The 284,604-nt window shown below is 54.5% G+C and overlaps 1 protein-coding gene and 2 long non-coding RNA genes across 3 annotated transcripts; 2 read left to right on the top strand and 1 right to left on the bottom strand.

Moving 5' to 3' along the window:
• The first annotated feature begins 55,246 nt into the window (after positions 1 to 55,246).
• On the top strand, positions 55,247 to 60,087 carry LOC112580916. The gene is made up of 3 exons (XR_003105263.3): positions 55,247 to 56,438; positions 58,460 to 58,628; positions 59,488 to 60,087. It is a non-coding gene; the product is annotated as an uncharacterized LOC112580916 (long non-coding RNA).
• Positions 60,088 to 121,256: 61,169 nt separating this feature from the next.
• Positions 121,257 to 139,268, top strand: LOC123330238. Its single transcript, XR_006545986.2, has 2 exons — positions 121,257 to 123,450; positions 138,442 to 139,268. It is a non-coding gene; the product is annotated as an uncharacterized LOC123330238 (long non-coding RNA).
• Positions 139,269 to 153,013: 13,745 nt separating this feature from the next.
• On the bottom strand, positions 153,014 to 260,205 carry GRM4 (glutamate metabotropic receptor 4). Its single transcript, XM_044931201.2, has 11 exons — positions 260,070 to 260,205; positions 256,422 to 257,315; positions 216,501 to 216,717; positions 190,990 to 191,125; positions 187,916 to 188,070; positions 185,691 to 185,831; positions 171,361 to 171,561; positions 171,042 to 171,178; positions 166,828 to 167,763; positions 159,879 to 160,125; positions 153,014 to 153,972 (listed from the first exon to the last, which is right to left on the bottom strand). Exons 2-11 carry the CDS (start codon positions 256,938 to 256,940, stop codon positions 153,923 to 153,925), a joined length of 2,739 nt encoding a protein of 912 aa, XP_044787136.1. The 5' UTR covers positions 256,941 to 257,315; positions 260,070 to 260,205; the 3' UTR covers positions 153,014 to 153,922.
• Positions 260,206 to 284,604: the final 24,399 nt, after the last annotated feature.

Raw genomic sequence — 284,604 nt, 5'->3', positions numbered from 1 at the left:
GCCTGGAGGTCACGCAAGTGCAGGCAGTTTCCCAAGGCTGGAAGGGAGACCTCCCCGTCTCCCTTTCCTGCAGCCTTCCTGCTGTCCTCACTCGCCACTTCCTGGCCCCAGGCTCCCGCCCTTCTCTTCCCTAACCTCCTTTCCTCCTTCTGGGCCTGCTGGGTCACCACCCAGGACCTGCTGGGCTGGTGCCGTCTGCACCCTTGCACACCAGCTCACGGCTCTGGCTGAGCCCCTTCCTTGCTCGAGGCCCTGGGTGTGCCCTTCGCCCCCGCTCATCATTTCTGGGAGCCCCTGGGGTGACTGATGGCCAGGGGCTGGGCCAGGGGCCGGTGGGTGAAGAGCCTCAGAGGCCTGTCCATGGGTGGCTGGGTGCATAATAAGAGGATGGCGGGGTAGACTGAGATTCCCCCGATGCTGGTATTTGTTTTAATGCTTTCTAGATGCGCAGCCCATCCCAAGCATATAATTTTCATTACACGATATCAACATTTAGCTTCAGCAATGGAAATGTCAACTTTAATTATTTTCAAGGAGTCTTGATGGCTCTGGGAATAAATCAATATAAATAATGTTTTCATAAACTCTGAATCATGCTCCTAATAGCTTTATATCTATAATTCTAATATTCAAAACAATTTTTCTTTGCATCTCAGCGATTAATTGTTGCCAAGTGCTCGCTTTTCTGTTTTCCCCGTTGCTGTGGGCTCAGAACCGGGGGCTGGGGTTGAGGGAGGGGAGTGACATTGGCACAGGGGCCGTGTCCTCAATCCCGAGTCAGTTCCTAGCTCTACTGTCCGAATAGTCAGGCTTCGTTTAATGTCTTTTCTGCAGAAAACCATCCCCTTTCCTCTCGGCCCATTTACTCACCTTTCTGACCTACCGTCTCCACAGTCTGCTCTTGCCGCCAAGCCAGGCTGGGAGGGATGGGTCTCTGGCACACATGTGGCCTTTGTGGCTCCCTACAGCTCCTGGGCTGATGGCAGGGCAAGCAAGGTGGCACCGGGAGCTCGGGACTTGTCCCAGTGTGCCGTGCCCAGCGGCGTGACTCTGGACAGCTGACAGGTGGCAGTGCCAAGGAATCATCTATCAGGCAGGCTTCTTATCTGCAGGTCGCAGAGAAGGACACCGGTGGATGTGAGCAGAAATGGAACTTTAGACTAAACAGACACCGGACAGTTCAGACTCTGCCAGGCAGTTGAGTAGGAACAGCACCCGAAATGCAGCCCTGGAGCTGGTCCAGAGGCCACCACTGACACCCCCAAGGCCCTGGCCCCTGCAGTTTGCACAGCAGATAGACAGGCCTGGAGGCTGTGGGGGTGCGGAGGCTCTTGGAAGAACAGCTGGTCTTAGAAACCAGCCCGGTCACCACTGTCCCCGGAATGGAGACTTCTCCACCCCCAGCATCTACTTGAGGCCTGGGGTGCTGTGCACCACTGATGGGCTTGGGGCTCACCCCACAGCCAAGCTGCAAAGGAGCATGAAAAGTGAGTGTCTGGTAGTTTGCCTTTCTGTAAAAGGGGGCAAACTTTCTGCTTCGTGGGGGGAGAGGGGCCCCCAGGCATCAGAAGAGGCTGAGAAGCTAAGAAGTAGGGCAGAACTCCTTTCTGGGGCCATGGGTCTCCCTCTGTCCGATGGCTAAAGCCCCTCCATAGCTATTTTGTTTGATGCTGACATTTTCTCAGTAGAGAACTATACAAATGCACGCCTAAGGGCCTCGCCTCCAGTCTGACTTCTGCCCCAGACGTTCAGTTATCATTTACCTTCTCACAGCGACTGTTCTCTGAGGGAGTGTGCTGATGGGTCCAACAGGAGGCTCTGGTCCCCATGACAGTTATATCCTCAATGTAAATAAATAACTGGCATTTGTTCTTTGGGAACCTGCTGAGATTACAGCCCATGAACCAGTGCCCCAGGCTCACTCAGTCCCTTCTGAGCCATTGAGGGTCCCCTTTTTCTGAGGCTGGAAACCTGGCCCCAGTTCCTGGCGACAGGATGGGTCTGTCTGGACTACCGCAGGCCCCACCCATGACCTGGGCCCAGCAGTGTCTCCCCAATTCACACGAGTGCTGGGCGGTGCCCTTCCTTGGTCACGATGCCTTTGGAAGCAGCCATTATACCTGTAGCCTTTGTGAAGTCACTCACACAAAACAAAGGTTTAAGAAAGATCAAGTCCATAATGGGTTTGTTGAAATATATCACCTTCCCTTAAAAAATGAAATTATATTCAACTAGGACTCTCTTGGAAATTCCAAGTTCCATGCTGTGGGAAAGATAAAAGAATGGATCGAAGGATGGATGGATGGATGGATGGATGGATGGAGAGCATGCCTTCCTTCCTATGCTAAGACATCAGGGGAGGGAGGACTTGGAATACATGAGTCTCAGCTGTGAAAAGCTTTGAGCATGAGATTATTCCTCCTTTGTTTTGGGTGGTTGAGGGGGTGAGTTGGGGTCAAACCAGAGGTAGGGGGATGGGTAGGATGATTTCCTGGGTCCCCTTCTGGGAATTTTCTCAGAAGATGATCAAAGAGTCAAGACCTGATAAAAAGCAATAGACAAGCAGAAGGTGACAGAACTGTCATCTACATGCACGTTGTTTTTGGGGATCCACCAAAAAAACAATGTCAAAACATCTTCCCTTCATGCATGGAGAGCAAGGAGGGAAGTTTGAAATCTCTGCTTTCAAACTGTGTTCCTTATAATAAACAAAGAATACAAGTGTTCATACAGTAGAGCTGCGTGTTTGAGTGCTATACCCAGGATGACCAATTCATATGATTCCTGGGCAAGATCTCCGGAGATCCACTCTACCTCCCACAGGGTATTTATCTCCAGGGGTCTGCTCGGTATATTCCCCTGAGAAGTCTCTTCTCAATGGCTGCACTGTTTAAAGCTTCACCTGCTTTGCTCCATAACATCCTTTCCCCTGGGCTGCCCAGGTGGTAAAGAACCTACCCGCTAATGCAGGAGACATAAGAGACTCAGGGTGGGGAAGATCCCCTGGAGGAGGGCATGGCAACCCACTGCAGTATTCTTGCCTGGACAATCCCATGGACAGAGGAGGCTGGCGGGCTGCAGTCCATGGGGTTGCACAGAGCTGGACACGACTGAGTGACAGAGCATGCATGCACCTCCTTTCCCCTTGCTTCCCACCTGCCCAGATTTTCCATGACAAGCAGCTGCAAATAAGAAGGGCCTGCAAGAGAGAGGCCCTGAGCAGGAATTCCATGCCCCATGAAAAAGGGCAGTGAGGTGGCACTGTAGCTTCAGCAGAGGCAGGGGGGGGTGCGGAGTCAGAGATGCGAGACAGGGCCTCAGCCAGCGAGGATCTGCAGGCTTTGGAGGCTCAGAGGGAGCAGGACTGAAGAAGACAGTGTGCTTCTGTCTTCCGGGGCTCTGACAAAGCAGCCATCTGGGAGAGGAGGAGGAGGAACTGGGGAGGACTGGCCAGGCAGGGGGTACTCGGCCGAGGTCTTGGGGACCAGACCCTGGGATCCCACTGGGCCTTCCCCAATGGCTGAGCATAGGAGGCCCATGGGACAGCCAGGGGACCCTGCCAGGGTCAGAACTCCTCACCCACCAGGCCTGGCTTGGAGGACCTCTAGGGCAAGTGCAGGAAGAGGAGTCTAGGGGGTGCTGGCCCTAAGGAGAGGGGCCTGGCCCCCTGGGGCTCCTGGGGGAGGGCGGTCTCTCTGTAGGCTGGCCCCCACAGGACCGTGAAGGCTCCAAAGAGGATTCTGGCCGGCTCTCGGAGCCTTCCAGTGATCCTAGGACTGGCTAGAGAGATGTCCCTGGGGGACTGCGGGGCTGGGGGGCTGGGGAGGATAGGGTGCTGGGTGGGCCAGCAGAGTCTATGTTACTCTTTGCCACCCCAGGCACCCCGTCCTTTGTGGAGGGCCTCTGAAACTGTCTGCAGGGGTGAGGCAGTGGGGGAGAGAGGGTCCTATGCCTGGAGCAAGGGCCCTCACCTGTCGACCCCTCACTTCCTTGCTTGGCTGGGGGGTGGGGGGGGTGGGCACATTCCCAGAAAGCTGCCCCACCCTTCCTGACCAACCCCCGTGGCCATCCTCACCTCTCCAACCACCCCCGCCCTCAATTTAAAGCCAGCAGAAGGGCTCCTTTCCCCCTGCTGGGCATCCTCACCTCTCCAGCCCAGAGGTGCCAAGCTTCCAGAGACCAGAAGGGCCCATGGTGCCTTAGACCCTCCTGTGAATGCCCTGTCTGCTTCAGCCAAGCTCTGTGCTGACTCAGTGCTCCCCATGGCTGGGCAGACCCTACCCAACCCAGAGGGTGCCCAGATGGCTCTCACCTGTCCTGGGCCACAGACAGCCATCTGGATCTGGGCCTGGACATGAGCTTCCCTCCTGGCTCGTCTCTCTGGCCTTCACTTCCTATCCCACCCCAAGCTCCAGTTCCACCTTTATTCTCCCAAGATATCCCAGCTGGTCAGAAAAAGTTATGGGAGCTCTGGCCCTTAGAGATAAAAACGGGGTTTCATTCTCAGAAACACAGCAGCCGTTGCCCGTCCCTGGGATACCCTGGTTCTGTCCTGAAGAACCACCTTCCCAGGGATGGCTGCAAAGCGGCTTTTCCTCTTTGCCTCGCTTGCCGCCTCCTCACTGAAGCCGCCTCCTCACTGAAGCCACCTTCTCCATCTGCTTGGTGAGTGCTGGCCAGGCCGTTCACCGTAGCACTGGGGTCTCGGGGCAGGGAGTTCTCCTGTTACCTCGGTGACCAGAGGGCCTGATTCTCCTTATCTGTAAAGCAAGGGGGTGCAGACTTCACCGCCTCTGAGATTCTCTGCTGCCAAGAGTCTATTTCTATGATGGGGTTTCCTTTGTTAATAAGATGCAGAGAGTAATAAATCCATAGAGGCAGGGAGTGTGAAGGGTTTTTGTCTTCAAGGGACCTGTGTCTTTCCTGGGATCAACACTGTCATCCACTTTCAAAGAAGGGGAGGGCCAGACCAGTGGGTGTGTCAGCCCAGCCTGAAACCCTGGGTGCCCCGTGCCCCCCGCTTCCCTGTTTCTGCTCATGGCCGCCTCCTCAGGGAAGAAAAGCATGAGAAGGTCTGTGCCCAGGTGCCCCAGAAACAAAGGCCCGGACAGCTCTGCAGAGCTTAGTGCCTGTTCCATCCGGTCATGACAGCCTGGCACAGCCCTACCCTCTAGGGAGCCAACTGGGGTCTGCACAGGGTCCTTCACTGCGACGGTAGCAGGGGTCTCCCAGGGCTCCCTGTGTGGGAGAATGAACTACTGGTAAAGGGCCAGAGCAGTGGCAGGAAGAGGACCGTGAGCACACCATGGAGCACAAGGGCAGTGGGCCCTGCTGGAATGACAGCTGGAGACGGCAGGTGAGGTGAGCCCAGGAGCAAGGCAGCCTCGTCTCCACAGCCCAACAGGGGCTTTCCTGGAATACGTGTGGGGAGGGAAAGTCTCCCACAAGTATAGAGTGGATGGATGCCCACCGACAGAGGTGGAGGGTCCCCCCCCAACACACAACTTTGAAGTAGAGAAGCAAAAGGCTGGGCTTCTGGCCTGAATCTGGGCAGAGAGCAATTCCCAACTAGGAGTCCATGGGGGAAGGCTGGGGACTTCCACACACAGGTCACCGTGCTTTGGCTGTGCGACCACACCGCGACAGGACCCTGGGGCACGAGGCCAAGGCAGTCCCAGCTCCGCGGTGGGGGGGGGGGCATATTCTGAGTACAGAGGGGCTGGGGAGAGAGTCCGAGTTGGCATCGTGGGCTGGGGCTGGGGGCCTGGCAGGGTGGTGTCCACACCCCGGCCCTGCTCTCTTCCCACCAAGCCTGTCTCTTGGAGACCAGCTACCAGTTAATCCAAAAGAACCTGTCTTCCACGTTGCCCCACTTCTTCCAGCAGCCTGGACGTGCAGAGTCTTAGAGCCAAAGCAGCAGAACTGGGAAAGCCCTTAGAATGAAGCGGGCTGGGGGGGTTGGATCCACGGCCCTGGACCTGCCGTGCTCAACTCCGTGACCAACTCCGCTGGTCAGGGGTTAACTGAAAGCAGAGGTGTGAACTTGCAGGACTCCAGGCTGACTGTTTTTTAATGATACTTCCATTCATAGGTAAACCTCACCCTGTTTGCATTACCTTATCAGGTCTTACATCAACCTAGGGCAGCGGTTGGGTAGCTAATTTATCTCCATTTTACAGCTGAGGAACCAGGCTTGAGGAGGTGAAGGACTTCTGAGAGCAGAAACTCTAATGGTGAAATGGCAGGCGGAGGGCTGACGGTCGAGAAATAAGGGAGCTCTCGACGCCCCCACCCATCCATCCACCTTTCTCAGGGCTCTCCACAGGCCTGTGATCCCCCGGCATAGGAACGTTTCAGAGAGGAGCTGATCAGAGCCCTCAGCCGGGCCTCCTCTCCTGGGCGTGTCATGCACCTTTAAGGACTGGCTCTCAGACAGGTAAACAAGGGGACTCAAGGGGTCCCCAGAGCACTGCTGCCCTGGAGCGAGCAGCGCTGAGATGTGTGGTCTGCGTGGAGGAGGTGGCGTCACAGCCTAACAGAGGAGCAAACCACCGCCACTCCTGCCCCGCACCCCACCCCCTTCCTGCCCTTCTTTCATCGTCCCTCCCAACCGCCAACTCCTCTTCTGCAGAGAATGAAGATAAATCGCTTCGCTCCGGAAAACCACATCTAGCGTCTCCTGCTCTTTGCGGGGCAGGGACGTCCTGACGGCGCGTCCGCACTGCAGATGGCTTGCCATATGCTGCTTGCCCGCACGCTCTCACCTTATAAGCAGATTCTGTCAGGTTCTCGGAGTAAAAGCTTAATTAACAAGTGGTGTGTACAATGATGTACTTAATTATCTCCTGCTTTTATTTCTTTGTTGCTTCTTGGTTTTTCAAAAGTTTGGTAACAGTTATAGACAACTATTCCCAACTGCGGTTTTTGTACCTCTTTTTCCTACCCACCCCCCGCCCCATTTAGAGACTGTCAGTGGTATAAAGAGGAGAGCTTTCTCTTGTCTAAGTGAGGCCCCTGCTTCTTGCCCCCAAGCCCAACAAAGCCCACTCCAGACTTGCGTGGCTGAAAGCTCTGGGAGGTGATTCGGGTGCCTGTGCTTCTAGAAAGCATTTCCTGTGGCGCTGACCAGCAGTCCAGGCCAGGAGCCCAGGCCTGGACCTCCCTCCCCCTGTGGGGGCCGCCAAGGTGCTGCCTCATCTCGTTCTTTTCCATCTCACCCTGTTGGTCAGTCCTGAGCACAGTGGGTGTGGCTGGGCTGGGGCGGTAAGAAGAACAGGGTGCCGGGGGCAGATAGGGGACCCTTCTGCCTCAGGTTAAGGACAGGGGCAGCTTCGGGACCGGAGCACAAAAAGAGCAAAGTGACTTCGAACAGAAGCACAAAAATGTAGCAAGTTGCAGGGCATTCAGTATAGGCTGAAGCCAGACCCCTGAAAGGAAAGACTGCCTTCCTGGGGACCATTTCCGCTTACAGTCCCCATGACCTGAGGGCAGGAAGCCCCATTTCTCCTGCAGGTGTCTTTTGGAAGCATCTGTGTGCGAGGTGTCCTGTTTTAGTGACCCTCCTTTACAGCTCAAAACTGTTATTACCATGTGGAGGCAGAGAAGGCCATGAGCTGACAGCAGCAGTCTGAATCACGATGGAGGCAGCCCATCTGACTTCCCCGGGGCCCAAGGGCTGGCTCTAGGCTCCTCAGCCAGCAAGGACCGGGGGGACCCGGGGCCCCCCGGCCCTTGCAAGCCCTCCCCACCACACCCACCCGTGTTAGCTGAGACGGGGTACAGTCTGGCGAGGCCTGGTGGGAGGGTGGGTGGGAGGAAAGGACAAGATGCAAGGGCAGAAGAATTGCAGAATCAGGGGATTGGGGCTTCCCTTTTATCCCTCCAAGCTGGGGGAGAACGCTGATGGACACTGCCCTGAAAAGAGGACAGAGGCCACAGCTGGCACCAGGCCGGGCCCCCGGGGCAGTGCCCTGTCCCGGGACATCCATGTCCTTGACTGTATCAGGTGGCGGGGGGAGGGTTCTCTGTGTACTGCAGACACTCCCGTCTCCTGTCTGTCAGAGAAGCGTCTGCCAGACTCCAGAGAGGACTGGGCCCCCAGACCTCACAGCGTACCTAAGCCTGGGACAGTTCCTGGCCCGTGGTTGAGTGCTCAGCAGACATTGGTCATGTCAATCAGAGTTGAATAGACCTTCCAGTGGCTGCTGTGCTGTGCTCATGGTTCTTGTAAAAACAACCGCCTGGCCCCAGAGAGAGAGTCTTAGCTGTGTGTACCACGCCCCGGCCCAGCTGACCTAAGGGCAGTCAGTGGGGGCACGTCAGCTTGAGATGTGGCTGGGGGTGGGGTGAAGAGAGAGTATAGGGCAAAGGGATTCTGCATCTCAGAAGGCTGATCTGGGAGGCACTAAGACAGGAGGGGATTAGGAAGAATCGCTGGGAAGGAACCAGGGGTGCGTGGTCATCCGGAGGTGAGGAAGGGGCTTCTGCCCCAGGCCCCCAATCCCCATCCCACTCGGTGTCACTCACGGCCTCCTGTGCATCTGTTCAACCTTCCCCTGTGACTCCCCCTTGCTTCAGGAAAGGTCAAGGCAGGACGTGGATATGATGCATTAAAACCAGGACCAAGATACCAGAGCCTGAGCAGCCCCAAAGGCAGACCCAACCATCAGGGGACAGGTGTGGGACCATTTTACCCGAGCCAGGATGCAGGGAGAAGCTCTGAGAATTGCGTTTTGGGCTTCAGCGGGAGACTGAACAGATAATTAGCAGGTCGCGTCTTCCCCACTGCTGGGATGGCGGACAGTCAGGCGGGGAGTCGAGGTGTGACTCCATGCCCACGTGCGGGACAGCACAGCTTCTTTAGATTTTTGCTGAACAAGGAAACACTGAAGGAAACACTGGGCTTCTCTCACCTCCATGGGATAGGAGCCCCCGCCTGGCTTGTTACCCATTAGAGAAAAAAGCTCTTCAAACACATGGCCAGGGAGGCTGGGGAGAATGGAAAGCAGAGAAAACAGGAGGGCGGGCTCTTCTGCTGACCTCACCTCAGCGCCAGGGGCCCAGGTAGCAGGGCCCTCTCGCGGGTGGCTTTCAGCCATGGATACAGCCTCTGTCACCGGAAGCCATGCCCCCACTCTAGTCCTCCCTGGGGAGGGGCAGCGTGGAGAGGAAGCTGCCATGTGGCTAACGGCCGTTTGTGGAATGGACTAGCCCCCTCCCCAAACTGCATGGCGGCCACACTCAGGGTCAGAAAAACCTCAAGAGAACCAGACTCTGGTGCACTGGGATGCTAGGACACCTCCCCTGGGGCAGGGGACGGCTGGGAGGGGCAGGAGGATGCCCCGGGGCAGAGGCTGTCAGTGCCCATGTGGGGACCACTGGAAAGGGCGGGCGCTCTGGCCTCCCTGCAGAGGCAGAGACCACAGGGAGAAGTCCATACGGTAGGTGCCAGTGGGGCCAGGCTGGTGTCCCTGGACTGAGTTCCCCGCTGCTCCTAAGCACGGTCATTGTGGTATTCTGTATACCAGGTCCCAGAACGCAGAGCAGGGAGGAAGCCCGCTTTCTGCTTACTCCTGTGAGTGCTTATCATTTCTATCCCTCCTACCCAGACTGGAAGCACACGCCTTCAACCTCCCTGCCCCCACCCCACCCCCACAGGGCCAGTTTGCCCTCTCATATCCAGTCTCTCCCCCCTCACTGTCATCTCCTCTGGGGTGGCAGCCCACCCTGAGCTCATGGAAGCCTGCCCTGCCCACCTCTGCCAGCCCATACTGCTGATCCCCGGCCCACCGCAGGGGAGTCTTGTGACTTCAGGACACCAAGAAAGGAAAAAGGGCTGCAGGGAGAACCTCACAGTCATCTAAATAGCGAACTCGGTGGTCCACGCCCTGCCCCTCTCCCATGCTGGCCGACCCCTCCAGCCAGGCCACACTTGGGCTTCAGCCCAGCTCCGTGAAACATCTTGTGAACCCACTGGCTTCTTGTCTACAGTGTCTCCCTAAGAAACCGTATCACGTGCTTTAATTTTAAATTGTTTTCAGATCTGTCCTTTACAGATATCTTCGTCCTGTTCACCTCTGTGGTGACAACATTTATGTCTAATAAGGGCTTCTTTCTTGATGATGAATTTAACATGGGGTGGGATGGGGTGGGGTGTGAGAGGCCCAGATGGATTACTGGGCCAGGCCCAGAAAGCAGCGGCTCGGGTGCCAGGGTAGATGGTAGGGAGGGGGATAAGTAAGGAGGCGGATGGTGTCCCTGCCCCCATGCTGATCAGATGCACCGCCCTTGGGTTTTCTCCTACAGCTTTACATTAGACCCACCTGGAGGTAAGTGTTCAGAGAAATTAACACCCAGATATGGGGCTTGCAGTGGTGCCAACTAGGGCGGCCTCCTTCCTGGGTTACTGGACTGGGTTATCCTAATGACATTCCTCATGGAGAAGGGGTTGGGGGTACAGTGTGCCCAGTGGATACCAGTGCATGCCATATAAAAAGCCATAGCTCTTTCTATGAAGCTGAGTGTAGACCAGGAGGAGGTCACAGTGAACGTATCTGTTGGTGAACCAAACTCCGTCATGGGTGTGTACAGTCATCAGAGAGGGGCTCTGGTGGAGGATGAGGCAGTGTAGGTGAACTCAAATTTCTTTCTGACCCTGCCAACTTTGGGGGCTAAGGTGGGGCCTCTGTAGATAATTCCAACTAGATGATTCTTTATGGAACTGACTTGAAAGTTAATGGCTGAATCCCACTGTATTTACAGCCTAGACTGTTAGAACCAAAGAAGAGACTCTGGGAAAGCTCTGGAATCCAACCATGAAGGAAACCAAGGCGTGGATGCAATCAGTAACTGCACACCCACTCAGTGATGGCAGCGTTGGAAGTAGGATCTAGGCCCTGCCTCCTTCTCACTCCACTAAAATGAGAACATCCACTTCCTGACCCACAGTCTCCTAATACCTTGTTGGGCTGTGCTCACGAATGTGCCCGGCCACCCGAATTCACGTAATGTGAAGGAATTTCTCATACCTTCCCACCTGAGGCCAGGTGAGGTCCCCTTGAGTGGAAAGCCTGGGGCCATGTGAGCAGGGGTCTAGAGCTGGAAAAAGCCAAAGAATGGGAAGGTTTCAAGGGAGCAAAGACGAAAACCAAGAAGCAGCTCCCTTTTCTTTGCTCTGCCCTCAGCCTGAATGTTGCCTTTGATTTGATGCCTATTTGGGATTTCTGCACAAATGAGAGATTTGCCAGAATGACTCCAAATTCCACCAGATGGAGGGTAGGAGGCAATCCTGGCAGGTAGAAGGAGAGGGTTCTGGAAATGCTTGGTCAGTTGGGGAACTTAGCGCATCCTGTCTAACCACCCAGGAGAACCCGCTCTGCGAATCTGTGGCTGCCAGCCTGACTGGGTCCCACCAAGAGACCTGTGTGCTCAAGACCATGCTCTGCTAAACACCTCACAGGTCCCCAGGGGGTGGGAACAAGGAATCCCAGTCACTCCTCTGGCAGTCTACAGGTTTTAAAGCACAATTCCCATGTTAAGCTTCCTCTTCACCATGGATGATGAGCAAGGAAAAAACAAGCCTTCCTAAGCAGATAGCAAGATGGATGCATGCGCACGCAGTTTTGGGGTAGGGCAGAAAGACGTCAGGTGGCCCTGCGTCTCCGTGCCACCCTGCGCCCCCTTTTCCCCTTAGAGCAGCCATAGCCTGACGTACAAAGGAAGCTGCTTTGCCCACTTTCGTCCCTCCAAGTAATCACTCTGCTTCCCACCAAAATCTCCAACCCAATTCCAATCCCAGCCCCACCCCAGCCCCAGACAGGAGGTCGTGGTCCGCTCCCCCCACCTTCCACCAGAGCCTGCCCCTGGGGGACCCCAGGCCGAGCCGTAAGCATGTTCAGCAGGAATGCTCCTCAGGCCCAGCAGGGATTAATGCATCAATAGAATTGTCAGGCCAAACATAGGCAGAGGGAGGTTGTGGAGGGCAGAGGGCTGAGTGGGCTCTGGGAGACAAACAGCCAGACAACTCTGGGGAACAGCCAACTCCATCTAGTAAGCACATCACCTGCCTTGTCAATGAAGAGATAAAGACACATGATCTCAGGCCCCACTAATGAGGAACCTGCAGTGCTTGAGATCCAGCCCAGAGGCAAGTTGGCCTCTAATTCTAGGTCTGGGGAGAAGGGTCTGCACAGCCTGCTGGGCTGGGTCCCCGCAGGCCCTCTGCGTGTGATTTTGAGCCATTCCCTTCTTGGGGCCATCCTTGTCTTGTGTCCCTTACCAGATTGTAAGGTCCACGAGGACAGAGACTGGGACCAGCCCCACACCCACTCTGTGGCACACTGTGCCTTTGTGCTGCCAGAGCCCAGCAAACAGCCAGGCTCCTCCTGTGCTGACTCAGGGCAGCCCAGCCAGGCGGCAATCGGGCAGAAAAGGAACCAGTTGGAGCTCCTTGGCTTTGAGCAGGAGGCCAGAGGTTTACATGGAGATGAGTGATGGGAACCACCTGTGGCTTGAAGCGCCCATGATCCATCTCCAAAAGGTATCCATCTGGAGGGGCGTCCCCCTGCTGCCCACACCGCCAGGAGCAGCACCTGGAGGACCCCGGATAGCCCTGTTTGCAGAGCTTCAGGGGATGGGAAGGAGCAGGCAGCTTGTCAGGACGCTAAATAACCAGACAGCAGGGAAAGCCAGGGAGCTCATTTCTGGACTCGGCCACAGAAACCCTGTCCTTTCCCTTGGAGAGTTTGGAAAAATATGCCCAGGCCAAGGAGAAATGGTTTGGGGGTTTCTTACAGCATGGCTCCTCCGTGGAGGTGGATAATGGGGCTTGGGGGATTCCCCCTCATGTGTCCTCTGATCATGTTTTTGAATGGAAACAGACGCGGCAGGCCTGCTGTTTATTAAACACAGCAGGGCTTTTCCAAAGAGGTCACCACACTGCTAATTTTCATTCCTCTGGGGAATTCCCCTGGGCCCCAAATTCCTTGAGTTCAATTACTTTAAAACTTGATTCCTTTATAGCCGTCACCTTGTTGATCAGCCTACTCAAGGAACTGAAGCTCTGTGAGGGAGCAAGGTGGCAGGGGGGTGGTGGTTGAAGAGTAAGAGAGAGGAAAGGGAAGCAGTTCTTGGAGACCAGCAGGGCAAAGTTGGACACTCACGAGTTCAGCACGAGGGGCGCTTGTGTGTCTGCAGAGCAAGGGGAGGCTACGGGCCAAGGCCCTGGTGGTAGCAATCGCACCCGTGAAAAACCACTTCGGAAATTTCTGTGCTCTGGGTTAATACAGAATTGTACCCTTAAATGTCAACTGATTCAAGGGTTCACTTGGTTAAATAAGGGGGATCAGCCAGGCAGAAGGGTCTGGAATTCTTGGGATGGATTAGTGTAACAATTGTTGCCCAAATCTGGTACCCAGATAGTCTTCAGGAATTCTGGGATGGGCCTCTGGGCAGCTGCTGGGCTGAACAGCCTCATTGAGAGCCAACAGGCCCCTCACTGAGGAGACAGGGGGTCCTGGAGACTCCCGTTCTAACCAACGAGTGGGGATCAGGACAATCTGATCTTAAGGTAGGGAGGCCGGGTGGACAGCAGGGCTCGAAGCCGACGTCCTCCTCCCTCCTCTGAGGGACCATGGGAAAAAGGAAGAGTGAAAAGAAAGGATTATGTGGGGGAAGGCGGTCTCGGGGGGATACTCGGTATCAGTGACCCTCAGATTCTCTACGCTGGCCTGATGTACAGTTGTACTTACTTTCCCTAAGTTTCAGGCTTGCCTTGGTGGGCCATAAACAAGAAGGTGCAGGTCCCTGGTGTGGCCGGGATATGGCAACAGCAAGTCTGGGGACTGACCATAAATGGCCTCCAGACCCCTGGTGCCTGGGTCGGGCCTGTTGGTGACCTCTGCTCAGCCAGTGATGGTTACCACACCCTACAACCCAAGGGCTTGGAAATTTACAAAGTCCCATCATATCCGTTATCTCCTGGGAGCTTTCCAAGGGTACTTTGAGATGGGCAAGGAAAGGCAAGTGGGTCTCTGAGAGGTGACTTCTCTGAAGAGATGTCACGTGATGGATTAGTGGTCCAGCTGGGGCTCAATTCTAGCCCCAGAGTTCTTGTCTCTGGCCCTTTTGCCCTCCTGCCCACCCCACCTCTAATCTGACCCAGCTAAAAGGACTGGTCCTGAGGGGAGTCTCCAAAATCACCCCCAGAAAGAGTCACACCAGAATGAGGTGGGGGGCAGCACCCTCTCTGCTGCCAGTCACCTCCCTCCACCTTCCAAACCCACCAGGAAGGGGCTCTGAGGCTGGCTGCTGCATGGGACAAGAGATGTCCCCATTCATTGGAATACTTGGAAAAATTCACAACCAGTGCTAAGTGGGGAAAGGACTGCCTGAGCCCCTTGGGGCCCCTGGCTAACCCTTGTGGAGAGCCCACAAAGCCTCTAGGAACAGGGGCAGCCCAGGCGCCCCACAGGCTCAATGACTTGCAGGTGACCCAAATCCACAGAGAGGTAGGGGAGGCGGGCAAGTCAGAGAGGCAGCCTGTTCCCCTTGTCGCCCATAGGATCTGTGGTCAGCAAGGATCTGCCGTCAGCGAGGTTAGTGGCCTCCCCCTGGGGCTGCCCCAGTCCACCACGAGGCTCGAAGGCCAGTTAAGAGTGGGTGCCCCCCCAGGTCTGGGCTCTGGCCTCCCGGGGCTTTCTGGGGGTGGGGTGGGGGTGGAGAACATCAGATATGGAGAAGAGCTTTCACTTAGATCTTGAAATTCAAGTCTTCTGTTCCTGGCAAGGAAAATGGGGTGGATTTGAGAAAGACTTTGATCTTGAAATAGGTAGTCCCGGGTCCAGGCCTTGGATTTGCCACCGACTAGCTGCGTGACCTTGAGCCAGTCCTGGGAGGTCTGCGTAGAAAGCCCTCACAGAGTTTCACTGTCAGGATTTGGGAGCCCTGCGGGTGGGATTGGATGCTGTGGGTGAGGGACAGGGGCTCTCCAAAATGCAGGGGCAGCAGGCTGGGCAGGAAATGCTCAGCACAGTTAAAGAGCCGGGCGTGGAGGGAACGAAGCGTCACCGGCTCCTCAGCTTCCCCTGCTCTTTTTATTGTGCATCATAAATTATCAGCCTGTTTTATTCTCATTTTATAGCCTCTTCCAGGTCGTTGCTGGCTATTTACTCTCTGCTCTGGGCCAATGGTGTTAGAAACGGTTTCCTGGTCTTTATCTTTCTCTGTCGACACCTCAAATTCCTGGCAACTGACCCAGCAACTTGGGGGGGGTGCTTCTGTGACCACCTGTTAGTTGGCCAGGGAAGCGTCAGCATTGGCTGCTACAGGTGACATCAAAGTTGGACCACCTACTGCCTGCCCTAGAGTAGTCTGGATGAGCCAGAGGAAAGTACCTCAGCCTCCACGCATGCACTAGAGCTGGTCAAGCCCACTTCCAGGAAAGAGAGGCTGTCCTCCTGGGACCTGGGTCTCTCTTAACTCACGTAGCTGTCAAGCGGTGAAAAACTCTTCAGCTTCCTCTCAATGCAGAAGAAAAGGGTACAAGACCTCTACATCTCTTTTCTAGCGTCACCATCCTGCATTTCTACCATTGTCAGATGCTGGGCTGGCAGTGGGGTGAGGTGGGCGCGGATCCTGACTTTGCATTTGACTTTGTGGAACTAGCCCCAGTTCTACTCTGGGTTAGTGGCCCTAGGCAAGTCCCTCCCTCTTGCTGGGGGCCAGTTCCCTCATCTGTAAGTCAAGGGGACAAAACACAAACTTTCCTGAGTTCTTTCCAGTTATGGCCAAGCTATATAACTCAACAAAGTTCACTGCTCACATACAGGATAACAAGCGTTTGCGAAGTGACAGGTTCACATGACAAATTAATATACTGTCAGTGTCGCGGACCGGAGAAGGCGATGGCACCCCACTCCAGTACTCTTGCCTGGAAACTCCCATGGATGGAGGAGCCTGGTGGGCTGCAGTCCATGGGGTCGCGAAGAGTCGGACACGACTGAGCGACTTCACTCTCACTTTTCACTTTCATGCATTGGAGAAGGAAATGGCAACCCACTCCAGTGTTCTTGCCTGGAGAATCCCAGGGATGGGGGGAGCCTGGTGGGCTGCCGTCTATGGGGTCGCACAGAGTTGGACACAACTGAAGAGACTTAGCAGCAGTGTCGCGGACAACACTACTGTTTTTAATGAAATGCGGGCTCTTCAAATGAAGGCAGTGGATTAGGGAAGATTTGAATGATATGAGCCTTTGATATAACATGTTTACTGAGTTTTTTGTATCCTGATTAAAGGGAAGGCGCCTTAGAATAGCGGCAACGTGTCTCTCCTGTCACCATCCCAACAGAAGAGAATTTTTGTTTGAGGTGATTCTTACAGTAAATTATCAAGTACCATTTTCTTAATCCAATTTGCTGGCATGACCTTCTCATGCCATGATTTTGTGGATACGAGTTGGTAAAAGAGCCGCATGCGCTGAGTTTGTGATAAATGGAAGGACACAGGTGGGGACCAGTACCACGGTACTCACAGTGGTGGAGTGATGGGGAGGGGCTTGAGAAGAGGGAAAGAGACCTGCTTTTTTTACCATGCCAAATAAAAGAGAGCGGCATGGCACCAGAGAGAGGTAAGGTTGGTGTCATTCATACTGGAAAGTACAGAGAGTGAAGGCAGAAGAGAAAAGTGTCAAGGACGCAGGACTGGGCAAGGGCAGTCCTTCTCTGGGCCTCAGTTTCCTCATCTGTAAAATAGAAGGGTTGTACCAGACAAGCTCCGGGCTTTACCCCATTGTCCAGCTCAGAGAGGAGAGGAGGGAGGAGGGAAGTCAGGCTGTGGGAAAAGGATACCAGGGTGCTCTGGAAAGGGCTCTTCCTGGCTCAGCTGCATCTCAGAGAGTGTCCCCAGGGATGGCAAGTTTGGTACAATTTGTATTCAACATTGTTGATACACTGATAAATGTTGAAACTGCTCTCTGGATTTTTGTTTATAAAAAGTAACTCTCCATCCCCCACAAAACAGCAGGTACAGTTTCTGGAGTGGGTCACGGGGCTACAGAGAGCCCTCTATTCCACGCTCCAACCAGTCAAATGCCAGAGCAGTTCTTCTCAGGGTCACGTTCAAAGTCTGTTCAAATAAACCCATATTCCCATTTGAAGGTTGGCAACAAAATCACGCCAACATATGACCCCTTAGGAGCATTTGTTGATCCTTAAGGATACCATTTCCCTGAAAAAATACACTTAAGTCTATTTGTGCATAATACACAATAAGTGTCTAATTGCACATGTGTATGTGTGTGTGTTTAAATGTTAGGGGACATTAGAAAGAATAAGCTTTTCATTTTCTTCTTTTCTTCCTTTTTAATTCTATTTTTTCTTTGAAAGACTATGTGCCAGACTTGCAATGGTAACAAGGAAGCAGGAGGACTGAGACAGGGAGACATGGGGGAGATATTTTACAATTTATCAAGATATGAGTACAGGTCCCTCTGGGTTTAAACCCCCACCAAGCTGTATTTTGAGCTTAAATTAGGAAGTAACGTTCTTAATGGCTACCCTGAGGCAAGGCTGCGGCTAGGAAAGAGCAATCTGAATGATTAACGGAGAGCAGGCCCAGGTGGCTCCAGTGCTGGCCGAGTCTGAGGGTTGAGCCACCCCAGGGACGCAGCTTCTAGAGAGACCGCGTGCCTGCAGTGTGGTGGGGGCCAGGAGGAAGACTGGGGCAATGTGTCTTCAAGAAGTCTTGGCAAATCTTTGCCCCAGTCACCCCCAAGTCAGGAGGTGAGTTTCCTATTGCCCTGCTATGAGCCCAGTTGTAAACTTCTGGTAAAACTCTGATTTGGACGTCCCCTTCCAGCTACCTGCCTTGATTTAACCCTTCTGGGTTTGGCAGAGAATAATTATTATAATCACAGCCATCTTGTGGAATTTTATATACCATCTTTCACATGCAGAGCATTTCACCCACTATCAGAGAACAAACATGCATATTTTGAGACAACGCTAATTCTGAAGAGAATTAAGCAGCTCACAAGGCATTGAGCTCCACTTCCTGAGAATTCTGGAAGGAAGTTTCAAGGACTGTGAGATCAATTCTCATAACCAACAGAGAGTCTGAGAGAATCCCTTTAAAATGACTGGAAAAAAAAAGAATAAACTGAGATCTGGAAGAATGAGCTTGCAAATATACCACTGAAAGCAAATTTAATGTTTTAAGTAAAATTTAACTTAGTGTGGCAGGCACCTGGCTGAGGGTTACCAGGAATGGAAATTAAGACCAAGCTGCAACTCCTGAGGAGCCAACAGTCTTGCAAATTCACAGAACGAATCAAAGGGATTCGTTCCATCACAACCTTGCTTCTCAGTTGCTCCCACTCCCTTGTTCCTTCCCTTGTCACTCCTGGTGCCCAGACCTCTTTGCAAAATCCTCTGTTCCTGGGTTTCTCCACTGTGATCAGTGGCCGGCCACCAGTGATATCAAGGGCAGACCACCCATTGCTGCCCAGTTCCACCTACCCAGCTTTCTTTCTTTATACAGTGGGCCCCCTCAAGATTCAGTCCCTCCCATTTTGAGAGGAATCTAACTCTACTCAAAGACTAGTGGCCAGAAGGACGGGACGGTCTTTCTGCTCCCCACTTCCTTGCTGTACATTTTGGGCTTCCTTTGTGGCTCAGCTGGTAAAGAATCTGCCTGCAATGCGGGAGACCTGGGTTCAATCCCTGGGTTGGGAAGATCCCCTGGAGAAGGGAAAGGCTACCCACTCCAGTATTCTGGCCTGGAGAATTCCATGGACTATAGACAGTCTATGGGGTCGCAGAGTCGGACATGACTGAACAACTTTCACTTTCACTTTCAAAGCCTATCTACAGAGTTTTGAAAGAAAAGTGTTGACCAAAATAGAAACATTCAGAAGTGTTAAGATTCAGGCTCTTCAAAGATCCCATCAGTTCTGTTCTCTAGTTTATAGCTTCTGATTCCCTTCCTGAAGCACCACCGAAGCTCCTTGTCCTTTGTTTTTAATGCCAAGTGTATACTAGCCAGGAAACAAAGCTGCCCCTCTACATGAGCTTTCCTGACCCCGCCCCTCCAGGAAGCCGGCAGAGGGCTTTGGAGGGAATCCTGGTGTACTGCAAATGCTCCCTGCATTCTGAAGTCCTCCTGCTGGGGCCTTGCCATCTGGACCCCCCAAGCCTGGTTATCCAGTACTAATACTTGGCTAAGCCCTCCCACCAGGCATCTCCCCCTTTCTATCATTACCAAGATCCCTGAGGACACTCCCTTAAGTGACATAAGGGAGATGAGAGCCTGTCTTCAGGTGATCTGAAATGTACTCTTTCAAGGAAAGAATCTGGAAGGCTGTGAATTTTCCCCTCTCAAACTCCAGCCTAATTCCCCCTTGCAGCTCCATTCAAACCCATTCACTTAACCCACCCACACACAAGAGCAATGCACTTCCATCCTAGTCTGAGACCTCCTCTTTCCTGGGGTCCTGCCCTTCTGGTTTCTGTGTGGAGGGACCACCTTCACTTAATCACCACAAACCCTGGAGAAAACTCCCCACCTTTTCTCTATATCTCTTTGTCTCTTCCCCGCTTCAGACCATCACAACACACATCTGCATTTTAAAGGTAAGTCCCTCTAACTCTGGCTACTTTAAAGTCCAAGCTCTAACTAAAAACGGATTTTTCCTTCCTTCCCTTTTTTGGGGTACACTTCCTCGCAATTTACCACGACTTTCTATGAGTAATAACCCTCCTAGATGGATTCCGTGGGAGGGGAGGAAGGAGATTACTGCAAGTGGATGGATCGGGGTCGTCAATGAGAACATCGGATAGTTATAAACTTTGTTTTAATGGGTCTACAACTGACAATGGTATAATTTCAGAGCCATCTTTAGCTTGCCTCAATTGCCGCAGTCAATTTGCTTTACATTTTGTAAAAAGTCTTCGGTAATTAAAAAGTAATGATGGAGGGGGGTGGGGTGTGGGAAAGTATGGCAGAGGTTGGTTGCGACCACTCTCAGTTTATTAAATTCCGTTTCCTCCAGGTTCCTATTAGAAGCGGTTAGACGGAAAGGAAATTACTTTGTCTTTTCACTCAGCTGCTCTATCTCCTCAGCTGAGGAAGAACAGAGAAGTGAGGAAGAAGGCCGGAGAGGGAGGAGGTGCTGGGAGGGTGGGCAGCGCACTATCCGAGGCTCTGTCTGTAACAGAACATGGAGGGAAATGCAGTCTGCCCGCCCCCGAGGGAGGAGGGGGCTGGTGGAGAAACGCGAAGGTCCGCGTCTTTTTTCCTCGAGGGAGCTAAGGAGATCTCTGACTTCAAGGTGGATGGAGAGAAACAAGAGGGTTCAGAGAGGAGCGGGGCTGGACGGTGCCCCAAATTTCTGGGCAGGGTTCTCAGTCTAACTGAGCGAGATGCAAAGAGCAGGGCTGGGGCAGACCCCCTCTTCTCTCCGGCTCACTCCACGGCCTCGGCCTTGGCACTGTCCATTCCTTCTTAAGGCCAAAGACTTGGGCCGGCCTCTACAGCCCCCTTCCCCCCTGCCTCAGACGTTTCTGACCCAGGGACAAATCTGGTGGATCAAGATATCTGGATTAGCTGGGACCTTCCGCAGCGACGCTCAACTATAGAGCTTAATCTGAAGCCCTTTAGAAAGTGCATGAAAGGCGCCGTTGTCCAAAGCGCAGGGAGAACAGCTGACTCTGACGACGGAACAGGATATTTGAAATCAGGGATGTCTTGGGAAACCCTCTCAGTTGGTCCTCAGCCCCGGGCCCAGGAGTTCTGATAGGCAGAGGTCCGTACAGACCCAGCAGTGGGAAATAGGCGAATCGCAGCCAGCGTCGGGTGGTGGGGCAGGAGAGAGGGGGGCGCTGGGCGTGGCGTGGCGCGGGGGCGTGGAGGGGGAGGGGTGGGGCGCGGGGCAGGCCGGGGAGTGTAACACTGGGCGGGACGAGGGGCGGGGCGAGGCGCTGCGCGAGGCGCGGGGGCTGGGCGCGGTGAGGGGCAGGCCGGGGAGTGTGGCGCTGGGTGGGGCGAGGGGCGGGGCGCTGCCGCCTCCACCCCCAGGCGGGGGAGCTCTGGGCGGTGCTGGCCGTTGGAGGCGGGCAGGGGCGGGGCGTAGGGGCGTGTCGCGGGGGCGTGTCGCGGGGGGCAGGCCGGGGAGTGTGGACTATGCGGGGCTAGGGGCGGGGCGCTGCCGACTCCACTCCCGGGCGGGGGAGCTCTGGGCGGTGCTGGCCGTTGGAGGCGGGCAGGGGCGGGGCGTCGAGGTCCGCCCCCTCCTCACCCAGCCCGGGAGTAACTGACACCCTCATCTTCTCCCTCAGTCCAGCCGTGAGGCAGAGCCACGCAGAGCTCCCAGGGGGCGAAAGCGGGTCTTGACTAGCAGACGGGTCCGAGGACGGGACGCGGGAGGAAGTGGGAGTGGGGGCGCGGGGTCTTCCTTGAAGGCTGGGCGGCGGGAGGAGAGGCGCCCACGCTTCTCGGCTTGCGGTCCCCACAAAGGGAGAGGGCCACACCACCCATCGGCTGTGTCCTCGGCGACTCGTGGGCTGTCACACCTGCTGCTGCCGGGAGCCTCTGTTCTTGGTCACTGCTGCTGCTAAGTCACTTCAGTCGTGTCCGACTCTGTGCGACCCCACAGACGGCAGCCCACCAGGCTCCCCAGTGCCTGGGATTCTCCAGGCAAGAACACTGGAGCGGGTTGCCATTTCCTTTTCCAATGCATGAAAGTGAAACGTGAAAGTGAAGTCGCTCAGTCGTGTCCGACCCTCAGCGACCCCATGGACTGCAGCCTTCCGGGCTCCTCCGTCCATGGGACTTTCCAGGCAAGAGTACTGCCTGGTCCCAAAGCAAGAGCGAAGGGCATGCTGGGACTAAAGCCGGGGCTTGTGGGCTTCTGAGAGGAGGGTAGGCATCAAGTTAGATGGAGTATGTTTGTTGTTGGGGTGGAGCCTGCTGGCCACAGGGGTGCAGGATCTGGGGCTCAAAGGCAAGCACTGGTCATAACATTGTACCAGAGCTCGGGGGCCGGGACCTGCCAACTCTATATCACATAAAATTGCTCTTAAGCGTCTATATGACCCAGCCCACCACTTGATTCCTGTGAAGTGAGCTTGCTCTGCAAGGGCAACTGTGGGCGTCTTGAAGAAATACTGGCATGGAGGGCTTGAGGAAGAGGCAGGGAGGAGCCCATTTGCAGGGAATGGGCTTGAGGGAGCGCTTACAGAGCAGAAGTCAGTGGCAGCTCCAACAGAGGGGCCCTGGGGGTGGGAAAGGTGGAAATTCGATGAACTTCAATCAGCTAACAACACAGGCAAACTCCAAGGTTATATTACATGAGGACCAGGGAGGATGTGTGGTGTAGAAGGCTATGGGGGCAGGGGGCGGGGGGAGCGCTTGAAGGGAAGAGGGTGGGGCAATGCTCCAGGTCACCCAGCACCAGCCATCTCCTTAGCTTTTTGCTAAGAGTCCTCAGCTATCCTTTGAGAGAACATTTTCTGACCATGGAATCTTGTTTGTCAGCGAAATGGAGAAAGAGGGGAAGTTTGGGCCTTAGCGGGTTCCCTATTAAGTGCCTCAGAGAAATAATCTTTCTTTCACAGATTAAACCAGAGTGCAGGAAAATCTTTGAGTCTGACTCAGACATGAGTATTTGCATCTTAGTTTTTTCATCACAAGCCTCTGGAAAGGAGCTCTTTTCACCCCAATATTCTCTCTTTTGTCTAGAACCCAGAGGTGATAAGAAACTGCCTCATGACAGCCTCCCTGGGGAGAAAGTGAGGGGCGTGGCGGTGGCCTTTTGAAGTAGGCTTCCATCCTCTGGTTCTGGGAGGATCACAAGGCATCAGGCCAGGACTCAGATTAGCTGTGGTTCAAGACTTTGCCTGTGTGGCTTCTGTGGAAACATACAAGGTCACCGAGGTGACGCTGTCCCCTTATAGTCAATACCTGATTTTCCAACTTGAGAGAGATTCCCTGATGGCCTCATTCACCTCTGGGCCCCTGCAGCCCCAGCACTGAACTGGCACCTGGTTGGTATTGGCAGTGCATCCTTACAGTATCTTAAAGGCCCAAACCGTAGGCCCATGTATAAGATCCACATCAGCAGCCGGATGGGGAGGCACTGGGGAGCTGATTGAAATCACGTGATGTATCCGAGGAGTTGGCTCAGCATGAGATTTAACTACTGGAGGAGGAGCCTGAGTGGGCCTCATTCGCTCACACTTGTAGATAACTTGGATGTGCCCTTCAGGAATGTAAGAGCCAGTAGGAAGTTCCCTTCCTGCTGGACTGTGAAGGATTTCTGGGTGGACACTGGGTTATCTACAAGCCTTGGCAGTAAATCCCCCTTGCCCCAAGGTACCTTCCTAGTCCCTAAAAATTGCATAGAGATTACATATTCTTGTCTGCCCAATCAGCCTGGGCTAGCTTCCTGTAGACAGGAGCCAAGGAAGCCCTGAGCCTGCCTGACCAGCCCAAAGAAATCAGGATTGAAAGGGAAGTGTCTTTTGGGAGGGGTGACAAATGGTCCTGACATTGGGTGGAACCTCAGAGCTGGAAAGGAAGGGAAGGCCCTGTGCCCTTGCTGGTGACTTGAACCTCCAGCTTCAGTATCCACCCCATTGTGCTCTCTGGAGTTGTCCCCTCTCCAGGGGCAGCAAGCCATTCTCCCCTGGATGCTGTGCTCTTCTCTGCTTTGTCTTGTTTTCATTGGCATGGCAGAACCTTTGGTCTCCCAAAGTCCAGGGAACGCAACCCCCACAAGACCATCCCTAAAATGTCCTGAGACAGCTTGCTGCTCCAGGAACATAGGGACTCATGTGTACTGTGAGGGCTTTAAAGGCTATGAACTGGGAGCTTCTCGGACGTGGCTCACAGCTGCAGGCCCCAATGTCATGACAAGCCTTATATAGAGATCATGTTAAGCTGTGTGCTTTCTAGACCTTCTTCTGAGGCAAACTACCTCACCTGCTCTACAGAGTTCACTGTGCAGATGTGGGGACTGAAGAGGGTTCTCTTAGCTCAGTGTAGCCCCATTGCACAGGGACAGTGGTTTTCCAAAGGCAGATAAGAAGCAAGATTAGACCACCCCCCCAAAACTGAGAATTATCGGAGAATTCTGGACAGTGGTCCCTGTCGGGATCTATGTTGGGGGCTGGGAGGAGAAGCTCATCTCGCAGGGACCCCCCCCAAGTGGAGAGAGTGACAAGTAATCAAACATTAGACCAGGCCAAGGGGGACTGTCACATCTGGGTCACAGTCATGACTTCAGCCAGAGGCAGAGCCCCCAGCCCCCAAGCCCCTCACAGCTCTGCCTGGGAAGAAGTGGGGATGATCATTTCTCTCCTCAGCTCCAGGATCACAAATCCCCTTTTGGGGAAGCCAAAAAGGCTCCTTCCCTGTGCATAAGGTCAAATGGAACCTGGGTGTCAGCTATTTGAAATGATGACTTTTGTTTTTGTGGTCTTTGTATGTCCTCTGTGCCCAAGACATCCATCCATCCCTCCCTTGGCCCCCACATCTCCTGTTACTGCAGAGTCTTCCTCCTTCCCTGGATGCGTGTCTCTAATATTTATAGTGGGACCCACAGATAAACATTAGCCACAAATACATGACAGTGAGAAACTTACCTCAAAACATAGTCTTGAGACAGTGATTACCCCTGGGGGTCTGGATAGAAGTAAAGCTACTCTTCTCCGGGGGGGGCTCCTCGCTCAGGCCTCTCAAGTAAAGGTGGACTCACAGGAGGAGATGCTCTCACACTGAGACTACAAACCTTAGACTATGGACCCGTCAGAGAATTCTGGACCATGGGTCTAAGTGGGATTGGTGCTGGGGAGGTAGGAAGATTAGTCATGGGGTAGAGGGGCTCATCCGGCCAGGATTTACCTGCTCCTGCCCCTGCGTCTGCCTTTTAGACAGTTTCTCTGCTGCTGCAGAGCCACTGAGGCCAGAGGGCAGCTGCTGGTGGATGCAATGGGGCTGTAGTGGACCTGGGAATCTCTGTGAACTTCCAAAACACCTCAGTCTCTCACCTGCCAGGAGTGATTCCAGATGCAGGGTCAGTCCCCGAACTGGGGGCAGGCAGTCAGGGAAGAGCAGGTTGCTGGAGAGAACTCGCCTTCCCTCCCTTCACCCTGATTGGGCAGGAAAACCTGAGATGCAGACTTGACCATCTCCTGGGCTGTACGTTCTTGGGGGAGAATGGGGTCTTTGCCTGTTTGGATCATTTATCACCCATACCCTGACCCCCAAATGCTTTAAGCTTCCCCAGCACTTAGCCAGTCCACCCCCTAAGTTTGCTGTGGATTTAGGGCTGGAGGGACAAGCACACCCCAGCTTCCCTCGACTGGCTGCATGAGAAGAGCCCTTCGGGGACGTACACATGGGGTTCTGTAACTCTGCAGCCCTGTTCATTTAGGTTTTCAGGCTACTACTTGATGCACGTTTTAACGGCCTAGCCTGAGTTTCATCTTTTCTGGTTGGAGAAAGACAATTCTTTCTTCAGATCAAATTAGAATCCCAGTAAGAGTAGACTCCTCGGCGGGGATGGGGAAAGTGAATGATCAGGCAGCAGGCTAGAGGGGGCGGGGGTGGTGAGCTGGAAATACAGCACAGGTTGGTGGGAGCATGGGCTTCCAGGGCCATAGAAATCTCCAGTTCGGTTTGTAGTAAGTTCGTAAACCTGTTCAAATAAATTGATTAGCAATTGATCTTATTGATCAATTGACTCGTTGGTCTTCACTCAACACTCTAAACAGCTAACATCTGTTCCCAATAATTCACATAGTAGATATTAATTAGAAGGCTTGTGAAGAGGGGGTGGCAGCTTAAAAAGCACACTTAAGGTAACTTTTTGCCCAGAAATGCGTGCTAAAACCCGCACCCCGACATGGAGGACAAAGTGCTGTGAAGGCATTGCCTCCCTTCTCTTCCCTCAGTCACAGGGCGCGGGCACCCCCGGCCCAGCAGGCAGCAGCTTGACTCTGCCTCCTTGACACTGCCTGCGTACCTGTAGCACAGAAAAGCCCCTGGGGATAGCTGCCCCAGCACAGCTGGCGGCTGCCCACAGCCACGATAAGGGTGTCTGTGAAGTCCTAGAACTGTAAGTTGTGGAAGGCAGCCCCTGGCCCCACCCACCCCCTCCCACAAGCGCCTGACCCTGCCAGTGAGCACACGGCCAAAAGTTTGCTTAGGCATTCACTGGGGCCTGGAAAATACCATGTCCCGAACGCAGCCTGGAGGCCCAAGTCCTCCTTACCTGGGCCCTCAGTCACACACACACCTTCGATAACAGGCAGAAGTCAGGGGTCAGCGATTGGAAGATCTGAGACCAACCCCGGAAAAGACCCTCCCTTTCCACTTGGTTTTCCTGGTGTTCTAAGTCCCTTGGCTCCTTTTCTTAGCAGTGTCCTTTGGAGAAACTTTCTCAGTTTCCTTTGGAGAAACTTTCTCAGCAGTTTCTCAACAATGTCTTTTGCAGATCATCATTGCTTTCAACTTTGGAAGGAGCAGGGCTTCTGGGGAGCCCATCAGAGGCCTTGTATTTGAATTCCTGGGCAGAAGTGTGTGGCTGACTTCTCTGGGCTGGGCAGCCCAGTTCCTGTTTCCATGGAGTAGGAGGGGGCATTGCTCCCACCAGTCCTGGTCAGTGTGTGGGAGGAAGCAGGTCCATCCTACCTTCTCTGAGTAGTGCACAGCTCACTGGGAACAGTTGGGGATGGACAAGACGTCCAGGAGAAGCACTTCCACACTTTGATGTCTACTCTCCATCAAATATTGGAAGTGTTTCTTGAAGTCTGGACTACAGGAGCTGCTGGAGGTGGCCTGGGCCCTGCACCTATCAGCAGGTGCTACCCTTGTGGGAAAAGAGTATTTGCAAGGTTCTGTGGGTGAAGCGAGGTCAGTGAGGGCTTGTCGCTGCAAGCACTTCAGCCCATTTTGACCCAGGAAGCAGCAACCCCTGGCTGGGGGCCCAAAGTGCAGAATTCAGGTGAGAGCCACATGGCTGCCCAAGCGAAAGGGCTCCAGAAATCACCCACACATCTTTTTGCTCTGTGAACTAACTGAACGTTTAATTCCTGAAAGCTTCAGTCTCCTCAAGGGCTCTCAGCTCCATTTTTGTTTGTCAAATTTCTTAATACTGTTATTGCAGGAAGCATTTGCCTTATTGGAGGTCTTTGAAATGGAATGGAACCGGCTCTTATTTCTACACTTTCAGAACCAAAATCCAGAAAGGAGGGTTGTCTCCCAGACAGGTGCATCCGTCTCGGGGATTCCCCTCTTTACTCCCAAGTCAAAGTTAGAGACCCAGCTCTCAGCGGCTGCCTTCGACTCTGAAGGCACGGGTTAGTGGTTGGTAATCAGTGTGGACAGCTTGAGGGTGAACTCAAGTGATGTGTCACAGGAGGCTGACTAATGCATGCAGGGCTGCTGTGGATTAGGGGGCCTGCTTCTTAAAGAACCTTTCAGCCCTCACACCATGGGCCTGAGAGGGCCACAGACAAGGGGATGAGATGGCCAGGGAAGTGGGCTTGGCTGGGCTTGGCATTTCTTGTGCTAGTTGAGGGGGGCTGAGGCATCAAATACAGGATTGCCCAGGTGCTGTGAAAGGGAGAACAGCCCTGATGTATTTCAAAATTCAGTGGCAGTGTGGGGGAGGAGGACTGACCTCTCAAGGGCAGAGGCCTATGGAGACAAGGAAGGTGTCTCTTGGCCTCTCGGGGTAGATAATGGGTGGTTCTTGGACAAAAAGGCCAAGAGGTCAAGAGGTGGCTGGGGTGGGGGGCTCCAGACCCATGCCCCCATTCTGTTGTTTAGGATGATGCCCCTGGAAAACCCTGAGTGGCCTGTGGTCAGACCACCATTTGGAGAGATTTAAATTAGATGGATAATGGGACCCATGGCCAAGTTAAGTGACTTTCTTTACTCTGTAGGGATCAGCGTTTCTTAGCCTCTACTCAGAGGTGCTCAGATTCCAAGAGCAGAATATATACCAGTGAATGAAAAATATATACCAGGGAGAGAGCATTGCCTGGCACAGATCCCCAGAGATGAGAAGAGCACGTTCTGGTGGCCAGAGGTGGCCTTGGCAGAACAGAAGAGTAGATTGATTGGTCAAAAGCCAGCCCAGCCTGCCCACCCTTGCTGCGGCCCAGATGCTAACTCTTTGTCCCTGGTGACTTGTGGGAGGATTTAGAGCATCCAGTCAAGGGATGGGTGGGTGGCTTCTGCAAAGGCAGAGTATAGGGCTGGAACCAGGATCACTGCTGAAGGGTAGGACGAAGGCCCTGCTTCCTGCTGCTCCCCTATCAGTGCATCCTGAATCCAAGGTCCCGTGGTCTGAGAGGGCAAAGCAGGGCGAACAAGTGTTTTTCTGTTATTTCCTGTGGCTAGAAGTGCAGGCAAGGTCAAGAGTAGGAATCTCACAAAACTCCCATCTGATTTAGCCCACTGCCTGCCTCTCTACCCACAAGGCTTCCTGTGCCCTCAGGTAAATATCAGACTGTCCTCTTTTCTTGAGTTCCCTGGAATGGGTCTTACTCCCCTCTGGCCAGGCCTTCTGTTCCAGTATGGAGAGCTCGTCCACTGCTTGCCTCATCTGCTCAAAGCCTGCCCATCATTCAGATCTCAGTTCCAGTGTCCTCCCTGAGGGACACCTTCCCAAGCCCCTTGGACCCGGCAGGCATCAGGGACATCACCACAAGCCACTCCCTTGTGGCATTTAGCACACTTTGAAATTACACACTTGTTTGTGTGATTATTTGATTAATGTCTCTCTTCGCTCCAAGACTGGCCTTGCCCAGTTGGGCTTACCATTGCCCCCTGCCTCTTTTGCCACTCCCTGGCACTGAATTAGGTACTCAATAAATATTTGTAGAATGCATGAATGAAAGGGCCCGTCTGGGCTCTCCTCTTCCTCACACTCACCCATGCAACCCTCGTTCATTGGGCAGCTCACTTGAATGGCTTGGCTGTGCAGTTCCTGGGGGCACCTGGAAAGAAGTAGGTCTGGAGGCTGCAGGGAGGGGTTTTGAAAAAGACCCATCTGAAGCCCATTAGCATAAAGATGATATAAGAAGCCACTCAGAAAACTCAGGGAAAAGTCAGGAAACAACTTTCAAGAGGTTGGCAGAGGAGGATGGCCCAGTGTGAAGTGGTAGAGGAGGCTTGAGAAGGAGGAGGTAAGAAGTAATTCAACCACAGACTTTGAAGGTGGAAGTGGGAGGCAGGGCCTTTGCTGCAAAAGCCAGCCCCCCAACTCCACCCCCTGTGCTGCAGGTGGTTGGGCAGGGAAGCTGGGACAACCTCACTGGGGCGTTTGAAGCATAAAAAGCGGTTACACTGTGGGGACTCTCTCCAACAGAAATGCTTGAATAACTTTGTGAGGATCTACATGCAGGGACAGTTGCCGCAATGTTAAAAGCGACATTAAATCCACAGTACCTCCATAGGATACGATACAAGGCAGCTTCACCGAGAGTGATGGAGGTGCATCATTGACTAGGAAATCCATGGTCCGTTCATTGAATCTGTGTGCTCTCTTCTGTTCATTCAGTGTGTGCACCTGGATCCCATTTGTTTTTACAACAAACTTCCATTTGTGTACATGAAACTACATGTGTTTGTGCTTAGAAAAAAGTCTGGAAGGCCCCACGCGTCCTCTAGCACTTTCCTCTGGAGAATGGGATTCAGGGTGGGCTCAGAGGGGAGTGACACTATTTGGCTCTCTGGGGTATGATTTGAATGCATGTGTATTCTGTGATACAAAGGAAGCAGAAAGGTGGTAGTATACGGAAGGCTGAGGGAATGTTGCACTGTGGGAGCTCAGAGTCACTCGCCTCTAGGGAGCCAGGGCCAATGGCCTGAGTGGAGGCGACGGGGTTGGGGTGGGTAGGCAAGACCTCTGTGGACTGTGAAGATCTCTCCAGAAGTTTCCTGGAGAGTGGCCTTTTTGAAAGAGGATGCTAGCTAAGAGGTACGGTAGAGGGAAGCTCTTAGAGCTAATTGGAGGGTGGTGGCAAGTTGGTGGGAAGAAGGGAGGGAGGCAAGATCAGAAATAGTTTCTTGGGACACTGGGGAGAGGGAGACTCGGCTGGAGGTGAACCCACGAGCCCAAGCAGAGGAATTATCCTAAAAGGGTGAGAAGTGTTTTGGGGGTGAGGGAGGGATTTGGGGTGGATAAGCTGAGGTGGGAGGGCCAGGGAAGAGAGTTCAGAGTTGGTGACCCCGGTTCTCATCAGGGAGCTGAGTGGCTATGCCATGGAAAGGGACATGGCTGGGGCTGTGGACAAGGCTCTAAGGGCAAAGGTCTGGGAAAAAGTGCTCCCGAATGGACTGCTCACTGGCGGTGGAGGGGGGCCCAGCTGCCTGGTGGATTACACCTCTGTGTTGGGGCAACCTGGCAGTTCTGTGTTTTTCTCTCGTTGGAACCCAAGTGCAAGACTAGAGAAAATGAAATTTCACGTGTTTCCCAGGCTAGGGACTGGCCCACAGGGAAGGGAGGGGAGGGCTTTCGATGGACTGACCACAAGATAGAGAAACAACGAGAAAAGAACTGGAGACCTGGGAGCTGGGAAGAGCAGCTGCAGAGATGAGCCCTGGAGAGAAGGGCTTCTACAGCCGGGCTGAGAAGGGCTTCTCTATGACCCGGGATGGCCCCTTAAGGGATGTCTGGGCTCAAGGTGTGGCTGTGGGGATGGGTTGCCCAAGTGGATAAGAGTGAGGACCAAGTCCCTCAGGAGTTGTTAAAATCGTCGAGACAGAGGCAGTATGAAAGCGAAAGTTGCTCAGTCATGTCCTACTGTTTGCAACCCCATGGGCTATATATATATAGTCTATATAATATAGGTGAGAACCCTGGAGTGGATAGCTGTTCCCTGCTCCAGGGGATTTTCCCAACCCAGAGGTTGAACCCAGGTCTCTCGCTTTACAGGCAGATTCTTTACAAGCTGAGCCACCAGGGAAGCCCAAGAATACTGGAGTAGGTAGGCTTTCCCTTCTCCAGCAGATATTTCCAACTCAGGAATCAAACTGAGGTCTCCTGCATTACAGGCGGATTCTTTACCAACTGAGCTGTCAGGGAATCCTGGGGGGCGGTATAGGGGCAAAGATTAAAACTTGAGTCCAGAGCTTCAATTCATTCATTCAACAAATATTTATTGAGCACCTACTATGTTCCAGGCACCCTTTCAAGCCTCAGGGTTGGCGGGTGGGTGGGACTCGGGAGGCCCTGGGACTGCTGATAGATGAAGATGGGAGGAAGAGGGTCAGGCCAGGTGGTGATGGGGTGGGATGTGGTGGTGGGGGCTGGGGTTTCCAAGAGGAAGAGGAAGCATCACCAAGGACGGATTTAGAATGGCCAGGAAGATGGGGCAAGGAGCTGATGGGGGTGGACAGGGTACGCTGGTGGACTTGGGATGGACGAGAAGAAGAGCAGCCTTGGTCTTCTAGAAGAGTTGGGAGACGAGCACTGTCAGGGACTGGCAGGCTCCAGATGAGGGGGTGGTGGGAGCCTGTGTGTTTCACGGCTTCCTCGTTGCACACCGCCCCCAGACAACCCCATTGCAGCCACCTTTCCCCAAGCCTCGGGCCTCACAGAGAGCACCTGGGGGCTGACACGTGGGGAGAGGCAAGATCTTCCTCCACACCCGGGACAGTGACACTCTTCCCTGTGACTTCAGCTCTGGATTCTGGCCCTTAGCCATTGTGTGGAAGTGAAGAGCCATGGAAGGACAACCGAGATGCTCCTGAGAGAAGCAGGCGGGGGGGGACACTCACACGAGCGGGGTGACACCAGGCATGTCTGGTTCAATCATGTCTTGAGGGTTTCCAAAGCTCCCTCTGATGGCTTCCTCCTGTCCTTTGGGCCACCTTGAAGCCACAGTGGACAGGGGGGTGGGAGGAGGAGGTCTGGGGCAGTGCCGGGGCCAGGGGTGCAGAAAGGCCTGGAGGGAGGTGGGTGGTGATGACCTGGGTTCCCTGCAGGGATCTTGAGGAGGGCGCCTTTCCTTCCAACTGAACACCCTGGCGCGCTCCCTCTATGTCACCTTCCAGGTCGAGCGCCACTTTCTAGATCACCTGCTGTCACTCTGTCCCACTCCCTACACTACTGACCTTGTCATTTGACTTGAACATCCTGGTCTTCATCCCCCCTCCTGGGGAGTGGGTGTGGGGCTCCCCCCAGGCACTGGTGACCTGCCCGTCTGCACAACACGATCAAGCTGGGCTTTTTAAGGCTCCAGATGAAGATTCCTGGCAGGATGACAGGGACTTTGGCTTCCCCTGCAGGCCAGGAAGGCTCTGCTCTTGGAGGAGGGCCACTCCAGAAGAGCTGGAGTTGCCAACTGACCACAAGGAGGGAAGCTGAACTCCAGGTGGACAGAAGTCTTTTTCTCCTCCTTTTGCCCTCCAAGTCTTTGGGATGCCAGCAAGGCCTGGGGCCTCATCCGTCCACCAGCAGGTGGTCAGGCCACTCTTCCTTCCTCTGGTTCTTGTCTCAGCAACTGCAGCTTCTGGGGAAGGAAAACAGCAACAGCTGAGATGGGCAGGAAGGGAGAAGAGAAGGTGGCAGAAGTGAGGATCGAAAGCCAGAGCCCCAGGGCAGGGACACTTGTCGGCCCAGGGTAAAGAGGGATAGGCAAAGGACTTGGCCTGCCTTTCCATCTGCAGATGACCACGTGCATGCAGCAGCTAGGGGAGAAGAACAGGAAAGGCCAAAACAGCTTGAAGCTGCTTAGAAGAGGGTCCCAGGTAGAAGCGTGGAAAGAGGTGCTGGAAACAGATCTGCTTCTGGGGTTGGTGGCATAGGACAAGACACATACTCAGCTCCACCTGCAGTTAAACCTGCCGGAGGGCCCTTTGCCGGGGCACGGTGCTGGGAAGCGGCCCCTTCAGGCACCTCTCTCCTCCTCTCTGCACTGCAGCTCCACGTGTGCACGGGCGGGTGCTGCTCCATCACAGTGCTCAGAATGGCCTCCAACTGGCATTGGGTCTCCACTCGGGGCCTCAGGCCTGGACCAGAACTAGGCACAAGGAATAGTGGGGTTGTCCCTCACTTTCCTGCTGGACCACCCAGCCCTGCCCTGTCATATCTGCTTGAACATCAGGCCAATGGCTACTGGGAAACCACTCTGGTTTCTTATAGACCAAAGCTCTTCCCCTGCCTTTTCCTCCGCACACCCAGGAACAGCTCCTAGGCGACAATGCCAGGCACACTCCACAGTGGCCCGGAATGCCTGCCACACCCAGCCGCCCCCTGCCAAGACTGGTGGCCCCACAGCAGGGTCTCCCTGAGCCCTCCCCATAACTTACGGAGCTCTTTCCTGCTCTCAATGTATCTAAATCCTACTTTAAGTTTCTTTTCAGCTTAATAAACTCTTCCTGAAAGTACCTGCTTTGCTAAACGGGTTCTTCCAGCCCCAAGGGGGATTCTGGTCTTCTTAATCAGTTTTCTAGGATTTGGAAACTGATTCACAATCCTGCTGAGACATATCCTTAGAGACTGGAAGACACCACGGACAGCCTAGTTAAGCCCTCTTTCTTGAGCCCCTTGAGCTTCCTGGCACCCTTGTCTTAGAAAAGGCGTTGTAATCTGCTGCTTGAGGTCAAATGAACCAAGCCTTACGTGTGGGAGCCACTTGCTTTGTATCGGGTTCAGATGAGGTTCTATTCTGCTTTCCACCTTTTCATCAGCGTCTTGTGGTCGGGTGCCCAGACCCTTGTCCTTATCTCAAGGCCACCCTGGAGGCCATAATTCTGTCTGCCTTGAAGTTCAGGTCTGCCGCTCACCCTCCTGCCCCTGAGCTGTGGCTCTGCAGCCCCTCCCTCTCCTGCAGCTGGGAATTGGATTATTCTCTTTTTCTTCTCCGTCTCCAGCCCCTCCCCCCACCTCTTACGGAAGAGGGGGCCCACCAAAGTTCCTCTTACCTGTGCAAGTATTGATACATCTTCTTTCTGTCTCAGATTTCTTCCTCTTCAAACTCAATCCCCAAGGGCCTGCCTATTTCATCTTTTCCCATCTGCCTTTCTGGGCCTTCTGGCCTTCTTGCTTGGGCCCACACATTTTATCCCAGAGAGAGGGGAATGGCGATCTGGCTACCCCAGCCTTGCCCTGGCTCTCCCCACATTGGCGCACAGGTCCTCTTGAGGGAGTGATTGGTGACTGATACAGACTAGACAGGATGGATGAGGAGGAGGTGAAACGGCTCCAGGCATGTCACTGGGTCCTCCTAGTTTTACCTCCTGGTCTTGATGGCAGTGTCAGTGACGGTCTGCAGTCCTCATTTTGTGACTCAGTGAAGGTGATGCGTCATGACCCCGCTCCTCCTCCTCATGGTCTTCTCCAGAGCCACGCTCCAGCCCCTCTGAGGCTCCTGGGCCTCATCACAGGAGGCGGGGTGAATGGACTACGGTCTCCCGGTGCTGTGGTCCAGAGGAAGGTGCCACCATCAGGAGGGAATGAAGTTTGCAGACAGTGGGCACTGGCCGGTCCCACAGGGGGAGGCCGTCCCTCTGGCCCAGCTGCCCTCCCCAGCAGAGCTGTGTGCGCCCCTGCTTTTAGGTCTTCTATTTCTCCCTGAAGCATGTCCCAAATCCCCCCAACTGTCATGGTAGAGAGCAGGATGGCTGAGCTCTGCTCACTCCCTGACCAGGCGGCCCTTCTCTCCACTGTGTCTTCTCAGCTTCTTAAACCCATGTTCGCTTTCAGTGAACACACAAGCTCGGCACCCAGCCAGGCTTTCTGATGCCCCTCCTGGGTAGGGAAGGGCCTCCCAGTCCACTCGACCCGGCGCTATGGGTGCTGTCACTCGGCGGCCCACCCGCCAGGTTTTGCTGGGCTCTGCATGGTTAGGACTGTGAAAATAATTGGTCTCATTAGCTTGTGAAAACAGTGGATGGCTTCATCTCCAAATGTAAAAGCTGAACTCGAACATGCTTTTTATTGAAAAGGCATCTCCCTGAGATGCTGAGGCTCTTCTGGGAACTCCAGACGGAATAGCTGGACTAGAAGCCTGAACTCGGGGCTGGGGGGGTAAGGGAAGAGGGGGCACCAGAGATGGGAGGTGGTCCCATAGTTGGGGTTGCTGAGAGGAGAGGTCCAGCAAAGGAAATGAACCCAGAACTTAGGGGAAAGTTGACACTTCAGGGGCAGGCCCAGGGAGAGAACAGTGGGGAGGGTTAGGAAAGGGCAGAGGTGGGGATGGAGAGAGAACCAGGAAGTCAAGGGAAGCGTGTCAGCAGACGGAGCACAGGAGACTATACCAAAGGCCATTGGAGGTTGCCTTTTGAAGGGCTATGCCATATCCTGTGGCCCTCACTGAAGCTGCTTGTGTAGTGGGTGTGGGGAAGGAAGGGGCTGCCAGTTAGCAGCTGGGAGGAAGACACCCTCAGAGAGGGAGAAGCCGAGTTTCCGTATTGAGGGAGAAGACTGAAGGCGTGAGTCCTGAGTGGGCCAGGGAGGGGGTCTTGGGCTCTAGAAGGCTCCACCTCCTATCCCCCACCTCTACTCCCACTGCTGGAGACCTTGGGAGGGAAGTGGGTGTGCTGGGGACTGTTTCCAGGTTGGGGGACTGAAAGGAGGCTGAGACAGGTGGGCAAGAACCCAGAGGTGTGAATGTTGGTGAGAGAGGGTTTACTCATCGAAGGAAGGGAGTGAAACCCAGATGCAGGGACCCCCAGGGGACGCCAGGACCTGGGGCCTCTCTATGAGATTGAAAATGGAGATATTTTTATACTATTTGTTTATCTTTGCAATAAGGAAAAAAAGTGATTAAAAAGAAAAGTGGCCCAAATGCCCATCAACAGTATAATGGATAAATAAATTGTGGTATATTTCTACAACGGGATGCTATACAATTCCATGTAACAGCGTGGATACATCCCCAAAACATATACCTGTTGAGCAAAATAGGTCAGACATAGAAGACTAGGGGTTATTTGCAATCACTTCCGTAAAGTTCAAGAAACAGGTGAAAGTAACCAGTGGAGATAGACGTCAGAAAAGTGGTTTCCCTTGGGGAGAGTGGTTTCTCATGGGGAACGAGTGACCGTTGCTCTTTTATGAGCTGACTTCAACAGGGCCGTTCGTTGGAGAGCATCAGCCTAGACATTTATGACGTGGACATTTTTCTGTGTATATGTTCTACTTCAATAAACAGTTCACTTTAAAAAAGAGAGCAAGAGAGACCACGTGAAGCCGTCTTTGGGCTACAAGGCCAGTCAGTTCTGAGGTCACCTCCAGCAGATGCTGGGCCTCCTGCGGGCTGGAAACTGCACAATCAGCATGGCAGCCATTCTTCCCATGCCTGTGCCGTGCCAGCTGAAGACCTGGCCACCTCTGTCTGCTCCCCCTGCCCAGCGGTGGTGAAAGATGTTTCAGATGACTAACCGCATCATGGATACTAGAGGCCGTTTCCCCTCTGGAATCTTCCAGGCCTTGGGGTCATGCCCCCTGTGTCAGTGCCCCCAGATATGGCCCGACAGATGGGACCAACCCTCCCAGCAGGCCACGCGGGGCCCAGCTACCCTGGACCCACCCAGAGGGGGTGCCTTTTTCTAATTTGCCCAAAGGTGCCCAAGAGATTCTCAAGACCGCAGCTGGAATTGCAGGGCAAAGATTCTTCAGGTCTGATGATGTCTGGTCCAGAGAAAAGGGAATGTGAGAGTCATGCCATAGCATCACACTAACAATAGTGCAGTTCTTGTGCACGGCAGTGCTTCTTTAAGATCTTTTGCTTTTTCACGGCACTTGTGTGGACAATCCGTGTTCAGGGCTTTGCCCGGGTTCTGGAAGGAAGGACAGAAGCGTCTCTCCTGGCTGTGATCCCTGGAGCCGACTGGGAGGCCATGAGAGGGCTTCTTGGCCACAAGAGCCCTTCTCCTTCCTCTCTGCATGTCCCTGGCAGATTGGGTAGACGTCTGTCACTAGTTTGCAAGATGTGTGTGTCCGTGGTGCTATGCATCCCGCCATCATCCTTTTGCTGATGGACTCCATCTGCAACCCCACTTACTCTTTAGTTCCTGCTTTTGAGGTTTGTGAGGGCCCTTGTCAGGGGCTGCTGGCTCCCAGACCTTCTCCCTGCTCATGGCGGCCTTGCGTTCAGTTGCCGGTGGCATCTGGTCATGGATGGGCCTGGACTTTTTGTTCTGCAAGACTTGTGGCGGGGTGGTGATGGGGGAATTGGTTTGTTTGAGTTTTTTTCCTGTTTTCTAGTATTCTCCAAGGCTTCCAGTGGGGTTTTGCTCTTTTTTACCTTACTATTAGCCACATTTGATCAAAGTTCTTCCTTAAACAGAGGATGCACGGGGGCGTATCTGGGCTTCCTTTCCGTCTGCCCTGCACCGCCTTAAATGATATCAGGTGTTGTGAAGAGAGAGCAATGACCCGGGGACCCCTCCTGCACCAGGGTCTGTCCCCTTGGAAAGTGAACCCAGACTGCTTCCTCTTTTTATGGGGTGAGAAAACTCTGGTCAGGGGAGGCATTTGTCTTAACCGAGTGAGCCTCACCTCAGTGTTTCGTCCTGAAGAGAAATCAGCAGTTGGAGCCAATAGAGAGGAGTTTTATCTTGAGTAGTGAAGCGGCAACTGACTGATGGGAACACACAGAACCAAGTCATCATCCAAAAAATGGTGCAACTGGAAGAGAGAAAGTTCTAGAAAGCTTTGGGGACACCTCAGGGCAATTAGTGAAATGAGATTTAGTTATTGAAAACCCATTCATTGCAGCTCCCTCACAACTGTTGGCTTACCCAGGTACTGTAGGGTGGGCCGATGGACCAGCCCCAGGGAGCAGCTCCTATCTTCCTGCATTCTGTAGAACCTCCGTTTCCGGTCATTCAGAGCCGTGGCCGTGGGTCAACTCCCTCCTGGTCTGTTCCACCCGATTTGGTCAAGGCTGCACTGTCCGTCCTGTCCCCACTCATGAGGTGCGCGTAGAAACAGTTACATACTTTGTAGTTTTCTGCCACTTCCTGGACCTGTTGGTTGTCAGATTACATGGGCACATTTCTTCATTGCCCTGATTTTCTTCAAATCTCTTTACATTCCTCCTAATCCCTGCCTGTCACAATGTTGGTACCAGTCAGAATCTCAGAATCGGTTGATGCCGATTGACATTTGCTCCATTTTAGTTGAAAAACTACCCTGATTGCATTTGAATCTCACCGCCAGTGTCTTAGAACCATTCATTCAACTCATCCATTCAGGCTCAGAAGGCCTGCCTTCTCTTGTGTCCTCTGTTAGAGGACTTGAACAGGAAAATGGTAGGCTGGGGAAGCTGGTGTTGAAAGTGAATCCAGATGGCCTGGGGGAGTGGGTGAGGGATGAGATGGTGAATCCTGCCTGGAATAAATAACCTGGTCAGAGGGGCGGCGGTGAGCACTTGCCGTGCGCAGATTGATCTAGAGCTGGAAGGTTCTAGAATTCAGAGGCAAGTTAATTAAGGGGCTGAGGAGACAGGATGAAGCAGGGAGAGGCAGCAGGAGAAGACCCCAACCTATGGAGAGAGAAGAAGAGGTATGAAGGTTCACGCCGGGGTGAGACGCTCAGTGGACAAGAAGTGGCTTGGGAGGATGGGCGTTCCGGGCCCTGGGAGCAGAGAAGCGAGTCTGGGACGTGGTGGCCCACACACCAGCCAGTGGTCAGCGAGCTGATGGAATCGGCTCTGGGGCAGCCGCATGCACGGGCGCGCTCAGGGCAGGGTGGCCTCGCAGCTCCTTTGGAGGGCTTGTCTCTGGTAGTGGCCCCTGCTCCTCCTGCCTTCCCTACCCCTCCACCTGAGCCTGTGGCAGAGTCCGCGGTCAGCCTCTTCCTCAGGTGTGGAGGTGGCCCAGCGGCACTTGGCCTGCCTCTCCCTACCCTGCACAACTTCAAAGCCAAATGAGGGAAGCCCCTCCCTGCCAGGGGCCTTCCCCGCCTGCTTCCTCATCTCTCGCAAGCTGACTCTCTCCAGAATTTGGCCCGGCCCTCAGCAGCTGTGTCCTCTTGGGCACAAAGAGTGGAGGGCAGCTTGGGCCTCTCCAGCCCATCCTCCACGTGTCTTCAGAAAAGCAACAAGGAGCCAGGCCTCCAAAGTGGTGCATCCGTCCCAGCCCCAGGACTCATTCTGTAGTGTGTCTAAAGAGTGAGGTTTTTTTGGTTTGGGTTTGACTTTCTTGATTTTTTTCGGTATCTAGATACCAACAGCTTCCCACCCCGCCCCTCACTTCATCACTCTGCCCCCAGTCTACCTGGAGCCCTTCTCCTCCAGGAAGATTTCCTGGTCCATTCCAGCTTATCACCACCCTCCAGTCTGCTGACTGCAGAGGGCTTTTATTGTCTGCATCTCTTATTTTATTTAGTGCTTCATTATACTCCATTGATGTCTCAGCTTTGTTTTAATCTCTAAGAGTTTCTTGGGCATTCTTTTATCTAGCAAGATAATAAACTCCTTGAGGGGAGGCCTGACCCTGCATTTCTTTTAAAGCCCTTCACCCCTCACCATGGGGGATAAACAATTTTGAGGGAAGTTGGCCTGTGTGCTTGCTTGCCCTGTGTGTGGGTGCTGGGTCCGCCTGGGCGCTAGCTGGAGGTAGCTGGAGTTGTTGGCTCCAACAACTGATGGCATCTCATTGGGGGTAGAAAAGAGGGGTTCCAAGGGCAATGAAGAAGCTAGAGCTGCTGCTCGGGACCCTCTCGGGATCCAGGGAATGTAGGAGAGGCTCAGATGACCTGCAGAGGGGGGTGAGGCAGAGGGCAAGGGGGCCAAAAAGGGAACACCTGCCTAGGGAGGAAGTAGACTCAAGAACTGGGCTGAGGGGACAGACACCAGGGTTTCTAAGCCAGACATTGTCTAAGTTGGCGGACTGGGCTTGGGGACTGCTGCTTTGTTATGGGATGTGGGGGGCACTTAGTCCTCTCCCAGCCAGGTCAGCTCCGAGCTCGGGCTGTGAAGGGTAGTGATTTGATAGGGTCTGGGGTACAGGGAGGGAAAGGAATAAGGTCCCTCCCAGGTCCACAGCCAAACCTCCAGGATGACACGAAACAGGGCACAGCCCTGGGGCGCACAGGGTGGCCAGTGAATATAGGCTGAATTGAACTGAACAAAAGGGGTGCTCATCCCTCCGAATCCCCTTAGCTAACCCCTCAGGAAAGTCCTCTCTGATGCCCCACAGCTCCTCCGGGCTTCCTCCCTCCAAGGCCATCCTCGTCACCCTGCTGGTCCTGTTTTCCTCATAGCACTTATCATTATCTGGATTTATCTTGTCCATCTCTGTCTCCTTGTTGGTTGTCTGTCTCTCCTCCCTGGAGAGAGCTACGCTCCAGGGCAGGCAGGATCTGGTCATTCTTGGCTGCAGCCACACCTTCAGCTTCTAGAATGGGGCCTGATACCGCCGGGAACTCAATGAGTATTTGTTGAATGGATGAATGGGTGGATGACAAACAGGGGGACAGACTCAGGTCTTGAGTGGGACGGGGGTCAGAGCAAAGCTCCCTGACTCTTAATCTAGCACACAGTCCAGGGCAGCTGGCCCAGCCAGGGAGGGGCCTGTTGGGTGCTGGTAGAGAGCGTGTTCTGGGCCAGGGCCAGCCAGCGTTGACTGACAGATGGCATGCTGAGAGATGTGTGGAATGGAATGCAATTCCAGTTTCATTTGAGCCTGGACTCTAGGAAAGGAAGTGCCAAAAATATGTAGTCCCACTCTCCCTGCTCAGGTATGGGATCCAACAGTCTCGAGGGGTCTCTGAGGGTGGGGAAGAAGTGAGCCCCGACCCCAGGCCATCTGACAAGAGGGGGGTGGCACTGGGCACAGCAGTCCTTAGGGGACACTGGCCAGTCCCACAGCAGGCAGAGGGGAGGGCCTGGTGCTGGGCACAGGAAGGGCAGGACTGTCTCACTGCCAAACCCCGCTCCGACCCAGCCTTCTGGGAGAACCAGATGGAGGCTTTGCCCAGGGCCTCTTCGAGCCTTAGCATGCGGGGCCAGTCCCGCTCTCTTCTCCAGCTGGCCACACTGTCTGTGCTGTATCTGAGCCCCCAGCCTGGCCAACACAATGAGAAGCCGAAGGAAGAGAAGGTACCTTGAGATTTCCTCCTTTAAGGCCCCAGGGGCCCCTTAAAGTTCAGGAAGTATCAGCGGAGGCAGGGATGGGGCAGGGAGGCTCAGAGAGGGACTCAAGAACTTCACTGAAGGTAGGTTCTAGAATAGGTTGATGATGCCTTTTTCCTCTCTTCTAAGGGGTTCCTTCCCTCTTTCTATACTAGCTAGGGAGTTCCAATCTTTTAAGACAGACAACATCTGAGTTTGGAAAGCAGAACCACAAGCTGAATACCGGTCTGGATGGGGATATTTGGGGCTGGAGCATGGTTCATACAAACGTGTCTGCTGGACAAAACTGTATGAAGAGCCAGAGGTAGGGGTGGCAGACTGCCCTTCTCTTCATCTGTGTCTTCTTGATCTATCTGGTCTTGCCTGAGCCCCTCATCCTTAATGGAAGGTCTGTAAGCTTCCTTGTGTGTCACCAAAGAACACTCAGGACTCTGAACTTTGGAGGAACCTCTGGGGTTTGGCATCTGAGCATAGGTGGTGGAGGATGAGGCTTCATGCTCCAGCCTCTTCCCTTGGGCATCTTATCTGATGAGCTTCTGGGGCCTCCACACCACTGTTCCTATAGAGCAAGGTGCCCAATGGGCATCTCCTCCCTGTGGACCCACCGCCCTCCAAACCTACTTCCTTCCTCATGTCACCTTCAACTTCCCCACCCTGCTCGCTTCCCACTCATCGTCCCTGACCCCTATGTTTGTAATGGGGCTTTTGCCAATTAAGCCCCAACTTGCTTTCTGATCTTGTGTCTAGTCCCTGGTGGTCCCTGTCTTGCCTGGGCCTCAGGGTCTTGGTGTGGCCCCCTCTTCCCTTCACAGCTGCAACCACCTACCCTACCTTCTGAGGCTCCTCTCCCTGCCTTGCCAGTGGCCACCCATAGGTGCTCCAGCTCCCTGCTTCCTCGTCACCTCCAGTCAAACATGGAAGGCAACAAATCTATTTTCTATTTTTACACAAAATATTTATTAATAAATATTTGACTGCACTGGGTCCTAGTTGTGGTGCGCGGGGGCTTTAGTTGCAGCATGTGAACTCTTGGTTGTGCTATGTGGGATCCAACATCCTGATCAGGGATCAAACCCGGGCCCCCTGCCTCAGGAATGCAGAGTCCCAGCCACTGGACCACCAGGGAAGTCTCAACAAGTCCATTTCAAATGCCTCTCTGCCAACGACAGTGGGGCAACAAACAACAGAAGGTGCCTGAGAAATCTCAAATGATGATCATCGAGTGTGTCCCTGACCAGCAGAAATGTCAGTGGCTGGGAAAGCCCCACCCTCTCTTGTGTTCCCTGGAGTTCCAGGCTCTGTCTTCATTTTCCTACGTCTTAGGATTTTCTGGTCTCCTTAAGGTCAGCTGAGATCTAGTTCGTTCCAGACATTGTTTGTGAATTCACAGGTGGCAGGAAGTCAGTGGGCCAAAGTCGGTCGGTGGGGGAGCAGCACAGGAAGGAGGACCACTGTCCCAGACGGTGGGAACCGGGACACACCACCTGAGACCAATGGAGCCACGCAGGTCTGTGTATCCGTTTCTGAGCCTCCCTGGCAGCCCCTGGACCCCCATCGAACAGAGAAGACCTAGTAAAGGGTCTCAAGCAACCCTCCATGGATGGTCTAGGGGGAGGGGATTTTCCAGGCAGGAATGTCCACACGGAAGGCCTTCAAATGAGGCGACCCCCTTGGGGACTGATCCTGCCTGGTAGTCTGGCTCATAAGTGAGGGGTAATGAAATCCATGTTGGGGTATCTGGTTGCCAAGGTTTGGAGAAATGCCATTTTGTAAGGATCAGTTATTAGAGATTCCAAGGTTTACATCACTGCAGTTCTAGTTTCTGAGGATATGTATGCTGAGGAAGTTCGAGTAAGTAAAGCCAAGGGGATGGAGGGCCAGCAGTTAGCCCCAAAGAGCTGCCGCAGCAGAAACTTGTCTGCAGCACCCGGGATCCTGACAGGGGAAAGTGCAGGAGTGACAGGGGCCCCTCTGGGCCCCTCTGCTGGCAGAAAGCACAGTAGAGTCAGGAAGGGGACGAAAGCCCTGTCCCTGGATGAACAGCTTGGAGGGGTGGAGAGGAGCTGATGGCAGGGCCCTGCGTCAGGTCAAGTCCGTGGAGCCAGGCTCCTCCAGATCGTGGCCTGGCCCTGAACTTGATCTGGATGGCCAAGACGCTTTGGCCTCTAACAGAGAACTTGCATCCCACTAGCCTCAACTTTGGAGAAGGCAATGGCACCCCACTCCAGTACTCTTGCCTGGAAAATCCCATGGGCGGAGGAGCCTGGTGGGCTGCAATCCATGGGGTTGCAAAGAGTCGGACAAGACTGAGTGACTTCACTTTCACTTTTCACTTTCATGCATTGGAGAAGGAAATGGCAACCCACTCCAGCGTTCTTGCCTGGAGAATCCCAGGGACAGGGGAGCCTGGTGGGCTGCTGTCTATGGGGTCGCACAGAGTCGGACACGACTGAAGTGACTTAGCAGCAGCAGCAGCCTCAACTTCTTGGGGGAAAAAATATACACAAGAACTGGGATGCGGGTGGTTTCGGAGTAGAATGGGGCTTTGGGGTCTTATGGGACTAGGGGGCTATCAGCTACTGTGGTGGACTAGCCAGTTTTCATGCCACACACAAAAAACAAAACACCTAAGAGCCAAGGAGCAAATCCAGGAGTAAAACTTAGATGGAGGGATGGACCAACACTGCAGCAAGGATGAAATGTGGGAGTGTTCCACTTTTTCCTGTTCTAATTTGTCCCAGAAACAGTGAAAGAGGCCAAGGAAGTAATCACCAGCTCCTGGTTCTGAGCAGTGCATAAGCTGTCCTTCCAGGAGTTAACAAACTAGGTTTGGATTCTGAAAGAAGAGTGTCTAACCTTAATCACCCCCAGTGGTATGCTGAGGGCCAGGCCCAGTGAGCTGGACTATGGTATTTTTACTTAAGTGAGGTCCAGGCGGAAAAGGAAAGGCGCAAAGCCGGCACTGCCTGCCCAGGGCCCTCTGGGAAAGAGAAGGAGAGAGAAGGCCCTCTCCAGGGCTCAGCCCCAGAGCAGGGCACACATTACCAGCTGAAGAAGCCAAAAGCAAAGGCGGGCAGCCCCGTGGTCACCTGGGCACAGCCCTGCCCCTGGGCCATCTTGCCTGCAGGCCGAGGGGGCCGCTGAGTCTGTTTTCTTGATCTGCCCTGGTCCTCATGTGTGATAGGCTGGACCCAGAAGCTGTTTGACTGCAGAGGTACCCAGGGCGGGGGTTCCTCCAGTGTGGATGGTGGGGTGGGTTGGGCCACGTGGAGGCTACAGTTAGCTCTGATGGCCAGAAGGAGCCACAAGCCTGTATCCAGAAAAGCAAAGAGCCCCTCCCTGGGGACGGAGAGGCCACATCTGGGCCTGGAGACTCTCCGATGTTGAATGGGACTGAACTTTGTCAGATTAGGGATTTACGCAGTTTTTTTTTAAAGCTATAGACCAAATAAAGAAATTTTGTTTTCCCTGTGTTGGTGACAAGTGGTGGTTCTGCATCTTCAGCCAAGGTCATCAGGGAACTGGTGCTTCTACCTCCAAGAGACCGCCGTGGCCGCCAGAGTCCCCGGTGCTTTTCAAGACATTTACATGGTTGTTAGTGTTGAGAAACGAGTGAAGTGCTTGTACTGACCGGGCCCACAGATGGCTATGGGCTGAGAGTCCCGAGTCTTGCAAGACTGTCTTGGGCCCCAGGTCCACAGTGGGTATGCCAAACATGCCCATCTGGGCCTTGGTTCAGAGAGGTGGGCCTGAAGGCCCCTCCCCAGACCCAGCCTCAATGTCCAGATAATCCCCAGGGGCTGGGTCAGTGAAATGCCTCCTCAGGGCCTCCTAGTGAACCGCCAGGGGTAGCAGGACAGTAGTGGGGGTCTTTAGCAGCCGCAACCCCGATGGGCAGGGGAGCCAGATGGGCCAGAGTTGGAGATCAGGTCGCATATCACCCACCTCCTCCAGGGGCTAGCAGGACCTCAGCTCTGATGGAGGATTAAAGCATAAAATTTTAAAAGGCTGTAAGAGCCTGGGAATACCCCAACTGGGCACTTAGCCCAGGAGCATGCCTGGAGTGGGGTCTCCTGTGCAAGGGGATGGCACAAGGATAGGGAGAAGAGGTGCCTACAGGTCCGACCCCAGTGGGCAGCCAGGACATTGAGAGGGGCAAAGGAGTCTCCCCAAGGGTCTTGGCCAGTGGCCCAGGCACAGCCCCCCTGTCCACTGGGAGAAGAATTGTGGGCACTGGCAGGCTTGGGGCCCAGGCCATTGGGATGTTGCCCATCTTTCTGCCAACCTCTGTGGGTCACCTCCATCCTTGTGGTTACAAGATGCTGATGCTCCACTAGGTACCATGCCCAGAGAGGAGGGACAAAAGGCCTGATGGGCAGACCAGGCCTTTTTTAGGTCTAGCGCATTCAGCTTACAGCTCATCAGCTGGAATCAGCTCATGAGACATCGCTCTGTTCTGTCACTGAGGTAGGTAGGGCCTTGGGGTGCAGGCTAGCACCCCAGCCAGCTGTGCCCTGGCATAGCTGCCTCCCTGTCTCATCCTCCATCTCACATGGGTCCTCATATTGAGGGCAGGATCGTGGCTTCACCAGCTTTCCTGCTGGCCCCTAAAGTGTTGACTGGCAGAAAGCAAGATGGATGTGGCCTCTGCCAGCATGGAGTGGGCAGCATGGTGCAGTGAGCTGCAGGCCGGGGCAGCCCAGGGGGTTGCGAAGCGAATAGGAGCCCAAATGGAAAGCCCACTGTGGAGAGGCGAAGGGCAGGGAGAGCTTCCAGGAGGCAAAGGTGTCCGAGCCAAGATCTCAAGATGGACAGGAGCAAGTGAGGGTGGCAAAGGACAGCCAAGAAACCTGAGGGCATTCAGCTGGAGAGGAGGCCGGGCCGGGCCAGACCATGGGCCCCGGGGCAGAGGTGGGCTGGAGAAGAGCCCTGGACCTGCAGGGGCACCAGCTGGGCTGGGGGCAAAGAGCAGACGATTGCTGTTAGAAAGGCAGGGGTGACAGAGGCATGAGCCAGGGGAACGGTGGGGAGGGAATGAGATTCCAGAGACAGAGCCCTTAGGCTTGGAGTGAGGAGGGGGCACGTAGGACTTGCAGGTGGTTGCTAGCCCAGGAACGTAGCTGCTTGGGGAGCTGGCCTTCAGCGTGGGAAGGGACACAGGGTGGAGCCCGTCTGAGGCGGGAAAGGCTATGTCTGGTGGAGAAGGCTGGGTGCAAGTATGCCGAGAGAGATGAGAGAGATGGGCATCTGGTCCCGGAGCTTGGCAGAGTTCCGGTCTGTGCCGTGCAGCCCTCCAGGCACCAGCCTAGCGCGAGGCTGTCTCCAGGGACAAAAGAACTGTGTCTCTGGCCACCAGGAAACAGGAGAAGGAAGAGGGAGGTGTGAAAAGCAGTCTTTGCTTTCTTCTGGGCCGCCTTTCAGGCCCGGCGCTGGGCCTGGGCATCTAGGAGGTCTCCTTGGCTAGCCCTCCCTGCTCCTACCCCGAACTTGGTCCACACAGCCTTCTGGCTCCTGGCTCCACATGAGGAAACTGGTTGAGAGGCTTTGAGGCTAGTGAGGTGGGGTGGGGGGTGGGGTGGTGTGGGAAACAGCAGCCTCTTGGTTGATCAAGGGATTTGTAGAGGGCGAGCAGCTCCCACCCATCTCTGGAGGCCTGTGCCCCCCACGAAGTGGGCTTTTCGCAGGAGGTCACACCCGCCAAAGCTCTGACTCATCACAGACACACTCACTCTGGTTGGGGAGGCAAGGATAGCTTTCCATGCTGTGACTTAACCATCAGGGGGACTCCAGAAAATTCCCACCCCTAGTCTATGGGGCAGCACAGAGTCGGACATGACTGAAGTGACTTAGCAGCAGTAGCAGCAGCAGCTTCCTTAGAGCCAGGTGGAGGCGGTGATCTGGGGTCCATCCCGGGGCACTGCTGTGAGTCTGCCCAGCAAGTTCCGTCTTCCAGAAAATGAGGGACCTTTGACTCTTTGCAAGGCTTGGTGGGTAGGCCCGTGAAGTCCAGTCTTAATGACTCAGATGCCGAGAGGGGAGAGGGGGTGGGATTAGACAACCAATGGCAAGGTGAAACTGAGTGCTGCCGCTGAGAGCGCCTGTCCTGAGAAGTCCCTGCTGCCCAGGCTTGAGAGCATGTATGCCAGTGGGCAGTCTTCTTTCCTCTGGAACCAGCCTGAGGGGCTTGTTAAGAACCCTGCACATGAACGCAAGTGTGGGAAGGAGGAGACACAGCTGCCCCACGACAGACGATGGGCTTCATGGGATGAAGTGAACCAAGAGAGACAAGGACCTCTAGGGCCAAACACAGATGGAGACAGAAAAGGAGCCCAGGATGGAAAACGGGGTGCCCAGGGCCGAAGCTGGAAGACTTGAGGAGTTGGGGAGGGGACGAACTGCTTTAGGTTCCTCACTGGTATAAACAGTGATAGGAAACATTCTCTCATATTCATTCGCTGAACAAATATTTATGGGCTGCATTTAAGGACCCATCTGTGAATAAGACAGGCAAGCCCCTACCTGCCTAGACCTGAGGGTCCAGCTGGGAGGGTCAGGGACAAAATGAATATTATTGAGAGAAGCAGCTTAGGCAGGGAGCCCAGGTCCCTTGAAGGAGGAGGTGAACATTCTTGCTCATGCTTCCCTCATACAACAGTGTATCTTGCCCGAAAACTGGCCTTGCTTTAGGTCCGGAGCTGATAATTACACAGGGAGACAATGTCTTACTATGTTGATGGTTATAATTGTAACATATCTTGCCTGGGAACTTGTTTCTCTAAGACTTGTACCCCTAATTGCACAGCAACAGTATATCCAGCCCAGAGTCATTGCCCAGAACCTGTGCTCCCTGGCTCACCTTGTGCTGAAGTTATCTTGGGATTTATGCCTTGGGAAAGAGTCTGGTGGAGCTCTCCCAACCTTGATGTATTTTTTTCTGGGATCAGACAAGATCGGGCGCCTTCAGGCTGATATGGGCGGAGACTTGAGGTATTCTTTTCGTCTATTCTCAGCAGCCAGTTGAGAAGTCTAGAGGCCCGCTTAAACTCGTGAGGGTGGGTACTCTCCTACCCACTTCCAGTGCCTTTTGCTGACGGCTTTCTCTATCGTTTTCTTTAAACTTTGTTACACAAAGCTCTGAGCAACTGAGACCCATGTCTTTTGAATACTGGAGTGAAATTTTCTCCTTTGGAGGCCATGAATACTGGCACCATCCACCGTAAGCTATTGTTATGTCTGATGGCTATGTGTGGATCAAAAGAACTACAGCCAAAGCACAGCAGGGCAGGGCAGAGGCGGCGGACAGTTCCTCCTGGGGTCAGAGCCTCCCCGGCCCTTGAGGAGGAGGGGGCTGCATGGGGTGCGGGGGTTGGGAGCAGTCTGGGCAAAGGAAACAGGGAGTATCCCTCGGCTGCTCAGGGTCCCTGGGAGGTCAACAGTCAGGTCTCCCCTGTGTCTAAGGTCTTCACAGAAGCGAGGGTGGTATTCTCATTGGGAAGGCGAGGCCTCCGGAAGGAGAGGGTGAAGGGGGCGATGTGGACAGGAGGTCAGGGTCCTCTCCTCTGCTGCTCATTCGTCTGTGAAGTGGGAAGGCTCTGAGGATCAGAAGGGACTATCTAGACTCTGCCTAGGTGCTAGCTAGAGGCTAACTAGGAGCCTGCCTCACCTGTTGGTGCATGTGGTTGGTCTCAGCGGTGCCCAGCTGCTCTAGGGGCGGGGCCTGGCAGAAGAAATCTGATGAGATGACTTGGCGGAGGTGAGGGTTTGGCCAAGACAATTGGCCATGAGGCAGGCCCAGCAGCCAGACGCAGAGAGGACCAGAGTGAGATCAGGAGCCCTGATCAAGGAAGGAGGAAGGACCCAGTGGTGGGGTGGACGTGCCACTTTCTGGTGGAGCAGAATCAGCAAGTGGGAGAGGCCAGGTGTGGCAGGGGTGTGACCACCACGCCCAGCCTGGAAAGAGGTGACCCATGCCATCTCCTCCCTTCCAGAACACAGGCACGTGGATCTGCTCCAGCATGGCAGTCAGAACCTCTGTTTGGGCCTCAAAACCGCATATCTAAACATATTCAGCTTCATAGCGCATGAAATTTGGGGGGAAATTAATCTTTCATTTGCTTAAACTCTCATAAAAGAAGATATTCACAGAGTTTTATGAATAACCAGAAATTCTCTCAAAGCTCTTTGTGTTTTGATGGGGAAGAGCATTGACCAGCATTAATTTAGTGTATACTGTATGCTCTCTCCCCACTGGTGGGTAGCAGCATCCTGTTCCTCACCCACACCCCTCCCAGTTCTAGACCATGCCAAGGAGCACAGGACAGGACCCAGGGATGGAGGCACAGCACCAGCAGCCTCCCCTTCTGACAGCCTTCTGAACCCTGAGTTGAGCCAGGAGGTGGGAGGAGGAGGTACCCGGAGGCACAGGTTTTAACTGCTGGAGGTCGGGGGAGGCCAAAGGGCAGTGGATGCCCCAGGGAGCCTCCCCACAGTTACACAGGAGGTGGGTGGTGGGGGGGGGGGTTGGGGGCAGCGGCTGAAGGGTGGAACCTGAGGGCGTGGGGATGGGCTGGACCTTTCCGGGCTCTGCAGGGATGGGAATCCCAGGGCTAAGGACAGCCCTCTGGGCCCTCTATGGCCCTCCCGGTACTTCCCAGCCCCTGAGCCCAGCACAAAGGTGACTTCTTGGCAGTGAGTAAGTGGCAGCCCCCGCACCCCTACCCCCAAACCCGGCTTGGCAGCTCTTCCTAACAGGGCCCTTCCCTCAGGGCCTCACTAGCCTCCACTGTGAAATGGGGAGAAAACTCCTCTCAGAGGAGCTCAGTTCAGTTCAGTTCAGTGGCTCAGTCGTGTCCGACTCTTTGCGACCCCATGAATCTCAGCACGCCAGGCCTCCCTGTCCATCACCAACTCCCGGAGTCCACCCAAACCCATGTCCATCAAGTCGGTGATGCCATCCAGCCATCTCATCCTCTGTCGTCCCTTTCTCCTCCTGCCCCCAATCCCTCCCAGCATCAGGGTCTTTTCCAATGAGTCAACTCTTCATATGAGGTGGCCAAAGTATTGGAGTTACAGCGTCAGCATCAGTCCTTCCAAAGAACGCCCAGGACTGATCTGCTTTAGGATGGACTGGTTGGATCTCCTTGCAGTCCAAGGGACTCTCGAGAGTCTTCTCCAACACCACAGTTCAAAAGCATCAATTCTTCGGTGCTCAGCTTTCTTCACAGTCCAACTCTCACATCCATACATGACCACTGGAAAAACCATAGCCTTGACTAGATGGACCTTTGTTGGCAAAGTAATGTCTCTGCTTTTGAATATACTATCTAGGTTGGTCATAACTTTCCTTCCAAGGAGTAAATGTCTTTTAATTTCATAGCTGCTGTCACCATCTGCAGTGATTTTGGAGCCCCAAAAAATAAAGTCTGACACTGTTTCCACTGTTTCCCCATTTATTTCCCATGAAGTGATGGGACCAGATGCCATGATCTTCATTTTCTGAATGTTGAGCTTTAAGCCAACTTTTTCACTCTGCTCTTTCACTTTCATGAATAGGCTTTTTAGTTCCTCTTCACTTTCTGCCATAAGGGTGGTGTCATCTGCATATCTGAGGTTATTGATTTTTCTCCCAGCAATCTTGATTCCAGCTTGTGCTTTGTCCAGCCCAGCGTTTCTCATGATGTACTCCACATGTAAGTTAATAAGCAGGGTGACAATATATAGCCTTGACGTACTCCTTTTCCTATTTGGAACCAGTCTAGGTGAGGGAAAAAACATGACTGGGCATTTCCAACTCCAAGCAAAATGCTTGACACAAAACAGGTGCTCTTGGAACCCTGAACCTTCATGTGGGCTCCCTAACCTCCCTGGTCCACCTGGCTCCCCGCCCAGCCCACGCTTCTGGTCACACCTAACTGCCAGCCTCACTCCAGACACCCCCTGCCCCTCTTTGACGTCTGCTGCTAGTCAGTCTGAAATGCCCTTGATACCGTCCCTGACCTTGCCGCATGCCACCCTCCTACACTTGGTTTCTCTGTCTAAGGCCCATGGCTCCTTCCCGATCTCCTTCCCGCCCCACCACGGGAGCGTCCTGGGGGCCGTGTGGCCAGCTCCTGCCACGTCTCAGCCGTGCACCCCTGTGCTGTTGGAGAAGGCTGCCCAGCTCCAAGGTGAGAATGCTGAGTCCCGGGCCTGGAAGCAGGGAGAGGCTTGGTGGCCGGTCCGGGCTTCCCAGGCTCCTGGATTCTGAACCACTTCTGCACATCCCCCAGCAGCAGCAGCTATGGCCAGGAGCCCTTGCCCTCCTCACCAACGTCCATCGTCCTGATGCATGGTGTCCCTCAGCCACCCTGGGACAGTTGCCAGGCCAGAGTTCCAGGAAGTGCCTCAAAGGGATGAGCATGCCCCTGCCCTGCCTGAAGGCACACAAGCCACGGCTGCTGCCTCTGCCCACTTGGCAGAAGGCACGCTGTGCGACTGGCTCCAGACGCCATGGCACCACCCAGAACCAGGCCGAGACCACCAGGCCGCATGAAGGCGAGAGGGAACATGCCTCTTTCATGTAAGCCAGCGCTGTTTCTGTGCAGGCCAACCTGATTCTGACATGGCCCCTGCCTGCCTCCCTTCCCTCCACCGACACTATCACTGAAGGAGCAGGGGCAGGACGGGAAGCTGTGAGAGACGATTTAGAAAGGGCAGGGGTGCCCAGGAGAGAGGCAGCAGGGGTGGACCGGGCAAGGAGGACAGAGCCTGGGGAGGGTTTGTCAGTGCAGCGGGGCCTTGTCGAACTCAGCTGAGGAAACACACAGGGCGATGCTACATGTACATGGGGCCGAGTGCTGAGGACGTGACTCGAAGAAGGCCTTGCAGTGCAGTGCCCAGGGCACAGCCCCCCAGCAGGCTTATCTGGCTTAGCAGGTGAATATCTAACAGCCAGTTCTCCAAGCTGTAGCGTCTGCAGATTTCTCTGGTCTAAATCCTCCACCATGTCAATGCTAAACCTTGAATAAGTCCCTGAAAGCTGAATGGGGTGAGCTCCCCTACCCCCGTTGGCTCTCAGGGGCGACTCCAGAGTACCACTGCCAGGGCTTCCTGTCGCAGGTCCCCAGTCCAGCCACAAGTCTTGGCCCTGAGTACACAGGTGGCTTGGCCTGGGTTTGGCCCCTGGGAAAGTAGAGACCGGGCCCCTGAGCCTTCCCACTGCACCTTAACCCTGGCAGGTCAGCCATGGCCACTGTGTAGAGAGGAATTGGGGGACAGTCAGCTACAGAGCACCCCCTTGAGGTGCCCACTCCCCCTGGCTTCTGCCACGGCCACCCAACCCTGCTAATCCTTTTCCTGTTCGGCAACAGCGTTCCCTCACCTCCTCATAGTCAGAAGGGACTCTTCCCCAACATATGGGGCACAGAGCTCACTCACCCTCCCAGGCTCCCTGGCCCGCCCCCACACACTGCTGGGCAGCTGTCTTCTTCCTGGCCTCGCCTCCGCTCACCCCTGCGGCCCTGCTGCCGACTTCCTGCCTGTCCCCAACGATGCTTTCACAGACACTTGCTGAAAGCTGCTCCAGGAGGACTGCAGTTCTGTCGGCTCTCTGGGGGCTGCCACAAACTGCTGTCTTCAAGAGAGGGCGGATCATCCCCTCCAGCCTCCCTGCCTGACTCTGCCATCCCAGCCCCAAGCCATCCACACATCAGCTACTCCACCTCCAGACAGCTCAGAGCCAGCCCCCGTCTGCCAGCGACCTGGGGGGACCGAGGCTTCCAGGGCCCTGGTGGGACACGGATCTAGGCCCCCAGGCCCCAGGCCCCAAGGCTCCAGCTCTGCAGGGGAGTCGCTTAATGACCTTGTGAGCAGTAATTACACCCCAGGGCCCACTCTTAATAACCACGTATTCTCCCTGTCAATGTGCCTTAATTGAAAATGAGTAGGCGATACAAGTTGCTGTGAAGTTGGCTGGCAAGCCCTTAACGTGATATTAATTGTAGTAATTAGTAGTCACTTTGTGTTGGAGTCATCTATAAATAGGGGGTCCATTAGTTTAGCAAAAGAGCATGATTTAAAATGCAAATAAAAGCCCAATTAGACAGATAAATCACTCGTCTTTCCCAGCAAATTATCATCTTGTGGGAAGGTGGGGACAGCAGTCACTCTGAGAATGCATTGGTCAGTTCAGGGACTCTGGAATTTGATAGCACGCAAACAACCCATCTGGGACACTGTCCCTTTAAGCAGGTTTGCCCAGGCTCCCTCAGGAGGCTGTCACTCTTGGGGCTCCCCCCCGCCCCAGGCTCTTAATCGCTGTGATTGGTGGTCAGGCCCCCAAGTAGCTCCTCCCCCACCTGCTGGTTGGTTCCCTCTGGCAACGTGGGTGTACTTTTTAAAGGAACAGTAGCACAGTGCACATTTGGTGCTGGGAGAATGAACCTGGGGTATGGGAGGAATCCCCTCGTTGGATGCAGTTCCTCACAGTCCAGAGTGAACCCATGGGTACCGTGTATTATCCTGCGATACAAGAGTTAAAAAAAAAAAGTAGCACAACACTGTTCTGGGGGTGGACTATTTACTCTCCACTTCCTACAGCCTTCCACAAAAAACACTTATGGCAATTGTTGAAATCACACACACACACACACACACACACACAGGCTTTGGGCAAACACTGGAGGTGGAAATGACGGGAAATAGTAGGTGGCAACTGAGGAGGCATGAAGAGGCTCAGCTTCATGGTCAAGGAGACTGTCTAGTTCTGTTTTCATTTGATTAACACCAGTTCCCAATGCCTTCTCCCAGGATGGTATTTCCAGCCTCACATTTAGAGAGGCCTTTGAGATGTGCCCAGGAACATGGGTGCTGGTCCTTCCCTCTCAGGAAACTGGAGCTGCCAGAGACCTGGTGTTCAAAGCCCCATCTGAGTACTTCACAGCCCCATTTTCACCTGCCAACCTCCCATCCCCATCCTAGAACCCACCACTGCTTTATGGACTATTGAGGCTGGCTCTCCCACACTATTTGCATTTTAATGAAAGCTAAAGCCATTATAAGATAAATTAGCCATTCCCAAACCCAGATAAGGATCAGAATTGTTCATTCCAGCAGTTTTCTCTGTCATCCAAGAATGAGGAGAATGTGGGCAATTTGAGAGTATTAGCCTATATTTTAATTTATCTTTTATTATTCTTTCTTTTATGACACAGGGCTTGCAACAGGTGGTAGTACTTGTGATTTTTAATGTCCTATTTGACAGAATAAAATATTGGCAACCATATGTGGATCCTCAAAATAGGTGTTTTTGGAAAATTTTGCCAGGGTATCAAATCCAAATGTCTGGGAGATGCTGAGCTAAAAGACTGGATTAGGGGCTTGGGGCCAGATGAGTCAGAATGTGTGTGTGTGTGTGTATGTGTGCGTGCACGCATGCATATGTGCTCATGTGGGGGCACTGGTGAAATAGGTTTATCAGCAGAGATTTCCCTCTCTCTGAAATAGCCCAGGACTACAACTAGACCATGGATAAGAAACTAGGAGGTGGCCCAGGCACTGTCTCGTCTGATCTCCTTATATCACAGAAGAGGAAACCGAGGCCCAGGGAGGCAGAATAACTGGCCAAGCAACATGTTAAGTCAATGGCCCAGGCTCTGGCCATCATACACTGAGGGTACCTCCTGCTATCCGCACATGCACCTTATTCCTGGGTTGGCCCCTAAAGCAAACATCAGAGTGGGTGTCATAGGATAGGCAGGGTCAGTCTTGGCCTGCTATCTAGTTCTTCCTTAGCAGGGACCATTTGTTAACTTCCGGAGAGTCAAAAACAGCCCTACTGACCATCAGACAAGAAGTTCCCAAAGGCACCAAGACCATGATCAGGGAGCACCCAGACAAGGCCATGGGGCCAGCCTCTTAAAGGGACAGCTGTACTCCCTATTTTAACTCTCCCACCTCCCAGATAAAAACTAAGACCCCAGCCATGAATAGCCTCCCTTCTAGGCAGTGCCAGCCCCAGATTAGCCTCTGCTTCCCCAGCTTCTCCTCCAAATCACTCAGCACCAACCTCTAAGATGCCCCTCTCAGAACTCTTCTCTCCAGACACTCTGGGGAATCTTTGGTAGGTATGTTCTCCTTTGCTGCAGCAAACTAAGCCTAAATGTTTTGTTACAGGTGTGTTCCTGGTGGTATTTGATTGCTGGGCTTTGAACATCCCACAGCTATTTGATCCACCATATTGCAGGCAATGTAGTGAAGAAAAGCAGCAAACTCTGAAACAGTGTGACTTAAGGATACACATATGATCAATGGAAAAGAATTGAGAGTCCGGAAGTAAAATCGTGTCTGTGGTCAAGTGGTTTCAACAAGGGTAAAAGGACCATTCAATGGGGGGAAAGAATAGTATTTTCAACAAACGGTGACGGGACAACTGGAGAGCCATATGCAAAAAACCAAGCTGGGCCCTCACCCAACATCATCAAGTAACGTCAGTAACGCGAAATGGAACAAAGAACTAAACATAAAAGCTAAAACTATAAAGTTCTCGGAAGGGAACCAGGAATAGATCTTCATAATGTCAGATTTGACAATGGATTCTTAGCTGTGACAGCAAAAGCACAGGTAACAAAAGGAAAAATGAGTTGGACTTCATGACAAGGGCAAAACGTGTGTGCCTCAGAAGTCACTATCAAGAAGGTGAGAAGACAAGCCCTAGAGCAGGGCCAAGTATTTGCAAATCAGGCCTCCAGAGAGGACTGGTATCTACAAGAACTCTTACAGGATTTCCCCGGTGGGCCAGTGGTTAGGAGTCCGCCTGCCAATGCGGGGGATGTGGGTTCAATTGCTGGTCCGGAAGGACCCCAATACCTTGGAACAACTGAGCCGGTGCTCCACGCCAAGAGAAGCCCCTGCAACGAGAAGCCCACACACTGCAACTAGAGGGTAACCCCTGCTTGCCATAGTTAGACAAAACCCGTGCACAGCAACGAAGACTTGGCACAGCAAAAATGTTTTTTAAACTCTTATAACTCATTAATTGAAAGAGACAAGCCAGTTTAAAAATGGATAAAAGATCTGAATAGAAATTTTTCCAAGGAAGATATATAATAGCTAATAAACACATAAAAAAGACACTTGACATCCTTAGTCATCAGGAAATGCAAATCAAAACTACAGTAAGATATCATGTCGCACCCACTAGGAGAGTTATCATCTAAAACTCAGATAACAAGTGTTGGTGAGGATGTGAAGAGACTAAACCCTCAGACATTTGTTCTGGGAACGTGAAATGGTACAGCCACTTTGGAAAGTAGTCGAGCATAAAGAGCTAAACATAGTCACCATGTGACCCAGCAGTTCCACTCCCAGGTATATGAGAGAAATGAAAGCATACATCCACGTAAAAACTTGTATATGAATATTTATAGCAGCATTATTCACACTAGCCAAAAGGTGGGGGAAAAATGTCTGATGAATGGATAAACAAAATGTAGTATCCATACAATGGAATCACGTTCAGCCATAAGAAGGACTGAAGTACTGTTGCATGCTACGACATGGATGAACCTTAAAAACACCATGTTAAAAAGTGAGGGAAGTCAAGCACAAAATACCACATATTGTGACTCATCTATATGACATGTCCAGAGTAGGGAAATCTATAATAAAGACAAAGATTAGTGACTTGCAGGGGAGGGCGCTGAGTAGAGGGTTCAGTTCAGTCTCTCATTCGTGTCCGACTCTTTGCGACCCCATGAATCTCAGCACGCCAGGCCTCCCTGTCCATCACCAACTCCCAGAGTTCATTGAGACTCACGTCCATCGAGTCAGTGATGCCATCCAGACATCTCATCCTCTGTCGTCCCCTTCTCCTCCTGCCCCCAATCTCTCCCAGCATCAGAGTCTTTTCCAGTGAGTCAACTCTTCGCATGAGGTGGCCAAAGAACTGGAGTTTCAGCTTTAGAATCATTCCTTCCAAAGAAATCCCAGGGCTGATCTCCTTCAGAATGGACTGGTTGGATCTCCTTGCAGTCCAAGGGACTCTCAAGAGTCTTCTCCAACACCACAGTTCAAAAGCATCAGTTCTTCGGCACTCAGCCTTCTTCACAGTCCAACTCTCACATCCATACATGACCACAGGAAAAACCATAGCCTTGACTAGACAAACCTTTGTTGGCAAAGTAATGTCTCTGCTTTTGAATATGCTGTCTAGGTTGGTCATAACTTTCCTTCCAAGGAGTAAGGGTCTTTTAATTTCATGGCTGCAGTCACCATCTGCAGTGATTTTGGAGCCCAAAACAATAAAGTCTGACACTGTTTCCACTGTTTCCCCATCTATTTCCCATGAAGTGATGGTTAGGAGGTGGTAACTGAAGGGTATGGGGCTTTATGAGGTGTTATAAAATTGACTTGTTGTGGGGGACTTCCCTGGTGATCCAGCTGTTAAGACTGCACTTCCAATACAAGGGGCATAGGTTCAGTTCCCGGTCAGAGAACTAAGACCCCACATGCCGCATGGCCAAATTTAAAAAACTGGTGATGGTTGAACTTATCTGTGAATATACTAATTCAATAAACTATGAGTAGGTTTATGGTGTATAAATTATATGTCAAATATTTTAAAACAAAATGGATTCAGCCCTTCCCTATGCAGGCTCCTTTCTATAGAAGAAAGTCTGCAGGAAGCACAGCGCCCCACAGAAGGAAAGTTCCCATGTGACACAGGCCCATGAGGGAGACGCAGCATGAGCCATGAGACACGGCAACGACGACTGGGGAACAGGTGTTAGCGAAGGCTGCTCTGGGGAAGTGACTTTTTAAAATATTTTACAGCTTTACTGAGTTATATATTAAATTCAAATGTGCAAGTCAATGATATTTAGTAAATTTACAATGTCATTCAACCATCACTATAATCCAGTTATGAAACACTTTCATCCACCTGATAAGATTCTTTAATCCTATATACAGTTGGTCCTATTCCACTAGCTGGACTAACCACTGATCAACTTTCTGTTCCTTTAGATTTGCCTTTTCTGGAAATTTTATATAAATGGAATCACAATATATGATCTCATATGTCTGGCTTCTTTCACTTGGCGTGTTTTGAAGGTCCACGTTGTAGCATGTAGCAGTTTTGTGCATAGTACTCAATGGGATGGACAGACCTATTGTGTCCATTCATTCCACAGGTGATGGATACTTGGGTTGCTTCCAGTTGGGGGCTATTATGAATGAAGCAGCTATAAACACTTCACAGCTAGTCTTCATGTGGATGTGTATTTCCATTTCTTGGGTAGCTTCCTAGGAGTGGAACTGCTGGGCTTCGTGGCACATGTAACCTTTTAAAAAACTGCTGCACTGTTTTTCAAAATCTCACCATTTGACAGTCTGTAGGGAAGTGACATTGAAGCTGAGACCTCACAGATGAGACGGAGCTGGCCTTGCAAGGAGGAGGGAGCATACAGCTGCGGTACAGACAGGGCCCGGCAGCACATGTGAAGGCAGGGGCCGTAAAAACTTACCTGGACAGAGCAGCTGGTTCCCTCAGGGAAGCGGGTAAGATTCTTTGTTAAGCTCCCTTTGAGAATATGAAAGTGCATCTGTCTTAGAACGAGGCCCCAAGGGTAGGATGGTGTGTATGCTGAGTGTGTGGTGAACACAAGAGAATCGGACTGTGTGTGACACGCCGGAGGTCGGCCACTTAGGGCACAGCTGGAGGAGATGGCGCCAACTTTGGAGCAAGGCCAACTTTGGTTCAAATCCAGCTCAGCCTCTGGGGTGTTGGGCATGTGTCCTAGCCTCCCTGAGCCTCAGGCTCCTCTGCTGAAGCTTCACCCTGTCACAGGAGGTTCTGAGCACTAGCTATAACATGTGTCGAGAACCTGCTGGAAGGGGCCAGATGTGCAGCAGGTGTGTAGTGGGGGGGGAATCTTCCCAACAGTTCAGTGCAGCTGAAGTGAGGAATGCGACTGCAACTCTTATCTACCTAGGAGGCTGTGAGAAACAGCTGGAGGACTCCAAAGCTGGCCAGGGTGGGAGGCTCTGGTGGCAATGCAGAGAAGGGGAAGACAGGATGGGCCGAGTCATTCAGAGGTGACTGCCAGATGAGATTACAAGAGGCTGATGGAGGCAGAGGTAGAGAGTGCTAAGTGGGTGGCAGAATGCCTTGGTGATGGGATTAGGGTGGCTGGGGGTGTCTCCAGCTGTCTAGTTTGAGCTGAACACGTGGGAGAGGACTGACAGCTGGGATGTGCAGCAGGGTATGTGCCCATCCACAATAATACTTCCCAACCTTATTTGCTGTTGGATACGGTCATGTGACTAAGTCTTGCTAATGGGGTATAACTGGGTAGTATCATTTCCAAGTGTCTATAGTGAAAAAAGTGTGACTGCCATCATTCTTCCCTCCTGACAGTTGGAATGCAGGTGCAATGTCTGGCACTCCAGCAGCAACTTTGGATCATGATATTGTGGAGAACTTGGGACTGGAAATCACGCACAGTTAACAACAAGAAAGAAGAAAGTTTGGGGCTATCTACATTGCCCAACTTCAAGGAGCACCCTTTATGTTGTATACTATGGTAAATAGAATACAGAATACAATAAGAAAGATATCCCCCAAATTTGCAAAGCAACACCCTGGGGCCTGGGCCACTGATTCTAGAGTGCCAAATCAGCCTCAACCGTCTACCTCTGATCATCATGCAAATAAGAGAGAAACAAACTACAGTGTGAGCAACTCCTATTTGAGGATTTCCTGTTATCTGCAGCTGAATCTACCCGTAACATCCCAGGTCTAAAACTTAGCCCATGTCCTCCTTTCCTCTGCCCAAATCCATTTGTGCCCAGGATGAGCAACTATTGATTCCTTTCAGGAGAAGCCCCACTTTACCCTTGACGGTGACCCAACACGACAACACACAGAAGTGGCATAGCCAGGATTCCCCCAAACTCCACCAAAGTCTGACTAAGTCTCTCTTGGGCTTATCCTGTGTTTGATGATCTATGGCCAACTATCCAAATATAGCTTCAAACTTTAATTGACCTCCCACAGTTTTTCTGGGCTCACCAGGCATTGCTAACTTAGGATCCCCCAGGGGGCTGCAGTCAGATGGTGGCTGGGGCAAGGAGTCATCTGAAATTGCGACAGGGCTGGGTGTCCAAAGTGCCTCCCTCATACAGCGGGCAGGTGGTGAGGGCTGGGAGCTGAATCGAGGCTGCCGCCGGGGCCTCTCGCAGCATGGAGGCGGGATTCCAAGGAGTGTCCCAGGAGTGAGCACCCCAGGATACTAGGCAGGAGACGTGAGTCTGCTCATGCTCCAGCCTTGAAAGCCATATGGCGTCACTTCTGCCTTGTGGCTGGGGCCAGCCCAAGTTCAAGGGCAAGGGATTACCCAGGGTGCAAATACCAGGAGGTGTGGTGTCACAGAGGTAGGAGTCTGGAGCTTGGAGGGAGACTGGACCAGAGACACGGCTTGGGCACCGGCAGCAGCATGTACATGCTAACCAAAAGCCAGGGAATGGAGGAGTTTTGTGCGCTCTGGAGCGTGCATGTGGTGTGTGGGTGTATGTGGTGTGTGCTGTGTGATAGGTGCAGTGTGTGAAGTGGGTCTATGTGCCTGTACATGGTTGGGAGCTGGAGGCTGGCAGAGAATAACTGGGATTCGAAGGAATCATGTGTCTTTACATTAGCTTTGAGGGGTTGGGTTCCCTTTTCCTCTGCCTCCCACTTTCTCCCTGGAGCGCCTCCACCACCTTCAGAGTCACCAGGCCACTGTCAGGCAGCCCACGTGCCCCCTCACTCCACAGCAGGCCCAGGCGGAGGCCGCCCAGTGAGGCAGGCAAGACTCGTGAGGCCCTGGCCTGCCAGCAGCCCCCAGAGGACACCATTCTTGTCACCAAAGGCCTCTGAGGACGGTGAAGGGGTGCTGTCCACCCACCCAGGCCCTTGGGTCTGATATATGCAAAGGTCACTCAGCCAAAAGTCCGGAGTTCTGGGTTCCGCTCCGGCCATGTGACTGTGGGGACATCGTGTGCATTCTCTGAGCCAAATAAAACGACTGAACGAGAGCCCTGAGGTTCCATCCGGGGTCCCGGGACTGCAGGCAGCTCCACACGGCCTCTCCCGTACCCTCTCTCCCCCAAGTCTCAGCTGAAACCTGGAAGGGGCCACAGAGGCAAGATAGCACCTAAGTTCCAGAGGTCATCTCAGGCAGCCCCCTGCCTGCGTTCCAGCAACATCTCCAGCAACATCTCCGTCTGAGCCCCAGGCCCTCATCAGTCAGAGGAGCCCAGCATCTGCAGGGGAGGAAGCAGAGGGGGAGTTAATCTTCCCTGGAATATTAATGGCCCCATCAGGAGTACTGGGGACAAGCAGAGCAGCAATCTGCCTTTATTAAGGAGGCGGGCGCCAGCTGGAGTTCAGGGTTCCCGGGAGACAGAAGGGGGGAGAACAGAGGCAGGTGGGGAGCCCTGAGGGTGGAGCAGCCAGTGGAGGGGCGCCCCACTGCCCCTGGGCCTCAGAGCCCCTCCCACCCCATATCCCTCCCCTCTCCTGCCCCCTCCTCCAGGAAGCCTTCCAGCAGTCATGCTTGGCTGGTTCTCCGAGACCACCTCCATTCATTTGGACTGTGCTTGTCACCCAGATGGACTGCCCTCCCTGTAATTGTCCAGCCTGGTGGGTCCCAGGCTTGCCGCACGCTACATAAGTCTCCAGGTGACTGGGGACTTTTGGGCTTCCCAGGCGTTGCTAGTGGTAATCTGCCTGCCAATGCAGGAGACACGGGAGACGTGGGTTCGATTCCTGGGTCCAGAAGATCCCCTGGAGGAGGAAATGGCAACCCACTCCAGTATTTTTGCCCGGAGAGTCCCAGGGATGGGGGAGCCTGGCAGGCTGCAGTCCATGGGGTCACACAGAGTCGGGCATGACTGAAGGGACTTAGCACGCACGGGGACTTTTAGCGATCCTGATGGCCTCTTCACACCAGAGATCCTCATTTCAGTAGTCAGGAGCAGGCCTTGGTGTGGCTGTTAATGTGGTATCAGTTTCTGGGTGCTTGCAGTATGCCTCCCAGATGAGACACCCAGCCTGACCTAGGGGAGCCCCTCAGCTCTACCAGCACCCCGCTGCTGCTCCAGAGAGTGCTAACACTTACCTGTGCTCACTGTAGATCAGGTGCAGTTCTATGTGCTTGACACACTCACTGGCTCCTCATAACTACCCAGGGACCCCTGTTATGTTCCAGTGTATATGGGGAAACTGAGGAACAGAGAAGTAACTTGCCCAAGGTCACACAAACAGGTGCTGCTAAATCACTTTAGTCGTGTCCGACTCTGTGCGACCCCATAGACGGCAGCCCATCAGGCTCCCCCGTCCCTGGGATTCTCCAGGCAAGAACACTGGAGTGGGTTGCCATTTCCTTCTCCAATGCATGAAAGTGAAAAGTGAAAGTGAAGTCGCTCAGTCGTGTCCGACCCTCAGCGACCCCATGGACTGCAGCCTTCCAGGCTCCTCCATCCATGGGATTTTCCAGGCAAGAGTACTGGAGTGGGGTGAGCTGGGCTCTGAACCACTCTGTCTGGAGCCTACAAAAGGGACCTAATGAAGAGAAAGGCTCAAGATGCAGGTCCTCTGGGAGGAGACAAGAGGACATTACAGCCAGGTCACCAGGAACCCGGCCTTTTTCTGGGAAGAGATGCAACAGACCCGAGTTGGGTGCCAGGGAGAGGTGGGGTCAGAGGGCGTAGGGCATTGAAAGCAAGCCCACGCAAGCCTGATCAAGGCCTATGCAGTTCAAAGAGCTTCCTTTCCACCAGTCACCTTGAGGCCCTCCAAGGCCTGTTGCAAAGCCTATATTACTGGTGGGGAAACCAAGGCTGGGGGTAGGGTGAAAGGGGCCAGACCAACTTCTCAAGCTGGCTCAGGTAGGGGTTGCGGTGGACCCACATGTGAGAAAGCTCACTGCTCAAGGGCTTCCTCCTTGACCGGGTGCATGTGGGCCCAGGGTGTCAGGTCTGCAGGTGTTGGGGGGTGCATGCATGCCCTGAGCCCACCTGGATGCCTGGCCCACACGCCACTCCAGGCCCCAAGGGAAGGAAAGCAGTGCTTTGACTCCACAGGTTCCCTTCCATTGGTTCCCCTATGAATAAGGCAACACGGGGAGGAAGCGTCAGCTAGCCAGCACTCACTCCACCTAATTACTTAAGCCACCACCAGGACAGGCTTATGAAGCCAAGATTAACCACTGGTCTCATGACTGGAAGCAATATGTGTTTTACCTTCCCCTGCCCACCCTTTTACCCACTCCAGTGTTCTTGCCTGGAGAATCCCAGGGATGGTGGAGCCTGATGGGCTGCCGTCTATGGGGTTGCACAGAGTCGGACTGAAGCGACTTAGCAGCAGCAGCAGCAGCAGCCCACTCTTTTGCCTTTTTTGTTCACCAGGTTGAATCAATTTAGAGTTGCTCGCAATCAATTTGATTTGATTCCCCAACACTGAAGAAGAGAAATGAGGCATGGGGGCCCCGGAGCCAAATTTCACTCATTCAAATGAACCTGTGCCAGCCAGAAGGGGCCCAGCCAGCCTGTCACATGCCACCTGCCTTGCCCTCCACTGAGCTGTTCTAACCCCCAATCTGAAGGCTGTCTGAAGGTCACAGGAGATGGGGACACTCTCAGCCCAGCTGCATCCTGACCCCTGGGGCCCCTCTCCCTGACCCCAAACATTTCTAATTGAAACCAGATCCTCACCCCACTCGCCACTCCAGAAGATGTCACATCACGCACAGTCCAGTGAGCTGTGCTTTCCAAGGCAGAACCCCACAGGATGGGGCACCTAACTGTCCCTTCCACCCCTGTGCCTCAGACTCCGCCATCGGAACCCTAGGAGAGCACAGCAATGACAACACTGGCCAGCATCCGCTGGGAGCTCCCCACGCACCAGGTGCTGGTTCCCTGAGCTCATCTAATGACGGAGATGCTACGACTTGCTCCCTTTTCTCAGTGGAGACACTGAGGCTGGAGAGGTGAAGTGGCTTCCCCAAGGCCACACTGGCCGCACGTGGTTGCGGCTCACACAGTGTTGCACCATCCAAAAGCTACCATCAAGCCCCCTTTCTCTTCCTTCTTTATGGCTGGAAAGCTGAAATGCTCACCTTCCCAGTCTCCCTGGCTGTGAGGAGTAGCCCCATGACATAATTTCAGTCAATGAACAAGAGGCAAAAGTCTTTGGAGGACCTATTTTCAAAGAAAAAGCCCAGCTAAAGGAGACTCCTTCACGCCCTTTTCCCCAGTCCTCTCTGGGGGCCCCTTTTCCTTCTGGTTATTTAAGGGGGACACAGACATTATGGCCAGAGGTGCAGCGGTCATGTTGTGAGCAGGAGAAGCTCGCTTGCTAAGTGTGATGGAAAATCAAAGGATGCCACGTCCCACTGCCATCCTTGAGCTACTGCACCAGCTCAGGACTACCTTCTCCCAGCTCTCGGATGAGCCAAAGAAACCCCTCCTTTGTTTAAGCCCCTCTACCATCATTTTCTGTTACTCATTGCTGAAAGTACTCCTAATTAGTAAGATTCAAACACAACAGTTTGGCTCCAGAGCCCCGGAGCTTAGCAATCTTGTCCTACCTATAGAGGACATTTTGGAGGCTCTTCACAATATATACTCTTTGGGGGTCCCCTACCCTCCCAAACTGAAGGGCCATTTATGCCATGTCACTTGGCAGCTGCCTGAGCACAGCTCATTGGCTGTAAAGTGGACACCTGACCAAGAGCTGAGGCAATCAGATTCCCACTCAAGTACCTGAACCCAGTCTCACGTAGAGAACACTGATGCTCTACCTGCATCCCTCTTTAGGAGTGGAGGGTGCATTTCTCAGCTGCTGGAAGTGCCGCTGATGGGAGACATCTCCCAGCTGCCACCCCTTCAAGGACAGCCTCAGCAGAAGAGAGCCCTGTCAGAGGTCACGCCCTCTTTCCTAGGCAGCCCAGTCCAGTGACTAGTTGGAGGTGGGTGGGTGAGGTGTGTTAAAAGTCCAGTCCTTTCACCATCTGAGTCCAGAGCTTTCTGTGAGGTCTGCTGAGGACATTTGGAGGATGGTGTCCCAACCTGACCTTTCCCCCTTTCCACCCCTGAATCCTTCCTTTCCTTCCACAGGTGTTGATCTTGAAAACCTTCTGAACTAAACATCTTCCAGGATAAACTCCATCTCAGAGCTGCCTCCCAGGGAAGCCAACCCCATGACGCAAGAACTACAAGGGCCTGAGACACAAGGGCTGAAGAGACTACGTCATCCACAAACAGAGATGGAAGCAAGAGCCTGGCGCCCAGAGAGAGGCAGGTACCTGGCCCCAGCGAGGCAGCAGATGAAACTGCTGATTCCTGACATTTTCCAGCCCCTGGTGAAGCCCTCAGGTTCTGCGAGACATCTTTGATCCCTCATAATACCCCTCTTTGTTGAGCTTGCTTAAGTGAATTTCGATCTCTTGCCCTCAAACCATCCTTGAACAAGACCTGCTGCTACTCTGCATTTTAAGAATAAGAAACGAAAGCCCAGAGGGAAGGGGCTTCCCTGAGGTCATAGCAAGTTAGTGAGAGAGGAAGGTCTTCATCCTTTACTCATGTAGCAAATAGCTATTGAGGACCGTGTGCCATGAATTGTGTACATTTGGGGGTTAATAAAAACAGTGTCAGACTTTATTTCTTTGGGCTCCAAAATCACTGCAGATGGTGATTGCAGCCATGAAATTAAAAGACGCTTACTCCTTGGGAGGAAAGTTATGACCAACCTAGACAGCACATTCAAAAGCAGAGACATTACTTTGCCAACAAAGGTCCGTCTAGTCAAGGCTATGGTTTTTTCCTGTGGTCATGTATGCATGTGAGAGTTGGACTGTGAAGAAAGCTGAGAGCCAAAGAATTGATGCTTTTGAACTGTGGTGTTGGAGAAGGGACTTGTTGAAGTCCCTTGGACTGCAAGGAGATCCAACCAGTCCATCCTAAAGGAGATCAGTCCTGGGTGTTCATTGGAAGGACTGATGCTGAGACTGAAACTTCAATACTTCGGCCACCTCATGCGAAGAGTTGACTCATTGGAAAAGACCCTGATGCTGGGAGGGATTGGGGGCAGGAGAAGGGGATAACAGAGGATGAGATGGCTGGATGGCATCACCGACTCGATGGATGTAAGTTTGAGTGAACTCCGGGAGTTGGTGTTGGACAGGGAGGCCTGGCGTGCTGCGATTCATGGGGTCGCAGAGTCGGACATGACTGAGCGACTGAACTGACTGAACTGAACTGAACTGTAAGCAAGGCAAACACCCCTATCACTGAGCTCACAATCCCATAAGAAATAAAAACAAATAAACAGACAATTACAATACAGGGAGATAAGGGCTGTGGAATCACTTGGGAGGGGCACTTATCCCAGGCAGGGAAGCTCCCAGCAACTCCCTAGGGGAAATGACATCTCTGCAAAGGCCTATTAGAAAGTATAGCCCTCCAGGGAGAAGGGAAAGTGAAAAGGCTCAGAACTGTGGTGTGTGAGATCCACACACTGGTTTCCTCTGCCTGGCATCTTTCCCTTGGGGAGGGGGGCCTCAGTTTCCCTGGGCCCCTGTTGCTTCTGGGAGATGGTCAATCACCACCCTCATGTCCCTCACCACACGGTTAGGTCCACGGCCCAGTCTGGCCCAATCAGAGCCTCCGTCAAGAGTCTGCATCTCTATTGGAGACACAAGGGGCTGGAAGGTGGTAAGGGCTGAGGCACCCTGTAGCAGTGCCCGGGAGGAGTGTCCACATTGCCCGGATGCCCAGAGCTGCAGGGGTCCTGTCCCTCCTGAGCTTGAGGGTCTAGCTTTTCCTTCTATTCCGTGCCCTGCTTCACTGTGTCTTCGATAAATCCCATTCTTGTTTCACTCTTTCATCAGAGTCAATTTTTGGTACTTGCAACCAAAGAATCCTGATTTCAGAAATTAGTACCACGAGTGGAATTTATGACATTAAACCTTAGGGATATGTGAGCTACCTGAAATTGGTTTTCTTAGCTCCATGGGGCCAAAATCAGAAGGACTCTGGTTCACATTATTCGACAGAAAAGAGGTTACCAATGGTATGCGGGGGTGAGCTGGTAATCATGCCACACATTCCGGTCACCAGGGACCAAGTGCCAACTGAATGTGAGAGACTCCAGCAGCTGCTGTGGGCCAATTTATAAAGGATGAAGAAAGCTGGGGCCTTCAGCTGGATGGCTGTTCCTAACATTGGATAATTTAAAGCAAGAAAATGACAGGCTCAAATCAAAATGTTCGCCTCAAGGCACAGAATAAAATTCAGGGCCATTATATGAAAGAATCTTTTATTGCATATTGCTACAGAGTTTGAAACTGCTGAAGACTGAACTTCGAGATTGATTTTGAAGTTACTGAATTACAGTGTCAGTAGAATTCACAGCCACACTTGGTACCTTCTGTGAGCGGGAGGTCAGTGGTCAGGAAACATGAGTGTCCCACTGGAGTGGTGGTACCTGGGGGGATTACCAGGACCCTAAGCCTAAGCAGCTCACCGCCTCACCCTTGAATTCCCTCCTGGCACACCTCTCACGTTTTCTCCCTGAATAGTCAAGAGTCCAGACTCCTCGTGGTCCAGATGAGATGATGAAGAATCAGGGGAAGAGAAGAATTCTACTCAGAAAGGACTGCAGGAATGCACTAATTTCTATTTCTAAGGTATGAGGAAGATGTGTGGGGAGGATCTTGAGAGTGTCTTGATCAAGTGGGAGGGATACGGGTGGGGGCCGGACTGTGTTTACTGATATGGGCACTGTCACCAGAAATCCTGCGTTCAAAGTGCTCTTGCAGACAGTTGGCAGACGTTCTGACATTTGCCAAAATCACTAATGCGAATCTGAACCAAAAGATGATCTGCACTAATTGGCTAAAAAAGACCAAAAAATCCCTGGCATAAGTAGGAGAAGGAAGGCAAAACAACCAGCCGAGAACACCAAATGGATCTATCGATGGCTGCAAACTCCAGGTCACTCCCTCTTCCTACTTCCCTTGCTGATTCTATCAGTGAGATAAAGTCATGATCTTGTCTTTTATAATCAAAAAATTAGTAACATATTTCAGATATACAAAACAAACACAGCAAACATCCAGAAACCTCTTATGCAACCTAAGATATGGAAAGTGGGAATTCGAGTCCTCCAGGAAGCAGACACCAAGATGGGATTTAAAAATGCCTGCAAAGGATAATATCGGGGAGGCAGAGTAGGAGGAAGGGTCATCAGATCACTATGCAGTCTGACCCCACAGGACAGAGGGAAGAGTCCCAGACAGCCGCGCTGTTCTGAGAAAGTTTCAGGAAGGCTACCAGCAAGTCCTGGAGCCAAAGTCCCCCTCGATAGGACCGAGGTGGGGAGTGGGGGTGGTTGCCTGGTATCCCCACCATGCCCAGTTGGGACGGGTGCAGCCTGGGAAGCGTGTTGAGGTTGTTGTTCAGTCACCAAGTTGTGTGCGACTCTTTGTGACCCCATGCCAGGCCTCCCTGTCCCTCACCATCTCCCAAAGTTTGCCCAAGTTCATGTCCGTTGCATCAGTGATGCCGTCCAGCCATCTCATCCTCTGACGCCCTCTTCTCCTTCTGCCCTCAATCTTTGCCAGAATCAGGGACTTTTCCAGTGAGTCAGCTGTTCGCATCAGATGACCAAAATACTGAAGTTTCAACTTCAGCATCAGTCCTTCCAACGAGTATTCAGGGTTGATTTCCCTTGAGATTGACTGGTTTGATCTCCTTGCAGTCCAAGGGACTCTCAGGAGTCTTCTCCAATACCACAGTTCAAAGGCATCAATTCTTTAGCACTCTGCCTTTTTTACAGTCCAGCTCTCACAACCATCCCACTGATATCTCAGTTGGTAAAGAATCCGCCTGCAATGCAGGAGACCCTGGTTTAATTTCTGGGTTGGGAAGATCCACTGGAGAAGGGATAGGCTACCCACCCCAGTTTTCTTGGGCTTCCCTTGTGGCTCAGCTGGTAAAGAATCTGCCTGCAATGTGGGAGACCTGGGTTTGATCCCTGGGTTGGGAAGATCTCCTGGAGAAGGGAACGGCTACCCACTCCAGTATTCTGGCCAGGAGAATTCCATAGAGTGTATAGTCCATGAGGTCACAAAGAGTCGGACACAACTGAGTGACTTTCACTCAAAACTGTTTGTGACCACTGGGAAGACCATAGCTTCAACTATATGGACCTTTGTCAGCAGAGTAATGTCTCTGCTTTTCAGCACACTGTCTAGGTTGGTCATGGCTTTCCTGTCAAGAAGCAAACATCTTCTGATTTCATGGCTGCAGTCATCATCCACAGTGATTTAGAGCCCAAGAAGAGGAAATCTGCCCTACTTCCCCCTACTCCCCCCTCGATGTTTGCCATGAAGTTTTGGGGTCAGATGCCATGATCTTAGTTTTTTTAATATTTAGTTTTAAGCCGGCTCTTTGACTCTCCTCCTTCACCCTCATCTAGAGGCACTTTAGTTCCTCTCCGCTTTCTGCCATTAGAGTGGTATCACCCACATGTCTGAGGTTGTGGATGTTTCTCCTGCCTATCTTGATTCCAGCTTGTAACTCATCCAGCCTGGCATTTCTTGTGATGAGCTCAGCATATAGACTAAACAAACATGCTGACAGGAGACAGCCCTGCCGTACTTCTTTCTCAGTCTTGAACAAATCAGTTGTTCCATACAGGGTTCTAGATCCCTGGACTCGGGGAAATTGATAAAGGGTCTCTTGGGGTGAAATGAGAGACCAGCCCACGGAGGACTCCCCTGAGTCTACAGCCCCAATCCTCTGCATTGTGGGCTCCCTCCATCACCTGTAACTGGCACAGAGATCTCAGTCCAGGGCTGGTTTGGACCCAGAGAGCCTCAAATAAAGGGGATCGACAGTACTTTTGAACAAGGAACTGTTGCCACAGCACAGAAGACACAATGCATCTTCCACTGAACTTCCCCCAAAGAAAGCCGCTGCTCTTTACCTGGGTCGCTGAGCACAGGAGAAGTGGAGGGGACAAGCAGGTGTCTGGCTCACTCTGACTCCTGGGGACAGGCAAGCCACATGGCCTGGAGGTCAGAGTGGTCCTGCAACAGCTCAGTAAGAAGGCAGTTCTCACCTGAATTCACCACACACCAGGTCAGTGAGACATCAGCCCCCTCCAGGAGTTACTTCCCAAGTTCCTGAAAGGAAATCAAGGCCCTTGTGTGTGACAGAAAGCCCACCTCAGCTTCCTGACCGGAAGACAAGGACCAGTTACAAAAGGAAAGGCCAGGAGGAAGCCATTTATGCTCTCCCTGCCTACAAATAGAGGGAACCAAAGCAACACTGCAAGCCCGAGGCACCCACAAAGCTGGGTGTCCCCGTCTGACACCAGAAAGGTGGCACTGTGATGGCCCGGTCACACCCCCGATGCCATCACACAGACCAGCTAGTGTGGAAAACAGCCAGCTCTTTGCCAGCGACAGTGGGGCATTGTAAACTCAAGCGGGCGGTGGCTTGATTTGCAGCTGTTGTTCCAGATGTAGTCTCTCTGGTATAGCAAATTAATCCAGCCCCGGCCCCTGGTATCCAGTTACTGATTTGGAAAGTGGAATGTACTCCACGTGATAAACAGAAAACACCAGAAGCCGTTTGCTTGCACCTGACCAGGAGAATAGTAAAAGGTTACTGCCCTGCCTCAAGAATGCTGGCTTCAGAGTTCCTCCTGCAGCCTTGGACCACCTCCCCATCCCCTGGACATCACCCTGCCAATGGGTTTATCCTCTGCGTCGGCAGCAAAACGCAGGCAGGATCGGACCAGAAAGAAGTCACGGTGTCCCAGATATCTCGGTAAGACGCACAAGTGACAGAAACTGGGCCATAATTCAGGGCCTCAGCAAGGATCCTGCAGGTCCAAGGTCTGAGACCTGTGGACTACTCTCTTCAAAGTGAAAGAGAATCTTCTGCCACCTGAACCCACTGTCTCTAAACAGGAGGCAGAATGCTTGGTGGGCTTTGGATTTTGGGAGCAGCCAGGAGATCAACTCCTTTTCTAAGGAATCCGAAGGTGCCCAGCTTTAAGGGGCCCCATGCAGCAGAGGCTCCACAGGGTCCCAGCTGCGCTGCAAGGCCCTCTGCCCTCAGCCCTGGGCCAGCAGTGCCCAGAGCACCAGGGCAGGGCATGATGCTGCACGGGGCTCACCCGCAGCGAGCCCCAGTGGGAAAGCCCCAGGAAAGTCTCCAGAGCTTTTAGACAAGTAACTCTTCTCCTTTGAGGAAATGGCTCCTTGCCACAGGCTGTAGAGAGACTGAATATCTGACTTTGAGTCACCAAGCAGTTAGCAGCCTGAGATGCCCCCCATGAACCAGATGCCATCAGTCCCCCGACCCCACATGGAGCGTGCCCAGCAGCCTCCATCTTCAGTAACCCTGTCCCACATGGGAGTGACCTTTGATACTCTAGAGAGCAGAGACCAGTAGTATCAGAAAGGAATATTTTAGTTGCCACAGAAAACCCTGAGACACTAGCAAGGCTCACATAATTTTTAAAAATCCAAAGTCAACTGCTTCACGTGACGCTGAATCCAGCAGCTCAGTGATATCACCAGAGACCGTGTTCCTGCCTCTTCTTTCTGCTTTCCATGGTGTTAACCTTATCCTTAAAGTGGGTTTTAGGAGCGCCCACAAACCTGGGCATCCCCGTCTGACACCAGAAAGGTGGCGCTGTGATGGCCCGTCACACCCCCGATGCCATCACACAGACCAGCTAGTGTGGAAAACAGCCAGCTCTTTGCCAGCGACAATGGTGCATTGTAAACTCATGCGGGTGGTGGCTTGGTTTGCAGCTGTTGTTCTAGATGTAGTCTCTCTGGTATAGCAAACACTACGAACAAAGCTAGTGGAGGTGATGGAATTCCAGTTGAACTATGTCAAAGCCTTTGACTGTGTGGATCACAATAAACTGTGGAAAATTCTTAAAGAGATGGGAATACCAGACCACCTGACCTGCCTCTTGAGAAACCTGTATACAGGTCAGGAAGCAACAGTTAGAAATGGACATGGAACAGACTGTTTCCAAATAGGAAAAAGAGTACATCAAGGCTGTATATTGTCACCCTGCTTATTTAACTTACATGCAGAGTACGTCATGAGAAACGCTGGGCTGGAGGAAGCACAAGCTGGAATCAAGATTGCTGGGACAATATGCAGATATGCAGATGACATCACCCTTATGGCAGGCAGAAAGTGAAGAAGAACTAAAGAGTCTCTTGATGAAAGTGAAAGAGACTGAAAAAGTTGTCTTAAAGCTCAACATTAAGAAAACTAAGATCATGGCATCTGGTCCCATCACTTCATGGCAAATAGATGTGGAAACAGTGGAAACAGTGGCTGACTTTATTTTTCTGGGCTCCAAAATCACTGTGGATGGTGATTGCAGCCATGAAATTAAAAGACGCTTGCTCCTTGGAAGGAAAGTTATGACCAACCTAGACAGCATATTCAAAAGCAGAGACATTACTTTGCCAACAAAGGTCCGTTTAGTCAAGGCTATGGTTTTTCCAGTAGTTATGTATGGATGTGAGAGTTGGACGATAAAGAAAGCTGAACGCAGAAGAATTGATGCTTCTGAACTGTGGTGTTGGAGAAGACTCTTGAGAGTCCCTTGGACTACAAGGAGATCCAACCAGTCCATCCTAAAGGAGATTGGTCCTGGGTGTTCATTGGAAGCACTGATGTTGAAGCTGAAACTCCAATACTTTGGCAACCTGATGCAGAGAGCTGACTCATTTGAAAAGACCGTGGTGCTGGGAAAGATTGAGGGCAGGAGGATAAGGGGACAACAGAGGATGAGATAGTTGGATGGCATCACCGACTCAATGGACATGGGTTTGGGTAGACTCCAGGAGTTGGTGATGGACAGGGAGGCCTGGCGTGCTGCAGTTCATGAGGTCGCCAAGAGTCGGACCCAACTCAACAACTGAACTGAACTGAATCTTATCCTGATGGACTTCCCTGGTATGTCTGCCTACAATGTGGGAGACCGGGGTTCAATCCCTGGGTCGGGAAGATCTCCTGGAGAAGGAAATGGCAACCCACTCCAGTATTCTTGCCTGGAAAATCCCATGGACGGAGGAGCCTGGGGCCCTCGGGAATGCTGTCGGCGTTCCTGGTGCTTCTCCGCTTCCTCCTTCTAGTTCGGCGGCAGTGAGCACACCTCTGTCGGCCCCTTGTGGGAAAGCAGAGGAGCTCCTTTCCCAGAATCCTCCAGCAGCCTGTGTCTGATTGGCTTGAACTAGGTCACGTGCCTGCCTGCGGACCAATGCCCATGTCTGGGGAGCTTCACTGGGCAGCCGCAGACATCCAGGGGCTGAAGGAAGCCGATCCTATACAAGCAACATAACCAAGAGCTGGGGGCAGGGGGTGGTGCTCCAAAGGAAATGGGGTCTTTACTGCCATAAAAGTAGGGGGAATGGATGCTGAACCCTGTAAGCAGCAGGCTTCACACAGGGCACAGGGGAGGGGAGGGGAATCAGTTTTGATTGCAGAATCGTATTTTGGCTTGAATCTTATAAACTCCCAGAGTTCATGTCCCTGGAGTTTTTCCTTCTCTGGGGCCTCTGCTATCTGCGAGGAGGGGAAGGGAACCATAGCCCCTGGTGGAGGGCAGCGGGGGAAACCTCAGAGCTTCAACTTCAGCTATTTCTCATGAATATCTACCAACATGCCTGGGAACCTGGGCCCCGGGTTTAGGTTCCACGCTTGAAGACTTTTTGCCCTGCCTTGGAAGTCAGACCACCTTTCACGACAACACTCCTGCCTTTTCGTTATAAAAAACATTTCACCCCAAAGCCAACTAACGAAACACGCTTTTCAAAGTTATATTTCTGCATTACAGCTTTCAACAAAGTCATATTCAGCTTGTTTACTGGACTCGGCCATCTCATCTCATCTCAAGCAGAGATGGTCCTGGGGGACTCGTCTGAGTCCCCGGCCAATGTTTTGCTTGTTGTCACGCACCAGGCAGTGTGGGGTAAGGGGGCCATTTCCTGATGCCTGTGAAGCAGTCTCCATCTGTTGGAAAGTGTTCTCTGGGAAGCCTTCACTTTGCCCAGAAGTGTTTTTTCTCTGCTGTAACGCTATGAGCCCCTCCCCACCCCGTCCCAAAACACTGCTTGTTTCCCAAAGGGGACAGAGAAATTATCACATTATATTTTAGTCAGGAGCCACAGTATTTAATTCCAAGTCATTGCTTACTCCTTACATAAACCTGTTTTCCTCGTTCAGTGTCTGTGTCTTTCTGTGAGAAATTGTCTTGGCGAGGGGTTGAATATACTGTCCTTTTTTTCATTAAAATTAATGAAAATATTTTTTCATTTTATGGTTTTTCATCCAGGAGCGGGCTTTTCAGAAATTAAAGTCATGGACTGAGGGATAGGCGCATTTACCCTCCTGCATGTATCTCTGCCTGTAACAAGGATCGCCACCTTGGCTGAAAAAGCCCCTTGGGAGGGCAGGTGCTGTCCCCATTGTGCTCTTGCGGGCAGCCCTTACATTTTCCCCTCACAGGAGGGTATCTGCCGGTCATCCCGTCCCTCCTGTCTCCTGGGGCCCAACAAGGTTCAGCTGAATCGAACTCCGGTGGGCAAGACGACGTGTTCTCTCGAAACGTGCACCCCTGAAGGCACCTCCAAGATGGCAAAAACTTTCCATCTCCCTCTGCAGGAGGCTGGAGCCACGGACTCTCGTGTTCGAGACACCCACCACCAGGCGTTGGGAGCAGTTCCGCCAGACCACAGCACCCTCCCTGAGAATTAGAGACCAAAGAGAGAGTCTGTTCCAAACAAACATGTGTTTCGAAGGAGCTCCCAGCAGCTGGGCCACGGTTGGGTGGGGAGAGGGGAACCTGGAGGCTGGGGGAGAGGGTGAGCGTTCTAACGAGTCAAGAGCTGCAGCGATGCCCTGGGAAGGCGGCGGTAAAGGGAAGCAAGAATAAGGTGGACCTGCCAAGGTGGGGCTTGGAGGGTGGGGTGAGGGAGAGGAGGAGGGGTGGAAGGTGGTGGAGGGGCCAGCAGACTACAGTTGGTGGTGGGGAGAGATGTCTTCATAGGATGTGCGGCAGGCGGGGTGCAGACGCACTCCCCAAGCAGATACGTCCAGTGGGAAGCTGGATAGAGTGTGTAGCTCCAGAGTCCAGAGGGAGGCCTGCTCTGGGCTGTCTTCCTGCTGAACTGCAGTTTCCTCAAAGGCTGCGACAGATTATTGTCACATGCCAGGGAATCCTGCAGCGGGCATATAATAGGTGCTGAAGAAATGTGAATAAATGGGAGTGCTCCAGGCCAGCACAGGAGGTGAGCCTGGGAGTCTGTACACACCTGTGCACGCCTCTGTGTGTGTGCATGCATGGAGGTGGGGGGTGGGTGCGCAACACCCAGCGTGGTCCGGCCGGCATCTCACCTCAGCCACGGCAGTTCCTGAGGGGCCACTTCTCTTTCCAGTTTGATTCGTGAGACAGGTGTTGGCAGTTTATCTAACTGTGCTAATGAAGAGGATGGGGTGCTAATTTCTTCACTTTATTGAATCCTCCAATCCTTCACAGCCTTAGGGCCCTGAGAGGGGGGTGATTAAAAGACACTTCAGCATGCTGGTTATTGCCAATTAACAGACTCCAATATAAACAATTAATAAAGCCACTGTGGGTGGTGAGCAGGGAGGATTCGATGCCCCAGCACGGACCAGCTCCGCCAGCTCCTGGGTGGGGGTGGGGCTGCAAGTCCATCCCTGTGATCCGATAGACCACAGTCCAGAAAAGGCAGTGGGCGGCGGAGGGGGGTGGGGGCGGCTGCCCAAAGCCCCAGGGACCACCTAGGCAGGGCTCTTTGGGCCCCCCAGCCTACACCTTTCTTCCCCTCCCTCCGCCCGCTTGACCAGGCAGTAGCCAAACCTGACGGGTCTTCTGCTGGAGCCAAGACCAAGGAGCCTCTAAGAGACGCCAGTGTGACTCTGCCCCACCGCTGTCCCCAAAGCTCGTTTTCTCCGGGGTAAAATGTGCCACATGTGCCAGGGAGTGGCCTCGCCTCCTGAGGGGCTCACTGTGTGAGGCTCCGAAAGATGCTGGCACCAGGGCCCACGAGGGCCAGATGCCACCCAAACTGCTCCTGGGCCATCTTCCAACCAACCATAGCAGGAAGTTAAAGGGGGGAAGACACACCTGGAGGGAGGGGCGAAGGAACCTGCTTGTGTAACCTCATCCCTCTCAGCCAGTCAGGGGCTGGACTCCAGGGCCAAACTCACAGACCAGGGGCAGGGGGGCATGTTTTCAAAAAAGGGTCAGTAGTAAACATTTGAGTTCTGCGCTTTATCTTTTAGGGCTCCAAAATCTCTGTGGACAGTGACCGCAGCCATGAAATTAAAAGACGGAAGAGAAGCTATGACAAACCTAGACACCATATTAAAATACAGAGACATTACTTTGCCAACAAAGGTCCATATAGTCAAAGCATGGTTTTTCCAGTAGTCATGTACAGATGTGAGAGTTGGACCACAAAGAAGGCTGAGCACTGAAGAATTGATGCTTTCAAACTGCAGTGTGGCAGAAGACTCTTGAGAGTCCCTTGGACTGCAAGGAGACCAAACCAGTCCATCCTAAAGGAAGTCAACCCTGAAGATTCATTGAAAGGACTGATGCTGAAGCTGAAGCTCCAATACTTTGGCCACCAGATGCAAAGAACTGACTCATTGCAAAAGACCCTGATGCTGGGAAAGATTGAAGGCAGGAGAAGAAGGGGTTGACAGAAGATGAGATGGTTGGATGGCATCACCGACTTAATGGACATGAGTGTGAGCAAGCTCCAGGAGATGGTGAAGGACAGAGAAGCCTGGTGTGCTGCAGTCCATGGGGTTGCAAAGAGTTGGACACAACTCAGCAACTGAACAAAAACAAGACCCCATACCATCTGAGTCATGACTACTCGACACTGCTGACATGGTGTAAAACAGCATAGACCATACGTAAGACACTGATTGAGGCCTCATGCCAATAAAACTTTCTTTACAGACAATGAAATGTTAATTTCAAGTCATTTTTCACACATCACAAAATTTTCTTCTCTTGGTTCTTTTGCAGTCACTTAAAACACTGTAAAAACCACTTTTAGCTCTGAGACCACCTAGAAACCAGTGGCAGGACAGATGTGGCCCACAGGCCAGAGTTTGACAACCCCGGATCAAAGCATCCCAAAAAGAAATTCCCTGGGGTACGACCCATTTGAGGGAACCGGGAATATGAATTGCCACCACATGGCCTTGCTGGTGGAGGTTGGAAGGCAAAATAACTGGGCACAGACCTGGTTCCACCAGAGAATCAAATGGCTCCAAAAGATGGCCCATGAGGGACAGAAAGAGGCTGAAAGGCAGGGTGTGCGCACAGATGGACAAACAGATATTGACATGGAGTGATGTAGCCAGTCTCCCGCTGCTCAACTTGTGTGGGGGCATGGACAATCCAAAACGGCAGCCGGGCCTCAGCATCTGGACCCAGGACCGACTCCTGCTCTCAGATGGGACTGCAGGTGCATCTGACCTTCTGAGACTTCAAGGTAAATGAGAAAGAACAGACCCAGAGGGAGCTGAGAAGTCCTCTTTCTCTCCTCACCCCTACCCACCTTATTCATGCAGTCAATAATTCTTCCCCCCGCGTCTACTAAGGGTGGCTTGGTTTTCAGCGTGAGACAAAGCCTCCCAGCCTTGCAGCTGTCCTTAGAAACGGCCCTGGGGGAGGGGAAGTGTTGCGTTGGGGTTGCCAAGGACGTCCCTGTGCTGCCTGGGGAGAGAGAACAAGCAGAGGACATCCGAGTTGACGGAGCAGGTGAGGAGTCTCTGAGGGAATCCCGGCTGTTGGCAAAGCAAGTAATTTAGCAAAGCCGGTCCCTGTAGAAGCAGCAGGAAGGTGTCCCCAAAGGTTTCACAGAAAAGGCAATATTGATTGATGGGAAGGAGAGAGCATCAGCTTTGAAAAACCGAGAGGTGACTTTGACCACCAGACCACTGGTGGTCCCTGCCACAGCTTCCTCAGGGCACCTTCTCAGGCTGCGGACAGGGGGCAGAACCAGAGCTCCACCATCACGTCTGGAGCAGCAGGGCCAAGGCCCAGAGCCACCGATGGGGGCACCAGGGTGCTGGGTGGCGTCCTGAGCACCTCTCTTCTCATCCTGTACGGGTTTCCCTGATAGCTCAGTTGGTAAAGAATCCGCCTGCAATGCAGGAGACCCCAGTTCGATTCCTGGGTCGGGAAGATGTCCTGGAGAAGGGATAGGCTACCCACTCCAGTGTTCTTGGGCTTCCCTCATGGCTCAGTGGGTAAAGAATCTGCCTGCAATGTAGGAGGCCTGGGTTCAATCCCTGGGTTGGGAAGCTCCCCTGGAGAAGGGAAAGACGACCCACTCCAGTATTCTGGCCTGGATAATTCCATGGACTGTATAGTCCATGGGGTTGCAGAGTTGGACACAACTGAGCGACTTTCACTTTCATACCGTCAACTCAGAAATCCTACTGGTTTACCTTGAAAGTGTGCCCCAAATCCAGCCACTTCTCCCACCCCCCACTGCCATTCAGGGTGAGCCTGGAAGAGTGCAGCCGACCTCTCCCGGGTCCCCCGCCCCACATCAGGTCCTCCACACGCAACTAGAGTCACCCTCTCTGGTTTCCGTGGTCCCACGCCCTGCCTTCCCTAGAATGCATCCAAATTTGCAGCGTGGCTGGAAACTCTCAACCTCGTGGTCACTGTGCTCGCCCCACTCAGGCATACCCACTCCGCTCCACACCCAGGACTGGCTCCCCATTTCCTGCCATCCATCTTCCCCCAGATACCCCCAGGTTCCCTCCCTCACTTCCTGCAGGTGGCCTCCCAGTGATTCAGCTCCTTTCCCCACCTCCTCCTCATTTGTCTTCCCTGCATTTCATTCCTCTGGCTATTTTATCTATTTCCAGTGTGTTTCCTGCTACTGGGAGAGGCCTACTCTCTACAGATCCCCAAGGACCCCCGTATAGAATTCTGGGGGGTCCATGTGGATGGGGAAAAAGAATCACATCTTTATTTTCACTTATCTTCAGTTAAAATTGACCACCTCCTTCCCGTGTGCGTGTCAGCAACGAACCACGTAGTCATCTTGGACCCCGTGGCTCTGTCACACATGGAAAGTGCAGATCATTTCAAATCGTCTTATAATTGCGGCAGAAATCTTGAAATATCATTTATGCTCAACCTTACTTCAAAATGATGGTGGTTTTATTAGACCCACTGCTCGATCTTATTATTTAGTGCATTAATAAAGGAGCACATGTATTACTCCATCGCAATTTTTTCTTAATATTTTGATAACTGCATTTTAATGTAATTGGTTTCCTTTGAATCTTAGAAATTTCATTGCGTGGATTTACAAATGATATTCTGAGAAGGGGGTCTATTGCCCTTCCCAGACCCCAGAGAGGTCCACGGAGTCCCATCAGTGAGGACCCTCTGTTCTACATGGAAGCTCTGTGCAGAGAGGGCCTGACACAAAGTGGGACGAAATAAAGGTGGGAGAGACGAGGGCGTGGAGGCGGTGGGGGAAGCGGAGGCGGTGGGGGAAGCGGGGGAGGGAAAGAGCCAGCACAGAAGTGAATAAGGCTTAGTGGTGAGACCGAACCGGAATCAAACTGCTCTGGGTGAACCCAGCCCCATGATGTGCTCAACGTGGAGCCCTGGGTGTATCACAGAAACAGGCAGAGCCTCAGTTTCCTCATCTGTAAGATGGGGTCAATCATACCTCCTTATATAGTTGTGAAGATAAAATTCTGTGCTTGGTGCCTGGGCTGGTACATGGTGAATGTTCCATAAATCATGGCATGTTTTGGTCAATGCCGTTCCTTCCCCAGTTCTAGGCTTTTGCCCAAGGATCTGGCTCCCCAGCCAGGAAGGGCATATCCCACAGAGCTCTCCCCTCTCAGGGGCCCCGGGCATTCTAAGGAGACGCAGTGCTCCACCTAACAGGCTAGTAGGGCCGGGACTGGACAGACGGTATCCTGTCCATCGCAGCAGGGCTGAGGGTCCTGTCCGTGCAGACACGCTTGTGTAGGCGGTGTGGATGGTGACCCTATATGGGCAATCTGCCAAGACCCTAACTTATGAGGCTGAGGGCATTTATGAGAGTAGCAGTGCCAGGAAGGCATCTGGGACAAACCGTTAGGAAGGGGGTCCTGAGGACCTGGGACAAACGTCGCCCCTGTGCCCCACGGCCTGAGTTCCCCTTCCACCTGCCCGCAGCCAGCCTCCCCAGGGTCAGCACCCTCGTCCTGCCCGCTCAGGGAACCCAGGCTGGCCTTTTGCCTGAGGCCCTGCGTCCCGACCTCTTGCCCATCACCACGCACACGGAGAATGACAGCCTTGGTCCTGGCACTCTGTGGACAAGGACGAGGGAGCAGAGGTACCAGCCTCACAAGCACCCAGAGGATGGAGCCACACCCGACAGCAGCTGCCCTGGCCTAAACAGGCCACGCCCCTGCCTCAGGACCTCCCCCGCCAGGCCCTCTGCTCTTCACCCAGATGTCCATGGGATCTGTCGCCATCGCTCCCTCAGCTCAGCTCAAGTCCCAGCCGCTGCCAGGACCTGCCAGAGGTCTAAGGTGGCGGGAAGATCCGGCTTCGGAGTGGTTCATCTGTAAATGGGACGGTCCTGTTGGCTTCCTGGGATTGGCTGTGAGGACCCCGATGGTGGCTGGGCACCCCTGGGTGGAGCAGGAGCATGCACCTGGTAGTTTGAGCATTCTCTGGCATTGCCTTTCTTTGGGATTGGAATGAAAACTGACCTTTTCCAGTCCTGTGGCCACTGCTGAGTTTTCCAGATTTGCTGGCATATTGAGTGCAGCACTTTCACAGCATCATCTTTTAGGATTTGAAATAGCTCAACTGGAATTCCATCACCTCCACTAGCTTTATTTGTAGTGATGCTTCCTAAGGCCCATTTGACTTCACATTCCAGGATGTCTGGCTCTAGGTGAGTGATCACACCATCATGGTTATCTGGGTCATGAAGATCTTTTTTGTATAGTTCTTCTGTGTATTCTCGCCACCTTTTCTTAATATCTTCTGCTTCTGTTAGGTCCATAATGTTTCTGTCTTTTATTGTGCCCATCTTTGCATGAAATGTTCCCTTGGTTTCTCTAATTTTCTTGAAGAGGTCTCTAGTCTTCCCCATTCTATTGTTTTCCTCTATTTCTTTGCATTGATCACTGAGGAAGGCTTTCTTATCTCTCCTTGCTATTCTTTGGAGCTGTGCATTCAAATGGGTATATCTTTCCTTTTCTCCTTTGCCTTTAGCTTCTCTTGTTTTCTCAGCTATTTGTAAGGCCTCCTCACACAGCCCTTTTGCCTTTTGGCATTTCTTTTTCTTCGAGATAGTTTTGATCACTGCCTCCTGTGCAATATCACGAACCTCTATCCACAGTTCTTCAGGCACTCTATCAGATCTAACCCCTTGAATCTATGTGTCACTTCCACTGTATAGTCCTAAGGGCTTGGATTTAGATCATACCTGAATGGTCCAGTGTATCCATAAGATGGTAGAGGAGGATGTGCGCTCATCTTCTCCTGTGAGAACTCCAAAATTGCAACTCGCTGCTGAACAACCATCAATAGGAGAATGTTGGATCTCACCAAAAAGATACCCCACACCCAAGGGCAAGGGAGAAGCCCCAACAGGATGGTAGGAGGGGTGAAATCGCATTTAGAATCAAATCCCATACCCGCCAAAGACACTCAGAAGGCTCAAACGAAACCTCGTGTGCACCAGGATGGCATGCGGCAGAAGCCCTCTTGGAGGCGATCGCCATCAGCCCCACCATAGAGCCGCCGAACAGACAACCCACAACCTGAAAAACAGTTATGCCAAAAAAGGTTTCGCACTGTTACAGAAGTGCTAGGGCCCACAACAGATTTCCCAACCTGGGAATCCTGCAAAGGAACTGAGAAACCCCAGGGAATTTAACTTTGGGATTTGATTACACAATCTCCGTAGGTCTGGGGAAACAGACTCTCGGAGGGCACAACCAAACCTTGTGCACGCCAGGACCAGGAGAAAGGAGCCAGGGCCCCAAAGGAGAGTGAGCCAGACTCGCCTGTGAGTGTCTGGGCGTCTCTGGCGGCGGCGGTCCACAGTGGCCTGCGGCGGGGCTGGGGGCACTGACCACAGCAGCGCTCCATAAGTTCTTTTGAAGGAGCTCACCATTGCCACTACCCCGACCATAGTTTGGCTGCAGCCCTGCCCATCAACAGAAAATCGGATTAAAGGTTTACTGAGCATGGGCCTGCCCATCAGAACAAGATTCCCCCACAGTCAGTCCCATCCAGAAACTTCCACAAGCCTTTTATCCTTATCCATCAGAGGGCAGACAGAATGAAAACCACAAACACAGAAAACTAACCAAACTGATCCCATAGAACACAGCCTTGTCTAACTCAATGAACCATGCTGTGTAGGGCCACCCAAGATGGACAGGTCATGGTGAGAGTTCTGACAAAATGTGATCCACTTTGGAGAAGGGAACGGCAAACCACTTCAGTATTCTAGTCTTGAGAACCCCGTGAACAGTATGAAAGGGCAAAAAGATAGGACACTGAAACACAAACTCCCCAGGTCAGTAAGTGCCCAATATGCTACTGGAGATCAGTGGAGAAATAACTCCAGAAAGGATGAACAGACGGAGCCAAAGCGAAACAACACTCAGTTGTGGATGTGACTGGTGATGGAAGTAAAGTCCGATGCTGTAAAGAACAATATTGCACAGGAACCTGGAAGGTTAGGCCCATGAATTAAGGTAAATTGGAAGTAAATTTGGTGCCCTGAGGGACCAAGGAGATGGCAAGAGTGAACGTCGACATTTTAGGAAATCAGTGAATGAAAATGGACTGGAAAGGAGGAATTTAATTCAGATGACCATTGCATCTACTCCTGTGGCCAAGAATCCCTTAGAAGAAATGGAGTAGCCCTTATAGTCAACAAGAGTCCCAAGAGTACTTGGGTGCAATCTCAAAAATGACAGAATGATCTCTGTTCGTTTCCAAGGCAAATCATTCAATATCACAGTAATCCAAGGCTATGCCCTGACCAGTAATGCCAAAGAAGCTGAAGTTGAACGGTTGTATGATGGCCTACAAGGCCTTCTAGAACTAACACCCAAAAAAGATGTCCTTTCCATTATAGGCGAGTGGAATGCAAAAGTAGGAAGTCAAGAGATACCTGGAGTAACAGGCAAATTTGGCCTTGGAGTACAAAACGAAGTAGGGCAAAGACTAACAGAGTTTTGCCAAGAGAACACACTGTTCATAGCAAACACCCTCTGCCAACAACACAAGAGACCACTACACACATGGACATCACCAATGGTCAATACTGAAATCAGATTGATTGTATTCTTTGCAGCCAAAGATGGAGAAGCTCTATACAGTCAGCAAAAACAAGACCAGGAGCTGACTGTGAACTCCTTATTGCCAAATTCAGACTTAAATTGAAGGAAGTAAGGAAAACCACTAGACCATGCAGGTATGACCTAAATCAAATCCCTCCCTAGCGTGAAAGCACATTTTTGCTCATTGGCACCCCTTTATGTCCTTTAAGGGAAGTGGGCTGATGTCATTATGCCCATTTTACCGATAGGGAGTTCAAGGCTTTGAGGGACAAGGTGACATAGAGCCCAAGTCTTTGCCGCTGCGTGGGGGTGTGTGTTTCTTCACACAGCTCTTGTACTGGACTGAAAGAGGGGGCATTTGTTTAGACTCATGTGAGTTCTGAAGTTGTCCCGGGGCCCCACCACTGTGCCCAGAGAGGGGGACTGTGTGCATTCAGGGGGTTCTGCAGTGATGCCAGCCTTCATTAATGGAACCCCAACTGCATGCTGAGCATCTGACTCTGGGACTTGTCTGACCTCGCAAGTCCAGGAATAGGTGCAGCTGTCCCCACCGGAATGAGGAAGCAGAGCCCGCACCAGGAGTCAAGGCTGGTCCTGGAGATGAGAAAACCTGTGCCTGTCCTGCAGCACTGCTGGGAGGCGGGGACCAGAGGACAGCTCGCATGGGAAGAAAGAGAATGCTTGTCTTGAAGAAACTGTGAGTTTGGGGACTGGGACGTTGGAGGGGACGCAAGGGCTGTGGCTGCTGCAGAAGACAGAATGGCAGCCAGGAAACGCCGGCTGGCAAGCTCCCCGGGAGGCACACACTGAGCCGGTGAAAGCAGGAGCTGCCGGCACAGCTGCGCCCACAGAGCCAGAGAAGCTTGCAGCAAAGCTGGGGTGAGGAGGGGGCTCCTAGGGACCCTGGGGTCATACTGGGCCAGGAGGCCCCCACTCACCAACCCTCCCCTGCCAGGTGTGGCCACCAGGCCTCTCAGCCCCTCCTGCTTTCCAGGGTCCAGAGTTAGGACCCAGGAACCTTCTTCAGATGGGATGGACTCATGGGTCTTGCTGGACAGGTGTAAGTTTCTGAGAGCTGGTTTACCAGGTTGGGTACCTGGGGTTAGAGTGCAAGGCATGAGGACATCTTGGCATTTTCAGTGGTAAGTGTTTGTGAGAGCTTATGTGCATGTGTGTGTGTGTGTGTGTGTACAGTAAGGGTATGGTGCATACATGTCTTCACGCACGGGCCAGCACATATGTGTCTGCATGTGCATGTAGCATGTACATATGTGTCATTGCGTAAACTTGGGTGTTTCGTGCATGCGTCCGGTGGCATGAGGTATGTACACACATGTGTATATGCACTCTCTCTCTGCAGAGAGCGTGCCTGAGTGAGGGCATGGGGGAGGATCCCTGCTGTTCCCATCACCACCACCCCCCCAAGCTGGCTAGGGAGGAGGTGCCAGAAACCAGAGGCCTGGGGAGCCTTCTTCTCCCAAAGGTGCCACCACCAGCAGAGGAGGAAGGGAGGGAGGAAGCAGCCCCTTATTTAAATGCAAATAACTGAAATACAACTTTCTTTATTAAAATGTAAATTACACCTCAGTATCTGACACCTCCCCAGTGCCAAAGCCACAGAACACAATGGGGGATCAAAGCTGCAGGGCCGCCCCCCTCCCCCAGTCACCCAGCTGGTGAGAGGCCCCACTTGCTGGTGTACGAAGCAGCGGAGGGCAGAGAAGAGGACCCAGGTGAGCTTGGGATGCTGAGCCAGATGCTGGTCTCCAGGGCTTCTGGGAGAGGGGAGCAGCTGCTGATGGCAGAGGTGGGGCTGGCGGTCTGGGCTGTCACCCCATCGGAGACCCGGCTGGAGCTTGCCACGGGACACCTGCTGGCTCATGCTCTGTGGTTTCCTAATGAGCCTGGGCTCCCTGGTGAGCCTGGAGCCCTCAGTTGGGAGATGGTAAGAACTCTTCGTCTACTTGCCAACGTGGTGAAACGGATTGCCTCTTGGGTGGGCAGAACCCGGCTGCTGAGAGCAGAGCACTGGGGCATCCCCAAAGCAGCCCTCAGCTCCGAGTCCAGGAGAAGGCTGCCAGGTACAGCTGTGCAGATCACTGGGGCACTGCCGCGAGGCCCATGCCCTACTCCCCAAGCTGGGTGACTTGGCCCAGGGGCCCAATCCTCTGGGAGGAAGGGGATCTTTTTTTTCAAGCACAGACACATTTGGTTTACACCTTTTCCTAATTCATCAACCCGCAGAGGGCGCCTTTTCCTGATTTTCACACAGTTACTGTAGAGGCTGGGGGCCCCTCAGACCCCAGACTCCTCTTTCTCCTGCCCTACACCCTCCTTTCAGATCTACCCCTCCTCCCTGCTCCTTGGTCTCCGCCCCTGTCTCAACAGTCTGTCTCCTCCACTCATCTTCTATCTACTATCCTACCCTCTCTGTGGGTCTCTCCAGTTTGCACCCTAGAATCAGTCTACACGGAGTCTGTACCCCCTAGGGTCCCAGGGAGGTTCGGACAGCCCAGGGAGGGTGGGCCAGGTCCTTGATGGCTCAGGGCCGAGCTGCACGTGCAGAGAGCCCAGCCCGGGGCGACAGGGAAGGTCCCGCCCCTTCCATCTGCCGAGCTCCTAATATAGGCGCAGCAGCCCGGGCGCGAGCGGGGGAAGCAGGGAAGCAGAAGGCAACGTGGAGCCGGAGGGTGACAGGGCTGCATTTCCTCCGTATAAATAGTCCCGTCTGTCGCCCTGGGGGCGGGCGGCTTCCTGGGGCACTTCTGATGTCATCAGCCTCCCAGGGGAGTCTTGCTGGGGTGAGGCGGGGCCGATGACAGGGTCCCAGACGGGCAGGCAGCGGTGCTGGGGGCGTAGCGCAAGACATCTGGCGGCCAGCGCCTTGGTAGTTCCGGCCTTTCCCAGACATCTTCCCGGCTGTTGGCGGACCCACACCCCGGGCCGTCATGCGATGGCTTGTGCACCTCGAAGACACCTACAAAGGCACCTTTCCCTGACGTCACCCCCAGATCTACCAGTTTATCCCACCCAACCGAGCGCTTACTAGTCCTGGGGGCCACCCTGGGAGTCGTGACGAGATGGTAACCTCCTTTAGATCCCCGCCCGCTCTTGGAGGGGCCCAAGTACCAGCACTGAGAAAGATTTTGGGCAGAGATACTGGCGGCCCCTGGCTCTCGCCACGCTGGCCTCACTCTCCCAGCAAGGCTCTGCCTGGGCCTCCGGGACTCGGCTGTGTCCCCGCCGGGAAGGAAGAGCGCAGACTTCCTCTCATGCCCAACCGGGCAGCCACCCACGTTCCCAGCTTCTGCTGGCATCTCTGAGTGTCCACACAGGCTTCTTCAGATCCTGCTGCCCTGTCAAGAAGGCAGAGGAGACAGAGCTGCCCCCAGGCCTAGGGCAGAAGCGCTGCTCTGCCCATCAGAGTTGGGAGCAGGGCGGGAAGGGATGGTCCTTAAGGGCAGGCAGCTCCAGTCAGCCTGGAGTTTCCACGCTATGAAGGGCATCCTGCTGGTCTGCTGGCGGGCCCTAGTCTGGCCCGGACAGCCCCTTGTGGGGGTGATGGGAGCTGCCAGGGTTCTCACAGATCCTGACTAATAAGAATGGCCTCAGACTCAGCGGCAGGGCTGAGGTTTGAACAGGAGGCACAGGAGGGCCCTGGGCCGCTGCCCAAGGCTGGAACCTCCCTCCCACAGCCCAGGAGCTGAGTCAGTGTGAAGGGGAACCTCCCTCCCCCTGTGGAGACGACTCAGATTCGCTCAGAGGGGGGCGCTGGGAGGCTGTGGACAAGGTGGGGGCTGTTCCCTGTAGACCTCTTCGTGCCTGGTGGGTTTCCAACAGTGCGGCTCACACAGAACAGCGAGCCTGTGACTCTGTTGCTCACTCTGTGATGTTAGGAAAGTCACCCCACCTCTCTGAGCCTCACGTCCCCCTGCAACAGGGGGGTGACCTAATACAACAGTGCCTGAGCACAGCAAGGACTGTCCTGAGGACCAAGGCCCCCGGGTCTCTACTAGGAATTCTGTCACAGGAAGGGGCCCTCCTGGCCCAGGAGTGATGACTGGTGTCAGCACCGCCCCCCAGCAGCAGCCCCGTGGCAGCCCCCCTTGTGAGAAGCTCTGGTCTCTTCCAAGGGTCCCCAGAGTCCCCGTGGCCCACATCGCAGCCCTCCCTTCCTGTCTTTCTCCCCACCCTCCTCCCAGTGCATCCTGGGATCACCTCCCAGTTCAACTTGGGCACAATGGGATTAGAATCTTTGTCTCTGGGCTGCCTCTGAGCTCTGCACAGCTGTGGGTGGCAATCCCCAAGTCCAGGGACTAATGCTAGAACCAGGGCGGAGGGAGAGGTCATCCCACAGCTGCTCCAAGGGCCCCGGGGCCAGAGCTTTGGGGAGACGCTCTCCCATCAGGCTCTGCAGACCCTCGGCTGCCTTCAGTGCAGTGACAGGAGCTGTCTCCTCTCCGGTTCTTGGTTCATGTGTCAACATCCTCTCGTCTGTCTCTCCAAAGGAGGCTGCCAACGGGCACAGGTGGCAGCAAAGTCATGCCCAGTTCTCAAGGAGGGGGGGTCAGAAAACTAGAAGATTCTAACACCATTAGGCGCTTACTGTGTGACGTTTTGTTTATTCTCATGACAACTCTATAGGCAGGGCTGCCATGTACAGTTGGGAAGGTTGTTCACTGAACAAGGGCATCTGGCCAAGGGAGCAGACCATGATCTCCCCAAGCAGCATACTTGGCATATACCTATGACCCTTGGAGGGGAGAGGCAAGCTTTTCTTAATCTATGGAAGGGCACACTATAGCCATTCACAGCTTAGGCGTAAGGCCTATTTTATCTCCATTTTATCATTTGCAGACTGAGACACAGAGAGTTTAAGAAATTTGTTCAAGATATGCCCAAGATTCGGAGCTGAGCTCTGGAGCCAAGAATTCTGGCTTCAGAGCCCACACTCCTCATGCAGCCTTGTCAGGGCCAAGCCAGTCACAAGAGGACTGCTGGGGCCAAGCTGTCCTGAGCCTCAGGGACCCTGAGAACCAAGGAAAGACAGTCATCTCCCCTCGACTCCTCGGGGGTCTGGCGGCCCGAGGCATCCGCCACAGGGGCAATGTGGAGTGGCCGGAAGGGCAGAGACCAGGACTCTGTCTCATCATGACCCCGAGGAGGTCACCTTGCCTCACAGAACCTCAATTTTCCCACCTGTAAAATGGAGCTGACAGGCCCCACCCTATCTGCCTCACTGGCAGGGATTAAAGCATCTGTTTGAAGGATTTGAAAGGGAGGGAGTTATTCTCCAATGCCTAAAATCACACCTAGAATTGCTTCAGTTAAAGCTCAATAGGTGGGAGGGTTAAATTAGGAGTTGGGGAATTAACATATACACACTGCTATATATAAAACAGATGACCAACAAGGACCTACTGTGTAGCATAGGAAACTATATTCAATATTTTGTCATAAGGAAAAAAGAATCTGAAAATATATATATATAACTGAATCACTTTGCTGTACACCTGAAACTAACATTATAAATCAATTACACTTCAATTCAAAAAAAAGCTGGATACATATTTGTCATCTGCTTAATACAACTATTATTTTCCGAGTCTGCCTGTGGAGGTCCCCCCCTGCACCTGCCTTTTACTGCCTGGGAGCCAGTCCTTCACAGGCTGCCTGCCTTCCTTCTCAGACACAGAACAGCAGAGCCCAAATGCCAGGGCGCTCCCAGCTAATGACTCAGCCTCCAAAACGAGTCCAAACATCTGGCTGACAAAGGGCACGGCTCATCGGAAGCAGCTCCTTCTGCACAAATATGTTCTTAATATTCAATTAGTATTTATCCACCACGAACAACAATTACACCATTGACTCTCAATGAAGTGCCTGGTTAATTAATTAACGCAGTCTTTAACATGCTGGCAGTATTTCTCTAGGAGCGCGATAGTTAAAATAATAGCACAGTGACGCCAGGATGAGCCGGGGGCAGGCGGGGGCGCCCTGGCTCTCCTGGGCTCCAGATGTGAGTCTGGAGCTAAGCATGTGCCACACAAGCCATCTTCTGCAGTTAAAAAAAAATCACAAAAAAACACTGATTTTTGAGCAAGCCACTTCACCCCTCCCAGCCGGCCTCCTCTTCGGAAGCAGGTGGGCCAGATGATGCCAAGGTTCCTTGGAGTCCTAAACCTTTGCAAGGGCTCTATAAGTGACATTCAGATCTGCACTGACCCCCCTGCCGCGCTAACTGCCGCACCCAAGGTCCTCCTGGGCGCCACACCATCCTCTCTGTAAACCACACACGCCAGCAGCCGCCCTGCCCGCTGCCGACCATTCCAGCGCCTCCTTCTCAGGCCCCGTTTCTTGCTCCTGCTGTTTCCCATAGGTGATACTGAGAGCCCAGGTCTGACTTCCGGTTCTGACCACTCCCTTCTCCCAGCCTCTCCCCCAAAATCCCTGGGCTACCAGCCTCCCAACTGCTCCCTCTCTCTGCTTCCAGCTCCATCAGAGCCTGGTTTCACCCCACCACTCCACTTACCAGCGGTGTGACCCTGGCCCAGTTACCCAATGCCCCAGGCTGCGGTTTCCCCACTTCTAGAATGGGGATCATCACGTGGGCCATAATCATCGCCTCCGCTGCCTCAATCAGGATGGGCTCACCTGCCCTGACGGACCCAAAATGCAATGGCTCAGAGTCAGCAACGGTGTACTTCTCATTCGCCAGCAGGTTGGTCCCTGCCGTACAGGGACTCCAAAGGCCCAGGCTCTTTCCCTCTTGTTGCTCCAGCTGCCCCAGGTGGCTCTGCCATTGCCCTGGTGCTCCCAGATGGGTCCCCATGCCGGGTGTCCCGCTGGGCAGGAGCGTGGGGAGAGTAAGGCTGCCTTCTCGAAAGCCCTGACGCCTACTCAGTGCACGTGGGTGAGAAGGGGTTTCACGGACACACATGGCCGCAATGGAGGCCGGGAGATAAGGTCAGGTCGTGCGCCCAGGGAGGAGCGAGTGGACCGTGATGGGCCAGTGCGGTCCCTGCCACGTGCTCTCAGAGGGTTGTTAGAAGATCAAATGAGTTACTACATGTAAAACCCTTAACGCTTGGCACCGTGATTACTGTGTGTGCCCGAACTAGTTCTATGAATATGATGACCAATCAGATTCATTCCCCATGTGTGAGGAGCCCACAGAGGAGGGTGGTAGAGACTTATAACCCACCTACTATCATTTAGAAGGTGCTACACCTGGGGTACACTCAAGGTGCTGTGGGACAGGCTAGAGGAAGTGCAAATCTGGGGCGTGGGGGGGGTGTGGGGATGAGTCTCCAGAAATGGGGACAGTTGACCAGTCAGAGATGAGATTCCAGCCCCCAGCTATGCAGGGCCATGGTAAGGAGGCAACGTGGGCACCACCAGATCCACGAGTACCTATGGTCACGCTCTCAGGACAGAAAGAGGAGATTTCCTTCCGGGCACAGTGGGAGTCTCTGGAGGGGTTAGGCTAGCATCGGAAGTGACGTTACCTGACCTGAATTTCAGAACATTCCTTGGGTGCAAAAGGTAGGGTAGAATAGAACAGGGCTACAGACTGGCCCTCAGCATCCTTTCTCTCCTGCCTGGTGTGCCCACCAAGTATTGTGGGGCCTGGCAGGCTGACACTCCATTTCCAGACTCACCCACGGCTGGGTTTTGGAATATGAATTTGGTTCTGCCAGGTGAAAGCAGTTGCCACCATTTGGAAAGCACAGTGAGGTGGGCCGTCTTCCCCCTTGCCTGTCCTCCGCTGGCAAGCAGGGGGAGAAGACATTGAGTAGCTCTGCATCAGTTATCCAGCATCCAGTGAACCATTTCCTGGAGGGACCGCTGCAACGGAGAGAGGACCATCCTTATCCCAGCTTAACTCACGGTTCTAACGGTGACCTGGGGATCCCCCACTGTCATGATGGAGCAGAGGTTATAGCTCCCCTGGCGAGCCAGTTCTGCAGTTGGCAGATGAAGGCCCTTCTGAGGACTAGATTAACTAGTTAACTGGATTAATCTAGGAGGACTAGACTGACACCTGGAGGGCTGTAAATAGAGGCTAGCAGGGAGGCTTTCGGAGTGGTCTAAGCAAGAGATGATTAAAGGCTTGAAGCAGGGCGGTGGCTGCAGGCCGTGGAATTGCAAATAGATTTGAAAGACAATCCTGAGTAGTCCACTAGGCTCATCAGTCTGTTTAGGTATAGGGACAGTCCAGTGGTTAAAACTCCACACTTCACTGCAGGAGGCACAGGTTCAGTCCCCGATCAGTCCCCGATCAGGGAACTAAGATCCTGAATGCTGCAAGGATTAGCTCTAAAAAAAAAAAACAAAAAAAGTCTATTTAGGTGTAGATGGGGGAGGAATTAAAAACTGACCCCAAATCTCCTGACCAGCGTGGCTGGTTGAAGAAACAAGCCAGTGGTGGAAGAGCAGGAACAAGGAGGGAGGTGACGATTCTAAGTCGGTCTGTTAGGTGAGGACTTGGGGAAGGACCTCCAGGTGGAGGCGCCCAGAGGCAGGTGCAGACTGGAGTCCGAAGCAGAGGAGGAAGCCTGGGACACGCTGGTCCAGAGCTGGGAATTCCGGCCATGGAGGACACGAGAGACACAGGTGGGAAGGTGTAGATGGAGCGCAAAAGGGGGTACCAGAGTGAACTCTGGGGAACCCCGACATTTAAGGGGCAGGCAGAGGAAAAGCAGCCCAAGCAGGGCTGTGAGAAGCAGGAGGGGACAGGGGCAGAGAGACACACGCTCAGTGATAGCAGCGGAGTCCTGGAGAGAGTGGGGTCAGATGGGGTAGGAGAGTGTCAGGGGTCCCTGGGCACCAAGTGCCCTGAGACAAACCTTCCCGTCCGTCTAGGAGGCCACCGGCAGCCCGCCGCGTCCCCACATACTGCAGAAATGGGGTTTTATCTTCATCTTGATTTCCTCAAGGGCTCCCTTACACCATGAGCTCCTCGGTGGGCTTCCTAAGACCCCTGGGACAAGGTGGGCTCAGAAGCCACACCGTGCAGGAGTGAGAAGTGGGTGGGGGTCGAGGAAGTACAGGGGGAGCTCTTTCCAGGTCTGCAGGGGAGGAGGTGGGAACAGGAGGTGGGGCTGAGGAGGTGATCTCCTTTGGGTGGGAAGGGCAGATGAGAGCGCGACTGTAACCAGACAAGGGGGGCCTGAAGTGGGGAGATGGACCCCTCGCCTCCATTCCTACTGCTCAGACTGCGGATGCCACACCCCACCCTCCCGCACTCTGAATCATTCCTTGGCTCCCCGTTGCCCAAAACAGAGTCCCAGGCTCCTTGGGCTCCCAGGACAAGTCCTCCCTAATCTCCTGCAGCCTCCTTTCCTAACTATTTGTCTGCTCTTTCCTCACTGAGAAACCTGCTGCTGCAATCAACCGCTCTGATTTAATCTCCCCCAAGATACGCCATAGTCATTCACGCCTTGGGAGAAACCATTTTAGACTCTGTTAAACACTTGTTTGAGTTCCCTAATGGCTTCAGAAATGTAGGAAATAAAAGGATTTGACCCTCTGAGAAGCTGAGCTGTGATAGACACCCACCCAACAGACATGCCCCCGTCTTCCTGTGTGGGGACTCAAGGAAAGAAGCACCTCCCCAGGGCCACCCACGATTGCCAAAGCCAATCATAGCAAGCCCACTTTGTCTCTTTAGCCAGTGATTGGTCTAAAGGTGGGAATGTGGCCCGGTTTTGGCCAATAAATTATAAAAAGAAGTTTTCAGGAAAGATTCTGAAGAAGACTCCCTGACAAAAAAAGAGAGCCATATCCTAGGATGGGAGCCCTTTTTGCCTGCTTTTAGATACTGTGGTATGAGTATGTGATGTGGCAGCCACTTTGTGACCATGAGGGGAAGTTTGGCAGATACTCTGAGAATAACTGAGTGAAATGATGGACAAAAATGAAGTAAGGATAATGTACTAAGCCATTGTACCTACTCTGTATCTACCCAGCCTCTTGACATTTTGTTAAGCAAGCTTGTGACCTTAAGTAAACTGCTTCAGCCTCCTCATTTGCAATATAATAATAATACTTGCCTCATAGGGTTGTTATAAGGATTAAGGTGAGTTATTATTTGTAATCTTCTTAAAAAATATGCCTGCACATATGCCTGGAAATATTGGTGTTTAATAACTAGAAATAATAAAAACTCATATTGGCTAAGCCCCTTTGAGTTGGCTTTTTTGACACTCGGATGGTGAAGAGGGAGCTCCGTCAGCAGAAGGGCAGGGCTGAAAAGCAGCACAGAGGAGCCGGGATGGGGCTGGGGTGAATGTGAAGGTTTGGGAGGATCTGGAGCCTCTGGGAGGATGGGGTGCCATGCCAGCCTCTGGCACACCAGCTGGGTGAGGGGGAGGGGCTGCCATCTGCATGGTCTGGATGGCAGGGGGGACATCCACCCCTCTCCTTCAGCACAGTCTTGGCTTAAAGGGCCAAACCCACGCCTGCTGCAGAGGGGATCTAAGCACGAAAGGGCTGCCAGCGCGATGACCTTTCACGTGCCCAGGGCAGCATAAGACCAGGCTCTGTGCATCTCAGTCTCAGCTCCAAACCATCCAAGAGCTGCCCTGGCCAGGCAGGCCCTCCCCTATTTCTGCTGTGAAGTTTCATACCTCTGGTAAAAAAAAAAAACTGGTGGCTGGGGTCCCATAAGCGGCTCCGTTTCTCGATGCTGGCCATCTCTAGGCCAGGTAGAACCCCGGACCTCCTGGACTTTCAGTCTTCTGCTGGATTCTGTGAGCCAAAGCTCCCCCTTCCCCGGTTGGCTTCACGAGTGTGTCCTTTGTACATGTCACGCAGGGCCCCATGCTTCGTTTATCGCTCTGCCCTTGCCTTCTTGAAATTAATCATTTTTCAACAAGGGACCCCTGACTTGAAAAATCAAGGGGCCCAACCAACACTGGGCCCACTGACTATGCAGCCAGCACCGCTCTTCACCCAGGCTGCCTGAGTGGAGGCTCCTGCTCTTGCCACCGCAGACCCGAGCGCACACATGTCCCTCCCCCGGTTCCAGCAGGCGCCGCCCTCAGACTTGGACCCCTGGACGCCTCCCCCAACCAGCCCGCCACGGAGCCTCCCAAGCACCTCTTCCTGGTCTCAGATTCCCATCTCAGCCTGCATGACTGACTTAATAGCTCCTAACCTCCACTCCCCTCTGTGTGTCTGCCACCGAGATCTTTCTAAATTACAAATCCAATCATGTCCCTCACCTGCTTATAACACTTCAGGGGCTCCCTGCAGCTTAAGTTATAAATTCCAAGCTTCTATGGCCCAGTGCACAGAGCCCTTCCTGATCCAGCCCCTGCCTGTGTATCTAGAGATCATACCAAGCTGGTCCCTCCTCCCCACTACTGTTTCTTTTAATTTCCAGAAAGAGCCTGTTTCATGCTCTGTGTCTCCGCACACACTGTTTATGCCGCTGGAGTGCCCTGTCCCCCATTCTTCATCCAGTTAAGCCTTGTCATCTTTAGAACTCAGGTGCCACCTCCTCCAGGACGCCTCCCCCCGTGCCCTGCAGCCCCAAGGGCCTCTCCCAGAGTGGTGGCTCTGACTGCCTCCTTGTCTGCCTCCTCCTGGTCTCCTCGGTATCCAGCACAAAGCCTGCTGGGGCAGCAGGGTGGTGTGTGCTGACCCCTGGGGGCACCAAAGTCACTTCCTTCTCTGGACCTTGGTCTGCTGGCTCATTCATTCAGCACACGTGCTGGGCACTGAGCAGGCATGTGCGATGCAGCCAGGACCAACCAGACACAAGCCCTGGCCTCGGGGAGTGCGATGGGCAGGAGGGGACGACAAGCATGGGGACTAATGAGAACATGTGATAATGTCCGATGGAGGAGCAGGGCAAGGAAAGAGTGTCAGCGATGCTGCTGCCTTAGATCTCAGGTGGGGTCATCAGGAGGGCCCCTCTGCTCAGGGGACCACTGGGCAGAGGTCTGGAAGACTTGAGGAGGGAGCCCTGCGGGGGTGGGGGCGGGGTGAAGTTCCAAATAGAAGGAACAGGGCAGGGGAAAGGCAGGAATGCTTCACGGGTCCCAGGGACAGTTAGGACGCCAGCGAGGCCGGGACAGGGTGGATGAGGGGGCGGATGAAAGGAGATGAAGGTCAGGAAGGAAGCGGGCCAAATCCTTATAGACCGCAGTGAAAGCCCCGCCCAGCCCCGAGGTACCCCCCAAACCAGCCGCTCTGGCTTCTCCCACTCCTGCAATGAACAGGTCCATCCTTCCACAACCTCTGCCTTCTGCCCCTTGATCTTCCCACCACCTCTTTCCTCCCACCCCCAAACAAGAGAAGCCAATAGAAGGAAACACCCAGGGACCCCCCCACCCCTGCCTGCTCTCCTCCCGCCCCCACCCCCAGACTAGCACTCTGAGTGCCCCTCTCCACATGCCGTCAGTCCTCCTGGGATTCCAGCTATGTACACACCGCTCCACACTGAGCGTCCCGCCTCGGGGCTCACCCACTCTCTGTGCTGGGGGTGGGGAGGGGCAAGGGTGGAACTCAGACAGCTGGCAGCCCGGGAGACTGAAGGACTGGGGTTAATGCCCCCAAGGGCAGCCTCCTCACAGAAGGTGGGAGCAGGCAGTTAAATGTCCTTCTGATGGACGATGCTGAGAGGCACTGTGCAGAGCTGACCTCCAGCTGCCTGGAGCAGCGATCGGCTCAGTGCCACTGTCTCCATGTGAGCTTTTCCTCCTTCCTTCTCTCATTCCCTCCACTCCCTCAGGCATATTTTTCTGGGGTACTTCCCAAATGAACTCGTCTCAAGCTAAATGTGGAGTTTAACTTACGCCAAGTCTTTATTCTCAGGCTCTGCTTTCAGGGAACCCAAATTAAGCCAGTCCCTGTTGTTACATAATGCAGGAGGGGTCCCTCCTCCCAGCCCCCCAAGTCACACCTGTCCCTCAACCCCCACCTCCTGGAGAATCTTCCCCAATCCAGCTTCTGCTCTCTCCACAACCTGATGTATTCCCTCTTTTCTGGATCAGTTCAGTTCAGTCGCTCAGTCGTGTCTGACTCTTCGCCACCTCAGGGACTGCAGCATGCAAGGCTTCCCTGTCCATCACCAACTCCTGGAGCTTACTCAAACTCATGTCCATCAAGTCGGTGGTGCCATCTAACCATCTCATCCTCTGTCATCTCCTTCTCCTCCCCGCTTCAATCTTTCTTTCCCAGCATCAGGGTCTTTTCAAATGAGTCAGTTCTTCGCAGTAGGTAGCCAAAGTTTCAGCTTCAGCATCAGTCCTTCCGATGAATATTCAGGACTGTTTTCCTTTAGGATGGACTGGTTGGATCTCCTTGCAGTCCAAGGGACTCTCAAGAGTCTTCTCCAACACCACAGTTCAAAAGCATCAATTCTTCGGCGTTCAGCCTTCTTCACAGTCCAACTCTCACGTCCATACATGACTACTTTGACTAGACAGACCTTTTTTGGCAAAGTAACGTCTCTACTTTTTAATATGCTGTCTAGGTTGGTCATAGCTTTTCTTCCAAGAAGCAAGTGTCTTTTAATTTCATGGCTGCAGTCCCAATCTGTAGTGATTTGGGAGCCCCCAAAATAAAGTCTGTCACTGTTTCTACTGTTTCCCCATCTATTTGCCATGAAGCGATGGACTGGCTGCCATGATCTTAGTTTTCTGAATGTTGAGTTTTAAGCCAACTTTTTCACTCTCCTCTTTCACCTTCATCAAGAGGCTTTTTATTTCCTCTTCACTTTCTGCCATAAGGATAATGTAATCTGCATATCTGAGGTTATTGATATTTCACCCGGCAATCTTGATTCCAGCTTGTGTTTCTTCCAGTCCAGCGTTTCTCATGATGTACTCTGCATATAATTTAAATAAGCAGGGTGACAATATACAGTCTTGATGTACTCCTTTTCCTATTTGGAACCAGTCTGTTGTTCCATGTCCAGTTCTAACTGTTGCTTCTTGACCTGCATACAGATTTCTCAGGAGGCAGGTAAGGTGGTCTGGTATTCCCATCTCTTTACGAATTTTCCACAGTTTGTTGTGATCCACACATTCAAAGGCTTTGGCATAGTCAATAAAGCAGAAGTAGATGCTTTTCTGGAACTCTCTTGCTTTTTCCATGATCCAGCGGATATTGGCAATTTGATCTCTGGTTCCTCTGCCTTTTCTAAATCCAGCTTGAACATCTGGAAGTTCATGGTTCATGTACTATTGAAGCCTAGCTTGGAGAATTTTGAGCATTACTTTACTAACGTGTGAGATGAGTGCAATTGTGCAGTAGTTTAAGCATTCTTTGGCATTGCCTTTCTTTGGGATTGGAGTGAAAACAGATCTTTTCCAGTCCTGTGGGCACTGCTGAGTTTTCCAGATTGCTGACATATTGAGTGCAGCACTTTCACAGCATCATCTTTAGGATTTGAAATAGCTCAACTGGAATTCCATCACCTCCGCTAGCTTTGTTCATAGTGATGCTTCCTAAGGCCCGCTTGACTTCGCATTCCAGGATATCTGGCTCTTGGTGAGTGATCACACTATCGTGGTTATCTGGGCCATTAAGATCTTTTTTGTATAGTTCTTCTGTATATTCTTGCTACCACTTCTTAATATCTTCTGCTTCTGTTAGGTCCATACCATTTCTGTCCTTTATTGTGCCCATCTTTGCATGAAATGTTCCCTTGGTATCTCTAATTTTCTTGAAGAGATTTCTAGTCTTTCCCATTCTATTGTTCTCCTCTATTTCTTTGCAATGATCACTGAGGAAGGCTTTATCTCTCCTTGCTGTTCTTTGGAACTGCATTCAAATGGGTGTATCTTTCCTTTTCTCCTTTGCCTTTAGCTTCTCTTCTTTTCTCAGCTATTTGTAAGGCCTCCTCAGACAACCATTTTACCTTTTTGCATTTCTTTTTCTTGGAGATGGTCTTGATAACTGCCTCCTGTACAGTTCCATGAACCTCCATCCATAGTCTTCAGGCACTCTGTCTATCAGATCTAATCCCTTGAATCTATGTGTCACTTTCACTCTGTAATCATCAGGGATTTGACTTAGGTCATATGTGAATGGTCTAGTGGTTTTCCTTACTTTCTTCAATTTAAGTCTAAATTTGGCAATAAGGAGTTCATAATCTGCCACAGTTAGGTCTTGTCTTTGCTGACTGTATAGAGCTTCTCCATCTTTGGCTGCAAAGAATATAAACAATCTGATTTTGGTATTGACCGTCTGGTAATGTCCATGTGTAGAGTCTTCTCTTGTGTTGTTGGAAGAGGGTGTTTGCTATGACCAGTACGTTCTCCTGGCAAAACTCTGTTAGCCTTTGACCTGCTTTGTTTTGTACTCCAAGGCCAGATTTGCCTGTTACTCCAGGTAGCTCTTGACTTCCTACTTTTGCATTCCAGTCCCCTATAATGAAAAGGACAACTTTCTTGGGTGCTAGTTCTAGAAGGTCTTATAGTTCTTCATAGACCCGTTCAACTTCAGCTTCTTCACCATTACTGGTCGGGGCATAGACTTGGATTACCATGATATTGAATGATTTGCCTTGGAAGCGAACAGAGATCATTCTGTCATTTTTGAGATTTCATCCTAGTACTGCATTTCGGCCTCTTTTGTTAACTATGATGGTTACTCTATTTCTTCTAAGGGATTCTGCCCACAATTAAGAGATATAATGGTCATCTGAGTTAAATTCACCCATTACAGGCCATTTTAGTTCCCTGATTCCTAAAATGTTGTTCACTCTTGCCATCTCCTGTTTGACCACTTACAATTTACCTTGATTCATGGACCCAACATTCCAGGTTCCTACCCAATATTGTTCTTTACAGCATCGGACCTTACTTCTATCACCACTCACATCCACAATTGGGTGTTGTTTCACTTTGGCTCTGTCTCTTCACTCTTTCTGGAGTTATTTCTCCACTGATCTCCAGTAGCATATTGGGCACCTACCAACCTGGGAGTTCATCTTTCAGTGTCCTATCTTTTTGCCTTTTCATACTGTTCATGGGGTTCTCAAGGCAAGAATACTGAAGTGATTTGCCATTCCCTTCTCCAGTGGACTATGTTTTGTCAGAACTCTCCACCATGACCTGTCCATCTTGGGTGGCCCTACATGGTATGGTTCATAGTTTCATCAAGTTAGACAAGGTTGTTGTCCATGTGGTCAGTTTGGTTGGTTTTCTGTGACTGTGGTTTTCATTCTGTCTGTCCCCTGATGGATAAGGATAAGAGGCTTATGGAAGCTTCCTGATAGGACAGACTGACTGAGGGGGAAACTGGGTCTTGTTCTCATGGGCTGGGCCATGCTCAGTAAATCTTTAATCCAATTTTCTGTTGATGGGCGGGGCTGTGTTTGACCTGTTGTTTGACCTGAGGCCAAACTATGGATCATTTTCTGGATCATTTACATCTAAACAGGCTCAGGTCCCTCCCAGGAGAAAGAAGGTGGAAACATCCTTCAACCCCACTTCCCTGTGGCCTCCAGAGCTCTTCTGGCTCCACCTCGCTGGTGCTGGTGTGTCTGGGACCACTCCCTACACCTTCAGACACACTCTCTGGTTTCCTGCCTCCCTCCCTGGATGCTTCTTCCCAGGCTCCCCACCTCCCACCCCGCCCAGGTCCTCCTTCTCCAGGTGCAGGAGCTCCTCAGGTGGGACTCTGAGTCCTCAGGTCCTCCCACGGCATGCTGTCTTCCTGGGGGCCTGCCAGGGCCCCCAGATATCTGCATCTGTATGTGTCCAACCCAGACCTGTCCCCCAGGCACACACCAGATAGCCAACCACTGTCTTTCACCTGCACTTGGATATGTCAAAGACACGGTAAATCAGTACATCCAAACATCCCACCACAGCCTCTACCCACGCCTTCTCCTGGGCTCCCCACCTCAGCATGGTTACCAGTCTCCATCCAACAAGGGCACAGGTCCCACACCAGCCTGGGATCAGCTTTGCTCCTCTCTCCCCTCCCCCATGTTCAAACTACCACAAATCCTCTAGATATTGCCTCTTAAACCTTTTCTGAATTGTCTGCTTGTGCCCATTTCATCATCACTAAGCTAGTCCTGCAGAGAAGGCAATGGCACCCCACTCCAGTACTCTTGCCTGGAAAATCCTTGGATGGAGGAGCCTGGTAGGCTGCAGTCCATGGGGTTGCTAAGTCGGACACAACTGAGCAACTTCACTTTCACTTTTCACTTTCATGCATCGGAGAAGGAAATGGCAACCCACTCCAGTGTTCTTGCCTGGAGAATCCCAGGGACGGGGGAGCCTGGTGGGCTGCAGTCCATGGAGTCGCACAGAGTTGGACACGACTGAAGCAACTTAGCAGCAACAGCAGCAGCAGCAGCAAGCTACTCCTGGGCACTCAAAATTGCCATCAAACTAGGGTTACTGGATCAAACACGGAATGTCCAATTAAATTTGAGTTTCAGATAAATAATGATTTTTTTAAAATATAAGCATATCCCAAATACTGCACGAGACATACTAAACAATTATTCATTGTTTATTTGAGATCAAGCTTAACTTGACAGTCTGTTTGGTGGGGAAGGGACTGTGCATGTTTATTGCTCTGTGCGTGTGCGTGTGTGTGTGTGTGTGTGTGTGTGTGTGTGTGTGTTTGCCACACCATGTAGCTTTCAGGATCTCAGTTCCCCAAGCAGGGGTCAAACCTGGGCCACAGTGGTGAACATACTGAATCCTAATGACCAGACTGCCAGGGAATTCTCCAGCCTGCATTTTTAAAATATATCCTTTTCTAGTTAAAATGTTAAAATTTCATGAACTCTTTTAAATGTTTCAAGGTGCTTTCAAGGATCATCTTGTATTTTTATTTGCAAAAACTGGCAATCCTAATCCTAATTGATCTCCCCACATTCCCACACTGTGGCCTGATGATCTCATTCAAACACACTTTGCTAAGTAGCCAGTGAAGCCAAGTATGTACATCATAATTACTAGATTCACCTCTTTTAAAAAAGTATATGTAATGTACAGCATAGTGACTATAGTTAATAATACTATATAGTATATTTGAAAGCTACCAAGACAGTAGATCGTAAAAGTTCTCATCACAAGAAAAAAAAAAAAGTTTGGAACTATGTATAAATGATGGATGCTAACTAGGTTTATTAGGTGATCATTTTGTAATAGATACAAATATCAAATTTATATGCTGTGTACCTGAAACTAATATGATGTTATATGTTAATTATAGCTCAGCTGTTTTTTTTTTAATTTGGCTGTGCCGGGTCTTGTCTGTGGCACACAGAGTGCTCGATCTGTAGTTGCCGCATGTGGGATCTAGTTCCCTAGACGAGGGATCGAACCCAGTGCCCCTGCATTGGGAGCGCAAAGTCTTAGCCACTGGACCACCAGGGAAGTCCCTGCTGCTGCTGCTGCTGCTAAGTCGCTTCAGTCGTGTCCTACTCTGTGCAACCCCATAGACGGCAGCCCACCAGGCTCCCCACAGTCCCTGGGATTCTCCAGGCAAGAACGCTAGAGTGGGTTGCCATTTCCTTCTCCAATATAAACAAAAAAATACATGTTAAAAAATTGAAAGTACAGAGAGGGATGTTGTAGGAGTCTGGGATAAGCAGGTACAAACTACTGTATATACAGTGGATAAACAACAAGGCCCTACTGTATAGCACAGGGAGCTGTGGTCAGTATCCTGTGGTAAACTATAGTGGAAAGAATATTAAAAAGAATGTATATATAACTGAATCAGTTTGCTCTACAGTAGAAATTAACACAACACTGTAAGTCAACTATACTTCAATAAAAGAAAAGAAAAGAAAACACCAGGGGAAAACACTTCTCAGCTCAAAAAAAAATTAAAAGCACAGAAAATTCAATTACTAGCAACAACTTAAATCTGCTAATATTGTATTAAATGCCCACTGTATACCAGGCATGCCTAGAAAATGAAATGTTACATTGAACCGAACATTCCAAGGAGCCCAGTTATCATAGGTAATATACATCACATTTGGTATCACTATTGGCAAGGATTATAATATAACAATAGAAGCAGCACTAAGACTGAATTCAGCATTTTGTAAAGACAGGCTGCTTCAGAGTCACCCAGAAAGCATCTGAGAAGCACATAAATATTAACCCAGGATCCCGAAAGGACCCAGGGCTGAGTGCCAGGGACACGGCGATCTGATCCAGTCTCACTCATGCCTTGTTGTTGGATTGGGGCAAAGCGCTTGACTTCTCTCCACTGCAGTTTCCTCGTCTATAAAGCGAGGAGCAAGACTAAATGATCTATCTCTAAGGGCTCTTTTGGCTCTGATTCAATTAACTTAGAGTGTGATAGATTGAAGAAATGCTGGCTAATGGTGCTTCTGTTGAGAGAATGCTGAATATACTAGTTTTTACTGTACTTGTATAAAAATGAAAAAGTTCTTAACTTCATATCTCTGAGAGGAAAAGATTCATCATCATTGGAGTAGAGAAAATGTGGTCAATGTAGTATGATTTTGTAAGGATAGAAATGGATTAAGAAATTTTTATAGAGTCCCCAGAAATCCAAAGGGCTTCCCTGATAGCTCAGTTGGCAAAGAATCCACGTGCAATGCAGGAGACCCTGATTGGATTCCTGGGTCGGGAAGATCCACTGGAGATGGAAGCTACCCACTCCAGTATTCTTGGGCTTCCCTTGTGACTTAGCTCGTAAAGAATCTGCCTGCAATGTGGGAGACCTGGGTTTGATCCCTGGGTTGGGAAGATCCCCTGGAGAAGGGAATAGCTACCCCACTCCAGTATTGTGGCCTGGAGAATTCCATGGACTGTATAGTCCAAGGGGTCTCAGAGAGTCAGACACGACTGATCGACTTTCACTTTCACTTTCAGAAATCCAATGACAGAGCAGACACTAGAGCCCTAATTCCCAGGACAAAGGTCCCTGTGGAAAATCTCAACAATGTGCTGAAGTCAAGATCTGCAAAACGGATACCAAAGTCTGGAGGAAGTTCACATAGCTTTTAAGGAGAGCACCTTTTGCACCTTTCTCCCAGTTCTGGGAAATCCAGTTCCTCAATAGCATGCAGAGAGTAAAATAAAACAACATATTTTCCAGTGGTAGCTTGTGCTTCCCTGAGATGTCTAAAAAATGAGAATCTAGACAGATCCTTTGATAGACCAAGGAGGCAGTTTGTATTGTCTCCAGAAGTTATTGAAAACTTAATAGTTTAGAATCTACTCAGACTTCCTAAAGTAAAACAAGCAACACATAATTCAACTATACTTTAATAAAATATAAATTAAAAAACATAATACAGAAAAACAGTCAAATAACCCACCCCCAAAAAAGCAGAAAGGAGGAAACAGAACTGTAACTGATAACAGAAGTTACAAATGGAAATTGAATCATAAAATGGAAGTTCTAATCCGAGCATATCAGTAATTTTGTTAAACATAAATGATATAGACTTACCAATTAAAAAATCAGAATTATTGGAATGAATATAAAAACTAACAAGACAATAATTTTTTGCCTACAAAGAAATCCACTTTACAATGTAATAGTAAAAGTTGGGAAAAGATATACCTTGCAAACAGCAATCAAAGAAAGCTGGAGTGGCTATCTTAATAACAGACAAGATAGGTTTCAGAGTAAGTAAAATTACCAAGAATAAAGAGGGACATTTTATACATCTAAAAGTGTATGCATCTAGCAGCAGAGCTTCAAAATGCATGAAGCAAAAACTGATAGAAGTGAACAGAGAAATAGACAAGATCTACAATTATAGTTGGAAATTTCAACACTCTTCTTTCAGCAATTGATAGAAAAAGTAGATAAGTAAGGCTATAGAACTGAACAATATCCTTAACAAACTGAATGTAATGAACATCTGTACAGCACTCTACCTGTTGACAACTGAATGCACATTCTTTTCGAGTGCATATAGAACATTCACCAACACAGACCATATCCTGGGTCATAGAACAGACCTTAATATTTTAAAAACTGAAGTTATACAAAGTATGTTCCCTGATCATAATGGGATTAAATTAAAAGTTAACAATGAAAAAGTTAACTGATAAATCTCTAAACACTAGAGATTGAGTACTACTATCCAATTGAATACTACTCAGCAATAAAAAGAGACTATTGAGGACTTTCCTGGTGGTACAGTGAGGAGTAAGAACCTGCCTACCAATTCAGGGGACACGGGTTTGATCCCCAGTCCAGGAAGATTCCATATACCACAGGGCAACGAAGACCATGTGCCACAGCTACTGAGCCCGCCTGCTGCAACCACTCAAGACCACGCGCCTAGGTCCCGTGTACTGAAATGAAGGCCAGCTCCCACTTGACACAACTGGGGAAAGCCCTTGTGCAGCAGCAAAGACCCAACATAACCAAAAATAAAATCATACATAAATTTTTTTTTTTTAAGAAAAGAGAGAGACCCTTGATTCAACAACTTGGGTAACCTCAAAGGCATTTTGCCAAGTGGCAGAAGCCAACCTCAAAAGGTTACATGTGTAGATTGCATTTCTATGATATTCTGAAAAAGGCAATGGAGAGCAGATCAGCGGCTGCAGGGGCTAGGAACAGAAGATGGGTTATGACAAAGGGTCAACATAAGGGACTTTGGGGACTTTAGGAATTGTTCAGAATCCTGATTGTGGTGGTGGTTACAGAAATGTAACATGTATGAAAACCCATAGAACAGTACACCCCCCCTCCTCGCCAAAGTCCATTCTTTATGGTACATTAGTCTTCTTTTCAATGCTTTAATTTGACCTTGTCGTTAATCTGCTGAAAATCTTTCATGGCTTTCCAGTGGTCTTGGACAAAAGCCAGACTCCTCATAGACAGGGTCTGCAGCCCATCTGCCATCATCCTCTCCCACCAGCGACCCTTCACTCTGCACCCTCCCCCTCCCCCGCAACCAGCCCTTCCTCAGTTCTTTGAAGATACCGACTGCCTCAGGGCCTTTGCCCAGGCTGAGTACCCTTGCCTAGAGGCTTCCTTCTGCTTCTCTGCAGCCAGCAGTTGTGAGTTGCAGGAAGGGAGGGTGTGGAGAGGCACACTCTAACCTCTTCCCAAGCACCCCCAAACTGGTGAATGGCTCCTCCCCAGTCTACCTGATTCACCCTCCCCTCCTTTCCTCCAATTCCCCCTTGAACTTGTCAAGGACCCCAAGGACCGTGAGTTTAAAATGCAGATTGTGAAGTAAACCTCAGAACACACCCCTTACCAGTGATCTTCAAACATAGCGGGGTTGGGGGGAGATGCTGATGAATGCAGATACAGAGCATGTAACCCAGGAGGCTGGGGGCAGGGGAGGGGAGGAATCGGCATTCCAGCGAGACACGGAGGCCTCTGGTGGTCCTGGGACCTCGTGGGGGCGCTGCCCCACCTCACTCTCCCCTCTGGGTGGGGACCCACGTGGCCGGGGAGAGGGGGCGGCCTCTGAAAGGCCCCCTCGTGGGCTCGAGAAGCCCCCTGTTTGAAAACAATTTGGAAACCTTTTCATTTCTTCTTTGTGGGGAAGAAGGAAAACAAGGCTGATTTCTCTCCACATAACCTTCCGGGGCGCAGGAGAGCGCGGGAAACGGCAGCTGGAGCGGAGAGGCGATGGGCCGGATTTCCTTGCTGCCGCAGCCCCACCTCCCTCCCAGCCTGAGGTAGGGGGCTGGTCCGGGAGCGAGGCTGGGGACGCGGGGCCGGGGGCGGCGTCAGGTTGTGGACAGTCAGGAGGGAGCACCCCACTAAAGGCTGGGGGTCAGGAGACTGTGAGTCCCCCTTAGAGGGGCTGCGCCTCCGCCATTATGCCCCCCGCCCAGCCTTAAAGAGCCTCCGCTGGAGCCTTCCTCCCGGCCCCTCCAAGGCTTCAGAGCCCTGGGTGTCCAGTGGGGGCGCGGGGGTGGGGGTCTGGGGTGGGCAATGAAGAAGGGAAAGACCCAAGTAGGAGAGTCTCCCAGACCACAGGCTGCTTCCAGAAGGCCCTAGAAGGTTCCTGGAAGGGGCAGAGGGGCCAGTCATCTGGCATAGCGTCAAGGCACCAAAGAAGGGATGGGAGGCCTGGGGCGAGAGGCCAGAGGGATACAGACACTCTGCCCCACCTTCCAACCCACCCCAACTCAACCTTGGGTCTGTGCTTCCGGTCAGTTCTACTCTCAAAACACATCCAGTTGTATATCAACTGTATCTCAATCCACATATGTGTGTGTGTGTGTGTGTACCCAGAATCCCAGCCCCACTCTCACCTCCACAGTCCCCACCCTCATCCAAGCCGTGTCACCTCCCATCAGTGCACTCCACGTGGCCTCCTCACTGGTCCCTGGCTCTTGGCCTGCCCTCTCCACTGCCCTCAGAAGCTACAGAAACCTGGCAAAACCTTGCCAGAGCCTGTGCCTCTCCTACTCAGACCCCTCCCCTGCTCCCCAGTCCTCCCCAGTGAGTGCCCCTCCCCGACTTCTGTCGTCTCCACCCCCATCTCCCTAAGCACTGCACTTCCGCTTTCTCAGCCTCTTTCCTGCTCAGACAGACCAACCTCAGGCCTTGGCACTGGCTGTTGCTGCTGCTGGATGCCCTTCCCCTAGATCTCCACAAGACTCCCTCACCTCCTTCAGGGCTCTGCTCAAACAGTACCTTCCCAGAGACGCCATCTGGAATGGCCCCACATGAAAAGCAGCAACCCCCTCCTGTACATTTAATGTCAACCCCCCCCCACCCCTCACCCCCCTCCCCCCCCCCCCCCCCACCCCGTTGCTGTCCATGGTGCTGATCATCATCAAAGTCTTTATTCAACATCAGTCCCTTGAGGACCTGGGAACACAGCTGTGTCCGCAGCACGCAGAGCAGTGTCTGAACCACAGGAGGTGCTCAATCCATAATTGCTAGATGAATATGAGGACCCCGGATCAGGACTCCCCCACATACAAGTCAGCTCCCTCCCACCCTCCTCATCTTCACGCCTCACCCACCACCCACCAAGGAGGAAAGTTGGATGTAGAATAAAATGGGGAGGCAACCAGAGGGTGAGTCACTGCCCCTAGACGCAAGCTTGGGATTCAGGTCAGGCCCTTGTCCTCCAGAAGCACACTCCACATTTCCTCAGTAATGTGCCCCCCCCACTCCCGGTCCCCCTTCACCCCTGGGGGGTTCCCCATGTGGGGCCACCTGGCACCTTGTAGGTGGGATGAACAGAATCACCAGGGTACCTACTGCTGTGCCAGGTGCTCAGCCTTGTCAACTCACCAAGTCTTACAATACTCCACGAAGTTGGTACTTGTGCCCATTTTACAGGTGAGGAAATTGAGGCCCAAGAGGCTTAAGTGACCTGTCCAAGGATACACAACGAGTGAGATCCCCATGCATGGTGTTGGATACGGGGCCCTCGTTCCTGATGCCACTGGACCAAATTCCAGTCTGCCCATAGACCTGTGAGCCCTTAGCTTAAGTGAAAAGCCAGCTGGTTACTAGTGTGGTCATTGCTTCCCCCTCACTCCCTACACCTCGCCAGATGACTAGACCTCAGCAGAGCAACAGTGATTATTTGAGGGAAAGGGAAGAAGCTTCAGGCTGGTTATCATGCCCGATGTTTTACATACATCACTCCATGAGCCCTGCCATGACCCCATTATACAGATGAGTGGACAGAGGCCAGGGAGGTTAAGTAACCTGCCCCATGCTGCTCAGCTAATAAGTGGCAGATGGGGCTTCCAGAATGGCTCCAGTACCCAGAGATGATCTGCCAAGTTCCTGAGGCTTTCCCGTCCCTCCTCCCACAAACCCTGCAGTCCCGTGCCCAGGATAACTTCCCTGCTGGCCCCTCCATGGCAGGGGAGAGGCAAGCCAGGCCCAACCACCAGAGGGCGGCGGGGGTGGCAGCCATGTGTATTAATTTTCTGCCTCGGTGGGTCTGCAGTCCCTGCCGGAGCCTGCCGAGTTCCCATCCAGTCTATTAAATAATTCTATCTGGGAAGAACCTGGCCTGCAAGAGACTGTGCTGATGGGCCTTTAAAATTTAATTGCCGTGCTAAACGAGATTAGAAGTGGGGAGGTGGGCGGGGTGAGCCCGGATGAAACGATGGCTGTGTTGGAGGAGGTGAGGCAGGCATAGGAAACACATGGCTGTCAGCCCCTCTGGGCCCTGGCGCCCCACAGCTCCCATGCCACCCCTGCCTGAGCCCCCGCAACGTCTCCATCACCTGGCAAAGCACTGGCTCCCTGGAACCTGCTGTCCCCCCGCTTCTCCGTCCTGACCCCAACCCCGCAGGCTTCCTCCCGACCACTGCGTCGGCCTAGACACCCTACCCTGATGCTGCCCGCTCAGCCCGACAGCTTTGCCTTCACTCGCGCCATCTCTTAAGTTGCTGGTCTGTTCTGCCTTCACCAACTCAAGCTCTCACTACCATTCAAAAACCCTCCTGTGGCTTCTGCTCAGCCCATCTTTTCTGCTCACACCTGCCCACTATGGCAGGAAGTTGCACGCAGCTTTCTCTGTGGGTGACGGAGCTTTCTCCACCTCCACCACTGCCTCTGTCCTAGCCCTCCCTCCCAGGAAAGGTCATAGATCAAGCAGCACCCTGTCTCCATGCCTCCCTGCCTCCCCGGTGGACGGGTCAGGCTCCTCCCCAGCCACTGGCCATGGGCTTGGGGCTCAGAGTCAGGTGTCCACCGAGAGCGCCAAAGGGCCAGGCTCACCGATGCTGTGGCCTGTGTGTCAGGAGAATCAGGGGCTGTAAACCCTCATCCCACCTTGCTTGGCAAGGGTGGCACTGGTCACTTTGCTATGGTGATACCCTGCTATTTTCAAAGCACAGTTCTTTTCTCAAAGGAAATCTAAGTAGAATCATCATGTGCAAAACAGATAAAAGTCTTATTTTGTTAATACAAATGCATTTGATATGCTCACATGGATGCTATATTCTGATTCTAGTGGCAGAGAACAATTACAGTAAGGTTAGAGAAGATGAGAATAAGGCTCTTTGGTTGAATATAAGATAAAAATAAGGGATTATCAGTGATGGTGTCTATCCTCAGCCTCCAACCTGTTTCCACATTTTCTTTCTGTTGTACATTATTACTCATTCATACAGATAAGTAATTGCAAGTTAAAGAGGGTTTGGTTTCTTTATTATCCCTCCTTGCAATGCTTTTCAGGTAAATACAGATGCAGGAGCATCTTAAAGTCCCAGGTCCACTCAAAGCAACTTTTCTGGTGAATTTGCATGGGTTAAAAGTTGGGTAACATAATTGCCAGCCTATATGTGTTTTGAATTACTGTCTTATTATAAAAATGGTATTGAAAATGGACTGAGTCAAACATTTGTGGAGTCTTCAGTGCCTCCAGAGTACCCCAGGGGTCTGCAGTTGTGGTGTGGAAGGCACGGCCTTTACGGCCACATCTCACTAGCGATCCCTCCTCTTGGGGCTGGGGTCCTGCCCCACAGAATCCAGCGCATTCCTTGATTCCCAAAGAGTCAGATGGGCTCAGAGTTGGGAAGGACCCCAGGGGTATGGGGCCCAAAGTCCACCTGCAGTCATTCCTCTGTAGGGGCCCAACAGCTAGTCCTCCAGTCTCTGCTTGAATGCCTGAAGTGATGGAGAACTCACCACATTATGAGGCTGCCTGGTCTAGTCTGGTCCATGATGGAGCAGCTCTAATTATTAAACATCTCTTTCTCTCTGAGCCTGCTTCCTTATCTGTAGAATGGGCATAATAGTTATCAAGACTGACTGCTGGGAAGACTGAGTAAGTTGACACTGAGCTGGCATGTGCTGTCTCCCGTGTCCTTCCCAGCCTTCAGTGCACACTCGTTTTATTTTTTTAAACATTTCTTTATTTGGTTGTGACAGGTCTTAGTTGCATCACTGCTTCACACAGACTAGACGTGGTCCTCAGGCTCAGCAGTTGCAGCACACGGGCTCTCTAGTTGTGGTATCCGGGCTTAGTAACCTCGTGGCACATGGGATCTGAGTTCCCCAATCAGGGATTGAACTTGCATCCCCTGCATTGCAAGGTGGATTCTTTATCACTGGACTACCAAAGAAATCCCCCACCTTCATTTTAGAGATGCAGACAGCCTCACACCCACAGGTCAGGTCCACGGTGTGGAATATGCCTTGCAGGGTAGGCAGGGGTGGGGCTGGGGAGTAGGTATTCCTCTTTGACTTCCCCAAGGGAAGTGTGCCTGGGGAGGGGGCCACTGAAGAGGAGGGAGGAGGGCCCAAGCTTACTGGGAGCTTCACCAAGTTCACGTGCCCCACCCCCACCCACCCCAGGGCCCCACACCCCCACGCCAGCCTCAGAGCCTCATCTGTCTTCCCTCCTGTCACAGAGCTGGAGCCTTGTCAAGGAGGCGAGGGGATTAAAGCCCAGGGCCAGGCTCGCCCCCACTGAGGAGCGGGCACTTCATTACCCGCCTGCCCAGCTGTCTGTGGCCATCGATCGGCCCTGGCCTGAGCGACCTCCTATCGATGGGCAGCATGTTATTTACTGGATTCTGTCCTGAGCCGGCTGGGAAGAGGGGAAGGGGGCCACATTCCCGAGGCAGAGAGCCCCAGCCATCAGCAAGCCCAGGGGTGTGAGGGAAAGGAGAGCAGGGAGCTGGCAGGTCTTCACTGAGGGTCAGGGGTCCTGGGCCAGGTCTCCATGGGTGAGGCAGCGGACCCTGGCTGAGATCTCTGGGCCTCCGCCTCCTCTGTAAGAGGATCGGGTGGAAACAGCAGGGCTCGAAAACTCAGCTCCCACAGAGCAGCAAGTACTGAGGATGAGTGAAGGGGTGACGTGGAGCCAGTGGGATACACTCGGTGCCCTGAGCAAAGGCAAGATGGGGAAGGCAGGGGTTGGAGCAGGGGGGCTGGGGGGCTGGGGCTTATCAAACAGATTACCTCACTAGTGTTGATCAGGAAATTCCAGACAAATTGGCTTAAAATTCTACTCCTGGGAGAGGCTGTAACCACAATCAAGTCGGTTTTATTATTGTCTTAATGGAACTTAGCATAAGTGACTCCATTTGAAACCTATTGTTTCTTTTTAACGTTTGGAAATGAACTAGGACTTGAGCAGGAAGGGTATGCTGGCGGTGGGCACAACATGGATAAAGATACAAAGGCGAGGAAGGTACAGGAGGTGTTCCCCGAATGGGGATGGAGAGTAGTCCGCCCGTGCGAGAGCAGAGTAGGGTATCTGGGGGCGCATGTGTATATATGTGTGTGCGCAGGCGCATGAACAGATGTGAGCCTGTGTCCCTGGAGGATGTGAAGATGTGAAGATGTGGAAGGTCAAGATACAGAATGGATGAGAGGCCAAAAGAGTGGGCTATGCCAGGCCACGGGAGCCCAGATCATCAGAAAGCACCACAAGCAGATAGGCAGGTGTCCTAGACCAATCTGGTCCTGGGCAGAGTGGAGGGAGGCTACAGGAGCTCGGATGGGGCAGCAGGAGAGTCAGGACCAGAGCTGGCTGCCCTGGGAGGACATCGATGGCATTGGGTGTGGTAGACAGAGATGGGGCCCACTATTTCCAGTCTGCATGACCAAGGGAACCGCAGGATTGTTGAACTACAAACAGAAGCATGGCAGGACTTCCCTGGTGGTCCAGTGGCTAAGGCTCCGTGCTCCCAATGCAGGGGGCTCTGGTTCGATCCCTAGTCAGGGAACTAGATCCCATGTGCTGCAACAAAGTGTTCACAGGTTGCAACTAAAGATCCCACATGCCGAGACGCAGAACAGCCAAATAAATAAATTAAAATACAAATTTTTTTAAAAAAGAGAAGCTTGTCTTGATTGGTTGGGCTTGGGACCTGTGGTCTAAAGGTGAAACCAGACCAGGCAGTTGGAATGACCGATCAGGACAGAAGCTGGTGGTTCAGACCAATTTAGGAGGCATTGGGATGGAGGAGCCTACAGGAAAAGATGAGTTCTCCAAGAGAAGATGTCTGTGCTCATCAGAGCTAGTTGCCCACCCACTGTTCATTTTGTGCCAAATTATAATTCTGACACTCATTCCAATATATGGGTTCCCCCCATAAACTCAGCACACGCTAATCAAAGAAATACATTTTTTGCAAAAGATAAGACAAAATAAGAGTGGCTGTGTTTTACACTTTTGCAGATCTTTTTAAATGTCTGGCTTAATAGATGACAGCTGGGTCCCCTCGTATCGTCTTCCACGTTCAGCCTCCTGCAATATGTTGTTTTGGTTGAAGTAGATTAAGAAAATCTGGCCTCCTCTAGACATGGAGTGGAAAAGGAGAGAATTCTAGTAGCCTTTCCCATTGCTGTGGGCATTCTTCTCTGATACTACACCAAACCTTGACATGTGGTAGATTCTGGAATCTGAAACTTTTCTGTTGGCTGATTCTATTATATTTGAATCCATTGGTCTACCTTGCACTTTGAATGAATCTGTGACCCATAGATGATTTTGTAACAACATGCATTTGTCATTTGAAATGCATTTGGAAATAAAGTCTCGAAGCATTGGGAAGCTCATAGTAGTAGATAAATGTTGTCCAAAATCCAAAATTTTTGCTTGAAAGTCAAATACCAGAGACTAAAAAACTACTGTTTGTCTACAGCAAGACTTTTTCTTTTTCTTAAAATTGGTGCTCCATGAAAAAGATGGCTGAATCAGCTTACTACTCAATCAAGTAAGCGCTATCTCTGAGACAATTACCATACAATAGTCTTGCCTTATCCGCAGTTTCGCTTTTCTGGATTTCAGTTATCCACAGTCAACAGCGGTCCAAAAATATTAAGTGGAAAATTACAGACATAACAATTTGTAGGTTTAAATTGCTCACCATTTTGAGCAGTGTGATGAAATCTCTCACCATCCCACTCCCTCCAGCTGGGTCATAAATCATCCCTTTGTCCAGCATACTGCACCGTTAGTCACCTAGCAGCCCTCCCGGTTATCAGATTGACTGTCAAGGTATCAGTCACCTTGAACTTGTGTTCAAGTCACCCTTGTTTTACTTAATAATGATCCCAAAGCACAAGGGCAGTGATGCTGACAACTCGGTACATCAAAAAGAAGCCATAAGTGCTTCCTTAAAGTGAAAAGGCAAGGGGCTTCCCTGGTGGTCCAGTGGCTAATTCCAGGTTCCCAACGCAGGGGGCCTGGTTCGATCCCTGGTCGGGGAACTAAAGATCCCACTTGCCACAAGATCCGGTGCAGCCAAATACATAAAAATAGTATTTTTTAAAAAGTGAGAAGGTGAAAGCTCTCAACCGGATCAGGAAAGAAAAAAAATCGTATGCTGAGGTTGCTAAGATCCACAGTGAGAAGGAAATTTTCATCTGTGAAGTTGTGATGAAGGAAAAAGAACTCGTGCTAGGCTTGCTGCCGCACCTCCAACTGTACGAGCGAGCGACAGCCACAGTGCTGCTGCGATGGAAGAGGGGCTGCACCCGTACCCGGAGACACTCTGAAAGGGACAGAGAGGCCACATGCACGTGACTTGCATGACAGCTCATTGCTGTAATTGCTGTATTTTATTATTATTGCTCATCTCTTACTGCACCTAATTTATAAACTTGATCATATGTATGTATGTACAGGAAAAAAATATATACTATGTTTCTCCCGTCTTTAAAACTCTATTAAGGTTTTCAGTGGCTAAGTCAAAGATCTCTCTTGGCAAATGTCACATTGCAGTTGAAAATATGTGGATTATTTTCAAATTAAGATTTACACAATTATCTTTAAATTTCTAACAAATTCCACAGTAAGAGAACAAACTCTGAATGATTTCAATATCTTTAGACCATGAAATTTTTGCACCTTGTTTTATGTCCCTGGATATGTTCTAGAGTCTCCCAGTTTAGAGTCTATGGGAATTTGAATAGAATTTCTATCTTGCTGCTGTGTGAAAATTGTATAAATCTTAATTATGTTGAATTGCTTCATAGTGCTTTTCAGGTCTACTAGATCCTTCTGCTTTTCTGCCTACTCATTCTATTAATTTTTTTAAATATATAATTTTATTTATTTGGCTGTGCTGCATCTTAGCTACAGCATGCAAACTCATGTTGAGACATGTGGGGTCTTGGTTCCCCTGGATCCAACCCAGGCCCTGTGTATTGGGAGCACACAGTCTTAGCCACTGGACCACCAGGGAAGTCCCCATTCTATTAATTAGCAAGAGTTTGATATTGAGACTCCAACTAAAATATTTATCTATTTAAAAAACTCACTGTAACATACAGCGGAACTATATGTGCCTTTGTTCTGTATTTGCCAAGTCTCCTCTAACGTGTTATCATTCTTTCATAACTTAAAAAATGGAGAACAAGGGACTTCCCTGGTGGCCAAATGGTAGAAAATGTGCCTTGCAATGCGGGGGATGAGGGTTCGATCCCTGATATGAGGAAGATTCCACATGCCACAGGGCCACTAAGCTTGTATGCCACAACTAAGACCAGACACAGCCAAATAAGAAAGAAAGAAACATACTCTGTGCATATAGGGCTCCGCACTCTCCGTGGTTTCGGGCACCCACTGGGGGCCACTGTACTTCAGGTACGGCAGCAACGCTTCCTACGTGCTCCCCATTCTATCACACAGAATGTCAGGAAGGTGTATACTCAGGGACACAGGTTTAATAAAGCTAATGATTTTTATTGGCTCATCAAGGACACTCGGTGAAGCCGGCTTTAGCTTCTTCCTTCCGGCCGTGCTTGCCGGGGAAGGACGCCCTGATGCCGGCGTGCTCTGATACCACCACCCGGGTCTGTGCGGAGGCACCGACGTTTTTAGCCGCTATGGCTTTTGCACCATCAGTTGCAAATATCAACGCAGTGAAAACGGTGAACAACGTGTCTTCATACTACGACGAAAACAGTTCGGACCTCTCAGCCCCCCGAAAGGGTCTTGGGATCACACCTTGAGGTCTGAGCCCCTGAAGGTAGAGGCTGTATCCCCTTGTCCCTGGGTCCTCACACAGAGATGGTGCCGAGTCCCAGTCAGCGGTGCTGAGCACTCTCCGGGAACCTTCGCAGGGCTGACTCATCACCCTCACAGCAGCCTTTGAGGTGGGTACTTTTTGCATCATACCCATTTCAGAGGTGAGGGGACTGAGGCACAGCTTGACCTCTCTGTTCAGAAGAGAATCGTGTCCACCCCCAAAACAGGCTGGGAAATGGTTATACTCTGCACTTCTGTTGGCTCTTGGAATTCTACAAAACCCCATCTGGCCACGGGAACCTCCCAGGCTCCCCTCAAGACCTTGCGCGAATCCTCTCATCCTTACGCAGCAGTCAGAGAAACAGAGACGGGAGAACTTAGGGGCTTGTCCGGGGCTTGAGCCCACGGCTGCCAGGGTCCTGGACACCAGGTCCTAGCACAGCAGCAGGACGAGGGCCCAGGGCTCCGGCCACAGTGCCCAGCCTGGCCCAGGGTGCCCAGAGGCTAAGCAGTCCTGGCCCCTTACCCAGAAATGCTCCTCCTCCCCATCCTGGGACCTGAGCCGCATGGACAGGTACAGCTCTGGTTGTGCTGTGTGACCTCAGAGGAGTGACCGCCCCTCTCTGGACCGCAGTCTCCTCCAGACAGTGGGCTGGGGGACAGTGGCCCAGCCTCCTTTTCTCTGCGTTTCCCTCTGGTGCCTCCCAGGCTCCCCAGACCCGCCGTGCGTGCCAACAGCTTCCAGGAGGCGCCGAGCCCGCTGACAGAATCAGTTAACACACACGCGCCTCTCCTCTGTTTGCTGAGGCCCCTCGAGGCCCCCTGCTCACTTTGTCCCCCTCCTGGAATTGCAGGAAAGGAAATAAGCTCCCGGAGCTGCTCCACTGGGTAAACAGCCTAGAGTTTGCTCTCCGAATTGCCCCCGCCCCCACCCCGAAGGCCGCACGGGGTGGGGGGTGCAAACAGGTTCGTCTGTAATTCACGGTCCTGGGTCCCATCACCCACTGCCCACCCCTGCCGCACTCTGCGTGCCGTCGGGGCAGAGGGGCGGGAGGAGCCTGGGGTGGTGGAGAAGGCAAGTGAGGGCGTGGGCTGCCAACCAGGACCGAGACCCTCTGCTAAACAGAGGCCCACATGGGAGCCAAACCCCGGGGTTGTGGCCCCTGCGGCCGTGTGGCATGCCACCCAGGGCCACCCCCTCAAGGCTGCCGGGGCCCTCCACCCTGCTCAGAAACTGCCCCCTTCTCTGCCCCAATTTCTTGCCACTCTCAGCTTCTTCAGAGCTCTGTCCCGTCCATCCCCCACAGCCACACTGTCCCTGTTCTCACCCCCTGGCCCTCCTCCCCACCCCACCCTAAGGAGCCCCCGTGACGCCCCCTTTCCCCGTTTGGGTCCCTTCAAGGTGTGTCTGTCAGCACGCAGGCCCTGGGGAGGCCCTGCCCTGAACAGCAGACGGACGGGAGGGTCTCAGAGGCAGAGGAGGGCTCCCTCATGTCTCTGTGTCCCAGCCATCCTCACTCCCACGTTACACGTGCGGAAACCCAGGCTGGCAGGGCACAGGGCGTGCCCGGTCACACAAGCGGTGAGTGCCCAAGCTGGCTGGACTACAGGCCTGTTTCCTGACTTTGGTAAGGACTCAGCTGCAGAGCAGCTTTGGACCTGGATTCCAACCCTTGGGAGCGTCTGTTAACACCTCTGAGCCTCAGTTTCTTCATCTGTAAAAGAGGAGCAAATAACCCCTGCCCTCAGAGAGGCATCTTCATCTAGGAGGTATTTTAGAAAGCAGTCGCTCTAACAATGGGGCTTCCCAGGTGGCGCTAGTGGTAAAGAACCCACCTGCCAATGCAGGAGACGTGGGTATAATCCCAGGGTCAGGAAGGTCCCCTGGAGGAGGGCACAGCAACCCGCTCCAGTACTCTTGCCTGGAGAATCCCATGGACAGAGGAGCCTGGCAGGTACAGTCCAGGGGGTCGCAAAGAGGTGGACACGACTGAGTGATTGAGCACGCACAGCGCAGCTCTAATAACAACGATAATGACAATATCCCAATGACTCTGATAATAATAATACTATTACTAAAATTCTTGTTGCCAGCCTGACGACAGTCCCCAGCTCCAAGAGCAAGGCTTTGCAATATGTATTTATTTGGCCACACAGGTCGTAGACGCAGCACGCAGCATCTTTGGTCTTCCTTGGGGCCTGCAGGGTCCTTAGCTGTGACATGTGAACTCCTAGGTGTGGCATGTGGGATCTAGTTCCCCGACCAGGGACCGAACCCAGGCCCCCTGCCCTGGAAGCATGAAGCCTTAGCCACTGGACTGCCAGGGAAGTCCCCCAAGAGTGATTTTTAAGGGCTGGTTTTGCCAGACAAACAGCCCCTCTCCTGGCCCCAGCATGAGAGCCATTAGCCGAGGCTCAGGCTGCTGCAGCTAGGCTGGGAGTGAGGGGCAGGGGAGCGGTGACAGCTGGGGTCCGCAGGGAAGTCTGCAGGGGCAGCGTCCGCGGCATCCGACAGCTCCGAGTGCGGCTGGCCTGAGAAGATTAAGGTTCCATGTGTCAGCGTCCCCGAATGGCAGCAAGAGGGCAAGAGTCCAGTCGATAGCCTGCTGGGGGACCAGATAAGGAGATTCCCCCCTACATCCCCGCAGCCCTAGGACAAGGGCCCTGGAGGCCTGAGAGCGTTGTCGGGTTGGAGGAGGCAGCCTGGAGCCAGCCCACAAGCGCAGGCAGGGGAGCTGGTCCTGAGAGGTCGGGTGCTGGAGGTGCCTACATGCAGAAGGGTCTGCCTCGGGCGGGAGAGGCCCCTGCCCAGAGGGCTTCCCAGGATGTGGACCACAGGGGGGCCTACGCCTCCTGGAAGGCACCAGCTCCCTGTAGCCACCTCAGGTGTGAAGCCCTGTGCCATCCTGCATGATGTGGAATACCCAGCGAGGGGGAGCTGGCCACAAACTCACGGCATTGGCCTGGTTCGGGATTCCACACACAGAGAAATACATTTCTATCTTTTTAAGCCCCTTTTAATTTGGGCCTCTGCTGCAGGATCCATTCTCGGTAGCAACTAATAGAGCCAGCCCCAGCTTCATCACCCTTCTGCTGGGATAGAGGGACCGGTCACAGCACAACCTCTGTTTAATATTTTCTGCTTAATCTTGTATTCTGATTTACTGTTTTTTAAATTCATTTATTTAGTTGTGCTGGGTCTTAGTTGCAGCATGTGGAATCTAGTTCCCTGACCAGGGATCAAACCCCAGCCCCCTGCACTGGGGGCACAGAGTCTTTGCCACTGGACTACCAGGGAAGTCTCCTAAGGAAGGCTTTTAGAAGCTGCCTCATGATGTTTCTGCTCACACTCCATAGACCAGAACTTCATCATATAACCACACCAATTTACAAGGAAGACTGGGGAACGTAGCCTTCTCCTGGGCAGCCACGGGAGTGCCCCAGGGAGAAACAGAGAACAGTGAACATCAGTCACACACAAGATGTACGGTGAAGAGTCTCTGGAGGAGATTCTCTGGGGCAGACACAAGGGAACTTTCTAGGGTGAAGTAATGTTCTTTATCTTGATAGAGACTGGATTACACAGGTGCATACATTTTTCAGAGCTCAAGGAATGATCAACTTAAGATTTGTGAATTTCGCTTCATGTAAATATTATCTCTAAACATTGCTAACAAACACAAAAAATGAACTGTAAACAAATACTGAGCTCTTGTTAACAATGCTCAAGCACAAGTGTAAAGGGTGAAATATACTGAAGTTTGCAACTCAGAAATGCAGCTAAAAACAAGATGGTTGGGTGAGCGGAAAGATGTGAGATAAAGTCAACCTAGGGAGATGTTAATTGCAGAATTTAGGTGGTGGATAGATGGGCGTTCTCCGTCGAATTCTTTCACCCTTTCTGTACGCTTGAAAAGCTTTATAATAAAATATTTGTTAAAAAGGCTCCTTGGGGGAATTCTCTGGGGGTCCAGTGGTTAGGACTCCATGCTTTCTCTGTAGGTGGCATGGGTTCAATCCCTGGTTGGGGAACTAAGATCCTGCAACCCAAGCTGTGCAACATGGCCCAGAAAAGGTCTCCTTGGCCTCCACCCCATCCTCTAGCCACCCAATCCTCCTAGCGGCTTCTGGGTAGCCCACTGACTGTGGTCTATGCCTGCATGCTCAGTCACAGTCATGTCCGACTCTGTGACCCATAGCCCGCAAGGCTCCTCTGTCCATGGGATTCTCCAGGAAGAACACTGGAGTGGGTTGCCATGCCCTCCTCCAGGGGATCTTCCCCATCCAGGGATCAAACCCAAAGTCTCTTAGGTCTCTTGCACTAGGCGGGTTCTCTACCACTGAGCCACCTGGGAAGCCCGACAGTAATCTGAGTGTAAACAAGCTGCATACACAGTGCTAACCTGCTCCCTGTGCTGCCTGCTCCTTGATTGGGAGAAATCCCTTGATCAAAAATCCCACCCCTGGGAGCCACTGCCTCCTGGAGCTGGCCCCGGCAATCAAAGGAAGTCTGCTCTAGGGACCTCCCGTCATCACCTCAACATCCCCCTAGCTTCCCCGCTGCTCTGATCCACGCCCCACCTGCTCAGTGAGTCCCATCAGATCTAACCTCCCTTCACAAAGTGCACCATCTTAGAATCTTCCTGCCACCTTCGGGCCTTATGGAGCCCAGCCGGTTCCTTCCCAGTAACTCCAGCCCCTCTCCTTCACCCCTTCCCCTGCTCCCCTAAACATGAGGATAGACGGGGCTGGGAGGTATCCCCTGTGCTCTCCTCAGTCCGTTGGTCCTCTTGGTTCAGACGTTTCCTTCAGGTTCTTTCTTTATTTGACTGCACCGGGTCTTAGTTGCCGCGTGTGGAATCTATTAATAGTTCCCTGATCAGGGATTGAACCCGGTGCCCTGCATTGGGAGTGTGGGCTCTAAGCCACTGGAGCACCAGGGAACTTCCCTCTTCTAGGTTCTTAGCCCGTGAGCTTCCTTGCCACTCTTTCTAGTTGGCCGTCCTGGTGGCCTTTCAGAGGCAAGGCTCTGACCGAGGCTGCAGGGAGGGAGTGGCTTGGGGGGCCCTGAATGGGGAACAGGGCTCTGGCAGGTGGGGAATGGATGGTCCGGGTCAAGGCTGGGCGTGGGAGAGAGAGGCGCTGTCAGGAAATGGGGGGTGGCAGGGTGGCCACAGGGTGCGGGGGGAGCAGCAGACGGGCAGGAGGCCATAGAGGGACGGAGGCGGGGCCTGGACACCAGGCGGCAGGCAGGCAAGGAGGGCAGTTACTGTGGAGGGCGTCCACCCCATCCGAGGCTGAAGAGGGCAGAACCACCCGGCCCGCAGGAAACTGTGGCATGCGAGATTGGAGGGAAAGCCATTTTTAATTTTGAAAGGCATTGCTAATTCCTCTCCGCGGGGGTCGTGACAGCCTCCTGCTCCCTCAGTGAGGTTTGAGAAGCCTGTTTTGTTCCAGAGTTTCTGAACATGGTGCTCAGATGCAGAGTCTGGGGAACCCGACTAGGTATTGATTTCCCCCAGCAGGTTTGCAGAGAAGCCTCGCTCAATCCTCGGGTCGCCAGGGCCACAGCTCCAAGCCCCATTCTTTCTGCCTCTCCCTCCCTCCCCTTCTTCTGCAGCTTCCTGCCCTTCACCAGGCTCACAGCTGCAACCTTTGAGCTTCAGCCCAAGTACCCCCTCCTCCAGGAAGCCCTACCTGAACCCCTGCCCCAGAGTAAGAAGCGTCTTCTCTGTACTCCCACTCCGCTCCTCCCCAACCTATCTCTGTGTGCTGCAACTCTCGTGTGTGTGTGTGTGTGTGTGTGTGTGTGTGTGTGTGTGTGTGTGTGTGTGTGTTGGGATGGGGTGGGGAAGTGGCCTTCCTGCTGCTTTTTGCCTGTCTTTCCAATCAGGCCCTAAGTTTACTGATAAGTATTCAGCATCAACATGCATTTGCACCTGTTGGTGAAAATGTCTATGCTTCCTCTAAAAGAGAACACGGTTGTCAGAAGCCCAGGTGTAAAGACTCAAGTAGAACAAATGGTTGGATTCAGATTCTAGAAGTCAGATTTGGGAGGATGGGACCATCAGGGGCCAATTCAAGAACTCACAACCTACAGAGTTACTGGGAAGGAACCAGCTGGGATCCATAAAGCCCGGAGTGGCAGGAAGGTTCTAAGAAGATGGTGCACTTTGTGGAGGGAGGAGATTAGATCTGATGGGATTCACTGAAAAGACCAATGGCATGTCGCTACCCCATTAGCCTCTCTCAGCATTTCCTTATAATAAGGAGAGATGAAAGACACCTGAAACATCACGAAAGATGAGACAGCGGCAAGACCCAGGAAAATGAGAGCTCAGCACCGAGGTTCTGGGCTTGTTTGTTGCTGCAGCATAACGCAGCCTGTCCTGACAGCTACACACACGCCCGTCAGATAGGAGAACAGCCACCACCTCCCCGTCACACAGTCGAGGGTATGTGGGCACAGAGACACGGGGCAGCACGGCCGCCTCCCAGCGCTCAGCAATCAACCCGCCACAGCATTCACCGAGCATCCACAACGTCAGATGTGTTCAAGGCACCGAGGATACAGTAATGAAGAAGGGCTGAAAGTCCCTGCCCTCACGGAGCTTATAGTCTAGAGGGAAAGAGACAGACAATTAACAAATAAGCAACCAAAGCATATAACGTTTTCCTAGCATTTATGAAAAAAAGCAACACCAGAAGCTAGAGGCCTGGGGCATGTGTCTTATTTTAAATGGGGTGGCTAGGGCAGCTCCTTTCTGAGGAGATGACATTTAAGCAGAGACTAGAAGGGAGTGAAAGGGTGAGCCATATGGGTATCTGGGGCGAGGGTGGTCCAGGCAGCAGGGACAGCAAGTGCAAAGGCCGTGAGGTGGGAGTCTAGTTAGCACCGGGTGTGCATCCTGAATCCTGAGTCCACGAGGGTCTCACTCTTTCTCACCCTCTCCAGCAGCTCGGGAGAAGGACAATGCTGAACTAGGTTCAAAGGAAGTGAATCAAGCAGGCTGCCCTGGGGCCTCCTCTGATTGAGCGCCCCCCACCCCACAGCCCTGGACCCTCCACCAGCCCCACCTGCCAGCCCTAGTTAATAGGAAGGCACATAAACTGCTTTGTGCCAGGAATCAAGACCATTGCCTTCTTTGCCTGCCAAGTCCCCTGATTTTTTTTACTTAAAGCCAAATGCCATAATACCTAACCGCCTCTTATGGGGCTCCCCAGCTTGGATCTGGCGGGCCAGAAACCAGACTGGGGCAAGGCTTGCTCCTGCAGAGGGCTTGGAGCTTGTAACTAAAGGCTCAGTAGAGAGTCACAGGGTGGGAAGCCCCCAAGGGCTCCACTCTGAAGCCAGCTGCCCAAGGGCGATGTTTCCAAGGAGGCCACTGGCGCCAGGGTTGAACCCCAAGGCTGTGGAGCCAGGTGGCCTGGGCTTGAATCCTGGCTCTGTCCCCCACTAGCTACCCGCCAGCAGGTTGATTACCCTGTGGGCACCTCTCACTAAAAAATGGGGGTAATAACAGGGTGAGTGTGAGGTCTAAATGAGATCATATCTGTAAGGTTCTTAGCCCATAACAAGTGCTATAAAATTGTTTTCTAAGTAAAAGGGAAGTGCTTAGTGAAGTGTATTTTAAAATCACTCTCTTCCATGTAATTGTATTTAAAATGTTCAGTAGGAAAAGGGTTTGCCCCCTTTAAGAATAATCTGGAATAAACTGCTTCTGTCAGCTCAAAGTCAGTGATTAAGAAACAAAGCAAGAGTTGCCAATGGTTTAATTAGTTCCTTTTAGCACTTAAGGCCAAACCCAGAGACCTGCACAGGTGGGAGTGGAAACCAGCCTGGGAGCGGCCAGCACAGTGGTGCTCCCTGGTTTGGGAGCACCAGGCCCCCTCCCAGACTCGGCAGACAAGCTGAGTTGAATGGGCAGAGCCCAGGGCTCAGCCTGTAGCCATCTGACCCTCAACAGCCAAGGAAGTTCAAGGTTAGAGGGACCACGAGTAAGGTATAGTTTGGGCCAAGGCAGAAAAGGAGAGACCACCTCAACGCAGGTAGGTTACTTTTATTCAGGCAAGGAGGGGCAACAGTGAGCCTAACTAATGACCAGGCTGAGAGCACAAGGGATCAGGGAGGCTTCATATTTAAAGGGAGGTTTGTGGAAGCGATAAGGGAAACTTCAGTCAGGCGGGTCCGATTTGGGTAATCTTTAGTTGAGGTGGCATTTGTGGTTGAACAGGGGGTGAGAGGTTTCTGGGCAGAGGGTGATAAGTCCCAGGTAGATGCAACCAGCCCAGAGCATCAGGGCAGGACTTAAAGTTCAGTTTTGTTTTCCCCAAAGTTAGATGATGCAGCAAGGGCCTTTGAGACCGTTGTTTTCTTTTCTAGGCCCAAAGACACCTTCATTCCAGACCCTGAAATCATAAAAAATGGGAAAAAGGGCACCGTATCTGTCTGGCTACTTCCTGCTGGATAGGGGTGACAGTTCTGTGCCTGGAACGGAGGATCGTCCTAGGGCCCAGGGTCTCCTTTTCCTGAGGTCAGGGTGAGGCTCTCGAGAAGAATGGTCTTGACCTGGTCTCGAGAGATAGCCTGAATCCATTCTTGGAGAAACCTTTGAAAGAGATTGAAGAGACAGAGTCCAAATAAGAGGAATACAATGACAAGTACCAGTGGTCCCAAGAGAGGGAGCAACCAAGGGAGGGCCAACTGGAATGGGTTTTGGGGAATGTAACTCTTTTTTGCGGAGTTCGATTCTGTCTCTAAGTTCTTTGCCTCTGCCCTGGACTATGCCCGTTTCATGAACAAAGTAGCAGCAATCCTCTCCTAGGAAAAGGCAGGTCCCTCCCTTTTCCGCGGTGAGAAGGTCCAGGGCGTGCCTATTTTGTAGGGCCACAGAAGCTAATGAGTTAATTTGTCTTTGGACGAAAACGAAGGACTCCACTACCTGCTCCATGTCTTCGTTAAGTTCTTGGGACAGCTTGCGGTAGAAATGGGCCGTGGTCGAGATGCCCCCAGTCCCGGTGCCTAGGGCTGCTGCTATGCCAGTCCCAATCAGGAGCGGGGCTATGACAGCTTGTCTTTTCCTGTGGGAAAGTTCCCCTTGGGGGTAGACTATTTGTTCTATCTCTTCTTCTTTGAGGAATGTTAGACCCGGGGTCAGGAAGACCAAGATGCAAGATCCAGGGGGGTCCAAGGGGAGACATGAATATGCATAGGTCCCACAGAGAACGAAGATTCCTGGATTGGTGCAATTGTGCTGTTCCAGAGAACCCAAGTGGAGCAGAAGGAGGGAGCGGAGTTTGTCAGACCAGTGTAGTTGGGACTAGAGTAGTTGATACAGGTTAAGTTTGAAGAGGCTGAGAGAAGGACACTGTCAGAGACTGGGCAGGTGAGTTGTGTAGTTTTTTGCTGGGGAGGGGAGGTATAGTTGCCCTGTGACAGCCAGGCTGAGGGTAAGGGCATTGCTGTGTGCGGAGGGAGACAGTGACGTGCATGTCCAACACTGGGATGTGTGTTGTGTGTACTGGAAGAGTTGGAAGGCAGAGTTGAAAAGGTGGGTAAGGTGTTGGTTGTCAGAGGGAGGTTTTAGGACAGGCTATAATTGGGAAAGGAGGTCTAGGCATTTATAAGGCTCAGGGGTCGCCTGTAACCGGGAAATTACGTTCTTTATGACTTGTTCTCGTTTCTTTTCCCGATATTGATCTAGTACCCACCCCCGTCTGAGTACCGCCGGTGGGTAATGGGAGAGAAACATATGTTTCTTCCATTTGGCTTATGGGCGGTGCTCACGAAACCCCCTCTCTTCTGTACTTCAACAGTGAGTAGGGGTTTGGACTTCCCCTGCTGAGGTTCACGGTGCATGGTCTTGGAGCTGTATTGTAACATGAGGAATGATCATAGGAATAAGTGTCTGAGTCATGGGGCTGTTAGTTAGGCAGTGCGGAGGAAGTAGCACCCTAGGAGCAGAACACAGCTAACAACATAGGCGATACCGACGAAAAGACGAAGGATAGGTGGCCAGTCCTGAGGGGAGACAGTTACTAGGCCTATGGCAAGGACTAAGATTAAGAGTGCAGTTATAGTTAGATGGGGAGAGGCCAGGCAGGGCGAGGGGCGGAAGGCCCCGAGTTTTGTGCTAGCTTGAATCTGAAAAGGAAGCGTGTTCATAACAATGTAGAATGATGTAGAGAATGAGTAAAGAAATCAATTTCGTCTGGAGTCAGGTTGTAGAAGGTTCCCTGAAGCCACAGTTGAGACACCAGGTTGGTCAGGTCTTTGAAGGAGGTTCCTGTTGGGGTGCTGGTCCAGAGTCTGGTGGTAGTTGGGTCGGGAACAGTTGTAGGTTGAGGAGAGTCCAGGTCACTCAGTGTCTTCTTGGATGGTCGACAGAGGTTGTCACCGGGTGAATTTTAAGGAGGTGGGCCCTGAGAGGGAGACCTGAGAGGGGTCAGTTAAGGAGGGCAGCGCAGGATCGGAGGTGACCTGTTTTAGGTGAGAGAGGTGTACTCAGGAGGTGACCTTCTCGGGTTTAGCTGCGGTCGGGGTAAGGAGGATGATTTTGAATGGTCCCTGCCACTTTGGGGTTAGGTCACCCTGGGGATTATCAGACAGATAGACTGTGTCCCCAATTTGTAAAGGGTGCAAGGGGGCTTGGGGGGCGGGGCGGGCGAGTTGTGGTTGACGTATTTCCAGAGGGCACTGTGGAGTTCCGCCAGCAGAGGGGAATGTAGGAAGCTTGATATGGGAGGAGGTTGGGGGGAGTCCAGGAGGGAGCATGGGCCTCCATACATCACCCCAAAGGGGCTCAGCCCCAGGGGCTTTCTGGGCAAAGCCCGCACTTTGAGGAGAACAATCGGCAAAAGTTTAGTCCAATCCAGATGTGCCTCTAGGGATAGTTTGGTAGGAGTTTCTGATTATTCTATTCATCCTTTCTACCTTTCCTGAGGACTGGGGACTATATGGAATGTGAAATTTCCAGGGTATCTGTAAGAACTGGACAAGTCGTTGGGTAATTTTGGACGTAAATTCCAGGCCATTATCAGACTGTAGGGATGAAGGTAGGCCAAGCCTGGGGATAATTTCTGTGAGGAGGATTTGGGCCACGGTGTGGGCTCTTTTGTTTGTAGTGGGAAATGCTTCTACCCATCCCGAAAAGTGTTCACAAGGACCAGGAGGTATCTGACTCTCCCGACCGGGGGCATATGAGTAAATCTATCTGCCAATCCTGTGCTGGGAGGCTGCCTCGCATGTGATAGGTTGAAACGTTGTAGGTTTAAGGTTGGAACTGGGATTAGTACGCTGACATGTCTGACAGCGGCTAAGATCATCTAAATATTGTTGGTCAGCAGTGAATATGGGAAGTGGTTACGGAGGAACTGTTGGAGCGTCTTGGACGAGGGATGAAAGCGTGAGTGTAGATAAGAGAGGATTTCTCTGGTGGTGGGAGGGTCGGATGGAGTCCGGGCTAAGACGACAGGGGCACTGCAGGGAGGGATGGGACAGGGCTATCTCCTTTGCCTTCCGGTCTGCGCCGTGGTTGTAGGCGGATATGAGACTTCCCTCTTGATGTCCCCTACAGTGGAGGATGGCAGCTTTGTTTGGTAAGAGTGCTGCCTCTAGAAGTTTGTGGGTCAGGTCTGAATTAATGATGGAGGATCCCTTTTGGGTTAGGAAACCTCTTTCTCTCCATATTAGGATGTTTGAGTGAAGTATGTTATAGGCATATTTGGAGTCTGTGGATGTTAACCCTTAGATTGTTAGCCAGAGTCAAAGCTCTGGTGAGAGCTATCAGTTCCGCCTGTTGGGAGGTGGTGTGAGGTGGCAGAGGTGAAGCCTCAATTGTCTGGGTCCCGTGATTGTGACGAGGTCCCCCGGCTGATGGCGTATCCTGCCGCCAAGGTGGGGGTTTTTGAGAGCTGCCGTCAGTGAACCAGCGTGGGGTGTCTGGGTCTCGGATGGGCTGATCTGTTAAATGTTGGAAGGGGTTTTGGGTAAGAGCTACTGTTAGGCTGCAGCTATGTAGGAGGGAGTCTGTTGTAGAGGACATGGGTAATAAGCTGGCGGGGTTAAGGGGAGAGCAGGGGGAGAATGAGAGCTGAGGGTCAAGGAGAAAGGCGTGTAGGGCCTGTACCCTCGAAGGGGGAAGGGAGAGGAAAGCCCGATGTGGTAGTAAGTCTCAGAAGGTGTGCGGAGAACAGACTGTTACAGGGGCGTGTCTAGAGAGTTCATTTGCTTCGGACACGAGGGCTGTGGTAGCTGCCATGGCCTGTATGCAGGGAGGCCAGCCCTTGGTCACCATGTCAAGCTGTTTTGACAGATAGGCTATGGGAGCCCACGTGTCCCCGGCCCGCTGACACAGAAGTCCCAGGGCCTGTCCTTGGTTGGAACGGGCAAAGAGAAAGAATGGTCTGGTGTGATCCGGCAGGTAGAGAGTTGGCACTCGGAGGAGGCTCTGGGTGAGCTTGTGAAGAGGATTGGCCAGCGAGGAGGGGTTAAAGAGGGGCTCACCCAGACATCCTTTAGTTGCCTCATAGAGCGGCTTTGCAATGAGAAGTTAGGGATCCAGATACGGAAAAAGTTTAGGAGGTCGAGCATAGACAGGAGTTCCCTTTTCGTTTTTGGAAGTGGACAGTTAATCAAGGCCTGGATTCTATCTGGGGGAATAGTTCTCTGTTGGTGGGATATGGAGAGCCCCAGGTAGGTGATGTTTGTCTGTACTACTTGGGCCTTGGGTCGGGACACCCGATAATCCCAGGATCCCAGGGCCCCAAGGAGTTTGGCAGTATGTTGGAGGCAGAGCTTTCGGTTGGGCTACAAAGCAGGAGGTCATCTACGTATTGGAGGAGATGACGCGGGGCTAGGTCGAGTGTCTGTAGGTCCTTTTGTAAAGCCTGCCCAAAAAAGTGGGGACTGTCTCTGAACCCCTGGGGGAGAACTGTCTATGTGAGTTGTTGGGAAACATGAGTTTCAGGGTCTTGCCAGGTGAAGGCGAAAAGGGGATGGGAGAGGGGGTGGAGGGGGATGGTGAAAAAGGCGTCTTTGAGATCTAATACCGTGAAGTGGGTTGCAGTCGGGGGTATGGTAGACAGAAGGGTGTGAGGATTAGGGACTATTGGGAATGTTGGTGTGACAGCTTCATTGATTTTTCGCAGATCCTGGACCAGTCTCCAAGAGTTTGGTCCCTTCCTTACTGCCAGAATAGGGGTGTTATGTGGTGAGTGGGTAGGAATTAAGATGCGGGCTTGAGGAAGATGGTCTATGATAGGCTTAAGTCCCTTGTGGGCCTCCGGGGTGAGAGTACTGTTGGGTGATTATAGTCGAGGGGTCTTTTAGGGTAATGTGGACTGGGGGATGATGTTTGGCTATGGATGGGTGATCAGTGTCCCAGACTTGGGGGTCTAAGGCGGGTAGATCCAAGGGAAGGTCAGGGGTGAGGGATAGGGTGGTCCAGGTGCCATCTGCGTGCAGAATATAGAGACTGTATTGAGGCCGGGTATAGTAATAAAGACCCCCAATTTGGATAACAAATCTCTCCCTAGCAGTGCCACTGGGCACTGAGGCATTATGAGGAATGAGTGTATGAGGGTCTGTTTTCCAAATTGACAGAGTAATGGAGGGCTGATTTTTGGCCTTAAGGGAACTCCAGAAACCCCCTTGATTATGAGTTCTGAGTCTTGAGTTGGGCCAGAGTAGGAAGTTAAGACAGAGAAAGCAGCTCCAGCATCTACTATAAAGGAGGTCTTTTTCCCAGCCACTACCCCGTCTATCCTAAGTTCTGAGCTCGTGTCTGGGACACAGGCTAGGGGGCTGGAACCCGGGCCCTGTCATTGGAACAACTCTCACAGGGTTGGGCTGGGGTTCTGGGGAGAAGTGGGGATCTCTCCAGGGGCCCCAGGGCGTCCCTGTGGACATTCCACTCTCCAGGCCTGGGAGGTGGGGACCTCCCCAGGGGTGCCAGGGCATCCCTGGGGACAGTGCATCTTCCAGTATCCCCACTGACCACAGGTTGGGCACGCTTTTGTGGGGGGCCATGGGTTCGGGCATGCCTTTGCCCAGTGTCCTGACTGGTTGCATCGGAAGCAGGGTCCAGGGGGTTCCTAAGCCCTGGTCTGGGGTCACTTGGGCCGGGCTGATCTCTTCCCTTAATTGCTGCCACCAAAAAGGCATATTTAGCTTTTCTCTCGCGCTCTTTTTCTCTCTTAGCCTCCTCTTCTCTATTATTGAACACCTTGAAGGCTGCTTCTAGAAGGTCTCTTTGGGGGCTCTCAGGGCCCTTCTCTAGTTGTCGAAGCTTGCGTCTGATGTCGAGGCACACTGCCTGATGATCTGAACATGGAAGTAGAGGAACCCAGCGGGGGTGGTGATATCTAGGTTGCTGTACTTCTGGACTGCCTCTGTGAGGCGTGTCAAGAGTAAGGCTGGATTTCCGTCCGCCCCTTGGGTGATTTCCCTGGCTTTATCATAATTGACATGGATATGCGTATTTTTCTGCATTCCTTCTAGAAGGCAGGTAATCATATGATTGAGTCTCCTGATACCTGGGTCACCAGGCTGGTACATCCATTGGGGATCTAACTGAGGCACCGCCTCATCAGCAACTGGGCTATCCCGGTCTTGGTTATGTAAGTGATTGGCATGGGCTTTCGCCACTTGCCAGATACGGTCCTTTTCATCTGGGGTGAGAGTGGCATTTAGGATATAATACACGTCACTCCACGTGAGGTTATAGGCCTGGGAGAGTATCAGGAATTCTCTTCTGTATCTGGTAGGATTTTCAGAAAACGATCCTAACTTTTCTTCTATCTGGCTCATGTCTGACAATGAAAATGGTACATGGACTAGGGTGGGGCCCTCTGGACCCACCACCTCTCTTAGGGAAACATGTGTTGGGGACGTGATCGCAGGGGGAGACAGAATGGGGGAAGGGGAGTTGGGGAGATGGGGTGGCGGGGTTGAGGGGGAGTCAGAGGTTTCAGGGTCAGTAGGTGAGTTGGATGAGGGGGAAGGAGAGGGTTGGTGGGGTGGTGGGTAGGGAGGGGGCTCGTCTGCTGGGTCGAACTCCGGGGGTGTGGAAGGTCGCCATGGGCGGTTAGTCGAAGAAGAAGAGCCCTTTTGCTTGGGAGGCAAGGTGCAGAGAAGGACCTCGTGGGTGGAGCAGGCCTTGCATAGGGAGGGCCTGCTCCAAAGGGCCCAAAAGGCTTGGGCATAGGGGACCTCTGACCACTTGCCATTCCATTCAAGGAAGTTGGTGAGATTTTGAAGAATGTTAAACTCAAATGTGCCGACTGCAGGCCAGCAGTCTTGACTGTCCAATTGGTATTGAGGCCAGATCTGTATACAGAGTTGTTTTAAGTGGTTAGCTTTGAGTTCAGTGAGTAAGAGCGGTTTGAGATTTTTGAGAACACAGGCCGGGGGGAATCTTTTGGGACAGATTGGCCAGACCCCATAGTTGAAAGGCAAACTCCTATTGGGAGCTCGAGTCGTCACCCGTAGTCGCAACAGGAGTTATGAGAAGAGGGCTCTGTGTCAAGGTGGAGCGTCTCCTACCATCGCCTACAGAGTGGCCCTGGGCCGGGGCTCCCCGGGACCCGGAGAGGACTGGGTTCTAGGGCGCCTCTAGAACACCGTCCGGATCTTACCTTAATCTAGGGGCCTGCTTGAGTGCGGGGTTGTATGTAGAGTGGTTGAATGGCAAGAGTTCCCTGTTCCGGAGGTTGTCAGAGAGAGAAAGAGGGAAAGGGGGTAGAGCTGAGGCCTGGGGATACGCAAAGCACCAATAAAGCCTTAGGACAAGGCTTGCACCTCTCCCAAAGGCACTAGGCGTCCGGAGAGGAACTTATGAGCCCTGGCAGAAAGGGAGCTTGGCAGCAGGGCGGGTGTTCAGGCTCCCAGACTCCGGGAAAAGGGAAAACAATGAGAGGGAGGGGGAGTGAGAGAGAGAGACTAGTGCCTCGCCCCTCCCGGGTCTCAGCACCAAGAATGTAAGGTGTAGTTCAGGCCCAGGCAGAAAAGAAGGAGAGACGACCTCAACGGAGGTAGGTTACCTTTATTCAGGCAAGGAGGGGCGACAGGCGGCCTAACGACCAGGCTGAGTGCGGAGAGGGATCAGGGAGGCTTCATATTTAAAGGGAGGTTTGTGGAAGTGACTTCCCCGGTGACTCAGACGGTAAAGCATCTGTCTACAATGTGGGAGACCTGGGTTTGATCCCTGGGTTGGGAAGATCTCCTGGAGAAGGAAATGGCAACCCACTCCAGTATTCTTGCCTGGAAAATCCCATGGACGGAGGAACCTGCTAGGCTACAGTCCACGGGGTCGCGGACATGACTGAGCGACATTTATTTTACTTTACTTTTACTTGTGGAAGTGATAAGGGAAACATTAGTCAGGTGGGATGTTTTGGGTAATCTTTAGTTGAGGTGGCATTTGTAGTTGAACGAGGGGCGGTGGGGGGAGGTTTTGGGCAGGGGGTGATAAATCACGGGCAGATGTAGGGGGTGGGAGGTTTCTGGGCAGAGGGTGACAAGTCCCAGGTAGATGCAACCAGCTGGGAGCATCAGGACAGGACTTAAAGTTCAGTTTTGTTTTCCCTGAAGTTAGATGACTCCGCAAGGGCCTTTGAGACCATTTTCTTTTCTAGGCCCAAGGACTCCTTCACCATGCATACCAGAGACTGGATGGATGGAAGGAAGGAATGCAAGTGAATTGAAAGAATAAACAGTCTAGTGGTAACAAGAGGAGTAAAAAGTTAGTATCAGGACTTCCCTGGTGGTCCAGTGGCTAAGAAGCTACACTCCCAACACAGGGGGCCTGGGTTCAATAGAAGCCCTGCTGCTGCTGCTAAGTCGCTTCAGTCGTGTCCAACTCTGTGCAATCCCATAGACAGCAGCCCACCAGGCTCCCCCATCTCTGGGATTCTCCAGGCAAGAACACTGGAGTAGGTTGCCATTTCCTTCTCCAATGCATGAAAATGAAAAGTGAAAGTGAAGTCGCTCAGTCGTGTCCGACTCTTAGCAACCCCATGGACGGCAGCCTACCAGGCTCCTCTGTCCAAGGGATTTTCCAGGCAAGAGTACTGGAGTGGGGTGCCATTGCCTTCTCCATAGAAGCCCTAAGCCCCCACTAAAGGATCAAAGATCCCACATACCACAGCTAAGTGAAGGTGAAAGTGAAGTCGCTCAGTTGTGTCCGACTCTTTGCGACCCGTGGACTGTAGCCCACCAAGCTCCTCCGTCCATGGGATTCTCCAGGCAAGAATACTGGAGTGGGTTGCCATTTCCTTCTCCAATACCACAGCTAATAGCCAAATAAAAAGTCTTCAAGCTACTTGAACCAGGCCTCCCACACTAGTCAAACTTTCTGCATACATATCATCTTTCTTTTTCCATCTCTTTGATTACTAAGGCACACTCTCAGTTTGTCCTTAAAAGGGAAAAAAAAGCACCACTGGAGGGAGGTGGTCATGAGCCTGGTCCTTTCTGGTTCTGTGTCCACATTGGTGGCATCGGTCTTCCCTTGAGGGCAGAAACAAACACCAATATGATTTCTCAAGTACCTAATAAGTGCAATACATAATCTTCACTCCTCACGTCTGCTGTCTCACAGAGACAACACTCCCATTTCACAGATAGGAAAACTGAAATGAAGTGCTCGGGAAAGGGCTGAGCTTGGAGACTTCCCACAGAGCAGGGGGGTGTCCAGGGGTCAGGACTGAGGCCGGGGTCCCAGGTGCCCCCTTCCCTCCTTAGATCTCTCTACCCCCCCCTCCTTCTCCCAGGACCTCGTCCGCCCCTGGGTTTCTCTCTGAAGAGCTGCAACAAGACGACAAACTCCCTTCAAGCAACAGCAGTCACAGGGATGGGAGTTAATTTCCACCAAGTGCCAGAATGCAGTGGGGTTTAAAACAGAAAGCAGAATGCCGAGAGAAATTTAGGAAGACATTCGTAAATGGAGAGCTACACCGTGTTCCTGGACTAGATGACTCAATATTGATAGTGTCACTTCTCCCCAAAATGATCTGTAGATTCAGCACAACCCCAGTCAAAGTTCCAGCAAGTTTTTTGTGGAAATTGATGAGGCTATTCTAAAATGTGTATGAAAATGCAAAAGACCCAAAACAGTCAAGATGGATTCCCAGGTGGCACAGTGGTAAAAGAATCTGCCTGCCAATGCAGGAGACCCAAGAGATGTGGGTTCGATCCCTGGATCGGGAAGATTCCCTAGAGAAGGAAATGGCAACCCACTCCGGTATTCTTGCCTGAAAAACTCCATGGACAGAGGAGCCTGGAGGGCTACAGTTCATGGGGTCGCAGAGAGTCGGACAGGACTGGGCGTGAGCGTGCATGCCGAGTATGAAGAACAAAAATGGATGACTTAAACTACCTGATTTTAAAACTTTCTATAGAGCTACAGCAATTAAGACATTGTGATAACGGTTTAAGGGTAAACAGACCAACAGAAGAGAACAGAGAAAACCCAAAAATAGACCCACCCATATACGGTCAATTGAGTCAGGACAAAGACACCAGTGCAATTCAGCAGAGGCAGGATTTTCTCTGTGCCCCCAACCAGCCTGGCCCCATGTCGGGCACCAGAGGTGGGGAGGAAGCTGAGAAAGATAATGGGGGGAGGGGACCCCCTGCTTTTGGTGAGAGGGGCTGGTCTTATGCTGTGTGTGTGAGTGTGTGTAAGAGGCTGACCTTCCTGTTGAGAGACAGCTTGGGAGCTCTGGCCAGCTTGGGGAGACCCTGAGAACTGAACAGCTTCCTGCGACTTCAAAGCCCATTTTTTCCGCAGAGGGATACTGCACTGTTGCATTGCTGGGCCGAGCCACACAGAACCAAAGGTGCATGCTAATGAGGAGCCGCTGCCAGGAGGGGTGTAGCCTGGGCCCCCTGGTCCCTCCAGCTCCAGAGTCTGCTTCATCCAGAAGCCAGGCCAGGCCAATTATTCCCCACCCCACCCCGTGTCCACTAAGGATCTCTCTGGAGACCAGAGCAAAGGCAAGAGGCTTCAGAGGCAGCTGGAGGGCTTGAAGACAAAACCAAGGGGCGCCGGGGCCAGAGGATGGCAGTCGGAGAGGCCAGAGAGTGGTCAGGGAATGGTGGTGAGAGGCGACCTCTCTGCCCACACGGGTGTCCTGTTTCACAAAGGCTGGAGCACAGAAGGAAAACATGAGCGAGGTTTGCCCTGCCCCTGCTTCTGGCGAGATCTGGAGGGACCAGGAGCTCCTGGGCTGCACTGCTCTCAGAGTGAAAAGGAGAGACAGGCCTGGGAGGCCCCCCCCTCCATAAAGACAGCGGCAGAAGGCTTGAGACAGAAGAGCTGGCACTTCGGGAGGACGCCCTGTGCGCCACTCCTTGCATGCCACCCCTCCCCCTGCACTTGAATCACTTAATCTCCAGGACCGAGGTCAGCACAATTACTAGCCCCACTTTAGATGAGATAACGGAGGCACAGAGATGCTAACCAGCCTGCCCAAGACCACACAGTACTGAATGGTGGAGACAGGATTCAGACCCAAGTAGCCAAGCTGACCGCGACGGCCGGGATGGGGCGTGGGGGAAGCGCTGGAAGGGTGTTGGGGAGCAGAAGGCCCCCCACCCCGCACCCCGCAGATCCGCCGGAGTCGAGTTGGGCGTGGTGCCTTCCGCGGTCACCATGGCAACCCGAGCAGGGTGGGAAAGAGGGGAGACAGTGGGGGAGGAGAGCGGGCTCTGCGCATTGATCTCGCTTCAGTCAGATTCAATCTCGAGTGAAAATGGATTTTTTAATGCGTCTATTAGCTGCTTTGAAAACGCAAATTGAGTTCAGGAGAGACGGAGGCCGCCATCAGAAAACAATTTGGCGTCTGAGGTTCTGGGGGGCAGGGGCGCCCCAGAACGAGGTACCCACCCCTCAAGCGGGAGCTTAAGTCTTGACGAGAGGAAAGGGAGGAGGTACCCTGCGGCTGTTACCCCTCCCCAACCCGCAGGGTAAGGGGTTCTAGCGGGAGACAAGGGGCAGCTCTTCCACAGAAAAGAACAAATTGCGGGCTCTAGAAAGAAGCTAGTTCTCATGAAGGGCACAATCCCGGAAGGCTTCCTGGATGAGGCAGGATTCTGAGGGGCCTTTGAAAATTCACCTTCAGCAGATCCCAGGCTCAGGCGAAAAATAAGGCCCAGCAAGCTTTGGCCCAGCGCTTTAGAATGTATAAAAGGCTCCTTCGCTAGCTCTTCCTTACTTGAGTCATGCTAAGGGCTACGGAGAGTAGATTGCGAACCCATTTCACAGTTAAGAAAATCGATGCGGGGCAGGTGTGTTGCCAGTATCTCTCAGGAAGGGCCCAGGCTGGCTAGAATTCCCCCTCCTTGTTTTGTGAGACCCACATCTCGGGGAGGGAAAGGAGCTGCAGGAGCAAGCCTGGGTCGAGGGCCTTGGGGAGCAGGGATTGCTGGGTGCAGGTGGGGAACGCCGGCCTCTCCACCAGAGTTCAAGAGAGGTGAGGAGGGGGCTGACGGGGCAGGAAGTGAAAGGGAGGGAAGAGGGGTGCGGGTCAGATACCCCATTACTTCTTTCCGTTGTCCTTGCTGTGTGTGGAGGCTTCTTTGCATATGCAAATGAATCCATCCTCCCGCAATTATAGCAGTAATCAGGAGCAAATTACCTTCTTGCTGTTTACTTTCAGCGTCCTTAATTAATCTGGTTATTAGACGATTAATGAAGCTTGTTTGGTGAGAAATTCATAGCAAGAATGGAAAAGGGGATGTGTGTGTATGAGGTGTGTGTGAAGTGGGTGGGAGATGGTGCACTTAGCCAGAAATAGAGGCAGTTCCCAGGAGTCCCCTCAGCCTCCCCGCCTCTGTCTCCCTCCCTCGGCACACACCCTCCTCTCCTTCCCCCAAACTACCATTCTCAGCTTCCTCTTGCAGCCCATCACCTCCTCCAGGAAGCCTTTGTGGATTGGAAAAGTGGCCCCTCACCTCCTCCAGATAAAGGCCGTGGCTGCACACAGGGTGGGAGGTCCAGAGATAGTTCCCTGGCCATCTCTATTGCCCCCAGAGCCCACTCCAGGCCCCCTCATTCTCACACTGCCTCATGTTCACTGCCCACCCCCCAGACGGTGTCCAGAAAGTGTTCCAAAGATGGCTCTCTGCCCGCTACCGGAAAAAGTAGCCTCTCACGGTCTGTGGGCTGTCCAGAGGGTACTGTGTCCACTCCACCCCTACACAACACGCTGGGCTGAGAAACCACCACTCGGCTTGGGAGAACACTAAGATCATATTTCTTTTAATAATTTACTAGTAACAGTCTGAGGCTCAACCTGCTCATGCAGTAGTCAGGATTTCTCCTGAGGTACCCTTTCCCTAGGTAATATCTGGGGTTCCCAAGGACAAGTGTTCGTGTTTCACAGTTTTATCCTGGAGTCATTTGTAATATTTTTTTTTCTCTCCAGTTTCTTTTAACGTCTCTGGACTTCTACAGTTCTGCCTCAGCGTTTGTCTGGGTTTCTCTTTAGTTACTCTGCTTGAATTCTTCATGCTTCCTTCCCAGGATTTGTCTTTTTTTTTTTACAATTTCTGGAAAATTCCTAATCAACATTATTAAGTGTTACTTCGCTCAATCCCCTCAATTATCTCCTCTGAAATTCCTAGAAGGCATGTGCTAAATTCCTTATTCTATATCCCATGTCTTTTTTTCCTCTTGTTCATATTTTTCTCTCTGTGCTGTGTTATGGCTAATGATTTCTTCAAATCTATTTTCCAGTTCACTAACTATCTCTTCAATTGTATTTAATCTGCTATTAAACCTGTCCATTAGGTTTTACATTTCAACATTATCATTTTCATTTCTGAGTCTATGTCACTTTCATATTTGCCTGCTTTTCCTGGCCACATTTTTATTTCTTTAAATAGTTTAAACAATTCTTTTTTTTTTTTAATATTCTGGATCTGACCATTCCAGTATCTTAAATCTCGAAGGTCTAGTTTGGCCATTTGTTGTTTTACTGACTCACTCATGAGCAGTTTTTTTCCTCATGTACTTTGTAATTTTGCAGATTCAAGCTTGGCTGGGTTCTACCCATACAAAACCTGCACAGCAGGAGTTGAGGGAGACTGTGTCCTTCCCAAGAGAATTTGCTTTTGCCTTTGCTTTAGCCAGGTGCCTCAGGGGCTACCAACGTACTTGGAGTTAATTTCACTACTGGGAGTTTCCTTGAAGGTACAAATGTTTCCCCTAAACCTCTGCATGGGCAAGCCTGTGGTTATAAACCAAAGGCTTTTCTTTCTACCTAGAACGCAAGCTGAAATAGACAAATGCTCTTATCATTTCTCTTTGCCACTGGTGAATTTTTTTCTCTATCCTTTCACAAGAGGTGTAGCTTTGAGAGCCTTGTTTTATGTTTTGTTTTGTTTTTATAAAGGTCTCAATTATGACTCCCTACCATGACTGCTCATAACCTCTCTCTTTCTTCCTCATGAAGCCTTCAACACCCAAGCCTCTAGGCCTTTATTTCTGGGCCTGGACAACTGTGTCCTCCAGGAGACATTTCTGGTTGTCACAACTGGGGAAGGGAGTTGCTTTGGCATCTAGTGAGTAGAGGCCAAGGTTGCTGCCAAATATCCTACAAAGCACAGGACAGCCCCTCCTCAACCCAGAATAATCTGGCCCAAAATGTCAACAGTGCTGCTATTGAGAAACTCTGATCTCGGTCATGGAAATGTATGTGCAAAGGACCCGAGGTCTCCCCAAAGCTTCAGGGCTCCCTGACACTCAGGCTTCCAGCACCCCCCTTTTTTTTTATTTTATTTTTTAACTTTACAATATTGTATTGGTTGACAGCCTAAAGATTTTCCTTGCATTCATTCATTCTGAAAACAGACATGCATTTAAAAAATAGTTGTGTCTTAAAAAATCATTCTCTTACAGAGCACCCCTGGGTATTCTGTGGTGGGAGACACCTCAGGATGTCCGCTGGTCACTCCCGTCGGCGTCCACCTCTCTACCGTTTGCTGCTCCCGCTCACCTCTTACCTTCTCTGTTTCATCCCTTCTCCCTGCACCAGTGCACACCTGGAACCCCCAAGAACGTTACTGAAGGTTTGGGAGACAACTGAAAGAGCCCTGAGAGGTTATGATATGTCCCCACCAGCAGCAGTTACTGTTCCACAACTTCCCTCCTGCTCAAATCTCCAGGTCTCCCATCACCCTCACCCACAACCTCAGAAAGAATGTCATTTCCTCCCTTCAAGCCAAGACTCAAGCCATTCCTGCAGCAAGAATATGCATCCCATCCCTTGGAGTCTGCATCACGCTTGTCTACTCTGGAATCCAGAGCTGGGCCTACAGGAGGTGCTCAGTATTGACTAGTTGAATGAATGGATGAGGCCCTGCTTCTGGGTCTGGCAAGGCACTCATACTAAGTGTACGCATTTTTCCTGGCTTCTGGGTTATTCAGCTTCAAAGTGACAGCATGTTGGGACAGCCACAGCTTTGGTCTAAATGTGCATTTAGGAGAAGCATTTCTCTAATGCTTCAAGGGCACAGCCAGGCTAGAGGAGCTCCTGATCTCCATAACTAAATAGCACACTTAAATTAACCTTGCAAACTGCAGCATCTGTGCTCCAATTTGTAGTGACTTTACAGTTTCCTCCAAGAACAAATAGGGTGGATTTTTGCTTGTTTGTAACTACAAGGCCCAGCCTGGGATGGAGGAAAAGCCAAGGCAGCCTGTTCCAAAGCCTTAGTTCTCCACCTTCAGAAACCCAAACTGCTGCCACCCCCAACTGGCCTCACCCTGGAAAGAGCAAGGCAAGGTCTTTGTGACCCAAGCGGCCCCTGGAATTCCAAGGTCATTCACTCCATTCATTTGTTTCAATAAATATTTACAGGATAACTCCATGTGCACTGTTTCAAGCTTTGAAATTTAGTAGAAAATAAAGTCCCTGCCCACTCAGCACTTTTGTTCTCCTGGGAGAGACACAATCAATATACTATGGGATGGGAAGGGGAGGGGGTGTAAGATCTGTGAAGGAGAATGAGGTGAGTCAGTGGCTGGAGTGATGCAGGGTGGCGAATGGGGGTTTCTATTTGAGGAGCGGTCAGGAAATGCCTCTCTGGGAAGGCCGCTTTGTTCGTTGAAAGTTAAGTCAGCCAGAATTGGGGGAGGGGAGAGAGGATTGGGAAGAGAAAGGGAAAGGAAGGAAAGGGGACCGGACAAACATCAGAAGGCTGCCCCATTGAGTCTCACAGTCCTTGGCTAGAGATCTGACGGGAAACCTGGAGGGTTTAAAGCAGGGACCTGAAAGATTGTAATTTACATGTTCACAAGGTCCCTCTGGCTGAAGCATCAGACCTATATGAGGGAGTGGGGGCAGGAGGGGGGGTTCTAAATAACCCAGGTTAAGTGAAATAGGAGGGAAGGGGCCAGGGCACAACTCTAAGAATGACACAGCCGTCACGGATATGACATAAACTGGTTAGAACCAACGAGGTCCAAGATGGCGGAAGATTCGCCTTCCAGTAGACCTCGAGGCTCATTATACACTGATTGTAACACAATTAGCTAAATGACACACCCACAAGCACCAGGACAGTTCCAAGGCGGGCCATAAAAGGCCAAAAAGCAGGCAGTGGCCCAATTCATGGAAGTTCCACCCTTTCCTTGAAATAGTTGGAATAATCCTCCCACTCATTAGCCTATGAAATTACCCAGCCCATAACAACTAACCACACCATGTTTCAGGGCCTCCTGCCTTCTAAGATAGCCCACATTCTGTCTATGGAGCGTGTTTCTCCCAGAGCCTCTCTCACCTTCCTAAATGGACTGCTTTCTGCCTATGGGATGTATATCTCTCTAAATAAATCCGCTTACCTATCCCTTTGCCTCTCACTGAATTCCTTCTGCGCTGAGACATAAAGAACCTGAGCGTCATTAAGTTAACCATTAACCTCCTGAGACCAGGTGTACAATCTCAATTAAAAGACAGTAGGTTCGTGTCCCAGCCCATGAGTTCAAATCTGGTTTTTGGCTGGGTTCAAGACCTATCTGAGCTGTGCAGGTTTATAAGGATAATGGTGGTTTGCACCAGGTGGGAAGAAGTGGTTGGATTTTGAAACTCCTACAGGAAAGTCATCAAGGACTGGCTGGCACATTCGATGTAGGGTGGCAATTAGGGATCAGATTTGATCCCATGGTTTCTGACCTTGAGGCTGATGGGGCCTCTTATTGAGAGGAGAGAGGGGCAGGTTAGGGGGTGGTCAAACGTCTGGATCTGCACACGCTAAGGTGGAGCTGCCTGGTGATGGGGTCCAGAATGTGCTACCCCAAAATATGGCACCTTGGATAGTAAATATTTTAAGCTGAGCATGTTTAAAAATAGCAGAAGCAGGACGGTCACCCGGAGGAAAGGAGCTTCCTCATCTCCAAAGACAAAATGATGACAAGGTGGAATCTAAGAAACGGGCCTTGCCGAGTTCCCCTAGTTAATTACATTTACCTTTCACTCTAACCTGTCACATTTCTATGCAACTGGCTACTCTTCATCAAACCTAGCACAAAAACACTCAGGTCTAACTGTCTCTTCTGTTTTTTGTTCCTTATGAAGGCTCCTGTGTCATCATGTAAAACTTATGTGAATTAAATGTGTATACTTTTCTCCTGGGAATCTGTCAGCTTAATTGTCAGACCCAGTCAGGGTCCTAAGAGGGTCACGGAAAACTTTTCCTTTCCCTCTCCTGGCAAAACGGGGGACTGGGGAGGGGGCCACACAAGTCAAGTTCAGGTGCAAGAGCAGAAAGCTGGAGATGCACGACTGGGAACCAAAGCCACAGAAGAAGCCTCTAGGGAGAGGGTACAGCCGGAGAAGTAAGGGAGTCTGTGGTCTGAGCCCTGGACACACAAACATCCAGAGGTCATTAGCTGGGGCCCCATCCTGCTTAAAGTTTCCCACTGGCCCTCTGGCTGCATGCTGCCAGGTCCTGGATGATCTCTGCTTGGGGTCTCTGACTAAATGCTGCTCTGGTCTCGTTTAACAAAGCCTAAAAGCAACTCAAAAAGATTGAACCATTTCCAAGTAACTTGACCACGTTCTAGACCAACCTCAAGAATATTTCTACGTATACAAAAATTACCAGCACCCTAGGAGGTAAAATTCACAATATCTGGCATCCAATGAGAAATTACCAGGTATACAAAGACAGAGGAAAATGCAATGCATAATAAGAAAATAAATCAATTGGTTGAAACCAATACAAAATGACACAATGACAGGATTAGTAGACAAGGATATTCAAATAGTTCTTATAATGCACAAGTCATTTGGGGGGCTTGTTCTACCTCAAGGACACTGGTGCTGGGAAGCACCATTTTGGACTCTTCCATCTAGTCTATTAGTGCCAGGAGCTTACCTACCAACCAGCTGGCCAGCGCTAGTTCCAGGGCCCCCTGAACCAAAGAGACAGCCACATGGGGACCTGCCCACCTCATCCCATCAGTGGGCTGGCCCCACCCACCAGCAGGCAGCAGTCAACCAGGCCGGGGGTCGGCCCCACCCACTTGTGCACCCACAATAACCAGCTCTGCCACAGGAGAAGGTCCACATAGGGGGCACCCCTTGAGCATATAGGTCTGGTGACCAGAGGGGACGTGCGCTGCTGGGCCTCACTGGACATTTCCTACATAAAGCCACTTTTCCAAGATTAGGAAGTTTAACTGACCTACCTAATACACAAACACAGAAAACTAGGCAAAATGAAGAAACAGAGGAATATGTTCCAAATGAAGAATCAAGACAAAATCCTGGAAGAACTAAGCAAAGTGGAGATAAGCAATTCACCTGATAAAGAGTTCAAGGTAATTATCACAAAGATGCTCAAAAGGGACTTCCCAGGTGGTCCAGGCGTTAGGACTCAGCACTTCCACTGCAGGGGACACAGGTTCAGTCCCTGGTGAGGGAACTAAGATCCCACATGCCACACAGCACGACCAATAATAAATAAATAAAGATGCTCAAAGAACCCAGGAGAAGAATGGATGAATACAATGAGAAACTTAACAAAGAGTTAAAAAATATAAAGTAGAACCAAGCAGAGGTGAAGAATACAATAACTGAAATTAAAAATACATTAGAAGGAATGGGTTAGATGGTAAAGAATCTGCCTGCAGTGCAGGAAACCCAGGTTCGATCCCTGGGTTGGGAAGATCCTCTGGAGAAGGGAATGGCAACCCACTTCAGTGTTCTTGCCTGGGAAATCCCATGGTCAGAGGAGCCCGGTGGGCTACAGTCTATGGAGTCACAGAGTCGGAAATGACTGATTGACTAACACTTTTTTCAATGAGCATAGCTTAGGAGATCTCTGGGACAACATGAAGTATACTAACATTTGAATTATAGGGGTCCCAGAAGGAGAAAAGAGTAAGAAAGGGGCAAAGAATTTATTCAAAGAAATAGCTGAAAACTTCCCTAGCCTGGAGAAGGAAACAGACATCCAGGTCTAGGAATCACAGAGTCCCAAACAAGATTAGCCTTCAGAAGTCTATACCAAGACACACTGTTATTAAAATAGCAAAAAAAAAATTAAAAAGAGACACTTGTGAAAGCAGAGAGAAAAGGGAACCCTCGTGCATTACTGGTGTGTATGCCAGTTGGTGCAACCACTATGGAAGACAGTATGGAGGTTCCTCAAAAAATTAAAAATCGAGCTACCGTCAGTTCAGTTCAGTTCAGTCGCTCAGTCATGTCTGAGTCTTTGCGACCCCATGAATCGCAGCACGCCAGGCCTCCCTGTCCATCACCAACTCCCTGAGTTCACTCAGACTCACGTCCATCAAGTTGGTGATGCCATCCAGCCATCTCATCCTCTGTCATCCCCTTCTCCTCCTGCCCCCAATCCCTCCTAGCATAAGAGTCTTTTCTGATGAGTCAGCTCTTCGCATGAGGTGGCCAAAGTATTGGAGTTTCAGCTTTAGCATCAGTCCTTCCAGTGAACATACAATCTAGTAATTCCACTTCTGGGTATTTCTCCAAAGAAGACAAAAACATTAATATGAAAATGTATATGCACTCATGTATCATTGCAGTATGTGCACTAAAGCCAAGACTTAGAAGCAACTGAAGTGCCCATCAAGGGATGAATGGATAAAGAAGATGTGGTATATATATAACATTACTTAGCCATAAAAAGGAATGAACTCCTGCCATCTGAGACAAGTGGATGGACCTAGAGTGTATTAAACTAAATAAGATAAGTCAGACAGAAAGACAAATACTGTATGATTTCACATGTATGTGGGGTCTAAAAATATAAAACAAATGAATGCTCATAACAGAGCCACACTCACAGATACAGAGAGCAGACTGGTGATTGCCAGACTGGAGAGGGACCAGGGGATGAGTGAAACAGGTAAAGATGAGTGAAACAGGAAGATTAAGAGGTACAAACTTCCATTTATAGAATAACTAAGCCATAGGGATATAACATACAGCATACAGAGTATAGTTAATAATAATTATAACTTTGTATGGTGACAGATGGTAACTAGACATATCATGGTGATCAGTTTGTTATGTATAAAAATATCAACTCACTATGTTCTATGCTTGAAACTAAAAAATATTGTAAGTCAGTTTTACTTAAATAAATAATTTTAAGTTAAAAAAAATAGAAACTATACAAAATGAAACACAGAGAGAAAAAAGATTGGAAAAAAAAAGAATAGAGCATCCCTGAGTTACTGGAACAAGGTCTCACATACATGTAATAGAAGTCCCCCAAGGAGGACAGAAACAGTTTTGAAGAAATAATGACCAAAATCTTTCCAAAAAAGACTATTAACCTACAGATCCAAGAATCTCAACAAAATGCAAGCACAAGAAATGCAAAGAAAACCACATCGGGGCACATCATAATCAAACAGCTTAAAACCAGTGATAAAGAGAAAAAGTAAAAGCAGCCAGAGGAAAGTGACATTACATACAAAGGGACAAAGATAAGGATGACGGCACATTCCTCCTTGAAAACAACAGAAACCAGAAGACAGGGAGCAACATCTTTAAAGAACAAAGATGAAGGCTGAAAGCTGGGAGAGGAGCTGGGAGACTGTGCTCGCCACCCAGGGGTGACAGGTGGTGAGGAAGTGAGCTCCAGAGGTGGCGGTGGGCGCGGAGGAGAGGGCGGAGAGGGTGGTGAGGACTCAGCCACAGATGAAAGGTGGGAAGCGGAAGTCTAGGGGAAGGTGCCGGCTGCTGATCACCAAAATGGGGAGCAAGGAAGCAGACCACGTTTAGGAGAAGACTGAGTTCCACTGTGGACCACGCACAAAGAGAGAACCCTGTACAGCTGCAGCTAGTGGGGTGCTCAGAAGGTTTGGAAGCTAAAAGAGAAATTTGGCATTTATTTGATGATCTATTAGGCAGGATAGGAAAAGCTACAACTTAAAAAATGATCTTGGGACTTCTCTGGGAGTCTAGTGGTTAAGACTGCATGCTTCCAATGCAGGGGGCACAGATTCGATCCCCAGTTGGGGAACTAAGATCTCACATGAGGCATGGCCAAAAAAAAAAGAAAAAGAAAAGGAAAGAAACCAATCTTGATATCCCAGCATCCTAGCAAAAAAGGATATTTATCTCCTGTGCAAACGAAGTTCACCATGGGACGGCAGAAGCTCTCCCCCAACCAGTGACTCAGAGAGCTAGGTGACCTCCATGTTACGGGCCACCACCTCAACCCCAACTTCTAAGGTTGCCACAGGAAGAGAAGGAAGGCCCTGTGGAGGAGGTAGACCTGTGAGCTTCTGGAAGCAACAGGCACAGCTGCTGCCCACAGTTCACTGACCAGAACAGGTCACGTGGCCTCAACCCAACTGCAAGGGCGGCTGGGGTGTGTCCGGGAGGACACGGAGTGTTGGGAAAGTGCTGAAGAAGAAAGGAGCAAATGGGCCCGGCCTGGAGCCCCAGAGGAAGCCCTAGCATATGAGGAGCGGGGGTGGAAGGAAAGAAGCCCCAGAGGAGGGTGGGCGGGTGGGCAGAGAAGGAGAGGAGGGCATGTTGTCCTGGAGGGTGAGGCAGTGGAGGCTCCAGGGTGGGCCCGTGTCCCCTCCTGACCGCCCGTGCTTTCCCGATGCTTTTGTTGTCCTGAAATCACCTTCAGGAGACATTCTCTCCATTCACAGGTGCAGACACTAAAGTTGGGAGAACTGAGTGCCTTGGGCGCCTGTGTCACAGAGGCCAAAGCCGGGGTTCTAGCTCCAGACCCCTCAGTAGGCCTGTGTTCACCCCCTGCCCCTGCCAGGGCTGGGTACAGCTGTCCACCTCCCTGGATGGTGTGCACAGACTGCCCCTGCCCTCCAAGCTCAGACCACCCCCCCCCACCACCCCAACTTTCCCAAGTACAAGCTCAGAAGGAACAGTGTTTACCAGGGAGATGGTTTACAGGGCTCTTGGAAAAGCACACCTCCCCTAAATTCTTAGATTGACCAGGATGGTGGTTCAAATCTTGACAAACTTCTTGACTCTCCAGGCCTCAGTTTCCTCCTCAGCTACTGTATGCATGAGGGGGCAGAGAAGATTGTTGTTGGGGTCCTGCCCTACTTACACATCAGTTCTATACCTGCTTCACCAGTGAGTCCATCTCCCACCCTGTGACAGAGGGCAGGGCTGGCAGGCCCACCCAGGACTGGCCCCTGGCTCCCCAGCCACCCCCATCGTTTCTCCATCCCCTTCCACTGCCCCACAACACCAATAAAATCTCTTCCTCCAATCACACACAGGCCCGCAGGGGCTGGGGATGCCAACCAAGGGCCTGATTTGCATACTCATGCCCCTCCCCCACCCTTAGTGTGTGCACAGTTGCCATAGCAACCAGCCCCAAAAGATTCTCCTTTGCAGTTGCCTCCCCTTTCTGTACCGCTGGAATGCTGGCTGCCTACCCAGGCTCTGGGGGCTCAGAGCTCAGTACTTCCGTACTTCGTTAATGAATGAAGAAACTAGGGCCCAGAGAGGGAAAGCAACTTGCCCGATGGTACACATCGAGTTAGCAGCCAAGCCTGCACTTAGAACCCAGGTCTCCCGGTTCCAAATCCAAGCTGTCCATCATCCTGGGGTGGGGGGGCGGCGGGTAATGGGGCAGATGGGGGCTGTCCCCTATCCAATGACCAGAACACTACATCCATGCTCCCCTTGGTCCTCCAGGGAAGACCTTGAGAAACTGCAACGAAGAAAGGAGCCATTGGACTTTGGGCAGAGACTCGGTGATAGAACTGAGCGCTGGGGTTGGGGGTGAGGCTGTGGAGGTGGCGATTCAGCTATCTAGGTCCCTCTGGGTCTCTGGTCCAACCCCCTCCCCCTAGTCCAGTCATTCAATAATATTCATTATATGCTGTGTGCTGGGGACTGTTCTAGATTCAGCTTAAAGTGACATTTGTGATTTGTGATCAAGCTAACAAAAAATCCCTGCCCTGGTGGGGCTGACCTTCTGGCAGGAGGATGAAGACAAGGAACAGGCCACAGGCACGTTAGGGTGATGTCCGAGATAAAGCAGTGGGGGGAATGCTTGCTACGTGACTGCGGGTAATCTGGGAAGTTCTTTCAAAACCTACCTGTCCCCATTCCACACCTTCAGAGCAGCTGATGTCTTGAAACATGACTCCTATATGATGACCAAACATTGCCGTGTTTCGGGAGAACGTGCTTTGACCCAGAAGCCTGAGGCTTTAGCGGTAGACTTTGAGGTAGCACAGATGACAGTTTGGAAGACGTTTGGGGGCGGGGGCCCCCCTGAAACGACCTGAGCAGCCTGTTTCCAGCACGGCCTGCAGGCTCCAGAGTCTGATTTCAGATTCCTAGAAAGGATCGCCCCACCACCACTCACGGGCACCAAAATCATGACTAAAGTGCAGTAAATGGGAGATAAAGAGCTCAGAGCTAGAGAGAACACCAAGTCACAAGTTCCTGAGCGAGCACCAGGTGCCCAGCTTGGCTGGCAGACCCCTTTCTGGGGAAGAAATTTTGTTGATTTATTAAGGACATTTTCAAACATACGTAGCAGGAGAATAGTATCATGAACTCTCAGATGCCTGAGCACAGCTCAAGAATCATCAACTCGGGATCTGGTGGTCCAGTGGTTAAGAATCTGCTTTCCAATGCAAGGGACACAGAAGTTTGATACCTGGTTAGGGAATTAAGGGGCTTCCCAGGTGGCGCTGTGGTAAAGAATCTGCCTTCCAATGAAGGAGATGCAAGAGACAGGTTCAATCCCTGGATAGGGAAGATCCCCTGGAGTAGGAAATGGCAGCCCACTCCAGTATTTTTGCCTGGAAAATTCCATGGACAGAGGAGCCTGGTGGGCTACAGTCCATGGGGTCGCAAAGAGTCGGACACGACTGATCACAGAAAGAGCCCACGCGTGCAGCAATGAAGACCCAGAGCAGCCCTCCCCAAAATTATCAACTCAGGGTCACTCTGGTTTCAGCTCCATGCCCTTTCTGCCCACGGGAAACCTCTAGTTTTTCTGGAATACTGGGACTGGTTTTATAAGGAAAGAACTGGAAGAACAGAAGCTCCCCTTCCCCAAACCTAACCTGAAAGAGGAGGACTCCAGAAGCGGAGGTGTGGGGCAGCCAACAAGGGGGGAGTCTTGGGCAAAGTAGTCAGGGCAGACCATGAAGTTAGGGGGGCCCCTGGGGTGCCTGCCCTGAGGATAGGGCTCCTAGTCCAGCTGATGGAGCAGAGGGTCCTGACTGAGGGAGCCAAGTCCCGTTTCCTGCCCCAACCTCATCTCTTTGTTTTCTTTCCCTCCTCTTCCCCCCCTCACTCACAATAAAAACATAATTATGGGCTTTATAAAAAAAAAAAAAGGCAAATTATGGTGACATGCTTTAATTATCTGCCAAGCAATGGCGGCTGAATTACACAGGCAGGGCCCTGGAGGTTACCTAAAAATAAAGCAAGAAGCCTCATTAGATGCTAATTGCTGCTTTTGCCAACTGAAGTGAGATCTTGGCACCGTGCACCATTCAGCCCTGGGGTGTCTGTAGAGAAGTCTAAGCCCTGGGAAGCTCAGAGTGCCAGGGCCAAGGCCTGTGGGGCATCAGGGCAGGGCAGGGCAGGCACAGGGGGCGGGGGTGGGGCTCTCATGCCAGGGACAACCCCTCAGTCTCCCCTCAATGCTCAGTGGCTGGATGGAAACCCCAGGCTGGGGCAAGGGCACCCAAAAAAGAAAAGGGCCTATAGGACTTCCCTGGTGGTCCAGTGGTTAAGATTTTGCTTTCTGATGCAGGGGGTGCAGGTTTGATCCCTGGTCAGGGAACTAAGATCTCACATGCCTCATGGCCCCCCAAAACACAAACAATATTGTAACAAATTCAATTCAGTTCAGTTCAGTCACTCAGTCATATCTGACTCTGCAACCCCATGGACTGCAGCAAGCCAGGCTTCCCTGTCCATCACCAACTTCCAGAGCTTGCTCAAACTCATGTCCATTGAGTTGGTGATGCCATCCAACCATCTCATCCTCTGTCATCCCCTTCTCCCGCCTTCAATCTTTCCCAGCATCAGGGTCTTTTCAAAGGAGTCAGCTCTTCGCATCAGGTGGCCAAAGTATTGAAGTTTCAGCTTCAGCATCAGTCCTTCCAATGAATATTCAGGACTGATTTCCTTTAAGATGGACTGATTGGATCTCCTTTAAGTCCAAGGGACTCAAGAGTCTTCTCCAACACCACAGTTCAAAAGCATCAATTCTTTGGTGCTCAGCTTTCCTTGTAGTCTAACTCTTACATCCATACATGACTGCTGGAAAAACCATAGCTTTGACTAGACGGACCTTTGTCCGCAAAGACATGTCTCTGCTTTTTAATATGCTGTCCAGGTTGGTCAAAGACCAAAGACTTTTTGGTCTTCATTGGTCCATGCATGCTAAGTCACTTCGGTCATGTCCAAGTCTTTATGACCCCATGGACTGTAGTCCTCCAGGCTCCTCTGTCCACGAGATTCTCCAGGCAAGAATACTGGAGTGGGTTCCCATGCCCTCCTTCAGGGGATCTTCCTAACCCAGGGATTGAACCTGCATCTCCTGTGGATCCTGCAGGTGGATTCTTTACCACTGAGCCACCCAGGAAGCCCCAAAATGGTCCACATCAAAAAAAAGAAAAAATCTTTTTTTTTTTTTTAAAAGGGCCCATATTCTGACCTCTGGCTGGGGAGGGGTCTCACAGCCGCCTAGAAGATAAGCATCCTCCTGTGGCCTTCCAAGGACCCTTCCCTGGGCCTGGAGGCTGAAGTAGGGCAGTGCTCCTGGAGTGGGGCTAAGAGACAACTGTCTGGGTCCCCTACCTCTGCTTCCAGGGACCAAGAAGGCAGGATGGGAGAAACAGACCCTAGCACATTGGAACTCAGAACCAGCCCATCTGAGCTGGAAGGGATCCAAGCTTGGATACTGCTCCTGAAGCTTAGCCCCCAGGGTCCTGGGAATTCCACAGAGGTGGCCTGTGTGCCCAGCTAGCCTGGGAGCCCAGTGAACTCCTGTTCAGGACAGTTAGCAGCTTAGTCTTTGTTTTGAGCCTCAAAAAGCTTTTTAGTGGCATTGTCCCCACCCTGACTACAGAAACCCCGAGGGCTGGTACCACCCCTGGCTTACTCACTACTGCATACCAGGGCCTGGCTTGTACATGCATGAGTGCACGCATGCCCAGTCGCCTCAGTCGTGTCCGACTCTTTACTACTGCCCTATGGACTGTAGCCTACCAGGATCCTCTGTTCATGGGATTCTCCAGGCAAGAATACTGGAGTGGGTTGCCATGCTCTCCTCCAGGGGATCTGCCCAACCCAGGATCGAACCCTGGTCTCTCCCATTGCAGGCGGATTTTTTACTGTCTGAGCCACCAGGGCAGCCCACACAGTACACAGTAGGTACTTAATATCTGTTGAATGAAAAAGGAAAGTGTTCTTACCAGATTTGTCTAGTTTTCCCCAGACTTTCTTGGTTTTAGGACTGAAAGTCCAGCAGCCCAGGAACTCCCTGAGACCCCAGAGACCCTAGGTCTGAACTCCACCCTCCATCTGCCCCACATAAGCATATTTCAATCCCACATGTTGGCCTTTTAACACACAGCTAGTGTTAGGTAGCTTGGCCCTGCACTGGACTGAACTACAGGGCCTGTAAATGGACTTAAGGACCCTACCCCCAGAGCTTCTGGTCCAGCCAGCCTGGGGTGGGGAGAAACCCATAATTTGATTTCCTCCTTTTTTTCTGCCCATGGCCATGCCATGCAGCAGGCAGGATCTTAGTTCCCCGACCAGGGATCAAACCCATGCCCCCTGTATTGGGAGCACAGAGTCTTAGCCACTGGACTACCAGGGAAGTCCCCCATAATTTGATTTTCTAACAAGTTCTCAGAGATGCTGATGTTGATTTAAGATTCTTCTGCCAGAACACTGATTTACCTGGCCCACTGAGCTGTCCCTGATCCCCTGGGGAGCTTGTAAAACAGACCTGTGCCAGCCCCACCCACGGGACCTCAGATCCAGTCCTTCTGAATGACCATCCACCATCTCCATGGTCTAAAGTTCTGGTGGGGGTAGAACCTCCACTAGGTAATTTTGTTACCTTGCCCTGGGCAGGGCAGGGGCTGCCTCTGACCTCACCCCGGGGCCTCTCAGAGGCTGAGGCCCTAGGGGAGGGCTGAGCACAGAGCAGAGAAAAGGTTTCCAGGGGGTCAAGGACACTGCAAATCCCCCCATCTTATTGAAATAGAAAATTCTGAAGATACAAATATCTGTCCACATTTCGTGCGTGTCCCTTGAGCCTGGGAGTTAATAATATGGGATGGAGAGCAAAGATGAGCAGCCAGCTGGCCCTGGAAGTTCTCCCCACTACGTGTGTCAGGGCCAGCCCCATCTGCAGCACCTGGGGGACCCCAGCCCCAGCCTCATGGGCCTAGGCCTCCATCGTGATGGGCCCCTGGGATGCCCGCCACCCTACAAGCTGCAGCAGGCTTGCCTTCCAAAAGTCCTGCTGGGAGCGGGTCCTTCCTCCTCATCTCTGGACCACAGAGCCTACTCACCTCTCCTCTGTACACCAGACCCCTGCTGGGAATGCACACCCCACCCAAGGCTTCCCCACTTAGCCCACTCACCCCCATTGTCGTGTTTCTTTGGGTCATCAGCATTTCTAGAGCCCCAGGCAGGCCGGCCTAAGGCCCATGCAGAGCCCACCCGGCTCTGACCCTCAGCCTCCTCCTCCCTCTAGGAGGCCTTGAACTGCCCTTGGGCCCCACTGCCCTCTCCTGAGTGCTAGGGGGACAGAGGGGGCAGCACCCACCTTGGAAGGAACATGACTCTGCCTGGATCCTAGAAGGGGGCTCCACAGATACGGGGGGCACCTGGGGAAGTCCTGGGCTGAGTGTCAAGCCCTTGGGTTCCAGGCCAGGCCCTCTGTCCAGACCCAGCCCAGCAATCACCACAGAGGGACCCGGACCACTGAGGGGACAAGGTGCCCAGGCAGGGGGTGCGGTCAGAGAGCTGCCCCTGCCCCTCAAATCCAGCTCCCTCACTCCACACCTGCCTACACTACCCTGGGCACTGAGTAGACTCTATTCTGGGTGGCAGCCTCAGGGACCACCCTGCAAAAGCAAGATGATGGGTGTGAGAGCTCCTTCTCCACTCCCTCCCTTACATACATATATACTGAGCACATAGTAGGCGCTGCACACACACACACAGTCTCACACGGACCCCCAGGAGAACAGACTCCCGAGCCTGGCCCCCAGGAGTAGCCCCCCAGGCGGATAGAGGGGCCTGACACATGATTGAACACCCCACCTCACCTCTCACACACACCCACACCTGCTTCACACCTGGGCCCCGCCAGCCCCCTGTCAGATATCAGAGGAAGTGGGGCGGGGGGAGCGGCAGGAAGGGGCGGCTCAGGCAGCTGCCGCCTGGGGCCTCGCTGTGTCGCTGGCTCTGTAATTTACCCCTGGCAGGGCCCAGCCCCTGAGCAGCTCGCTTCCCACCTCCCAACCTGCCACGGACGCCAGCTGCTGTGAACACACACTCCCACTTGCCGGGGACAGCATCCTCGTGACATGGGTGTGATGTGGACGCATACCCACTGGAGCCTAAGCAGACAGACACTCCCACAAGACAAATAAGCTTGCCTGTGGAGGCACAGGAGTGCGCGCGCACACACACACACACACACACACAGAGACAAAATGGACAGATGCACAGGGCTGGGGGGGAGACACACACATACACAGAGATACACCTGTGCCGCACACCTGGCCCACCTAGCCACGTGCCACACACTCATCTCCAGGACAGCCATCATCCCAGCACCTGTGACCTGGAGACAGGACGCACAGGAGGGGAGGGCTCTGGATGCTGGGAACCCTGTACCCACTGTCTCAAGAGGAGCGTTTCCTGGCTGGGAGGGAAGGAGGGGATCAGGTTATGGTTGGCCCCTCCCTGCCCAGGGACTCTCCAAGACCCCACCCGAGGCCAACCCAGGAAGCAGCCTCCACTGCCCTCCAGCCCTACGTCCCTGTCACCCAGTTCCTCCTTCCCTGTAACTGCAGGCCCTCCAGCTTCGGGCTGAGCCAGGGGTCCGACCGCAGGCCCCTCAGTGGATGTGGAGCCAGGGTGCAAAACCATGTATTTATTTTTATTAGAAATGTTCTTGGTATAAAAACAATCATGCGCTACACATTGTCGTCAATAACCATCACCAGACACCCAGGCACTGAACTCCGTGTCATCGGCGGGAGGGGCAGGCGGGCAGGCGGGCAGGACACACGGCAGACGGCGGGGGGCAGGCGGGCAGGCTGCGGGCCACGGGCACGCACACAGAGGCCACCGAGAGGACGCAGCACTTGGCAACAGACTCGGGATTTGCTTTTGTTTTGGCTTTTTTGTGTTTTGATTTTTTTTTTTTTTCCTCCTTTTTTTCTCTTTAGCGACATGTAGGATTTGGTGAATCGGCAAGAGATGGCAGGGAGAGGAAAATGAAGGCGAGGAGGGGGCTGAGGACAGGAAAGAAAAATGAGAGACGGGCGGAGCACAGGAGAAGAGACGGGAGAGAGCTGGAGACGGCAGAGACAGAAAGAGAGGAGATACAGAAAAAGCAGAGAGCACACAGAGACACACGGCGAGAAAAGGTGATACTGAGAGAGAGAAGAACTCAAGACTGGGATGGAGACTGAGGGAGTCACCAACAGGACAGGCAGAGACGAGGGGGAAAGCCAGTGCCGCGGGGGCCTCCCAACCCGAGCCTCGGTGGTTTGGGGCGGGGCGCGGCCGTGGCGCAGGACGCAGGCGCTCGTGGCCTGAGGCTTTCCAGCACCCCCAGCCTCCTCCTGGCCCCGGCCCGGCTTGTCCAGGCCACCCAGCAGTGACTGCCGGGGGTCCCACTGTCAACAGCACCAAGCCACGTCCGCGGGAGCCCGCAGGCGGTGAGGACATCAGCTGGGCCCCTGGGCGTGGCCCTGTCCCGACGCACCATCCACAAGGGTCTCCGTCCTCCTCCTCCTCCTGGGCGGCTCCGGGGGCCGAGCTAGATGGCATGGTTGGTGTAGGTGACGTAGGTCTGTTTGGTGGCCAGCGCTGGAAGGAGAGAGACCGGGGATCGAGGAGTCAGGGGCTGTCTTCATCCAACGCCCCTTCCGCAGGCATGGCCCTGCCCGGGGCATCAGCACCCACCCCGCCCACTGAGCACATCCCCCCCCACCCCACCGCCCACCCCCCACCGGTCCCGCCCACCCCCACACCTGGGCTGCCGGCCTAGCGGGCCCATCCGTCTTCACCTCGTCCCCCTAGGCGGACCCTCCTTGGAGCTCTCCCTGCTGACGCCATCCCTCTGTGACTATCGCCCCCCAGGCCCTACCCCACGGAGTCCCTGCGTCCTCCTGATCCCACAAGGCTTTAAGAGGATCGTGTTTATTTCTGATATGATACAGTCTTCAAGTATGACCAGGGGAGAGTTTTTCAGACATGCAACACACACTTTGGAAACACACATGTGAAGAATATATACAGACACACCGCCTTGGGGGAATGAGCAGAAATGCGGACAGAGGAGATAAGGGAACCAGAGAGGGGCCTCAGGGGGCTGGGCACTGGGGCGTGTGCCTAACTTGGCCCTACTCCCACGCCCGGGGAGATGGTGGGAGATGGAAGTCCTCAGGACCCCTCCCCCTCCCCCGCCGGGGGTCCTGTCTCACCCCAGCCCTGAGCCCCTCTTATCTGCATGCATCAGTCCGGCTTCCGCTCACCCATCACGGGGCCAGGGCTGCCTCTCTGGGTGTCTCCCCTCCCTGCAGCCACGGTCAGGGAACCATGCCAGCCCCCCACCCCACCCCGGGCATCCCGAGTGCCTGCACCGCCACCCCACTGGAGTTCACACCTCACAGCAGCCTCAGGAAGAGGCCAGGTAAGCATCACCCTCTTGGAACACTGAGGAGCTGAGGCCAGATGGGTGAGGAGCCTAGCCCGAATCCTGGGGTTTTTCCTGTCCTGCCAGGGCTCAGGGTCTCCCTCCATGACCTGCAGACAGCTCGGGGGGAGTTGGGGAAGCTGCCTGTGCTGTCTGCCAAGAGAGCAGAGTGGATGTGGGACATCGCTGTGCCCTCGGTCATAAAACTGCCTTGACTCTGTCAGGACCCTAACAGCTCAGAACAGGGGGGAGCATCTACCAGGCACAGCCAGGGGCTTCTGCCTGGAGAAGGTGACGTGGAAGATGGCAGGATGGTGGGTGGCACCCTGACCACCCCCAGCCGTCTGTCTACCACTTTTCACTGCCAAATTAAGGACCATATTTCCCAGACTCCCTTGCAGCCCAGAGTGGCCTCATGTGACCACATTCCTGCTAATGACAAGTGTCAAGGGCTGTGTGCAGCGTCCATACATTTGATGAAAATAGACTGTTCCCATGCACAAGGAGTGGGAAATGGACCTTTATTGTTTTAAACCACTGAGATTTGGCAGAATTATTTGTTACCATAAAATGATCAAGCTCATTCTTTGGGGGAAAAAAAAATAGATTGTTTCCTCCCTACTTCCTCTCTTTTCCGTCCTGTGGCCAGAAGCGACATCTAGGTCGAGTAGCCCCAGGCATGAGGACAAGGACAACCCTCTAGGATCCAACGGAAAGACAAACAGAAGGAACCCAGGTCCCTGCTGCTACCCGCCATGCTCTACAAGATCAGAGATAAACAAATCTGATTTGACCACTCTGTCCTGGGGCCTCTTTGTCATAGCAGCGTGACCGGAAGCTCACTCATACAGCTGGAACTGCAGCGACCCTCTCTCAGAGGGTCCCCCGGGTGTGGAAAGAAGCAAGGTTGCCAGGATGGGGTGAGCAGGGGGGACACCAGGGGACCAGTGGGGAGGCTAAAGGAAGAACTCTCTCCTGGCCCGGGCTGAGAGTGGCCTTGGTAGGCAGATGAGCTGAACTAGCCCTGTCAATGGAAATATCCAAGCAGAAGATTAACGATCACTGGGCAGGGGCAGGGAATTTCAGGTTTTAGGTGCCACCTGGACAGGTGCTACTGGAAGGCAATGGTGTCCATGACACCCAGGACAGCATTAAGAACCCAGCACAGCACTGCACAGTGTGTAAAGGACACCCACCTTCATTTCTAAAACAGCCTACGTCCCTCCGGGAGGCTGGAGGACTGAGGGTGGACAAGGAGCACGGCTGTGACCTCAGCCAGTTCCTCCCCCGCCCTGCGAGGTCTCCGGGCCTACAGCAGGAGGGGAGCGGCCCTTTTTGCTGAGACTTCCTTCCCTTCAGCCGCCCCTACATCCCCACCCACTCTCTCCCCCAACCTCAGAAAAAGAGCCGGCCACTGACTGTGACTCTCACGTCCGTGGGCCAGGCTACTGAGCATCAATTCCCCAGGGCTCCATCACCCCTTGGGTGAACTGATAAAACTGAATTTCCAAACCTGTAAACCCATCTGCAGCTCCTGGCTCAGAGGGGAAGGAAAACCTCAGCAGCAAGATCGCCGCTGACTGCAGGGGCCCGGGAGCCTGAAGTGGGGGCGGTGGGGGCGCAAGGAGAGTGGTGGGGACAGAGAAAGTGGTGGGGAGGGGAGGGACAGCTGGGGCCCTCCTCTCCCTCCAAGACCAGAGCTGCCTCCTCTAGAAAACCCAATCCGTGGGTTTCAGGACCCGGAAGCACCTTCAGCCCTCCGCTATAAGCCAGCAGCCCCAGAGTCCTTCAATGGAGCCTCAGTCTGACCGTCTGGAAAATGGGAGCAATGATTCCGCCCACGGCCCCCAGGAGCTGAGGCTCAAAAGGAAGAGCTCTGGCCACGAGTCAGGACACTTGAGGTCCAGTCCTGCCCTCACTGGTGTAGGGGATCTCAGCCTCTGCCATGCAGACTTTCTAACAAATTGAACCTCTCAGAACCTCAACTCCCTCATCTGTAAAATGGGGTGATCATAAGCCCTTACCTGCTCTCAGAAACCGGGTAGATAGAAATACTCCCTAAACCCTGAAAATGGTAGGTGAAGGGGCCGGGCTAAGATATCCATGAGGACTGGATGGGGCCAGCGACACTCCAGGGGCAGCAGCAGCGTGGAGGGGGCGGGGAGGAGGTGTGGCCCAAGGGCCCAAGCCCATCCCTCACTGATGACGCCCGGCTGCTGGCTTTCAGTGTCGCTGTCTCAACTAACAATTAGCTGGGCAGTGGCGGCAGGAGCTGTCAGCCCCCATTTGTCGTCCCCGTGTTTTCTTGCCTAATCTGCCTGCAATCGGGCCCCTGAATTATTTATTCTGTTGTTTGTTTAAAGATACGTGGCCTGCCAGTGACAGAGTGAAAAATGTCCCTGCTCCACGGAATGACACCTCCCCACTCCTCTGGCTCACACCCCCACGATCTGGCTGTTCCCAGAATTAATCACCCAGCTCCCGCCCAGTGCCTCCATGGCCGCTGTTGTCCCCGAGCTGAGAAGGTGGGGGCGAAGGAGCCGGCCTCCAGTCCTCAGTGCAGGGGTCGGTGGGGAGGACCAGCTCTCACCCTGCCCTCTTGGGAAGCAGGAGGCTGGGAAAGCTGAGTCTCCCTTGCCAGGCCCGCACCAGTTCCCAGGTGCCAGTCTGAGTAGAGGCAGAGGCAACAGTGTCAACGAGGTGCCATCAGTCCCACCCCTGGGGTTCCCTCTGGCCGGTCACAGCGCTATGCGTGCCACCCTCCGGGGTCAGGGTGCTCTCTCCTGTTAGACACAGGGGTCTGAGCGAGCTGATACCCACTTGCTCTCATGAGCCCTGGAGCAAAGCGGGGCCTGGGGGCATGGGACCCAAGAAGGGTGAGTCTCCCTGGGAAGGAGGAAAAGGAAGTCAGGAGTGTGGGGTGGGAAGCAGCGGGGGTCCCAGCTCAGGACAGAAGGACCTAGTTAGGGGCTGCCCTGGGGGTTTCTGCACATCTGAGTGGACGTGAAAGACCAGAGGTGGGAAGGCCCCTGAGGACACTGCCCCTTCCCATCACAGGCAGAGGGTCCACATGGCATCTGAAGGGAGCCCCAGGCTGTGTGTAGGTACAGGGAAGTTGATGCCCTGGAAAGAAGAGTACAACCATAGGGAATAAAATGTCATTTGGTGGAGGGTGTGGCCAAGAGTTATCAGAGGTGTTGAGCAAAGGAGGGGCGTGCTGGAAGCCAGGTACTCGGCTCTGCACAGAGAGACAGGGAGGCCGGATGGAGTCAGAGTCAAGAGAAAGACACAGTATGGCCAGCTAGTCACGACCTTGCTCTGTGACCTCAGGAGAATCACTCACCCTCCCTGGGCCTCAGCTGGGGATCCAGCCCAATCCAGGCCTCACAGGACAGCTGTGAAGACCACTCAAAGGGGAGAGATCTCTGGGAAGTGAAAAGTCCTGTTTGGATGTGGGGAGGGACTTTCCTCCTTTCTACAGCTGATACTTTTTCTACAGGTGGGAATGACTGATAACAGAAGATGCTTCAGCCAGAGCCCCAGGGCGGGGAGCCTGCAGGAGGGGCTATCCCAGCCCAAACACCTGCTAGGGAGGTCTCCTGTTTCTCCTGATCTCTTGGTGGGTGACAAAGGGGCCCTTCTCTGGAGCCTGTGCTCACCAATCTCCCTCCTGGTGTTCCCAACAATGTCCACTTGCAGCCTTTCCCTCAGGACTAGAGGGAGGAAGCCGAGCATTGACCCGAGGGGCCACCGGATCTGAAACTCTCCTGGGAAAGGGGCTCTTCACTCTGCCGCCACCAACAGAAGGCCCCCAAGACTCCCAGAAAGCAGGGAGGCAGGAGGGACTGCTATTTTAACCATTCAGACATTTACAGGGGATCCAGGGAGGGAGTCCAGGTCTGCGGTGGGACCACAAGTTCCCCTCCACCCTGTCCACCCGGGAGCAGTCGGAAGCAAGGCCCGTACAGTCCCAGCCCACAGGTCAGAGGCCTCAGTCTCTACTTGGAGGCAGCGGGACATCACCTGCTGCCATGTAGCCCCGGGGAGTCCCTCGCCTATCTGAGCCTTACTTTTCTCATCTGTTGTTTAATTGTTCAGTTGTGTCCAGCTCTTTTGTGATCCCATGGGCTGTAGCCCTCCAGGCTCCTCTCTCCATGGGATTTCCCAGGCCAGAATACTGGAGTGGGTTGCCATTTCCTTCACCAGGGGATCTTCCCCACCCAGGGATCAAACCTGGGTCTCCTGCATTGTAGGCGAATTCTTTACCATCTGAGCCCCCAGGGAAGCCCTTCCTCATCTGTAGCCTCAAATAATTAAAACCCACTGCTTTCAAGGTTGCTGTGAAGATGAAAACTGGTTCCTGCAGGGGTGGCCCAGAGTCGGGGTTCAAGAAATGGTCACCCAACCTGTCCCTCCCATGCCCTACCTCTCTCTCCTTGGACATCCCCCTACCAATCACTCTGCAGGCCCTGCTCCCCACCCTAGGCCTCACTTACCCATCCCAGGACCAGTGTCCTGAGTCCCCCTCTCTCAGGACCCTGCCTTGGGGCAGCTGGACAAAGCCAAGCTGAGGGATTTCAAATGCTTCCAGACAGCGCCCCCCTACCCAGGGAGACTGAAAGGGCACAGGCCCAGATGTGGAAGCCAAGGTGGAGAAATCTCAGAGTCTCGGGTCACCCTGTCTAACCAGGCCCCCCACGGACTCTTCCTAAGTGGACACAGTTCCCTGGAAGGGAGAGGCAAGAGTCCCCTTCCCAGGACGGGGCGGGGCAGGGTGGGCTAAGCTGGTGCCTCAAGGCTCTCCTCTGGGTGGGAAACCCGCACGTTGGCCTCAGGGCTCTCCCTGTGACCCCATTGGACCAGACTTGGTTGGGAGCGGGGAAGCGGGGACCGCTCCAGGAAGAGGGCGGGGCCTGGGCTGGTCCAGAGGAGAGGGGCGGGGCCCAGGCTGGCCCAGCGGGAGAGGGGCGGGGCCCAGGCTGGTCCAGCGGGAGAGGGGCGGGGCTTGGGCTGGTCCAGCGGGAGAGGGGCGGGGCCTGGGCTGGTCCAGAGGAGAGGGGCGGGGCCGGGCACTCACCGGGGGCTTCCAGGTTCTCGCAGAGCTCGGACTTGGCCTCGCCGTTGGGCCGGAAGCTGCCTTTCTGGGTGAACTTGTTGGACATGGTGGCGGCGGTGACGACGGCTTTGAGACTGCGCTTGCGCTTGGGCACGTTCTGCTCCGGGTGGAAGAGGATGATGTACACCTTGGGCATGTAGAGCATCCCCAGGGACACCGAGGCGCTCAGACTCACCGAGACCGTCAGCGTCGTCGTCTGGATGTACAGCTGGGGGCGGGCCGGGGGCGGCGTCAGAGCGCGCTCTGCCCCGGGCTCGCGGGGGCCCTGTCCGAAGCCCACCCCTCAGACAGACACAGCTGGGGACCCCGCCCTGTGTCTTGCTGGTTTCTGGCGGAAGGGAGCCATGGTATAGAGCCTGAATTCAGCCTGGCTCTACACTGTCACTATGTGATCTTGGACAAGCCACATCCTTTGGGCCTCAGTTTCCTCGGGCATGAGAGTTCTAGTCCTTACCTCATAGGGTTGTTGTGAGTTTGAAATGATTTAATAAATGGCAAAGGCATGTAAAATATCTGGTATGTGGTCGGTGCACACAAGTGTTCACCACTGTTACGTGCTATCTGGGAGAGGCCCAGGGTTGGGGCTCTCAGGGGACAGCTGACCCTCCCCTGAAGCAGCACCCTGCACAGGGCTGGGAGTGAGGTGAACATCGGGAGGTGCCTTGTAGTAGCTCCCGGTGGCCACGGTACAGCACTGTGGCCAGGACCCCCATTCAGTGACTGTACCCCCATGCCACTCTGAACAGAGCAGGCAGCTGGCACAGGAGCCATGGCACACGTCGTGATCCACTGATGGCAGCCCAGTCAAAGCTCATTTCACGCTCACTCGCCAGCTCTAACAGTGACAGATGTTGAGCAAAATGAAAGCCCATTAATCTGGGTGTCGGGTAATCCATTCTTCAATAGTGGGGCCTTCCAGGCAGGGCCCGGCAATTCCCACTGCCCCAGCCTGGGATCCCCTCCCCACCTCCTCCTTCCCTCCTGGGCCTCCAGGTCTCAGCTGCCTCTCTGGCCTCCTCCACCAGGGTGGGGCCAGGGGAAGCCCAGGCTGTGGCCCCCAGGTCTGGGTATGGGAAAGCAGAAAATGCTCTCTGCCTCCTAGATCTGCCGTTTCTGAGCCTGGGATCCCTCCCCTGGGGCCTGGTTAATGTACCACCTCCTCCAGGAAGCTCTCCCTGACTCCCAGATCCTAGCCAAACCCCCAAGACAGTCTTCACTCCTTGCACCCAGCCCAGCAGTGGGGGACCTGGGTCTAGACTTGAGTCCTGAGGTCACAGGGGCCCTGGCCTCCTTGGAAAGTCTCCTGAAGGGAGGGGCCAGGTCCTCCTGTTCTCATATTCTCCCCATCCCCTGCCCCTCTCCATAAATACCTCATGACCTGAATCTGAAGGCCTTCATCTCGGCCACCCTTCCCCGGGGTTCTTGGCTTTGGAAGGGGGCTGGAGAAGCTGGAGGGTCTGAGAGGAGAGAGCTGTGTGACACTGGGGAAGTCTCATCCCCTCTCCAGCCCTCAATTTTCTCATCAGCACAATGGGATGATAGCACCTACCTCACCCAAACCACGAGGATACCCAAGCACAGACTATGAGGTCACATGAAATTTACAGGGGGTGCGGAGGAGGAGGCTGGGAGTGCAGAGAGGCCACTGTTCAGAAAATGTCACAGACCCAGGAAAATAAGAGCCTGCTCCCCAGTAAGCACACACGCCTCTGTCCTCACACACAACCCACACTCTCACCCATAGGCATAGCACTACCCCCCCAGCATGTGGACAGGAAAGGCCATGACTAGCCAGTGGAGGGTGCCAGCCACCTCGCCCACCCCTGAGATGGCACTGGGGCCCCAGGGTGGAAGGGGTGGAGGGGTCCAGGCTCCAGAGTATCACAACAGACCCTTGGAGAAGATAGTAGAGGTCTGGATTCAGCAAGAACAGGCATGCTATCTTGGTCTTCACCATTGACTGGGGGTTCCCTGGGGACAAGGCATGCTTCTGTCATTAGATTTGGGGGTCCCTGAGGGCAGGGGTGTCTCTTCTTTCACACTGGGGATTCTTGGGTGTATTTCCAGGATAGATTCATTTTAGGTCATTTGCCCCCATCTTGGTGATGAGGTTGGGCCAAAATGAGGTTGGTGGGACAGGGCTCAAAGACCCCTCTCTGGGTGGAGTGAGGCCTGCAGTTGACACAGTCCTGTGTCGGGGTCCAGGGGCTGGGTTCCAGACGCCACTCTGCCCTGACCCACTGAGGGATGCTGGGCCCCCTCCACCAACACAGGCAGAGCTTGTTCCATGGGCGTGAGCACTCGGTTTAACGCCTTGAGTTCTGAGTAATTTTTGAACAAGGGGTATTCATTCTCATTTGGCACCAGGCCCTGAGAACTATGGAGCCAGCCCTGCACACAGGTCTCAGTGTTTTCAGCCTAGGAGCCTTTCAGTACACAAAATACAAGGAGGGGCAGAAAAAGACCAAACCTGAACAAAACTGCCCCCAATCTGTTGGCGTCCCTCTCCTGGGGGCTCCTTTAGCCGTCCCCAGGCTGGGGGTGGCTGGCCCTGTGCACAAAAGTGGGGTTGGCACCCCACCACTGGCTCCAGCACCGATCGGGAGCCCCCCAGGTGAAGGTATACATGGCCACCAGGAGGTGGTAGCGTGTTAACCCTATCAGAGAAACAGCGGTCCTCTGAACCTCGAGCCGCAGGGCCGGGGCCTGGCACAGATGCAAGTCTCCAAGGCAGGTTCCAGGGTGTGCTGCCACCTGCTCTCCCCTCCGCCCATCCCCCAGCCCAAGCTGCCCCCCTTCCTGCTCCCCTCTTCGACTTTGGTCAGGCCCTTGCTCCTCTCAATCCTCTGCAAGGAACCCTGCACCAGCCTTCCAGGTCCCCCTCCCTGAGTGAATGAGGCTGTCAGAGCCAGGTTTGATGGGGGAGGACAGAGGTCACCTGGGGTGGGGCAAAGGGCGTGGACAGGAGCCTCTGTGGGGGTGGACAGCGAATTTCCTGGTTTTGCCCTCAGCCTGGTGGGAGGCTCTGAGGAGTTCCTCCCACTTTGGAACCTGGTGGGTCCTGAGATTGTCAGAATCTATGAACCAGACAAATGAACTTCCCCACAACCTGGCTGGCCTCTGAGGCCCACCTTGACCTGCTGGAACAGTAATCCCACTGGGTGGACAGAGCGCACCCCAGTCTGCTCAGGGTGATGGCACGTGGCTGTGGAGGTGAGCCCTGGAAATCCGGCCGCCTGCTCACCAGAGAGACACCAGTAGCCTGGGGGATGGGTGGACCAAGCATCTGTGAGTGTGCACACTACTAGACACACACACCTGCTCACAGATCCACACCCATGTCCTCGAACGACGCCACATTCATTCACACATCTGAACTCACAGCCACGCATTCCTGACTCAGATACACCTGGGCTCTCACACACACACACTCCTTCATGTACCTGGATACACACCTGTGTACACACACAATGCACTCACATAATCTGTACACACACCTAAACACACACCTGCACCTACATACCTGCACACATACCGTTGACCATGCACACTTTATCTGGACACTCAGACACATTCGTACAGCCACGAACCCTAGGTACATACACCTGCCCCTCCCCACTCAACCTGTGAGCGTACACACACACACACACACACACACACACACACACGCACACACTGCCATCCACTGCTCAGTGTGCACAAAAAGGCAGGGTGCACAGTGGAGTGGGGCTACTATGGGGAGCTGTGTTATGGGTACAGAAGTGCATATATACACACACACTATACACGCACACTATACACACACACACTACACATACACACTATACACACACACTACACACACACACTTCTATACCCATATACCCATAACACAACTCCCCACAGTAGCCTCACTCCACTCCACCCCATCTACACATGTGTGCATGCACACATACACAAACATACACACACACACGCACCCGGCATCCAGCAGCCGGGCCTGCAGCTTTCATTGGGGCCATTTGTAACTCAGATGTGACACAGCACAGATCCAAATCCAGGTTGCCTGAGCCTCTAAGAAGCCTGGTGTTCTGAGCTGGAGGGACTTCAGCACTCATGTCCCCACTCTTGCCTCATGCAGAAGCCCAGAGGAGGAGGGGGCAAATCCCATGTCAATGCCACCAGGGGCAGACCTGGGTGTCACGGCCACATGTTGGTGTGGGCCAGCCTGCTGTGTGACCCGGGGCAGGTCCCTGTCCCTCTCTGGGCCTCAGAGGAGATCATTTCAGAGGCTCCTCTTCACAATCAGTACTGAGGGGCGCCTCCTACAAAGCGAGAAATCAGAGGCAGGTAGGGTGGCCTGGGGTGCTGAGAGAGGGCTGGGTGGTGGAGGGGCTGGGGCCAGGAGGACAAGAACACACAGGGAGCCGTGTGCTGGCTGCCAGCTGGGGGAGTTACAGGAAGGCAGAGTCGGGGCCCAGACCACCCTGCTGGGAGCCTCCCAGCTGCGTGCCTTACTCCCCAGGGAGGTGAGGGAAGGGGCCTCCTGGGGTTGTTGAGGGTGATTTCTCAAGCTGCCAGCTTCCTGGGGTGAGAGCGGCCTCCCCTGCTGGCTCCATGGGCTCACTGGGTGCTGCGGAGCCCGGGGGCCTTGCCTGCACCTGCCCACAGTGGGGGCCTCCTGCAGGCCCCAGGAGGGGAGATCCAGACCTGGCCCGCAATGCGAGCTGCTCCCCAGTGGCAGCGGCTTTGGCCTGGTCCCAGGCCTCGGGGCGCTCATTGCCAGCCTCAGGGTCTGCGTCTCAGAACCCGCAGCCCCCCAGAAGCCCCAGGGCCACCGTTAGAAAAAGGGCCACAGGCGTCCCTGCGCCAGGCCCAAGGGACGCAGGGCAGAGGCTCCTGCCTTCAAGGAGCTGCTGGAAAAGAGGAGGGCACATCCTGAGGGAGGGCCAGGCCTGAGCTGCCCCAGAGCTGCAGGGGTGGGGGGGTGGGGCTCCTGATCTAGAGCACCGTCATCCGTCATCCGGTTGGGTGACCTTAGACAAGTCGCTCCAGTTCCCTCTGCCTCATCTGTAAACACAGATGGTGAATGTACCCTGGCCCGTCGTGTGGCACCTGCCGACCACCAGGCCCAGTGCCTGGCACATGACAAGCAGCCAGCCGTGGTGGCTCTGACCACAGCCTCACTGGGGCCCAGCGTCCCTCGGAGCTCAAACACAGGCTCGCCCTTTAAACGCCGTTCTCAGGATGGTGACTCCCCTGGGCGCAGGTCGAGCCTGGCCCTCGCCCCTGAACCCCAGACTCACACAACCACTGAGTCAACCGCGGTCCAGTGCCGCTGCGCCAGGCCATCTCAGCGGCCTCCTAAACTCAGCCCTTCCGCAGGAATTCCCCATCTCTGCACCATAGGCTCCTCCACTGCCTCCCCAACCCTGCCCCCGCGTGGGGAGGCTCCTCCCTTCCCACTGCTCACACCAACAACGACAGTGGGGGGCAGGGGGGGTGTCAGCTGAGGACCCCCTCTGTGCTCCTCACTCACACGCACTCCACCAGAATCCCAGCCCCCGTGCCCCTGGATGCGGCCGGCACCCCCCACTCCTCACCTCCTGCGGGCACCATCACACCGCCTCCGCCCTGCTGCCCTGCTCCCCTGCTCACCCTCCGAAGGGCTCACCGCCTGCAGGGCTCACCCCAGAGGGGTTCTATACCCCACTGAGGCCCTCCCGCTCAGAGCCTGCAGCGGCTCCCTTCTCACTCCCAGGAAAAGCAAGCATCCTTGGGCCTCTGTTTCCTAGACCAGCTGTGCCATCTCCCCACCACCCCACCCTGAACCTTGTCCCCACCCTCCCCCTGATTTCCTAGCCCCAGCGTCCTTACAGTGGGCAAGTGGCTTCTACACCCCTCGTGCCGAGTGATTACAACACCTGTGAGGACTGCAGACGGGGGGTCACGGCGGATATACAATGAAGACGCGGAGGCGGAGGCCAGCTGCTTGCCCAGGATCCCACAGTCAGACACGGAGCTAGGGTCCTCGGTCCCCCTGATCCGCCCCATCTCTGGCCTCTGACTTCAGGGACTCCGAGTCCTCCAAGATAAAACCCCAGAACCCAGGCAGCACTAGGGCTGTGATGTGGGCAGAGTCCACAGGGCCCTTGGGGTGTGTGTGTCTGACTTGAGAGCCTGGCGGAGCCAGCAGACAGCGGCCCTTCGGCAGCTCCAGCAGGCGGAGCGAGGGCCCTGAGCTGAGGCTGCCAGGCCTCCTGATCCGATCCCAGGCTTTGGGGCAGCTTTGGGGCTGGAAAGGGAGGGAGCCAGCACTCGATACGTCACCCACCCCGGGGACCCCTGGGGCTCCTCGAGGGCAGCAAGGAGGCCACAGAGAGGGGGAAGAAGAGAGGAGTGGACAGAAAGGAAGCTGGGCTGAGCAGGGAAAGAGAAATGGGAGAGCCTAAAAGAGTGTGAATCCCCTGAGCGTCCAATGGTCAGAACTCCACACCCTCACTGCCAATGGCCTGGGTTCAATCCCCGGTCAGGGAACTAAAATCCCGTAAGTCACGCGGCACGGCCAGAAAAAAAAAAGAAAATGAAGAATGGAAGAGCACGCAGCATCCTGGGGGGCAGAGAGGAGAGAATGAGACGGGAATGAGATGGGGAGGAGGAAAGGACGGGGTGGGAGAGGCAGGGATGAAGAGTCGGGGAAGGTGGAGGGTGGAGAGAGGGCGGGAAGGAGCAGGAAGGACAGAGACGAGACGTGGTGGGGGGCGCAGAGAGAAAAGGGAGAGGAAGGGAGAAGAGAAGGGAGGGAGGCAAGAGGGAGAACGCTGGAGAGAAAACTCAGCGCAAGAAGGCAGGCACGTCCGGAGGGGCTGGCCAGCCCTGGGAGGCTGCCCCCTGCTCGCCCCCCGCCCCCCGGCCTGCCCCCGCGACTCACCTTGTCGGCCGACTGCGAGGTGCCGAAGAAGATGGGGATGAAGGCGAGCCAGACGATGCAGGTGGTGTACATGGTGAAGCCGATGGGCTTGGCCTCGTTGAAGGTCTCGGGCACGCCGCGTGTCTTGATGGCGTACACGGTGCATGTGACCATCAGCAGCATGCTGTAGCCCAGCAGGCAGATGAGCGACAGGTCCGAGATGTCGCACTTGAGCACCCCCCTGGCGAAGCGGGGGTCCAGTGTCCGCTGGTCCTGGAAGTCCACCACCGAGTGCGACGGGTCCACCACGAACCACACGCAGATGCCCAGCAGCTGCAGGGAGATGAGGCTGAAGGTGATGGCCAGCTGCGAGGCGGGGCTGATGAAGCGCGGGGCGCTGACGGACCGCTTGCCCTGCTCGAAGATGCGGTAGATGCGGTTGGTCTTGGTGAGCAGGGCCGCGTAGCTGATGCTCATGCCGAGCCCCAGGAAGATCCGGCGCAGAGAGCAGGTGCCCAGGTCGGGCTCGGCGATCATGAGGAAGGTGGTGGCATAGCACAGGAAGATGCCAGCCAGCAGCACGTAGCTCAGCTCGCGGCCCGAAGCCTTGACGATGGGCGTGTCGTTGTAGCGCACGAAGGTGACCACCACGAACAGCGTGGCAGCGATGCCCGCCACGGCCAGGAAGAGGGGCAGCACGGCCCAGGGCGAGTCCCACTCCAGCTTGATGATGGGGATGGGCCGGCAGCCCGTGCGGTTCTCCGTGGGCCGCATGTCATAGGGACAGGTCTTGCAGGTGTAGCGGTCCACCTGGTACTGGTACCCCGTGCAGGGCTCGCAGTGCCAGCAGCAGGGCATGCCCTTCACCGTCTTCTTCCGCTCGCCCGGCTGGCAGGGCAGGCTGCAGACGGAGCGGGGCAGGTGCTGGCCGCTCCCCGGCCAGAGCATCCGCTCTATCTGTCAACGACAGCGTGGGGGAGCCGGCCTCAGGACACGCTGCCCAGGGCCCTGGAACGCCCCCTGAGCTGGCATCCTGGAACCTCGTGTCTGAATCACTCAGTCAGATGGCTAAAATCCAGCTGCCCAGCTGGCCCTGCCAGGAGCAACCGAATCCAACAGCTGCATTTAAATAAGCTCCCAGGCACGATTTAGACCTAGATGACCTGCGGGGGATCCTGCTCCAATACAAAACCCCCAAGGGTCATACAGAGACCAGCAGTGACAACCTCGAGTCACAGGACAGAGCATGGAGAGCCAGCAGCCCGGACTCCTAGCCCTGTGAGGCCTCGTTACTCACGGTGGTCCCCGATCGGCCGCATCAGCATCACCCAGGAGTGGGTTGGAAATGTAAATGTTTGGCCACCCCAGGCCTACTGACTCAGAGTTTTTGGTTTTTTTCTTTTAATATATTTTTTTAATGTGGACCATTTGTAAAGTCTTTATTGAATTTGTTACAATTGCTTCTGTTGTTTCATGTCCTGGTTTTTTTAGCCATGAGGCATGAAGGATTTTAGCTCCCTCATCAGGGACTGCACCCTCATCTGCTGCGTTGGAAAGTGAAATTTTAACCACCGGACCAGGGAAGTCCCAGAATCTGAGTTTTAACCAAAGCCCACAGGTGACTGGTGTGCGCACACAGAGGGGAGACCCACTGCCCTGTGGCTCAGCCCCCAGGGCCTCCGCGTGGCACAGGCAGTCAGGTTCAGCAGAGAACAATGAACAAAGGTTCAATCAGAGAACCTGCAACATGTGCCCAGGGGTGAGTGTTTCTTTGCCTCTTGCTTTGAATGAGTGCATTCTGTTACATGCCTCTGAAGACACAACTGCTGCGAGCAAAGGAACACAGAAGCTGGCATGCCCTACTGAGTGTGTCATGAAGTTCTGGAAAGTAAGCGAGAGCCCCCAAGAGCTCCAGGCTCTGGGCAAAGCCACACTTGGGAGCCATATTCCAAGCATCAGCTCTTAGGAAGGGTCATGCTTAGAGAATGGCTTTGGGACTTCCCCTGTGGCTCAGAAGGTAAAGTATCTGCAATGTAGGAGACCTAGGTTCAATCCCTGGGTTGGGAAGACCCCCTGGAAGAGGCACGGCAACCCACTCCAGTATTCTTGCTTGGAGAATCCCCATGGACAGAGGAGCCTGGTGGGCTACAGTCCAGAGGGTCACAGAGTCGGACACGACTAAATGACTAACACTTTCACTTTCACACTAAGAGAACAGCAGGCCCTTTGTCCTGGGAGCTCACTCCAGGAGAAGGAATAGCCAGTTGGTTTGGGGCTGAAGGGAGGGTTTTAGAGCTGAGAAAAAGGGTGAGTGAGGTGGGTTGGAGTAGGCAGGGTGGAGAATCCAAAGATGGCTTCATGGTAGATGGGGACAAAAATCTCAAGGAGGAAATTCGCCTTGTGGCTCTGGGCATGACCATCCCCTAAAAGCCAACGAGCACAGCAGTGACCAGGGCCAACTACCATCCTGCAGGAACAAGGGGGCAGGACAATCTCTGGGCACCAGACCTGTGATGCTGCAGGGGGACCCAGGGATCCAGGGGGATGGGAGGTGTTCTGGAAAACTGTGGCTCCAGTGGAAAGAGCAGTGAATGAGGTCAAATGTTGGGATCACAGTTCTGTTGCTAGCTGGCTGTGTGCCCTTGAGCAAACACCTCAGCCTAACTGAGCCTTTGTTGTCCCGCCTGATCCAAAGACAGCAGATGCAAGGCCACCAGAGCCCTCTGTGACTTACGGTGGCTTCTACTTGGAAGTTCTGTCTGCTTCTCCAGAGCATCAGCCCCAGGAGGACAGGGCCTTTGAGTTACTTCCCTGCTGTCTGCAGCCCCCAGCCCAGGGCTGGCCCAAGGTGGGGCCAATGAATTGCAGTGAGAGTCTCTAAGAAGCAGTGAGGTCTGGCCACCGGAGCGAGAGCCCTCGGGAGGGACGGGGAAGGTGTGGCGGTTGAGGACCAGTCCTGCATCGCCGCCTCCCTCCTCCCAGCTCCATGCTGGTGGAGGGGCTTGGATTCCTGGGGCGGGGACCCAGGAATCACTCCCACCCCCCAGGCCTGCCTTCACTTACCATACCTGCAGAATGGGGTGATAACAGTGCCCACCCCACAGGGCTGGCATCCCCACAGTAAGGTAAGTTGATGAGAACAGGAGCCGTCACAGCGGGTGCTCCATAAGGATGAGCTGCCTGCCACCGCCAGTGAATGGAGGCCCTGCCCCTCCCCGCTATGCCGGATCTGAACGAGACAGGCCTCCATCTGGGCTGGGGTCCCACCCACACTGTTCCCACCCACTCTGTTCTGTCCGTCTGTCTCTGCTCAGCAACCCAAGGAGCATCACTGTAGGAACGGGCTCTATCCCCGCCACGCTGCGTGGCCTTTGGAACCTCCCTAGGGCTGGGTTTTGAGATATTCCTTCTGATTTGGAAGACTGTTGGGGATAAATGAGATCATGGGCAGAGAGTGCCCTGAAGAGCTCCAGGGCTTGCAACCAAAAGAGATGCTTACAGGAGCGGATGGCAGGGACGTGACGTGACTCTCCCAGATCTGGGCCTGCTGAGCCTGTCCGGTCCACCTGGACGTCACGCTGTGCCCACCCCACGTGCGGCTCACCCTCCACCCAGAGAGGGGACCAGTCAGTCCACAGGCACCACCTCGAGGCACCAACCACAGGTCCCTTTTATCCCCAAAACATGGCATTATTTGTAGCCAGGGACATTGAGGGCAGGAGGGAGATCCCAAGTCCCTGGGACAGCCATGACCTGGAACAGCATGGCTGGGGACCCAGGAGAAGCCCCTTCATGCCACTGAGAAAGATAATGGCCTTCCCATGTGGTCTGATGGAGTCATTCTCAAACAGCTACCCGCCAGCAGAACCCCACTGCATGACTGTGCTCTTCTCATCCTTCTCTGTCCAGACACAGCTCTCTCCCTCCTCACCTTTCTCCCCATCCCCACCCCCACCCCCAAGACTCTGAGCCCCCGCACCCCAGTGTGAATTCATCTGTCTGCAGGGCTTGCCCTGTGAGGGGAGCACGCAGGAGGGCCCAGGCGACGGGAAGGACAGGGGCAGGGAGGGCGGGAGCCCAGCTGCCCTGCTCTTCTGTTCTGGAGTTTGGGGGCTCAGGGCCCTCTGATGGAAGGAAGCCCCAACTCGGCAGCACCAAACCCAGGTATCAGGGCTCCCCTCCAGGGGCCAGGTGTCCTCTCCTCCCCCCACCCTGCCCTCCCTCTGGGCACTTACCCGGAGGTGCAGGTGGTCTGTCCAGGAGCCGATGACCTTGTACTCGGCAGAGCCGTTACGCAGCTGGTACTGGTAGATGTCATAGCGCCCAGGTGCGTCTCCATTCTCATTGAAAGTCACAGGGTTCCCCGCAATGCCTGGGCGGGGGGGATGGGGGTCTTAGCCCAGAGACAGGGAGGAGCGTGAGCCCTGGGCAGCAACACCTTTGCATGGAACATCTCAGGGGGGGTTTACTCCCTGGAAGCATTCGAAGAAGTTCCCCCACTCCCACCCCATGGAGCCCCGGGACCCCTTCCCCAGGGTTGGGTGGTGCCCCCACCTGAGAAATTGACATTGCGGATGTACTTGAGCAGCTGGGTGCCATCCACGGGGTCCATGCGTGGGCAGAGCCCCACGCGGCCCGGACACAGGTCTCGGTGCATGGCGTGCAGCGCATGGCCCATGGCGTACACAGCGTCGATCACAAACTGCACCTTCCCCTCCTGCTCATACGCCGAGTCCTGCCCGATGCGCTCCCGGTCTGCAACGAAACGTTCAGGGTGGGAGTGCCCACGAGGCCCATGAGCGCGCACGGATGCACAGCGGGAACCACAGCGGCCCCCCCGGGATACAGCCGGGTCTCCGGGACCCGGGCCCAGGGCTAGCTTCATCACCCCAGGGGATGGTCTCGTGGGGGCACCTGGGGGATGGTCCTGAGGGCCCACTGCCCTCGTGACTGTACGGCTGGACCCTGTGTGAGCTGGGAAGTCACCAGGGCAGAAACTGCGTCTGTAGATGAGAGCAGTGATGCCCTACAGCAGCTCAGCCATGGGCGGCCACCAGCCAGGGGCTGCTGCCCCACCACGGGGTACAGGGTGGGGGGGAAATTGAGGCCCAGAGAGGGTGAGGGGCTGGCTGCAGGTCCCTCAGGCTTCAGGACACCCGATGCCCTCAGTGGCCTCCAGATGCCCCAGACATCAGGGGTCAGCATCATTGCTGCCCACCCCTCCCCCGTCAGTGGCCCCCCAACCCACCCCTCCCCCGTCAGTGGCCCCCCAACCCACCCCTCCCCCGTCAGTGACCCCCCAACCCACCCCTCCTCCTGTCGGTGACCCCCCTACCCACCCCTCCCCCGTCAGTGACCCCCCAACCCACCCCTCCCCCGTCAGTGACCCCCCAACCCACCCCTCCCCCGTCAGTGACCCCCCAACCCACCCCTCCTCCTGTCGGTGACCCCCCTACCCACCCCTCCCCCTTGTCAGTGACCCCCTTCCTTAGCCAGGGTGAATGAGCTTTGCAAAATGGGGAACGCACCGCACCGCCTTCTCACTGCAAACAGCCGTGGCTCCCTAGGGCGCCAGGCCTCCTGTCCTCACCCCCTGGGCGCTGGACACACCCAAGCCCTCTGCTCTGGGTCCTGTACAAACTCTCTGGCTGCCTGAGGTCTTGATGTCCTGTCAGTAAAAAGATCATCATCTTGCCCCACAGAAGTGCTGTATATGAGATGAGCTACAGAAAACCCGTGGCACAGAGGAGCTGACCAAGCCACATTATTATGGTACTTAAGTGCTCAGAAAAGAGGGCTTCTAAGCTGGGCTCCAGAGGCTGCGGGGCTAGAGCAGGCCAGCAAGACTTTCTGGAGGAGGAGGAGCCCCAGGCCTGGGTCATAATGATGATGGAGAATACAAGCTGCTAACTTCTAAGGAGCATCTACTCTGTGTCAGGTGCTGTTTTAAGCTCTTTATGTATGGAAGTCATCAGATAATCACAGCAATGCTACGAGGTAATGATCCCCATTCATTTCTACAGAGATGAAAACACTGAGGCACAGAAAAGGTCCCTGGCTTCCCAGGACCACACAGAGCTGGATTTGACCAGGTGCTCCGGCCCCCGCCTGTATGCCTGAGTGACTGAAAGAGGCGGATTGCAGCAGGGAGGGCAGGGAAGTGGGAGGGGCAGGAGCTCTAAGTGGAGAACCGGGGGGACGGCAGAGGAGAGGAAGGGGGAGGATGGGCAGACTGCCAGGGACCCCAGCTTCCCCTCCCAAGCCCACAGCCCTGCACAGAGCCTGCCTGGCAGCCTCCTCCCTCACCGCTAGGATGATGAAATTAACCCTTAAACACACACAGACACACACCCATGCCTCCCTGCTAGAGGGCCAGGGCCACATCTTACAGAGGTAATTCCCCAGTGGCCAGCAGGGTGAGTGGCACCCCAAGGGGCCACGGGCCTGGGACTTCAATGGGTGTCACTTGGGAGCCAGGTTGAGGCCTCAGGGATCCACAGGTCACCCCTAAGTTCCTCTACTTTTAGCTAATTCATGGTCACTGAGCCCTGCTGCCCAGGGCTCCCATGGAGCTGATGGAACATCTCCTCTTCCTATCTTGGCCACCAAGAGACTGTGACCAAGGTCAGAACCTGACTCCAGTACCCTAACCTCGGGGTCACAGATCAGAGGCCCCCAGTACCCAGACTGGACAGTTTAGGGGCAGACTCTCGGTTGGCTCTGGGGGAACTGCTGGCTCCAGACATGCCACAGCTTCTGCAGCATGGCCTTGGGGCTGGAGACAGGGTGGTCCTCAAGGCTGAGCCCTTGGCTACCCACTGCACCGCATTCGCACCAGACTGTCTGGGCAGGAACCCCAGCTCGAACACATCATCTAGCTATGACCTTGGACCTGCCACCTCACCTGGTGGGCTTCAGTCTCCTAGACTGCAAGATGAGGATGTCAATGGTGCTCAGCTCATAGGTCGGGATAGGGCCCCCACGAGGATAAACGGGTCGACGTTCGCAACAGGTCATAGAGAGGCCCGGTGCTTGCCAAGCGCTGCAGAAGCGCGTTAAACATGAGGGCACAGAGGGGTCTAAGCCCTGCCCTCCTCGGAGCTCCGGGGAAGGCAGAGCTGTGCCAACGGGCAAAGCTGTCTCTCGGCCACGGCACAACAGGTGAATGGACGGGAGAGGCAGGTTCTCCGGCCTCAGCAGCCTGCCCTCTTGTTCAAGGCTTCTGATCACAGGTTCCAGTAGCCAGGAGAGAAGCTCAAGGGACAATCTTGCTCCCAGAGGGTGACAGAAGAGGCTGGGATAGGGTGGTGCAGAAAGCCCCAGCTGCGGGCCCTTCCCTCACCCCAAGCCCCTGGGTCCTGTCCTCTGTCTGCATCCCGCCGTTCCACATCCCCAGAGCTCCCATCACACCCTCATTTCATACGGATGAGAGACTGAATTATTAACCAGGATGGAGGGGGCAGCTGTGGCCGCTGCAGAGAGCGGGTAGGGATCTCCCCAGGCCAAGGACATGCCGGGTAAGGCACCCTGGCGGAGCTGCCCTCTGGCAGAGCGGCCCTCTGCCTCTCCGCTTCCAGCTTCCCTTAGCGGTCCAGCTGAAGCATGCATCCTTGGGCCATGCAGGTCCGGGACCACATGATCTCAACTGGGGTCACACATGGAGTGCAGATGACCTCATGGGAGCCCCTCACCAGAAGGGCCCACCTCTGCCTGGCTCCGGGGTCCTGTGGGCTGTCAGCGGCCCTGGAGCACAGCCCCTCGGGATCCACCCCCCCACCCCCAGAGTTGCCACAGGGCCAGCCGTCGATTTCTGGAGATTCCCCAACACACTTTCACATGGTTGACTTTTGTCTCAAGTCTGCCCCCAATGACAAATGAGATAACAGGGCAGTGAGGCGCCCTGCAAAGGGTCTCTATTTGTAAGGGAGTGGCAGGCCTTGAGTCTGCCCCCTACACACACTCCGTCTCATACACACAAGGCTCCTCCCCTAAGCCCCACAAGAAGCAACAATGACGGACCCTAAGTGTGCTCCCTTTGGGGGAGGGAGCAGGGGTCACAAACACAAGTTAAACAAGGTCAAGACGCGCTGTCCTGAATGTTGGAAGCTGCACCCGTAACCAATGAGGCTCTCTGTACACCCTTGACTCCAGCAAATAACCCTGCAGTGTGGTCAATGCTTCCTTTGTTCTGAGCCAGACCGGCCACCCTCACAGAAGAGGAGGGTCGCAGGTAGTCGAGGGCAATACCGAGGCTTGCGGTAATCCTGACCACCGGCAGGTGTTCCTACACACCTCGGGACTGGCCTGGCCGGTGAGTGGCTGGGATTTGAACCTAGATCTCTCTGGCTCCCAAAGAGTGTCTGCCACCCTGAACTGTCCCCTCCTTCTTCTCCCTCCATCCATCCTGATTTGCCTCCTTCCCCTTCTCTGGGGCATCTGACCAGGCCTAAGCAGGAGCCAAGCATCCCTATCTGCAGGGCTAGAGGAGGCAGGGGGCTGTGGAGGGAAGCTGGGGTCAGAGAACCCCCTCTTGTCGGGGGGAGGGAGGGACCCCCAGGCCAAGGTGTGGGAATCGCAGTTCTGGGAGGAAGCAAGACACAGATTTCCGAGAGCTCCTGGAGATCAATTCCGGACACATGGCAGCAATGGCAGCAGCGACAGACTGAAGATGTCCTAATTGTGTCCCGAGGCACAGTGAGCCAGAGAGGCGTTTGGCTCGGCCACGGGTGACAGCCAGCCCCAGAACCGTCAGCGAAAGGATTTTCCCCGCGTCAAAACCCCCACAGCTGCGGTTACTACGGCGACTGCAGCCTTTGTCTGCAGGTTGTAAATTGTAATTGAAATGAGTTTTCAAGGTTGAAATAACCATAGCTCCTCCCGGTCTCCCCCCTCACTTCCTCGAAACTCACCCCACCCAGCCACATTCCTCCTAAGGTCTAGGCTCACGTGTACACACACACAAACACACACACACACACACTTTCTCACAGGTATGGCAAATCAACCACATATACACTCACACATTTTCACATCTGCACACGTAGAGTCACAACACAAACGTGCCTGCATTTATACACATCTCTATACACACATCCACGTCCAAACGTACGGAAACAGAAGTGGCCACATACACACATGCTCTACAGCCACAGCTACACGATTAGCACAGCACCTCTACACACATGTGGTTATTCAGATTCACTGCTGGCGGAGAAGCCCCACAAACAGGTCCTGACAAGGATGTGAGCACAGGCATTTTATCTGGAGGTGATGCTGAAAGCACAAGTCAGCGGTAAGGAAGTGAGACGAGGGCGTGAAGGGAAGGCACCAACGCCAGGTGTGAGGCTCGCCCACGGGGGCTCCAGAGAATGGTGGGGCCTAGTCCTCAGGGCGGCCCATCTGAGGGAACACACAGCCCCACCCCTGCCGGCTGAAGGCCAGAGGCTGCTCCCGGGGTGTTCATCCCACTGGCAAAGTGGTGCTGGGGGGCCTCCAGGGGGACACCTCAGGGTCCGCAGCCCCAGGTTCAAGTCCACATGGGTAACTGACATAGGTGTGTGGACATACTGCACATATCTACAGATCTGTACACTGGCATCTATGTACAGACAGGCCAACATCCACACCGGTTTTCATCTGTCAGGCAAACTTCCAGGGAGCAGGATAGGAGGATCCCAGGATCCCCCTAAGGAGAGCTGGTGCGTGGCTCTGCCCTGGACCAGCCCTCTGACCAGGCTAAGCAACACTTACACCGCTAGATGAGAATCCAGGGTAATCATGCTTACTTTGTGGGGCCGCTGATAGGATTCAAGGAGGCACAGATGTATCAATAAGACACACAACATCATACCATGTACCTACTCTTCTCTAAGCTTCCCTTTTCCTCTCCTCCCTAACACTCCCCCAAGGGATAACTCCCCACTGCCCGAGGCCTCCACCCAGCCCGGCTGCCCCTCTGCATGCAGCCTGGCATATGCTGACTCTCCCCGCCCTCCTCACGAGATGAGCGTGGGGTGCCCACCCCACAGACAGGGCCCAGGTCAGCTTGTCCACTGATACAGGGGTAGGGGAGGAAGCTGACACCTGTCCTTTCTGGCCACTCCCCCTTTTCCTGACCCCACCTGTGGTTGAGCCACCCCCCTGGAACACGCAGGTTTTTCTTAGGGTCCCCAAGTCCTACCCCCATGTCCTGCTCCATCACCTGGGCCTGCTCGGCACCGCCAAGTCACATAGCAGGCTCCCCCTCCTCATCTGCGGCACCCTTGTTCTTCAGCCCCACCCACCCCACCGTGTCTGCCAGCCCCTCCCCTTTTTCAACCTCCATCAAGCCACCTGCTTTCCTGGTTGGTGCTGTTGTTCAGTCGCCCAATCGTGTCCAACTCTTTGCAACCCCATGGACTGCAGCACGCAAGGCCTCCCTGTCCCTCACCATCTCCCAGAGTTTGCCCAAGTTCATGTTCATTGCATCACTGATGCTGTCCAGCCATCTCATCCCGACAACCTCCTCTCCTTCTGCCCTCAATCTTTCCCAGCATCAGGGGTTTTACCAATGAGTTGTCTGTTGGGATCAGATGACCAAAATACTGGAATTTCAGTTCTAGCATCAGTCCTTCCAGTGAATATTCAAGGTTGATCTCCCTTAAGATTGACTGGTTTGATCTCCTTGCTGTCAAAGGGACTTTCTGGTTAGGGGACCTCTAAACAACTCAGCCTGGTCCCCTCTACCCCAGGTCTGTTCTCCCAAACTTGGCCTCAGCTCTGTGTCAGCTCTCATTCTGGGGAACCCTGAGCTAGCCCCAGTGCCTCATGGGCCCTTAACGATCAGCACCTTCGGGGCAGGGAGGTGAAGGGGGAGAGGGGAGCTCCTGACTCCCTCCCAGGTGCTCCCTTTTGGGCTCTCATGGGTGGTACAGCCCAGGGCTCCCCAACCTTGAGCCAGCCCCAGTCCCCTTCTGAGGGAAGGTGGTTCTGTCCCAGGAAGATCCCAGGGTGAAAACACATCAGAAGCTGAAATCCTGGCGGTGACATTGATTTCCAACTGCAAATAATCACAGGAGCAGAGAAGCTGTCTTCACAATCATAAAGACCACTTCTGGATGGCCATTGAATGAAAAGGCAAAGTTCAGAAATCGTCAAGGAACTCCTGGGTCCCTGAGAGTCTGACCTCAAGAATGCATCCCCAGGGTCTTCCCTGGTGGTCCAGTGGTTAAGACTCCGAGCTCCCAGTGGAGGGAGGTTCGATCCCGGGTCAGGGAACTAGACCCACATGCTGCAACTAAAGGACCCCCGTGCCACAGCTAAGACCTGGCACCGCCAAATAAGTGATTTTTTAAAAAGCAAACAAACAGAACAAAGAATGTATCCCCAGGGTCTTCCCTGGTGGTCCAGTGGTTAAGACTCCGAGCTCCCAGTGGAGGGAGGTTCGATCCCGGGTCAGGGAACTAGACCCACATGCTGCAACTAAAGGACCCCCGTGCCACAGCTAAGACCTGGCACCGCCAAATAAGTGATATTTTTAAAAACAAACAAACAGAACAAAGAATGTATCCCCAGGGTCTTCCCTGCTGGTCCAGTGGTTAAGACTCCGAGCTCCCAGTGGAGGGGACCCAGGTTCCATCCCGGGTCAGGGAACTGGATCCCACGCGCTGTAACTAAAGGACCTCGCCTACCACATGTAAGACCCGGCACCACCAAAGAAATGACTTTTGAAAAGCAAACAAACAAAACAAAGAATGTATCCCCAGATGTCCACTGACCCAAATTCAAGAAACAGGATGTGGATGTCCGGCCAGATGGGAGCAGCCTGAAACACTGTTCCCCTCCCCACCCCAATACAGCCTCTTATGGGCTGAGTTGAATAGTATCTCTGGGCTTTAGTTGGCTTGTCTGAAATGAGGGTAGCTCCAGGGACCATTAGAATAGAGTGACATGTGCAGCAGAGTCCACACTTGGCACCTGGACAGGCCAGCTCCGAGGGAAGGCCCTTCTCTCCCCTTACTGGTTCTGAGACTGCAACATCCCCCCCCTCAGCCCAAGAGCTAGGGGCCACACTCACAGTCAGCCCCTCACGTGGATGTCCCTTCTCCCCCCTCACCCAGCCATGCTTCCTCTCCCACCAGCAGCTTCTAGATTTTCCTCTGCTGGATCTTTGCTGGCAACATACAAATATGCTCTAATGTCTCCCATTTAAACAAACAAAACCCTCTCCTGACCCCGCTTTTTCCCCAGCTAGCATCTCTCTCTCTGTTTACAACAAAACTTCTCAGAAGAGCGGTCCTTACTCACTTACTCATCATCAATTTCTCTCCTCCATTTTCCTCCTGACCAACTTCAGCCTGGGTTTTGCACCCACCTCTCCAAGGAATCTCCCCATGACTCAGCCTGACTCTCCATGCTCCCCCCCACTCATCTCAAAGTACAGCCAAGAACCTCAGAGTCCTCCTTGATTTTCTGTCATCTTTCTCTCACCTCAAATCCTTTAGCAAACTCTGCAGCCACACTGCAAAATTGATAAAGAATCAGACTCCTCACCATCTCCACGACCACCACCTGCTCCAGGTTCCCATCACCTCCTACCCCAGCCTACAGCCCCAAACTTGTCTCTGGCTCTGCTCCAGAAGGCAGCCAGAATGAGCCCACTATTACATAAATCTTATCACACTAATCCTTTTTCAAACCCTGCCATGGCTTTGTCTCATTCTGTGTTAATAATGACTAAAACCTTACTAATGGCCAACCAGGCCCCACACACACACTGTGTTAGCCAACCGTACCTTGGACCTCAGCTGCTACCTGTTGCCCTCTGTTTTAGCCATGTGGGCCTCCTCACTGCTGCCTCAATCTGCCAGGCCTGAGCCTACCTCAAGGCCTTTGCACATGCTGTACTTTCTGCCTGGCAAGTTCTTTCCCAGTGACTTTCTCGGTGAGGACTTTGGGCCTCCTGATTTAAAAATGCCACATCCCTGGTCTCCCAGCACTCTCAGTTTCTCTCCAGGAGGAGGCCTCCTGGATCTGTCTTCTCCTGTCTCAGGATTAAGCCTCCAGAGGCCCTCGGCTCTGACCACTGGGACCGCACCATCGTGTACACCGTCCGCGAGGCCACACAGTCTCCCACCGGCAGGGGGAGCTCCATGGGGCAGGTCTGTTCCCGTCCAGAGCCCAGCACAGGGCTGGGGGCACAGTCAGCCTGAGAAAATTCCAGTTGAACAAGTGAGCAACAGCACAGAGGGGAAGGGCTCAGGACCCCTCTGGCCACCACATGGCTGATGGCTTGAGCAAACGTGAGCTCCCCTAATGCATGGCACAGCCTGGCGCATAGTAGGTAATCCCAAATGTGGGTCTTCCTTCCTCTCCCCAGTTTCCTTAGGAGTGTAGAGGTGAAAAAAACTGTTAAAGCCAGGCTGCAAGAACCAGGAGGGCCCTGGGGATGGGACATCAGCTGGCTTGAGGCAGGACATCCCTGGAGCCAGATGGCCAGGGTTCAAATCCCAGCTCTGCTATTTACTCCTGAATGATCTTGGGAAAATCTTTAGCCTCTCTGCACCTCAGTTTTCCTTTGCTTCCACTGGGGCTCAAATGGTGAAGAATCTGTCTGCGATGTGGGAGGCCCAGGTTCGACAGCTGGGTTGGAAAGATCCCCTGGAGAAGGGAATGGCAATCCACTCCAGTATTCTTGCCTAGAGAATTCCATGGAAGAGGACCCTGGAGGGCTATAGTCCATGGGGTCACAGAGGCGGACACGACTGAGCGGCTACACTTTCACTTTCCTCATCTGTAAAATGGGTTGCTGTGGAGAGTAAATGCAAAATATCAGAGCAGAAATTGACATGTAATACACGCTATACAAATATCAGCTGTTACTATTGTTACTGCTGCTAACACAGGCTGGGTGATTGGCACCTCCCCACACATCCCCAGCAGCCACACAGCCGCCCTCCCTCTCAAAGCTCCCAGCCCCTAGGAGCAGCAGGCAGTAAATTCTCCTATCTCCTCATAAACCAGACCTTCCTCCGCTCAGCCATCACCTGGCTGGCAGAGCTGTCAAGAAGACAGATGCCACATCTGCCTTGTTTACAGCTTTAATCCCCAAACCCTGTTCTGCAGGCTCCCAGGGAGGGGCCAGGAGAAGAGGAGGGAAGCAGGCGCTGCCCTCCCACAGGCCTTGACAGCTGCCAAGACGCCCGCTCAATGACCCCTGTCTCGCTCAGGTAGGGGGCAGGCCGCAGGCCACCTTCCTGTGCTTCCTGCAGACAACTTCCCCCCTCCTTCCCCAGGAAACCGTGAGCAAGGCAGCTCTGCTCAGGATGGGGATCAAGGGATGGGAGTGGGTAGTATGATTCCCATTTTACAGATGAGGAAACTGAGGCCTCAAGAGATGACCTGCCCAAGGTCACACAGCTAGGAAAGTGGTAGCACCAGGATTCACACCCCGCTAAGGGGGACTCTCACAGCTGTGCATTTGAGAAAGAACGGGTGCCCACGACCCCTTGCCATTTTGAGACACATCAGCCCAATCTCCTGGAGAAGGAAATAGCAACCCACTCCAGTATTCTTGCCTGGAGAATCCCCATGGACTAGAGGAGCCTGGCGGGCTACAGTCCATGGGGTCGCAAGGAGTTGGACACGACTAAGCGTCTAACACACAGACAGCCCAATATCTGCCAAAAGACTGCCAGTATCTGCTGCTCTTCTGAGGCTCTCTGGCCACAGAAGCCCTCTTTGCCATTTGGACACGGCATTGAAGGGTTAACATCCTCCAGGGAGAGCCAGCAACGCCTGACAGGAGGGGCTCCCCTGCCAGGTCAGGACTCAGCACTGTCTTTGCTGGGCCCCAGGTTCAATCCCTGGTTGGAGTATTAAGATCTCACAAGCCACACAGTGGAGCCAAAAAAATATTAAATAATCAATTTTTTTAAATGATTGCAGGAGGGAATGCCCTGGCAGGTCCAGTGGTTAGGACTTGGCAGGGCCCAGGTTCAATCCCTGGCTGGGGAACTAAGAGCCCACAAGTCACATGGTGCAGCCAAGAAACAATTTAAAATTGATCAGTTTTTTAAAAAAGATTGATGAGAGTTGGTATACACACACCCCGGCTCCCTCCCACCTCCAGTGGGATGACTGGCAGGCATGCTTCATTCTGTCCCCAGAGACCCCAGGGGAGTAAAGCTCCAGCTGTTCGCGGGGTGACCTGCTTGGTATTACACCCTTGATGGCCACCTTACCTCTGCAACCAAAGTTTCCTGGGATCCTCTCCCAAAGAACAACTGGCCGTCAAATCCTAGTCTGGAGGGGAATTCAATTTAACACCTTCAGATTCTGAAGGATGAATCAGATCTTCCCAAGTGTAAGACCCCAGCATGAGATGGTCCTTCCCACCCTCTCGGAAGGTCACCAGGCCTGTTCTCGTCCTGGGGCAGGAAGGCATGGATTTGGCAGAGCACAGGGCAGGGGAACACAGGAGCTCCCAGTGAGATCGTGGGCAGGGCAGCAGGGCCCGTGGGACTGACAGGCAGAGGCCAAGTATCCAAACTGTTAGCATCGAGGGGACCAGAGTAGACCCACCCAACGCCACCAGCGTGGACAGTCAGCATCCTGGGAGAGTGAGTGGGAAGCTAGGCTTGGAGAGAGAGTGAGGCAGGTGGAGAACACAGGGCTGGCTGAGGGCCAGCAAGAAGAGGGGCTTGGACCATGGACGGGAAGGTGGCAGGACAGGCAGGCGGGAGAGCCAAACCGCCTGGGTACCAATCCAGTTCTGCCCATTCTCTATTACTGCAATGTTCACCAGTCACCTCAGTGTCCTCTTCTGTAAAATGGGCGCAACAATATGATGCTGTCCTCTGTCATTGGGAATCCTACAGCTAACAGAATCCTTACGACAGACTTGAACTGTTAAATTACCCAATTGCATCTAAATCCCACCTTTCCCCTTTCCTCTCTATCAACAACTACCACGAATTTTTTTTAAAGAAAGTTTGGAAGTAGGCTATTTTATTGATTTTTTGGCTCTGCCTGAGGCATAGAGGGTCTTAGTTCCCACACCAGGGACCAAATCCTCGCCCCCCGCATTGGTAACACAGAGTCCTAACCACTGGACCGCCAGGGAAGTCCCCAGCAATCACCATTTTATGAGCACTTACCATATGCATCATTTTTCAGCCAGCTTCTTCATACCCTTCAAACACATCACCTATCCTCCCAACAACCTGTTGAGAGGGGTTGGTGGCTTCCCTGCCCTCTCCAGGACTCAGGTTACTTGTCCCAGGTCACAGAGCCAGAAGGAAGCAGAGTCAGACCCAGCCCCTGACGCACTAACAGGTGCCGAGTCCCAAGCCCATAGTCCATGGGTGTCACCCCGGCCCTCCTGGCCTAAGATGTTCTTCCAAGGGACCAGCTCAGCTCAAACCTGGGCGGGGCCACTGGAAGACAGGGCTGCCTCCCCTCATCCAGGGTGGTCTCAGCTTCCACAAATGTTCCCCCACAGCTCCCCCACCCCTCACATTACCCAGACATGGGTGAGTTCACTGTGCCTGGCCTGGGGCCACACAAGGACCCTTACCAGTCCCTGCTGGGGCTTCCAAGGCAGCAGGAAGGATCCAGGTCAGCTGGAACATGCTGTCCTTCGGTCCTTCCTGGCCACCCCACGTTCACTGCAGGCTCTCCTGCTTTGCTCAAGCCTTCCCCTCACCTGGGGCGCACACCATTCCCCCTCCTATCACCCACTTCTCCCTCCAAGCTAGTGGTTCCCATACTTGGCTGCACAGTAAACCACCCGGGGCACCTTTTTAAAAATCCCAATACCCTGGTGGCACACAGGACCAATTCCATCAGAATGTCTGGGGCTAGTAGCCAAGCATCAGCATTTGAAAAGAACCCCAAGTGACTGGATGTGAACAAAGCTGCTCTTGCCCAATATTCCCAGCCCTAAATACACACTGGGAGAGCTTGAAAAACAATCCATTCCCAAAGTTCTGCTTTGTGGGTCTGGGGGTGAGGCCCTGGTAGAGGTCTGTTTTTTTTTTTTAATTGGAGGATAATTGCTTTACAATGTCGTGTTGCTTTCTGCCATACAATGTGAATCAGCCATAAGTATACATACATCCCCTACCTCTTGAACCTCCCTCCCACCCTGCACCCCACCCCTCTAGGTTGTCACAGAGCACTGGGTTGAGCTCCCTGTGTTAGACACAACTTGCCACTAGCTGTCTATTTCACATGTGATAATGTATATGTTTCAATGCTTCTCTCTCAATTCGTCCCACCCTCTCCTTCCCCTGCTGTGTCCACAAGTCCTTTCTCCATGTCTGCATCTCTATTCCTGCCCTACAAACAGGTTCATCAGTACCATTCTTCTACATTCCATATACATGTGTTAATGTATGATATTTGTTTTTCTGACTCACTTTACTCCGTATAACATGCTCTAGGTTCATCCATCTCACTAGAACTGACTCAAATTTGTTCTTTTTATGGCTGAGTAATATTCCACTGTATATATGAACCATAACTTCTTTATCCATTCATCTGTTGATGGACATCCAGGTTGCTTCTATGTTCTGACTATTGTAAATAGCACCGCAATGAACACTGGGCTATATGCGTCTTTTTGAATTGTGGTTTTCTCAGGGTATATGCCCAGTAGGGGGATTGCTGCGTCATATAGTAGTTTTATTCCTAGTTTTTTTTTTTCTTTTAAGGAATCTCCATACTATTCTCCATAGTGGCTGTATCAATTTACATTCCCACCAGCAGTGCAAGAGAGTTCGCTTTTCTCCACAGCCTCTCCAGCCTTTACTGTCTGTAGACCTTTGATGATGGCCATTCTGACCTGGGAGAGTATTAAAAGGTCCAGGCGATGCTGAGGCACAGCCAGGCTTGAGAGCCACCATCTTACGACGTGCCTCCCATCAGCCTTCTCACCTGCATCCCCAGACACCCTCTGGGCTGGCTTTCAGATGAGAAAGTCAAGGCCCCGAGAGGGCACAGCTGGCTCAGGTTGAGGGCTACCCAGAGCCCTCCCAAGGTCCCTGACTCCAGGTCCTGCTGCAGAGTTACGCAGACCAAGAACTCACAAGGACCCACATCCAACCATATCCATGTGGACACGCCAAGGCAGCCACAGTAGCGGGCCGAGGATTGAGAGCTCAGTTCTGGGTCCACATCTTGCTCTACTGCCTTCCATCTGTGGGAACTCAGGTCCCTTTACTTACCTTCTCTGAGTCTGTTTCCAATCTGTGAGAGGCCCGTCGTCCCATCCTCCCACGGCTCATTCCCTGCCCGTTTCAGGGCTCTGCTGAAACGCTGCCTTGCAGGGAAGCCAGACTCTTATCTATTTTGTTTCTACTGCACATTTTCCTTCTGACATAGTCTACAGTTTACTTTTTTTATCTTGTTTATTGTCTGTCTCCCCATTAGAATAAAAACGCCAAGAGCTTTTTGGCTTTCATTCCCTGCTACATCCAACATGCTTAGAAAAGGGCCAAGCTCTGGGAGTCAAACTGATGTCTGTAGAGTGACTGCGGGACCCTCAAGGAGTTAGAGACGCTCAGACCAGTGAGTGGCAGGGTGCATGGGGCAGCTGGGGTCAGTCAGTTCTGTGGGCTCGCCATATGGACGTCCGGATGAAGCCCAAGGTGGTCAGCCAGAGGGCGGTTTTGCCCAGATCCAGGAGGCCCTTCCCCTATAAGCAGCGTCACCGACGGCTGGTGGCCTGAGAGAGCCCACCCACTGGACCTGGAATCAGTCCTGGACCCGCCCCTCCTGGCCCCACCCCCGCTCCCGGCCCCGCCCCTCCTGGTCCCGCCTCTCTTGGCTCCTCCCGACCCCGTGCTCCCGGCCCCCGCCCCTTGCACCGCCGCCTCCTGGCCCCGCCCCCCGCGCGAGCTCACTGGTGCACTTCTTGACGTGGCTGCCCTTCTTGAGCGCATGGCGGCTGAGCTTGCAGTGGAAGTTGTCCTCCCAGAACTCGGCAAACCATATGTTGCGCCGGTTGTTGTCCAGCGTGCGGCTGGAGAAGTAGCGGTCGAAGCCTGGCGGGGAACCAGGATGTCAGGACCCGGCGCCCCTCTTTCCACCCGCCCCCAGCCCTTCCGCTCTTCCCGCCGCTTAGACGAGGCTCGGGCGGATGAGGAGGGTAGGAAGAGCGCACCCTCTGATCCAGGACCCAGGGGGAAACGTGAGACGTTTCATTTCCTTCCTGGTGAAAAGAGCTGGGTTGAGTTCCAGGGGGAGCCTGTGTCATCAAACAACGGCTGCCTTTATGGAAGAAGTACAGGATGAGGGTGTTTGCGCTGGTTCTTAACTACCGAAATGCTAATATGGGACTTCCTGGAGAAGGAATCACCTGGAGGTCCTGGGATGAGAGCAGAGAGGCTGGTGCGGGCGGGGGGTCGGCGCCCAGTCCTGGGAATACGTGAGCTCTCTGGTTCTGAAGAGGAGAAGGAACCAGAGAGTGTAGGGACTGGCCCAGGTCACACAGCAAGACAGGAGCCTGAATCGTCCTCCTTCCAGTCCAGAACTTCCCCATGGCTCACTGAGGCAGTCTCCTTCTCCGAATGCTCCAGAGGACTTATCAACTCTGCTCTAAGCCCAGAAAACCCGGACCCAGGCTGGCAGGCTGGTGGGTGAATAAGGCCTTCTCTCCCCCAACTGCCTTCTGACCCACAGTTGACCAAGCTGCTGGGAACAGACCCGAAAGCCTAAAAGTTCACCCAGCAACGAGTTCCTGCTGGTGGCAGGGCCCAGTGGAGGCTCAGTGACCGCTGGAGCTGTCAGGGAGGCGCTGGCACTGGTGGAACGCTGACTTTCTCAACCTGGACACTAGTGATGCTGGGCCAGTTCACTCTTTGCTGGCAGCGGGGGGCCGATGGCGGGCGGAGGCTGTCCTGGGCATTGCAGGATGTTGAGCGGCATCCCTGGCCTCCACCCACTAGAAGCACCACTCCCTGATCATGACAACTAAAAATGTCTCCAAACAGTGCCAAATGTCCCTGGGGATCAAAATCACCCCCTGCTGAGAACCACTGCTTTCGTGGTTTCTCTGGTGCCCCAGAGAGAAAAGGGCTTTGTATGGCAAGTCCTGGGTTCAGATTCTAGTTCTGCCACTTAATAGCAAGTATGTGTGACTTACTGCCATCAAATGGCACTTAATCTCTCTGAGCCTTAATGTATTCACTTACTAAATGTGGGGTTGCTGGAAAGACTAAATGAGATGTCTGTATGGGGCCTGGCATTTGTGGGTACCAAGAGCCATAGTTTTTGGTTTTTTGTGTTTATTATGGCTTGAAGCTGAGAGGGGCAGTGTGGAAACTCCTGGCACCTGTGTTCCTTCTGCCTCGGGGTGAATAGAGGACATGGTCATGTCCCTCCCCTACTCAGACCTCGGTCTCTTGGAAAGTTTGGTGGAGGTAGATGTCTGCAGGCTTCCCAACTCCATCAATGCTGATGTCTGTTGACCTCAGTGAGAGCAGGGGAAGAGCCCCTGGGAGCCTGCCGCCACTGTGGGGAAGACAGTGAGGTCCCTGCCAAACTGGACCTTTAATAGGAACTTCGCATCTCACTCACAGCAAGGCTCCAGCCAGAGCAATCTGTTCCTGCCCAGGGCAACTGAGTTCTGTCCCAGGAGTAAGGGCCCACCCAGGGCCCAGCAGGTCTCTGCAGGGAGGTCCCTACCCCATCATGGCAGCCTGCTGGCAGCTCCCAGGGCTCTTCTAGCAGAGGACACACTCCCAGTGGGGCAGGGGTCTCACTTCTTCTGTCCCAGATGGGAGAAGGGATGAGAGTATATGGGGGTGAAGGAGAAGTCTTGATAAATGAGTCTCCTGTACTTGCCACCACCCCCAACACCCACGAATATCTGAGACAGGAGAAAGAAGGACCCTGAGCGTGGCTTCTAACCCCACTGGGACGAGTGTGGCCAGGAAGGCCTCCCAGCCCAGAACCCTAGCACAAAGAAGCTGGGAGCCAAGGAAGAAGAGAGGGCGCAGGAAGACGAGGAGCTGGAGAGGGACAGTGGGGGGGGACGATAAGAAGGACCCGTCAGGGTGACGCTGAGAGTGGGGTGCACGGAGCGGGGGGTGGGTGGTGGGCGCGCCGTTGTGGCTGCCAGGCCTACCTCGCACGGACATCCTCTTGGGGAGGATGGTGACGGCGCCCTCGGCCACCTCCTCCAGGTGCAGCACAGGGGCGATCTTGGAGCCCCAGCTGTCCGAGCCCATCCAGAAGAAGTGGCCAGTCTGGTTGGCCTTCCGTGCCGCCTCCAGCACACGCCTGTGGGGACACGCACCAGCCCAGCCCAGCCGTGTCTGCCCACAGGCTCCCCGCCCTGGCCACACCTGCCCTTCCCCCGGGCTCATTCCTGTCCCCCTCGCAGCCTGTGCCTGGATCCCCCGTCCTGACCCATAGGAGCCTGGGGCCCACAGCCACCCCAGCACCCACGCCTGGACTCCCAGGCCCCCGGGTCCCTGTTGCCCTGATCCACACCTGCCTACAGGCCCACGGCTGCCCTTCACCCACACTGCATCCCTATACCTGCCTGTGCCCTGGGCCCACAGCTGCCTTCTGGCCCAGCGTGGTCTCCCAGACCCATTCCTACCCCTGGAGCTACCTCTGTCCCCGCCAAGACCATGCCTGTTTCCCTCTGGTTGGACCTGCCCCATGTCTGACTCAGGTCCCCAGAAACACATCTGCCTCAGCTCTGTCCTCTGAGGCTCCCAGACCCACACCCCCTGGCCCTTTGTCACATTTATATCCACTGTCACACACACACACACACACACACACACACCCCAACACCTGTCCCCCTCTGCACCCCACCTCCTTCTGTGCCAGAAGTCCAGGTGCTTCAAAGAACCGCTCCCACTGCCCTCGCAGATGGATGAAAGGGTGCAGGTAGCCAGGGGCTCCCCACCGCCACCCAGGCCACAGTGACAGTGGTCCTAGTCAAGTCAGGGGCCCTGGAGCCCTGCGCAGGGTCCAGCCCACAACGGCGCTCAGTCAGTGCTAATGGATGCTTGAACTAAGTGGCCCCTCAGAGACAGCTTCTAGATGGAGAAAAACAGGAAGGACTGGGCAGAATTCCCCGCCATGTATCTCATCCCATGGGGACAGACGGGAGCAGAGAGGAGGCAAGCAGCTTGCCCAAGATCACACAGCAAGTGAGAAGCCAGGATACTAGAAACTGGCCAGCCCGTCCCATGGACGAGGCCAGGACAGACCGCGGGGCTTGGGGCGACTGCCGGACCTGTGCAGGAGGCGGCCAGCTGGGGCAGCAAGCCTCGGGCTGTCAGGGAGGAACGTGTTTCCTCACCCCAGGGCCCACACCTGCCCTCCTCACCAAGGCTGCTGCAGCCCCTGCAGAGTCCCCTAATTGTAGGCGAGGCTGCTCTCAGAACCCACACCGCAGCCCTATTAATACCACCTGTATCCGGCCAGCCAGAGATGACCAGAGCTCCCAAGGCTCCATCTCTGCAAAGTCACCTGGGTTTATTTTTACCTCTGTTTGCTTCTGAAAACGCATGTGGATTTCCAGCAAGGCGCCCCTCTTCCCACATACCCCGCCCAGCTGCTCAGGGGGTCAGTCTAAGGCCCTTCCCCTGCCCCCCCCCCAGGTGACCCTTGTCTGGGACCCTTGGCCTGGCACCCTTGTCTCCCCTCCCCACGTGTGAGTCCGTCAGAGCCGCTCAGGAGGCCGCGAGTGGGGTGTGTCCCTGGATGGGCTGGGAGCCCCGAGTAGTGCTGGGCGTTGACATGGGCGTGGGGGCAGGGCCGGGGACTGACTGAAGGGAGGCTCAGAAAGGAACTCCAAAGGAGCTCCTCCTGCTCCAGGTGCCACCTGACCTGCGGCAACAGGGACCCAGGGCCAGAGTTTAGGGACCCTGAAAGCTTTGTGGGGACCAGGAGCAGCTCAGGGGTGCCAGTTGGACCCTGAGGACTCCCACACCCTGGGACTTTGCTGCCTGAGAAACACCCATTAGAGCTGGTGCTTGTGGCTTTGGAGGCCTTAATGACCTTCCAGAACATTCCCCTCCATCCCCCCTGGCACCCAGCAACATCTCCTGGGAGAGAATCTGTTTTGCTGCAACTCAGGAGTCCAGGATAAGGTCTTTCCAAGTGGGAAAGAGTTTTGGAAAGAAGAGTGGACCCAGCGTGGATGCTGATTAGTAATGGGGAGGGGGCCTCATGGAGGCAGGGTGGACCGGGCTAGCTGGGCTGGGCAGGGGGGCAGGTGGGCCGGTGGGCCAGCTGTCTGAGGGAGGTGGTCTGGGGAGACCACATCTCCTCTGCAAACACAGGGCATGACTCCCTAACCAGATTCTCAGCAGGAGCTGTGTCTCCCCCTCAGTCTAGGGAATCAAGGAGGCCGGCCCTTCTTGGCCACGACATCCAGTCTTAAAGAGGTGGAAGGGAGAGAAAGAGCAGGAAGAAGGAAAGTGCATTAGGAAGGGTGCTCAGGGGTCATCTTTTAAGGGCACCTGAGACTCTGACCTGTGACTCAGGACCCGGGGGCAGGTGTGCAGGGAGGCAGACTGCTCCAGGGTGTCTGTACCGCATGGTTCTGGCACCGGGAGTCCACCTGCCCCCACTCTGCAAATGCGGACACTGAGGTCCAGGGAGGGGATGATACTGCCCACATGAGTGTGTGCCCAGATCAGGACTAGAACCACAGCCCAGGCCTCTTCCCACTACTCTGAGCTCGCCGAAGGGAGGACGGAGGGGCTGAGAGACAGCCACCCCACCTCCTGCCAGCCTCTGCGTCTTCGTTAATGCACATTCCTGCATTCAGCACTCCAGCAACACTATCAAGCAGGCTTCATTAGCTCCGTTTTTTTTTTAAGCAGAAAAGAAGCCCAGAGAGGTTGAGAAACTTGCCTGAGGTCACACAGCTAGTTGGAGGAAGAACAGGATTCCCACCCAGGGGCTCTCACCCCAAGCCCATGGCCTTAGCCCCTCTGTAAAAGGACCAGCTAACCATCCTGAGTTGGTAGAGTGGATGCAGGAAACGGGGAGGGGGAAAGGAAGGGGAGTCCATGAGCCATAGCCTGCGCCGCAGCCAGAGGGGTCTCCCCACCACCGCCTCGTCGGCTCGCCCCACCTCTCTGGACCCCAGGGTGGGTCAGGCTTGCCCAGAAAGGTCTCCAGCAGGGGTCCCTGGTTCCCCAGTCCCGCCCCACTGCTGCCTGTCCTCACCTGATGTCATCCTCGTTGGCGAAGATGATGACCGCCCTGGCGTTTGACGTCTCCAGGAGCCGCCGGATGATCTTGTCGAACTCCCCAGGCTTGGGCTCCCGAGGTATCTTGACGGACTGGGCGATGCACACGCCCCCTGCAGGAAGGGCAGCGGTCGGCCTGGGGCAGACAGGGTCTTCCCCTGAGACTCACACTCCTGGGGGCTACTCACGGTGCCCTGGCCTGACTTGCTCCCAGGTCCCGATCCGGCATGGGCTGTGCAGTCAGAACAGCCGCAGTGCAAATTTTGGCTCCACCAAGCTGAGTGACCATGGACACGTCACTTAAGTTCTCTGTGCCTCTCTTTATAAAATAGGTTGCTAGCAAGAAGCAATATCGTATCGGGCTTAAAGCTAGACTTCCTGGGTTCAAATCTCAGTTCTGCTGCTTACTGCTGTGTGATCTCAGGTTAGTTACTGAACTTCTCTGTTGTCTCAAATACATCATCTGTAAAGATAATAATACCACCTATTTCATAAGGTTGTTTTAAAGCTAAGGGAGTTCATGCATATATAGTAATATCTGCCACACAGTCAGTGCTTAGTAAACATTGGTTCTTTTTTGATGTAACTACCTCATAAGACTTTTTGGAGGCGCAAATCTGAGAATGAGAACAAACTGCCCCCCTTGGGCCATTAGTGCCTCTGGTAGCCACATCCACACACACCTGCCAGGGCGCTTGGGCCTGGGCCCCACGCTCGCCATCAGGCCCCTGTGTAAGGGCGGCGCAGGGTCGCTGACTCGTGCCTGCGCATCCCAGGCACTGCTGCTGCAAGCCCAGCTACTGCCCGTATGCGGGCGTTCCTAAGCTCCCCCCTGGGCACTCACAGGCCACTCAGTGTGCAGGCTCTCCAGCTTCCTCCCTGACCCAACAGGGTGCGATGACACCCAGCCTCCCTCCATCTTATTTAGGACCAAATTCCCAGCAAGGAGCTTAGAAGAGCCCAGGAAGGCCATTCTTGAGGGACTGCTTTGGTGGAGGGGCTGGAGGAGCTCTGATTGGGATCAGAGGGTCTTTAGGGGCCTCCTGTCATTCCTTTCTCTCTGGCCACTGCCTACCTGGCTGGATCCTGGGGAAGGGGACCCAAGGCCTGCCTACCTCTCAAGCTTATTCCTCTACAAGAAGCCGCCAAGCCTGCAGGCGCCACCAGGATGCAGTCAACACACCCCGGGATTCACAGCCAGGCCGCGTGGCTCACAGAAACCCTGCGCGCACTCTCCACCTCACCCGGGCAGTTCCCGGCCTCAGCTGTGTCGCCCCAGTGCTGGCGGGGGAGCTGGCAGCATTCGTGTATCTCAGTCTCCCCTCATCTCCTGCTACAAAAGCACCTGTGGACCCGTTTCTAGTATCAACCGTGTTTGACGGATGAGGAAACTGAGGCTCGGAAAAGAGGTGATTTGCCCAAAGCCACACAGTCCCTTGCCCCACTGGGATACAGAGTGGTGCCCCCAGGGAATAAGACGTCCAGCACCTCTGGTGGCAGAGTCAGGGTTCTGTTGATGGAAAAGGTTGAAGGAGTATTCTTGATGAAGGCGGATCCCGAGACCATTGCCTTCCTCCGGGTCCCACTCAAGGGCCTCAGCCCAGCTCCATCTCACACAGGATCCTATTGGGTTGCAGCCAAACTACCCACCTTAGCCAGGCACCTGGCTGCCATCCTTGGGCACCCCCAAGCCTCCATACATCCTCTCAGTCCAGGCCAGGGTCACCTGAGCCTTCTGAGCAGACTCCACGCACCTCTGTGAGGAGAATGGGCTGCAAGGGTCCCTAGTGTGGGGAGACACCTGTTTTACCCAGAGGAAGAGGGGCCAGCACCCAGCTCCACCCAGGGGGGGCCCTCTATACTTAGGGCGGTAGGTGGAAACCAAGGAAGGCTGCCCAAGGGTGGTGGCCCTGAGCTGAGCAGCTGAGTTTTAGTGGCAGGAGGCCCGAGCAGATGGGAGCGGGGAGGGGGCATGCTGAGGAAACAAGGCGAGCTGAGGAAACAACTAGAGAACGGGGCTGCTCTGTGCCCGGCGCCCGCAAGGCCCGGAGCCGCGTGACACAGGCTCACTCTCGCGTCGCCAGGAAATGGGCCCTTGGTTCTGTGTAGCAGGTGAGGCAGCCACAGCCTCTGTGCCCCACCCTGACCAGCGCCCACCTCCTTTACTTTCTGCCCCTTCCAGGCAGAACAAGAACCTCAGGTCCTCCTAGGATGCCCACAGAGGCACCAAGCACAGAAGAAGAGCATGGCTAGAGGGGCTCCTGGGCGAGGGAGGGAGTGGGGTCTGGGGGCAGGACCGGGACCCCCCCCCCAGTCCCAGCTCACAAAGAGAACCGACGGGAGCCAGTCTCCTGCCCCCAGCGCTGGCCCTGCCCTAACAGCGGCCGGGCAGACACTCAGCTTCCAGCTAAATCCTCCATATGGCTCCTTTCCAGTTAGAAAGTGGGCCAATTGCTACAGTTCTCCCCCCATCTGGGGAGACAGATGGACAAGAGGAGGAGGCTGGACAGGGGGTTAGGACGAGCCACCTGGCTCCAGGAGGGAGGAGGGGGCCAGAGGGCAGAGAGGAGGGAGGCAGAGAGTGGGAGCAATTGTTCTCAAAGAGGCAGAGACTCTTAGGTTCAGTCACATTTCTGGGTGATGCTCCCCTAAGAGGGTCCACCCTGTGGTACATGTTGCAGGCTTCATTTAGCTTCTTCTTCGAAAGAAGATTCAAGTGACCACAGTCTGGTCAGCAAGTCACAAGGTACTCAAGATGAGAGAGAGTCTAAGCAGGAAGCAATGTTCTTACAACTGCAAGAGTGGGGGGACTTGAGGGGAGTCTGGGAGGTTTCGAATGGAGCTCAGTAACACTGAATGTTGATAATGTCTAGTGCCTTTGAATATTATGCTGCACACTCTGCATAGACTCACCCATCTGAAGTCAATATCATCAGCACAACTCCAGCTTATTTATTTATTTTTGGCCACACCATGTGGTCTATGAGATCTTATTTTCCCAACTAGGGAGCAAATCTGCACCCCCTGCATTGGAAGTGCAGAGTCTTGGCCGCTGGGCTGCGAGGGAAGGCCAGCACAGTTCCAGTTTAGAGATGAGGATGCTGAGGCACAGAGCGGCTGAGTGGCTTCCCCAGGTCACACAGTCAGGCAGAGAGCAGGGTTTCAGTGTGGGCCAGCTGCCTCCAGAGGCCACCCTCTCACCCAGTCCAGTGCCACGACCGGCCACCCAGGCCAGGGGCACCTAGGGCCCATGCACATGTCTGGGCGCAGGGCCTGCCCTGGGGTAAGTACTCAGTGGTGTCACTGGCCCCACAAGGAGGAACCAAGCACCCTCTGGGCCCCTTGGTGTCACTGCCTGATTGTCAGTTTGGCTGCTCAGGGGACCGCAGCACAGGACCAAGGCTCTCCCAGGGTGACACAAGCTTCCAGGAGTAAGTAGCACAGCATCGGGCTCCACAGCGCTCCTGTCCCCTGCCACAGCCAGCGAGGACTGCAGTGCTGCAAGAGGGACCCTCATTTACTGAGCACCCACGGCATGCCTGGCACTCAATGAGTGTCTGGGGCAGGTGCTAATGGCCCCATCTTACAGATGCAGAAACTGAGGCTCGGAGGTGCTAAGTAGCCTGATGGCGGTCACACAGCCAGCTGGTGGGTCTGTAATCCAGGTCTGTGTCGAGAGCCTCCCTTGGGCAGAGGAAGAAAAGGCTCCAGTCGCTGGGTTTCTGTTAGCCCCACCCCCTGCAGCCCATCCCCACTTCTGGGAAGACCCCAAGTCCTACACCAACCACATCAGTCCTCCTGTATCCAGCCCTTGCTTCTGAAGCCCCATCACTGTGGAGACCATGGCTAGCACACCCCTGGGAAGTCCTCTCCAAACCCTTCTACCATGGTGGGGGCAATTTTTTGCACCCCCACTCCTTTGTCCCATGGTCTCTCTCCTTGGATAAAATAAGAATCCATGAGTCTGTATTGAGAGCAAATGTAATAAAATTAAATCCAAGCAGCAAGGAACGTGCCCAAGTCCTATCTCTGCACAGAGGCTGCAACACTTCACCTCTCCCAGGCTCCAGGAACAGGATCATAAAAACAGGGGTATGGAGGAGTCTGGTGCTCCCCATGGCCCACTTAGGCCCTTCTGGGTCACCCTTGGCAAGCCCCTCACCCCACACACAGCCCCAGCCCCATGGCAGGCACCGGTTACCCTGTGCCAGCTGCAAGCTCCACCGTCTGCCCAGCCAGTGCCTCCGTGCAGGGCCAGGGGCAGGAAGCCACAAGCTCATGCCAGGAGCTTCTGAGCGCAAGGGAGCAGTCAGGACCGTGGAGAGCTCCCGGCCCAAGCACTCAGGGAGTGAGGAGACTGAAGGCAGCCTGAGCCACGGAGTCTAGAACCCTACAAGCCAGCACATCCCCTTCCACATTCTTCCCAGAGAAACTCGCACACGGGCGCAAGGAGATACGCCCAAAGATGATCACTGCAGCACTGTTTGAAACAGTGAAAACATGGAAACTACCTAAATATTTTCCAAAGGAAGATTGGAATATTATGTAGCTAAGATATATAAAACAGCTCTCATGACAAAACCCTGAAAATGCAAAGCTGACTGATAAAGCAAGGTGCACCACTCTCTGTCCCTTTCATGTGGAAATTAAAGGCCATATATAGTACAATGTCTTATATATGGACACACACATAGATACGAGCAAAAGCTCCAAGAGGGCAGGAGATTTTCTGTTGTACACACTACCATCTCCCCAGTGCCTGGCACACACTAGTTCTCCATAAATGCTTGCTGAATGACTAAGACAAGAAGGGACCCCAGCCCCTGCAGGGTGTGGGCACCTCAAGGGAGACAGGGATGGAACAAGACTGAGGGCTCCATAGGAGGGCTCCCAGGCATGATCTCTGTTTTATTTCTTGGAAATAATCAGAAGCCAATATGGCAACATGTAAATGCTTGGTAAATGTGCACCTCAGGACCCAAGGCAGACCAGACGTGCACACACAGTGACAGAGAAGGCAGCCTAGTCCCCACACGTGCCGCCCCAAGCCTCTGTTCATCCACAACACGGGGCCACCTGGCCACTCCCGGGCCGGAGGCCTCCACGGGACGCTGCAGGGAAGGCACATGGGGCCGCCCTCCCACGGCCTGCCCTCCCGGTTCTGAAATTCCGCCTCCCGCTGAGGACAGGCTCTCTCCTGGCCAGCCCTCCCCTGGCGCTGGAACCCTGCACCTCCGCCAGGCTCCACACACCTGCCCTGACTTAAACGTGCTGTGGAAGTTCCACTAGTGAAACCTGACACGGGTTTCCTGTTGTATTTTGTGGTCCCTGCGCCCTTTCTATTTGTGGTCTGGTGACCTTTCCTGGTATTCTTTGGGTCCAGCTGATATATCTGTGTTAGTGTCTGCCTCCCACTGCGCTCCTAATGCCCCAGGGGACGTGGGTTACACAGTCTGATCACTGTCTGACTCACCAGGCTTAGCTCCCTTCTTTTCTGGGCACCTCCCTGCCCCCACGGGATGGGACTCTCTCTACTCCACCCACCTGAATAAGTCCTCCCCACTCTCTCCAAGCAGCCCCCAGACCCCCTGCCTTCAGGGCCCGCCAACTTGTGGACAACCTTGGTGGCCCAGAGAAGGCAGAAAGAAGGGGCCTCCCCCCAGAGTGGCCTGCTTCTGCCCAGGCTCACCCAGGTATTGGGAAGCTGAGGACCTGGGCTCCCCTGTGCCTCTGCAGCGCCGTCCGACACATCCTCCAGGCTTGGGAATCCTCTCACCGCCCCCTCTTCCTTCCTTATCTCACTCACCAGGAGGCCCGCCCCTGCCAGGAAGCAGCTAAACAGCCAGCCCATAGGCAGTGGGCAGCGAGGTGACTGAGACATGTACCGTGCCCACAGATCCCGGGGGACTTAGCACCTGTGCCCTCCTGCTCTAGCACCCAGAGCCCGGGGGTGCCATTCCACAAGCCAGGCTGCTCTCTCATCCCAAACAGCACCCCGGGCTCTGGGCTCCAGACTAGGCTGGGCAAAAACCCCTCCAGGGAGTCGAGAAACTTCCCTGCAGCCCAACAGCACAGGAGCCCAGGGACACTGGGCTCGTCTCCTCTCTCTGTCTCTCCCTTTCTTTTTCTGGCCTTTCAAATTTAAAATTGGAGAAAAACAATGAGAGACCAATGCTAGGAAATCAAGTGGAAAAAAATCTACATTAAGGCAAAATGTGAAGGCAGCAAATTACAACACAGAGAAAACGGGGGTTGTTAAACAACCCAAGGAGGGGGTCCCCTCCTCAGCTTCCCTGGGTTCCTGGCAGAGAGAGAGGTAAGGGGAAAGGCAGGAGGGAGGCTGGGGGAGACCCTGGACTATATGGGGTCACACAGTCACACACACACAGACATACACACACAGACACACACGGAGTTCTTCCCCCCAGCCCCCCTTCTCTCTTCTCCCCCGCCCTCTCCAAAGTCAGACCCCCTCCCTACACCTGCTCTCAGGAGAGGGAGCTCTTCAGAGGCATCAGTGACCAACACCGTGTTGCTTTTGCTTTCAACCAGGAACGAAGCCCTGGTCTAAGGAAACGGAGCCGTGCAGCAGATTCCAGGAAGCGGAGCTGTGGCTGAAAGGGCATCTGAGGTCCGGGAGACGTCCAGGCCCTGGAGAAGTCCCCTAACCCGTGGCTGTCCAGGGGGGCTGGGGCTGGGGGCGGGCAGCGAGGGGCAGCTCTGGCTCCAGCCAGGGCTCGAGGGCTCTCCGGGGCAGGGGACGGGGGGTGAGCCTGGCTCACGGCCAGCACCCCTTTCTGCTCCCACTGCCAGCCCTTCTCCCCACCATCCAGTGTCCACTCCAGCCCCCTTCCTCTCACAGTGTGTGTGTGTGTGTGTGTGCGCGTGAGTGCACGCGTGTGCATGTGTACAAGTGGCATGCAAGGCCCACATCTCCCCCTCAGGTCTGGTCCCAACAAAACCCGCCGTCTGACCACATCAGGCCTTCCTCTGCAGAGGCCGCCCCCTTAGTCCACCTCCCTCGCTTATCTTACCTCCTCCCCGTCTGTCTCTGCTCCGGCCCTCACGGTGCCCAGCACACACGCTGCGCTTGCTCGCGACAGGCCATGACCCACGCTTGCCAGATGAATGGGCCACCGAGCACCCGACTACAGGGATGGGAGGGCCAGCGGGGCAGGAGCTGCTGGCACCAGCCTGGGGGTGGAGGCACTGCAGGAATCTGAAGTGGCCACCTGCTCAAACCTGCCCACTTCCTCTAGGAACCTCCCTGACCCCTGCAGCCCACTGTGACCTCCCCTCTGAGCACCACCTGGTCAAACGGAGTGCCCGGATATCTACGTGTCTACTGGCACTGGGCAGCCGCATTGTGCCAGGCTCTGGGCTGCAAAGGTCATCCAGGCACAGGGCCTGCCCTGTAGTACGCACTGCCAAGTTCCAAGCCCATGTGGGCGTCAGGCACACTGGGACCTCTCTCTCAGTCCTGCCTTCTGCTGGGAATTTGCCTATCCACCTAGATGCAAATTCCTTGTTATGAGTGCTCAAGAAATGCATGTGCAGAAGAACAAGTGGAGAAGTATAAGATAGCTGTGCAAACTGGCAGGGCTCCAAAGGTCCAGGACCAAAGACAGCTGGGCCAGTAGAGAGGGCCGGGGAGGGCAGGGCAACTCCAGCCTGAAGGGACACAGTGGGCTCACTAGGAGAGATTTGGCTGGAGCCAGGAAGACCCAGGTACCAAGGGAGAATGAAGGGGGCACAGTCACCCCGCTTTCCCACCTGCAGGGTCCCCATGATGCACCCCACCAAAGGTCCATACAAAGTATGGCTCTCACACCTGCTCTCAGCTTCCTCTTCCCCGCCATTGTGAGACAAAAGGGAAGTCCACTCTGCTGCTTCCTGGCTGTGTGACTGCTCTTTTTGGGGTTTGCCTGTTTTCGGCTGTGCTGGGTCTTTATTGCGGTGCACAGGGTCAGTGGTTGCGGTGTGTGGGCATAGTCGCCCCAAGGCATGTGGGATCTTGGTTTCCCAACCAGGAATCGAACCTGTGTCCCCTGCACTGGAGGGCAGATTCTTAGCCACTGGACCACCAGGGAAGACCTTGGCTGTGTGACTTCGGACAAGTTACTTAGCCTCTCTGAGCATCAAGCTTACCATCGGTAACATAGGGCAGGACTTGAAAAAACTCCGCCTGGTGGGGCTAGAGTGAGGGTCAAATGGTATTTGTGAAAGCCTGGGTCAGCCTCCGGGAGCCAAAGCCTCTGGGGAGTGAGCAAGTCCTAGTGGGGGTGAGGCTGCAAAGGCAAGGGCCAGGGACCTCGTCAGGACGTCCCGTCAGGACCCAGGGCTGTGAGGATGCTCTGGGGGCCAGAGACACCAGACGACACTGACCACTGTCTCCAGGGACAGAACCTGCTGGGCAGAATCCGCGGCCCGAGCCTAGAGGCCCAGGGCCTCTGTCCAAGGCAGGATACACATCCCTCCTTTCCCAAACACTCTCAGTTCATCTCCCCACCTCGCCCATACACGTGGTAACACACACCCTCACAAAGTCACAAACCACACATCACTGCCACCCCACACAAGATCACAGCAACACAAGCTCACACAGTAACCACACCGCCTCACACAACCACACTCACCACACCCAACCTCCGCAAGTCACACCCTACACACAGCCACAGACCCAGACACACAGGTTAGCTGCCCATACCTCCTTGGAGCCACCAGCCAAGCCTTAGCACCATCAACACCTCACCTTTGCTACCAGTGCACGGGGGCCTGGCTGGGGGTGCCGGCAGGGGCTGGGGTGGCCCCTGGGGGAGGGGGACAGCAACTGTCTCCCAGTAACTACCTGCCCGGCCGCCTCAGTGCCCGGCTCTGGGAGAAACCCGCATCTTCCTTCTGCAAGCAGGCCATCCACTCACGCCCACCTGCCCCTGGGGAGACCCGGGCTGGACCTGCGGGTGCAGGGTCACCGCCATCAGAGAGCCAGCGTGTTGTGACACGGGGGCCGAGGCTGGGCACAGACAGGCCCTCGTCCCACGTCTGGCCCCTACGTGATGACGAGAGCCAAGTCACCCAGCCTCTCCGAACCTCTCTGAACCTCTGAATCTGTAAAATGGGACGGCATGCTCACCACCCTCCAGACACGTCGGGGGTGTTGTGAGGATTAAAGGGATCACCCATGGACAGCCTGGCCCCTGGGGGGATATTTTGGGGACTGGGAAGAGGCGGGCTGCGGGAGGACCAGCCAGGGCAGCTGTGGGGCTCAGAGCCCTCGAGCTGAGCGCTGCCGCCCCCTCCCTGGGAGGCTGCTGGGCAGCAAGGGCTGTTCAGAGCTGCATTATTCATGGTGCGCAGCTCTGAGCAGAGGGAAATTTGCTGAGTGATCGACCTAATATCTTAACACAAACCCATTTAGGCAAAACACCTTTGAAGCGAGAAAAGCTGGGAGAAAAAAGATAGAGAGAGGGAGAAGGAAGCGAAGGTGTTTGGAGGCAGGAGGTAGAGGGGGGAACTGTGGGGGAAGGCACGGGGAGGTGTCTGGTTCCAGCCCCAGCCAGCTCCAGGCCACCTGCCGGGAGACCCCTGCCCCAACCCAGTCCCCTAGGGCCCACCTTCCTCTACTCTCAGTGGCCATCCTGGGCATTCTTCTTGTTTTGTATACAATAATAATTAATTTTTTAATATTTATGTATCTGGCCGTGTTCTTTGGAAGGAATGATGCTAAAGCTGAAACTCCAGTACTTTGGCCACCTCATGCGAAGAGTTGACTCATTGGAAAAGACTCTGATGCTGGGAGGGATTGGGGGCAGGAGGAGAAGGGGACGACAGAGGATGAGATGGCTGGATGGCATCACTGACTCGATGGACGTGAGTCTGGGTGAACTCTGGGAGTTGGTGATGGACAGGGAGGCCTGGGGTGCTGCGATTCATGGGGTCACAAAGAGTCGGAAATGACTGAGCGACTGAACTGAACTGAACAAAGTCTCAGTTGCGGCACGCAGGATCTAGTTCCCTGACCAGAGATCAAACCCGGGGCCCCCTACTTTGGGAGCATGGAATCGTAGCCACTGGACCACCAGGGAAGTCCCCAGCTATTCTGAGTTCCTAATACTGAGTAATTCCCCAGTATTCCTCAGCTGAGGGAATCCCACCGACTTCTCAGAGTTGGTTCAGAGAGGAAAAGGAGTCTGCCCAAGCTTCACACGGCAAGTTGGGCTGGTCAGCAGTCAGACCCAGCACTGCTGAGCAGTAGTTCAGAGTCCTCCGCTGAAAAACCCCTTTCAGAACAAGACCCCCAGCTCCAGCGATACGCCTGAAGGGTGAAGTCACAGAGCAGCTTTTCAGCCGCTTCTCTGGCCTCACAACTCCCTACTCCACAGCGAGACCACTTTCTCCGAGGCAACTTGAACGTCCCTACCCTGGAGCCTTGGCTGGTCCCCCTGCAGGAAAATCCCCCGTCTGCTTTCCCGCCTGCCCAGCCCTGCCTCGGAGCTCCGCTTCTCCACCGCTCCCCCACGAAGCACCCCAGATGCTCCCGCAGTGGGGATGTGCTACCGCCCACCCAGGCTCTCACCACACCCCTCTCCCCTGGAGCCTGCCATCCTCTGCCTAGGCTTCTGGTTTAGTAACGCCTGCGCTTTAAGGCCTGAGGGCTGGAGCCAGGTTGCCTGAGTTCAGATCCTGCTCTGCTGCTTCTTAGCTGTGACTCTGGACAAGTTACTCACCTCTCAGCTTCGTCTCCTCATAGTAAAGCATGAAGAAAAACTGAATTAATATATGTAACAGTGCCCGGCACACAGCTACTCGATAAACGTTTGCTCTTGTAACACTTGATCGTTTTCTCCATCAGCCCATAAACCCCTTCAAGGGCAGACTGTTTTTATCTTTCCTTACTCCCTGGTTTCCAGCACAGCAGGTGTTCAGGGTTGGTTGAACCGACTCTAGTTTCTGGCAATGTTGTCTGCCTGGCCTCTTCACCCCAGACCCCTTGGGAAGAGGAGCCGGCTCTGGGCTGGTGGTGGGGACACCTGTTGAGAGGCAGGGCATGCAGAAGATGACCTCTGGCCAGCTCCAGCCCGGTAGCCGGGCCTGCGGTTTGGCGGGAGAGCAACAGGAGGCTGCAGACTGGGATGAAATATTTAGGAGCCCACATCCCCAGGAAGTGGAAACTGACAAGCAAAATGAAATGTTGAGATGTAATTACCCAGGCAGGCCAAGCATGTCTCCCCGCCGGCGGCGGGCCCTCCCAAGGTGCCCCAAGCAGGCACTGGGTAATGAAGTCCTCCTGGACCTTCCCACACCAGCCCTCGCCCCCTCCCCAACAGGAGCCTGACTCGGGCTCTTCAAGCCGACCCTTCTGATGGCAGAACAGCAGGATGTGGAAGGAACGGGGGGCTGAGCCCAGCCTCAGCTCTGGATGTACCCCGGGTGAGGCTCCAGCTTCCTCAGCCAAAAAACAGGGCTGCTGACCCCTCGACTGGGAAGAAGGACAGACAGTGGGTGTGAGTGTGCCCCCGAGACTGGCCATGGTAGAGGGGTGTGGCGAGGACAGAGCAGACCCCAGCCAGCCCTATGGACCATCAGAGGCTCTCCTTAGGCTCTGAGCTGCCTGTGACTCGGGTTAGCAAGAGCTCATGGACAAAGGTCAGGGCCAGAGGCCCAGATGTGGCCCTGAGCTGGAGAAGTGCTCAACCCACCACCCCCAAAACCTGTCCCAGGCTCTCCTGATGATGTTGAGGAAAAGCTTGGAGCCCCATAGCCTGCGAGCTTGCTTGGCCAGATCTGGGAGTGGGGAGACAGGGACCAGGGAGGGATGGGAAGGGGACTCCAAGCCTGGATCCCGGGAGCAGCCCTTAAGGGGGTCTCAGGAGGGCACCTGGGGAGGGGATGTGGGGATGGGTGCTCGGCTGATCTTGCCCTCTCTGAGGAACACCAGAGCTGGGGCAGAGGACTCAACAGTCTACTGATTTTTCTCAATAGGCCTTTGGGGCTAGACATTTTTCAGAGTAAGAGATGGTCCCGTGTTGCAATACAAAAGGACATCCTGGGGCTCTGGGCACTAAGTATGAGAGGGGACTTGAGCCACTTTGATATTTACACTGACATTTAAATGCACCCCAGGCACTCTGGCCTGGGTGGGACTGCCTACAGTTGAGAGTCCTTTCTAAAATCTAAACCAGAGCCCAGAGAGGCTCGTGACCTGCTCAGGGCAGTCACAGAGATGCCATCCCAACCCCTCTCCAGGCTGGCTCCATGCCCCGGGGACAGGTCCAGCCTCACCTGAGGCAGCAGCCAGCTGACCTCTCAGGCTCGAATCCCCTGTGCCCCATCCCTGACTCCTGTGGACACCACCTGACCAGACCAGAGCCCCAGGCCAGCATGACAACCTCAGCCTGCCCAGCCCGATCACCCACCACCCCACCAAAGCCCATCCCACCCCAGCACGCCCTTCCCGCCCACCTTCACTGGCTCTCACCTCACCTCCCTCGGGTCCCGAAGCCCTGCGGCCTCATCTTTCACACTCCCTGCCTCCAACAGGACCTGCAGTTCCCAACACCAGACTGTCCCCTCTGCTTTATGCCCAGTTTCCCTTCCCAGACTCCTTCAAGTCAGCTCCTGTCAGTTCTTGAAGATTCAGCTCAGGTCTCCTCCTCCAGGAAGTCTTCGTAGGTGTCCCCAGGCTCCTTCTCTGCTGGGTGCCCGTAACCATCCCAATAACTCAGGTACTGCATGTAGCACAGGGAAGGAAAACTTTTGGACTAGATGCCTCCAGGGAGTGGCCACTGCCGGGCACACTTCCTGGCCCACTGCTGGGCCCACTGCTGAGCACAGAGCATCCACTGATTCAGCAATGACTTACTAAGGTCCTCCCAGTGCTCGGTGCTGCCCTGGATGCTGTGGGGACAGCCATGAATAGGACAGATGAGAATCCTGCCCTTGTGAAGCTGACTTCCGTCTATGAATTAGACCACAGCCGCTGAAGAATGAATGAATGAATGTACAAATGAGCAAACGGACTAACTAGGAGCTGGCCTATGTGCAAAAGGCCTCGTACCCCGTCTTCAGCTCCTGCCCCTCTGCCCTCCTTTCCCTGGCTCCCCACCCAGTCCCCTGCCCCCTCCCCTCACACACACGAGTCCATGGCCCGCGCATTCTGGCAACACTGTTCAGTCATGCAATGTCTGCACCTGTTCTCTCATTAGCCCCTCCCAATCAGCCCATGACTTAGACGCTGTGACCATTATACAGAGGAGGAAACCGAGCCCCATAAGCCAGAGCCTGGTCCCATATGCCTCCCTTTCTCCATCCCATCTGCTCCCTCTCCCCTGCCTTTGTGTGTGTCTCTCTCCCAGTTTCTAGGGTGTCTGGCGAGTTGCCACCTCTCTCTGAGCCTGTTTCCCCATCTTAAAACAGGGCAGGCAGAGCGGTTTTGAGAGATGGGAACAGAGCCTGTTCCCCTCCCCTCACCCCACCCACAGCCCCTACTGCGTCCCACCCACCCGCTCTATCCCCTTCCCCATCCCTCCCTCCTCTCTCCTCTCACTTGTCACTTTGTCCTGCTTCTTCCCCCATCCCAAGGCCTCCCTTGAGCCCCAAGACATCTGCAAGATGGTTGTTAGCTTTCCTCTGGCTCATTAAAAATGAGAATTTGCATAGAATATCCATATGATCACTCTGTCTACAGCAAAACGGGGCACAGATGTAACACACCATGAGAGTCAGGGAGAACGAGGAGGATGGTCACAAGGGGTGGGGGAGCAGCCAACCAGGAAAAGGCCAAGTGCTCACCCTTGGGGTCTGAGGCCACAGAGGCAGTCCCTCACCCCTCCAGCCCTTTCTTGGCCTTTCTGATGGCTAATCCACCTATTTTTGTCATACAATAACCAGCACAGTAAGGAATGCAATTACCCCCATTTTACAGATGGAGAAACTTAGAGTCAAAGAATGGTGGCTTCTCCAGACACACGGCAAGTCCATGGTAGGCCTGAGGGTCAGCTTTGTCTGCCGTGAGGCGGTCCACCCACCTTATTGTCAGGAATGCAGCCCCCTCCTTACTCTCAGAAGGAAGGCATCATGAAGAACCAAGTTTAGTCACCCAGCTCCCCTACCCAGAGCACCCAGCTGCTCCTCTGGGACAGGCCCACGGTTCTTCAAGGCTCTCCTCTTACCAGTCGCTCTTCAAGGAAGCTCCCCTTCTCCCTTCCCCCAGTTACCTTTCTGTACCCCCCACCCCACCCCACCCCACCCCCCAACCCTGTACAATAACAATTTGGCCAGATGCAAAGATTTTTGGAAACAACTGCTTCCAAACCTCATCCCAGCTATATAACTGCATTCAGATCTGCGTCATCACAAAAAGGAGTCACAGCAATGCCCAGAAATAAACATATTTGGCTAAAAGATGAGTTTATAACAAAACTGAGGGGAAGGGACCAGCACTTTACAGATGAGACTCCGAGCAGCATCCAGGGATTGGCCATTCTTGGGGACCAGAGCCAACCAGGGCTTCCCCCAGGTCTGGTGCTGGCGCTGTCCGTGGTGCTGAATCCAGGGGCACCTGGGCCATTCTCCTCCCCTCTGCCCACACACAACCTGGGAGCAAGATGTGCGGGCTAGTGCTTCACAACATACCCTAGACCTTTCTCTTCTCACCACTGCCACTTCTTGGTCATCACGTCTCGCCTGGAGGACAGCAGTATCCTCCTCACTGGCCTTCTTGCCTCAGGCCCACAGTCTCTTCCCTACACAATGGTCAGAGGAATCCTAGTAAACCCAAGCCCATCCACATCTCTTCTCTGCTCACAGCCCTCCCACAGCTCCCATCTCACTCAAATCAAAAGCCAAACACCTCAGAGAGGCCAGGAGGCCCCCCATGATCTTCCCCTCCTCTTCCACTTCTCTGCCCCTCACTCACTCTGCTCTTGCTGCTTGGCTATCCTCCAAGTACCAGGAAGGCTCTCAGGGCCTTTGCACTTGTGAGTAGCCCTCCCTGGGGCACTCTTCCCACACATCTCTGCGTGGCTCACTCCCTCACTGTATTTAGGGCTCTGCCCAAAGTTCACCTCTGCAGAAAAGCCTTCCTTGACCACCCCCTTCCCCTTCCTGCCCCCTCTGTCTACTTATGTGGCTTTCTTCTTCTTTATGGCAATGCCCATCAGTTCTTATCTGAAAGTCTATTATATGGTGAAGCCTTTGCTTGTTTACAATAAGTTGCCTCTATCCCTGTCCCCAAACGTGAGTTCATAAGATCAGGGATCCTCATCTCTTGAGTCCACTGCTATATCGCCCATGTCCTGGCTCAATGCCCAGCACACAGTAGGGTCTCAATAAATGTCTTTCCAGCAAATGAATAAATTACTGCATAGAAATGAGGGGTTAGAGGGCTGAAGAAGTGCCCCCCCTGCCCCCCTCGCCAGCCACATCCCCACAGAGCAGGCTCTATGATCTGGAGGCCTGGACTCCCTTCTTCTGAGTCCTCGAAAACCCCAGGAGCCCGAGGGAAGCCATCACTAAAAAGAGGATGCGTTCCTCCTGACCTCCAGGCCCTGTGACACCCACTTTTAGACAGAGCCCCTCGTAGGCTCATCCACAGCCACATGTGACTCAGTAACTCCCGTCACACTCACATTCCGCATCACAGAAGCTGCTCCCCCACCCCCCACTCCTTCCCTGGTCCTTAGAGAACCTCTGGCCTGTGTGTTTTGAGGGGCAGGGTCGTCCTCTGAGGTCCGTCCATCTGAATGACCCAGCAGTGCTTCCTGGGAGAAGCTGGATGAGACATCATTGAAAGGACGGCCCCTCCCTCCTTCCTTCCCTTGGGCTCTGGAGTCACACAGACCTGAATGCAAAGCTCTGTCTCTGACACACTGCGAAGGCCAGCCTGCAGGCAGCCTGGGCCTCGGCCACTTCCTCAATGAAACAGGGACAATTCTCAGGGTGTCTTTGTAGGGGCTGGGGCCAGGGCCCAGCAGCTGCAGTGGGTGTGGTTAATGAAATGCTCCCTGGAAAATTGCATATTAAAATGCAAGGAGGTCCAGCAGGCTTCACACAGGCCAGGCTGCGCTGGCTGAGGGGCCGGCACAGGAGGCAGACCCTGGGGCTCAGAGGCTCTGGGAAGAGGGCCGGGTGGATGACACAGGGTAACAAGGGGAAGAAATAGCTGCAGACATCCCTCTGTGTGTCCACAACATGCATGTGCCCGCTGAAGAAGGTGTACAGCCCCTGCCTGGTCTCACGAAGAACTGGAAAGCTCAGGGAGGGGCAGTGACTTGTCTAAGGTCACACAGGAGTAGGGGGTGACGCTGAGACCAGAGCCCTCCTGGGACACTCAGCAGCCCCTGAAGAGGAGCCTCGGGACAGGAGGGAAGGAAGCCATGAGCTCACAGTGTCCCAGGGCTGCAGGGAAATGGGGGCTAGGGCTTGCTTTGATGATACCCCTAAGGAGCCCAGAGTAGGGGGCTGGGAGTTAACTGGGACCTCAGATAGGAAAACAGGCTCAACCTCAGTAGTCAGCAAGGAGGTCAAGAGGGCTTTCTGGAAGTCAAGGCCCAAACTGGGTCAGTTCAGTTCAGTTCAATCACTCAGTCGTGTCTGACTCTTTGCAACCCCATGAATCGCAGCACGCCAGGCCTCCCTGTCCATCACCAACTCCCGCAGTTCACTCACACTCATGTCCATCAAGTCAGAGATGCCATCCAGCCATCTCATCCTCTGTCATCCCCTTTTCCTCCTGCCCCCAATCCCTCCCAGCATCAGAGTCTTTTCCAATAAGTCAACTCTTCACATGAGGTGGCCAAAGTACTGGAGTTTCAGCTTTAGCATCATTCCTTCCAAAGAACACCCAGGACTGATCTTTAGAATGGACTGGTTGGATCTCCTTGCAGTCCAAGGGACTCTCAAGAGAAGACTCAGTTCAAAAGCATCAATTCTGGGTGGGGACAGGGAAAAGTCAATGCCTTTGCCACCTGCTCTTTAACAAAGGGGAAAAAGTCAGAAGGGATCCCTAAACATGGGAGCCTGGAAGGACAGAACCCAGCGCGCTCCCAGTGCAGAGGCTCAGAGAAAGGGAGGAGGAAGAAACAAGGGCAGGAAATGAACTCAAAGACAGTGGGGTTCAGACCAGGCTGAGAGATTCACTCGTCAAAAGGCTCAGAGGTAACACAACCAAAGAGGCCAAATGAGCTAAGGAAACAGGTGCTGTGTGTGTGGCTACCCTGTGGGCTCAGGTCTGGGCCCGAGAACACAGGCAGAGCGGAAGCCAGAGGCCAACCTGGTGATACCCAGACCCCCACGTGGTGAGGACGGAAAAACCAAGAGAGGTGGAGGAGGCCCAAACTGGGGGTCTCCTCTGCCACATCACCTTCACATGGGGATGAAGCTGAGGCTCAGAGATGTACACAGCCACCCAAAGGCAGGGCCAGGACTGGAACCGGGACCCGCTCTGCAATCCCCACTCCGGTGAATAATCGCAATGGCAGCAACTCCAGCAGCTCAGTGCTCAGAGCTCAGTTCGCGGCCCCAATGGCACCAGCGCTTTATGTACATTAACTCATTTAATGCTCATGGCCAGCCAGAAGGGAAGTGCTATTAACTTTCCCGTTGAATGAGGTGGAAACTGAGGCCCAGAGCCCCTAAGTGACTGCTCAAGGTGGCATGGTTCATGGTGGCTCTTAAGCCCCCCACCCTACCGCACCATCTGGGGAAGATGGCATGAAGAAGGCCAAAGCCACGAAGGGGCTGCAACCAGCGAAGGGAAACGTTAGACCCAGAAGAAATCTTCAAACGTTCCACAGAAAAGGCTAGTGAAAGAAAAAGTTGCTTCCTGTCAAGGGACAGGGAGGCCTGGTGTCCTGCAGTCCATGGGGTCGCAAAGAGTTGGACACGACTGAGTGAATGAACTGAACTGTCCAAGAGGGAAGGGGTGCAAAGTTGGAGCGAAAAGGGCTCGGCATCTACCATCTCCTTCCTCCTGCCAATCCCATCAAGGTTAGAGGCGAACTCGGGTGGGAGCATGTCCCCGTCGTGAAAAGTCAGGGCAAACACATCAGAGATGAGTCAGAGAGAGAGAGGAGAGGTGGCTTGGTGACACCCAACCCACAGGACTCACAAAATCAAGAGGTGCCAGCCTCGCACCAAAGGCCAGAGGGCAGAGAAATTAAAGTGGACAGGCGAAGTCCCCACGGCGGCCAGGCAGCTCAGGGTTTATCCTCATAGCAGGACAGAGACTGACGTGGCCATCATACAGCAGTCACACTGGTGCCAGCACCTTGCCAATCTCCCAGGAGGCCAGGAGACACAGCTGGCACATGGGAGGCCGCGTGGCTCAGAGCTGGGTGCCCAAGCCAAGTCCACTTAACTTCCACCCACAGTATGGTGACGGGCAGAAGACACAACTGGTCTGAGGTTTGGGGCAACCTGGTTGATAAGCAAGAATGGTGGGAACTGGCTCCAAAGAAGGGCCCGCCCCACTCCCACATCCTTGGAAAATGCATGGTCTGTGGGCAGGGGACGCTGGGCCCCAGCTGCAGGTCCCTGGGCAGCGAGGCTAAGTTCTACCCCCAGGAAGATGCTACCAGCCATCATATACACCAACCCAAAAAGCCAGTGGCAGGACCCCTCCCTGCCTCCAGCTCCCCTCAACCTCGGCTAATCTCAACCACATTTCACCTGAGTGAGAAGGTCACATGCTCCAGGCTCTGTCTCCGTGCAATTGGCCCCAATCCCTGAACCAAAAGGCCAAGCCTGAAGTGCCCCCATGATGAGCCTTTACTTACAAGAAGGATGCCTGGAGCCAGAGACCTCGGACTAGGGGCACCCAGCCTGCCGGCTGTCAGAGCCAACCCTGCAGGTGAGCTGACATGCCGCTCCTGTTACAGATGAGAGACGGAGGCCCCGGAAGGGCAGTGACCTGCCTGAGAGCACAGGGCTGCTCTTCTGTTCATCCTACAAACATCTGCGGAGGCCCCGCCGTGTGTGAGGGAGGGCAAGGCGCACACAGCCAAGGAGGGAGGGGTCCTACCCTTCCCCGGCCTCAAGGGGCCCAGCCAAGTAGGAGAAATTCAGCAGGCACTGGGGCAGGGGTGACTGGGGTTCCCAGGAGGCCAGCGGGATCCCGGGAAGATCACAGGCCTGCGTGGGTCAGCAAGTCTGCAGGGAACCTTGGCTCACAGCTGCCACGATGGGCAGAGAAGACTCCCCAGGGCCCTAAGGAATTTGGACATGGCAAGTGGACACACCAACTCCAAGGGCCAAAAAAATTGTTAAAGGCAAGGTTGGCCTGAAAGAAACCGCTCAGCTCCGCCTCACATGGGTCCCCATTCCACGGTCACTAGGACCAGGCCAGGCCCCTCACTGGGGTCCCATCTGTCTGCTCCCTCCTCCTCCAGGCCCCTGCTCACGCTGTTCCCCCACCTGGCACGCCCCCTTCTTCCTCCCCACTTATCCAAGCGTGCGAGCCCCCTGCGACCCTGGAATTTATCTCTTCACCGCCACACACGCATCATCACATCCCTTCATTCACTTATTCAACCAGAGTCTCCCCGGCCCCTCCTGCAGGAGGGCAGGGTGCCAGGTCTGACTGGGCACTGCTCTTCCCACACTTGCTGGGAGCCGGCAGGGCCCACAGCCTCTCTCCTCTCCTTGCACGGGGGCTGAGTACCCAGCAGATGTGAAATAGATCCATGAAGTCCAGGCCAGCGGGGAGACTCGAGCAGGGTCTGGAAGGCTGAGTCTTCCTATTCCTGTCCTCCGGGGAAGGCATCAGGCCACGATGAAGCATCCCAAGGCAGGCGCTGCAGTGGGAAGGATTTCTGTCCTCGGTGGGTCAGGATAGGGTTGGGGGTAGCTGGAGCGCAGAGGGGAGGAAAGGGTCCCAGGGCAGCCTGACCCCAGAAGCCCGTGCTCTGTCAGCCTCCGTCTGCCTTTCTGTGGACTGGGAGAGCAACCTTTCAGGCCTGGATAGGAAGAAGGGCTTACGAAGGGAGTAGCTGGCTGAATTTCAGGATCAATCACCCATCCCACCAACATTTACTGAGTGAATGCTGTGCCAGGGAGTGTGCTAGACGCTGGGGAGGCACCAGAGAACAAAACAGGCAAAAAAAAAAAGCTCTGCCGTCGCGGACCATAAACAGATAAAAGTGTACTTGTCAAGTGCTATCAAGAAAAACAGGGGACTTCCCTGGTGGTCCAGTGGTTGAGAGTCTGGCTTGCAATGCAGGGGACATGGGTTCAATCCCTGGTCAGGGAACCAGGATCCCACATGCTGCAGGGCAGCTAAGCCCGTGAGCCAAAGCCAGAGTCCATGCTTCGCAACTAAAGATCTCCCATGACACAGTGAAGATCCCGCGTGCCAGGACTAAGACCCAACACAGGCAAATGAAAGAAAGAAAGAAAGAAGACAAAGAATGAGTCTTTAAGAAAAAAACAAAAATGGAGCAGGAAAGAGGGAACAGAGAGTTTTGAGCTGGGGACACGCTGGGACACAGAGGCCCCCCTGAAGCGCGCAGCTGAGAAGGCAGCCAAGTGCCCTGAGGAGGAGGACACCTCGACCGCCGGGGACAGAGCTTTCCGGGCCGAGGGAGCAGCCAGTGCAAAGGCCCTGAGGCCAGCCTGTGCCTGGAGTGTCAGAGGGGCCGCGAGGAGGCTGCGGTGACGGCAGGAGAGACTGGAAGCAGAGCGGAAGGAGACAAGGTCTGGGCGGGGCGGGGTGGGCAGCAGAAAGGCGAGCAGGCACTTCCAGTGGCCTCCCCTTGGGGGTTCTGGATCTTGGGGGTGCCCTGGGGCAAACCTCCTCTCTACTCTCCCAGAAAAATGAGCCGCACCAGGTCCCCCCAGCCCCCAGGCAGCACAGCTCTTTCCAGGTGGCCAAGCTCTTCCCTTAGCCCCTCAGACCCTCCGTTTACAGCCTGAGAAGCTGAGTCTAGAGATGTCGCAGAGCCAGAGGGAAGAGGTGCCCCAGCCCTGGGACTCCAGCTGCCAGCCCTGCCAGCCAGCCGCGCGGACAGGGGCCATCTAAATGCAGGTCCGACGCTCCGCCCGGGGAGCTGGAGCTGGAGGTCAGAGCAGTAACAGCTTGACGCACCCGCGTCTCCGGAATACCAATGGGGGACACGGGGACACAGCAGGGAGCCGAGGCTTTAGAATTTTCCACCGTGCGAGGGACAAGGCATCCTCCTAAGGCCCCCACGCCTCCTCCTGCCACACTCAGGAAAGCCATCTCCTTCCCACTGTAGGAGCACAGGCCTAGATGTGCCCAGGGAGCAGGAATCACTGGTACTCGCTGGAGTACCAGGCTCCCCAGGGGACCCCACGGAGAGGCTCCTGCCGAGAGCTGACCTGTGTCCCCCCGTCCCATGCGCCAGAGAAAGGGCGGCCAGGCTGGATGCATTCCCCTCCTGCTACCCGCCAGCTGCGTAGCCTCAGGAGAGTCACTTAACCTCTCTGAGCCTCAGTATGGCCCTCCATAGAATGGCGTTGTCCTGAAAGATAAATGAGCTATGAAGCCCATAAAACAGGGTCTGGTTCACAGCGGGGCTTCGTACATGTCACCTATTAATCACCCCCTCACCTGTCACCCACACAGGAGCCTTGGGCTCTGACACTCCACTTCCCCATGACCTTAGACAGGCTCCTCGACTTTCCTGAGCCTCGGTTGTCCTCATCTGTGAAATGGAGCACCAGCACAAGTAAACAGGCTCACACAGGCCCCTGCAGATACAGAAAAGCTGTGGGGGCACAGAGGTTTACACTCCAGAACCCACCGCCTTGGAGCACCAGGGACAGAGGTGGGGGGCACCGAGGGCGGGGCCCCCCCGCCACCCCCTCTAGCCTGCGTCCCCCTCCGGGGTGACTCACACGGTCTCTGCATACCTCATCCCAGGACTGGTTGTTGCCACTCAACTCATCCTCGGGCAGCCTCCACCTGGCAGAGAGGGGGGAGCCCTGAAGCGAGAAGGGCTTCACCCCGCACACAGAGGGGGCACCCACCCACACCTCACACAGGGCCTGCTATCAGGGCAGGCCCACCAGGCACAAGCCCAGAGATCACCTAGTGTACCACACACACACACACACACACACACGTCCTGCCCTGGCTGCCTCGGGGCTCGTTCTGCTGCCCTCTTGCCACCAGACCAGCTCTCCTTCAAGAACCAGGCTGGCCTGGGCTCCCATGGTCTTGTCCCTTATCCTGTCCCTGGACACAGCCTGCAGCCCCCTGCAGGGCCCAGCACGGCCCCCTCAAGCCTTCCAACACTCCCAGGCCTCCCCCGAATGCCTAGCACCAGGGAGGACCCCTAATGATAACCCTCTGATGTGAGCTCCTGAGTGCCCATTTCCATGGGCCAGGAGCACATTTAATTCTGATAACTGGTTTTATCCCATTTTGCAGATGAGGAAATCAAAACCAAGAACTGCTGATCGTATGGCCAGTGAGTGGCCTAGGTAGAGCCCAGGTCTGCCTGTTACGGCTGCTCTCCTAACCACACGCTGCTACCGCCGTGTGGGGGAGGCGGATAGCCTGGGGTGGGGGCACCAGATCTGACAGCCTGGCTCCAAGTTGCTCCAGCACCTCGCTGTATGAGCCTGGGCAAGCACCTCACCCCTCTGAGCCTCGGCGTCCTCACCTGCGAAAGAGGACAAAACACCAGGCCCAGAAGGCTGTCACCAGGATCCGTGCAACGAGCGTGCCTGCCACAGGGCCCTGGCTGGCTCAGGGCAGAGTCCGCACGACAGTGACTGGGGCAGGAGGGCACTTCGATGGAGACCAGGAAGTGTGGCATCGGGGCTTTCTCCAAGGCCTCTGCCAAAGGCCCCATCAGGGCTGGGTGCTCAGGAGTGCCCCGCCCAGATGGCAGAGCTGGCTTCAAACCCAGCTCCTCCATATTCTGGCTATGTGGTCTTGGCAAAGCCACCTACCCTCTCTGGCCTCAGTTTTCTCATCTATGAAATGGACATAATTATGCTCCCTGCAGGACCCAGAGCCCAGCACACGGTTGGCGCCCAGGGCTTGCTGGCCCAGCTCCGGCCAGCACCCTCAGCCTGCCCCACCACTCCACTCTCTGGCACGCCTCTGAGCAACTCAAAGATGATTTATACTTCAGAGGACAAATCAATACAATATACAGCCAGAGACATCTTTAATCTCTCACAGGGATTAGGCTACAAGGTACAGCGGCCCCTTTCTGCTGGCCGCTCAATTCTGATTTCAATTTGGGCTGCTGAAGCGCGGCTTTTTCTCCCCTTTTCTTTTCACTCACTAAAGACAGTTCTCCAAATCAAATTTCATTTGGCAGGCAGGGCAGGGAGACCCACTGGAGCTGTGGGGGTCTGTGGACGGAGGAGGTCCGGCCCGGTGGGAAGCCAGATCTTTGGTGGCGGGATGGAGTGCAGGGGGCAGGGGGCACTGTGAAGGCGCAGCTGTGGCCCTGAGCTCTTATTTTTCTAGAAGTCCTTTACAAAATCTTAAGCAGACTTTCTATTTTCTAGAAAGTACTCAATGCTTGATTAGATGCTCACAGAAACTTCAGACAATAGCCTTAGCTTCAGCTAAAACCCAATGCGCAGACCTCACCCCAATCCCAAGCCTCTCCTACAACAACACGTGTCCCTCCAGGCCAAAGGTGTGTGTATGTATGTGTGTGACTATCATACCCCCACCCCTGCACAGGGCTGGTCCACACGGGGCTCAGTTTATGCAGCTGGGAAATGGGCAGAAGACAGAGTGACAAAAATACGACACAGTTAAAGCCTGTAAGTCCTGAGCCGCTCTCCCGGGTTCACATCCTTTCTCCACCTCCAACTTGCTCTGTGACCTGTCGCCAGTTATTATGTGGTCTCTGTCTCTCTGTGCCTCAGCTTTCTCCCCTGTGCAATGGGGGTACCTACTTCACCAGGTAGGGTGGATGACTCAGGACACTGGATATAAATGGGGTCTCAGCATGTGCAGGGGCATAGAGAGGGCCATGTGAGTCCAGGGGTTGTCTTCCCGGTCCCTCTGGACACTAAGATTCTGGACCTCTGTCCCTCCCTGTCCAGCACCTCTGTCCCCAAATCTGACCAAGGCTGCAGCTGAAACAGCCCGTGGGCTTGCTTGGGAAAGGATTTAAGCCGTCAAGGAGGAGAGGAGCCTGCCGGGGAGGATGGATGGAGCCAGGGCAGAGAGGAGCCCAAGTCTAAGCAAAGGAACCAAGGACTGGCGGGCCCTCAGAGGGAGGGGCTGGGGACTGGAGTCTGATGTTGCCCAGCCTGCCTGCAGGTGGGAGTGGGCTCTATCCACCCCGACTTCCTGCCGCGGGGGCCCAGCTGCTGGAGCGGAGGGCGGGGGCGCGGGGGCCCGGAGCCACAGCCATCCGTCAGCCCTGCCCCACTTCCACCACCCTGCCGCCCTCTCCGCCAGGTTACAACCACCCGCGGGCTTCGGCTGTACAATTAAAGGGGCTTATCCGAGATTTATAGCAGGATTATACCCGCAGGGTGTTACCGACGCCCGCCTCTGGACACTCTGCGGTCCTTAGGAGAAGCAATTAGAGTCCCGGGGTTATCCGGGTATAAATATATAGATGCCATCCCCAAGGTCGAGGGCTCCACAGCGAGCTATTTAGTGACAGGGCCTTGGGAGAGGAGGCAGAGGGGCTCCCTCTGCGGGGGTGAGGGGTGTCTCCCAGGAGGGGAGGGGACCCCTCCTGCTTTCCTCCACGCCCCATGCACGAGGGGAGCCGTCCCTCTAGCCCACTGCCCTGAGTCAGCCAACCCAGCAGGAGCCCCCAACCCAGGGGCCAGTCTGCTGCCCTGGATGCACCCCCCACCGCTGTCCCACATGGCTGCCCTCCCCGGCAGGGCCATCGGAAAGGCCGGCTCAGAGGCCCAAGTGTGGGCCTGCCGGAGCTAACCCTGTCTTAGCCCCTCATTACTCGCTGATAACTAAAACCTTTATCACTTTGAAGACAGCAATTTGGGAGGGCAGGGAGCTCCGTGGGGGAAGGGGGGCTGGCGGTAAGTGGGGAGGATCTGAGGACAGCAAGCCACTGTCCCATCATCCCCCCAGATGCCACCCACTGAGGCCACACAGCCCCACCCACGGCACCTGCCTCTCACCCAAGCAGACGGCTCAGTTGTAAGGAGTCGTCTGAATTCTCAGTCCTGCGAACAAACCCTTGCTCCCAGGATGGCCCTGGCTCCTGGGTCCCTGAGACCCCCGTGAACAAGGCCCCCCTCCATGCCCATCTCCTTCCCCTCCTCTCTGCCCAAGAACAGGGTCCCGTGCCCGGAATACAGACGGTTCCTCCATCTGCCTGGCCGTGTCCACAGGAGCCATTCGTGCCCACCCCCCACCTCCAGGAGCCACCCAGCCGCCCGCCAACAAGGCCACAGGCTCAGGCCCATGAGGGGGGCCCCAGGGCAGGAGGAGAGCACACGGCAGGACCCGGAGCGGCCCCCGCAGGGACAGCCCCGCCCCGGCCCTGAGCGGGAGCCCGCGGGCAGACTCACCGTCCTCTCGGGACTTCTGCATGAAGGCCTCCACGCCGCTCTCGCCGTAGCTGCCCTCCGAGGCCAGCGTGGACACGTAGTTCCACTTGAGGGCGCGCACGATGTCCACCATGGCCTGGGCCTGGTGCGTGTCCGAGGGGACCACCCGGGAGAAGAAGTCGTACCGGCTGTTGTCACTCAGGTCGGGAGCTGTGGAGGCGTAGCTGATCTGGGGGATCTGGGGGGCGAGAGGGGCCGCTGATGGGGGTGGCTGGCACCCAACCCTGCCCGGCCAGTGTCAGCCCCTACACCTCAACCGGCCTCCCGCCTGGGGACCGTCCCGGCCCTTCCCACGGGCATGGCCTCCTCTCGACCCAGGGGAGCCCTCTTGACGTGGGATGAGCAGGTCCCAGCCCCACCCAACAGAGGAGGAAACCGAGGCTGAGAGTTGGGCCAGCTGTTGGTCAGCCCTGCCCCGGCTCTGCTCAGGGTCCCGATGCCTGCCCCCCACCTCTCGCTCAGCTCCCTGATCCTGCGTCTCCCCAGATACCCCCCAACTCCCAGCAGGAGTGAGGCTGGCACCAGGGTGAGACGGGAGTGGCTGATACGCATCAAGCCCTCCTCCTCCAGAAAGTCTTCCAAATAATTTGCCTCAACCAAGTCCTGGGGCTGGTGGGCCCTCTGTCACCCACACATACACACCCCAGAGCCATCGTGGATAGCACACACACGCGTACACACACACACACACACACCCCGGGAGCCTCTGGGGGCCTCAGCTGACAAAGAGCTGGGAGATCCCAGCTGGGGAGCAGCCCCGGCTGGGTGAGCGTTGGCCCGGGGATGCAGCGGGGACCCAAGGGCTTCTCCAGTCCAGCCCCTGCCCCCCAGGAGCCTTCCACGTCCTCACAGCTCCCTCTGGGCCCTGGCTCCTTCCTCCCGCCCAGCTCAGAGGGCACAGAGCCCAGCTCCAGCTCCCCCTGCCCCCTCCCCACCCAGGATGGACTCCTGGGAGGCCAGAGGGAGTGGAGCCTCTCTCCACAGCCTGGGACCCAGAGCCCCTGGGGGCAGGGCTGGCCCAGGGCCACAGCCACTCCCGCAGACTTGGACCTCATGGTCCTCGCCCAGCTCCCCCCAGTCACAGGGTGCCTTCCTGCCCCCAGGCTTCCCACCTGGCCCCCCAGGCAAAGGTGGGACCCGGAGGCCCGAAGCCGCCCTTCCTCCACGGTGGACATCCAGCATCCACAGGGACTGGACGGGGCTGCGTGCACTCTCCCGAGCCCCCCTCCACCTCTGCTCACTGCCCTGTGCTCTCCTCACAGGGTCCTCGCCTGCACCCAGCTCCCAGGGCCTGCCAGTGGCCGCCGCTGTCCACCCCCTGGCTTGGTCCACACCAGCACGTACCCTTCCTGTGTCCCCTCTGCCCTGCTCTCAACTGGCCACAGTGACAGGCTGAAAGGTGGGCATACCAATCTGGGCAGATGTCGCGTCCAAGACTGATCCCCGAGGGAATCATTAAGACTCAAGCCTGGCTGGAAGAACCTCACGGCCAGAACTGTAGTCTGCATGGCAACTGGGGATGGGAAAATATTCCAGAACAGGAGGACTCGAGGAGCCCCCTGCACATGGGTTTGCCCACCTGGCCTCTGCCTAGGGGTGCCCATCCCCAGGGACAGTGGGGGTCCAGCTTCCACGGCGGAATATCCTCAGATTGCCCTGAAACTCCGCAGCACAGCGCTGCCTCCCTGGAGAGTGCAGGGGCCGGGGGCGGGGTTGGAGGAGACACACCACCCTACACGCTCTGCATTTTTCCCATGTTATTGCTGGTTGGTCGCTCAGTCACATCCGACTCTTTGTGACCCCCGTGGACCGCAGCCCACCAGGCTCCTCTGTCCACAGGATTTTCCAGGCAAGAGTATTGAAATGGGTTGCCATCTCCTACTCCAATTTTCCGTGTGGAACCGTGCAAATACAGCACGTGTTTAGAAAGCAAACCCCATTGGAATGGTCCGGAGCACACGGGTCCCTCTGCCTGCCTGAGTCAGCAGAGTCTGAAAACTGGCCGAGTCCTCGCGGCCCTAGAGAACACTTAGCATGAATGCAGCACTCCCTACAAGGTGGACTCTGGCTGGACACTTGATGATTAATTCAGAAAGTATCATTATTTTTAAGGTCTGACGATGGCGTTAGAGCTGTGGTTGCTTGGTTGGTTTTTAAGAGTCCCTAGCTCTTAGCACGGTTTCCCAGCCTCAGCACTATTAATGCTTGTGGAGGGAAGCGGGCCGCGATGCTTTGCTGGGAGGCTGCCCCATGCACCGTAGGGTGTCGAGCAGCACCCCTGTCCCCTATCCACTGATGCCAATAGCTCGTTCTCCCCCAGTAACAACCAGAAACGTCTCGCGACGTTGCCAAATGTCCCCTGGGGGCAGAACTGTCCCAGTTGAGACCCACTGTTTCAGGGGCATGTACTAAAACACTTAGGGATGGCATGACGTGACGAAGCCTGGGATTTCCTTCAAAAGAACCGAGGCAGGACACGTGGAAGAAGAAATGACGCTGGCCGAGAGCTGACGGCTGTCCGGTGACGCGGGCGTGGTGGAAGCACACCGCCCTGCTCGCTGTGCTTGTGTGCGCGTCGGAAATGGCCGCATTTAACATTTTTGGACAATAAAACAGAACAAAATAAACGTCACCCCAGGGTCATCGCTCTGGAGAGACGCGCCCTGAATCTGGAGCTGACAGCAGAGACGCGGGGCCAGCACAGCAGGTCCCCGAGAGAGGACGGAGCTTTGTTTGTTCGCCAGCTCACCTCTGCCGGCCCTGATCACACACCCAGAAACGCACTTGCCTCCTAATTAGAAGCAGCTTGTCTCCTGCTTTTGATGTTTTCTCCCAACACGGGGCTGGGGCTGGAGTCAACGGCGCCTGCCCAGAGGAGGGCCAGAGCGGCTCGCAGGAGGCTCAGCCCCGCTTCCAACCCCCTCCCCTCTCCCCCTGGCTGGGCACTCGGCCTGGGCCAGGCCAGTGGGCGGGCAGGCGGCTGTCCAGGTGCCAGGACTCAGAGCCTCCCCCAGGGGGCCCCGGCCCTGTCCCTGCACACACACTGCCTCCCACAAAGGGTGGAGGACCAAGGGTGGGGTCCCCGCAGGGTGTGTGTGCCAGCCTGCAGGAGGGCGAAGGGCCCCTGATCTGCCCGTGAGCCTCCTGAGAGCCTGGAATAGGGAACCTGCACTGAGAAGATGGGGTAGAGACAGCATCCCAACCAGGGTCCAGGGATAGCATCCTCTTACACGTGGTCCCCTCTGCCAGCTCCTCCTGCCGCCCCCACAAGCTCCCTCCCTTGGCTGCAGACCCTCCTGAGGGTCCCAGGAGGATGGGTTCAAGCAGCAATTTGGGAGCTAAAGTGCTCAGGTTCAAATCCCAGGTGTGGGAAACCTGGGTGCAGGTAACGTCACCTCTCTGGACCTCAGTTTCCTCAGCTGCAAAATGAAAATAATTCCAATCCCTTTCTCCTGAGGTTGTGAGGGGCACATGCGGGAATTCACGGGAGAAACCCAGGCAGCGCCTGGTGGGCAGTCAGCACTCGAGTGTCGGCGCTGATGAGGGCAGTCGTCCGTCCCCTTGCCCTTCCTCGGGACAGCACCCTCTCTGACTGCTTCTTACCCCAGACTGTCCCCGGGCCTCCCCCCAACCCCTAGCTCTCTCTCTCTCTCTCTTTCTCTCTCTCTCTCAAGGTCACAGAGTTACCATTGTGCTTAGTGGGGAGACCTCCTGGGACTGGCTGGCCCTCCAAGCCCTCTCCCTCTCGCCCCCACCCCAGCCTGGAGTTGGGTGGCAAAAGCAAGGAGCCCCCCATGGGCAGGGGCCTGTGACAACTTGGCCCAGTGGACTTCTGGCGTCTCCTCAGCTCTCATCGCCCTGCAGCTGGTGTGTGCAAAGTCGCTTCGGTTGCATCCAACTCTTTGTGACCCTGTGGACTCTAGCCCACTAGACTCCTCTGTCCATGGGATTCCCCAGGCAGGAATGCTGGAGTGGATTTCCACGTCCTTCTCTGGGGGATCTTCCTGGCGCAGGGATCACACCTCCTCGAGTCTCCTGCACCCATAGGTGGTTCCATTACCTCTAGCACCACCTGGGGAGCCCTGCCCTGCACCCTCTGCGCACACTCCTCTCCTTCAAGACAGCCACGCCCGCCCCACCGCCAGCGTTTCCCTCTCCCTGGCCCCCTCCTCCTCTCACCTAACACCCTGTGCACCTACTGTGTGTTGAGCACTGTCCTAGCCACTGGGGACGGCACACCCTCCTGTCTCACCCTCCTGGGGCAAGAGTCAGCCAGAAGCCAGGTTTCAGCAGCAGCTGACAACTACGGCCATCCTACCCTGGGGCCATTTGTCCACCTGTTTCTCCCTCCTCTCTGCCTGTCTTCCTCTGCCCACAAAGCCCATGACCTCATCTCCCCACATCCAAATCTTCCTAGTGCATCAAGGCCCAGCTCGTGTCACCTCCTCCGGGCAGCCCCCCAGGAGCCCTCATCCTCCAGGCAGCCCTCTCAGACCTCACACAGCGCCGAGCCCTGTGAGCACTCGGGCTACTCTGGGGCACAGAGCACAATCTCCTGAGTGTTAGGATGCCTGACCAACAATTCAGCAAGTATTCTGAGGCTCCCCCTGTTGTGCTGGGCAAGGTCACTGGGGAGATGCCAAGGGAACTGGGCTCATCGCAACCCCAAACCCAACACTCACTGCATCTGGGGGTCGCCCTGCAAGGGGAGGAGGCAGTGGGATGACCAGGAGTGTCACACAGTGTGTCTGCAGCTGGTACCCAGCCAAGTCTCACCCGTATGGAAGAACAGAAGGGCTGAAGGGCTGCAGGGGCAGCACTTGAATAAGCACCCCCTCGCCCCGCCCCCTCTGGCTTCTGGGAGTGATGAGGAGGCCCTGCCACGTGGGGAGACAGGAGCTGCTTCCAGGCTTGGGCAACAATAAAGATGGATGTCAAGCGTATGCGTGCGTGTATGTGTGTGTGTGTGTGTGTGACATGTGCGTGTGTGAGCCTGTGCTGGAGCATATGCCCTGAGCATGCCGCACACGCATCAGTTTAGTCCTCCTACCAAATCACTGAACACCAACAGCCTGCTGGGCCCAGCTCGGAAAGCAGGCGCGGGTGGTGAACACTGCCCCGTGGGGCTCCCCGTGTGGACGGGGGCAGACGAGGCAGAGCGGGTAGACGGGGCCAGGGGGCCAGGAGGAAGAGGAAAGCAGGGCGCGGGGGGGGTGTGAGGGAGAAGGGCCGGGGATGCCCCTCTGGCAGGGCGACACTGAGTCGGGACCCCAAGGTGGTGAAGGAGGGACCACGTAAGTGAAGGGGGCCTTTTCAGGCAGAGGGGACACACGTGCACTTGTGTGCATGTGTGCGGGAGCAGGTACAGGCATGCGTGTCTGTGTGCTGGACCTGAGCCTCTTCTGAACTCGCCCCAGGCCCAGCCAGCAGCCCCACACACCCACCCGGGCATGGCAACTCCGGCTGGGATGTGAGTGGTGCCCAGGTGCCAAAGGCTCAGACGCGGCCACTGGCTCCCACACCAGCACAGCCTGAGGACCCCCTGAGAGTGGCAGGTCCCCGCCATAGCCCCCTCCCATCCCGAGGAGGACGAGGGGGTGAACAGGCTGCCCAGCATCTCAGAGCCCACCAGGGACCCAGACCCCATGGCCTCTGAAGGCCGGGGCCCTGTCAAGGCCAGCGTTTTGTTCAGAGCAGTCAGTGCCCCACCCTGGCCTGGGGAAGCCCGAGTCACACAGTGGGATGTCCGCGGCCTTGTCCGTTCCCTGTCACCAGGGAACCTAGGGCCACCTGCCAGGAGCCCCAGCCCCCTTCCCCTGAGTGTATGTGCATCAGCGCCCCTCCCCCTCCCTCTGCCTCCCTAACTCTGGCCTCAGACCTCTCTCTCTGGAGCCAACCTGCCCAGGGCTCCGCCACCCAGCTGTGCCACCTTAGACAAGCAAGCAGCCTCCCTACCCCTAAAAAGTGGCCCAAATAACAACAGAGAGGATGGTGCCAGAGAGGACACACACAGGGCTGAAAATGGTGCCTGGCACACGGGGCCCTTGGCAAATGCTAGATATTATTAGACGGGAGCAAGACTAGGACCATTGTGCCCATTTTCCAGGTGAGGAAACTGAGGCTCAGAGAGGACACAGTGCCCAACGAGCAGCAGAGCCATCAGGAGGAACAGAAACAAGATGCAGATCCAGCTGCTCTTTTTTTTTATTTGGCTGCACTGGGCCTTCGTCACGGCGCATGGGATCTCCATGCTGCGTGTGGCATCGAGTTCTCCAAGGACTGAAACTGGGCCTCTCGCATCAAACACTAAGACTTCTCTGAGGTCTTAGCCACTGGACCACCGAGGAAGTCTCCATACCCAGCTCCTGGCCTGGGGCCCTATCCACCCTCCCAACTGACTCTCCTCTTTCCATTCCACCCACAAGCCAGGCTGGGCAGCCACTGCTGGGGGCTGCAGTCCCCTCTGACCGCCAGCACAGTCCAGGCCAGGACCCAGGTCGACCTCAGGAGCCCCACCTGCCTGGCCGCAGCGCCTCTCACTTGGGATGTGGGAGACCCTGTGTGAGGCTGGTCAGAGCCCGGGGTGGCCGCCTGATCCCTGCCCTTCTGATCTTGGCTGCATGGTGCTTCCACTGCCCGGCTCTCAGCATCAGCTGTTTCCTTCACAGACAAAAAGGCAGCCAGGCTTCTGGGTACATGAAAGCTGCTCAGGCAGGAAAGTGTGGTTCAGAGAGCCCGCGAGAGGGAAGGCCAGCTTCCAAAGGCTCAGGGCCCGGCTTCCACCCCGACCTCCCTCGCCAGCTGAGCCGTGCACCCTCCCCGAGGCCTTTGCTGCAGAGCCGGCACCAGGAGGAGCAGAGATGCCCTTGTCCGCCTCCCCCCCTCCCCGGAGCCTGGAGGGGCAGAAGGCGTCTCACTGAGAGCTGGGCACACAGCGGGAGCCCCCCACACCCTTGCAGATCAGCCACCATCTCCTCTCGGCCAGGCGCAGAGGACATGGATTTAAATAACCCACCTTCACAGCATCAGCTGCCAGAGGAGCCAGAAAGGAGCTCCCCAGAGTGAGATGCCACCAGGCTGAAGCTCCCGGCTGGGTCAGAGGCTACGGGGATTCATTGGGGGGAAAGTGGGACTGTGAACCGGGAGGAGAGCGTGGAGGCTGGCAGGATGGTCCAAGGGTGCAGACAGACTGGGGAGGAGAAACGGGGCACACAGAGAGGGGAGGCAGGGGGCACTCAAGGTGCCTAGGAGGGCGGTTAGGGGGAGGAACTGGGGTACGGCAGAGGGGTGCACGGGGTACACAGAAGAGCGCCTGCCTTCAGTCCTGACCGGCCTTCTCCGAGAGGGGCCCCAGGGTTCAGGAGCAGAGAAAGCAGGCTTCCAGAGCCTGGAAAGTGGGGGAACCTCTGGGGGGAGGCTGGGCTGGCGTCTGGGTGGTCTGCAGAAGGGCTGGGGTGGGCCCCGATGGAAGGACGGTCTGCCCCCTGCGCTGGGCCTTGTCCCAGGCCTTCCCCGAAAACGACCACCTTTCACCACCCCCCAACCCACCCACTGGGCCAGCTGGAGGCCACCAGCCACTGCCCCACAGACCCTGAGGGAATCCAGGCCAGGCCAGCCTGGGCAATCACTTCAGGGCGCCCTCATTAACCAGACCTCACTCCCCTGCGGACACAGCCCGGCCACTGGCTCCAGACCCCCGAGTGCCGGGTCACTGGAGGCCCACCGCCCTGTGCCCCAAGGCGATCCATCAACCTGCTCACCACCCCGGGGCTCCCGGACTAGGCCTTCTGCCCCCCTCTCTGCCCCCGCCCCAGGCCTGGACACAGATCTGTGCCGGGGTCACACAGGCCCCTCAGGCTGGCAGCCTTTCCCCTCCTGGACTGAGAAGTAGACATCAGTTTCCAAGGCAGCAAGTGCTATGCTAAAAGACAGTAAAATCTGGGGCTTCCCTGGCAGTCCAGTGGTTAAGATTCCAGGCTTGCAGTGCAGGGGACAAGGGTTCAATCCCTGGTCAGAGAAGTAGGCCACATGAGCACGGCCAAAAAACAAGCGGACAGTGAGATCTGCCCACAGCGCCATGTGGCCCCTCGCCTGGCTGCTCCGTGGCCGCCAGCCTCCCCTCCCACAGAGGGCCCAGCCCAGCCCCAGAAACTCTGCTGATGCCACTGTGAATTCACTTACTCAGTGCTTTTTCATACTGTTCATGGGGTTCTCAAGGAAAAAATACTGAGGTGGTTTGCCATTCCCTTCTCCAGTGGACTGCGATTTGTCAGAACTTTCCACCATGACCTGCCCATCTTGGGTGGCCCTACTCGGCATGGCTCATAGTTTCATTGAGTTAGACAAGGCTGTGGAAAAGACGCTGATGCTGGGAGAGATTGAAGGCAGGAGGAGAAGGGGACGACAGAGGATGAGATGGCTGGATGGCATCACTAACTCAATGGACGTGAGTTTGAGTAAACTCAGGGAGTTGGTGATGGACAGGGAGGCCTGGCGTGCTGCAGTCCATGGGGTCGCAAAGAGTCGGACACGACTGAGCGATGGAACTGACTCAGTGCTTCCCTGAGCACCTCCTAAGCGCTTTGCAGCATGTTTGACACTGGGGCGAACCCACAGAGCCCAACCCCTGCCTTCACGGAGCTGACATCGTGGGAGAGACGATGCTCAGTGAGCCCACACGTGGCTAACGTGGGTGCCGGTCCTTAGAGACACGTCCCTCCCTCACTCCCCGGTACCTGGCAAATCTGATGACGTGCCCCTCATGCCTCACCTGACGTGTTCTGGCCCCTGAGCTGCAAGCAGGAAGTGCATCAACTCAGGGTCAGGGCGTCTCATCACCCTGCTGCTGTGACTGGTAGCGTTCCCGGCCAGCCTGGTCCCTGAGGAGGTGGGACAAGCACCCAGCCAAGCCACGTGGACACACAACACGGCAAGTATATTCAGTTTACGTGTTTACAGCCGCAGAGAAGCGGGAGCCGTGTGCTCTTGCAGCGCCTCCTCCTGATGCCGATGGACACAGGGGCGCAAGCTCTAGCTCCCCAAGAGCAAGGGGGGAGCTCTACTTTTCTCCACCTCAAAAGCCTGGATATGTCAGGCTCACACCCGTCACAGGCTGGCTTGGGCTAAGCTGAATTAAATTCACACACACACACACGCACACATGTGATCATCATCTTCCTGAGGATAAGCATTGATTGAGTGTTTACTGTGTGCCAAGAACTCTGCCCAGTGGTCTTATAGGACTAATACCTTTAACCTTACGACAACCGTATGAAGGAGGTGCTCTTCTTCTCCTCAGTTCCCCTAAACCTGGGTACGGAAAGGTCCAGGAGCTTGCCCAGTACACACAGCATTTAAAGCCAGAGGGACGAGCTCCAGAGCCCATTTTACTTTCCAGTGAAAGCTCAGCCTCCCCGCCTCACAAGCGAGCCTACACACACGTGTGCTCACACACAGGATCTGACAGAGACACTGGCAGCCTCCAGGGACTCAGAGGGCCCCGCTCCCCCTCTGCTCAGCCACCGCCTCCACTCCAGACCAGCACACCATCCGTCTCTATTACAAAGGATCGGGCAGGGGTCGGGGCCAGCCCCTGAGGGTTGTGTAAATGGCTTGGCTTGGCGCAACAGCTAATTTCTAAACGTAATTATTAATTTCATGCTTATCATATGCAAACCTCTGTTTCCCAGATGAGATGAAATTTATTTAATTAGAAATTCCCTCATCAAGCCTTTTGGATCCAAGCTTTTAATTAGGATCACCAACCCCACCCGTGGCTGCCAAAGAGTGGGTTCATGGCCCCTGACTCCCCGCTCCCTGAGACCCCAGACAAGTCAGCATGTGTAGGTCCCTCCACTGTCACCAGGACCCCACTGGCCAGGTCAGGGCCCCTCACCAGGCCCCTACACCTCCCACCCCTGCAGCACGGCACCACAATCATGACGGATCTCTTTTTCCTGCAGGCGCCATAATAGGGAAATAGCTTGGAAAGAGCTCATATCATCTTGCAGCTGGAAGGACTGAAATGTTTAAGGTGCTGGAAGACAGAAGACATCACAGCCCTCCCCTCTTCCTGCGAAACTCACACAGCAGCCTTCTTCGGGGAGCCCCTGCCGGGTGCTAATAAAATGCCCTTTACAGCTAAGCCTAGGGCCCACTGTCAAAATGATCAACAACACTTGGCATTTGAACAAAGCATTTTCAACACATTACCTCTGACTTTATCTCCAGCCCCCATCCTGGCCTCCCACCTCAGCCTCAGCTCACACAGCCACAGCCACACCGGCCTCCTTGCTGTTCCCTTGAACACGCCAGGCACACTCTGCCTCAGATCCTTTGCACTGGCCGTCCCCACCACCTGACCGCAATCCCCCCAGATCTTATCTGTGGCTCACTCGTTCACATCCTTCCCTTCAAGACTACGCAGACATCACCTTCTCAGACCCCCGCTATTTAACACCAATCTGGCTTCCCCCTCCCCTGTACCCTATCTCTACCTCCCCTGCTTGAGAAAGTGAAAGTCACATTCGACTCTTTGTGACCCCATGGACTACAGGTACCCTGCCAGGCTCCGCTGTCCAAGGACTTCTCCAGGCAAGAAAACTGGAGTGGGTTGTCATTTCCTTCTCCAGGGGATCTTCCCAACCCAGGGCTTGAACCCAGGTCTCCTGCATTGTGGAGCCACCAGGGAAGCCCGGCTTGGATTCCCCCAAGACAATGATTACTCTCTAACATGCTCTATATTTACTTGCTTACTTCATTTATTTTTAAGTGTTTTATTTATGTATTTGGCCATGCAGTCTTAGTTGCAGCATGGGGAATCTTCAATCTTCACTGTGGCATGTGGAAGTTAGTTCCCTGACCAGGGATTGAACCTAGGTCCCCTGCATTGGGAGCACGGAGTCTTAGCCACTGGACCACCAGGGAAGTCCCTTATTTCAGTTATTATCCATCTCCCCCTAAAAAGTCAGCTCCATGAATTCAGAGGCCTCTCTTTATTCCCTACTGTGTCCTCGGATGCCTGGCACAGCATCGAGCCCAATGAACGCAGGGAACACTTCACTCCCTCCACCCCAAGCTGAGGACAAGCCCAGCAGACCCCTGAGCACCCTAGATGAGTGAGGAAACCGAGGCTCAGAGCCTCGGGGCCTTGCCAAGGTCACAGAGATACAGCCAAGTTCTGACTCTCACGTGGTCTGGTGCCTCATCTGGGCAACTGAAGGGCGCTGCTCTGCAGAAAGGGGCCGCTCCACAGGAGTGCCCGGCTCACAGATGCTGAGGGCTCCCTCCTCCCACCCCAGGGCTCAGCTCCGGCCTGTCCTGGGGCCTGCTGTGCCCTGTCCCCCTAATTTCACGCTGATATCTGAGAAGGCAATCACGTGGGGGGCCATCCCCCACCCGCCTGTCTCCCCTCCCTGGGACCCACCCAGCCTCGTATCAGGAAAGCAAGCGGACACTTGGATTAATTTCCAGGCCTGCTCTGAATTATGTTTTCCAGGAGAGAACCAGACAGATGCAGGCAACAGGCCTTTGAACAAATATTTCCCCAGAAAGCGCTTTATTCAGTCCCTTGTCTCACCCTTTTAAACATTATATGTTTTCTTAGGAGCCCAGGAAAGGGGGGCCCCCCGATAAGGCATGGGGGCTGGAGAAGAATAGAGGGTGTGGAGTGGAGAGCCTCGCAGGGCTGACAAAGAAGCGGGTTCTGATGCAGGCTCCGAGGAATTACCGCAGATAAGAGCGCCCGGGGGGCAGGCGGGGGAGCCGGCGGCACAAGGGCGAGAGCAAACAAGATCCTCAAACCAGCACTTGTCCTATTTCATAAGCGAAATGTAGATCAATAAATTACACTCATTTCTGCAGGTCTTACATGCTGACTCCGTAACCTTGTCAAGAGCCATACGTGGGGGGAGGCGGAGGGACGGAGGAGCCCAGAGGCCAGGGAGGAGGGGTGGGGCCTGAGGGGGTAGCCCTGTGGGGTCACAGCAACTACACCCCCTTCGCCTAGAAGGGTCCAAGGCCCAGGTTTCCAGAGGCGAGAAGCAGGCCGCCTCACCCTCTACCCACTACCTCACTGCGTGACCACAGGCCAGTCACCGCCCCTGTGAGCCTCAGTCTCCTCATCTGTCAAGTGGGCACAGTGGAGCATTGTGGGGCTCACATGAGTGAACAGATATGAAAGCCTGGAAAGAGACACAAATATCCAAGTTGCCAGGAGCTGTTGTTACGCATCTGAGTCAAACGACGCAGCAGCCACTGACACAGACACTCCTGTTGGGTCTCCCCGCGCCCGGAGAGAGGAAACCTTCACCCTGATTGACACAAGAGGCCGCGGCTCAGAGCTGAGGCCTGCGCCCAGGGTCACATCCCACCCCAGCCCGCTGGATGGCCAAGCAGGGCTCTCTCTGTGCCACGAGGCTGCCTGTGAGCCAGGGTTCTGGGCAGCACTGGGCACCAGGCCATGCCCACATGTCCAAGGGCCGGGGGCTCGGGACCAGCCCAAGGTGCTGCTGTACCCCGGGGGGCCAAGCTGAGGGTGAGGCTCAGCAGGGACCTGACACCTGGAACAGTTGGGCCAGGACCGGGCGTCCTGCAAGCCGGGCGGGGCGGCAGCCGGCAGAGGCTGCACAGGTGTGACTGGAATCCGAAAGGACCCAGGAACTACCATTTCAGGAGCACCCATTCCACGCCAAGCACCCCATGGGGACTTTCACATTTAACGTGCATACCACAACCCCATGAAGCAAAGGCTATTATTACCTCCATTTTTCAGATGAGACCACTGGAGCCCAAGAAAATATGGAAACAAAATCATACAGCAAGAGGACTTCCCTGGGGGCCAGTGGCTAAGAATCTGCCTTCCGATGCAGAGGACACAGGGTCCAATCCCTGGTCAGGGAACTAAGATCCCACATGCCAGGGGGCGACTAAGCCCGTGCTCTGCAAAGAGAGAAAGCCTGTGTACCGCAACAAGGAAATCGCTTGCTGCAATGAAGACCCAGAGCAGCCGAAAATGAAAGAAAATCACACAGCAAGTGGCAAAGCGTGACCTGAACTCGAGTCTGTCTGACTCTGGCCCATGGGTCCTCCCGCTCCGGCGCGCACTCCACTTCCGTTGCCAGCCTCCTGCCCTCTGCCCACATCGCCCACCCCCCTGGGAAGCAGCCAGCACAGGGAGCCAAGAGTCCTTGTTCTGGGCCTTTCCTCATCACATCTCTAGATCCCAACACCTCCCATCTCTGAGTCTCAGCTTCCACATCTGTTCCATGGAGGTTTAATGACCCCCTGGGCTTGCAAGGTAAGGGCAGAGGCCAGGGCCTCCATAATGTGGGGGTGACATCCAGAAGCCTGGTCCACAGCACCCACTGAGCCACCTCTCCAAGCTGCGGGAGCCGGGGGCAGGGCCGGGACAACCTCTGAACAGGGTGCCTCTGGAGCATCTGGAAGGACATCTGGGGGGCAGTGATGGGGGCGTGGCCAAGGGGGAGAGATCAACCACGGCGTCTGCCCAGTGTCCTACCAAGTCAGGTTAATGTGCTGCGCTGCGTGGAATATAGGGCTCTGTATTAATATAATATGATATAATGGGACATGTGAACATTATTGAACACATGAGCTGATAAAAGTCACAGCATCATCGCTCCAAATAATTTATGTCACAGCCCGCCCACTGCCAGGCTGGCAGGGAGGAGGTCCCACTGGAGCAAGGGGGCCTGAGTAACGGGCAGAGTGGGGAAGGGGCTGGCCAAGTGCGGCCATTCAGCCAAGACCACAGGCAGGCTAGCGGCAGCCACTCACAGAGCGTCACCTCTCCCTGCTCCCTGCTGTCTGTCCCCAGCCCAGACCCCACTGGCCCTGGGGCAGAGCCAGCTGCTGAGAACCCAGCCTGCAGGGCGCCACCTACCTCCAAGGACCTCCCCCATTTCTGCTGCCCACCCCCCGCCGCTGTCCTCAGGCTCTGGGGACGCCTGGCGCTGACCCATCTCTCACCAGCACCCTCAGGAAGGAGGCCATGCCACCCCAGGGGCCCCTCTAGGGAAGTCCCATCTCCAGCTCCACCCCCACCTCTCCTGGGCCCCGGTAAGAACGGAGGTGATATGGGCCTCTCGTCCCTTCGCACATTCATTCAGAGTATACTTACTGAGCACTCACTCTGCCCCGTGCCACGGTGGACACCAGGGAGACCACAGTGAGCAAACGCAGACCAGCCCCTAACCTCATGGAACAGAGTCCTGCGGGAGAGATGGTCTCTAACTGGATGCACATAGCAACACATCCAGCCTCTGAGATGTGCTGGGAAGAGGTCTGGGGCCCGTGAGAACCTGGAATAAGGCCCTGAATCTGCTTAGGGCACCCCCCCTGAGGAGTTGAGTGAGTTGACACCTGAAGAACAGGTAGGCAATACCCAGATGTAGAAGGAAAAACAGCCCAGATGGAAGACGAGGCAGGTGCAAAGGCCCTGTGGCCTGGAGCCCGTGGCTGGTTCGAGGAAAGGCAAACACAGAGAGGATGGGAGAGCACAGAACGAGACACAGCTGCACCAAAGCAGATCCAAGGCTCAGACAGGCACCACCAAGTGCAGAGGGGCGCTTCCTAGTTCAGGTGAGAGGTGAGGGTGCATGGAGACAGGCAGACGCATAAAACTTCCCCAAAAAGCCCTCCAGCTCCAAGCGTTTCCCTCCTGTGACAAACTCTCAGTGAGCCCTCCCCTAAACTCTGAGTCCAGCCAAGACCAGAGGAAGAGTCCGGAGCTGGGACCCAGGCAACCAAGTTGTCCAGGGCCAGCTGCCTGCTTATCCTCTGGGCTAAGCCCGTTCCCTCAAGGTACCCATGCTCTGGGGGTTCTGCAGCTGCCCCAGTGGCACAGCAGGGTGAGGAGGGGCCAGGGACTCAGCCCAGGGCAGCGGGGAGGCCACCCCGCTCTCAGCCCTATTGCCAGCACCCTCTGCTGCGCTGGAAGCTGGCCCGATGGAAGAGCCTGAGTTCTGCCTTTCTCTAAGTCACCATGTATTCTCAAACCAGCCCGTCTTCCATCCTGGGCCTCGGGTTCCTCACCTAATAACCGTGAAACAACAATCACAATAATACCTAACGTTGAGTGGGTGCCTCCTGTGCGCCAGGCTCTGGTCTCAGCTCTCATGTTCCTCACCAGACACCTGTCCCCGGGGCGCTAGCATTCAGCCTGCTGTACAGGTGAGGGAACTGAGGCCCAGAGGAGTTGAATCACTTGCCAGAAGACCTGCATCTGAACCCTCGCCACCAGGCTCCCCCTGCCACCGCACTCTGCCACCTCCCCGGGGAGACAAGGAGCGACTGATTCACCTGTGACACCCTCAGCTCCATTGTGCTACCTTTGTGATGCTCAGTCCAGAACTTCGGCCTCACCCTGGAAGGGCCCAAGGACAACAGGTGTGATTTGGTGGGAGGCTCTCTCCCCAGACCCTCCATCTACTGCAGAAACCTGCAAACGTCTGATTCCATGCAGCGATCACATTCCTCCTGCTCCCAGAGTGCCCGGTACTGGGGAGAGGGTGGGGACCGCAGGGCCCTGCCCAGCGCTGAGGACCTGCTCTCGGCTAAGCCCCAGCAGCCCCAGGGTGCGGGTCCCAGGCCACCAGCAAGGGACCAGCTCACGGAGGCACTGGCCCCAGCACTTCCCTCCCAACCTCTCCTCCATCCCGAGGGCACCTCTCAGGAGAACCGCCCACCATGCTCAACCCAGGTCTGCTCTGGGTTCTGACCTGCGACCGTGCCCTTCAAGCTCGCTCCTTTACTCCGGACAACACCCCTTCCAGGTGGACATTACTATCTGCATTTTAGAGGCAATGACCTGCAGATGGGAGAGAAGTCATTGGCCTCAATTCCTCAGCTACTGAGGGAAACCCAGGTCCACCGATGCCAGAGACGGGAATCCTTCCACCCTGCTGCCCAGCCTCCCTCCAAGCCCACGGCGAGAGCCACCAGCACGTCTGGGGCCTGTCCAGACCATGAGGAGACAGGCAGGACATGCCCACAGGCTCCCCCTGTCCCAGCCCATGTGTCCAGTTTCCAGCCACTGGTGATCTGAGCTGACACTTCTCTCAGAGGGAAGCCCGGAGTGGATCTTGGTCCCTCCCACCATGTCCACAACCTGGGCCCCTGCCCCAGAATCTCCGTAAAAGCCAGAGGGGCGGCAAAGGTCTGCCTCCTTTTTATTAAAATTGGTTTACTCATCTATTTATTTGGCTGCGCTGGGCCTCAGTTGGGGCGCGCGGGATCTTTGATCCTCACTGCGGCACGTGAACTCTAGCTGTGGCATCTAGAATCTGGGGCCTGCCTGGTGGCTCAGATGGCAGACAATCCGCCTGTGGTGCAGGAGACCTGGGTTCGATCCCTGGGTTGGGAAGATCCCCTGGAGCAGGAAATAGCAACCCACTCAAAAATTCTTACCTGGAGAATTCCATGGACAGAGGAGCCTGTGGGGCTACAGTTCATGGTGCCACAAAGAGTCGGACAAGATTGAGCAGCTAACACACACAGGATCTAGTTCCCCGACCAAGGATCGAACCCTGGCCCCCGCATTGGGAGCATGGGGTGTTAGCCACTGGGCCACCAGGGAAGTCCCCAGAGTACTGCCCAGGAAGCCAGGCCCCAGCAGGTCCCGCTGGGAGAAGAGCCCGGCAAGGGATCTTGCCTCAGTGCATCCAGGCCTTTCCTAGGGGCCAGTGGCCACAGGCACCGAATTCAGAGAGTCCCCCACGCACCTTCCCTACACCTGCTGCCTCGCGGACCTCAGCTCTTACCGACCCCCTGCCCCGACTCGCTTCCCTCCAGCCACACTGACCTCCCCGAACAGTCCCTGAGCCCCAGCCTGGTCTGGCCTCCAGGCCTTTGCACCTGCTCTGACCTCTGTCCTGCTGGCTCCCGCCCCCTCACACACAGGGCGCACCCCTTCACTCATTCACGTCTCTGATCAAACATCACCTTCTCAGCCAGGCTGTCACGGAACAGCTCACCTGAAGCAGCCCCACCCCCTCCTGTCCCCTGACCCTCAGCCCTTCTCACCATCTTAATATAACTCCTCTCTCTTGGAGGAGGCGTCTGAAGTGAGCTGCGCCTCACAGGACTGGCAGCCCTACCACCTGTGAGTCACAGGGACAGAGGCATCTCGCCCGCTCCTCAGCTCAGGAGTCAGAGGTCAGGCTGGCCCCCTGCCCTGGCCCCGGCTGGAGGGCCATCTGCTCTGCCTGGCAGCTCTCCTGCACCCGCGCCTTCCTCCAGCTCAGACCTGGAGATGAGACTGCTGGGTGATCCTCCAGGGCGCACTCAGGGAGTGGAGGGTCAGGAGCCAACTGGGAGCAGCCTCTCTCCAGGGGACTCCTGTGGTCCCCAGGCCACAAGAAGGTAGGCGGAGACAGGTCTCCCCACGGTCACCCCCAGGGTGGCGGGGGCAAGGTGGACACTCCAGATAATTCAGCCTCACGCTGCAGAGTATCAGCCGATGGGAGCAGGGCCGGGAAGGAGGGACCACACACAGACACGAGCACACCTACAGGCCTGCCAGGCCGGGGAGGCTCCGTCAGTCCACCCAGACCGGAGGGCCCGCTCACGTGCACGTGCCAAGGGCATCCTGGAGAGGCGCACGCACACACGCACACATGTACAGAGGCGCTCACCCCAGGCCATTCCACAGACACCCAGGTACACAGCCATGCACACACACACACGCACAGAAGTATCAATACATCTGAGTCACCCACAGATACACCTAGAGACACGCCGCATGCTCTGAGCCAGGCACACACACTCGGTCTACCAGAGGGTCCCTGACACACCCAGCCCCATGTTCAGGAACACAAGCTCACACGGGCACACTCTGGGTCACACACACACACCCCAGACACACAAACACACACACGCTGACAGTGGCTCATGGTGATAAATAAACCTGACTGTGTGTGCCCACCCACACACACACACACACACACACACACACTCCAGTATAATCAGTACTGGCAAGGGCAGCAGGGACAGCATTTACTGTACATTTTGGGGAGCACAAAAGAATGTTCATAACATCCCCCGATACATCACCACCTGCCCAGCTGCCCATGAAGCAGCTGGAATTCTCAACTGTCCACAGTGAGCAGGAAAGAGCTGACCACAGTCGCCCGTTACCACCCAGCAAGGGGCAGTTTCTCTGGGGCCGATCCAGCCAACGGGAGATCCAGTCTGGCAGGGCCAGAGCTCAAGGCGGGCAAGGGCTAATGGGCCTAGACAGGGTCAGTGGGGGTGGACGGGGGCCAAGGGACTGGGCACCGCAGGGAGCGCCCAGAGGCTGTGTGTCTAACCGCCATGCTCGCCCACCTGCCCTGCTACCCTGAATAGCATGGGTGGGGTTGGTGGCTGGACTTGGCAAGTCTGCCCCTCACCCCAGGAGGCCCTGCTGGAGGGGAGGTGCCCTGGCTAACCAGCACCCCCTGACATTCCCTCCGTATCCAGCTCTTCCATGAGACTGAGGGACGTGAAGACCCCCAACAGGAAATGAGGGCCTTGTCCAGAGACCTTGAGATGGAGAAGGCCTTGTCCCTCACCCCAAATTGTACCTAAATAACTGTAGTAGAAAAGGGGGGCAGGGTCCCCCCTGTGAACCAAGCTCCCCTCCAGCCCAGGGAGGAGAGAGCAGTGTCTATAATTTGTTTTAATAATCCTGCTGAACTGGGAGAAAATTAACAAATGAGAAACCAGCTCGAAATTAATCAAACTTCCGGTCCATCCCCCACCTTCCATCTTAATGAAGGTTATTTATCCAACGAGCAATAAAACACAGAATTAAATTAAACGGGCCCTTTCTTTTAGTCCCCCGTGCCCCTGCCCCAGGGAGGCAGTGTCTCCCTGCTCACAGCTCTATCAGTGGCGCGTGGAGGACCTCAGCAGGCCCACAGTTCCCCACAGCAATTGGACGGCTTTCCCCAGAAGCAGCCCCATGATGAACGCACCCCCAGTCTGGGCCTCACTGCCAGCTCTCTACCAAAAACACATGCTGGGTACTTAGTTGCTCAGTCGTGTCCAACTCTTTGCAACCCCATGGACTGTAGCCTGCCAGGCTCCTCTGTCCATGGGGATTCTCCAGGCAAAGATCCTGGAGTGGGTTGCCATGCCCTCCTCCAGGGGCCAGAAATACAAGCAACAGTTAACTCAACCACCATCCCAGGGAGGGATGGAGCCTGCTGTGTGCATTGGAGTGTCTTCATTTGGGGGGGGGGGGCATTGCTCACAATCCCCATCTTCCACCCCACAGAGAAACTGGGGAGGCCCCAGTCACCAGTCAGCTCAGGCCTGACTGCAGGGACCACTCCACCCCTCCTGATGCCCACAGCAGGCTGTAAGAGGAAACACCCTCCTGGCTCCCACCTCTTGGTGGGAAGGGGCTGGAGGGCACTCAGGGTACAGGGGAAACTGAGACAGTACCTCCTGCAGGGATGGGACTCAGTCCCCAGCTTAGGGCACAGGCATCAGGGGTCACTGCTTCACCCTCAGGGCCAGGGTGCACCCCGCACCCTCCATCTCCTCAGCAGTCTGTCCAGCATCCGCTTCCCTAAACACCTCCTCCCTGCAGGCTTTGAACCCACATATGTTCCAGCCAGGGCTGGAGTCACAGGTTCCTAAATAACTACTCTTGGGCCCCCCCTGGACCATTCTCATTTGCTCTGCCCTCCAGCTCTGATATCTATAATAATCACAGCCTCCCCTCTACAGCTTCCACAGACATTCTCCCACTTAAACCTCACACCAGCTCCGTGAGGGAGACATTTGCCATGATGCTCAACGCATGGTGCCTGGGGCTCAGAGAGGGCCCTGGACCAGGCCCATCGAGGCAGGCTGGGGGGTCCCAGCTGTGGCAGCTCAAGTTTGGGGACAAAGGGTGTGGGGCAGGGGGCAGGAAGAACAGGGCTCTGCAGAATTGCCAGGCCTCCGGGAAGCCCCCTCGGGGGCCTTCTGGGGAGTGGGCCGGGGGCTGGTTGTCCCTGGCAGGAGGGGAGAAAGGGAGGGAGGGCCATTGCACACAAACTCCTCTGTGCCTGCCTCGGACATGGCGACACATTCAGTCCACACACGGCAGCCTCTGAAACCATAAATCTGATCCCGTCACTTTCTGCTTAAGACTCTCCAAAGGCCACTCACACCCCTGGAGTGGACAGTCACTCTCTGTCCCGGGACCCAGAGCTCCTGCGGACCCAGCTCAGCAGCACTCTCCTCTCCGAACAGTCTCCACATTCCTCAGATGGACCAGGGCTGCTCCAGCTTTGGGCCCTGACCCCGGCCATGCCCTTCGCCCCCACACCAGCCAGGCACCTGGCTCCCTTCCTCACTTGCCTCAGTCTATATTCAAAAGCCCCTTCCCTGACCACTGTAAACTAGCCCTTCGCCTCCTCCGTCACTCTCGAAACCTCTGGCCCTCTGCCGTTTTCCTCCACGGCACCTGTCACCACATGAGTTATGGCGTGTTTACTGTCTTTCTCCCCTGCTAGAAGGCCAGCTCCATGTGGGCAAGGATTGCATGTGATTTTGTTCCCTGCTCTATTCCTAACCTAGTCTAACATATGACCCACTGATTGGCAAATGAAGGAATGAATAAGTGAACGAATAACACTATATTTAAGGCTGCCATAACCTCCAATCCGAAATGTTCCATTGGTCTAACCACTCTCTCCGCCTCGGGTCTTAACTTGCAGCCAACCCTCCACTCCACACCCAAAGGAATATTTTAACCCCAAATTGGACCAAGGCACCATCCTACTGGATCAAATCCACACTCTTGGCCTTGGGTCCTAATCCTTCCCAACTCTCTCTCCAGTGACCCTCTCCCAGGTCACAAGCCCTGCTGCATCCATACCAGACACACCTGAAGTTCCAACCATACTTGTCCCTTCCACTGGAGCACCGTCATGGCTCCCTCTCTGCCTGCAAGACACCTCCTCCAGGCAGCCACCTATGCATGCCTTGTCAGAACTGACCTCTCCCTCCTCTGAGCCCCCTCACACCCTCACCTGCGCCTCCACCACAGCCCTCCCACACCTCCAACTTGAGCTGTGACAAATCAGATGCATGTCCTACCACCCCATCCAGGAAGGACCCAGATTTATTCACTGGCACTCTCTCCCATCCCCACCACCTGCTCCGGTATCTTGCATAAACTTAGAGCTCCATAAATATTTGCTGAATCCAATGGAACCCGTTCAAACACAGCCCAGGGAGAATGCCCATTAAGAGGGGCTTTTCCTCCAGGTTGCTGCCATTTCAGGCTGCTCTGAGGACAAACGGACCTTTAAGTGCCACTTAACTGCAGCACATGGGAGCAGCTGGCCCCACACTCCACTCACCTCTCCTCAGGAGCTGCCTGGGAGGATACAGATTCTCAGAGGTTGAGAGGTGACCAGAGCCCTGTTAGAATGGCAACGTGCCACCTCTGGCCCAGCCACCAGCCCATAATAGCAGCTTCTGGCTCACCCGGCAGCTTGCATGTTGGGCACATGTGTGGCCACCCCCATGGGTGGGAACAGCAGGCACAACACAGCCACCACTGAATTATTTATTCTGTACATTGTTAGCGCAGCAGAGAGAGCAACTGTGTCTCCAGGCTTCAATTAAAATATCAAGGCACCCGCACCGTCTGCCCAGCCACATGCCCAGCTCCCACCAAAACTGGCAGGATAATACCTCCTGGGACACCACAGCGCCCCCAAGGCCAGCTCTACCGCCCTCCTCTGCTCCCCAACAGCCAAGTCCAATTTCAGGACCACGGACAGTGGCCTCCAGGCTCCTCTGGGGATCTGCCCCTGAAACACCCAGCAGAGCTTTTGGGGCTCTAAAAGAGCACTTAGTAAATCAATGACCTGAAAGAGCCTTTTCAGCTCCCCAAAGCAGCCCAGAGACAACCCTTGCTGGATTCTCAGCCTAAGTCCCATTCTCCATCAGCTCTCAGACCACCCCTACAACACTACAGCACATGCCCGGAAGGCCGGAGTTCAAGGCCAAGGCCCTCACCCCAGGCTCCATGACAACTCTAGGCAGGTCACATCACCTGCCCGGGCTCCAGTTTTCTCAGTTGGAAAATGCGAGTGACGGTGGCCAGCCTGTGGTCTCTGGGATTGTCACACCCGATGGAAAGGGATTTTGGCCATGCCAGAAAAGGGCTTTGATTTCATACAGGTGGGCTTCTTCGGCCTTCCCACCCTATCCCAACCTGGAAAGCCCTGATTCTAGGGCACAGACTCAGGATGGAGGAAAAGCTGACAGATCCTTCAGGAGCTGGCTGGGTCACAAGCTAACTAGGTCACCCACGAGATTTAATTCAACAACCCCCGGACTAGAATATGAGGCCGAGTGAAATCAAAGTGGGCGAGCTGAAAAAGAGCAAGAAATTCCAAACACATGCCGCCAAGAGCTGTGGAATGAGCAGAGGCTTCGGGGGGAGGCCGCGCTGCGGGCTTCCCCTGCTTTCCGGACAAGCCTCAGTTTCCTCACCTGTAGAACAGGGCCAGGACTACCGACTTCCCAGCCAGTGACTCACATCAGATAACCTATGTGAAACTCCAGACACGGGGCCAGGCATGTAAATTCATCTATTCGTTTTACGAAGCACCCATGAGGCTCCAGGCCCTACAGATAGAACAGAGAGGAAGAGGCCACAGCTGCGTCTTCAGAGCTGACACCCAGTGACCAGGGCTGTTATCCATCAGGGTGTCAGGAGAGCTGGCATCTGAGGCGGGCCTTCGAAGCAAAGGTGGAGTTTCCAAAGCAAAATAAAATGTAGCCAGAAGGTATCATTTCTTTGGGGAAATGTTTGGCAGTTCCTCCTAAATCTAATCATTCATGCAGCCAAAGAGTCAGCAATCATATATACCAACATTTATAAATATAATATAAGTGAACACTTACGTCCACTAAAAGACATATACACAAATGTTCAGGAGAGTTTTATTCCTAATAGCCAAACACTGGCTTCAGCCCAGACATCCAGCAGGATGGGTAAATGAATGCTGAACTATTGTACAACAAGCTATTGTTAGTGATAGTCCCAACACAGTGGAATAGTACAGAGTAATGAAGACAAGAAAATCACCAACATGTCCAACTACGTGGGGGAATCACACAGATAATGTGAGTGAGAGAAGCCACAAGCAAAAGCCCGACTGTATGATTCTGGTTCCATGAAGCTCAAAACCAAGAAAACTAATCTATGCTGTTAGAAATCAGGCTATCAGTTAGCCTTGGGGAGAGAGGGATATGGACTGGGAGGGGCTCCGAGGAATGTTCTAGAGAATTGAAAATGTTCTGAATCTTTCTGTATCTTGATGCCATACAGGTATGCATTAATACATTTATAGAAGCTCATCAAGTAATGTCTTGAAGTTTGTACTTTCCTGTGTATAAGTTATACCTGATTTTTTGTTAATGTAAAGAAAAGATGGACAGCGCATTCTTCAGGGGCTGAAGGAACATCTGAAGCAGAGGCTAGCAGATTGTACATGGTACGGGAATTGGGGAGGGACCCAGGAGAAGTAGACAGGCAGTGGCAGGCGCTGGAGTCAAGGTGGACAAGACAGGCTGCCAAAGCAATGCCACTCTGGGAGGCCAGGGCTCCTGCCTCCTTCCCCACACAGCCCTCGTGTCCACAGCAAATGATGCCAGTGAGGTCATCTCCCCTCCCTGCCAGCCTGGCCCCCTGCCCACCCCCTCCCTCAGCCACCACACTGGATTGCAATCCCAGAGCTGAATTTCCTGGGCTTTGGGGGTTTTCATCCTGAGCAGGAATCAAGCGAAGCCACAGTCCCCAGCCTCAGTCCTGCAGTCCAGCTGGGCACCTCTCCCTACCCCTGTGTCCGGCGCCCACAGTATCCCATGGACACCTGGTTCTGCCTCCTACGCTCCACCTGCCACATCCACCTTTCCACCCGCCCCTCCAGAGAGCACCTGCGCACCTGTCACTCCCAGGATAACCGCTCCAATTAAGTAGGGCCCTCCCACCTCCTGCTTCCCCCCACCCAGCACCCCAGCCTTCCCCGCCACATCTCCTGGTAAAGAGGGTCCACTGGACATGCACAGACATGGCCGAGGAAGAGGCTCAGAAACCTCATGCCCCCCAGCCACACAAGCCCACTGGCTCCTCTGGGTAGGTCCTGAGCTGGGGGCCAGGGTCCAGCTTGGCCCTGCCTCCCACAACCTGCTACCCGAGGCTGCGTGGATGCCAAGTCAGAACCGGGCACAGGGTCGCCTCTGGGGCCACGCTCCTGGCCACCGGGCACCATCGAGTCCAGCCCTCACCCCTCGCTGACAAGAGTGCAAGAAGTTACACACACACTTGCCCTCTGGCCCAGCACTCGTTAGTAGGAATCCCCCTACAGAGATGTGTGAAGCAGCTGATCATGAAGTCCCCCGTCGAGGCTGTTTTATAAAAGTACAAGATCAGAAACTAGCAAGGGTCAGGCCTGAGGAGACGGGAAGCAGGCAGGCAGTCCTGGGAGCCACACGCCATGAGCTCACCCAGTGGGGGCTGCAAGTGCGTGAAAATGGAGGTGGGGAACACGCGTGTGCACACACACCCCACATGATGGTGAATGGTGCCCAGAACAGGCTGACACAGCAGCCACGCCCAGGCTGAGAGCTCTCTGGAAGGCACACAGGGAGGGGTGGGGCCCCCAAGGGGGGCTGGGGTCCAGCTTGGGCCCCCAGAGGAGACTGGACGCACTCACACAGTGATGCCCTCGCTGACCAGGAGGCCACCCCAAGAGTGCTCCAGGTGCCCCGCAGCCAGACAGAGGCTCATTCAGGAGAGAGAAACATCATTACAGGAGACCCTCTCAGGACCACACCCCCTCTCCCCCCATCCACCTCTCTCACCCTACCTGAGATGCTTGGGAAGGAGGCCAGGACTCAAAGTCAGGGGAGCCCAGCACTGGGGGTGTGGGACCCGTGGTCTGGTGCTGGGAGGAGAGAGAAGGGGGTCTGGGTCCAGGCCCGGGGCAGGGGAGGCAGGGGAGGGGCTCTCTCCCCCTGTGAGTGTGGTGTGCTCTCCTAATTGATTTTGTGTCTGTGTCACCAGGGTACTTAGGACCATCTTAGAAACCACTTAAGCAATTTAAAATAATCAAAGTACTTAGAAGGCACTTAACATTTCCTCACACTTCAAGCTTCCCATAAACCCCTTCCAGCTGTGACCAAGGGCCGCCCCCCCCCACCCCCACCCTCCACCCCGCAGTCAAGAGCAGGGAAGGCAGGTGCCTGGTCTGCCCCAGCCCCGCGCCCAGGTGGGCAGCACAGCCACCCCCCACTGGCACGCTGGGCTCCCCCATCCACCTCTTACTCTCACCACCAAGTCTCTGGACACAGATCCCTCTGCCTGGAATGCCCTCCCCTGCCCACCAGCACGCCCCCAACCTAGCTAACTGTCTCCTGGCTGGTGCGCCTCAGCTAGTTGTCCTACAGGAAGCCTTCCCTGATCCCTCCCCCAAGGCGGGTCAAGGGGCCCCTCTCACCCACCTTCAGGGCACCTAGCCCACCCCCATTAGAGCACTCGTGTCTGTCATTGAATCACTGCCCATTTAATGCCCAAGCTCAGGGTTCTCTGCCCAGACTTCTTGTTTCTAGAGCATGGCACAGTCTGCACAAAGCAGGGGGCCCTGATGCTTGTGGAGCAAGACAAAGAATCCAAGCCTGACTTCACAGGGGGCATCAGAGGGGACACTCGTCCTCTGGATGAAGCCAGAGCTCAGCCAGGCTGCAGCCACCCTGGACACACCACAGGCTGCACCCGAGGGGTGAGGGCCAGCCTGACTGAGTCCTCACCATCACTGCCATCCCCGTTTTATACATGAGGGTACCCCAGCTCAGAGAGATCCGGCAACTGGCCCAAAGTCGCACAGTGAGAACACGGCAGACCCAGGAGGGGCAGCTCTAAAAGCAGGTCCAGGAAGCCCCCAGGGACTGATAAAATAAGACTCCATACCCTGAGGGTCTCCTTACAGGGCTGGCTCAGGCCCAGGCACCCCGGCAACACCTGGGTTAACAAGGCCCTGGGGATCCCAGTGGTGAGGCAGGTTTGGAAACCAGTGTCCTGCCACCGAGTGTGGGGAGCAATGTGGTAGCCTTGGGAAGAGTAAAAGAGGCATATTGCCCATGAGTCTATAATTCCGCTCCTGGGCGAGACCCACGAGAAACTGTCCCAGAGCACAAGGCAACACTGGCAAAGATAGTCACACGAGACCATCAGGGAACTTGCCTAGGCGACCACACGGAACAGACACTGGGCAGTGTCACAGTGGAGCTACACGACAAAGGAGAACAAAGCAGACCTCAGAGGGACTCCCCTGGTGGTCCAGTGGTTAAGAATCTGTCTTCTGACTCAGGGGATGCAGGTTCGATCCCTGGTCAGAGAACTAAGAGCCTACATGTCATGGGGCAACGGAGCCTGCGTGCCCTAGAGCCCTTGAATCACAACTAGGGTCCGTGTGCCTCAACAGAAGACCCTGCGTGACACAACTGAGACCCAACATAGCCAAATAATAAACATGTTTAAAAACAGGCAAACCCAAGCAGTGTGACATTACTCACCCCTAGAACACACACGTATGACCCTGTATCCATCATCCTACCGCATGCAAAACAGAGCCAAGCATCATTTATGGAGAGATACATGCATATATATGGGCTTCCCTGGTAGCTCAACTGGGAAAGAATCTGCCTGCAATGCAGGTGACCACGGTCAATTCCTGGGGTGGGAAGATCCTCTGGAGAAGGGTTAGGGTACCCACTCCAGTATTCTTAGGCTGCCCTGGTGGTTTAGATGGTAAAGAATCCACCCACAATGTGGAAGTCCTGGGTTCAATCCCTGGGTTGGGAAGATCCCCTGGAGAAGGGAAAGGCTACCCACTCCAGTGTTCTTGCCTGGAAAATCCCCATGGACAGAGGAGCCTGGTGGGCTACAGTCCATGGGTCGCAAAGAGTCGGACACGACTGAGTGACTAAGCACACACACGTGTATTTTTTCAAGTGCACAGGAACAAAGGAATTAAAAACAACTCATCCAGGAGAAGGTTGGGGGCTATCTCTGAGGAGAAAGAAGAGAAGTGGGAGGAGGCGTAATCGGGGACCTCTGATTATATTTGCAATATTTTCTTTCTTAAAAGGAAAAGTTTTGACACAATTAGAGTAAAATATCAATATTTGACAAAGCCAGGGGCAGTTCATTATTTTATTCTCTATAATTTCCCATATGCTTGAAAGAGTACATTATTAAAATATATGATGCCTGGTGGGAGAGGGAAATCCCTTTCTGTCAGACCCACATGAAGGATGCCATTCATCTTTAATGAAATAAACGGAGCTCTTTGTGCGAGTTGGGGGCACCCCACTTCCCTGCACCCCACTTTCCACTGGTCTCTTCTCTGAACTGAGCTAACCCTGAAAGCCACATCCCTCAGAGCCCCACCACCCAGGCCTAAACCTCAAATCTCCCACCTTGAATTCACTCCTAAGGGTTAAGCATTGCCCTCTTCCTGCCCCTCTGAGGGGGGCCACCCTGGATACTCCCGCAGCTTCCAGGACTTGACCCTGGTGGGGAGCGCTGCTCAGCCCGGGGGGTTGGGGGGAGGCACTGACCGCAGGCACCCCTACCGCCCAGCAGTCCTGGCACAGGCCGGGGAGGGCAGAGGACAAGGTCGCCTCTCTTGACTGTGCAGCCCTGACAGGAGGCACGGAGGACCGTTGGGGCCCTCCCTGCTCTGCCCCGAGCGGGGGTGGGGCTCACAGGGCTCCGGACCTCCAGACAGCTCAGCTGTGAGGGTTTACATCTCCCTGGGTCCTGGCCTTGTGGTCCCATCACTGCCCCGGCGCTGGGACTGCGCTGAGCAGAGCATCCTGGGGCCCTTCTTGGCACCGCAGGGAGAAGGCGAGGCCCAGGGAGGAGGGAGGGGGGAGGGGAGAGGAGGGAGGGGGGAGGGGAGAGGAGGGAAGGGGGAGGAGAGAGGAGGGAGGGGGGAGGGGAGAGGAGGGAGGGGGGCAGGGAGGGGGAGGGGAGGGGAAAGGAGGGAAAGAGGGGGAGGGGCAGGGAGAGCCACCAGCCTCGCCTCACGCATGCGCACAGGGCACCCCCACCAGGGCTACGGTCCCTCCAGCAGCACCCCTGGGTACAAGGCCCGGTGCTGGCCGCTCTGCTGCTGCTGCTGCGGCTAAGTAGCTTCAGTCGTGTCCGACTCTGTGCGACCCCATAGATGGCAGCCCACCAGGCTCCCCTGTCCCTGGGATTCTCCAGGCGAGAACACTGGAGTGGGTTGCAATTTCCTTCTCCAATGCAGGAAAGTGAAAGTGAAGTCGCTCAGTCGTGTAGGACTCTTTGCGACCCCATGGACTGCAGCCTACCAGGCTCCTCCGTCCATGGGATTTTCCAGGCAAGAGTACTGGAGTGGGTTGCCTTTGCCTTCTCTGGCTGGCTGCTCTACAGCATTCCAACTCATCGCACAGACCGGAAACTAGGCTCAGAGAGGTTATGTGCCCTGCCGAAGGTCACCGAGCAGTCTGTGGCCGAACCGGGATATTCCCCTTTGGAAGCAGGCCCACACGCGTGTGCCTGGCCTGGTCTCCGCTGGGAAGGACGCAGAGGCAGCCCTAGTCACCCGCAGGCCGGCAAAGTGGAGCCCTGACCCTGGCCAGGCCTACTTCCAAGGGGCTTTCTGGAGCTCTGTCGGGGGCGCCCTGGGTCAGGGGAGGGGAGCCTGCGTGGGTCGGGCGTGAGGTGGGTGGGAGTCCAGGGTGGGCGCAAGGCTGGGGGGTGCGTGGCCACGAGCAGGTGGGCTTGGCAGCCACTTCCAGCTCCTGCCTGAACCACACTTCCGGAAGGAGGCCGCCCCAGGTCACCTGGTGAGAGAGCCAGGCAGAGCCAGAGAGAGTCCAGAAGGGACCCGGAGGGAGAGGAGGAGGACATGGAGGAAAACAGAACGACAGACACAATGAGGCAGAGAGCCGCACCCAGGCACAGAAAGAGGGCCTCAGACCAAGGGCGTCCCCTCTCCCTCCCCCAGCCACTGAAGGCCAGCCTGCATCTCCTCATCCCGCCCAGTCCAGGGCCTCTGAGCCAGGGGCAAGCTAAAGGTCAATGGGAATATAAAGTAGAATATGCCTTCTTTTCATTTTCTCCGTCATAAACATGCTAGTTTAATAAATTGGGGGCGGGGGGACTGAAAAGCACACAGCTCCTTCCAGGGTGGGCAGGGGGCTGTGTGGTGGATTCAACCCCCAACCCCGAGAGCCCCGCCCCTGCCCTGGCAGGCCCAGTTCCCCAACACCTGGTCCCAAGGCTGGCAGGCTCCCTGATTTGTCTGTCTTCAGGCCAGGCACTGGGGATGAGGGGATGACCAAGAGAGAACCACCCTAATCCTGCCCTCGACATGCTGCTGAACTTCGGGGAGACCCACAAGTGCCACACGAGAGACCCCAGTGTACCCCCAGGATTTCAGCCCTTGGGGGTCAGGAAAGCCTTTGGATGTTGAGTCAGGGCTTGGAGGAATCAGACTCTGCCCATCAGACCTCAAGAAGAGCATTCGAGGAGGAGGGCCTGGTCGAGGCATAGTCACAGAGGTGGTCTTTGGAAAGCCTGGCCCATGATCCAGGAAGGCCCAGGGTGGCAGCCTAGACCCCGGGGAGTGAGCTGAGTGCTCCTGCAGGGAAGGCTCCAGGTAAAGGACCAGGGTCGGAGCCCACTTAATCACACGCCCTTGGCTCACAGAGAGGGCAGCCAACCACCTAAGGTCACACAATGAGTCAGCAGCAGAGCCAGGCCCAGGACGCAGGCCCCTGAGCTGTGGGAGGCTTCTGGTAAGGGGACCCTCAGCCCTCCCCCGAGGGAGGAGCCAGAGACACCCTACCATCCCCCTCACCTAACAGTATGAGAGTCAGGAGGACGCCAGGGCCATCTCACAGGGAGACCTGGGTGCGCTCACCAGTCATTTCTCAGACAAAAGCCAGTGACCTGCCCCTCCACCCCACAGAGCCCCGACCCTGCCATGGCTCAGACCACAGCCCCCCCAAAGGCCCCTTGGATGCTGACAGCAGAAGAGAACAAAACTATTGACCCTACTGTGCGCTCACCATGCTTTCAGCTGCCCGTTCTTATCACGCAACATCTGCACCCTGAAAGGTAGTGACTCTGCCCAATTTACAGATGGATGGTGAGGTCCAGAGAGGCTGAGTGATCTGGGGGCCAGGATCTGAGGGGCCCACTGTGTGGCTGCCTCTAAGGCCATTGCTGTGGGCTGACCCTCATGACCAGGGACTCAGCTAGTATCCAGAGTCTCTATGCCAGGTACCGCCCTGAGCACTTTCTGTGTATTCCTCGTGTAACCCTCACAAGGCCCTGTGAGGTGGGGGCAACAAGGGCTCCACCTTATAGACAAGGAAACTGAGGCACAAAGAGGTGCCTCTCACATAATGAATGGCAGGGCAGGAGTATGAGCCAGGCCATCTGGCCCAGGGCACAGGCTTTAACCACTGACTGCCACTTCCCCTGAGGGTCCCCACCCGCCTCCCTCTAGTCTCCAGCTCTGTTTGTCCTCAGGCCAGCAGGGGGTGGGTGGGGAGAGTGGGGAAACGCAGGGGGAGGAGTTGGAATAGGTACTGGGGGCTTGGCAGTGAGTGGCAGCAAGGAAGAGCCCAGGGGAAGCACACGCCTCCCACACGGAGGGCTGTGTCCTTACGTCTCCTCCCCATTGCCTCTGCAGCTTCACAGAGACTGGTCAGGAAGCACCTTCCTGTCTTATAGGTGAGGGAACTGAACTCCTGAGAGAACCAGTGACTTGCCAAGGTCACCAAAGTCCTGGCGCCCCCCCCCCACAATACCCTTTGTAGACAGAAGGAACGGGATGTGGATTTTAGAGCCCACTTGGTCCTCCCCTCCCTGCCCCCCAGCTTGCTGGGTCCTCCAGCTTGAGCTCCTGGGTCAACAAAGCACAGTCTTGCCCCAGGGCCTTTGCACGTGCTGTTCCCTGTGCCACTCTCTCTCCAGATAGCCACAGGACAACCCTCTTCACTCAAGTTTATGCACAAATGTCCCCTCTTCAAAAAGTCCACCTCCTCATGTCCACACTGCTATATTTAAAATGAATAACCAACAAAGACCTACTGTTGCACATGGAACTCTGCTTAATGATATATGGCAGCTTGGATGGGATGGAGGGTTTGGGGAGAACGGCTGAATCCCTTTGCTGTTCATCTGAAACTATCACAACATTGTTAATCAGCTATACCCCAATACAAAATAAAAAGTTTAAAGAAAAAAAAAGTTCACCTCCAGCCATCCTCTCTCAATGGGCACTCCCACCCGCCATGGCTCTCCAGCCACTTCCTGGCTTTGTCCCTCAGGGAACTGCTCCCCTCTGACAACTACACATTTACGGGTTTTACCTGTTCACTGCCTGCCTTCCCTTCAAACATGGAAACCCTCAAGGGCCAGGCCCCCATCTGCTTTGTTTCCTGGTGGATAAAGTTGCTTAGCGTGGCGGTTCTCCACCTGGGTTGCACATGAGTATCAGCTGGGGAGCCCAGGCCCCGTCTCATAGCATTTAAACCTGAATTCCTGCGATGAGGCTTGGATACCTGGGTATTTTACACTCCCCAGCTGATTCCAACGTGCAGCCAGATGGAGACCACCGTGCCAGCAGAGCGAGGCCCGGAGGAGATGCTCAGTACAGATTCAGTGAGTGAATCAATGAACGAATGAGTGAATGAATGGATTCTTTTCTTAAATATGTATTATTTATTTATTTAGCCACACCAGGTCTTAGCTGCAGCACTCAGGATCTTCACTCTTCGTTGTAGCAGGCAGGATCTTTTTTTTTTTCCAGCTGTGGCATGAGGAATCTTTAGTTGAGGCAAATGGGATCTAGGCATATGGGATCCCTGGGCAGGGATCAAACCCAGACCCCCTGTGTTGGGGGGCAAGGAGTCTTAGACACTGGACCACCAGGGAAGTCCGCAGCGAATGGATTCTTCCACATGGGTCAACCAAGGTCCAGATCAGGTACAGGGAGCCAGAAACCAATAGTCATAAACTTGAGTTTCCCCAGGTTCAGCCCCTCCACAGTGTCACTCACCTCCTTCCAGCACATCTCCAGCAAGTTGACCCAGATGCCCTGAAAAGCCTCCACTCACTCCTTTCTATCCCTCATAATAAGCCTGTTTGCTGATCCAGTGACCAGGGCTGAAACCGTCCTGCTTCCACCCCCAAACTTCCCATATTCAGACAGGTCTTGCAACCGAAGGGTACACCGGGGAGGAAGTGGGCTCTAGATGGCTGCAGGGTGGGCAGGAGCGCTCCCTGGAGAAGCCAGACAGGACAGGAACACCGGACACGGAGGAGGGCTCAGAGGTCTGTCCAGCGGCCTGCCGAGCCTCCCTACAGGTCTGCAGATGCAGACCGGGCCCCAGGGCTCCTCAGCCGCTGAAGGCCCAGGAGTCCAGTGTTCCCAGGTGACTATGATGAGCCGCCAGGTTTGAGAGCTGCCGGGGCAATATACCCTGTACTGCAGTGCCCCACCCACAGGGAGGGACTTTCGGGACAGAGAGAACTGGCAGCCCAGGCGTCAGCGCCACCCCCCACCCCGGGCTGCATTTTCCCTCCCCTCACCCAGCTCCCCGCTCGGTTCAGGCCTGGGCCTGACCCTGGCTCTTGAGGCTCCCTCCCCAGACTCCCACCACAAAGAGACACCTAGGGTTTGGGGGAAGGAGAGTCTGTAACAGCAGAGGGAGGGCTGATCCTCCCCCCGCAGGGGAACAGCCCCTGACGGTCACCCTCAGCAAGTGACCCTCAGGTCACTTCCCACGCCTCCCCCCCTTCACCCCACAGTGTCATCTGACCTGCTCTGGCAACACCAGCACCGTCTAAGCACCTGCTAAAGGCTTTGCCCACATTATCCCTGCTGCCAGATGAGGACCTGCACACTCCTTTACAGATGCATAAACTGAGGCTCAGCAAGGGCTGCACAGTGAGCATGGGGCCAGGTCTCACCAAGCCTACCTGCTGGCCAAGAGGAAGGAGAGCAGAGTAGCAGAAGGGCAAAACAAGTGGTACAAAGATGCAGCCGCCGGGGCTCCTCCCCGAGCTCCCCACTGACTAGCCGGCGACCTCGGGAAGCCGCTTAGCTTCTCTGTGCTTCAGCCCTGCATCTGTAAAACGGGGATAAACATCACACGCCGACCCTGGGTAGGCGCTGTGAGGACTGGGGCAGGCCCTGACACAGGAGGTGTGCTGTGTGAATGCTGGGATTACTGTACCCCAACAACCTCTTCAGGAGAACCCCTCATTCACTCCTCACACATTTGCGGAGCGAGACTTCTTGGGACAAATCTCTAATAACAGCCAACAGTAGTACATGGAGGTATGTTTTAACAGGGAACAAAACCTTAAGTGAAAGGGATTCCATAGAGGAGCTGGAGGTATTTGGAGGGTGGAAAAGCCCCCGATGCTGGAAAAGACTGGGACGACAGAGGATGGGATGGTTGGATGGCATCACCAGCTCAATGGACGTCAGTTTGAGCAAGGTCCGGGAGATGGTGAAGGACAGGGAGGCCTGGCGTGCTGCAGTCCATGGGGTTGCAGAGCTGGACACGACTGAGTGACTGAACAATAACAACGAAACACAACCAGGTGTCCTGTGCAGTGTCCCTGGCTGCTCAGTGGTTAAAGAATCTGCCTGCAGTGCAGGAGACCTGGGTTCGATCCCTAGGTCAAAAAGATCCCCTGGAGAAGGAAATGGCAACCCACTCTAGTATTCTTGCTTGGAGAATCCCGTGGACAGAGGAGCCTGGTGCGCTACAGTCCACGGGGTCGCAAAGAGTCTAACATGACTTAGTGCCTAAACAACAACAAACACATCTAGGTGGCCCAGGGCTCACCACGGTGGTGGGCACCAGGAGCGACAGCGGGCAGTGACTAGAGCCCACAGCAAGGCGGGCTCAGCTACACTCAGCCCCACAGCCAGAGGCTCACGCAGGCTCTGCAGACCAGGCCACCCTCCCATCATCGCAGAGTCTGGGGAGACCTGGGGGTGCCCTGCTCTCCATGAGTCCATTCAGCTAAGATTTCCGGAGGGCCCCCATGGGCCTGGCCTCCAGTGGGGTCCTATAGGTGCTGCTTACAGGCCAGCAGGGCTCAGCTGATGGCATCTGTCTCATCTACTCAGTTCCAAGGGCATAGCTCAAGAGCAGTCCTAGACAGCGCATACATAAACAGGCATGGCTGTGCGTCCATAAAACTTTACAGACACTGAAATTTGAATTTCACATAATTTTCCTGTGTCATGACTTGTTGCTTTTATTTTTTTTTCCAACCATCTGAAACACGGAAACCATTCTCTGCTCACGGGTCGTACAAAAACAGGCAGCGGGCCAGAGGAGAAGCGAAGAAAAACAGGGAAACAAAGAAACATGGACATGACTACAAACTGTGGTGAAGGTCGTGAAGGGGAAGATGTGAAAATAAGATAGAATAACTGGGGGTGGACAGTGTTCCTCTGAAGACAGTCCATTTAAACTTTAGGTTGAATAAGAAGGATCAGCATCAGAGTAGGAGGAGGACATTAAAATGTCCCGCTGTAGAGGGGAAAGCAGGTGCAGAGGCCCTGTGGTGGGAAAACAGCCGGTGTTTTCCAGCAACATAAAGCAGTGGGACAGGTGCAGAGTGCACCCAGGGGAGGCTGAAACATGCAGTCAGGGCACCAGGTCTCACAGGGTCTCAGACTGGCCAGCAGTGTGGAGGTTTGCATTTTAATTGAAGAGCAACACAAAGCCAAGGAAAAGTCTAAGTGGGGGGTGAGCTGGTTGTATTTGACCTTGAGGAAGATCATTCTGGCCAATGAGCAAAGGTTTGGCTGTGGAAAGACCTGTTTGGAAGCAGGGAGAGGAGAGAGAGGTTTCAACAGGGCCCAGGTGAGAGAGCACCTGTGGTGGGGAGTCCCCAGGACACGTTCAAAAGGAGAGCCCGCAGCGTGAGCGACAGCAAACAGAGGGAGGTCAAAACGCTATCAAGGTTGCAAACATTTTGAAGACACAAAAGCCACGTCCTCAACAGAGCATCGGTATCAGCTGAGCCACGTTGCCCCTTGGCTGGGCTGGTCAGCCAAGCACCCGGCAGGCAGCTTTCTCTAAGACACGGTCATGTGGGGTCTCAGTCGTGTCTGACTCTTTCGCGACCCCATGCACTGTAGTCCACCAGGCTCCTAGGTCTGCGGGATGTTCCAGGCAAGAACACTGGAGTGGGCTGCCATTTCCTCCTCCAAGGGATCTTCCCAACTCAGGGGTTGAACCCACGTCTCCTGCGTCGGCGAGCGGATCCTTTACCACTGCGCCACCTGGGACGCCCAAGCACCCCAAACCCTCCCAGCGCTTCCATCCCCAGGAGGGGCAGGCCCTCGCAGGCAGGCTGGCGAGGCACACAGAGGGCCAACGCCCTGCATCCGCAATCCTGGCCCGGCCTCTCCTAGGAAGCGGGGCACCAGCCCCCGCCTGCTGGCTAGCATTCCCTCCACCCTCTCTCCTGCGGCCCCTTCCTGCCCTCCCTCCACTCCAGCCCATCCCTAGTGCTCAGGCCCCCCTGTGGTGACAGCAGAAACCCTCATTATCTGCGAGTTATGCTGGCCACTCAGGCTCCACACTGCACGGGGCCTGGCAGATGGTGGGGCCTCTCCAGGATCAGCCGCAAAGGTCACCGTCTGTCCCTGCCCACCCAGTCCAGCCTCTTCCACGTCGACGGAGTCCCTCATGCTGACTTAAAGTCCGGCCACAAGCTGTGCAGTGACATTTCCTGCGGGCTGACTGTGTGCCAGGCACCAACCAGGCAAGTCTTTTCTGGACATTAACCCTTAACTCCTACACCTGGCTGAGGAGACCACTATCACCCCCATTTTACAAAGGAGGAAATTGAGGCACAAACAGGCTAAACGATTTGCCAAGGTGGCAAAAGTTGTCTGGCCCCAGTGTCCAAATTCTTTTTTTTTTTTTTTTTTTTTGGCGATGCCGGGTCTTAGTTGCAGCACTCGGGATCTAGTGCCACAACCAGGGATCAAACCTGGGCTCCCACATGAGAGGTGCAGAGTCTTAGCCACTGGACCACCGGGGAAGTCCCTCCAGTGTCCAATTTCTTAATCACCATGCTAGCTCATATTCCCATCTTCAAGCCTCAGTTGTTTATTTCTCCACTTCAAAAATGAGGGACTCAATGCAATTATTTCTGGATCCTTCTGAGCTCTTATAGGGTCAAGGATTCAAAAACTGCTTTCTTCCCAGGCACTTCCTATGTCCTTTCTCCTCCCAGAAATATTGCTTTCAGGAAAAGAGCAGATTGGCTCATTCATACTATGGTGTAAATGACTGATACGGTGATTGGATGTGGTGGACATGGTGAGGTAACTCTGGTGGCACAGAGATTCAAACCCAGACCTGACTGCTTTCAGAACCTGGGCTGTCCCCACAACATGATACCACACAAGCCACTTCCTCTGGGTTAGGCTCTCCTCCAAAATGTATTCCTTACCTGCATCAATATTCCCTGTCCTAGGAGAATGGAGCCAAAATGAAGATGAAAGTGGGGGTGGGAATAGAAGGGTAAAGAATACAAGCTGTCAGACCCACAGCGCCCCAAAGTCAGGGCTTCTGATCTCGAACGAAGGCCGAGGTTCGAGACCCACGTCCAGCCCTGCGGCTCTGCAGAGGCAGTCTGGGACCTGACCCCCAGCCCTGGCCCATCTTTTAATCAGGGCTCAGTGTCCACTGCTGTCGGACGCAAGTTGCCCCTCCAAGCTCTGGCAGGTGTGAGTTTTGTTCATACCCTGGCCTTGATGGAACCCTATGAGCGTTCTCCTAGCAGGAAATCACCCTCTCTGAGCTGTGCACCAGAAATCTACCTCCTGGGGGAAGGAGAGAGCTGTAAGCACAGCCTCTGGGGGAGTTCCCAGCAGGCCCCACTAATGGCCTTGGTGGAGCGGGCTGGGCACGGCGGTGCCCTCTGAAACAGACCCCTGGCATGGCAGATTCCCCAGCCTCGACAGGCCCCTCCCTCACCCTCTCCTGCTCAAGGCTCTGCTCCTGACCTCCCTCCCCAAAGTTCAATCTTTCTGCCTCTGTAAATGGCTTTTCAGTTTCTCGCCCAGCCTCTCATTTCTATCAGTTTAATTATTGAGGAGCCCTCTTGTCGCCAGCCTGGAACATTAACACTGTTAAAAGGGACCCAGGGACTTCGGACCACAGCCAGCTGTCTCCTTCTGGCTCTCTCCCCATCCCCCCACCACTCCCCCACTTTCCTTTCCCAAGAGCCCCCTCTGTTCCCCCCTTCCTTCCCCCAAGCCTCTCCCTCCCAGTCCCGTCTCAGTCTCCGTGAGCCTGGGGGTCTCCTGACTCCCACTCCCACCCGCTCATCTCCCTGTGATCTCAGGAGGTGCAGACAGAATGGAGGGCACGGTCACACTCACATGTGACCGGATGGTCTGGGGAGAAGGAACACCTGAGGTCCCCCGGTAGGTGAGGCCCTTTGGCCCCAGGCCTCCTCACCAGGACCTTTCCATCTAGGAGGGGTCAGCTCAGAAGTCGCAGCCCACTCCTGCAGGGGACCTCCAGAGCCCGCTTCAAGGCCTGATGCTGACAGCAGCCCTTCTTAGACCCTTTTTCCCATGACACCTCTCAGCTCCTCTGATGTCTCCCACCTCCCTGTAGAGTGGGGACTAGCTCTCCTCTGGGAGACACTGGGGTGGGACCCTCACTGATGTCTTAGCCCCAAGGGCCTGATCACGTTGTTTTAACATTTTTACAAAACACTTTTTAATATTTATTTGTATCTGTTTTATTTCCTTTGGCTGCGCCAGGTTTGGGTTGTGGCACGTGGAATCTTCCATCGTCTTTGCAGCATGCAGAATCTTTAGTTCTAACTTGCAAACTCTTAGTTGTAGCGTATGGGATCTAGTTCCCTGGCCAGGGATGGAACTGGGGCCTCCTGCGTAGGGAGCTCAGAGTCTTAGCCACTGGACCACCAGGGAAGTCCTTATAAAACACCCCGAGTCACTGCAGCAGCCCCACCTGCGGTCTGGCTTTCTCATAGGTGGGGGTTGTGCCCACTCAGGTAGGTGGCCTCTGCTCCATGACACCTGCTGGCCCAGGTCGCCTCCCCTCCCAACCCCGGGGCAGGCAGGCTGAAGTGATGACTCAGCTGGCCCAAACCTCAGTAGGCCCAGGGCTGGGACCACTGAGCCCTGCTCCCTCTCCCCTCTGGGTCTGTCCTCCTCACTACAGAATTGGGCAGAGGGGCTGGACCAGGTTCCCAGTCCCCACCCCACCAATGAATGACCACAGGCAACACTGCTCCCCTGGGGTTGTTCAAACTGTCCACTACCAAGGCAAAGTTTCCTTCAAGTCTCCTTCTGCATCGTGATTTTGCATCCTTCATGATGCATTTGTTTTTAAAATTAAAATAGTGCTTTCATCCAGATCATTAAGCAAAACCAGCACGCCAGGAAGAAGGCCCCAAGTCAAGGGCTGCACAGCACCCGTGGTCCCCGACCAGCCCGTGGCAAAGTTCCAACCCCGCTCCACTAGACAGGACAGCCAACACGGGACACTCACACCATTCACCCCACTTCTACCCCAGCCTCCCCAGAAATGCCCTCAAGTACTAATGCATCATGGGACTGGGCAAACGGGTTCCAGAAAAGGCCCAGGAGAGAGGGCTCCAGCCTCAGCACTTCCCACCCTGCATGAGGCCAAGAAAGCTCTCTGTCCACTCCCTAACTCTGGAGACTTTGAGGAGACAAAGAGCCAACTCCAGAGGCCAAGAATCTAACATGAGGGTGAAGGAGGGACACAAAGGCTCCCTTTGCGCCTCCCTTCCTCTCCCCTCACCCTGTCCTCTTTCCCTCTCTTTCTCTGTGTCTCTGTCTCTCTCTCTCTCTCTCTCTCTCACACACACACACACACACACAGAGCAAACGAGGAGGCTCCCGGAGAAGAGAGGGCATATAATTATTGGTAAAATGCTTGTAATGTTTTTCTCTCCACCCGGTAGCTTTCAGTTGTTTTAGCAGCTTAGCGAAGCACTTGGCTCCAATTGAATTGCAAATCAGCAGCTCCTGCCCCAGGAAGAGAGGAAGGGGGGCGGCAGAGAGGGGGCAGGGAGGGACTCCAGAAGGGAGAAAGGTGTGCAAGAAAGAGGGGCAGAAGGAAAGGAATGAGCCGGGGAAGCTCCGTTGGGGACCCAGGGCACCTGCTCCTCCAGGCCTTTCTCATCCACAGCTCCAGTCACTGCGGGTGAGAGCTAATGCCTCATGCAAAAAACCAGGACACATTTTCTAACTATAATCCTGAGGTGGAGCGGGAGGGCCACACGGGGCTTTCTCAACTACCCAGAGGAAAAAAACAGATCTTTCTTGGGAATTGCAATTATTGGAAAACAATGTCAAAACAAAAGTCTTGCTTTTTCTCCCTGGCAATCTCCAACATTCACACTTGCAGTCTATGTCTATCTTTTAACCTGTGTACCTTTCTATCTACCTATATTTCTGTCCATCCATCTGTCTGGGGTTTTTTTTATACCTCTGTCCGCCTGTCTCCTCCTCCCTCCTGCTGTTCAGCAGCACTTCCTTTCCCTCCTGGTTCAGAATTCCCCGCAGAGGAGCAGAGTTGATCAAAAGGCTGCCTGCAGCAGGTGCTGTTTCAGCACCACGGTCAGCACCACCGAGCTGGGACCTCCTCTCTGACCACACGCAGGTCAGCCCCAGATTCTCACACACCACTGTGGGTACCGGGGGGCAACACACTCTCTCCCAGGGATTCAGGAGGAGAAGAGGGGAAAGGAGCTGGGCAGGCACTAACCTTGAAGAGGCGAAGGATGTTGGCCACCATGATGGAGACGGAACTCCCGGAAGCACCAATGACGCCCACCACGCGCTCAGGTTTGGTGATGATGGGCGGGCCGCCACTGCCACAGCGGACCTCCGTGCCGTCCTTCTCGATGAGCGCCTGCACAAAGGTCAGCGACTGCTCCAGGGCATGGGTGTCCCTGGAGCAGGTGTCCAGAATGCGGGCGCCCAGCGTGATGTTGGGCAGCAGGTCCGGGTCATTGTTGATGCGATCCAGAGCAAACAGCATGGCCTCCAGCCGGTGGATGCCCTTCTCCTTCTTGAGTTCTCCACAGGCCTTGCCCTCCGAGCCCCGGCCGTGCACTGGGAACAGGCCTCCCAGAGTGATGTCCCCGTCTATGCGGATGGAATTCATGTGGGGGTGGCCTTTGGGCTTCCCCAGGGAGGAAGGCACCCAGGGCCCGGAAAGGCTGAGGAGCAGGCAAAGGGGCAGCTGGGCCCACCACCAGCCCCAGCCGCTCTTCCCAGGCATCTCGGAAATCCCTAGAGACCCATGAATGGCAGGCCTCGCTCCTAGCCTTGGCGGGCCCCAGGCCCCACAGCCTGGGCGAGCATGGGCACAGCGGCCCCCACCAGTCTCTCCAGGGCGGCTTCAGCAGCAGGGTGGCTGAGGGCGGCCAACGGGCAGAACTGTGCTGGTGCTCCTCAGCCCTTGGCGATGCTCAGCTGTGGAACAGGCTGCACTCAGACAGCAGGGAGTAGCTGGGGTGCAGCAAAGCTCTGGTCTTGGTCCCCACGTCCCTCGGGCCTGTTCTCAGTGGATGACCGTGAAAGGTGGAGAGTGCTCCTAGCTGGGCAGATCTTGGCATCAAGGAGAAAACAGCTCCAGAGCTCTCCTCTTACCAACCTAAGAAAGAGAGAGAGAGAATCAGAGAAGCCCGAGAAGACATTAGCTATTCGCATCTTTCATCAGGAGCCTGGTAGCAGGAGATGCTGGAGGTTGTGGTCAAAGACGCCACAGACCTCCTGAACTTGGCTTCCTCTCCACTGCCGCTCGACTTTGGTGCAGATGAGAGAACTTAAGGCAGAAACTGGGTTATGTCTGAAGGTTCCTGGTGCCCACTGCCACCAGACCAGAGGTCTCAGAGAACACACCCCCAGGGGACCCCCGGAGACCTAGGAAGAAGAGGGGTCTCCTCTCAACAGGCACCCACAGGAAGGAGCAAGTGCACAAAAACCAGCCCCGCTGGACACAACCCATTTCAGAGATAGGAACACCAAGGCCCAAAGCAGGAGAGCACTTGGCCCAAGTCACATAGGGGGTGAACGCCACCTGGAACCCAATGCCCGGCCCCCAGTTCTGGAACCAGACACGCAGGTTCCTTGAGGACTTAGAGATGAGGAAAGAAAACAGGGCCTCAGAAGAAGTCAGGCTGGGAGCCACTCAGTCTGAAGGCCAAGAGAAGCTGGGGCTGGCAGAGTTGGGTAGGGTGGACCCTCCATTTCCACCCCAGCCGCCCTGCTACCCCGCCAGAGGGTCAACCCCGCGGAGGCTCCTTTTCACTTGCTGGGCCCCCCGCCCCACCCCAGGGGTCTTTATCTCTCCATTTCTCTTTGCCACCTCCTCCCTCTGAGAGGGGGCTCAGGTTCTGGCCTGAGCTAGTGCACATTATTATGATGACCGTCATTATTATTGTTGTTGTGATTAAATATTTATCTGCAAGGGGAGAGAAGAGAACACCCGCTCTTCCTCATTCTCATTGCTAATCTGGGCTAATTTCCCCAGGGCTTCCTTCCCAGGGCCCAGCCTTCCCTCAGTGCCAGCAACTTCCCTCCCCTCGACTTGGGAGGCCCCGGGGAGAAAGGCTAAAAGCAGAGTCAGGGTGGGGTTGGGGTGGGGGGGCGACTTCAAGGCCCCCTTCCCTGTGCGTCTGTCAAATGAAGACCAGCAGCCGCTCGCCCGATCTGTGCCTCGGTCTCCCCAATCGTGTGAAAGGGCCTGTGTTTGGGTTGGGAGGCTTCGCTGGAGACCTGGTCCCTCCATGAAGACCAAGTGGGGTTCTCAGAGCCACCATCCCCCCACCAGAGGCTTCCAGGGCTCTGGAAGGGGCAGGGAAGCATGGGGACCCGCCCCCCAGGATCCAGCCTTGGCTCCTGGGCTTCTCCAGCAAGTGCCTTTTGGACGCTCACCTCATATCTCGCCCCTCATCCAAATGCTGCCCCCTCCATTAGCTCCTCAGAGGCCAAGAGGAGGGCTTGTAATTCTCCTCAGCAGCCTTCTTCGGGTGAAGCAGTCTCCCAGAGAGACCAGGTGACTCCCCACTCAAGGCGGGTGAGGACTCAAATCCAGCACTGGTCACGCCGAGCGCGCCTGGGGAGGCCGGCAGGAAGCCAGGACCCAGTGACCTAGGGCTGGGGGTCAGTGCTCTGGGGAGCGCTGAAGATCTGTCAAATACAGGCAAGGGGCAGCTACACCTGTGCGGACCCCTCAAGAGCACTCACACCTCCAGGAGAGTTATCTGAGGCCTCTCCCAGGTGGCTCTGGGGAGTGAGGGGTGCTGTGGGGTGCTGGCTGCCAAGGCCAGTTCTCAGCAATTCAGATAAGACAGAGTAGGAGTCCCAGACCAGCCTGCACTCCTACTGCTGCCCTGCTGGAGGCCACGCTTGTCCGCCAGGGAGTCCTCAGTTTCAACATCTGTAAAATGGACGGGCTGCAGTAAGACGCAGTCCGGAGGCCATCCTGGCCCTGTGGGGCATTTCAGTCATCACCATGAAAGGAGGGAGTCACCTAGTAGCCTGCATCCAGGCAGGGACGTGGGCGGGACAGTCCATGACGAAGCACGGTCTTGTCCCAATGCCAGTGGTGCCCCATGGAGAAAAAACAGCGAAGGACAACAGCGCGGTGCGCCAGGCACCGGCAGGCACTCGGCCTACAGCGGCGCAGGTAACACGTCCCTGTGAGCCAGGTGGGATTTTTAGCCCCACTGCACAGATGATGAAGCTGAGCTACCAAGCCTCACTTGGTGACACAGCCCAGGAACACAGAGCTTGTGTAGCGCCCTGACCGCCCCACCACGCTGGCTTGCCAGAGGGTCTCTCAGGCCCTGCCCAGCTCTGGCATCCTGGGCGGTCAGGGGTGGTTTTTTTTATTTCAATAGAGGGATTTGGGGCATAGGGACAGGCAGTGAGCAAGGCTGCAGCAGGGCAGATTCAGGCTGCAAGACCCAGTACACAGCGGCTTCTGCCGGTCGGGCCTTCTCAGGCTTCCAGATCCTTCATGAGGGATCAACACTGGCTTCTTCTTGAAACCCGAGCACCTCCGGGCTGAGCGGAGCCCAAACATAAGCAAATAGACACACACACACACACACAAACACACACACACACACATACACACACCCTGCAGGCAGGAGAAAGCAGGCACGTGGAGAGAAGGCCTCAGTGAGGAGAAAGGCAAGCGCTTGCGAGATGAGAATCGAGGCCCCAGGCCGCCCTCCACCGACTGGGTTCCAGTTGCCTGCAGTGGGCCCTCTGCAGCCCCCAGTCCCACCAGGCCTGCCCTTTCTGAGCTCCTCCAAGACCCGGGCAAACCACCACCTCTGTCAGCCTCCCCTGCTTGCTTTGATCCTGCATAACAGGCACCAGGGAAAAGTAAAAATACCTGTGAGTGAAAGGAGCCAGCAGAACAGAAGCTGGGGGAGGGCAGGGAAGGGTGGGAGCCAGCCTGATCCGCCCTCCCCGCCAGGGCTGGGTGCTTCCCTCTGCAGGGGAGGGGGGAGCCCTCAGACCACTGCCCACCCCCCAGCCAGGTTCCAAAACAGCCAGGAAAGCTCAGCTCTGGGACAGCTGGAAGGGTCCCTCCCCAGGTGAACTCACCAGGACCGCACAGGTGCGCCGGCCCACCCCCAGGTGAGTCTCCTCCAGGTGCTCAGTCTCGCTCCCCCTCCCCACTCCCCAGCCGCTGGAGCACCTCCTTCTGTGGCACCTGCCAGATTCTGCAGGGAGGGAGGAGGGGCATAGGGTAAAGCAATAGTTCACTGGGGTGGGCTTTTTCCAGAACATTCTCTTCAGTGAAAGGGGCGGGAGGGGGGGTGCTTAGCAGATGGTTGTAGTCTACCCCACTCCAGCCCAGCCACCCCACAACCCGAGGGTCTCTCAGACATCTGAGGAACTGGCCACCCCCACCTCTTCCAGGCCTCAGCAAGCAGGACTCCAGGCTTTCTCCTGCCTAACCTCAGTCCTTCGTCTCCAGCCAGGGCCTGGGCCAGAAAGAACCACAAACCACAAACTGACAACCAGAAGAGCTGCTGCGATTTACTAAACTCCAATTTAGTTTTCACCGAGCTGCTTTTGCTTCTCCCAAAGCAAAAGAAGAAACAGACTTCTCTCAAACATGAAATAAAGGACAGCGATACAGGGAAGGACCCCGCACTTGGCTCCCAGGGGTGGGGAGCATGTTCTTCCCTCCCCGCTCCTCCCCACCCGCTCAGGCTTCCAGCTCCTCTGCAGGCCAGCAGACCAGCCCCTAGGGTAGAGCCAGGAGAGCCAGGCCCAGAGAGGGTCCCACAGGCTCCCCTGGGCCCCCAGCGCCCCCTCCCCACCTTCCTGAGCCTCTGGACCTGTGGCGGCCCCTCCCTCTCCGCTTGCCCCCATTCCCTCCAGCACCTGCCTGGGCTGGATTCACGTTGACCTCTGCAGTGCCTGGCCCAGCCCAGGTGCTTGGAGAACTCGGGGGACTGTGAATAGATATGTAGGATCGGGATTGAACCTCCTGAGCTGTTCAGATGCCTTGTGGCCCACATCTCACGTTTCCACCGAAGGAGGGGCTGGGGCTCCACTCCCCACAGGGAACCGTGAGAGAGAACCTGAGGCTTCCCCTTCCTTCCTCCACCGCCCGCAGCCCCACCTGCACGGGAGTCCGGACCCAAATCACTGCACTGCAGGCCACTTCTGAGGCCCCCCTCTCTCCTGTCCCCCTGGGGAGCTGCAATGGCTGGGCAGAAGTGAGGTTTGCTAGACAGTCTCCTCTCAAATGGGCAAGGCCTAGACCCTGGGAGCAGGTCATCAGAAGTCTGTTCCACCCCAGCAGCACCAGCAACAAACCTCCAGCTGTTTGAGTCCCAGGGAGAGGGGATGCTCTGCTAGCTTCCTCAAACCCCAGCAGCACAGCCCTCTCCCCACCTGGACCACATCTGGGGGAACCACATCCTCCTCACCTTGACGTCTCTGCACCCCAGCTTGCACCATGCCTGGTGTCCCCCACCCGGGTGTGGGGACGTGAACGGATGATCCCTGGGCCCTTCCCACCCTCCTCTCCCAGGTAATCTATTTCTAGATGAATAGAAAGGGCAGCCCTGCTCGCAGGCACTCGCCCAGGCTGAGCCATGTTCTAAGAGCAAGAAGGAGGCCACAGTGGGGGCGGGGGCCCTTTTCCTCCATGGTTAATGCCCTAAAGCCTCTCTCTGTACGTGGTTATCTGGCACTGGTGAGCCTGGGAGCACGTCTGGGGCCACATGGACAGCATCACCTTCATCTCTGCATCCCCAGGGCCTGGCTCCAGGCTCAGAACACAGGCAATTCTCCATCAACAACCAAAGGCAGGTCCCTGCCGCGAGCCAGCGTAGCGCCACCCTCACCAGTGGGGACCCGGGGCAGGGGGCGGGGGGCGGCAGCAGCATTCCAGGTCCACAGAGTGGAACTCAGACCTTGCACTGAATTCTCGCAACTCGCTTATATGATCAGGCGTGAAACATAATCCCTGACCCTTCAGTTATGCAACATGCCATCCGAGTGTGTACCAAGTGTGTACTGAGCTCCCGCTGTGTGCCAGACTCTGCTCTCGGCACTGGGGAAATGCTGGGAGTGAAAACAGATACAGACACCTGCCCTGTGAAGCCCACATCCAGTGGTGGTGCAGGGGAGACAATAGATACATCTACACACAGACGGGGATCCAGGGCTTATGAAGAGACACAAGGCAGGTGAGAAGAAAGGAAATGGCCGGGCGGTGGCTTTGTGAAGGAAACGATAGTCAGGGAAGGCTTCTCAGAGGAGGTGGCATTCGAGCAGAGACTAAAAACAGGAAGGGCATGAATCATGTATCTGAAAGAAAAGCATCCCCGGTAGAGTACAGCAAGTGCAAAGGCCCTGAGGTGAGCATACAATTAGCAATCATTGTTCAAGGAACAGCAAGGAGGTCAGGATGACTGGACGGCAGTAGGAAGGCGGAGAAGCAGGAGAGGAGGTCAGGGGGCCTCCAAGCACAAAGCCAAGCAAGGCCTGGTGGGCCATGGTATGGATGCAGAAAGCAGGGCCCACTTTGAGCACAGCAGCCAGGGACTCAGGACAAGAGAAACCACAGGCTCCACGCCAGCCACCCGCTCAGGCCACAGCAGTTCGCATCAGTTGGAGGGCTAAGCAAGCATATCTCATTGGCACTGGGGCCCACCAGTTCAGCCCAGAAAATGCCCAGCCTTTTTAAAAAAATATTTTTGGCCATGCTGCACAGCAATGTGGGATCTTAGTTTCCTGACCAGGAAGCAAACCTGCACCTCCTGCTTTAAAAATGCGGAGTCTTAACCACTGGACCACCAGGGAAGGCCCCAGAAAATGCCCAGCCTTGACCGTCCCCCTCTCCCAGGGCAGAGGGGCTAGCCACCAGCTCCTGCTTGCTCGGTGTCCCCTACTGCAGCAGCTCCCACCTCCATGCAAACCCTCAGACCTCTCCTTCCCACCTCAACCCCACCCCACCTCCTCTTGCCAGGACCACCCAGCTTTCTAGCCCAGCGCCCAAAGGGGCAAGTGTCTTTGTTTGCAGCTGTTGCTATTGAGGGCTTCCCACTAATGCTGTTTCTTCCTCTCTCCTCCTCCTTCCGGTCCCCGTTCCTGAACCCCAGCACTGCACTGGGAAGCTGGGGCCCACGAGCTTGGTGAGTCCATGCCCAACTCCTCCTGCCTCGCACAGCCACAAGTAGAACCATGGTTGTGGGGAAGACTCCCCACCCTAAGCCACCCTGAGGTCGGGCATGAAGAAGGCGCTGTGACATCTGAGCAGTGATCACCCACCAGAAACTTCAGAATCCAGGTCAAGTCCCCAGCCTTTACTTCTATATCCAAATCTAAAAATAACCCTGTAGCGATGCGGTGTGTTTACTACAAGTCACGGCCCAGCCAGGACGCAGGTCCACAGGCTAGTTTCTGTCCCCCTGAGGGACAGGGTGGCGGCTGGGCGGGTTGAGGGTGGGGGACGGGGCAAGACCCAAACCTCCTGAGCCCTGTGCGGGTGGCCCAGCCTGGGACAAGCAGCCAGCTGAGTTCTCTGAGGGTGTCATCAGAGCCCCCAGGTGGCTGGGGCTTTCTCCAGAAGAGGGGGGCTCAGGGGGACACCGCAGCCTGCCCGTCAGCCAGGCTCGGCCCAGAATGGCCCAACTGCCATCACAGGCTGGCATTTCCCAATTACCACAGATAATATCTGCCTTAATTGAATGGGGTCCAGATAATGTCATTATGCACCACATTCCCCAGTTTATTTAATATACTTGTGTACACATATATTTATGCCTCGCTGCTGCCATGAGATTGCTCAATGGTGAGGCTGATAATAAAACATTTCGACGGGAGCTTTAATTTAAGGGGTGATTTTCACTATCCTTGTGGTGCTCGGTTTTCCCAAGGAGCCAACAGAAACTCGGACAGGCCTGCGGGCTGGAGGCTGGTGGGGCAGGCTGCATCCTTCCCTGAGCAAGTCCCTAAGTTCCTAAGCCTCCCTTTCAGGAGCCAGGCTCGGGCAGGAAAAGAGAAGGGTGGGTGCGAGGCAGAAGCCCAGAGCCTGACTCCAGGCCTGGTGGGAAGAAGGAAGTACGTTGGGAAGGCAGAGCTGCAGCCTGGGGTTGGGCAGAGGACGGAGGGAAGCCAGAAGCTGCACAGCAGGGAAAGAACTAGAGCGCCCAGGAGCCAAGGCAGTCTGCATGCCGGCAAGGGCCAAAGGCAGTGAGATCTCGAAATTAATTTTTGATAGTCCCCTGCTAACTAGGGCAGAGTGGACCGAGACACAAGCCCTCCCTGCTCTTTCCAGGAGCCAGCACCAGGCTGGGGGGGTGGAGGGAGGCAGAGGCAGGAGGCACCAGAAGCTGGTGCCCTCCACTCGGGCCCGCTGCCCACCAGGGGAAGCCCCCCCGGCCTCCTCCCTCAGGTCAGCCTGGGCTGTCGGCAGCTCTGCCAGCCCCAGCGAGCCGGGCCAGCGCCCAGATGCCAGCGCCCCCACGCCTCCTCCGGGTGGCACAGGCAGCCGCACTCTGCAGGAGTGAGATAACCTTCCCTCCGGCGGCCGGCGGGCCCAGCTGCCCAGGCTCTCATCGGGGCCTGCCCACTGGAAAATGGGGTGCTAGGCTGAGCAGAGGAGGACAGCCGGGGTGGGCAGATGTCTTGGGGTGGGTGGTAATTAGGGGCTGCCGGCTCCAGGCTGATCTGGGGGAGAGGATATGCCTAGGGGCTGTAATTATAAAGCTCAGAAGTCTTTATAAAGGCTGGTCCTGGTCCCACCATCTCGTGCCAGCTGTCCCCCTGCAGTGGGGTGGGTTTGGGCGTGTCTGAGCACGCCGGAAGCTGGGCAGAGGACCCCTCAGGAAGCAGGTGGGGGCTGCCCCCTGACCGTCCTGGCCAGCACACTGCTCTCTCACAGGCTTGCTTGCCAAGGCTCCCTTGCCGACCTCAGCCGCCTGCCTGCCGCTGTGCCAGGCGCTCCCTCCGGGAGGCACCCAGCCTTGGAGAGGAGGAAGCCACACAGAGGAAGGCGAGGGGAGGAGGCAGGTGGAAGGAGAGGCCAAGAGGCTAGCGCAAACCCCGGCATGCGCCGTCCTCGCCCTCGGCCAGCTCAGGCCCTGTTTTATGGGATGTACTGCATGCCCCCCCAAACATCCCATTCACCGCTCTCCTGGAAATCCACCTCCAGTAGAGCACTCCATTGGGTTAAGCACTGCCTTCCTCCTCTCCAACTCTTGAAACCAAATGCCCCTGGGAGGGGAGCCCTATAAGTGACTCAGACCTCAGAAGAGAACTTTTTGATATTTTTGTCCCTGACAGGGGTGAAGATGTTGACAGCTAAGGGGAGATTGAGGGCTAGAATGACAGAAGTTGGGGGGAGATGAAGACCGCGGTCACCAAATTCACAGGTGGGTGGGCAGAGGCTCAGAGGCACCATCACCAAAGGTTCCACCCACCCCAAGGACAGGACTGTAGGTGCTGGGAAGGCCCTCTGGAAATGGTCCTCCGGGGGCCCCGGGGAGGGGTAGGGACTCTGATCCCTACTCCCCACTGTAGCCTCCTTGCCACTAGCCCCAGGGCCTGCCCAGGAGAGGAAATAAGCCCCCTGCCCTGACCGGTGGGTGACCACACCCAGGGGCCTCCAGACTGTTCTGTGGGACTTCTCTGCAACATCAGGAGAGGCCCTAGAAAAGCTCCTGCAAATCCTCACCTTCTCATGGAAGTTCTCCCACCACCTCAGGCTCTGAGCCTTCGCAGAGCAGAGGCACCCATCCAGTGCATGAGGCCCAGGACCCCAAGCAGAGCCGGGGAGAAAGTGGGGGCCAGGGAGTCTCCTGGGGAAGGGGAGGTGGGGACTAGAACATTCTTCACTTCCAGCATGAGCTGGCCCAGGGAAGGGAGGCTGTGGGGACGGGGTGCCCCATATGGAGACTCTTACAGAGCTGCCCCCCCACCGGCAGCCCACAGCCTCCACCCTCACCCCAGAATGGAGTCGGGGGGAATATGAGGATCACAAACACACACGATCCTCCCTCCACCATCATCGGGCTTTCTGCCAGACTGACAGAGGAGCAGACAGACTCACCAAAGCTCCAAGAGACACGTGGCTCGGGGCACCCCATTAGGCGAGCCCGGCGCAGTCCCGCAGAGCAGCTTTCTCCCGCACCAGGGCGAGGAGGGTGAGCAGAGCGGGGCGGGGGCGGGGGGGGGGGGTGGCTGGAGAAACAAGGACCCTCCTCCAACAAGGGCCGAAAGTCTGAAGGCGGGGGTGTCGCTCGCAGCCTGGGGGAGGGGCGCTCCCAGGATGGGCCTCAGGACTCCCTGCGCCGCCACTGCCGCCCCATTTCAGCACAAACAGCCTCAGACCGCCCCGGTGCGGGGGCGCCTCGCGCAGTCGGGCCTCCACCTCCTGCCCCGCCCCCGCTCAGGGAGGGGACGCCTCCAGCTCCAGGGCGACTGGGAAGCCCGACCCCGGAGGGGACCCCCCAACACACATACACACACACTCGGCCCGACCCCGGAGGGGAACCCCCAACACATACACACACACACACTCGGCGCGACCCCGGAGGGGACCCCCCAACACACACATACACACTCGGCCCGACCCCGGAGGGGACCCCCCAAACCCCCCCAACACACACACACACACAACTCAGCCGGCTGCCCGCCGGGCGTTCGCGTAGAAGCAAAGATTCATCAGGGTCCGAGAGAGGGTCGGTCCCGAGTGTCTGAGAAGCACCTGGCCCCGAAGTCCCGGGGCCCTGGGGAGACCCCAGACCCTGGGGTGCCGTCCCATCCCGCCTCCGCCGAGCGCCAGCGGGCGCCGGGGCCGGCCGGAGACCAATGCGACGCTGGGGCGCCACGGGAGCGGGACGCGGGGCCGGCCCGCGGGAAGGAGCTCGCACGGCTGGCGCTGCCCTCCCGCCCAGAGACCCGCGGGGACCGGGGCACAGAACGGCCCGCGCCCCCGCCGGCCCTGCCTCTCCGCAGAGGGGGCGCACTGACGCCACCGTCCCCACCTGAGCGCGGGCTCGACCCCCCAGCCGGGGAAACCCGACACAACCCCAGGCACAGGGACACTTTCCCCCGGACCCGCAGAAGACCCGCTGCCCCACTCCCGGTCCCAGCCCCAAGAAGAGACCCTCTACCCCGGGTCCCGGGTCCTCCAGCCCCGAGAGCTCCGGTCCACCTGCCCTCCTCTGGGCAGCGCCGAGCGCGGGAGCCAGCCAGAGGCCACCTCTCGGAACCCCAGAGTCCCCGCCGCAGCTCGCGCCCCCGAGGCCGGAGGGCGCCATCCCCTCCGCCCGTACCCGCGGGCCACAACTCACCGCGCGCCGGCGAGCGCTCGGAGGCGCAGAGAGGCGGCGGCCGGAGGCTGGCGGGTCGCGGTGGCCGGAGCCCGGGCCGCGGCGGGCGGCTCTGACGCTGCGGACCGAGCCCGGCGAGGAGCCGCCCGGAGTCCGGGACGCAGCGGGGAGGAGCTGGCGGCCGCCCGGCCCGGGCTGCCTCCGAGCGCGCGGCGGGCGGCTGCTGCTCCGAGAGCGAGCCGGCGAGCTAGGGAGCTGCGGGCGGCTCGGCTCCGTCCGCCGCGGAGCCCGGCGTCCGAGCGCGAGGGAGAGTGGGAGCGGCTCCGGGAGCGGCGTCCGGCCGAGGGCTCCGCGCTGGGAAGGCAGTGGAGCGGGAGCCGAGCCGCGAGCGCCGCCGGCTGAGATGCGGGCGCCCGGCGGCGCCGCGGCAGCCGCACGGCAGCAGGAGAAAAAGGAGAGCGAGCGAGAGAGCGCGCTGGAGAGCGAGCGAGAGAGGGAGCGGGAGACCGGAGAGCAGTGAAGACGCGAGAGGGGCGGGCTCCGGGACCACGAGGGCCCAGGGAACCGCGGCGGCTCAGCCCCGCGCCCACGGCCGCGGCCGCGCTCGGGAAGGCGCGGGCCCGGCCCGCCAAGTTTGTGCGGCAGTGGGGCCCACCGCGCGGCTTCCGCAGGCCTTTTAAAGAGGGAGCTGCCTGGGGCCCACCCCCGACCCCGCACCTCTCCGCCACAAGGCTGGGGCTCACCCCGCGCCCCGCCGCCCCTCCGCACCCGCCCCGCCTTCTGCTCCCTCTCCCACCGCGCCCCACCGGCGCCCTCTCCTGGAAGCCCCCTTCTCCCGCCTCCTCCCGGGGGCGGATGTCTGTACCTCGACCGGAGGAGCTGGCAGGGACCCCTCCTGACCCTAAAGGTCGAGGATCAAGGAACAGAGCCTCCTGAAGCACTCCCGGAGAAGTACCACAAACACAGTGATGCCATGGGGTCACACTGCTCCGCACTCCCACCCTCCCGGAGCATCACTGAGAACCCCCACCTTGGGCCAGCTTCTCACGCATCTGCGCCACATACGTGGCGTGTGCCCCCAAGTGGCATGTTCATTCGCCCACCTCACTGCTCCTGGTTTGAGCAAATGACACAGGACGGGATGGGGCGGGGATTCCATCTGACCCTAGTCACTCAGCCTTCAGGGGCGCCTTCCTACTGAGGCCAGCCCCGCCCCAGATCTCCACCAGCCTGGGAGAACCCCCACCCAATGGCCCACAGCCCACTGGTCTCTGTCCAGCATTGGTCTGCAAAGTGTAACAGGTGGCCCGGCCACAAGGTAGGAGGGAGCCTGGGCAAGAAACCCTCAGGCAGGGAGAAGCTGGAGCCCTGGTTCTCCTCCTCCCCAGGTGGAGGTGGGGGGATGCTGTGAAAAATCCCCCAAGAAAATCCCCCAGAGAAGGCTGGCCTTAGAGACAGGCAGGGGAGGAAGAGCGGGAGGGAGCCTTACAGCCTCTTAGGATTGCAAGAGCATCTCGTCCCAGACTGCAGAAGCGTCTTCAATTAGAGCTGTGACGTGTGTGACTGTCCTTGTCCCAGGGAGGGTGCTAAGCACAGTGCCAGGGAGCTGGGGGTGGGGGGCAGTGCAGAGGGGGGAGCGGCTGACCAGCCTCCTCCCTCTCCCATATCAGTCATCCTGGCTGACCTGCAGAGTGCCACTGGGCTCCAGTGTGCCCAGGCCTGGGGGATTCAGTGCCCCCACAACCCCACCCCTCATTTCCACAGATGATTTCTTCTAGATCAGGGGAATGTCTGGAAGGGCCTGGGAATAGTAGGGCCTGACCCTGCCCTACGAGTCTGCCCTTTCTCCCTCCCTGTTCCCTATCCAATACCCCTGTGTCTTCCCAAAGACCCACTCAGGCACTCCCTCCTCCAGAATTCCAGACACCGCCCGGCCAGAACCACATCTTGTTCACCATGGTTCATCCAGGGCCTGGCACTGTGCCTGGCCCGTAGCGAAAGCTCAGTGAATGTCTGGTGAATGAATACATGCTGGCAAAGCATGAACTGTCTTTGTAAAGCTCGCATGTGATAGCCCCAAATACATGTCTCATTTACCCAGTCAGACTGAAGTCTCTGATGGAAGGGCCGAGATCATGGACTCATTCATGCCTTTTTTTTTTTTTTTAATGCAATCAGCACTGACCGAGCTCCCGCCTCATTCCCAGTCCCAGAAATACACAGAGAGCAGCGCCGCAACCTGCCCTTGAAGCCTGCACCCAGGGCCACGTGCACCTCAGCCCAACACATTTCAAAGAGGCATGGATGAGCTAAGGCCATCACAGCTCGTGCTGTCCAGCAGCTCTGCCCAGCCAAGCGTACACTGCTCTGGGCTTGGAGGAAAACTCAAGTCACCCCGGGAGAGGCCACAGCGGTGGGAACAGCCTGCATGGGTTCCAGCCAAGCCCCAGGCATAGCTGGGTCCCCTGCCCAGGGCCCCTCAGCTTCCTACCTGCACAACAAGGACCATGACGCTGGCCTCACGGCAGAACCGCTGGCATGCCATGCACCCAGGGAGGGGTGCTGGAGGTTCAAGTTCAACCTGCTTTGGGCTTGACACACGACACATCCTGTCTTGAGCCTAAGTCTGCTGAAAAGATGGGAGTCTTTTTTCTGATTCCTTTCAAGGTCCACAAAGGCCAGTGCCAGGCCCTACTGGCAAGGCCGTCATGAAGAAGGAATAAAACAATAGATGCAGGGCACCCGGTCCTGTATTTAGGTGCCCAGAAATGGAAGCCCCGGCCATTGTTAACATAGAATACAGTCCTCAATATCCTTTTGTGGAATGAATGAATGAATGAAACTGAACATAAGTGGGCCGTGGTTTATTGAGAACCAAAGGAACTCAGTCGCTCTCCCCACCCCCTGGCCCTCAGCGTTGCCTGCACTCTGGTCATAATTATCCCACCCCCAACCCCCCACCAGCTGTGTCGCAGAAGGCTGGGCAGGCTATATTTTTCAGGGGTTAAAAAAAGAAACACTGTTGGCTGGCAGATGGCTGAGTTTGTAGACTCGTCCAGTTTGAAGTTTCCCAGCCTGAAGCCTAGCGCTTCTGGGCAGCCGTCCTGGCCCACCCCAGGCTTCCAGGTCTCCAGCCTCACTGTGTGTGGTCAGCCACCCAGCCCTCACCTGGGACCCCCAGCCTGGTCCAGCGGGGACACCTCCTTCATGCTGACTCATGGCAGACTTGACTTATCATAACAACAGACACACAGAGACACACAGACACACACACAGACACACCCCTGCCACAGACAAAGTGACACATTCAGATACACATTCACAGACACACACACACACAGACTCTCAGACACACATGCAGAAACCCTCATGCATACCTCTAGGAATGTCATCTGGGGTCTCCTTTCCTGGAGAAAAGGGAACTACAGAGCCCGGAGAAGGGTGAGTACAAGTGACCTCAAGGAATTGCGTAGCAAGGCCCTGGCCTGGGCCAGCAACGAGGGCCTGAATTCCAAACTGCTCTTCAGCAAGTCGTCCCACTCCTCAGAGCTGTGCTCTGACTGGGAGGGGGGCACAGGGCTAAAAGCAGGAGGCCACGTTCTCAGTGCTAAGGCTGTGTGACCTGGGGGAGCTGCCCAGCCTCTCTGAGCATTGGTTTCCCCATCAGTGACATGACGCGCTGGGCTACAGTCTCTCTAAGATGCTGGGTTTTGGTGTTGGGTCTTATTCTGAAACCTTTCAAGGAGGCTGACCCGACTGACACTGGTGGGGTCCTTGGTTGGGGGGGCATCTAATCCACCAGTCCTGCATACAAAGGCCTCCCTAGGGGCAGGTAGTCCTAGAGGAAACAATCACACAAATTCTGCATGGTGTGACCTGGAAGTTCTTCCCAAGGTCTGACCTCACTCCCTTCTGCCACACCAGATTTGTTCTTCCTGCTCTCACTCTGGTCTCCCTAGCAAGGGAAAACACCTTCACATCCTTTTCCCACCCACTGGGTTGGCAACTCAAACTCACCAAGCTGCCCTACGACCTCTCCATTTCAGAAGAATCTTGGGACTTCCCCAGTGATCAGTGGTTAACTCTGCCTGTCAATGAAGGGAGTGCACATTTGATCTCTGTTCAGGCAACTAAGATTCCCACATGCTGTATAGAATGTCCCCCCAAAAAAAATTTTTTTAAGACAACAGTTCTCTTGGAAAATCCTGACGTTTAGATTTTGTTGAAATAGATCAAAGTGAGCTTGAGGGTGTAGGGGCTTGTGGAGAGACTGGCAGGCCCGGAACACCTGAGAAATGATCACCACGTGGAGTGGGCTGAGCCACTGCCTCACCCACTGGGTCTCAGGTCAGTTCAGTTCAGTCGCTCAGTCATGTCCAACTCTTTGCAACCCCATGAATCGCAGCACACCAGGCCTCCCTGTCCATCACCAACTCCTGGAGTTCACCCAAACTCATGTCCACAGGGTAGGTGATGCCATCCAGCCATCTCATCCTCTGTCGTCCCCTTCTCCTCCTGCCCCCAATCCCTCCCAGCATCAGGGTCTTTTCCAGTGAGTCAACTCTTCGCATGAGGTGGCCAAAGTACTGGAGTTTCAGCGTCAGCATCAGTCCTTCCAATGAACACCCAGGACTGATCTCCTTTAGGATGGACTGGTTGGATCTCCTTGCAGTCCAAGGGACTTTCAAGAGTCTTCTCCAACACCACAGCTCAAAAGCATCAATTCTTCGGCGCTCAGCTTTCTTCACAGTCCAACTCTCACATCCGTACATGACTCCTGGAAAAACCATAGCCTTAACTAGACGAACTTTGTTGGCAAAGTAATGTCTCTGCTTTTGAATATGCTATCTAGGTTGGTCATAACTTTCCTTCCAAGGAGTAAGCCTCTTTTAATTTCATGGCTGCAATCACCATTTGCAGTGATTTTGGAGCCCCAAAAAATAAAGTCTAACACTGTTTCCACTGTTTCCCCATCTATTTCCCATGAAGTGATGGGACCAGATGCCATGATCTTCGTTTTCTGAATGTTGAGCTTTAAGCCAACTTTTTCACTCTCCACTTTCACTTTCATCAAGAGGCTTTTGAGTTCCTCTTCACTTTCTGCCATAAGGATGGTGTCATGTGCATATCTGAAGTTATTGATATTTCTCCCAGCAATCTTGATTCCAGCTTGTGCTTCTTCCAGCCCAGCGTTTCTCATGATGTACTCTGCATAGAAGTTAAATAAGCAGGGTGACAATATACAGCCTTGACGTACTCCTTTTCCTATTTGGAACCAGTCTGTTGTTCCATGTCCAGTTCTAACTGTTGCTTCCTGACCTGTACAGGTTTCTCAAGAGGCAGGTCAGGTGGTCTGGTATTCCCATCTCTTTCAGAATTTTCCACAGTTTATTGTGATCCACACAATCAAAGGCTTTGGCATAGTCAATAAAGCAGAAATAGATGTTTTTCTGGAACTCGCTTGGTTTTTTGATGATCCAGTGGATGTTGGCAATTTGATCTCTGGTTCCTCTGCCTTATCTAAAACCAGCTTGAACATCTGGAAGTTCACGGTTCACGTATTGCTGAAGCCTGGCTTGGAGAATTTTGAGCATTACTTTACTAGCATGTGAGATGAGTGCAACTGTGCGGTAGTTTGAGCATTCTTTGGCATTGCCTTTCTTTGGGATTGGAATGAAAACTGACCTTTTCCAGTCCTGTGGTCACTGCTGAGTTTTCCAAATTTGCTGGCATATTGAGTGTAGCACTTTCACAGCATCATCTTTCAGGATTTGAAATAGCTCAACTGGAATTCCATCACCTCCACTAGCTTTGTTTGTAGTGATGCTTTCTAAGGCCCACTTGGCTTCACATTCCAGGATATCTGGCTCTAGGTGAGTGATCACACCATCGTGGTTATCTGGGTCGTGAAGATCTTTTTTGTACAGTTCTTCTGTGTATTCTTGCCACCTCTTCTTAATGTCTTCTGCTTCTGTTAGGTCCATACCATTTCTCTCCTTTATCGAGCCCATCTTTGTATGAAATGTTCCCTTGGTATCTCTGATTTTCTTGAAGAGATCTCTAGTCTTTCCCATTCTGTTGTTTTCCTCTATTTCTTTGCATTGATCGCTGAGGAAGGCTTTCTTATCTCTCTGCTGTTCTTTGGAACTCTGCATTCAGATGCTTATATCTTTCCTTTTCTCCTTTCCATGGGGTCTGATGGGTTTCAATTTTGGTTTCCCCTCAACCAGGCCATGAGATGGAGATGTCTCTGCTGGGGGTGGGGGGTGGGTTGTTTAAACAATCCCTGTGCCCTGGCAGGTCATTTGTGGGATGAAGAGCTGACTACAAGAAAAGGCCCAGCCCCAGGCTCTGCAGAGAATCCTGAGTCACCCAGCAGGCTCAGCGGGGTTGAGGACAGCTGGGGTCAGAGGTGAGGCCCTGGGTCAAGCATCTTGGGGTAAGTCATCCCTGGCATGCCTCCCAGGCCAGCCCAGCCCTCCCCCTCTGCCCCACAGAGATACTAAGTCTCAAGGGCATGGGGTACCTGGAAATTCCCCCAGGCCAGGCTCTTGGACAGGCCAAGGAGTGACCACCCCTTGGAGGCTGGGATGGCTCCAACCTCAGGAATCTTCCCACACCGCCTGGAAATTTCTCTGGTCTTTGACTTGGACTAATGAGCTGGCTAAAGCTAAACCTTTCCACAATTCCAAAATCCCACAGGCTCTGTAAAGCAGTTTGTCCATAAATTTTCGGCATACTCATTTAGCTGCAAAACCTGATGTGAAATCGAGTCATTGTCCCTGTCTTGCTCCCTCGGTGGGAGAAGTCTCTTTTACCTCAGAAACCGGGGCCAGCATATTTGTTTTTGGGGTCCTACCCCCAGGCCCCCGGGGATGTTGCACACTACATCATATTTGTGCCATATTATCTCTCTCAATTCCAAAACCACTCGGCCCCCCAAGGCCTATGCACCTGGAATCATCCCATTTGGACCAAAGAGTCTCCAAGGTCCACAGCACAGCTCTGTCCACACCCTCCCACCCACCACCCCCACCCCCATCATATGGGAAGAGGAAAGAGACCAGAGGGAGCAGAGAGCGGGTCCTGAACACGGTTCTACTAAACCGCACCGCTGGGGACCTGACCTGGCAGAAGCCGGAACAGGTGGGTAAGGATTGAGGGGACAGTCAGCCCCAGATTGCTAGAGAGAGGGGATGTGGAAGAGGAAGCACAGGGGGCACTCTGCGGCCACCCCAACATCTTCAGTGCCAGGGAAGGGAAGCCTGGGGGTCAGGGCCCCCAGAGGAAGCATCTCAGACCCTGAAAGAGGATTAGGCTTTGGAAGGGCTGAGCACCCAGGTTGTGGAGGAGTGGGGTACACAGCCTGACTGGGCACCTGACCCTCCACGGGTGGAGCCTGTGCCAAGCATGCAGTGGGTGCCCAGTAAATGTTTACTTGTTAAATGAATGATTGATCCCCGCCCCAGAGAGAAGGACGCTTCCTCCTCCTAGATGTTTTAATATCTATGTTTTTATTTATTTGGCCTTGCCGGGTCTTAGATGTGGCACGCAGGATCTTCACTCTTAGCTGTGGCATGCGAGATCTAGCTTCCTGACCAGGGACCAAACCCCTGCTTAGGGAGTGTGGAGCCTTAGCCATTGGACCACCGGGGAAGCTCCCTCCTCCTTGATTTTCAGTGTCTCCTCCTCCTCCCTCTGCCTCCTTTTTCTTAAGACTCTGGATTTTCCGGCCTCTTTGCCACGCTGTAATTTAAAACTACTTATCATCCCTCTCCTTCCACATGTCCTCCGGGGGGCTGTCAGCTGTGAGCCCAGTGTCATTAGGATGAATGTCACAGCCACGATGTCAAAATACAATTAACGTTGAAAAGCCCCTCCCACCCCACCCTGGGCCGCTTGGCTGGCCTGCTCCTCCTGCCAAAGGCAGGGCTCTGGGCGTCAGGAGAGCAGAGCAGCTGGAGCCAGGGCAGGAGGGGCTGCCACCCAGCGGGCCTGGCAGGAGGCGGGGGGAGGGAACGGGGCGGCGGGGGCAGACAGCCTGGAATGGGGACGCCTCTCCTCCTGGCTGCACCGCCCCCCTGCCCTGCCTTCTCCACATCCTCCCAATCCCTTCCCTCTCACTCACCGCACCTCCTTGATCATCACACACACGCGCAGAGCAGCCCCACCTCAAACACTGTCCCCAGCATCTGTGCTAGAGGGCATGTGTCCCATGACACTGTCCTCCTCTGAGCCTCCGCTCCCTCCTCCAGCAAATACAAACCATGATTCTGCAGCCACTCGAAGGAAAGGATGGGGCTGAGAAGAGCTTTTTAGATCTAAGGGAGCCCTATGATCAAAGCTTTAGCTTGTCCTCCAAACAGGCCCCAGGTCCTTGGGTTGGGGCAAAGGCCACAAAGCCCAGCTGGCTGACTGATAGCAGGGCTGGGAATTCCTGGCAGGCCCCTCCATCAACCCCACACACACACACCCCAGCCTCTGCCCTCCTCAGGGACCCCCTGGACAGTGGGTAAGGAAGCCCCAGCATTTTCTCCCTAAGGTGGAGTCAGACAGCAGGCAGGACAGAAAGCTGGAAAGGACTCCCAGGCCTGCCTCTTGTTAGTGGCGCCTGAAAGAGGGTAGATCCCCAAGCCCCTGCTGTCTCCAAGGCTTTCATCCTCACAGCAGGCTGCCCGCAGCACCTCCGCATGCAGAAACACCACATGGCAGAGGGGGGGTCATGGTCAGGTCACTGCCCTGCCCATCCCCACAACCTCATTTATCCAGGAAAGCTGAACCATACACTCGGGGGCTCTGCTCCCTCTAAGGCAGCAGCAATTAGCTGACCACCCCTTGCCTTCCTCCATCTCAGCTTGTCCTTGCCTCCTGTACCCACGAAGACCAACCATCACCTAGACCCCCAAGGGGGACAAAGCAGTGCCAAGAAAGAAAAGCCCTCACCCACCCACCATCTCCTACCCCCGTGGGCTGCATTTTAATGGCATTTGATTGGATTGGATGTGCTTTTAATTCCCTCCTGGGATGTCAGAAGGAGGAGGGGAGAATCTTTAATTCATCCAACTGAAATATTAATAGAACTCCAACCCACTGGAGTGGGGTCTGAGGCCCCCCACAACAGGAGACATTGGGAGACCAGCAGGAGGTAGGTGGGAGAGGGCCAGGTGGAGGATGGGCCCCACCCGGCCCAGAGGACTCAGGCCTCCCGCCCCACTCCACCCACCCTGGGCCCCCTCCCCCCCGCCCTCCCCACCTCAGAGACCTGTACCAGCCCTTGAGGGTACAGATGAGGAACTGAGGCCCAGAGAGGGGGAGCCACGGGCCAGGGTTGCACAGCACCGTCACTTCAGCGTTCAGTCTGACCCCGGCCCTGGCTCCGTTCTGCATGGCCCAGCTCCGAGCCCACGGCCGCTCGGCCCACGGCTTCTCTGACCCCAGCGCACGGTAGTCACAGGAGGAGCAGGGCTCCTGAAGCACTGGCTCCACCCCACCCCACGTCCCCAACCTGCTGGCAGAGCCTGAATGCCTTCCCAGGGGCAAAGACTTTGCCCACAACTGCAGAGGCCATGGCTGATGGCAGACAGACCCCTCCAAGAGCAGGAGGCGAGTAGGGAGGAGAGCAGAGCAGGTGAAACCTCCGGGGCACAGAGTGAAAGCTGGGAGCAGGAGAGGCCCCCTGTGTTCCCAGGAGGCCATGTCTGGGTGTTCAGGACCGTGAGCTGACCAGGGCTGACCTGCCTGTGTGTGTGTGCATGTGTGCTAACTCCCTTCAGTCGTGTCCAACTCTTTGGGACCCTATGACCATAGCCCGCCAGGCTCCTCTGTCCATGGGATTCTCCAGGCAAGAATACTGGAGGGGGTTGCCTTGTCCTCCTCCAGCGGATCTCCCCGACCCAGGGATCCAACCTGCATTTCTTGCGTCTCCTGCATTGGTAGTAGAGTTTTTCACCACTGACACCACCTGGGAAGCCCAACCCCAGCCTGTATACCCGGTTAATATGCTCTGTGGTTCAAGTCCAGTTCTTTCTCCACTTGAGCCTAATATACCTGCATTCATCCCCAACTGAACACTCACCACCAGAGGGGCCACGGTCGACCCCTTGACCTCTGCAGCCTCATTTCCTCACCGATCAGGAGGAGACCCCCACCAGGGTGACCCACCAGGGTGGTCCCAGTGGATGGCCAGGTGAGATCCTGTATGCAGCTCCTGGCTCCCTCCAGCCAGAGACCCTGCGGACCTTGGAGGACTCAGGGTCTCTGGCTGGAGGGAGCCAGGAGCTGCATACACGTCCTCCAAGGTCCTTCTCGGCTCTGTGGCTGAATCACGTGCTCTTCTCTCCCAGAAACTCCTCCCTGACCTTCAAGGCCCAGCTGACTGTCACCCCGGGTCCAGAATTCCAGGACACCCAGTTCCCCAGACTTGGGGGGGGGGGGGGGCGGGCGGGGGGCGGTCTTCTACACAGCTCCCATTTCTTCAGTCTGTGGTGTTGCAGAAGACTCTTGAGAATCCCTTGGACTGCAAGGAGATCAAACCAGTCAACCCTAAAGGAAATCAACTCTGAATATTCATTGGAAGGAATTATGCTGAAGCTGAAGCTCCAATACTTTGGCCACCTAATGCGAAGAGCCAATCATTGGAAAAGACCCCGATGCTGAGAAAGATTGAAGACAGAAAGAAAGGGGGACGACAGAGGATGAGATGGTTGGATGGACACGAGTTTGAGCAAACTCCCGGAGATGGTGAAAGACAGGGAAGCCTGGCGTGCTGCAGCGCATGGGGTCGCAAAGAGTCGGGCACGACTGAGCAACTGAACAACAAGCTGGTTTAGAGCCTGGGGGTAGACAGCTAGAGGGACACAGAGACGAACGACTGGTTAGATGGATTGACGGTCCTGACCTCCCTGGGCCCGTCCTCCCAAAGTTCAGTCCTCAGGAAGCACGTGGGAAATGTGAGACCAAAAAGAAAAAAAGAATGCGGAGAATGGAGATGGTGGCAGGGTTTCTGTCCCGGCAGGCCCCGGCAGAACACCAGCAACCCTGCCCAGAGCACCAGCAACCCTGCCCAGACCTCCTCGGGATGAGGAGCCCCGACGCCTCCTCCCCGCGAAGGGTCCTGAGGGGCCTCCTTCCGAACCACCGCGCGCGGAGCCTCCACCGCCACGCGGCTCGCATCGCAGGCCAACAGCGCCGCCGGGTGGCCGAGCGCCCTCACTGCGCGCCGGCCCGGCCCGGAAGGGTCCGCGCGTCTGAGCCGGACCCTTCCCGCGTCTACGCTGCCCCAGGACTCAGAGCCTTCCCCGTTCCGACACCTGGATAAACACTCGGATCGAGAGGGCTGTTTTTCACTGGAGCAGATCCTAGGAGGAGGCAGCGGGGGCGGCGGGGGATAGGGTCTATTTCGGGGCTCCCTCCTGGCTGGGCCACCGCCTCCCCGGATTCGGATTCCTGCGGCGGCGGGGCTCCCCTGCGCTGAAGGCAGGGAGCGGTGGGGGAGGCACTCCCCCCAGGTGCAGAGGGCCAGGAGGCATCGGGTGAGGTCTGTCCTAGATTCCCGGGCTCAAGGAAGGCAGAGTGGGGCGGACGGGGGCGGGGGGGGGGGGCGGTGCGGTACAGCAGCGAGGAGGCGCCTGCAGCTGAAGCCGCCCCTCCAGCCTTCCCAGCCAGCTCTGGCCTCTCTCCCCAGGTCAACATTTCTGTGCTCCCACTGTGCGCCTGGCCCTGATCACCAACTTCATAGCGCATTAGAGTCACCTGGGGAGCTTTCAAAACTCCCGATGTGCGTCAGCACCTCAAACCAGTCAAACTAGAATCTGTGGGGCCGCCAGGTGCGGTCACCTCGGGATGCACCTCGCAGCTGCGTCAGATCCCGCGGGGCCGGCCTGACAGGCGCGGGGTCAGCGGGCTGTGTCCCGGGTCGCCCTGTCACCCCCATCACAGCCCTGAGAGGTCCAGAGACCGCCTGCTCATCACAGAGACTCCTGGAGCTGAACAAGCATCCAGCCCCCTAGACAAGCCTGTGCAAACTGAGGCTTCCTCAACTGAAAGCCCCAGCAGGCATTGGTACTGGGCCGGCATGTTTACTGAGAGTACAGCCGGGTCCTCCCTCGGGCTGGGGACTGAGGACAGAGCGGAGAGATGGGACCCAGGGAAAGAGCTTTTTCCAAATTGGAAAATGCAGTGGGGGGAGGAGGAGGGGGAGGGCAGTGCCCACTGGAACCCCACCAAGCCTCAGTGCTGGCAGCCACAGCTAGACATTTTTCTTAATTGAAGTATAGTTGATTTACAATGCTGTGTTAATTACTGCTGTACAATGAAGTGATTCAGTTATACACACACACGCACATATATATACATTCTTTTTATATACACATTCTTTTCCATTGTGGTTTATCACAGGATACTGGATACAGTTCCTTGTGCTATACAGTAGGACTTGCTGTTTATCCATTCTGTATATAAAGCTTACATCTGCTAGCCCCACACCCCCACACCCCCCCACACCCCCACACCCCGCCCCAGCCCTCCCCCAAATCCCTCCCCCTCGGAAACCACCAGTCTGTCTCTGTGTCCTGATTCTGTGTCTGTCTTGTAGACAAGTTCATCTGTGTCATATTTGAGATTCCACATGTAAGTGGTATCGCAAGGTATTTGTTTTTCTCTTTCTGACATACTTGGTATGGTCATCTCTAGTTGCATCCATGTTGCTGCGAATGGCACCATTTCCTTCCTTTATGGCTGAGTCGCATTCCATTGCATATATGTGCCACATCTGCTTTATCCACTCCTGTCGGTGGGCGTTTTGGTTGCTTCCATGTTTTGGCTATTGTGAGTAGTGATGCTATAAACAGAGGGGTGCGTGTATCTTTTTGAATTATAGTTTTGTCTGGATATATGTGCAGGAGTGAGATTGCTGGATCATATGGTAACTCTATTTTTAGTTTTCTGAGGAATTGTGAGACTATTTTCCACAGTGGCTCCACCAACTTACCTTCCCACTGACATCCCAGCTACACTCTTTCACACGAGAGGAGGAAGAAGGCTCCTGGGACCTTTGCTCTATTCTAGACCCTTTGAAGGAGCTCAGTGAGGAAAGCAAAGCACCAACAGCTGTGAATTAGCATTTCGGTCCCATTTTAGAGATGAGAGGACTGAGTTCAAAGGGGTCATATGCTTTGTCCAAGGGCACTGGACAAATGAATCCACAAGTCCTGTCTGTTCCACCTCCAAAATGGATCCTAAATCTACAACAACATGGGTGAAATGCAGAGATGTCATACTGAGCAAAAGAAACCAGACCAAATTTACATATTGGGTGACTCTGTGATTCCACTCACGCAAAGTATAAGAACAGGGCAGAGTAACCTGTATTGAGAGAAGTCAATATTGGCTGCCCTTGAGGGGGCAGTGACCTAAAGGAGTGTGAGAGGCCTCTCGGGTTTGTATGTTCCCCCTTTTATCTGGACACTAACAACATGGCTGTGTTCCTTCTGTGAGAATCAGTTTTTCTGCAGCAAAAATGTCAATAAATTCTGTGTACAGAATTCTGAATGGGTTGAAATGAGGGCTCCAAAGCTCCTTCACCTTTCTCTCCAGCTCACATCTGCTTCTTTCTGCCACCCAACTCATCCAGAAGGCAGGACACATGATGTTACAGCTGGGAACCTTTGGTTGCAAGCAACAAGATGACTCTGGCCAACTTAAGCAAAAAATTTTTTAAAGTAACAGGAACTGAATTGACAGTTCATGTGTAACTTCCCAGTGGTCTCTGCCAGGTCATCAAGAGGACCTAAGCTGGGTTCCAGGCTGCCTCGAGATAACGAGATAACGGCAGCTGCCAAAATCCAAATCTCTCCACACATCCTCCCAAAGCCATTCAGAACAACGGGGAGAGTAAATAGCACTACCATGGCCCCCCACCCCACCCCCACCATCAGCATGACCAAGACACCCTTCACTTTTCAGAGTTGGCCATTTCAGGACAGTTTTTCTAAGCACTTGATAGGCCCTTTCCTGTTTATACTGTTTTTCCTGGAAAGTCTTTTCTGGGGGGAGTTACGCTTTTGTGTGATCTCCCTTCTTTTCTATTGTTTTGTTCTCTTGGTCTTTGGGCACTCCAATATGGTATGTTGGATCATCGTTGCTTATCTTTTTAAACACTGTTTACTTATGTGGCTGTGCTGTGTCTAAGTTGTAGCACGTGAGGTCTTTGCTCTTCACTGCAGCGTGCAAGACCTTCAGTTGCTCGTGGAATCTAACTCTCTGACCAGGGATTGAACCCAGGCCCCCTGCACTAGGAGTGCAGAGTCTTAGCCCCTGGACCACCAGCGAAGTCCCTCTTTGCTTATCTCTAACCATCTCTTTCTCTCTGACACATTTTTACTTTGAGATTGATTTTTTGTTCTCTTGGATTTTTTTCATTCCTTTTATGATGTGAATGCCTCTCATGATATTTTCAGTTGAGTACATTGCAATTTAATCTTTGCTTGTGAGATGATGTTGACTTTTTCTTCCATTTCTTTCTTGATTTTTGCTAACTCTCATTTCCCGTTTCTCATTTTTTAGGTCCATTTCTGTATGATATCTTAAAATTTCTGATTTACAGTGGTTTTTTTCATATCTACAGAAGCTTGTTCAAGGATATTTAGTGCAGTTTGGAGTGCTGTGTTCCACCTTTCCTCTGCATGGTAGTGTTCTTCTGGAGGAGAATCTCCATCAGCTGAAATGTTTTGATTCTCATCTTCTTTTTTTTTTTTCTTTGACTGTACATTGTCTGATTTTTTTCATTCATTTTGAACTATCTTCTGTTTCCCTTGACCAGCAATAATAGGCGTTTGTGGATAGGATGAGAGGTTTGGGTGACTTTTATTAGAGTTCTTAGTTCTAGAGCACCCTGTTCTATTGCTAGAGGAGCAGTAAAGCTTTTAATAAATCAATGAATGGCGTGTTTTCTGGGGAGAGTTTATATGTCTTTTGATTTAATGATATGTGGTCCAAGTGTGTTGCAGAAAGTATACAATGCCATCTCAGTAGTATTCTTGCCAAAAATGTCGAATCAAATCATGCAGACACAACCAGGCAAATATGAATTGTAGGATATTCTGCAAGACAACTGGACTGCTTTAGAGATGGCAATGTCCTGAAAGACAACATACAGGGGGGTTGTTCTAGGATACTAAAGAATCATGACGATTAAATGCAGCGTGTAACTTGGATTGAATCCTGGATTTGTTTAAATATGTATCAAGGACATCATTGGGACAAGTTTAAGTGTTGACTGTGTTTTAGATAATATTATTGTGTCTGTGTCAATCGTAAAGGAGATCAATCCTGAATATTCATTGGAAGGACTGATGCTGAAGCTGAAGCTCCAATAATGTGACCATCTGATGCAAAGAACCGACTCATTAGAAAAGACCCTGATGCTGGGAAAGACTGAAGGTTGGAGGAGAAGGTGACGACAGAGGGTGAGATGGTTGGATGGCATCACCAACCTGATGGACATGAGTTTGAGCAGGCTCCAGGAGTTGGTGATGGACAGGGAAGCCTGGCGTGCTATAGTCCATGGGGTCACAGAGTTGGACACAACTAATCGATAACAACATTGTGTCAGCATTGAATTTATGGGGTTGTGTGTTAGCTTTTTCTGTTTGTTTTGTTTTTTAACTAATTATTTTATTTATTTGGCTATGCCAGGTCTTTCTTTGGGATTGGAATGAAAACTGACCTTTTCCAGTCCTGTGGCCACTGCTGAGTTTTCCAAATTTGCTGGTATATTGAGTGCAGCACTTTCCCAGCATCATCTTTCAGGATTTGAAATAGCTCAACTGGAATTCCATCACCTCCACTAGCTTTATTTGTAGTGATGCTTTCTAAGGCCCACTTGGCTTCACATTCCAGGATGTCTGGCTCTAGGTGAGTGATCACACCATTGTGATTATCTGGGTCGTGAAGATCTTTTTTGTACAGTTCTTCTGTGTATTCTTACCACCTCTTCTTAATATCTTCTGCTTCTGTTAGGTCCATATCATTTCTGTCCTTTATCGAGCCCATCTTTGCATGAAATGTTCCCTTGGTATCTCTGATTTTCTTGAAGAGATCTCTAGTCTTTCCCATTCTGTCGTTTTCCTCTGTTTCTTTGCACTAATTGCTGAGGAAGGCTTTCTTATCTCTCCTTGCTATTCTTTGGAACTCTGCATTCAGATGCTTTTATCTTTTCTTTTCTCCTTGGCTTTTCACTTCTCTTCTTTTCACAGCTATTTGTAAGCCTCCCCAGACAGCCATTTTGCTGTTTTGCATTTCTTTTCCTTGGGGTTAGAGGAGAGTGAAAAAGTTGGCTTAAAGCTCAACATTCAGAAAACGAAGATCATGGCATCTGGTCCCATCACTTCATGGGAAATAGATGGGGAAACAGTGGAAACAGTGGCAGACTTTATTGTTTTGGGCTCCAAAATCACTACAGATGGTGACTGTAGCCATGAAATTAAAAGACGCTCACTCCTTGGAAGGAAAGTTATGACCAACCTAGATAGCATATTCAAAAGCAGAGACATTACTTTGCCAACAAAGGTCCGTCTAGTCAGGGCTGTGGTTTTTCCAGGAGTCATGTATGGATGTGAGAGTTGGACTGTGAAGAAAGCTGAGTGCCGAAGAATTGATGCTTTTGAACTGTGGTGTTGGAGAAGACTCTTGAGAGTCCCTTGGACTGCAATGATATCCAACCAGTCCATTCTAAAGGAGATCAGTCCTGGGTGTTCATTGGAAGGACTGATGCTAAAGCTGAAACTCCAATACTTTGGCCACCTCATGCGAACAGTTGACTCATTGGAAAAGACTCTGATGCTGGGAGGGACTGGGGGCAGGAGGAGAAGGGGGCAACAGAGGATGAGATGGCTGGATGGCATCACTGACTCGATGGACATGAGTCTGAGTGAACTCCGGGAGTTGGTGATGGACAGGGAGGCCTGGTGTGCTGCGATTCATGGGGTTGCAAAGAGTCAGACACGACTGAGTGACTGAACTGAGCTGAACTGATGCCAGGTCTTAGTCGGGGCATGCAGACTTCTCTCTAGTTTTGACCCATGGACTTTAGAGCACTTGGGCTCAGTAATTGTGGCGCTCAGACTT

Source organism: Bubalus bubalis, chromosome 2 (genome assembly GCF_019923935.1).
Source record: "Bubalus bubalis isolate 160015118507 breed Murrah chromosome 2, NDDB_SH_1, whole genome shotgun sequence".
Taxonomy (NCBI): domain Eukaryota; kingdom Metazoa; phylum Chordata; class Mammalia; order Artiodactyla; family Bovidae; genus Bubalus; species Bubalus bubalis.
Note: the sequence above shows the minus strand (reverse complement) of the source record. Positions and strands in the feature narration are given on the sequence as shown.

Coding starts and splice junctions, on each gene's coding strand:
- GRM4 (XM_044931201.2), bottom strand. CDS start 256,940: ATGCCTGGGAAGAGCGGCTGGGGCTGGTGGTGGGCCCAGCTGCCCCTT. Junction 167,764..171,041: donor CAGACCACCTGCACCTCCGG/GTAAGTGCCCAG, acceptor TGTCGTTGACAG/ATAGAGCGGATGCTCTGGCC. Junction 153,973..159,878: donor CGAGAACCTGGAAGCCCCCG/GTGAGTGCCCGG, acceptor CTCTCCTTCCAG/CGCTGGCCACCAAACAGACC.